The 247528-nt window shown below is 48.1% G+C and overlaps 7 protein-coding genes, 1 long non-coding RNA gene, 1 other non-coding gene and 1 pseudogene across 15 annotated transcripts; 4 read left to right on the top strand and 6 right to left on the bottom strand.

Annotated features, from left to right (window-relative positions):
* Positions 1-4262: 4262 nt before the first annotated feature.
* Positions 4263-8052, bottom strand: DPEP3 (dipeptidase 3). The gene is made up of 10 exons (XM_075536728.1): positions 7862-8052; positions 7583-7709; positions 6996-7125; positions 6767-6908; positions 6460-6529; positions 6187-6363; positions 5846-5930; positions 5215-5290; positions 4591-4726; positions 4263-4496 (listed from the first exon to the last, which is right to left on the bottom strand). Exons 1-10 carry the CDS (start codon positions 8050-8052, stop codon positions 4263-4265), a joined length of 1368 nt encoding a protein of 455 aa, XP_075392843.1.
* Positions 8053-14120: 6068 nt separating this feature from the next.
* On the bottom strand, positions 14121-18597 carry LOC142432004 (dipeptidase 2-like). Its single transcript, XM_075537040.1, has 10 exons — positions 18377-18597; positions 18033-18159; positions 17612-17741; positions 17391-17532; positions 16998-17067; positions 16732-16908; positions 16410-16494; positions 15935-16010; positions 14467-14602; positions 14121-14378 (listed from the first exon to the last, which is right to left on the bottom strand). The coding sequence occupies exons 1-10, from the start codon at positions 18595-18597 to the stop codon at positions 14121-14123; spliced, it is 1422 nt and encodes a 473-aa protein (XP_075393155.1).
* Positions 18598-46697: 28100 nt separating this feature from the next.
* DDX28 (DEAD-box helicase 28) lies at positions 46698-48552 on the bottom strand. The gene has a single exon (XM_075537333.1). It carries the CDS (start codon positions 48535-48537, stop codon positions 46906-46908), a length of 1632 nt encoding a protein of 543 aa, XP_075393448.1. The 5' UTR covers positions 48538-48552; the 3' UTR covers positions 46698-46905.
* Positions 48553-48636: 84 nt separating this feature from the next.
* LOC142431342 (uncharacterized) lies at positions 48637-55465 on the top strand. Its single transcript, XR_012780821.1, has 3 exons — positions 48637-48839; positions 49255-49397; positions 50820-55465. It is a non-coding gene; the product is annotated as an uncharacterized LOC142431342 (long non-coding RNA).
* A 24031-nt stretch (positions 55466-79496) lies between these two features.
* On the top strand, positions 79497-114710 carry DUS2 (dihydrouridine synthase 2). Of its 4 annotated transcripts, none has more exons than XM_075536357.1 (17): positions 79497-79603; positions 80088-80206; positions 85020-85162; positions 89693-89738; positions 93971-94062; positions 94627-94670; positions 95697-95757; positions 100381-100428; positions 104578-104643; positions 104803-104873; positions 107161-107247; positions 108565-108733; positions 110702-110823; positions 111872-112021; positions 112927-113014; positions 113890-113963; positions 114157-114710. In XM_075536357.1, exons 3-17 carry the CDS (start codon positions 85037-85039, stop codon positions 114392-114394), a joined length of 1482 nt encoding a protein of 493 aa, XP_075392472.1. In that variant the 5' UTR covers positions 79497-79603; positions 80088-80206; positions 85020-85036; the 3' UTR covers positions 114395-114710. The 4 variants fall into 4 exon arrangements, with proteins under 4 accessions (XP_075392472.1, XP_075392470.1, XP_075392473.1 ...); XM_075536355.1 differs by having other exon boundaries at positions 110706-110823; XM_075536356.1 differs by having other exon boundaries at positions 79562-79603; positions 80113-80206; positions 110706-110823.
* Positions 114711-119710: 5000 nt separating this feature from the next.
* On the top strand, positions 119711-213792 carry NFATC3 (nuclear factor of activated T cells 3). 3 transcript variants are annotated; one of them, XM_075536173.1, is made up of 11 exons: positions 119712-120062; positions 155822-156956; positions 159771-159933; positions 171316-171515; positions 175418-175590; positions 177964-178104; positions 181184-181239; positions 182574-182700; positions 187409-188413; positions 200659-200762; positions 212149-213792. In XM_075536173.1, exons 1-10 carry the CDS (start codon positions 119960-119962, stop codon positions 200757-200759), a joined length of 3204 nt encoding a protein of 1067 aa, XP_075392288.1. In that variant the 5' UTR covers positions 119712-119959; the 3' UTR covers positions 200760-200762; positions 212149-213792. The 3 variants fall into 3 exon arrangements, with proteins under 3 accessions (XP_075392289.1, XP_075392288.1, XP_075392287.1); XM_075536174.1 differs by lacking the exon at positions 200659-200762 and having other exon boundaries at positions 119711-120062; positions 171406-171515; XM_075536172.1 differs by lacking the exon at positions 200659-200762.
* Positions 124176-124238, bottom strand: LOC142432886 (U7 small nuclear RNA). The gene has a single exon (XR_012780983.1). It is a non-coding gene; the product is annotated as a U7 small nuclear RNA (small nuclear RNA).
* On the bottom strand, positions 208319-209265 carry LOC142431846 (ran-specific GTPase-activating protein pseudogene; annotated as a pseudogene).
* Positions 213793-214643: 851 nt separating the features above from the next.
* On the bottom strand, positions 214644-220695 carry ESRP2 (epithelial splicing regulatory protein 2). Of its 2 annotated transcripts, none has more exons than XM_075536842.1 (15): positions 220498-220695; positions 220285-220413; positions 218699-218812; positions 218496-218610; positions 218110-218208; positions 217818-217872; positions 217610-217720; positions 217403-217535; positions 217282-217324; positions 216871-217172; positions 216548-216760; positions 216251-216449; positions 215909-216095; positions 215490-215649; positions 214644-215408 (listed from the first exon to the last, which is right to left on the bottom strand). In XM_075536842.1, exons 1-15 carry the CDS (start codon positions 220693-220695, stop codon positions 215319-215321), a joined length of 2148 nt encoding a protein of 715 aa, XP_075392957.1. In that variant the 3' UTR covers positions 214644-215318. The 2 variants fall into 2 exon arrangements, with proteins under 2 accessions (XP_075392957.1, XP_075392956.1); XM_075536841.1 differs by having other exon boundaries at positions 217610-217771.
* Positions 220696-227941: 7246 nt separating this feature from the next.
* On the top strand, positions 227942-243798 carry PLA2G15 (phospholipase A2 group XV). The gene is made up of 6 exons (XM_075536234.1): positions 227942-228196; positions 231781-231937; positions 239020-239138; positions 239338-239436; positions 239817-240041; positions 242049-243798. The coding sequence occupies exons 1-6, from the start codon at positions 228070-228072 to the stop codon at positions 242558-242560; spliced, it is 1239 nt and encodes a 412-aa protein (XP_075392349.1). The 5' UTR covers positions 227942-228069; the 3' UTR covers positions 242561-243798.
* Positions 243799-247528: the final 3730 nt, after the last annotated feature.

Below are 247528 nucleotides of genomic sequence, written 5' to 3' on the forward strand. Positions count from 1 at the left end.
CTAACTGTGGTTCTGCCGCCTTGACAAGCGCAGACGGGAGCAGAGACAGCCTCGTCTTCGGTGGAGCACAGGGTGCTTTCGAACTGCTGGCTTTGCCACTACTGCCCAACGGCTTCCCCCAGACACCACCAGGGCTGGACAGCACCGGTCGCCGTCCAGGGTGGCAGCCTGGGAAACACAGGGCCCTTCTGCTCTATCCTATGGGGTCGCTCGCCATGAGTCAGCATCCAGGATAGTCAGTCAGAAGCAGGAGTTGGGGCTGTGGGTCCCCAGAGGCTCAGGAAGAACAGGACCCCTTCTAGCCGCCCTTTCATCCAGGGGTGGGGGGTCAGTACAAGGGCCCCTTGAGCTACATTCCTGCCTGGGAACTCTTCTGACCTCACCTGGGGGTGGGGTGGGGGGGGTGTCCTTCACCCAGGAAGTCGCACTTCTCTGCTCACACCTTTGTCTGACATTTGGTCCACTCCTGGGGGCGCAGGGCAGCTTCATCCACTTGGCTTTGCTTGAGCATCTTTAGCTCGCTCAGTTCTTTTTCCTCTGTCAGACAGCTCGCAGTCCATTTTACTGCCCCACGTTTTTTCTTCCCTTTTGATTTTAGAATCTCAGGTATTTTCCCCAGCGGAGCTGAGGCCACAGCCCTGCCTCCTCCCAGCCCCCAGCTCTGGGCAGAATCCCCAGCCAGTCACAACCCTGACCCCTCCCCAACGGCACTGGGTGACCTGGGTCTGCCACTTGACCTGTCCACATGGCCCTCCCTCACCGCCATCACCGGCAGCCACGGGCCGCCCACATTCTCTGCCTTCCAGCTGTCCACACTGCTGCTCAGAGGCGTCATCTCGTGCAGAGAAAGGCTCAGCCCTGGCCTTGGGCCTGTTCCACCTGGCCCCGGCCACCTCTCTGGACTCAATCACTGGCCGCTCTTCCTCCCAGCCTCCACAGACCCATCAGCGTTCACCGGTGAGAAATGCTTTCTGACCCCCTGCTCCTAACTCTTACCTTCCTGGTAGCCACCTCAGAGAGATGTGTTCACGAGAGCCTTTGATGAATGTGTGCCATCCTCCCCACTAGGCTGATTTCACCAGGGCAGGGTGATGGGCAAGGGGAGAGTCTTTTTAGTCCCCCCACCCCCCCGTGTCCCAGAGGAGTTTTTGAACACAGGATGAACGGATGCTTTCTTGGTCCTGCCCTACCTGTTCCGCTCTCAAGGTGCCCCCTCCCCCCTCCACTCCCAGACCTAGTCTCTCTCCTTAGGGCAAGTCAGGTCTTGGGGAGCGGGGGGAGAGACAGGCCACCACACCCAACCCAAAGTCTTAGATTTTGGCTAGGATGCCACTTCCTCCGTGCCATGCCAGCTGACTGATGGAGAAGCCCATACCATCCTGGGAAATCAACTCCAAAATATTTGACGAGTGCAGGCCATTCCAATGAAAACATACTGGACTGTCCTTTCTATCAGGAGAATGGTCAGAGCACGCGAATCAGGAAGCCAAGGGGAGCCCACTGAGTCTTACGAAAGGATATGAAACAATCGAAAGAAAGCAAGTTTTAAAAAGCGGAAACATGAACGATGTCATTGTTCCGTGACCTCCTCGGAGCTATGTTGCTGCAACACGAATCCCCGGGCACATGAAGGGTCAGCAGAAGCACGCGTCTCACTCACAGCGCTGCCCTGTGTGCCATCAGCTGGGGCTACAGGATCCGCTTCCAAGATGACTCATGCCCATGACTTAGCAAGTTATTACCAGACGGAGCTAGTAGTTCAACTGAGGCTGTGGGTCAGGGGCACTGTGTCCTCTACATCAGGGACAGCTCCATGAGCGAATTGACAGCTGTGCGACATAGGCTAAAGTCCAGGAGCAATCGTAGGGGATTACACTGAAAACAGACAAAAAGCCCTGTTGCCATCAAGCTGATTCTGACTCATCGTCACTCTAGTGGACAGGATTCAACAGTCCCCTTGGGGTTTTTAGGCTTCCAAACCCTTTTAAAAACGGTTTTATTGCCATATGATTTAATATTATACACTGAAAAGGGCTGGGCAGCCGTCCCTGCACAGGTTGTAAATCACTGAGGAGCCTGTCATATCTTCTCGCCCAGAAAGTGGCCGGTGGATTCGATCGGCTAGCTTTTGGGTTAGCAGCTGACTGATTGAACCATTGTCCCACCAGGGCTTCTTTGGACACCGGCCCTTAAATCATAGGTGCCCTGAAACCTGTGCCTGGGGCCTTCTTTGGAAAAAGGGTCTTTGCAGATATAACAAAGGCTCCCAAGATGAAGTCACCGTGAATTCACGGAGGGCCCTAAATCCAGTGCCCAGGGCACTTACAGAGGAAAGGAGAGCGGGAGTTGAGACAGAGACAAGGGGCAGAAGGAGCAGCGAGATCACTGTCATACAGCCCCAAGCCAAGGAACCACCAGGAGCTGCAAGAGGGAGATTAGGATGTTCTCCTCGGGCCTCGCATCCGGAACAGGGACGGAAAAGGCCATTACAGGATGATGCCAGCTCCGTTCATCAAGGAAACAGAAAGATCCCCAACATCCATGTTTGAGTCAAAACTGGTGACTAGTCCAAGATGGTGAGAAGGATGCTCTCTCTCTGATCGCGTAGGGTGAAGCTGCCACCACGAAGATGGTGGCATCACGACACAGAAGGTGAGAGGCAGGCCCCAGATTATGAGTCCCAAGCCTGACGCCTACGTCCAACTTTTAACTTGAATCTGTGTGGGAGAGCAGTTAGAATTGCCAAAGGTGTGCCTCAGCAGATAGTAATAACGTACCTATGATGCATAAGAAAATGAAACATTTCCAGGTACACTAAGACATCTTTAACAATTAAACACACAAGCTCACTGCCATTGAGTCAATTCTGACTGATAGCAACCCTACAGGACAAGGTAGAAATGCCCGGTGAGATTCTGAGATGGTACATCTCGACGGGAGAAGACAGCCTTGTCTCTTAAGGATAGTACAGTAATATTAATGTTTTGATGTGCCTCCTAATAGTGCCTGTTTACTATTATGAGCTGTTAAAAAATAATGGTCTTCGAATATTTAAATATAATACTCTTCCTCGAATTTTAAATATAATAGTCTTCATGAGAGGTTGGCTTGTAACTCTGGGTTGTGCTTCATCAGACACTGATAAAGCAGGGCCTGCTGGTAGCCCAAGTAAATGGATCCAAAGTCAGAAACAGAGTCCCACATAACGGGCACGTGACTTAATATTTCAGTGCCAGGCAAGCACCTGGGACCTGGCTGTGGCTGTGGCTGTGGCCTAGGAGAGAAGTGGCCAATGAATGAAGGGGTTCCCCAGTGAGCAAAGCACAGGACAGGAGTTAATTTGTTTTTCTTTTTAAGTTTAATGACTTGGTGGTTCCTTCCCCCCACCCCCTGCCCCATCACTTAAAATCAGTTAAAAAAAAAATCAGAGGACCTCACCTGAAAGATCTGAAATCCTGACAAACGTTACAAAGTGGTCAAACAATATCGGCTTTTTACCAAAACAAATGGAAACCTTTAGAAGACTGAGGGCATCCTCCCCCCACCACACACACACACACACACACACACACACACACACACACACACACACATATGCACGCACACACACACGCACGCACACACACGCACGCACACACATGCACACACGCACACACGCACACACATGCACGCACACACACATGCACGCGCACGCACACACATGCATGCACACACACACGCACACATGCACGTACACACACATGCACACATGCACACGCACGCACACACACATGCACACGCACGCACACACACATGCGCACACACACGCGCACGCACACACATGCACGCACACACACATGCACACATGCACGCACACACACACATGCACGCACGCACGCGCACACACACACACACACACACTCCGGGAGGAGACTGACTGTGGAGTCAGTGCCTTCGTGTGCCTCTGTGGGCTGGAGGTTATTGCAGACTTTGGTGAGGCGTCTCTGCCCTTCCTGAGAACCCAAGCTGGGAGCAGAGGGAACCACTGACTGGGAGGAGCTGGGTTCAGACCATATGACCCTCCCTACCCAAGTGCACACAGGGTGGGTGGGGTGGGGTGAGGGGAAATGTGCCCATCAGACCCCGCTCCCACGGGGAAGTAGGAAAGACTCACACCCTTGGCTCAGTGACAAAATGTTTATAGTCAGCTTTTGCTTGTGCCTGGTTCTGGGAGGGAAACCTTTTGGGGCGTCTGTGATGGCCAAGGTGACACGTGGGCCAGGTCACCAGAGGCACCGGATGAGGGCTGGGAAGGTGGAAGCAGCCAGCAGGGCTGGGAGGAGAGGCGGGGAGGCTCTGAAGGACGTCTGGAGGCTCTGACTGCTTGGCCACCTGTTCAGCCCTAGGTAATGCTCGCCCCGAGGCGGAGGCAGGTGGTAGGAGTGGCAGGATAGGTCCAGAAGCTTGTCAGGAAACTTGTCCTCCACAGGGTTCTGCCCACGGTTGTCCTCTCTCACCTAGGAGTGGGAGCCAGCAGTTGGTGGCTCCTACAGCCCCCTCCTCACCCGCTCAAACCCCTGGGCCGTCCGTCCTTTGCCCAGCCCTGCGTACCTGTTCCACTTGCCGGAAGACCCTCAGCAGGTTGCCGCGAAGGACACCCCAGAGCTCCTCCTCACTCCAGCCCCGTCTCAGCAGCTCCTCTATCAGCACTGGGTAGGTAGATACATCCTCCAGCCCTTGAGGGAACCTGGGTGGCCACCAACCAGGAGGCTGTGGGACCTCACCCTGGAGTGGGGCCCAGGCTTTCTGTTCCCACTGCCCCAGCAGCCCCAGCCATGTATCTGGGAAAAAGAAGGCTCGGGAAGCCCTGTTGGTCATACTGCAGAAGGCAACTTAGGCAGCTCCTTGAGGGCTGGGCTTGTGCGGCCTCTGCTGGCTGAGCAGACAGCCTGCTGCAGGTCCACTGGGTCAGGGCTGGGAGCGCGTGCTGGACGGCTGTGACTGGGAGGGGAGGAGTTCTAAGCAAATGTCGTGACCTGGAGCGGGTCCACTGGGCCACAGGGGACACATGGAGTATTCTGGAAAGAGGCCCTGAGAGGAGGGAGATAGCAGGTTGAGTGGAAGACCCGCGCCTGTGGTGGAGGCCTGAGGATGGGAGGACCACAGGACGGGAGATGAGAATTAAGGCTTCCCTGCGGATCCCTAGGCTGAGACAAAACTGAGGGAGATACTCACCGGCCAGACCCATCATAATTTCCACTAATCCCGATGAACTCAGAGCCAATGACTTCCCTGATGTGATCGAAATGATCTAGAGGGGGAGGGGAGGGTGCTTGAGACTGGAATTAGACCCTGGGCCCTCAGCTCTGGCTTTCGCCGATTCCCCGGCCCTCCGTCCTCCAGACAGTTGACTCTACAGGGTTCGTGGTCAATTGTGAGCTCTGCAGTGGCTACAGGTTGGGCTGTGAATCGGGAACAGAGCTCAGCACTATCCCTTGAGGTCTTTTCCTGCCCAGGAGTCAGCTTGCCCTGTGTGCCTTGAGAGTTTAGTAGGATCCTGCCCATCTGCCCAGAGATGTGGGGAAGAGAGCAGTCCCAGGACTCAGAGCCAGAGGCCGAGGCCTGAGTCCATCGCAGGCCAGGCCAGGGTCCTCTGGGAGTCTGACCAGAAACAGACTGTTAAAAGCTGGCCGCTGTATTCAGCTTCCTCTCCACTCCCACCTGGGTGGTACTGCACAGCTGTCTGTGCTGCCCCGGGCTCAGGGGCGATCAGAGGTCTGCCCATTATCCAACAGATATGCCAGACTGAGGGCCCAGCTGCCCCAAGGTCCCAGGCAAGCTGCACAGGATCCGGGGTATGGCTCACCTGCCACAGTGGACACGTTGGCTAACAGGTTGCACTGCAGGACCCCCATGGACAGTGTTACCATCACGATCCCGCCGTTCTTCTTCTAGAGGGACAGACAGATGGACACTCGGCTCGGCCCACCCAACCTGACTGGCGGCCTCCTAGGCAGGGCTCCCCAGAAGCACCGTGGGATCCACCTGTCTGGGGGTATGGGGCTTATCTGGGCCTGGGTTTTAGAGATGGCAAAGCTTTGGGTGGAAGGGAGTATGGGACCTGGGCCTGTCCCCTTGTTCAGGCTTGAGAGTCTCTGTACGGAGTGTGCCTAGCCCTGCGTTCAAGGGCTGGGGGTGACGACTCACCAGAAGCTGTAGCGTGTCATCAGGGACATTCAGCATGTAGTTGCACACAGCCCTGGCGGCTGAGTGGGAGAAGATGACGGGAGCCTGAGACACCTCCAGGACCCGCCGCACCAAAGCGTCCGATCCATAGGACAAGTCCACCATCATGCCCAGGAGGTTCATTTGCCTCACCACCTTCTGAAGGGACGGGTTGGGTGGGTGTCAGGGCCACCACATGTATCTGGGAGGGGAAGGTGGGGGCGGGGGGAGGAGATAGGGAACAAGGTTCCTCACCTCTCCAAAGCTGGTCAACCCACTGATGTTGATGTAGAAGCTGTGTTTAAACTTGGCGACACTCTCTGCCCTGCAGGACAGCCAGGAGAGGGTATAGCTGGCCATACCATACCCAGACCTCCAGCACCTGAGGGCTCTGTAGTCTGTCCCTCTCTCTGTCTTAGAAGCAAGGATTTGGACTCCGTAGGGGTGGGGAGCAGTTGCTTTCTGGGAGGGTGAGGGACCTGCAGGGAGTCCAGCTTCCCTCTTGGGGCCCTTTAGGGGTGAGGCCCATCCCCATTACACCTTGGCCTGGCCCTGTGCTCACCAGGGCGTGCTGCAGGTGGAGGTGAGTGTCAGGTAGCGCACGCCAAGCAAGTAGAAACTCCTAAGCACAGAGAGGCTGTTGTCTAATGAGTGACCGCCCTCCACACCGATGAGACAGGCCAGCTTCTGAGTGCTGTTCAGACCTGGACGAATAAACATCACCTGGTTAGCGCTGCAGAGCCAGCGCCCCGGACAGAGGATCCGAGATTCCACCCCACCCATCAGCCTACCTGCAGCTGTGGTCACAAGCTCCAGTTCGGGGTAGGCGGCGCACAAGCGGCGGATGAGGTCGATCCGCTCCAAGGTGATGCGCACGGCATCCTGGTCCTGGGTCTGGCACGGGGCATGGGCTGACCAGAACTGGGAGTAAGCCCGGGGTCCAGATTGAGGTTCGGGTGGTCTCCACATCCTCGAGCTACCACACCTGCCTTGGGCGCGGCATGACCCCACAGTACCTTCGGGCCTGTTAGGGCTATTCCCGGTGACTCAACCTGGGCTCTCGGCACAGCACGGCCTGCCGTTTGTTCCTGCGCTAGCTGAATGCGCCAGGCACACTCGACCTTGCCCTTTGTGGGGCCAGCAGCTCGGGCACTCGCAGGGGATTTCCTGTCACGGTGCACGCCCCACAGAACCGGGGTGCCCGTGTGGCTGGACTGCCTGGGTCTCCAAAGTCCCCTCACACCCCCGTAGCAGCATCAGGATATAGTATGTGCCTGCCCCCATAGTTCCTAGTCCCCCAGAGGCCGGCCTCCCTGTTTACGGGGCCCCAGCAACCCCCAGCGGCCACGCGGTGGCACTTTGCGTGTCCCCGTGGTACCTGAGCGCCCACAAGGCCATCCCTCAGCCGGTCCAAGCTGGTCTGGCTCCGGCTGAGATTCCGCAGATTCACAGCCTGTATGCTGTTGGGGGGAAACTGGGCCAAAAGCTGAGGCAGGTCGTTGTGACTAGAGGGGTGTCCAACAGGGAAGACATCCTTCAGGGAAGGCCCTTGCTCTCCCCGCCTCCCCCACCGCCCCAAGGCTTTGAGGGGTGCTGGGAAATGGCGCGGGGCGCGATGAGGGAGCCCCACCCCCCTGCTCTGGGGTGCCCAACACACCCGTCCACCAGCGGGAAGGCCCGCATCAGAGCCCGGGCGCGCTGGCTCAGGCTGGGGGCGCGGGGGGCGCCCGGCGCGGGGTCGGTGGCGCAGGTTCTGTGCGCAGGTGGCGGCGGGAGCAGCAGCAGCAGCAGCAGCAGCAGACACAGCTGGCCGAGGGCGCGGGACTCCTCGGAGTCTGCGGGGCGCATGGCGCAAGGGGAGGGAGGGGGCCTGGGGGCGGGAGCCGGTGGCAGCGCGCTTCAGTCCCACGGGGGATTCCGGCCAACTGGCGGCGCCAGACCCCACGAGGGACGCGCGGGAAGCCGGGACGCCGCACCACGCGGCCGCCAGGGGGCGCTACGGCTCTTCCGCCCGCCGCCTAGGGGGCGCTCGCGCGCCAGGCCGGCCTCTCTGGGCCGCTCGCCGCCCTCGGTGGGCATTGGGGGGTGCGTGGGGCTGTTGCGCTCTGTGCGTGTGCTCCTCTCTCTGGTTCGACCGGAAGGAGCGCCTGGTGTCCGCTAAGCGTTGGATTGCCGACCCCTGGGCCGCCTGTCCGCATAAGGAGCTCATCTCAACCAAGGGCTCAGGTAGAGAGAAAATGTCCGGGAAATGATGATGGCAACGTATGGACACGTGTGCTCAAGACAATGGATGTATGGATTGTTTATCAGAGCTGTAAGAGCCCCCAATAAAAGGATTGATTAAAAATTTTTAAAAAAAGATTTAATCTCAGAACCCACCCACCCCCACACAGGGTCCCAGTGAGTCGAAACATCAGTCTGATGGGGCCTAATGGGGGGTTTTCCTGAAGATAAGGCTCCCCCTGCCCCAGCCAGTCAAATATTCCCCGGGAATGCTACAGCCCTGACTTAGAAGAGAGTACACATGTACATTTGGACTGCCAGAAAGATTCCTTGCATATTGCCCCATGGGAAGTACACTTTAAAGATCAGTATTATGCCTCCCTCCAGAAGAATTTACTTCAGAGGACAGCACTGAAGCTACAGCTCAGGGAAAGGGCACACAGGAGCAAATGAAGGGGGAGGAAGAGAGTGGAGCACATCCTGGCCCACCAAGCCTGGAGGAGAATATCCCTGCTCAGAGCAACCAATGCACAGAGAGGACCTTATGGCCGGCCCCAATACAAGACACGACATCCCTCACTAACCTATAACCCTACAAGGGACAATACTGGAGACACAGTGGAGGAATTGCGCCCAATCTGACCCTACCACACCAAGGCAAAACACTAAGGGTGTGCAACAGAACAGCAAAGGGAGCAGAGCAATGAAGACCCCAGGGAATACCAAAAATAGATGTTCGGGTCAGGGCATGGCACCCCATCAGACTCAACTGGAAAACACTCCTAATGGTCAACAAACAGACCTTGAACTATTTACAGGTGCTTTTTTTTTGTCATTGGTTTTTATGTTGTTGCTGTTGTTTTGTTTTCTTTTGTTGCTTTGTTTTGCTCTGTCTTGTTTTTGTGCACATTATTATCTCTGCAGGTCTTTCCAGATAAGATAGGTTGGATAAATAATCTGGAGGCGAAAACAATGGGACCAACTTTTGGGTAGGGGACAAGGGAGAGGGGGAGGTGGGAGAAAGGAAGTGGTGTTATAAATCCAGGGACAAGGGAACAACAAGTGATCCAAAATCAGTAGTGAGGAGGGTGTAAGAAACCTAGTAGGGCTTGATCAAGGGCAATGTAATGGAGAGGAATTACTGAAATCCAAATGAAGGCTGAATATGATAGTGGGACAAGAGGAAAGTAAAAGGAAATAGAGGAAAGAACTAGGAGGCAAAAGACATTTATAGAGGTCTAAATACAGGCATGTACATATGTAAATATATGTATGATGATGAGGAAATAGATCTATGTGATAAGAATTATAGGAGCCCCCAATAAAATGATTTTTTAAAAAGACCAGTATTATGGGATCACGCCATCTTGTTTTAGCATCTTGTGACTGCATGTTGTTTCTGGATACTTAATCATAGACATACAGCAAAAGGCTGTGGAGTGTAGAAATCTAAAGCACAAATGTTCCCCTGAGGCAAGGCTTTAACGGGGGAATGGGGTTTTGAGAAATGGTGGGGGAGATGTAAACATGCTAATGGTGGCCATATTGGGAAGGGGTGACCTACTCCAAGGTCACCTTCTGTGGTCTGACCATCCTGTGAACGAAATCCTGGGTGGGGCCGGTGAGGGCTAATGGGGTTGAAGGGCATTGGTGATCACACCAGAACAGAGCTGAGCAATGAAAGGGGCTGGGGACTGGGTGCCCCCCCCCACACACACACACTCCCCTCAGGTGGGAGGAGAGAGCTGCTTCAGTGGCTAGTGGCTCAGGACAACTGGACAACTGTGAGAGCAGCCTGAGAATCTTCAAAGGCAGAGAGTAGGTGGGACCAGGTCCTGTCTGGGTCATGAACTCACTTGGGGCAGAAGTCCTCCTCTGAGACCAGGCTGGATGGTGTCATGAATCATATCCTGCTGGGAGAGCCATGATGTCTGGGGAGCTGATTTCAGAACAGTATCTGGGCCATAGCTGAAAGGTCTGGGCGTGGGCCAGTTCTGGTCAGGCTGAAAATCGAGTTCCACCTCTTCTGCATCTGTCTGCTGCTTCCTGCCCAGGTCTCCCCAACAAGTGGGCCTCCCTTGGAGATCCCAGCAGCAAAACCTGGGCCTCAGGGTGGCCTCTACCCACCCCCTCTGTCTCTTTTGGGTTGTGGGGTCAGCACCATTTGCCCCAGTTTTTACTCACCAGGGAAGAGCAACAAGAGGGGCCAAGGGGTGTTATTCTGCCTGCTTGGACCCCTGCGTGAACTCTGCCGCGGAGCCCCAAGTGACTCGGGACAATACAGTGAACGACAAGTTTGCTGGCAGTTTCTCAAACATCCCAAAGCACTGCATTTACAGCGGGTGTCTCTAGTCACGTTGGGTCAAAAATGTTTGAAAGTAGTTTCCAAAAAATATCCTGGAAGGCCTAGGCAAAGGCAGCTGAGACATGGCTGGTTAGGGGTGAGTCCCTACATCCAAATCCCACGCCTCTGGACAACTAGGAAAGTTGGGCAAACTAGACAAGTGTTTTCTATCTCTCTCCCAAAAGTTCGTGGAAAATGAGAGAATGGATTTTTTGCCCATAAGTCTTGGAGGCCCTCCTTGCAGAAAACATTTGCTCAGGGTTGGAGAGTCGCAGTGATGCCTCTGTTGCTGAGTGGCCCCAAGCTTGAACTTTCCACGACCACAACAGCAAAGTTCTGCTTGCGTAACTTTACTTGACTGTCACATGGAAAATAAGACTGGAAAAATCTCTACAGGCCCAGAGAGTCCGGTGTGGAATCTCACAGCAGCAGACACAAAAGGGGACACTTTCATCGAAGCGCCACGCTGGCTCAGACAACAGCCTGTCCTTGTGTCATTGTGCTTTAAAAAAAATTATTAATCATTTTATTGGGGGCTCACACAACTCTTATCATAATCCATACATCCATCCATTGTGTCAAGCACATTAGTATATTTGTTGCCCTCATCATTCTCAAAACACTTTCTTTCTACTTGAGCCCTTGGTATCAGCTCTTTTTTCCCCCTCCCTCTCCCACCTTCCCTCCCTAACCCTTGATAATTTACAAATTATTATTTTTTCATGTCTTACACTGTCCAATGTCTCCCTTGACCCACTTTTCTGTTGTCCGTCCCCCAGGGAGGGACCTTGTGATCAGTTCCCCCATTCCCCCCCACCTTCCCCTTCCCCTCCTGGTATTGCTACTCTCAGCACTGGCCCTGGAGGGGTTTATCTGTCCTGGATTCCCTGTGTTTCCAGCTCTTATCTTTACCAGTGTACATGCTTTGGTCTAGCCAGATTTGTGATTAGAATTGGCATCATGATAGTGGGAGTGAGGGGGGAAGCATTAAAGAACTAGAGGAAAGGTGTATGTTTCATCATTGCTATACTGCACCTGACTGGCTTGTTTCCTCCCCAAGACCCTTCTGCAAGAGGATGTCCAATTACCTACAGACGGACTTTGGGTCCCCACTCCACACTCCCCCTCATTCACAATGATATGATTTTTTTGTTCTTTGATACCTGATACCTGGTCCTATCGACACCTCGTGATCACACAGGCTGGTGTGCTCCTTCCATGTGGACTTTATTACTTCTCAGCTAGATGGCTGCTTGTCTATCTTCAAGCCTTTAAGACTCCAGACACTATCTCTTTGATAGCTGGGCAACATCAGCTTTCTTTACCACACTATCTTAAGCACCTGCTTTGTCTTCAGTGATCATGTCAGGAAGGTAAGCATCATAGAATGTCAGTTTAATAGAACAAAGTGTTCTTGCATTGAGGGAGCACTTGAGTAGAGTCCCAATGTCCATCTGCTACCTTAATATTAAACCTATAAATATATGCACATAGATCTAGTTCCCCATCATATATAAATATATTTACATAGGTTCACGCCTGTATTTAGACCTCTATAAGTGCCCGTTGCTTCCCAGTCACTGTGCTTTTTAAGCGCTGTATCTGTGTAGACCACTGTAACTGCTCTAGAGGAAGTTAGTGACACAGCAGTAAAGCTCAAGGGAAACAGAACCACGATCGTACTAAAGAAAGACATGGCAGGATTTGGGGCTAAGTCGATGTTCTGAACTTTTTTTTTAAAAATGTGCTTACAGCAGCGAATGTAGCAAAAGGTGTGAAATCGTTAACCATGAAAACAAAGAACCCAGGCCATCGCAGAGGTTGAAAAGTTGACTGTTGGTTTGGCTAAGTCAAAAACAACCCGGTAGATGTCCTGGTCACTGTGACATGGACGAGGGCTTACGGCCTCCACCATTGTGGGAAACAGGATTTCTCCCAAGTTGTCTCCCCCAAATATAGGCCACACTTAACTGCACGTGGCAAATGACTGTACACTTGGAGGTCAACAGAAGTAGGTCAGGGGTTATTCTCCCTAAGGGTTATGAGCCCTCCAGAGCAAGCAGTCACCACTGTTTATCCCACAAGTAGGACCCACTCCCTTCTGATAAGGATTGTTGTTGACTGTTTCCTTGTAGGAGACACCAGAGAGGTCAAGCTCACCCAAGGGTGACCACGGTTAGGCTGCCATCATGAATCTAGGGTCCGCCCATCTTGTCACATGTATACCTAGTCCTCCCGTTCCTATGTGCACACCCCTAGCTCATCCCCTTCCTGTCACGCTCATGTCTATCTTACATCCCCTTCCTGTGATGTGTATGCCTATTGTACTGCCCCTTCCCGTGACGTGTGGTTACCTGTAATCACGGCCCCCTAAGTAATGATAAGCCTTGGTTAGCAATAAAGTTGCTCTCTCCTGCTCTTGCTCCTGGCTCTCCTCACGAGGACCACCAAGCGGGGCTGAGGTGAGCATGCTACCATGAACTGTGTCTGACTCCATGACTTCAATCTCTCTTCTATCTCTCAGGCTCTCTCTGACTTCACTATGATCTTCACTGAGTATCGCCGTACAATTGCGCGTACCGGACCAGTGGTGATTTGTGGGGGCCCTCCTTTCCCCCGTACACCGTGATTTAAAGTCCCGGGGAAAATACATTTCTATGGGCAATTTAGGAAAAGTATGGTCAGTTCTCGAACACAAATTTAGAACTTGGACGATTGCGGTATCGCTGTACTTGGTGAAGATCCATGGAAGTTGGAAGCCAAAGGGATGGACCTGGCCTTGGGGGCTGTTCCTCTTTCTCCTGGGATGTGATGGAGCTCAGGAAACAATGGGGATTAGGGCCCATGGCCCACCCGGGTAAACGGAGCCCTGGGAAACACGCCTGGCTTTGTGCTGGGAACCTGCACCTGGGGAACTGCCCCGCAGCCCCGGCTGAGTATTCCTCTGCCCTGGGCTCTGTCTGCTGGGGTTTCAGCTCCTGAAACCAGATGCTCTAGACGCCGCTGCCAGCCGCCTTCCAGTTAGATTCTGCCAACAGGAGTTGCCAGAGGGAACGGAAAGATAGGAACCCTTGTTTTAGAGCCTGCCCAGGCTGTTCCAGCTGCCATGTTGCCCCACTCCCACCCTCTGCCCCCTCTGCCAGCTGCCTTTGGGTCTGACTTCTCTCAGGATTTATTCTTTCGGGGAGTTGTGAGGTCTCCTCCCCCAACAGCAGTGGGCGTCCACACCCCCCTCCCACTGCCGAGAAGGCCTCTCATGCCAGCGTCCATATGGCAATGTTTATTTTCTGGAAATAGTTGTGCCTGGGGTGGACCCAGCTCTCCAGCGACATCTGGTAGGGCTGGCTCGTCACCAGAGCCACAGGAGGAGGCCTGGGAAGGCGGCAACCACTGTGGGGCCCAGGGCCACGTGGGGAGAGGAACTGGGGAGTGACCACCTGGATGGCCACTTGGGTGTCCAGTGGGTTGGTATCTCAACTGGTGTCCGGTCTGAAATCAGATCCTCTGTCAGCTTCGTCCGAGGGAGGATGGAGCGGCAGGAGCTGCCCAGCTGCTCACTCGGGAACTCATCCTCAAGGGGCTTTCGCCACTGGTTCTCTTCCCGGACCTGAGAGGGGCAGGCGGTGGGCCAGGTCCACCAGAGCCCCAGCCCCGCCCCCTGAGCCCCAGCCCCGCCCTGGCCCCGCCCCACACACCTGTTCCACCTGCTGGAAGACACGCAGCAGGTTTCTGCGAAGAACACTTCCAAGCTCGTCTTCACTCCAGCCCCGTCTCAGCAGCTCCTCTATCAGCACCGGGTAGGTGGATACGTCCTCCAGCCCCTGAGGGAACCTGTAGGCCAGCCGTCGGGGCTCAACCCTGTCCAGGGCCCCTGAGCCCCAGCCCTACTTAGACATGGGAAGTGGAGTCTGGCTGTTCATCCTTTAGAAGGAAGGAGCCTCAAAACTTCCTTGAAGAGTTGTCAAAAACTCATTGAATTGAACTGTTCAAATCCCTGCCTTTCACGGAACGCAGATTTTCCTCCATTAAAAAGAAGAGGGTCTTCCTGCTGACAAGACACACGGAGCTAAGCTAGAGCTCGAGCTGGAGGAGCCACATGGAGACCCACGCCAGCACTGAGATGCTTCCACCACCACTGGATACACACACACAAAAAAAGAGGAGGAGGGTGGAAGAAACCTTCTTAAGAACTTGGGTTATTCTCGACAGGATTGCAGAAGACAAATGGGTGCATAAGCAAATGTGGTGAAGAAAGCTGATGGTGCCCGGCTATCAAAAGATATAGCATCTGGGGTCTTAAAGGCTTGAAGATAAACAAGCAGCCATCTAGCTCAGAAGCAACAAAGCCCACATGGAAGAAGCACACCAGACTGAGTGATCACAAGGTGTCGATGGGATCAGATATCAGGCATCTAAGACCCAGAATAAAACCATACCCAAGGTGAATGGGGTGGGGGGGGCATGGAGTGGAGACTCAATGCCCATCTGTAGACAATTGGACATCCCCTCACAGAGGGGTCACAGGGAAGAGAAGAGCCAGTATAGCACTGATGAAACACACAACTTTCCTCTAGTTCTTTGGTGCTTCCTTCCCCCCCACTATCATGACCTCAATTCTACCTTACAAATTAGATTAGACCAGAGCATGCACACTGCTACAGATAAGATCCCATCCCGAGACACAGGGAATCCAGGGTAGACAAACCCCTCAGGGCTAACATTGAGAGTAGAGCTACCAGGAGGATTAGGGGAAGGTGGGGGGAGAAAGGGGGAATTGATCACAAGGAGCAAGCTAGAACCCCCTCCAAGGGAGACCAATAACAGAAACGTGGGTGAGGGGCGACGGGGTTAATAAGATATGGCAAAAATAATCTATAACTTATCAAGGGTTGGTTAGGGAGGGCAGGGGGGAGGGAGGGGGAAGAAATGGGGAGCTCATATCAGGGAGTAGCCAAATATAATGACCACAGAGTATGGGGCCACTAGACCACAGGAGTCCCGGAGAGATCCTAAGAGGCCAACCCTGGGCATGGGGAGATGCTAGGTAGGCCAGCAGACTTGAGGCTGTTACCAAGGTCAAAAGGTCCCGAGGACCACGGTATGGGGCTGTGAAGGTCCCAAGGATGCACACAAGGCCCAGACAAACCACAGGGAGGCACTTACTGGCCGGCCCCATCGTAATCACTACCAATGCCGATGAACTTGGATCCAATGACAGCCCTGATGTGGTCGAAGTGATCTAGAGGGATGGAGACAGCAGTGTGGGGCTTCCAGGGCAGGGCTGGGGTGGGTCTAGACTGGGCAGTGCTGATCCCTGTTCAAGACCATTCCTATGAAAGCTTCACCTCCCTTGAGGACATGATGGGGGACCCTCTCTAGTGCTCCAGAGGATAAGAGAGGGACCCGGAGCTATAAGTGACAAGACCTGAGGGGCTGCCCTGCAGGGGCATCTCTGTGTGACTGCCACACCCCACACCACTATCACAGTACTGGTGCTGTGGGCTCCCATCCCCGCTGTGGGATTTGGGGGGCTGTGATTATTACTCGTGGGTGGGTCAGACTGCTGGGATGATCCTCAGGCCCCTCAAGGCTTCAGGTTCCAAGTCTGAGCTGTTCAGAGTGCAGGGTGGGGGCTCACCAGCCACGGTGGACACGTTGGCTAGCGGGTTGCACTGCAGCACGCCCATGGCCAAAGATACCATCACGATGCCACCGTTGTCCTTCTGCAGGGATGGACAAAGGGACACTCAGCGTGGCTCCCTCTCTGGGGCCCGAGGAGGACATTCACTGCTGACTTGGAGGGTCATTTCTCTGGGTTCACATGAGCACCTGGCTTCAAGAGGTCACAGGCTGGGCTTTGTGGGTTGGCAGGGCAGCTGCAGGTGTGGGGGAGAGGACGGGACAGGGGTTCGCATTCCAGGCCTCCTGGTGTAGATCCCAGGACCAGGGCAGTCTCTCACCAGCAGTTTCAGGATGTCATCGGGTACATTCCGGGTGTTCTCACACACGCCTCGGGCAGCTGAGTGGGAGAAGATCACAGGAGCCTGGGACACTTCCAGGGCCCGCCGCGCCACCGCATCGGAGACATGGGACAAGTCCACCATCATGCCCAGGCGGTTCATTTCCGCCACCACCTTCTGCAGGGATAGGTCAGAGGGGAGGGTCTCAGGGGTGTACCCTGTTGTAGGGCGTGTGGGGCAGGCTGTGGAACCGGGTCCTCCCTCACCTCACCAAAGCTGCTCAGTCCGCTGACGTTGGTGTAGGAGGCGTGGAGGCCTTTCGTGGAGCTCTCTGCCCTGCAGGCCGGCCAGGACACCGTCTGACTAGTTGGCCACACTGTGGCCACCGGAGCCTGGCGGCTCTGCCGGACAGACTCTGTCCCTGGGCCAAGAGATGGACCTAGGCTGGGCTGGGCCTAGCCCTTGAAAGGTCACTGCTAAGGATACAGTCTCCCTCCTGTGCAGAGAGTCCATCTCCCCTCCTCACGCCTGGGTGTGCTCCAGATGGGGATCGGGACAGGAACTTTGGCCAGTGGGACCTGGCGGAGAGTCCTTCGGCCGTACACCTGCACCGCTCTAGCTCCACCACCACCCCAAAAAATGCACCACACCATACTTACCAGGGCGTGTTGCAGGTGTGGGTAAGAGTCAGGTAACGCACTCCCAACACATAGAAGGCACGCAAGACAGAGAGGCTACTGTCCAGTGAGTGGCCGCCCTCTACACCGATGAGGCAGGCCAACTTGCGGGTGCTGTTGAGAGCTGGGGACAGGCAGGTGAGCTGATCACATTCAGGGGTTGCCCGTAGCAAGAGTCCCTACCAGCGCCCGCAGCCGCCTACCTTCGACGGAAGTCACAAGCTCCAGCTCAGAGTAGGAGGCGCACATGCGGTGGATGAGGTCGATCTGCTCCAGGGTGAGGCGCACTGCATCTCGTCCTTGTGTCTGGCAGGGCACGTAAGCGGACCAGAACTGGGGGAAGGTGGGGGCGGGGGAATTGGGTCAGGAAGAGCTGGCCTTGGAGCTCCACAGCCAGTACTGCACCTAGTGGGCCCAGAGGCCATCTGGGAGTTTGTCCTGTGCTCCCTTGCTGCCCACTGCCCGGGCTCACTGGCCACCCCAGCAGCCCCGAGCATGTATGTCATGGCACTTTGGGTGACACTGTAGTGACTGAGTCCCCATGTCACTAAGGGGTGGGGGGCTCCGTACTCCCCACCACACCCTGGCAGCCACATCATCTCATCCAGATTGTCCTCTTGGTACCTGGGCGCCCACAAGGCCGTCTCTTAGCCTGTCCAGACTGGTCTGGCCGTGGCTGAAATTGTGCAGGTTGGCGTCCTGCAGTCTGTTCTGGTAAAATTTCCTCAGGATCAGGGGCAGGTCGTTGTGGCTGGAGGGATGTCCAGGCAGGAGGGATGTCAGGTAGGGACATATGGACGGGCCTGTCTCCTGTCCTGTCCCACGGACCAGGGTCGGGGCAGAGTCCCCCCCGGTCAGGAGGTGACAAAGGTGACGGGGAGAGGTTTGGGGTGGTGGGAGGTGGCCCCCTCCCCTGCTCAGGCGCGCCCTCAGCCCGCCCCGCCCCGCCCCACCCCAGCCCTACGCACCCGTCCACCAGCGGGAAGGCCCGCATCAGGGCCCGTGCTCGCTCTCGGTAGTCCAGCCCACGGGGGGACCCCGGAGACGCCGCCGGGGTCGGGGCACCTGGCGCGCCTGGCAGGGCCTGGGCACCGGGCAGGGGTGGGGTAGGCGCCAGCAGCAGGAGCGGCAGCAGGAGCCGCATCGGCAGGAGGCGGCGGGGACCCTCGAGGCCTGCTGCGGGTGGCATGATGCACAGGGCCTGGCAGGCTGGCGGGGGCCCGCTTGAGCGACCCTAAGAGGGCAGGAAGGTCAGAGGGCGGTGGTGAGGTCCTGACCCCGATTCAGGAGACCCGCCACCCGCCTGCCGCGCCACCGCCAGGGGGCAGCACGGCCTTCCTGCCCTTGGGGGCGGGTCTCCGTCACGTGGTTCCTCCCTGGCTCGAGGCTCCGCCCCCGCGCCTGTCCTCACCGCCCATGGGGATGGGGAGCGGCTGTCACCTTCTGTTCCCAGCCAGCCTCTTCCAGAGGGCCTGAGGACTCTCCGGACACAGGTGGGCCCCTGGGGGTGGGGGCTGCGGGAAGAGCTCCTTCACTCCCGGGGGAGAAAAGTTCACTTGACCCCCTGCCTAGGTACCAGCTCCTTTCTCCCCCACCTGATTCTCCCATGGGCAAAGACCCATCCCCTGGGGGCCCATGCCCCAAACTGGCACCAGTGGGGGGCACCCGGCCCCACCTTCCCCATGCCGCCTGGGCCTCCACTGAGCCTGCACCTGGCGGTTGGGGCCGGCCAGGGAGCGTTTATCTAACAAAGCAGAACGCCTGGAGAGCAGGGCTGTTGGGGCAGGAAGTTGAGGTCATATCCTGAGCTGCTGAGCCCCCCTCCCCAGTCCCTTCCTCCCAGAGCCGCTGGCCTACCTGTTGGCCGGGTTCCCTCCTATCTCTGGCTGGAAACCCTGGCAGCTCAGATGTACGGGTCCTCCGGACAGGCCTGGCACCAGCCTTCAGCTGCTACACTGGTCTTACCTCCTGGCTCCTGGGGCACTTGCTCTCCTAGAAACCTCCAGGGCTGAGTCCCCCTCCTTGCTGGGCAGGGCCCAATCCATTCCTGGACATCATTACCCAATCTGCCTCCTGTGGGAACCTTCCCTCTTCACCCACCACTCACATTCCTGGGACAGGCCCTTTGATAGAAGTTCACTGGCATGACTCCAGGGTCTGTACCCAGACTCCTCCATCCCCTGCGGTCTCCTCTCTACCCCACCCCATCCCGACTGCCTCCCCAGGTTTTGCCTTGAACCTCAGTACCTACTGTGTTACCTCTTTCAAGTGGAGACTGGAGACCAGAGAAGCAACTCCCCCCACACCCCCAACAAAAGCAAAAGGACAACTCTAGAAAAGGGAGCTGGGCTACCAGGAGGGGAAAAGGTCCCAACCTGGTGGGTGGAAGGGTTGTACACCTGATGTAGCCAGTGTCTGCTGGACTTAGTCCCAGGGATAAGGAAACCAAGGGAATGGGGGGGTGGGGTGTTTGTTAGCTCCCTGGACAGCAGGGCACCTGGGGGCCCCACATTGAGTCCCCTAAGGCAGTACTGAAGAAACTGTGTCCATGCATGGAGTAGCTTAGGAGCCCCAACTTCTTCCCCCTAGCCCCCTACTCCTGAAGTGGCCCCACCTACTGGAGAGAGGGACAAGGAGCTCGTGGGTCTGCTGTCTTCAGGACAAGGATGTGGGTTTCCGTGGGGGGGACGCAGCTTGCTCCCATGAAGTAGGAGCGGCTGTGAAGAATGGGATGGGCAGGAAGTCAATAGCAGCTACTGGTCAAGGAGGGGGGCGGGTGGCCAGGAGAATGCTGATCTTTGAGCTCTTCTCCAGAGCCTAGATGTTGAAACTTGAAGGCCTTAGGGAAAAATCACCCTGCTGAGAGGGGCTCAGCTGAGCCAGGGAAGGTGGAGTCTGTCTCTGGAGAGACTGGCCAAGCAGCCTAATGGCCCCTACTGGCTCCTAACAGCCAGCTTTGACCTGCAACCAAGCCAACACAGCTGTATCCCAGAGGTCTTAGAAGTGCTCAGACTTCCACACTCCAGGGGGGTGTGCACACTCATGCTGGAGGGGGAGACCGGCTAGAGGGTGGCCTCTTCTTCCCTAAAGCAGCCCTGGTCATGCAGTGGTTAAGCACAGGGCTGCAAACCAAAAGATCCCTGTGAATGCACCAGCTCCTTTGTGTGTCCATGAATGACAGCTTGGAGACTATGGGGCACTTCTCCTCTTGTCCTAGCGGTCAAAGGATTGGATTAGACTGGAGAGCCATGTGTTTAGTTTTGGGGGTCCTCCAACTTGCCCTCCCCAGCGGCCAGCTCTGTGCCTGCCCCGTACGCAGGAAACACACGCAGAGCAGCCGAGCCTTGTTCTCCAGAAGCGCCCAGCTTCAGTGACAAATCTGGACACAGGCCATTTGGAGGCAAAGGTTCTGTAGGACAAGCTCTCCAGGTGCTGCCAGTGAGCAAAAGGGGAAACATGAAGATCGGGAAGTGGATGGCCCATCGCCCGAGGAGTGTCAGTCCTGAAGCTTCTTCCCCCGCGCCCCATCACCACTTACAGGACCTCAAAATCCCACCGGGACAGCCTTGACACATCTCCCAGGTGCATCCTCTCCTCTACCTCTTCCCAGAGACAGGCCATCCTCCGGCTTTCCCCTCACCGCTCCTCCTGGTCTGTTCACCTCCATTCCCTTCTTTTGAAAATCTTATGTCGTTCTTCTGTGCCCCCCACCGCACCCCCCTGACTGCTCTGAGGATAGGCCACTTGCCTTCTTTTGTCTTTTAAGTCTTGGTAAGTCAGCTCCCCCTGGCCTCTCCAGCCTGGGGAAGTTGCACAAACGACACATCCTCTAAACTCTGGCCACAAGAGCCAAACCACTTCCTGCCCCAGGTCCTTGGCACCTGTTGTTCCCTCAGCCTCTTGGTGGTGCAGTTGAGATAGGAGTTGAGACAGAACGTCTTGACGTCTGGCAGAGGTGGATAAGAGGACAGCTTTCCCCCTCTTACCCCCAGTAGCCAGCGTTTACTTACTCAGTCAAAGGCCTGAGGACGAGTGAGGCAGGGGAGAATTAAGCTGGTCCCAGAGTAAACTGCCATCACGTCCATTTTGACTCACAGTGCCCCTCTAAGACAAGGCAGAAGTGCCCGTGTGGGTTTCCGAGCCTCACTCTTTATAGGAGTAGAAAACCTTTTCTTTCTCCCTCGGAGGAGCTGGGGGATTCCAACTGCGAACCTTGATGCTCGCAGTCTCAACATACAACCGCCACGCCACCGGGGTAACAGTGCACAAGCAGGTAGTAGGGAGCTAAGAAGGACGGCCTGGGCAGAGTTGCTTGGGCCACCTCGCATGCCCAGAGTGCAGGGGGGTACTTACTCAGCAGCTAGCACCGTCCAAGTGATGGCCACGTCTGCTGAACATCCCTGGGGCCTGGAAGCTCATCCTGCCCCTGCTCCTCTCGGGGTACTCCCCTGGTTCCCCTCGCATGACAGACTGCTCCAGCCAAAACCTCAGAAGTAGCAGTCTCCTTCCCCAGAGGCCGCCGTCTCTCATCACCAAGCTGAGGCCACCCCTCCCTGAAGTGATAGACAACTAGCACATTTTTCTTCCTCAAAAGGCAGGCAGGGCTTATCTCCCCCAGAGCAGCACTGTGCTCCTGAGCAAACATGTCCCTGGTTCTCATTTCCACTCAGCTTCCCTCCCTACCCCCCACCTTCACTGTCAACCACCCCGGGCGCTGTGTGATGGCCGGGGTTCCTTGTGCTCAGCTGTGAGCCCATGTCTCATGCGTGGTTGTGTTCTGCTGGGGCCAGGCAGTACAGAGGATCTGGAACGTAGGGTCTCAGGAGTCAAGCCACATGAGGTGCCTGGCATGCTTGACCATCTGGTGGCATAGCTTCTGGGGACCAGATGTTCAGGCGGCTCTGATACAAGGCTCCTGGGGGCTGGCTCTCCAGCTGCCCTGTGTTGCTGAAGCACCCATCCATCAGCCCTGGGGAGGCGGGTGGAGCCTGAACCTACGAAGGGTATTCATGGGATTCAGGTGGCATTGCCTGAACTGTGACATTTAGTTGCTAGGGAACAGGACCATGCCTGCCGACATGCCTGTGCCCGCTCTAAAAATGGAGACACGGACAAAACTTTCCACTCACTTCAACTCAGCATGCACTGTTTCCTGGCCTCCGGTCTCGTCCCAGCAGCAGCTTCTGAGGCTGCGCGCAGCCGAAGGTGGCAGGTGAACTCCACGAAGCCATGCCCCTGTGGTAGCTGCCCATCCCCAATGCGTGCCCATGAGCGCTCCACCCATATTGGTGCCAGGCTCCAGAGGCTACTGCCTTCTCTCACCCCACAGGGCACGTGACAAGAGGAGCCAGGATGACTGTGTGTCTGGTCTTGTGTGACCAGCCTGACATGCTCACTCAACAGCCCACGAGGAACGGTGTCAACTGGCCGTCTCCGTGGGTGAGAACACCCAGGTCCAGCTGGCAAGTGGAACTGGGTCGGGAACCAAAGTCCCAGCTTTCAGATTTCGCAAGCTCTGTCTGTCCTCGGAGTCCCCCTAAGAACAAAGAAATTATCCTTCCAGATGTCCCCACCCCAATTCCCAATAGCCTTGTTGCTATTGCTCAGGACCTTCTAGTCAGCCTGACGCACAGCGGCCCCGTTTCCCACAGGACGGGACCCAACCCGTCCTGCGTCCTCAGCACAACTCTTTTCAGGTGTGAACCCCTGTTTGCAGCCTCGGTGTCAACCTATAGTAGCGCTTCAGTTCTGGGCACGTCAGGTTGTAAAGGCTGTGGTTGGTAGTGACAGCCGAAAATCCATCCGCCGGGTTGCCTAAAAGATTAAGCCTCTGCTGAATGCGTTCTGATCTTTAACCAAGGCTAGTGAGCAGCTAATGGTTCTCAACCTGTGGGTCGCGACCCCTTTGGGGGTTGAATGGCCCTTTCACAGGGGCCAACCGATTCATAGCAGCGGCAAAATGACAGTGATGAAGTAGCAACGAAAATAATGTTATGATTGGGGTCACCACCACATGAGGATTTGTATGAAAGAGAAGGTTGAGAACCATTGCTAGAGATAATCTGGCCCTCGGGCCAGTCCAGGGAAGGGCAGTCTCTCTCTTAGGGGCCTGCCTGGGTGTGTCCTGGATGGCGGTACCTTACAGGGGACAATACAGGGTGGTGGGTGTCACATAGTCATGAATCATGCCCTATCATTTCAGCCCTGACTGCCTTGGCGGGAAGGCCCTGCACCGATCTTGTAAACGATGTACAAGAGCCAATCATGGTCCCTTTCATGCCTCTGTAGACCCCCCTGTAACTGTTAGTCTAGGAAATTCACAATGGCAATTCAGCCTTGCCCTGCGGGCTTATGATGAGTCATCCCGCACGGGATGGCAGCGAGTCTCTCAACAAACCCTTGGACGCCATTTTCACCTCAAGCAATGGCCGCGCCATCCACATGACGTGCCTGAGCCTTTGTTTCTTTTCAAGACTTAATAAACACGCTCCTTCATCCCCTTTCATCTCAATAATACTTGAGATGGGCGTCTCTTTTGTACCCTGAAACGAGGGCCTTTCTCTTTTTCGCTGCCCTCTACCAAACGTGAGATCCTTCTCCAGGGACTGGTCTCTCCTGACAACATGTCCAACGCACGTGAGACAGAGGCTCACCATCCGCACCTCTGGAGGAGCATTCTGACTGTACTTTTTCCAGGACAGATTTGTTTGTTCTTTTTTTAAACAGTTTTTTAAAAAATTGTTTTATTAGGGCCTCATACAATCCATACATACATCAATGGTGTAAAGCACATTTGTACATTCATTGCCCTCATCATTCTCAAAACATTTGCTCTCCACTTAAGCCCCTGGCATCAGATCCTCATTTTCCCCTCCCTCCATTTAAACAGTTTTATTGGCATTTAATCCACATATCACACAATTCAATATTCCAATCATATCAAGAAAAGTTGTACAGTCATCACAATTAATTTTAGAATACCCCCCCTTAAATGGCTTTTAAGATGAGTTGTGGAAGCACCATCAGTTCTAGTGCTCCCACATACATTGTTTGCTCCCCCAACCCCCTCCCTTCCCTGTCTCCCACACCTCTCTCCCTCCTTCCCTCCCTCTCTCCCTCCCCTGTAAGCCCTTGTAACAGTTCTCTCTGTGCATCTACTCCTGGGCTTCACAAACTGGAAAATCCAACAGAAACAATGAAAAATAAAGTGGTAAGGATAAAATAATAATACAGAGATAAGAATACAAATAACATGAAAGAAAGAAAAGATCACATGAATATTTAAAAGACCATGGAGAACATTTTTTTTTTGTCATGGAGCAAGCCAGAAATACTTACACCTAGAACAATTTCAGGTTGGGTCAAGGGGGAGGTTGACTCTGTGGTTCAATCCAGTATAATCATGATTACAATGATCTCTATCTGATAGTAAAGCAGTTTGAGACTCTTGCCTGTGGTTAGTGGGGATCTGCCAGTGGCTTAATCTGACTAGATACTCTGCAGATGGGTTTTGGGCTCCCACTGTCCTGCATAGCCTTCTACAAATTGGGTGTTTGAAGTTTGGGGTCTGATACTATTCCCTTTGTCCTATTTGAATTATTGTCATCTTTGAATCACACAAGCCGCTGTGCTTCTTTCATGTGGGCTTAGTTGACTCCTCATTTAGATGCTTAGATGGCTACTTGCTTGAATACAAGCCTTTAAGACCCCAGACGCTATTCCAGTTCATAGCCGGGAACCATCTGCTTTCTTCACCACCCTTTGCTGTGACACCCGTATCTTCAATGATCATTGCATAAGCGTGAGTTTGAGCAGGGTCATGTGATCACACCTCACTCTGGCCACTGTCGTGATGAGGAGTCTATGCCAGTGCAGATCCACCGTGAGCCGTAGCCCATGAGTTATTGTCAAAGCCTTGTGTGTCCGAGGTACTTTCAATGTCACACACCGGCACCCAGGGATCACGCTAAGTCCACATTGAAAACACGGGGCAGGAGAGCGCTGCATTGGGGGGCAGTTTGTGGGGACAGCAGGACTTAGCAAGGCAGAGATTTGCTGCTTGTTTTTCATAAGGGACGTCCAACCTGCTCCCTTGGCTCACAGAAAAGACCTCAAGCTTCCTACACCCACCTCTCTGCCCAGTGGGCCATTCCTTTGCTGGGGGTGAGCCGTGCAGTGTCTGGACTGGCTACCAGGGATCCCACGTGCCGGCAGGAGCCCCTGGAAGGGTGAGTTGTGTGGGTACCTGGTGTGGGAAGTCAGCCCGGAGCAAACAGGCATCTATTGCCATCATGTGACTTCTCAGTGAGCCTCAGTGTGCTCGCCTGGGGAAGGCCAGACCTGTCACCAGCAACACACTCTGCCTCAGGGCCTCAGTGCTCTCTCCTCTGCCCGGCTTCTCACCAAGCTGACCACCGGAGGCCTCACCCACTAGCTGAAGGTCAGGCTGCAGCCAATCCTCTTTGGTCGTTATTGTTACTATGTTTGGACTAAGGAAGACTGAATGATGGTGCTGGTGAAGTGAATGGGCAGCATCGTGGCTGCCGAAAGAACCCACCCACCAACCAACCCACCTGTCTTGAAAGAGGCACAACCAGAAAGCGCCTTCACGGCGTGCACGGAGAGACTTCATCCGACATCCTTCAGACCTGCCATCAGGAGAGGCTTCATCTGACATCCTTCAGACCTGCCATCAGGAGAGGCCAGTCCCTGGGGTAGAACCGCATGCTTGCTACCGTAGCAGGGCACTTGAGAGGAAGGCCCTCGGCAAGACGGACCGACACAGTGGCTACAACAATGGCCTCAAACATGCGAACAGTTGTGAGGCTGGTGCTGGACAGGGGCATCTTCCCTTCTGCCGTACATGGGTCGCTCGGCGCCAGGACCAACCGCTCAGCACCCAGCAATTGTTTTAGGGGACCAAATAATAGTTACAGAGAGCATTTATTAAGTCTTAAAAGAGACAAAGGCAGACAAGCCTCAGGAGGAGGGAAGCATCAAAGGAGTTGAAATCGGCCCTGAAGGTTCACAATTGAGGCTCAAGAGAAATAGGGCTGGGGGCGGGGGTCAGAGGGGCAAAGGAAACAGTCACAAAACATGATTGGTAGCAGATTGGTAGCAGATTCATACATTACAATTAAGGTGGGACTACGGAAACAGGAACCCAATCATGACTGGGACTTATACATCCTTAGAAAGCAGAGTTTACAAGATCGGTGCAGGGCGCTCCCACCAAGGCAGTCAGGGCAGAAATGATAGAGTATAATTCATGACTATGTGACACCCCCACCCAATCCCCGCTGTATTGTCTCCAGCAAGGTAACCTCATCAAGGACACATCCAGGCAAGAGAGACTGTGGCACCCTGGGCTGGCGAGAGAAGGGTGGAGGCAAGATTCTCCAAGGCATTCTGCCTCAGGGCCAGACAGCCTTGATTAAAGATCAGAAAGCATCAAGAGGCTTCATCCCTGTGTGGACCGTGAAAGTGAATTTAGGTGGCCACTGCCATCTGTACCCTTGTGAAAACCAGAGCTCTAACACACAGTGGCTGACCACCCACCGGGCTGAGGATAGCCTTGCCCGCTGACGGAGTGTACTAGGAGGAGGGTGACTAGAGAGGCAGTCTGCCTTAAGGGCTAGCCTGGGTGTGTCCTTGATGGAGCCGCCTTCCTGAGACCACTCAGTCATGAGGCACGCCCCAGCACCCCTAGTCAGGAGGCCCTGAACAAATCTTGTAACGTCGCCTGTCTCGCATTATGGCTCATTCCTTGCTGTACAGATCTGTCCTCAGTCCCCGCCAGCCACTGTGAGTCTTTGTCCTCCCGTCCTTCTGAAGGCTCACAATCGCATCCAGATGATGTCTCTACCTTATCTTTGCAAGTTAAGGCTTCACCAGATGGTATTTGAGATTTGGGGCGGCGTGGGTCACCTCCAGCACCATAGCACATCACGTGGTTTCTGTGTCTGTTGAAATGTTACCCCCTCAGCTTGTAGCCCCTATCATCACTGTTCCCTGACTGCTCGGGTTTTCTTTATAGCCGTCACCCCGACCTGGAGCTCCCTTGTTGACTGGTGGGCCTTCTGTGACTTCCCTTAGTTTGTGGTGCCTTAAAGAGAGGCAACTTTGCTCGCATGGAAGAGCTAACAACCCAACCCAACCCACTACCATGGAGTCTCTTCTGGTATGTGATAGGTATTCAAACAATATTTGCGGGGGGGGAGGGGGGAGAAAGAGGCTCTCCTTTCCTTATAAGTACCGCGCGCTAACCGATTGCGCCACTGGAGCACCTGAGGCTCTCCTTTCCTTACAGACCCTGCCTGTGCATAGACATCCGGGAGGGGTGACAGCAGTAGAAGCTGCACCCAAAGGCCCTTCTTGGAGGAAGAGGCTCTTAGAGGACCAGGCCCCATTGGTACACCTTAGAGAGGCTAGATTTCAAACAACAACTTTAGGACAGAAAATCATTTTATTTTTCCGTTGTTCCCCTCACAGAAGCAGGTAAGGGCTGTGATCCAGGGGCAGGTGCATATCAGGAAGGGGCTGCTCAGCTCTCCCTCTCCAGCTGGCCAGGTTCCAGATTGCCTTTCTCCCCGGACCTTCAGAGACCCCATGGGATATTCCTTGGGGTGTTAGAGATTGCTTCCTCCCAGTGGTCTTCCGTTTCAGGAAGCTCAGAGCCGCCTGGTTTGTACTGGTGCCCACTGCCAATGACGCTTGCAGGGGGAAGGCTCAGGCCTAATGGCTCAAGTTCACGTCCTAGGAGAACAATTCTGGGGTGAATTCTTCAGAGAGCAGTTGAACCTAATCGGCGAGATGAGCTTCCTGTCTGGAGCCTACAGCGCTGGATATTGGGGCTGGGGCAGCCAAATTCTTTGTTCGATTCCGTTGCACATAGATGTCTGTTGGAAGCCTGGCAGCTGATCAGGAGCCTGACTGGGGGTTGGCTCCCCTGCTCTCATGTTTGCTGGGGGGGCCAGAGGAGGGTCCCCAAAGCATCGGTAGCCTCCTACCAGGCAGTAAGTCTCCCCATGCCAGGTAACTTGATCTTCTCCAAATCCACAGTAGAGGACATGGTAGTGACTGGAGATCGGTAGGTCAGTAGGAGCCATTGCTGTTGGGGAGAAAACCGGAACTGGTTAGTGGTTCCTACTTTACACAGATGCTGCCTGGCCCTCCCCTCTCTCACACACATCTCCACTTCTGGATGAAGCTTTCTCAGCCACTGGGCAGTGAAAATACAGTCTGGCTGGACGTGGCCACCATAGGTGTTCACTGTCACCCCCACTCCGGCACCAGCAGACCTCCCCTCACCCCATCCCCTACCAGTCTCCTCCTCTCTGTAGGCCACCTCCTGGTGCTGCTGTCTCGTTACTCAGTTCTTGTCGCTGGCTTCTCCCCCCACATGGATCTAGTTGGACCCCTAGACCAGCTGGCCATCTCGGGAACCCAGCAAGTGTCCTTGGGCTGCCCTTCAAAATACAATATTTTGTTCCATGGATGATGGAAGGAGTGGACAGTTGGCTGAGGAATTACAATGAGGAGGAGAATGCGCTGTGTTCCTGAAGTGGGTGGGGGTGCTGAGGGCCCTTTGGTGTTACTCAGAGAATGTTGGCACCTCCGGCCACCTCATGCTGGCTCAGGGACTGCAGTTGGACTTCGAGGCACAGCTAAGGCGTGAAGAGAAGAAATCCAATGGCGATAGCAAAGCCCCCATTTCCTTTGAAAATTACCGCCGAGAGCGTCCTTATGAAGACAGCGATAGCACGGCAGACGAGGTTGTCTAGCAAGATGCTCGTGGTGAGCCCGACATCCCAGCAAAACCACTTCCTGCTCCCCAAAAGGGCTTCATTGGGAAAGGAAGAGCGGTCACCACCGGACTTGATGGCGTAGTTATGCGGGAGGAAGGATACAGCAAGGATGGGAAACTGTGCACCTGGGCTTCAGGTAGGAGATGGAATTGGGATGGATTCAAAACTATGAAGCCACGTGTTCTGTGCTTTAAAACAACATGCCTACTGAGAAGAGCGCCTCAGTGAGTCTAACTGTGGCTTCTGGGAAGGCGTGGTTGATCGCTGTCAGTCAGTCTGTGGAACCAACTCATCCCCCCGGCCTGAAATGCCTGTAGATCATGAGGCCAAGTTCTTGGCTGAGATAGACGCTTTGGAGAAGATGAACGAAGATCACGTTCAAGAGAATGGAAAGGAAGAGGGATCGTTGTGAAGGACAGAGACCTGCCAGCCCCCCCCCCCCCACCATGCCTTTCCATATGAACATGGCAGGGACTGTCAGTTCTGGGTACTTGAAATACGCAAGCCTGGAAACACGAGACGTGTACACTGGGGCTTCTGTGTTTTTGGTTTTGTCCTTGGAACCCATGTGCCAGATGTGTGGAATTTTTAGCTCAGCCCCGAGACAATAGAAGCTCACTACCTCTCCTCTTATGAAAAGATCACTGCCTGAAATCCATCTCGTTTTACATGAAACAACAAGGAAAACACAGTCTGGGCCCATTACCTCTCAGGGTTCCCTCCAGAAGGGATGGTGGCTTTAAGAGAGCTCCGTGGAACCTGTGGCAGCAGCAGATGTGGACAAGGAGTCCCCATTCCCAGGGAAGACAGTGCAATCCCAAAATGATTTTGCTCAGCCCCCTCAAATCTCTCCCTTCCACAAGCCTGGCAACCATTTCTTACAGCCTGTCACTGTGGATAGAGGGTTGCTAAGATCAATGGGTTAGGAGCCATCCCAAGGCGCCCTGGTAGCTCAGAGGGAACGTGCTGGGCTGCTCACTGTGAAGGTAGTGGTTCGAAGCCACCAGCCGCTTCCTAGGAGAAAGATGAGGCTTTCCTTCTGTAAAGATGGACAGCCTTGGAAACACTATGTGTCTCTACTGGGCCTCTATGAGTCAGACTAGATCTAATAATGACACTTAGCTGGTTTTGTTTGTTTGTTTTAAGAACTCCTCCCGCCTTGACAGTTCTCCGTTCATGTGACTGAACTCTACCTTTCCAATACTTCTGTCTACACAAGAAAAAGGCAGAGGTGTCAGGTAGCTAGCTTGGGGACAGGGGGGTCGTCCCACCCATGCCTGCAAAGGTCCCCATCGTGGAGGTTGGAAAGAAGACAGGCAGTCATTAGATACCTATGAAGACCCCAACTGACCATGCTCCTACTCAAGACTCCAAGCCAGGGGGCTTACCTCAGCCATGGGGTCAACCAATACCATCGACCAAGCCTCCCCAGCCAGAGGTTTGGAATATCCTGGCTGTGGGAAGGCCTCGCTCTTTTACCCTGCTCCAGGTCCGTGGCAGGTCGGAGGGTGGGGGCGCACATGTGCCGCCCGGGCAGCCCCCTCAGGGCCCACTCCAGGCCTGCTCAGGGTCCCACAGCCTCTTGCCCCCGGCTCCCTTGCCCACTTGGTCTCTGGGATCTCCCCCTCCCTACCCCCAGTTCCACACTTGTGGGTGTTCTTTTCCACGCGGCTGCTTGTGCCCAGGTGTGAACCCCTCTGAGAGTGTAAAACCTGAAAACTCACCCTGTCCTTCATCAAAACACATTTGGATTACAAAACAGGCTCCGGCGTTAGTATTTTCATCGCGTGAAGCCAAGAACAGAGGAGTGGCCCACTCCAGAAACCTAACCGAGGTACAGGGTGACCAGGAGGGTCAGAGTCAGGGGAGCAAGTCTCAGGATGGAAAACGCCTCACTTCCACCCTGCCTCCTAGCACACAGTGCACACAGATGTCCAGCCTCAGTCTCGCTTCTGCTCCTCTGACTCCCCTGCCTCTCCCACGCCTATTATCTCGGTTTACGGTGGGTCTGAGGGGACCTGGGTGTACGTCTCAGGACAGTAGAGAGATGGTGAAAACCCTGGAGGTGGGCTTCATGAGAGGCCCCCACCACTCAGCCTTAAACGGCTCTATATCTCTTGCCAACAAAAACATAATCAGCCTTTGCTGAGAGGCCAAGCAGGAAAGGGCGAATGGAAGCATCTTGTAGCCCCAAAGGGCAGAGTTGCTTGAGACAAAGTTAGAACCTTAAGAAAAGTCTGAAGCTGTCTTTCCAGGGAGGGCGCCTCATTCACTGTCCATGGTGAGCAGGTACTTTGGGGGCCCCTGAAGGGGTCAAACCCTTGGTACTGCTGTTGGGGAAGGTTTGGGTTGTCATGGGCAAAAGCCCCAAAGGCCTTCATTCGTGTCAGCCTGGCTAGGCTGCGTGTCCCAAACACCTCTTGTCACAGATCCCGTGATCGGCCTACCTGGTGTCGCCAGTCTCGGTGAGCAAAAGGAAGACATGGGTTGCTTGGAGCTGCTCAGGACACTCAGCAAGTGGAGACGGTTTGGCCGAGCCTGCTGGAGAACCTCAGCCAGGCATCTCTGCCTCCTGTATTGGAGTTTAAAGTCTGAGCCCCTGGTTTCTAGAAGGCGACCAGAGCCAGTGGAAGCTCAAAACCCACTTGAAGAGTGGATCCAACCTCCACTGAATCCCTTCTGCCCCTTGTCCCTGGATGTGAATAGCCGTACCTTCGGGCAGAGTCCATGGAAAGGAGGATTCCCACCACTCCCTCTCCAGCCAGCCTAGGTGGGACAGTCTGAACTTGTCTCAGCGTGTCCTTGATGGAGGTCACAGTACTGTGGGGCCTTGAGTCACGCCCTGAAGGCTGGGTGCCCAAGACCCTGGGCCAATCTTGTAGACTTCTGCCTGTAAGGTGTACCTCCCAGTCCCAGCTCTGTTCCCACTTCTATCGGCCCACCTGTAACGGCTGTATTTGTGCGGCTGGCTGCCTGCCAGGCTCTTGGGATGGTCGTCACTCAGTTTCTTTTGTCTCCCCCAGGTCTTTTTCAAAGCAGGGGCTCAACAATCTCTCTGATGCGACCTTGGGCGGATCCTTTCCCTCCTCTGCATGATCTATGTTTGCCTTTGTCCTGTTTGTTGTTGTTGTTAGGTGCCCTGGACTGGGCTCTGACACACAGGGACCCGGTCCACAGGAAAACAAAGCAGTGCCGGCTCCCTGGCCATCCTCACAATTGTTTCTGGCCTTGAGCTACCCCTCACCCTCCCCGTTGCAGCCGCTGTGGCAATCCATCTCATTGCTCCTCCACTGGACCAGTCATGATGTCCTTCTCCAGGGACTGGTCTCTCCTCTCGTGTCCAAAGTCTTTAAGATGCTGACTCTCCATCCCTGCCCCCAAGGAGCAATCGGGCTGTACCGCTTCTGTGTAAGAGATTGCAAAAGGGTATGGATGGCAGTGGCAGCCCCAAACCTATTTATATTGTCCCCTAGTACAGTAAGCCTCTGCTTTCTGACATTCACCAAAGATGTACAATCAACATTTATCTATGTTGTAGATAATCTCGCCCTCGGGGCGAGTGTCTTGCAGAGAGGATGGCCAGCCCAGGGAGGGGCAGTCTTTCTTCAGGCGCTTGCATAAGTGTGTCCTTGATGGAGGTCCCCTTACTGGGTACAGTCCAGGGGGGTCACATAATTATGAGTCATGCCTTATCAGTTTGGGGTGATTGCCTTGCTCCTTGGTCGGTAGGCCTTGAGTCAGTCCTGGAAACCCTTCTTAGCTAGCAATAAACGTCCTAATCATGGTCCTTTCCTGCTTCTGTAGGCCTACCTGTAACTGTGATGTGTAGATCTACCACCCATCATGCTTTGGTGACAATATCCTCATCCCCCACTGCCCCACCCCCGCCTCACCCTATTTATTTCAATTAGGAGCCCTCGGACACAATTTCAACCTCATGTTGGTGGCCTCCCTCATCGGGATGAGGTTTCTGTGCCTTTGTCTCTTTTAAGGTTGCATAAATGTTCTCTTTTAATCACATTGGAGATGGGGGTCTCTTTTGTACCCTAAAACACAAGACAGATTTCCTTGTGCATGTGCAGTTCACATTCTTAGTAAGCTTCTTCTCCGGCACCACCATTCAATTGCATCAGTTCTTCGGCCTTCCTCATTCAGTGTCCAGCTCTTACCTGCATGTTATGCAATTGCAAACCCTGTGGCTGGGTCAGGCTCACCTAGATTCTCAAAGTAACGTCCTCGCTTTTCCAAGGCTCTAAAGAGGTCTGTGGGCAGATTTACGCAGTGTGATGCAGTGCTTGGTCTCTTCACTGTGCTTCAGATTGTGGACCGAAGCAAGACAAAATCTGCGAGGTAGCCACCTTAGGGAGAGGGCTGTCCCTCCCATGCCCGCAAAGACCCCCACAGAGGAGGTTGGAAAGAAATCAGGCAGCCATTAGACACCTATGAAGACCCCAGACTGAGCATGCTCATACTCAAGCCCCCAGCCGCGTGGGAGGCACACCTGGGTGGGCCAAACTAGGCCCAGGCTCATGATATCACCCAGGTGAGCCTAACTCAGCCAGTGGGGTCAACCACGCCTTGTCCAGCCAGCGGGTGGGCTAGAATAAAGGCAGGGAGCACGCTCTGGGCCACGCTCTTACCCTGCTCCTGGTCAGAGGCAGGTAGAGGGCAAGGGTCTCTTCCCCACTCAGGTGCACATGCGCCCGCTCCGAGCCTACTCAGGGCCCACAGCCTCTGGACTCCATGCTCTCAGCCACGAGGTTCTTGGGCTTCTGGCCTCCCGGAATACCCCCCCCCCCAAGATCTGCACGTGTGGTGCTCTTTTCCACGAGGTTGTTTGGGTTCAGTTGTGAACCCCTTTGAGACTGTAAAGCCGGAAACTTGTCCTGTCCTTCATAGAAACCCACTTGGATTACAAAACCAGCTTCGGCGTGAACTCTTTCATCCTGGGAAGGCAAGAACCGAGGTCTTACCGACTCCAGAAACCTAACAAATCCTTGACAACTTCAATCTTTTCTCCGCTTCTCATGATGTTACCTCTTGGTCCGGGTCACCTTTCTTCCTGGGCCTCCAGAGATCCCATGGGAGGCTCCTGGGGGTGTTAGAAGCTGCTTCTTCCTGTTCGTTTCCAGTTTCAGGATGCCCAGACCCTCCTGGTTTCTGCTGGTGCCCACTGACATTGACTCCTGGCTGGGGAAGGCTCAGGCTTAATGGCTCCAGTTCACAATCTAGGAGCAGAACTCCTGGGAGAATTCTTCAGAGAGCAGTTTGACCGGTGAGCTTTTGTGGGGATTGGCCTCCTGCCATGAGCCTACAGCTCTGGATTTTGGGGCTGGGGCAGCTAAATTCTTTGTCTGACTCTGTTGGACATAGATGTCTCTTGGGAGCCTGGCTTAAAAAAAAATTATTTTATTGTGAGCTCTGACAGATATCATAGCATTCCACAATTCAAACACATCAAGCAGTATTGTACAATTGGTACCACAATCAGTTTCTTTTTTTCTCTCTCTCTTCCTGAACTCCTTGATAGCCAGGCACCACGAGCTTTCTTCACCACATTTGCTTATGCACCCATTTTGTCTTCAGTGGTCATGAAAGTGAGTATCATACAATGCCATTTTTTTTAACAATTTATTGGGGCTCATACAATTCTTATCACAGTTCATACATATACATACATCAATTGTATAAAGCACATCTGTACATTCCCTGCCCTAATCATTTTCTTTCTCCTCTTTTCTTTTTTTACATTTTATTAGGGACTCATACAACTCTTATCACAATCCATACATATACATACATCAATTGTATAAAGCACATCCATACATTCCCTGCCCCAATCATTCTCAAGGCATTTGCTCTCCACTTAAGCCCATTGCATCAGGTCCTCTTTTTTTTCCCCTCCCTCCCATACAATGCCATATTATTAGAACAAGCCGTTTTTGAATTGAGGTAAGATTTAAGGAGCAGCCCAAAGTCAACAGCTTCCTTGTTGCATTTGTATTTATATCCAGACACACACAACTACACACACATAGATGTTTTTTCTTTCTTTTTTTGTTTTTTCTTTCCTCCTATCCCACTAATATGTTTACTCAGCATTCACCTCTCAGTCATACTTCAATTGATCAAACAGGAGAAAAGTTACACCCCCTCGCCAATCAATTTTAGAACACTTACTGTTCCCCTGTACGTGTTATTATTGGGAACTTGGCATTTGTCAAGAACCTGGCTGGGGGTTGGCTCCCCTGCCCTCATGCTTGCTGGGGTGGCCTTAGGAAGGACCCTAAAGGATCATGTGTAGTCCAGGTTGACGACAGAAAAGATTCATTGACACATATACGTGTTTTAAGAGAGACCTTTAAATCAAAGAGCAATTGTATATTGAGGAAACATCCAGTCCAGTCCAGATCATGTCCAGGAGTCTGATATTAGCCCAGATGTCTGATACTAGTCCATAGATTCCTCTTTAGATCACACAACCATGCCATAATGCTGGATGCAGGAAGTTCACAGGTCAGTGGGTGGAAAGTTTTGTGGATTCAGTGGCCATGGAAGCATCTCAGCACTGGTGTGGGTCTCCACGTGGCTCCTGGAGGCAGGGCTCTGGCTGCCATCATCTTGGCTCCATGTGACTTGTTGACAGAAATGCGAAGCACAGGTCCTCCTCCCCCCCCCCCCCCGAGAAAAAGAGGAAGTTCCCAGAATCCTCCTGATGAGTATTGCCTTGTGACCTGATTGACAGACTAGACTCGACCCCTACGTTCTATTTATCAAGTTGACATGAAATTATGTGACAAACACAGATCAGTAGCCTCCTACCAGGCAGTAAGTCCCCCGTGCTAGGTCACATGAGCTTCTGCAGGTGCACGGGAGAGGACATGGTGGTGCCCAGGGTTCAGGATATCAGTGGGAGCCACTGCTGCTGGGAAGAAAACCAGAACCGCTCAGTCACCCCTACTTTACACAGATGCTGCCTGGACCTCCCCTCTCTCATATGTGTTTCTGGTGGAGCCTTTTTAACCACTTGACATTGAAAACACAGCCTGGGCCCATTGTCTCTCAGGGTCCCCTCCAGAAGGGATGGTGGCTGTAAGAGAGCTCCGAGGAGCCTGTGGCAGCAGCAGACGAGGACAAGGAGTTCTCTTTCCCAGGGAAGACAGTGCAACCCCAAAATGGTTGTGCTCAGCCCCCTCAAACCCTCCCTTCCACAAGCCGGCAACCATTTCTTAAAGGCCTGTCACTTCTGAGGGTATGAATGGAAATGGTTTCCAAGTTGTGGAAGAAAATATGATATCCATGGGTTAGGAACCATTCCAAGGCGCCCTGGTGGCTCAGAGGGTACGTGCTGGGCTGCTCACTGCAGAGGGGGTGGTTCAAACCTACGAGCCACTTCACAGGAGAAGGATGAGGCCATGTCCCTGTAAGTGTAAAAGAAATTTTTTGTAAGTGTAAAAATTTGGACACCTTGCACACCCTATGGGAGGAGTTCTCTATGAATCACTATAGATCTGATGGCACTGAATTTAAAAAATTTTATTATCAAATACTTTTATTGGGGGCTCTTACATCTCTTATCACACTCCATACATTCCTCTAGTGTGTCAAGGACATTTGCACATATGCCGCCATCATCATTTTCAAAGCATTCTCTTCCCCCTTGAGCCCTTGATATCAGCTCATTTCTTCCTCCTCCCTCCCCGCTCTCCTCCCTCACCAACCCTTGATAAGTTATAGATTATTTTGTTATATCTTACATTGTCCCCGGTCGCCCCTCACCCATATTTCCATTATTTGTTCTAGCTCGCGCCTAGTGATTGAGTCCCCCTTTCTCCCCGCTCCCTCCCCTAATCCTCCTGGTATCTCTACTCTCCTTGTTGGCCCTGAGGGGTTTATCTATGCTGGGTTCTCTGTGTCTCGGGCTCTTATCTGTAGCAGTGTGCATGTTCTGATCTAATCCATTTTGTAAGGTAGAACTGAGGTCATGATAGTGGGGGGAAGGAAGCACGAAAGAGCTAGAGGAAAGTTGTATGTTGTATCCGTGGTATACTGCACCGTGACGGGCTCATCCAAAGTTGGTTTTTAAGAACCCCTCCCACCTGGCCTTCTGACACTTAGGTCTACATTAGGAAAGGGCTGAGGTACAGTGTGGCCAAGAGCTTCAGAGTCAGGGCAGCAAGTCTAGGTGTGGGAAATGCCTCCCCTCAGAGGCCCCATTCCTAGGAAACAGTGTCTGCAGATGTCCAGCCTCTTTCACTTCATCTCTCCTTGGCTTCTGTTCCAGCGCCCTTTCCCGAGTAAGGAAAAATGTGAAAATCCTTCAACTTTGTTTCTGCAGTCTTGGGGCACCTAAATAATTTTTAAGCTCTTGACTTGGCTGATATTCAAATGTCTGCTGTTCTCTCCAGGGGAGAGAGGACTCTATGAAGGAACCAAAGGGTCTGGTATCTCAAAGAGAAATGGTCAGGAAGTTTCTCTGAGGGCACTGCGTTTGGGTCGGTACCACAGACACTGAGAAGCTCTGGGTGGTCATCACGACTCCCATCATTTAAGAAGGGGCTGGGACAGAGGGGCACCCTGGTTGGTCCTCACACCTGGCCCTGTGCACCCTTGTCCTTGGCAAGGAGCCACTCCCTGGGGTGCTTAGCTGAGATGCTGGTCCAGGAGGGCAAGAGAAACCCAGATGCTGAGATGGCCTGAGCTAAAGAGGGAGATGGCACTGACCCCAGCAGTCAGAGGATATTTGATGCGTGTGTGTGTGTGTGTGTGTGTGTGTGTGCGCACGTGACTGAGGGAATCCAGGAAGGCTTCTTGGAGGTGGACCTGGAGAAGTGAGATTTGGATGGGTGCAGTCTGGAAAATAAAAGCAAAGAGAAACTATTCACAGCTCTGTCCTATTCCAAATGTAAGTTCACAAAACTGCTCCCCTTTTTAACAGTTGAACACCCAGTGGTTAAAGGCCCCCCCAAGGCCACACAAAGGGAGAGGGGAGGTTTTTGTTAGTGGTGTTGTGTATGTGTAAGGGCTTCCTGTTGGACTTCAGATTTTTTAAGGCTGATCAATGTGAGGACCAGCTGATGACATTTAAGGGGACACTGAGAGGAATGTGAATAAAGGTTCTCGAAGGCAGGATGAGTGTTGTGAATGAATTCACAGAGTAGCTCATTTGAATAGGACATTCAGGACCCATCATCTGACAACCTTAGTCCCCTCCTGCCTCAGAGACAAACAGTAGCATTCCACCCCCCTACTTCCCCTGCCCCGGTTACCAGGAAAGGATGAGATGGGAGCTGGACATCAGCCATGCTCCCAGCCTGCCTTTGGCTCAGTGTGGCAAGGACTTCCTGGTCCTGTGAGCTATCCACAGGCAGAATCGTCTTCCTTGGGGGAGCTCCTTGCTGCTGGTCTTGTAAAGCAGTGATGCGACATACAAGGACGTATGCAAACCCCCCCAAAAATTGACTTTTTTTTTCCTTCCAGGGTATGTATTTAATTGTTTTCACAAAACCTTATCACCATCAAAGTACTCTCCATTTCCCAGTACACTTTATACTCCTGTCAAATCTGCGATTCCATTCTTGAAGCATCTTGCAAACTCATCCTTTTGCATGACTGACAACACCTACTTCATTTTTTTCCCTTCACCTCTTCTACGTCATCAAATCACGGCCCTTTCACGTCCCTCTGCATTTGAGGAAACAAAAGAAGTTGCCTGGACTGAGGTCAGCTGAGTAGGTGCATGGGGCAAGAAAGGCATGCTAGGGTTTTTTTGCCCAAAACTGGGGGAACTGAGGTGACTGCATGAGCAGGTGCACTGTCATGGTGGCAACACCAGTTCTCTGTCTGCCACAAATCAGGCCGTTTTTTTGTCACTCACTGTTATGCCATCTTTTCAGAACCTCTAAATAGAAAGCTCGATGAATAGTGTGACCTGGTGGAACAAACTCCAAATGCACTATGAATGGACATTTTCGTCTGTTTGGGAAATTGTTGGGATGTCCAGGATGAGGCTCACCGTCAATCCACACTTCCCCTTTTTGAAATGCGAAAGCTACTTGGACACTTGAGTGTTTCCCATAGCGCTGTCCTTGTCAACTGTGTTCAACATCACAGCAGTTGCTGTGGCAATTTTCCTGAGCAGGAAACAAAATTTCACCGCTGCATGCAATGCTCTTCTTTCTAATCGGCTGTCACAAAAACGAGGTTCCAGCAAAACTGATTTCACCAAAAAATTCAGTGACCAGAGAGAACCTTCCCGTGCCCACCACTGGGTGCACTAACTCAGAGCTAGTTGCTCAGTGCTTGCCTGCGGGGTGGGGGGTGGTGGTGGGGTGGGGTGGGGTGGGGGTGGGGAATGCATACCACAAAAGCTCTGCCCAGGGGAGCTTTTCTCTAGTCCCCCCTGTATGCTGATGGCCTGGGTGAGGACAACTGTGACTTCTTTCTACTGCGCCTAACTTCCTTGAATTGGTGTGACACGCACGAAGACAGGGGATGGCAGGCCTAATAAGAACACCCTGTCTGTAAGGGGACGGTAGGAAGTGGTCTGAAGAGGAAAGCTTGTCCTGGCAAGTGGGACAACATGAGACCCCTCAGATTCTCGCTGGCTCCAGAGTTTCTGGTGGGATACAGATGTCTGTCTCAGCAGGACCTAGGTGGGCCATCAGGGAAGGCAGCACACAATGGGCAAGTGGATTATCAACTTGAAAGGGCCTGAGGACCACCGGGAAGCGTGCAGAAACAGGGATTCCAGGAAAGGAGCTCAGAGACAAACAGCAAGCAAACTCACAGCCGTGGGTTCCATGCCGACTCACAGGGACCCTACAGGACTGGGTAGAGCTGCCCTGTGGGTTTCTGAGGCTGTAGTGTATGGCCGTGGAAAGTCCTACCTTTCCCTCTCGGGGAGGCTGGTGGTTTCAAACTACAGACCTTGCAGTCAGCAACCCAACGAGTCACCATTCTACCCCCTGGGCTCAGCACTTCCTGAGATTTGGAGTCAGGTGCAGGATTGTACCTTATAAATGGATTCAGAACGTGGGCAGTTACGTAGAAGGACCAGATTATTGATCTAAATCAGGGTGTTTTAGAGTGGGAGATAAAAAGTGTGACAGGCAGTTGACAGAACCAGTTTGTAGAACCCAGTGCCTGAATCACACGAGATGGCATTTCAGTTGAGGACACAACTATTGACTGACGGATTACGAGAGTCCATCTCTATCAACAGAGAGATGCTCATCTGGGACCGGATCACAACCAGACACGGAACTATTTATGTGGTTTTTCTCTTTCTTTCAGTCTTCCTCTTTTCTTTTGGGTGACTCTCTGTCTAAGAGGGGGAGGATAAGGAAGTCTAGGGAGACAAAGATGGGACCGATGGTTGGGGGAAGTGGAGGGTGACACGTGGGAGAGGGGGTGGGGGGACGGGAGTGGTGAGCCAACAGTGACAGGGACAGGGGATAACGAGGGATCTAAAATTGATGGTGAGGAGGGCATATCATTCCTGGTCATGTTTGACTAATTGAAATGTATCTGAGAGGAATTACTGAGAGGTGAATAATAGGTAATTATGATGGTGGAGGAGGAAAGAAAAAATACAAGAAGATAGTAAAATATATACATATAGATATAAAATATGTATATATTTTTATCATACCATATATGAGGTATATTTGAATATATATATATATATATATATATGTAAATACAAGGAAGCAGATGGACTTTGGGCCTCTACTCAAATCTTACCTCAGTACAAGAATGGTTTGTTTTAATAATCTGGCACTGTATGATACTCACCTTTCTGACACGATAGCTGAAGACAAAATGAGTGCATAAGCAAATGTAGTTAAGACAGCTGATGGTGCCTGACTACTAAAAGATATAGCATCTGGGGTCTTGAAGTTAAACAAGTGGCCACCTGTATTGGACAGGGTTCTCTAGAGAGACAAACCAGATTGCTAGTAATTATATATATAAATATACTTATAAAGATAGATATATAATTCAAGAAATGAACCATTAAATTATATACAGATAGATAATACAAGAAGTTAACAGTTAAGTTATAAAGCAGTGAGACACTAGCAGTCCTTTTAGGCTTGAGAGCTGCCAGTTGCCAGTCCCCTTCTGTAGAGAGAGCTGGGCTTTATATATCCAGGCAGCAAACAGCAAGGCAGGTCCCCAACTATCATCAACTGTCGGTCCCCAGCTCCAGAGATGAACATTCCAATCGTGTGGGCTTAAAGAGACCTCAACTTACAGTGACACAGTCCACAGGCTAGGCATCCCACAGGTAGTGTACCCCTTTAAACTGAGGCACAGAACAACCAAGGTGAGGCTCACCTAGCCATTTATCTCTCTGCCTTTCAGTTAATCCTACTTGTGTTTATCGGCCAGGCTGGCACAATAAACTATAGCAATCCACCCCTTGCCAGCCTGGCACCTGTACACAATTCTTTACCCATACATACTTATATAATTTCCAGATATTAATGAAATCACACTTATACTTATCATCAATCATCTATCATACATATAAATGAAAACACACTGAGTCAAATTATATCTGATATAACATACTTGAACAAAGGAAATATATGCAATAATCACATACAAAGAAAATACATTGACAATTACAAGCCTTGCTTTTGCAACTGATCACGTGGTCGTAATTGATAGGTAGAACTACCTTCTACTGCTACCCATTCTGCATTACCTTTGCCCTCAGCAAGCACCTCAGCTGGCTGTGGTTTTTGGCCTGGCGGGGTGACCCAGACCTTCATTCCTGAGGGGTCTGGGTCTTTATAAGTCCTGTTAGGATTGGGTCACTGTAACTTACAATTTATTTTAATAACAGGGCATGGTAACACTAAGAGTGGGCCTATGGGATCTCCTGGATTCCAGACATATTCTTTACCTCCATTATGTAACACCAGTCCAATTTCTCCTTAGTAGTCAGGATCAATCACCCCACTCAGTATGGTGAGACTCTTCCTGACCTGTTGATCCAAAGGCATGAGAAGTCCAAAGTGCCCAGGGGGCATTCTCAGCTGCCAGTTCGGTGGAATCCGTGCTGTGTTTCCAGGTGGGAGAGTTCCTTTCTTCGGGACCAGGACCTCCAAACCTGAGGAACACAGGGTTGCTGGGACAGGAAGCAAAAATGCTGCAAGGGGATCACTAGGAGTAATAGTGAGTGGTGCCACTCCAGCTTCCACCCCTTGGTTCCTGGACCCATGAATTCTGGCTATTGGAGACACAGCACCATATATTGGCCGCTGGTTTAGAGCATATACAACTTCCTGGAGAACATTGCCCAAGCCCCGCAAGTTGTTGCCACCTAGTTGGCACCGTAATTGTATATTTAGGAGCCCATCGTTCTATCAAGCCAGCAGCTTCAGGATGATGAGGAACATGATACGACCAGTGGATTCCATGGGAATGGGCCCATTGCCACATTGTATTTGCTGTAAAGTGAGTTCCTTGATCTGAAGCAATGCTATGTGGGATGCCATGCCGGTGGATGAGGCATGCTGTAAGTCCACGAATAGTAGTTTTGGCAGAAGCATCACGTGCAGGGAAGGCAAATCCATATCCAGAGTAGGTGTCTGTTCCAGTAAGAACAACCAAGGTGAGGCTCACCGAGCCATTTATCTCTCTGCCCTTCAGTTAATCCTACTTGTGTTTTTCGGCCAGGCTGGCACAATAAACTATAGCACTACCTATCAGGGAAGCAACAAAGCCCACATGGAAGAAGCACACCAGTCTGTGTGACCATGAAGTGTCAATAGGAAAAGATATCAAAAGTTCAAAAACAAGCAACCAAATTGAAACCCACCTGCAACATACTTGGACAGTGCCTCTCAGAAGGGCCACACGGAAGGGATGATAAATCCAGGGTATGGTAGAGCACTTCTGAAATATCTAACTAAACTCTGATCATTTAATATCTCTTCCTCTATCTGGTGTGGAGTGCCCCTCGTCCCGGGAAACGGGGCGCGGCCGGAAAGGCGGCCGCCCCCTCGCCCGTCATGCACCGCACGTTCGTGGGGAGCCTGGTGCTAAACCATTCGTAGACGACCTGCTTCTGGGTCGGGGTTTCGTACGTAGCAGAGCAGCTCCCTCGCTGCGATCTATTGAAAGTCAGCCCTTGACACAAGGGTTTGTAAAAAAATATATATATATCTCTTCCTCTATTATGGTTTTTATTCATTTCACCTCATTAATCATGCTACATTTGCATATGTCCACTTATATATTTAAGATCACTCGAAAAATGAAAGCCAAGATAGATAACCTTTCAAAACCAATAACAGGAGTAATGGTTCCCTGAGGGTACAGGAAGTAAGGGGGGGAAAGGAGAGCTGATACATTGATGACTATACAACCCCACTGGAGGGAGTAAACAGTAGAAGTGTATGTGAATGGATATATTGGCTAGTATAAGATGCAGTAAAATAATTAATAAATAGAAGAACACCTATTTGGAACCTCGTGGGGCTGGAAAATTAACTTAGTTAACTGCTGAGGTAAACAGCTTGCGGATGAGGCTGAATAGAATTACACGACATAGCAATTTCACTTCTGGGGTCCTTGTTGGCAAATGCTCAGATAGCGCTACTCAAGAGTCAACAAGTGGTAAGAACCCAGGGTCTGTCTGTGGAGGAATGGAGGTTAAGGTGCAGTGGAAGTTCATTGTATGGCTTTTTTATCCACAATCCCTCCTTGATGTATTATAAATGGCAGCCTCTATTCCCAGGGTTACAATCCCATTTTGGAGGGAGTTCTGTTATGCTAATGAGCAGGAGGAAGGTGGGGTGTATGCTGAGCCTCAAATTGACTAGAGGGATGAATTAAGTCATCACCCTGTGTTTCTTTGGTTGTAAATGACACACAGGCCAGCTTGTGGCAGTTATATAATCTCCTGTCAACTTGAGTGAAGTGGTGGGGTCTAGCCTGTCAACCAGGTCATAGCCAATGATGTCTCTGTGTGGGCATGACCTTCTGTTGAGGATTCTGGGAACTCTTGTCTTCCTCCCTGGAGGCAGGACACTCTGCTTCATTCTGTTGACAAGCCATATGGAACCATGCTGATGGCAGCCAGAGCCCTGGAGCTGGAGAAGCCACATGGAGAGCCACCCCAGCGCTGAGATGCTCCACAAGACGTTTCACCCACTGGCCTGTGATCTTCGTGATTCCAGCATCGTTGCATGTGCTGTGTGAGTCTGTAGAAGAATCTATGGACTAGTACCAGACATATGAGCTAATATCAGACTTATAAGCTAATGTTGAACTTAAGGACTTGATCTGGACTGGGCTGTTTCCTCAATATACACTTACTCTTGGATATCAAGCTCTCTCTTACACATATGAGTGTCTCTGGATTTGTTTTTCTAGCCAACCCAGACTCACACAGCTCCTTCAAAGCCATTCTGTGTGCAGGACGGCCAGCTCCAAAGCGAGGGAGTGAGCTGCCAGGCCTACGGACAAATCAGCAACCTAAGAGGAGCCGCCGGGGTTCCCATTCGCCACCCTGCCCCAGGTGGTGGTGGCAGCTGCCTGGGTTACCGGATGAGAAGGGTTGCTTTGGAGCAATGACTGTATCCTTCCTGTTTACTGATCCTGGCTTATGGGAACCGGTTAACTTTCTTAATAAACCCCTTTAATTGGAGTAGTGTCTGTGAGATCCGTGTGGCCACTGCAATGAATTACAGAACCCGGCAGAAAAGTAGCGTGTCAGAGAGGAATGATTGGTGTCAGAACAGGGGAAAGGAGGCTGGAGGCTGGCGGCAGGTCTGGACTCTGCTTGTGGCAGATGGCCTGGGGCTGCTGTGGACCATGACCCTCCCCGTCCTGAAGCCAGAGACCAGATGTGCCTCTGTAGCGTTTGACTCAGAGGCACAAACTGGGGCATACACAGGTACATAAAATGGAATACTAGTCACCCCAAAAATAAATAAAGTTCTGATATATGCTACTGTGCAGGAACCTCAAAAACATCATGCTGAATGAAATAAACCCTACAGATTCACATATTGTAGGACCCATTTTTTTAAGTAGGTCGATACATATATCGAATACAAATGGGTGACTGCCAAGAATCAAAGGAGAGGGAGCACTGTTTACTGGAGAAAGGTTTTGGGGGCAGGAGGCCATGAGAATATTTTGCAACTAGATGGGAGGCGGTAGTTGGTAGCACTGACTGTACAGTCATTGTTCACTTTAAAATGGTGACTTTTTTGATGTGTGGATTTCACCTCAACAGAAGGTGCAGACAGGCTAGTTTTGTTCATATTTCTGTGATCTAGAGCGAGTTCCTTTACCTCCGTGAGCCTGGGTCTTCATCTGGGAAAGAGGGCTAAGCTCACATGCTGGTGAAGGTTGACAGCTGGGCAAACTGGTTGCCCCCAAAGTCGGGCCCATTCCTCTTCTGGGCAGCCTTACTTACCATTTTTTAAAGGCTGCAAGTATTTGCACGTCGTTCTCTGGGGTGACGTGATCCTGCTGCAGTCCATGGCATGCTGCAGTGTGGAATCTGGGGTAAGTGAGGGGCTGCTGTGCTAATCGGACCCGTTTTAGGGAGTGGTTTACAGGTAGGTGTTGGAGCACTGTACCAGCTGTTTCTACATGAGGCTCTGTGCTCCCGTAGACTTACCATCGCTGAGACCAGTTCTCCACCTTCCTAAAGCGGTGACCCTTTAAAACAGTTCATGTTGTGGTGACCCCCAAGCATAAAATTATTGTTGCTACTTCATAACTGTAATTTTTCTGTTATGAATCGGGTGACCTGTGAAAAGGTCATTCGACCCTCAAAGGGGTCGAGACCCATAGGCTGAGAACCAATGCCCGAGAGGATGGCTATGAGAATCCCTTTGATGGCAATGGGTTTTACAAAACACTTAAATCCTCTTCCTCCTTCCTCGGAGATGGGACAGAAGGCAGAGCCTGGGACACACAGCGGGCCACACTTCTGCAGCGGCTGCCTTTCATTTTCTGCCCAGAGATCACGCCAAGAGCGGCCCAGCTCGCCTTGGACAATGTTAATGCAGAAACTCTCCCCACAGCTAGTCACACCTCTTCCTCCCCCTGGGGCATCGTTGTGTTTTCAATTTTTAAAGTTTAAAATAGAATTGACATAAAATACTTGCCATGCTCATCATTTTGAAATGTCCACTTCCAAAAGAAAAGAAAAAAGTCCACTTTAGTGACATTAATTCCATTCCCTAAATTGTCACCATCAGAAGGATTTCCAAATTTCATCTTTATAGACAAAACAGTCTCTCATGAAAAGAATGTGACCCCCTAGCCCTTGTAAAAATGAATAAAACAACTTACTGCCATCAGGTCAGTTTTGACTCATGGTGAGAGTCGGAAAGCCTCTCTCTCACTGAGCTGCTGGCAGTTTTGAACTGTTGACTTGGAGACTAGCAGTCAATAGATATCCCACTCTGTCACCAAGGCTTTTGATAAGCACAGACAAATATGCCTCAGGTAAAAATTTTAATAAGTACATCTTAGAAATTTAAAAAAGGGTGAGACCTAAATGGTTACAAACAAAACCCAAAAGAACACATTAACAAAAAGAGCCATTGTGTGGGGTCTAGTTCTTTCCAAAGTTCACTAACTTCTCCCCCAACTAAAACTGTTATTTTCCTGCGGACAGAGACGGCCCTTGTTCTGGCTTCACACTTAAGTCAGACTCCATCAGGTTGCTGAGGTGAAGGCTCTCTCACAGAAGACTCTAGGCCCGGAAGGCTTCTCCTTCGGCGAGCGGCCAGCTCAATTTTCTGGACCAGACCCACATCCCAAGGATGCGTTACAAAGCTGATGACAGTGCCTGGCACCCTACTCCCCACACGGCCCACCCTCCCTGCCCTGTGGATGTAGTCTTGCAGGGTGAAGGGGAAATCATAATTGACAACCAGCTCCACATGGGTGCTATCCAGGCCACGAGAGGCTATGTCTGTACAGAGAAGTATGTCTTGGGAGCCCTTCTGGAAGCCCTGGAAGATGCCTGCCCTCATGGCAGCTGGCATTTGTCCCTGCAGTCTTAAGTGTGGGATCTTGTGGTCGTCCAGAATATATCCTAGCCAGTTCACAGTGGTGGAGCTATTACAGAACACCAGGACAGCTCCAGAGGGGCCGGCCCTAGTGGCTTTGTCATGTTGCTTGAGGATCTGCACCAACTCGGTCACCTTCGCTACTCCCTTGAGTCTCATAAACGTCTGTCTGACATGAGGCATGATGCAGTGGAGCCTGGAGCTGGTGATGGTGGTGACGGCCTCTGGCCTTGTCACTTTACTCAGCAGCTGGCCTGCCCCTTCAGGGAAAGTGGCTCCCACCAGCACCAGCTGAGCTTTGGGATTGAAGGGATCTTTTAAGTCGGCTGGGCTTTCCGCTAGGTGGCTCTTCTCCAAGATGTAGTCCACCAGTTCTAGGAAGCTCTCGTCCAGCAGGGTGTCTGCCTCATCCAGGACCAAGAAAGACAGCTGCTCCAGGCTGACCAGTCGCCCTTTCAGGGCCTTCCACAGAGCCCCTGGAGTGGCTACTAGCACCGCAGCCGGGGGCTGTTTGGACAGCTGCAGCTGGATCTTAGTCATGCCGTGCCCACCCCTTAATTCCCGCACCAGCAGGCCCAAGGAGCTGCCCAATGGCAGGGCCACGGCGTGCACCTGCTCGGCCAATTCTCGGGAAGGCACGAGGACCAGGCCCAGGGGCGCGGGGATGCAGCCGGGGTGCAGGCTAGGTCGGCCCAAGAGTCGTTGGAACAGCGGGAGGAGGTAGCTGAGCGTCTTCCCACTGCCGGTTTCCGCCGCGCAAAGGACGTGGCGGCCGCGAAGGAGCGGCGGGATGGTGCTCAGCTGCACGGTCGTGGGGCTCACCACTTCAGGCGCGGCCTCCCGCAGGGCGCCCAGCACTCGGGGCTCGAGGCCCAGGTTGGCAAAACTGTCCTGGGAGGAGCGGTTGCGCAGCGCGGGCGCCAGCGGTTGATCGCGTTCGATGGAGAAGTGATCCCCGCGCGCGCGCCGATGCTTCCAGCCGCGGGAGGCGAGCGGCGCGCGCTCCCAACGGCCCAGCGTGAGGCGCGCCGGTTGGTTCAGCTCGGGTCGCCGAGCGGACACCAGTAACGGCCCTGGTCGCGCCAGCACCGGCTGCGGACCGCTCCGCCGCCCGCCCTGCCGCTGCTCCTGTCGCCGCTGCAGAGCCCGCGGGATACGCACCACCGGCAGGGTCTCCTCCGGGCCGTGGACCGCCAGGCCCCGCCGGGGAGCCGAGAGCAGCCCGGGGGTGAGGGACAGGAGCCGCACGCACCGCGGCAAGCCCATCTTCGCTCAGGCCCGGAGGCGACGCGCAGTGGTGACGTCACGGCGCGCGCCGCCTCGCGTACGGAAGCCGGCGCGGCGCGGACGCCAGGCGACCGTTAGGGGGCGTGGCTCTCCGTTGAGTTCAGTTGGTCAAGGGATGCGCTCAAAGTCGGGCGGACGTTGGGAGTCGTCCGTCTGATTGAATTGGCGGGGATAAGGCCTTGGACACTGGTTTTGGGTTTTTTGTTTTTAATCCGTAGATAATTGGGTCTCGGCCTCACATTTATAAACGAAGCACGTTACGAATTGGTTGAACTCTCCTGGTGAGTTTCGGAGACGAACTTGTCTCTCGGGAGTAGGCAGTAGCGTCCCCACCCCCGACCCCCTTACAGAGTGACCGGTGGTTTCACACAGCCTCTCTGGAGGCTCGCCACCCGCCTTAGGCGTAACCACTGCTGTGCAAAGATGGGCAAGGACATTGGCATGCCTTCATGGCCACGCCCTTTCCCCTACCTGCATCAGCACTGTGCTGCAGTCCCGGCCATTCTCCTGCCATTACCGGTCTCGGCCTTTTATCATGACACACCTCAACCCTTTCCCCATCTTTCTGACTTGGCTCCCTACCTCCTCCGTGCCTGTGACTCACTGTCGATGGCCTGCTACCTGACCTCCCTTACTTAAAGTATAGCTCTCTGGCTGTGTCACCCACTGACTCAATGGACCCCCCATTGCCTGCAGATGACCTGCTAATCCTTGTCCAGAATCAGGCCCCAACTTCGGCCAATGCTGCTGCTGCTGCTGCCAATTCTCGGGAACGGAGCATCTTACTCAAGCGATGGCTCCCATGCAAGTTGGACCTGGGGCTTGTAGCCCTTCACGAGGTAATTTATCAGCTCTCTAGAGGAACCCGAAGTATGGTCATGTCAATGCCCCCTGGCTGTCATGGAGTTCCTCCATAGCTACGTATGACCCTGACTGTCTCCTGTTAAGAACACGCCTTTTGTGGTCCCTCTTTAAGCTGCTGGTGGGACCACGAGATTCTCAGCTACTGTGGGAAATAGCTTGGTGGGGGCGGGGGTTATCATATGATTGATTTCTAATGGTATAGCATCATGATTTGAAAGATGATTTTTAGTGACTTGATTTTTAAAAAATTACTGGTGCTTGCCTTGTGGGTTAGCATATGATCTATTTAGAAGTATGTTATATGTGCACTGGAAAAGTTATATATAATTGTGCTGCTAATTGGGTGCAATGTTCTGTATATATCTGAAAGATTGAGTTGATTGTGTTGTTTAGTATTTCTTTATACTTTGTTGATTTTCCTTTTAGTTTATCTGTCTTTGCTTGAAAGCGATGTGTTAAAGTCTAGTATTTTCCTACTTTGCCTTTTGATTCTGTGAGTTTGTTGTAAGTCTGTTTGTCTTTTTGATTCTGTGAGTTTATGTTGAGGCTTTTGCACTGAACGCATAGCTGTTTATTATTGTTCTTATTGTTCAGCTGTGGCTTTCATCAGTGTCTAATGACCTTATGATGACTTTACTTTGATATATATTTTTCATAAATTAGTATTTATACTCCTGCTTTGACTGCCATTTGTTGTTGTCATTAGGTGTCGTCGAGTCAGTGCAACAGAAAGAAACACTGCCTGGTCTTTTGCTATTCTTACAGTTATTCTTATGTTTGAGCCCTTTAATGTAGCCAACAACCAGACCCAACCCACGCACCTGAAGCTGGTCCTGGGGTGTAATAGGTATTCCAGGAGCCTTTGTTAAATGAAGAGATGGACGGGAGGGATAGGAAATGATCACAGTATCTTCTCAGTTCTGCCTTTATCTTTACACACACACACACACACACACACAAACACACACACACAAACACACACACACACACAAACACACACACACACAAACACACACACACATACAAACACACACACACACACAAACACACACACACACACAAACACACACACACACAAACACACACACACAAACACACACACACACAAACACACACACACACCACCCCTTTGCTCTCCTTTTCTTGAAGAACCTGTCTGTGTCCTGTTCCACTATTTATAGGCATCAGTGAGGGAGCTATAGGCTTTGAAACTGCACCCAGAGGCTCTTCTTGGAGAAAGAAGGTTTTACAGGAACAAAGCCCCATGAGGAGATGCACTTCAAGGAGCAGAGAGGTTTGGGACATGGCCTTAGGCTAGATTTCAAATGAATAAACACTTAGAAAAATAATTTTATTTTATTAAAAAATAATTCTATTTTTTATTGTTCTTCCTACAGGGCGGGAAAACGCTGGACAAAAGGAGCAACTGAGCGCCAGGGAGGGGCTGCTCCACTCTGCAGGCTCGCCCTGCTCCAGGTCACCTTTCTCCCTGGGCCATTGAGACCCCCGGCAGGGGGCGAGTGGCTTCTTCCCTGTGGCCTTGCTGGTCAGAGAAGGCTGGGGTAGAATGCCTCCCACTGGCGTCCTGTGGCTGTGGCCACAGAGCCCCGCAGCAATCCTGTGACCCTTCCTAGAAAGGCTCACCCAGGGAGCTTTGGTGGAAATTAGCCTCCTGCCAGTGGTTTCCCAGTGTGGGATTCTGGCGCTGGGGCAGCTGGATTCACTGTCCAATTCCATGGAGGCTACCTGTCTTTTGGAGGCTTGGCATTTCTCAGAAGTCTGGTTAGGCCTTGGCTCTTCTCTTTCCCCCTCTGCTGGGCAGGTTACATGCAGACCCCCCCAAAAAGTATCTGTAGCTGGCAGCCAGGCAGCATACCTTCCCAGGGCAGCCTCCCGGGGTTGCTGTACCTATGGTGAAAATGATGTGGTGTGTGGCCCCGGCACCTGGGATCCACTGCTGCTGGGGAGAAAACCCTACCTGATCAGTCGTCCCTACTTTATGCAGATGGCTGCCAGACCACCTCTCTCTCACATCTGTTTCTGGATGAAGCCCTTTTAAGGGCTTGGCATTGAATACCCAGTCCGGGCCCATCGCCTCTCAGGGTCCCCTCCCAAAGGGATGTTGGCTGTCAGGGAGCCTCAGGGAGCCCGTGGCGGCAGCAGACTTGATGGTCTCCATTCCCAGGGAGACAATCGAACCTCCAAAGGACTGTGCTCCGTTCCCTCTCCCTTCCACAAGGCAGGAATCGTTTCTTAAGGCCTGTCACTTCGGAAGCATGAGTGGACATGGTTTCCACGTTGTGGGAGAAAATACATGCTGACGTAAATCTGTCAGGACCCCTCCCGTGGAGCCCTCGTGGCTCAGAGGGTTCATGCTGGGCTGCCCATTGAAAGGTTGGGAGTTCCACGAGCCACTTCATAAAAACAGGTTGTGGCCATTTACTTTTGTAAGACTAACAGCCTTGGAAATCCTAAGTAGCAGATATCTGTGCAGGTCCCCATGAGTCAGACCTGATGGCACTGGGTTGGTTTTTGATTTAAGAATTGCTGCTCCCTTGGCAGTTCTGCTTGAACCCCATGCATAATGACGGAATGCCAGCCTCCTGAGACTTTCGTCTCCTTGAGAGAAAGGCAAAGGGTCAGCATGACCTGGAGTTTCCAGGCAGGGGTGGCTGGAGGAGGCACTGCACCTTAGCCCCGCTGCCTGGGACAGTGTCCACAGGTCCACAGTCTTAGTCTCATGCCATCTCCCCTGGACGCGTGCCCTTGCCGGCTCTGACACCACCCGTTCCTGCTCTCGCATCAGTTTGAGAGGCGCTCGATGGGACCTAAGTGTATGTCTCAGGACCTAGGGGAAGGCTCTGGAGGCAGGCGCCCTTCTGGAGAGGCCCTCGGTAACTCGTCTTCAAACTGCTCTCCTGCATCCCTTTGCCAAGGGCATGCTTGGCTTTTGCTGCGGAGCCAATCGGGAAAGTGCCCAAAGGGAAGCATCCTGCATCTCAAAGGGGAAGAGGAGCTTAATAAAGATTCGAGCCTAGCTTCCCTAGGGATGACACCTCACTGTCAACAGTGAGTAGGTACACTGGGGGCCCTGAAGGGGTCTCAGATCCTCGGACCATTTCTGGGGAGGTTCTGAAGAGGAGTAGGCAAGCTCAAGAGGGGTGGTTGTCACCCAGGTGGGCTGTCTGTACTGATACTTCTTGTGCAAGTGCCGGGCCTAGGTCTACGTAGTCGTTTGCCTTTCCAGAATTCAGAGGTCATATTGATATTCACAAAACACACCCAGCTGGGATGTTCTCTACGAAGCGACCAAAGGGTCTGGTATCTCAAAGGGAAATGGTAGTGAAGTTCGCTGTCGCTACCATGGACACAGAGAAGCTCTCTCCAGAGGGGAGGGGACAGAGAGGCACCCTGGGTGGTCCTCACACCTGGCCCTCTGCACCCTTGTCCTCCTCAAGTAGCCACTCCCTGTGGCCCTTAGCTGAGGGGCTGGCCCAGGAGGGCAGGAGAAACCCAGACTTGAGATGGCCTGAGCAGCAGGCCTGAGCTAAGGAAGGAGATGGCACTGACCCCCAGCGCTCAGCAGTTGGAGAGGCATTTGGTGTGTGTGTGTGTGCGCGCGCGCGCACGCGCACACATACACACACAAGGGCCTCCTGTTGGGACTTCAGATTTATGGCTGATAGATGTGAGGTCCAGCTGATGACATTTAAGGGGATGCTGAGAGGGCAGGATGAGTATTATGAATGAATTCACCGAGTGACTCATTTGAACAGGACATTCAGTACAAATCAGCTGGCAACCTTAGTCCCCACCTGCCTCAAAAAGACGAATAGTAGCACCATCACCCCCCTGCCCCTGCCCTGGTCACCAGGAAAGGATGAGATGGGAGCTGGAGCTGGACACTGGCCCAGGCAAGGAAATGGGCAGCCGTGATGAGCACTACTGAGACAGGAAGACGGGGACACTATGTTCCCAGCCTGCTCTCAGGTCCTCACGATGGGACTCCACTGGAGGCAGCCTTTGGCTCAGTGTGCAAAGGACTTTGTGGTCCTGTGCGCTGTCCACAGACCGTATTGTGTTCTCTGGGAAGCCCTTTGTGCTGGTCTTGTTACACAGCACTGGGGCATATGTTGACTGGGGCTGGAGCAGAGGGCTGGTGCCCAGGATGCCCAGGCCGCTTGCATTATTTGAGAGATTGGCCTAGCTTGGCTGAGAACCACAATTTCTCTCTACCGCCCAAGTCCCTTCAATGAATGTGGGGCCCGTTAGGATGAGGGGGAGGCACCAGGTGTAATTAGAACAGTCTGATTGTGGGGATGGTAGGAGGCGGTATGATGGGGAAGGTTCGCCCTGGCCTGTGGGAGCATCTCTGATCTGGTGGGATACGGCTATCTCACCCGAGAGAACCTGGGTGTCCTGTCAGGGAAGGCAGCACACAATGGGCAAGTGGATTATCAACTTGAAAGGGCCTGAGGACCACCGGGAAGCGTGCAGAAACAGGGATTCCAGGAAAGGAGCTCAGAGGCAAATAGCAAGCAAACTCACAGCTGTGGGTTCCATGCCGACTTACAGGGACCCTACAGGACTGGGTAGAGCTGCCCTGTGGATTTCTGAGGCTGTAGTGTAGGCCGTGGAAAGTCCTACCTTTCCCTCTCGGGGAGGCTGGTGGTTTCAAACTACAGACCTTGCAGTCAGCAACCCAACGAGTCACCATTCTACCCCCTGGGCTCAGCACTACCTGTGATCTAGAGTCAGGTGCAGGATTGTACGTTATCAACGGACTCAGAGCTTGGGCAGTTCTGTGGCAGTGCTTGTTGCGTCGAATAACCAAATGATTGGTCTAAATCGAGATGTTCTAGAGAGAGTGAGAGATGAATGCCAGGCAGCGGATGGACAGGCCTGTGCCAGGAGCCCAGAGCTGCTGGACTGGCATTCTCTGCAGGCATCGCCGCTGAGGAGGGTTGGCATTCTGGTGAAGAATCCGACTCTTTGGTGTCCTAGGTTGTTGCTGCTGGGACTGTCAAATGCATATGCCATTGTGGGAAACAGCATGGGGAGGGAGGTCCTAAAGAGTGGAGCAGGTCCCCCTACTATCTCCATTTCCGTAGTGCAGACCCGCGGGGATCCAGACTTTATTGTTTAATAATCCTGGTGTGCCGCCTCCGCAAACCAGCCAACAAGCCGACTCTGAGAGGACGTTGCAACTCCACCTCTAGGTGTATCCCTGAGAGTGACAGCCGGGTCAAACCCTCGCTGGCGAGTGTTCAGGTAGCGCTATTCACGAGTCAATGTACCCAGGGTCGGTCTGTCTGGAGGAATGGAGCCTATGGTGCAGTGGAAGTTCTTATTATGGCTTTTTCAGTCACAGTTCCTCTTTGATGTATATGTACTTTATATATATCTATGCCCAGGGCTACAGTCCCACTGTGGAGGGAGTTCTGTTAGGCTAATGAGCAAGAGGAAGGTGGGGTGTATTCTGAGTCTCAAATTGACTAGTGGGATGAATGAAGTCACCACCCTGAGCTTCCTTGATGGTGAGTGACACACAGGCTAGCTTGTGGCAGTTATATAATCTGTCAGTTTGAGTAAAGGGGCAGAGTCTAGCCTGTCAATCAGGTCATAGCCAATGAGGCCTGTGTGTGGGCATGACCTTCTGTGGATTCTGGGAACTCTTCTTCCCTGGGGGCAGGGCACACACCCTCTCTGTTCATTCTGTTGACGAGCCACATGGAGCCGTGCTGATGGCGGCAAGAGCCCTGGAGCTGGAGGAGCCACATGGAGAATCTCGCCAGCGCTGAGATACTTCCACAAGACTTTTCACCCACCGGCCTCTGATCTTCCTGCTTTCGGCATCATTGCACGTGCTACGTGAATTTGTAGAAGACTTTATGGACCAGTACTGGACATACGGGCTAATATCGGACTTAATGGGCTTATGTTGAATCTAAGGACTTGATCTGGACTGGGCCGGGATGTTCTCTTAATATGCACTTACTCTTGGATATCAAAGTCTCTCTTACACATATATGAGTGTCTCTGGATTTGTTTCTCTAGTCAACCCAGACTCACACAGCTCCTTCAAAGCCATTCTGTGTGCAGGACGGTCAGCTCCGAAGCAAGGGAGTGAGCTGCCAGGCCCGTGGAGGACAACCCACAGCTATCAGATGTCAAAGAAAAAAATATATTGTGAATGGGGGAGTGCAGAGTGGAGACCCAAAGCCCATCTGTAGTCAACTGGACATCCCCTTACAGAAGGGTCTTGGGGAGGAGACAAGCCAGCCAGGGTGCGATGTAGCAACAACAAAACATATTTTTCCTCTAGTTCTTTAATGCTTCCTGCTCACCACTATCATAATCCCAGTTCTACCTTACAAATCCGACTAGACCTGAGAATGTACACTGGTACAGATCAGAACTGGAAACACAGGGAATCCAGGACAAATAAACTCCTCAGGACCAATAATGAGAGTAGCGATACCAGGAGGTAAAGGGGAAGGTGGGGGAGAAAGGGGGAATCGATCATAATTTACATATACCCCCCTGTCTGGGGGACAACAGAGAAGTGGGTGAAGGGAGATGTCAGACAGTGGAAGACATGACAGAATAGAAATGATGGTGAGAACTGCAGTGAGCTACAGAACCCGGCAGAAAGGTAGCGAGTCAGAGAGGAATGGTTGCCGTCAGAACGGGAAAGGAGGCTGGAGGCTGGCGGCAGGTTTGGACTCTGCTTGTGGCAGATGGCCTGGGGCTGCTGTGGACCATGACCCTCCCCCCTCCTGAAGCCAGAGACCAGATGTGCCTCTGCAGCGTTTGACTCAGAGGCACAAACGGGCATACGCTGGCACATAAAACGGAGTATTATCCAGCCACGAAAAGAAAGGGTGTTCTGACACATGCCCCCAAATGGATGAACCTGGAAAATGGAAACAAGCAGGCCACAAAGTTAGTGTGTCATGTTTCTATTTAAATAAGATACTCAAAAGAGCTTGAGTCGGAGATGAAATGCAGGTGGGCGGTTGCCAAGAATCAAAGGGGAGAGGGGGAGCGTCTGCTTACAGGAGAGCGCATTTGGGGGGAGGTGAAAATACTCCGGAACCATAGAGGGGTTGCACCACTGGACTGCCCATTGACTGAATGGGTCACTTTAAAATGGATAGTTTCTTGTTATGTCAATATCACCCCCACTGAAGTGCCAGCCGGCTGGGCTCAGGGCATTTCTGTGATCTTGAGTAGGTTCCTTAACTTCTATGAGCCTGAGTCTTCCTCTTGGGAAGAGGGCTAAGCTCAGACATGCTGGTCAAGGTTGACAGCTGGGCAAACTGGTTGCCCCCAAAGCCAGGTCCATTTCTCCTTTGGGCAGCCTTCCCTGTTTTACAGGCTGCGAGTATTTGCATGTCGTTCCCTGGGGTGTTGGGATCCTGCAGAGACTGGAATCTGGGCTGCAGTGAGGGGCTGCTGGGCTTATGGGACTCGCTTTAGGGAGCGGTTTACAGGTGGGTGTTGGGGCGCTAACAGCTGCAGCTCCTCCGCGAGGCTCTCGATTGAGGGTTGCTATGAGGAGAATCCCCTCGATGGCAGTGGGTTTCAGAAAACACTTTGATCCTCGTCTTCCTCAGCAAGAGATGGGGCGGAAGGCAGAGCCTGGGCCTGCACAGTGGGCCACACTGCTCCAGTGACTGCCTTTCATTTTCATTTCCTGCCCAGAGCCATCCCACCAAGAGCGGCCCAGCTCACCTCAGCGGGCAATATTGGTGCAGAAAACTCTCCCCACCGCTAGTCACTCTCCCTTTCCCCTCCCCACGAGCATAGTGTTGCTTTTGTTTTTTGAAGTATTTTTAAGGTAGCATTGACACAAACCATTTTCACCATTTTGAAACGACCATTTCAGTGACATTAGTTCTCATGTCACCATCAGCACTCTCTTTCCAAGGACTTTCTACTCTCGGAAGAGAAAATGCAGTCCCAGTCCTCCCAGTCCCTGGTCAGACAACCAAAGTTACCGCCCTGAAGTCAATTCTGACTCCGAAGGAACTTAGGGGACGGGGTAGACATGCCCTAATATTTACTGGCGTGGAAAGCCTTGTCTTTCTCCCTCGGGGCACCTGGTGGCTTCAAAATGCTGACTCTGTGGCTAGCAGCCCATGTGTAGCCCACTCCACCACCCGGGCTCCTCTCAGAGGCAAACTCACTGCCAGAGTCAATTCTGACTCATAGGACTCCTATGCCTCGCCATTCTGGTGGAGCAGCTGGTGGCTCTGCACTGCTGACGTTGCAGTGGTAGGCCCTCTGAACCTTCCAGTAGAAGCCTTTCATTATTCCAGCTCGGCTTCTTTTAAACATCTGGGGTCCGATTCTTCCCAGAGTTCCCTCAATTCTGCCTCAATGGTCAATGTTCCTTGGGGAAGTAGTAATAGAGCTCCGAAGAACTGTTATTCCTCATGACATTTTGTAATCACAACAGGATACAAAGCCAAATTCGACTTTATTCGTCACCTGTCATTTGAGAGTGTGCAGACAGGGAAGCCTTTGGCTTAGGCATTGATGGCCCCAAAGCCAGCTTGCATCAGGCTTGCCGGGAGAAGGCGCGCTCCTGGAAGACTTCCACTCTAGCCAGCTGCCAGCTCAACTTCCTGGACCTGGCTCACATTGCCACAGAGGTGGGACAAGCGGCTCCCACCAGCACGAGCTGAGCTTTGGGGTTGAAGGCAACTCTTAAGTTGGCTGGGCTTTCCGCGAGGTGGCTCTTCTCCAAGATGTAGTCCACCAGTTCTAGGAAGCTCTCGTCCAGAACCAAGAAGGACAGCTGCTCCAGGCTGACCAATCGCCCTTTCAGGGCCTTCCACAGAGCCCCTGGAGTGGCCACTAGCACCGCAGCCGGGGGCTGTTTGGACAGCTGCAGCTGGATCTTACCCACGTCATTCCTCTTCTCCGCGCCCCCACCTAATTCCCACACCTGCAGGCCCAAGGAGCTGCCCCATGACTGGGCCACGGCCTGCACCTGCTGGGCCGATTCTCGGGAAGGCACCAGGACCAGACTTCAGGGAGCGGGCATGTGGCTCGGCCACGCCAGCAGCGGAGGGAGGTGGCCAGGGAGTTCTTCCACTGCCAATGGAATGCCAAGGACGTGGCGGCCGCGAAGCCGCGGCGAGATGGTGCCCAGTCGTGGGTGAAAAGCCTTCGGGCACAGCCTCCTGCCGCGCGCGGCGAGATGGTGCCCAGTCGTGGGTGAAAAGCCTTCGGGCGCAGCCTCCTGCCGAGCGCCCAGCACTCGGGGTTCGAGGCCCGGGGTTGCGAAACTGCCCCTGGAGGAGCGGTTTGCGGCGCGCGGGTGCCTGCAGTGAGCGCGCTCCCAGGAGTGGTCCCTGGGCCCGCATGCGCGCGCGGCCCGGCCGCGGCCCGGCCGGTGCTCCCAACGGCTCGGTTGGTGACTCACACCAGTAACGGACCGGTTCGCCAGCGCCTGGACTCGGCCGCCCTCTTGGCCGCTGCTACTGTCGCCGCGGTAGGGCCAGGGGGCTGCGCATCACCTGCAGGACCATCAAGGTCCCATGGGGTGCCAAGTGCCACTATGCCAGAGCCCTCTTCTGTGTGTCCTTGTTTACGCTGGCCCTCACTGCGAGTCTGGGGACGCTGCATGATCCCTTGGGAGTTCGAAGGTGCGAAGAGGTGTGTTAGGCGGAACTCAAGGTCTAGGGTCCAAAGCTGTCCTTAGAGTTCTGGATTTCCTGTTACTGAAAGGTTTCTGTACAACCTGGTGGCCACTGGTGGACAGGCTGATTTTGACCACAAGGAGTTGGTCCAAAGGATAATACAGTGACCCGTGCCCTAAGGTCAGAATTCAGTCTCCAAGTTCCCAAGCTGAAGAACTTGCTTGGATGTCTGACCTGACAGGTTTCATCCATTTCTATGTCCTCCTGTCTTTTAGCTGGAAAAACAAAAAAAGCATTTGGGGCATCCAGCCAGCATGGCGATATTGAAGGCATTGTTGGAGAAGGAGAAGACACAGGTATGTATTTTCACTCCTGTTTTGTCCGAGGATTTGGGGCCTGCTGGTGGCTTAGGGTCGCTTTCTCCTTGTCATTGTGTCCTGCAAGTATGGTGACCATCAACTCATAAAGAGAGGGTGGTACCTCCTTGAGCCCACGGCCCCAGCATTCTTCCCACCGCTCTGTGGGAGGGTACAAAAGGCACCACAAAATAGCTGGTTCCCTCCTGATCCCTGTTCCTACAGATGGACAGGTACGGAGCTTGACAGGTAGATTAGGCTTACTTTAAAAATTAAAAATAAGTTTGTAAGCTTTTGGGGGTAGTGTCTTAGCTTGCAGCATTTTAACCCTGCACAGCCATAGGGATTTAAGTTGCCCCTTTGTCTTTTTATTTTTTTCAGCTTGAAGGCTCATTTTAAAAATGGCTGGCGTATATTGTATAGATTGGTGGAGAGGTGGGGTCCCTTCTGTGGCCTGCAGCACCACAGTGCTTCCCATGGCTTCTGCCTCTGCTGACAAAATGACCTCCTCCTCATCACTTGGTTTCTCTCGATAGTCATCAACGCTCCCTCGAACTATGTTTATTGACTGCCTTGACTTCTGTTCTCTTAGTTTGTGGCCGCCTGCAGGAGCGGCACAGGGGCCGGTATGTAGTCAGTCATAACCAACAGCCTAACTCAACCCAGAACCATCGAATTGCTTCTGGTATGTAATAGGTAGTCAATAAATATTTGTTAAATAAATGGATGGATAGATATAGCAATATATTGTCAGTTCCACCTTTCTTCTCCTTACACACACACACACACACACACACACACACACACACACACACACACACACGGCTCTCCTTTTCTTAATGGACAGTCTGTGTCCTGCTCTTCTTTGCACGGGCATCAGTGAGGGAGGCACGCACACAGTTAGAAGGTTTTCCCAGAGCCCTTTCTTGGAGGAAGAAGCTCTTACAGGACCAGCCCCCTAGGAGGAGGAGATGTACATCAGGTTACATTTCAGAGAAACTAGATTTCCAATTTAAAAAAAACTTCAAAAACTTATTCCGGAAAACCACTTTACTTTTTCAATTGGTCCCAGCACAGGGCCAGAGAAGTGCTGGGACAATGGAAAGGAGTCCCTGAGCGTTGGGGTGGGGCTGCTCAGCCTTGCAGGCACACTCAGCTTCAGGTCACCTTCCTCCCTGGGTCTCCTGAGACCCCATGAGAGGCTCCTTGGGGGAGCTAGAGATTGCTTCTTTCTGGTGGTCGCCAGTTTCAGGAAGCCCAGCCCCTTCTACTTTCTGCTGATGGCACAGGCAGTGACTCAGGGCTGGAGGTGGCCCTGCTAAGCCACTCTGTACCGTCCCTGTCCCTGTGCACCTGGCTCTCCCTGGCCAGCCAAAAAAGTTCAGCTTCTTTCTTCTGCTGGAAAGTGGATCTAGAGGAAGAGAACCCAGGAGATCCAGGTATCTTCCAGGCAGCGTCAGCCCTGGTATGTTCAAAGCAGCCCCTCATTCCAGAACTCAGCTTCTGAGGCACTTTGCCAAAGGCCACGGTGGGATGGCAGAGGGGCTCCTGGCTGGGGAAGGCTCAGGCTCAGTGGCTCAAGTTCCCCTCCTGTTGCAGCAAGCTGAGTCCTGGGAGAATTCTTTGCAGAGATGTTAAGTCAGCGAGCTTTTGTGACGTCCAGAACTCCTGCCCCTGGGCCGCAAATGTTGAATTTTGGGACCTAGGCAGCCAAATTCTTTGTCTGACTCTCTTATAGGTAGATATCTCTTGGGAGCCCAGCATTTCTAAGCAGCCTGACTAGGGGTTTGCTCCACAGCTTCTACCTTTGCTGAGCTGGACACAGGAGAATCAGCATAGCACCTGTAGCTACCAGCCTGGAAACACGTCTCCCCATGACAGCCTACCTGGGTGGCTGTACCTATGGTGAAAATGATGTGATGTGTGTCCCAGTGGTTGGGAGGTACCTGGGAGCCACTGCTGCTGGGGAGAAAACCCGAACCGATCAGTCATCCCTACTTTACACAGATTGCTGCCAAGAACGCCCCTCTCTCACATCTGTTTCTGGATGAAGCCCTTTTAAGGACTTGGCATTGAATACCCAGTCGGGGCCCATCGCCTCTCAGGGTCCCCTCCCAAAGGGATGTTGGCTGTCAGGGAGCTTCAGGGAGCCCATGGTGGCAGCAGACTTGATGGTCTCCATTCCCAGGGAGGCGATCGAACCCCCAAAAGGACTGTGCTCCGTTCCCTCTCCCTTCCACAAGGCAGGAATCGTTTCTTAAGGCCTGTCACTTCGGAAGCATGAGTGGACATGGTTTCCATGTTGTGGGAGAAAATACATGCTGACGTAAATCTGTCAGGACCCCTCCTGTGGAGCCCTGGTGGCTCAGTGGCTCCCTGCTGGACTGCGCACTCCAAGGTTGGTGGTTCAAGCCTGCTAGCCACACCTAGGAGAAAGATGTGCCCATCAGCTTTCTGTAAAGCTTGACAGCCTTGGAAGCCCTTTGGGGTAGCTATACTTTGTCATACAGGAGCACTATGAGTCAGACTAGACGGCACTGAGTTGGTCTGCATTTGAAGAATCTTTCCCACATTGGCAATGAACTTTGTGTCCTATGAATGAACGCTAGCCTTCAGATGGTTTCATCTGCATTAGAAAGAGGCAAGGGGACAGTCTGACCAGGAGGATGGTAGCCTGGTTGCAAGGCTACGCATGAAAAGCCAACTCGCTTCAGCCCCACTTTCTATAGCACTGTGCCCACAGGTGTCCAGTCTCGGTATCACTTCCTCTCCTCAAGACGATTCCTTACTGTCATCCAAGACTAGTTATCATGCGCACATATTCCTGACTGCCCAGTGGGTTTGCTTACATTCCAATCGAGACAAGATCCCCACATTGCTTATTGTCTCTCCGTCTGTTGGCTCTCTTCTTCCTCCTCTCCGCTCTTTTTTTTCTTCTTTCCTCAATTCATTGTTTGAGTCATGCCCTGACTTAGTTGGAAGACCTGGACCAATCTAGAAAACTCTTCTGTCTAGTATAATGGATGCATCCTATGCAGTCATGATCCTATTCCCATTTCTGTAGTCCCAACTGCAACGGTGATTTATGGATCTGCCACTGTTCATGTCTCTTATGACAGGTTCCTTTGTTCCAAGCCCCTACTTAAGCCTTCAATTCTCTGCAAGCCCTTGGATACTGTTATGACTTCTTGCTAACAGTCTCCTTCAACCAGATGATAGGCCTTTGCCTTTATCCTGTGCTGTTGTTTTTTTTTTTCCTGTTTGACTTAACAGTTCTCTTTAAATGATATTTGAGATGTGGGGGCTCTTTGGTAGCCTACAACAACACCACCCTCAACTCTTCAAATGATTTGTCTCTGCTGAAATGTTAGCGCCTCGTCTTCTCGACCGTGGCGCCTCTCCTCGCCTTGTTAACCCGCTGGGTTTTTGTTAGGGTTCTTATCGCTCCCCTCTTGGCCCTGTTCCTTCCCTGACTGTGTGGGGGCCTTAGTGGTTACACATTGAACTACTAACCACATGGCCAGCAGTTCAAAATCACCAATGACTCATCAGGAGGACAGAGAGGGGGCTCTCAACTCCCATCAAGCGTGAGTCTCTGAAACTCACAGAGACAGTTCTACCCTGTTCTGTAGGACCACGATGACTTGCCATCAATTCGCTGGCGGTGAATTTCTTGTTGATGTTTTGAAGGAGATATGCACCATGACTGGTATGTAAAAAAATCCAGTCAACCCCAACCTACTACCACTGAACTGATTAGAACATGTAATAGGTGTTCAATAAATATTTATTAAATAAATGGATGAATGGATGGATGGAAGGATGGGTAGATAGAGCGGTATCTTCTCAGTTCTACCTTTAGTTTCCTTACACCAACACACACACACACACACACACACATACATACATACATACATACATACACTCCGGGATCTCCTCAAAGAACCTGCCTGTGCCCTCCTCACTTGGCACACAAGCATTAGTGAGGGCGCTGTGCCTCTCTCACAGAGCTAGAAGCTTGTGCCCAAAGGCCCTTCTTGGAGGAAGAAGCTTTTACAGGGCTAGATTCCCTGGAGGAGATGTCCTTCAAGGAACATCTTAGGTCAGAGTTAAAAAACAAAACCCCAAATAATTAAAAAGTAAACAGCTCCAAACTGGCAGCCTGTTACAAACAAAGTCATTTTGTTGTTCAGTTGTTCCCTCCCAGCTGCCTGGAAGGTCTGTGACTACAGATCACCTGGGCTTCTGGAGGGGCTCTCGGCTCCCCAGGCTCCTCTGTTTCAGGCCACCTTTCTTTCTGGGCTTCCTGAGACCCCATGAGAGCTGCCCCAGGGAGCTAGGCGTGGCTTGCTCCCGGTGATCTCCTCAGGGCTCCTGGCTGGGGAAGGCTCTGGTGGCAGGTCACGTTTGCCTCCTGTTGTGGCCAGTGGCAGTCCTGGGAGCATTCTTCAGAGCAGTTAAGTGAGCGAGGTTTTGTGAGGGCCTTCCACGCGCCAGTAGACTGCAAGCACTGAATTTTGAGGCTGGGGACACAGAATTGTGTCCAATTCTGTCCGAAGTGGGTGTCTCTTGAGAGCTCAACTTGCCTTGTGTTGAGGTGAGCAGGCCTCTGAAAAGCGGTCCAACCTGAGAGCTTTGGGGGCAGGGTGGGAGTGGGGTGGTTTGCCTCCTGCCACTTGGCTGCCCATGCTGAACTTTGGGGGCTGGAACAGCCGAATTGGGTGTCCGATTCGGATGGAACTCGGTGTCTCTTGTGAGCTGGCATTTCTCAGGAGCCTGCCTGGAGTCGGCTTCTTTGTTTCTGCCTTTGTCAGGCTGGTAACAGAAGCAGCTCCAATGTGCTCAGAGCCGCCAAGTGGGTGTCTCCTTATGCCAGCCTCCCTGGACTTTTCTATAGGCAGTGACCACAGGCGTAGGAAGGGATGTGGGAGCCACGACTGCCAGGAAGTGAGACAGAACTGATTAACCATCCTTGCTTTGCTCAGGTGGCTGCCAAGATCTCTCCCCTCTCTCACACCCCCGTTTCTGGATGATGTCCTCTGATCCGCTTGGCACTGAAAACACAGTGCGGGCTCATCCCCTCTCGGGGTCCCTTCCAGAGGGACTGTTGGGTGGACCAGAGCTCCATGGAAGTCTGTGGGGAGATGCAGACTTGGAAATCAAGTCCCCCATCCCCCGGGAGGACAGTAGAACCCCCAAATGCTTGCGGTCAGGCCCCCTCCACCTCTCTCGTACAACTCAGGAAACATTTCGTCAGGCCTGTCACCTCAGAGGTATGAAGGGAAATGGGTTCCAAGCTGTGGAAGAGAATCCATGGTCATATAAATGAGTTCTATTAGCCATCCTGGGGCATCCCGGGGCCTCAGGGGATCAGGCTGGGCTGCTAGTGGAAGTTTGGGGGGGGGGGTCAAAGCTACCAGCCACTTGAAAGCAGAAAGAGGTGGCTGCCAGCTTCTGGAGAGATGGACAGGCTGTGGGGAAACCCTATGGGGAAGTGCTGCTTTGCTTGATAGGGTTGCTATAAGTCGAAACGGATTTGATAGCACCGAGGTGGCTTTTATTTTAAGAACTCCTCCCACCTTGACCCTTCTCTTTGGACCCCATACCTGGGACCCAATAGGGTTCAGCCCAGTATGACAGAACGCCATCCTCTGGAGATTTTCATCTCCTGGAGAGAAAGGCAAAGGGTCAGCATGACCTGGAGGTTCCAGGCAGGGGTGGCTGGAGGAGGCACCGCACCTCAGCCCCACTGCCTGGGACACGGTGTCCACAGGTGCCCAGTCTTAGTCTCACGCCATCTGCCCTTGCGGGCTCTGACACCACCCGTCCCTGATCTCGCATCAGTTTGAGAGGCGCCCGAGGGGCCCTAAGTGTGTGTCTCAGGACCTAGGGGAAGGTTCTGGAGGCAGGCAGGCACCCTTCCGGAGAGGCCCTCGGTACCTCGTCTTCAAAGTGCTCTCCTGCATCCCTTGCCGCGAGGCCCGTCGGGAAAGAGGCTGCATGGGCAGCCTTTTGTACCCTCCGTGGGAAGAGTAGCTTGATAAAGGTTAGAATCTAGCTTGCTCAGGGATGATGCTGCACTCACTGTCCACAGAGAGGAGACATCCTTGGGGGGACCCCAGACCCCTGGAACTACTTCCGGGGAAAATCTGAGTGGCAAGCTGATGTGTACAGAATAGTTCTTGTACAGATTCCAGGCCTAGGCCTGCATGCTCCGTTGCCTTTCCAGAGGACATGTTGGTGCTAACAGAGAGTCCTATCAGACGTTCTCTCACACGCAACCAAGTGCCTGCTAGCTCCCCCCAAAAACACAAACCCCAAACCAAATCCTTGAGGCACCACGTTTGAGGCGTTACCGTGGATACTGAGAAGCTCTGTGAAATCTTTGTAGCCCAGGGAGGTCACGTAAGGAGGGATGAGGGCCTTCACACCTCACCCTTTCTGCCCTCATCCTATTGTCCATTAGCCCGTCCCTGTGGGATGAGCAAGATAAGCCCAAACACTGGGCTTGCCTTGGGAAGCAAGCCTGGAGGTTATATGGCACGGACCCCAAACTCTCAACTGCTGGAGGGAGACATTTGGTGTGTGTGTGAGCGGGGGCAGTCTGGGTAGGCTTCTTGGAGGAGGTGGGCCTGGAGAAGGGAGATTTGGACAGCTGCAGAGGAGAAGGAGGACATTCCAATCAGGAATAGGAAAGAGCCTCGTCCTGCGCCAATGTAAATCCCACATTTTAAATAGTTGAGGATTCAGAAAAACTCAGAAGTGGGGAGGCTACCCGAAGGAGACCACACATCCGGTAGAGAGGTATTTTGTTAAGGGTAGGTGCGTGTGCGGAGGGCTTTATGTTGGGACTTCAGGTTGCTCGCTGACTGGGATGTGAGGACCAGCTGAAAGCTTTGTGGTGTTTGTTTTCTTCCTGTTCTTAAGCTGATCTCATGCATAGACACACTGTATGTCTGGGCAGGCCTGTGCGCCACAGGCTTTAAATTTTTTTTTGTTGAATCTGTTTTATTGACACAGAATAGTCTCTGTTTTTCTGGGAACTCCCTGCTGCTGGTCTTGTTAAGCAGAGAGGGGACATCTGTTGACTGGGACTGGAGCAGCAGGGAGAAGGCCCAGACAGCAGAAGGTACACTCTTTTGGAGGTTGGCCAAGTCTGGCTAAGCCACCACAGCAACGTATCGCGGCTCCCTCCTGTACTGGGGCTTCACCCCTGAGCACCCAGAGGCTCACAGGAGCAGTCTCCCCTGTCCTAGAGTCACTGCGAGGCAGCATTGACTAGGTAGGTGGCAGTGAGTTTGTTGGTTTGTGTGTTTGTTTTGAGTTTTCAGGGATGACAGAGAAAGCCCAAAATCCATTTGCCAGAGTCCCCAGAGGGTGAAGCCTCCATTGAATTCCTTCTGACCCTTGGCCCTCGATGTGGCTCGTCCTGCACTCAGGCAGCGTGCGTGGGAAAGCCATTGCCTCCACTGCCCCTCGGTCCCAGAGAGTGCACGGTGTCATTGTGTGTTGTTGCCGGGATTTTTGTGCATGATTCAGGTGGTTTCACCCAGAGCAGGGTGGGGTGGTGGGAGGTGACAATTCTTCCATTTGGGGATAGTCCTCAGTGGAAACAAACCAAGGATGTTTTAGACTTTTTGGTGGCCTCCTTGTAAAGCACATTTTCTCAGTAATTTAAAAATGGATTAACCTACCCGAAATAGTTTACAATTCAGTGGGCTGTGAAGAGAAGGTTGTGCAATTAATCCTCATAACAGAAAATATCAGAAGGTAAAACTCAGGCAGTGAATGGCCTTAGAGATTGCTAGGGATGGCCCCTTGACCTTCACCCCAATAACACACACCTTGGATGAAAGCCTCCCCTCGTGGTTGAGCTGGAAATAAGGGATGGGAGTCCACCATGGCCCTGTCTGTCAGCCTTAAGAGTAATGTATTAGGTACTTTCCCTCCTTTCTATTAACAAATTGCAAAAAAAATTGCTTTCTTGTGGCTTTTGATTAATTGAGCCTTTTCAAAAGTAGACAACAGAAAAACAGTAATTTTTAAATTGGTACAAGATTTTAAATTGGTATATGATTGGCATAAGATCTTCTTAAAGAAAAATGTGTATTAAAATATATATCATATCTACAATGTCTACTAACAATACTTCCAAGTGGTATTGTAAATTAGAAAAAATACGTATATATTTAAATATATATATATATATTATATTTTTAAGAGTTCAATTTTGATTTCATAAGATCCATGTGTTTGTGAATGAAATAGTTTTAATTTTATTGTGAAGAATTAGCAAAATGGTTCCTTTTGACAGATTTTTCTCTGTATATGTCAGCCTTAGAATCTAGATCCTTCAAAGGGACTTGAATTAGGTATTTTAGAATGTGTTTCACCGAGAGAGAGAAAGAGAGAGAGAGAGAGAGAGAGAGAGAGAGAGAGATTGATTTTACAGGGGTTAAAACACCTGCTGGTTTTCCACTTTGGTCAGCTTGAGCCAGCTCAGACATTCAAGTGATCTAAGTAGAAATAGCCACGCGGCACGGTAAGTGCTGGACTGCTAACCCAGAGGTGGCAGCTTGAGCTAACTGTCCACTCACCGAGGATTCGCTAGTCTGCTGCCGCTGGGTTTTATTTCTCCCAAACCGGGGAATCCGGTTCTTCTCTATCCTCTGAGGTCTCTGTGAGTCAGAATTGACGCCGTGACTTTTTTCTTTCTGTTTTACAAGTCAAAATGTGCAATTTTAAAAACAATCTGAGAAAGCCAAATTTAGATAAAATACGTAGCGGGAAAACTGAAACACGCGCACTTTGAGTAGTGCTGTGCTAACAAAGTCATCTTAGGATCTTTAATTTGTCGACAGTAAAATTAGGTTAATAGAAGTTTGTTGTCATTAGTTCACATACTTTTTTTTTTTAAAGGAAATGGCATCTGTATTCAGGTGTGCTAAAATAGTGTGTTCAGTTTTTCTTAAATTTAAAGGGTTATAAGAGCTATACAAGGACAAGGTTTAAAGAATTTATTAGTAATAAATGTCTTGGATAGAGCCAACATTTTACTCGGCTGACTACAAGTTTAATGAGTTTAAGTTTTTTTATGGAGTAGTAATATTACATAGCATTAACAAAAAGTTGGGTTTCTTGCCACTGAAGTAATTTTTTTTTAACGATGACTTTTTAGAAAATCTAATTCATTCTCCGAATTGCCTGGCCTCCAAAGTGAAGGGTAGATTGCATTTACCAACGTGCTTGGTCTGGAAAAAAGACTGACGGCCGCAGTTTTCAGATCATTTCTGAAAAGATGACGCTTTCCTGGAAGTCTTGTGACTTTAAGCTACTTCCTGTTTTGTACTTAGCCCAAGATGTTCCTTGTTGGCCTTGTTCACCCCAGCTCTTGGGGATTTCCCCCCCCTAACTTTGTCTCTCACTCTAGGACCAACATGGTGCCTGGATACTTTGGTCTGGAGGGCCATCCGAGACTACTTCCCCACCGGGGTCGTGAAGACATCCAAAGAGATAGTTTTGGCATCATGAATGTGACCCTTGTTGTCTGATCTGATTTGCTTGTGCTGATGATCATTTTCACTTCATAAGCTATCAGTCCAGTTGTTTTCACTGCCAACATTAAAAAAAATCATTTTATTGGGGTTCATCCAACGCTTATCACAATCCACACATACATCAATTGTGTGAAGCACCCTTATACATTCGTTGCCCTCATCATTCTCAAAACCCTCGCTTTCCGCTTGGGTTCCTGAAATCAGCTCCTTAAAAAAATTTTTTTGTGTTTAAGCTATCTTCTGCTTAGAAGCTTAAGGAAGATTTACCTTTTTTGACTGGATAACTTTTCAAATTGGCATGTCTTCCCTGATTGAAAGCGCACATCATTCTCCATGAGTAACATGTAGCAGTCTGTGGTTGCAGACCCGTGAAAGGAATTAGTATATTCCAGGCTACTACATGAAGACCACCTCAAGAAGCAAGGTACAAACTCTAACATGGGCTTGAAAATCTAGGCAGAAGACAGAACAGAAGGGCTGTACGTGTTTGGTATTTTGTTTCCAAGAGGGGAAAGAGAACGCAGTTGTCTGAAAGCAGGATGTCTGATTGGGCCAGATGTGAACGATAGTATCGGGCAAATTTGAGGGTGTGTGGTCAGGCGTCGAAAGATTGAAGGGAAGTCAACTTTATTGGCTTTGATAAAGAAAATCAGAAACAGTGCAATGCTTTAAAACCTTTCCAGCATGGGATCAGTTTGGGGAATTTATTCCTACACTGGGAAAAGGGTAGTGAATCTTTCACCACAAAATGTTGCCTGAGTGTCAACACTTTGTACTGAAATAGCTGAGGAGTCACGGTCTTTAACAGGAACTAAATGAGGTGGACACAATTTCCTGGATCAACGAGTAAATGTTAATTATGACATCAAGTATATTTAACCTGTAAGTTGAGAATATATCTCTGCCTACAACAATTTCTCAATTGCACCACTCAGAAACAAAACAAAAACGTTTGAGAACTGAGCATATTTTTCCCATAAAAAATAATGGAAAATCACATAATATTCGGAGGCCCAAATGCTACCCCTATAAATTCATGTTTTCAGGATGTTAAATTAGCCTTCCGGTGTCTGGCTTGGATATGCTATCGCTGTCATCATCGGATTGCTTTGGATTGATCCAAATTAACAGTAACGGTTCAACCTTTGATGTCCCTTGTTTTGTGGCTAACGATTTCACCCCTTTCACTACTTGAGGTGCTTTAATCACATTGTCCCCCCCAAAATGTTGATAATGTCGACTTAGCCCTGTTGTGTCCAACCGACAAACGAGACAAGAAATGACCTGATTCAAATTTTTTTTTATTGTGGCTATTTTTATTCTTTGAAATTTGTTGCTGTTTTTGCAGAATGTTATGTTTTTTTAAACAATTTATTAGGGGCTCATACAACTCTTATCACAGTCCATACATATACATACATCAATTGTATAAAGCACATCTGTACATTCTTTGCCCTAATCATTTTTTTCTCCTCTTTTCTTTTTTTTACATTTTATTAGGGACTCATACAACTCTTATCACAATCCATACATATACATACATCAATTGTATAAAGCACATCCATACATTCCCTGCCCCAACCTGATTCAAATTTTGCGATGCTTTCTTTGTTTAGCTTTTTGGTGGTTCTCACAGTTTTCCTCTTAGCTTTACTGCGGGTATCCCGAACTTTCTTTGGAGCCATGGGTACCGTATTTTATGCAAGCCGAAAACACACACACACACACACACACACACACACACACACCAACGAATGTTTCAATGCACTAACACAAGCACTATATGAGGAGGTACCCCCCAAACTGGAATTGCCCTGAGTGGAGCAGAGCTTTCTGTAGTACTCATTTTCCCTGCTAGGTGAGCACTGAGCAGCTTGCTCTGAGTTACTGCACCCATGGGCATCGCCTGGGAAGGTTCTCTCTGGTCACAGCGAATTTTTTTGGTAAAAGCACTTTCGCTTGAACCTCAGGTTTTTGTTTTTTGTCATGGGCGATTAAAGAGAACAGCATGTGGCTGTGAAGTTTTGTTTCCTGCCTGAGAAAAATGGCACAGAAAGTGTTGTGATGTTGAACACGGCTTACAAGGACAGCGCTATGGGAAGAACTCAAGTGTCTGGGTTGTTTTCTCATTTCCAAAAAGGTGAAATGTCAACTGATGACAAACCTTGTTCTGGACATCTGTCAACTTCCCGAATTGATGAAAATGTCAACCCAGCACATTTGGAGTTTGTTCCACCTGGTCAGACTATTAATCAAGCTTTATATTTAGAGGTTCTGAAAAGACTGCTTAACAGTGCGTGACCAAAAGAGGCCTGATTTGTGGCAGACGGGGGACTGGGTTTGCCACCATGACACTGCACCTGCTCACGCAGCCATCTCAGAGCACCAGTTTTTGGTAAAAAACAAAACAAAAACAGCATGCTTCTCTTGCCCCATGAACCTTACTCACCTGACTTGCTCCACGTGACTTCTTTTTGTTTCTGCAAATGAACAGGGAAGGACAGCGAGTTGACAATGTAGAAGAGGTGAAAAAAATGAGGGGGAGGTGCTGTCAGCCAAACAGATGAGTTTGAAGAATGTTTCCAAGAATGGAATCACAAACTTGACAAACATGCTAAGTATAATGGGGAGTACTTAGAATGTGGTGATAAAGATAAAGTGATAAGGTTTTTTTGTAAAAAACAACACGAGAGGAAAAAAAACAAAAAATAAAACAACAACAAAAAACTCCACATAGTTGGGGGTGAGGTGGGGAATTCCGGTTTGATGGAGGTACCGTACCCATTGTCTGAGCCAGAGTGGCGCTTCTACTCTTGGCCTGTACAGGCTTTTGCAAGTTGGAGTTTTGGTTTGACTATGGAGCAAAGTTTTGTACACTGAGCTGATTTTTTAAAATTTAACTTTGCAGGCAAGTTCAAGGATGTAGCCATTTGACAACTGTGGTAGCCCTGTAGATCCAAGCAAACAAAAAAAGGTTTTTTTTACAATTGAATGATGATTCAGAAAAACCAGCAGGCCACTTTGCTCTTAGCACTGTGTCCTACTGAAGAATTTAGTCTGTTTAAAGGGACAGATTCCAAAAGAAAATCAGACTAGTCAGGTGGGCTCAGGGCAGGGCATGTAACAATGTAATCTGGTCTACCAAGTAATGCTATCTGTATGTCTGTCTAATGGTTATGATCTATTTATCACACTCGTATCTGTACATCTTAAAATCCACTCCCCCTGAGGACGCCTCACTTCAGCCGAGGTCAGTCTTTCATTTAAAGGTCATTGGGAGAGTGAGTACCAAATAATTGTCCTGCGCTCACCCTAATGCCATAGGGTTTCCTGCAACTGTGTGCTTTGAATGTCGATGAAAATTTATGAACGGTGGTGGCGGGGGTGGTGGGTGGGTAGAGGGCGATTTCTATGGGTGAATGTGATGGTTAGATTTAATGTCAATTTACACCTGTGTGAAAGTAGAGTGCACTCAGACCTATCAGGTTGATGCTGCTGCCTCTATGGGGCTGTGGCCTTTATAAGGGAGACCCAGAAGCTCTTTTGCTGGCTCTTCACCTTCCTGTTTGACTGGGTCCTGTGGCCATGCGGTCTGGCAAGTCCGCAGCTGTCGATGGCCTGCCATATTGCTGAGGACCTTGGATCCAGGAGACTCTGCACCCACTAGCCTGTGATCTTCCAGCTGCCCGCCTGCCTACCTGCTTCATCCACCGGCAGCTGATTGAGCCTGAGGGGCACTCCAGCTAGCACCAGACCATGGATTTGAGTTGGACTGGACTTGGACGCTTGCTTGTGAAGTTTTTTCTTCGATGAGTTTTAATAGTTTTGTTTCTCTAGAATACTCCGCCTAACGCATTGGGTAAAGCAGGGAAGAGCAGCCTGCCCTTGTGGAAAACCCCAACCTTACTTCCATGGACCCTCAATGGGAGACTCTGCCCTGTATTAGGTTGTCAATCATGCATTTTGGGCCTAATGTTTGCCTTCCTGGTTTTTTAAAATCCAGGCCATCTGCTATAGGCTATATGAACTATAAATTTTGAGATATCAGCATTATTCACAGGTCACATCCCAGAGACTTAATTTGGAAACCTCAGTGAGTGAACCAGACTTTATTTACTTTGAACATGCTTGCTGGGGATTAAAGGAACTGATAATGCTTTGGACTGACAGATGAACAGTGCTAGTGTGAGAAGATGCAGAGGACTGCTATTCCAAGTTCACCCGCTTTGAAGACCTTGGACCTTGGTTCAAATCTACTGTTTTTGAAGTTGCCCCATAATTGCAATGGGAGACTATTTTGTGCTTGCTATTTTCATATTTTCTTTGATTTTTATAACATGTTTTTTAGTTCTGAAAATATTTTTGCCTTAGTGAATGAGTTGTTTGAATTGTCCCTTTGTGTCTAACCCTCGTTTTCTTTTGTCCTTTTCTCTCTGTTTTTGAGAAGCAGAAAGTAGAGTTTATTTAACAAGGAAAGAAAAGAACCGACACGGCCCGTGGGGACTCCAATGTGTTGCCCTGTCATTGTTTTCCTAAGCAGTGTTCTTTCACTTGTTTATCTATATATCTAAATGTTTGCTGTATTTTAGTCTAAAAAGATGTATGTACATAGATCTCATTAGTAGTCTAAATTATATACCATTGGCTAGATTAACAATATTTGTAGAATTACTAAATGCCCCATGTAGGCTACTTATACTCTCAAGAAGCTGATAAGGTTGCCCTCAAAGTGGACCATAGATATCAACAGATCTATGAATGGATTTTGAGCTCACACTTAATCCTACACCCTATTCTGAGAACCATTAGTTCTTATGATATAGCCCTGCTTGAAACTTGTCCTCAAGAGTGATCACTGAAAATATGGGTGCTCTAGCAGAGTGTGGTGAAGAAATCAGATGGTGCCCGGCTATCAAAAGCAATAGCGACTGGGGTCTTAAAGGCTTGTCTTAAAACAAGCAGCCATCTAAGGGAAGTGTCCGCTAAGTCCACATCGAAGAAGCACATTAGTCTGTGTGATCAAGGGATTATTAATAATAATATCCATGACTGGAGGCAGGAATCGTATTAGGGCTTAAATTCGGAGCCAGGTTTGCAAAAGGCTATGGATGACAGTGAAAGCCCAAAATCCATTTGCAGAGTCCCTAGTGGATTAAGCCTCGATTAGATTCCTTCTGAACATTCCCAACAGATGTGAATAATGTTGCCCTCAGGGAGAGTGCTTTGGAAAGTGTATTACTTCTACTCCCTCGACAGCCAACTTAGGGGGAAGATAGTCTCTCTCATGTGTTTGTCTGGGTGTGTGTCCTTGATAGAAATCACAGAATTGGGGGCTGAATCATATCCTAGCAGCAGTGGCCTGACTGCTTAGGTAGGAAGGCCCTGGGCCAATTTTGCAAGCTCTCATCTCTAACATAATGTATGTGCCCCAATCATGGTTCTGTTCCCACTTCTATATCACGATTTGAACCTGATGTTTTTGTGACAGTCTTCCACATCCTTTTTAGAACTATCAGAAAATCCTTGAATGCCATTATGACCTCTTGCCAGTCTCCCTCAACAAGATGTGTTTGTCCTGTTAAAAACTAAATGTTCTTCTTAAACTATATTTGAGATTTGGTATCTCTCGTACCCTTTAAAACAAAGTGGCATAGTCGCAACAAGATTCCAAAGTTGGAAAAGGGCGGAATAATGCGAGCTTCCCTCTACATTTCACAGAGCCGCAGAGACTTTGCCAATGACTCATGTAATGGTCTCTCTCAAGTGGGTGATGACTTTGTCCTGTGTAGACTTAATAGGCCTCAGTCGAACCCTCTCTGACCATAGACTAGGGATGCTCAATAGCCTTGCTAGCACGCAGAGTGCATTCAAAAGTGGCAGATATAGTTAGGTTAAATTTTAACACATTAGTGCTCACTTCGGCAGCAGATACACTAAAATTTTAACACATTATTTGATCTCCCTTTTGACCCATTTTAAAGTTTTAGTTTTTAATATTTTCTGCTTCTCAATTGAAGTTTTTCTCCATTTTATTGGTAAGCTTTTGGGGGGGGATGATTTTTGGTACATGAAATACAAGGTGGGTGAATCTAGGGACAATAACTGGATTAAGTTTCTTAAGGTATGGCAGGGGGGGTTTGGGGGAATTGGGAAGCAAATAACGAAAAAATGTTATAAAATTGATTATGGTAATAATTGTATTGTACAGCTCTTCTTGATAGGATTGAACTATTGAGTTATAGGATACCTGGATTATGTCCCAATAAAACCGTTTAAAAGAAAAAGCAATCTCCGTAATCAGTGTTGTTAAATGGTATTTGAGATTTGGGGTCCCTTTTGTATCTTACCCCCACAGCTCTTCACATGGTTTGTCTCAGTGAAATGTCACCTCCTCCTCTTGTGTATGGAGCTCCTCCCTTCCCTGCTCTTTGCCTGCTCGGTTCTTTATAGCCACCGTCACGATGGAACTGTCTTGCTGACCTGTCCTCTGTTTCTTCCCTTAGTTTGGGGGTGCCTTTCGGGGAGTTCACCAGGGCTGGTATGGAACAATCAACAACCAAACCCACTATCAATGAGTTGGTTCCTCTATGTGGAAGGTTTTCAATAAATTAAAAAGACAAACGGATGATGACACCCAATTTGTAACAGGCAAATGGAAGGCAGCGAGAGCCAAAAATTCATCTGTAGACTGTCCAGTCAGATTGAGCCTCTGACAGATACCCTCTAGCCACAGGAAAGGGACTCGAACGGCTTTACTAGGAGATTATTGTAAACTTGATTATGGCAGATCGAATCATAGTATAATACGATACTTGGGCGGTTGCCCTCCCTCTTGACCCAATCTGAATTTGCTTTAGGCTCAATTTCTGTTGTTTAAATATTATTGGTGGTCTTTTTTTATTGTGTTGGGTTTCCCAGTTTATGAAGCACAGGAGAGGATGCATAGGGACAATAACTGATGCAATGGTTTATCAGGGATCAAGGGTGGGGAGGGGAATCAGGGATCAAACCAAGGAACATGAGTGGGGAGGGGGCACTAGAACTGATTGATGAAGTACATACAACTCTTTAAAAGTGATTTAATTATGGAAGTGTTTGATATGTGTTATATAAAGAAAAGTAATAAGAAACATGACCAATGGTTATTGGCTGAAGGAGGGTTTTTGCTTAGGGGGCATTGAGTTTGTTAGTGGTGGTAGAATAATTTGTAAAAGGATATCAATGATGGTTGTTCACCATGAAGACTATAATCAATGGCACTACATTTTACATGTGGAAGTTGTTAAATTGGAGGCTGTTTTGTTGTATTTTTGCCCCAATGAAAAAAATTACACGAGTACAAGGAAAAAAGTGTTCTAAAATTGTAGTGACTGTACAACTCTATTGAATTCTACAATGTGTGAAGTGCCAATACAATTTTTTAAAAAGGGGAATGGATAAAACACTGTTTTGTCCTTTTATTTAGATACACAGACACCAGGCCCTCCTTTTCTACAGAATCTGCCTGTGTCCTGCCCTACTTTGCAGACAGCAGTGAGGAAGCTAAGGCTCTATAAGCTGGGCCCACAGACCCTTCTTGGAGGAAGGTCGAGGGCCAGGCCCCCCACAAGATGTACTGCAAGGAACAGGGAGCTTTGGGGCCTGGCCTTAGAGGCTAGATTTCAAATACAATAAAACCATTTTATTGTGCAGTTGTGCCCCATGCCCCCCAGGGGTTGGATAATGGTTGTGGTTAAGGAGTCACCTCAGCTTTGGAGAGGGCTGCTCAGCTGTCCAGGCTCTCCTTGGGCTTCCTATCGGAGGCTCCGGGTAGGGAAGGCTCAGGGAGGACGGCTTAAGTTCACCTCATTGTGGGGAGTGGCCGTCCTGGGAGAATGCTTCAGATGGGTTAGGGCAGGTAGGTTTTGTGAGGGTCAGCCTCCTGCCAGTAGACTGCTGGCACAGAATTCTGGGTGGGTGCTCACTTCTGTAATTTTGTTGGAGGTAGTGTCCCTTGAGAGCTCACGCTGCCTCCTATTGAGATGAGCTGCAGCGCCCCCCTCCGGCCCCACCCCTGGGAAATCCACAAACCCTGGGAAGGTGACAAGAGTTTGGGGGATGGCCAGCCTCCTGTCATTTGGCTGTAAATGCTAAATTTTAGGAATGAGGCAGCTGGGAACTGTATGTATTGGATGGAAGGAAGTAGGTGTCTCTCAGGAGCCAGGCTAGGAGTTGGCTTTTCTGCTTCCACTTTCAATGGGGTGGCCACAGATGCATCTCCATAGCTCTGGTAGCTGGCAACCAGGCAGTATGTCTCCGCAGACTGGGTTTCTCTATGCCCTTGGTAAACGACATGGTCGTGACAGATAGTGACAAGGTATAGGAAGGTCAGTGGGAACCACTGATGCCAGGAAGAAAGCAGATCAGTAGTCTGTACTCAGATGATTGACAAGTATTCCATTTCTGGATGAAGCCCTCTTAACCACCTGGCATTGGAAGGTCTGGGCCCACTACCTCTCAGGGCTCCTACGGAAGGGATACTGGCTATCACAGCCCCTGGGGCAGCCTGTGGCAATGAGCTAATTGGAAATCGAGTCTCCATTCCCAGGGAATAACAGTACCACACCAAAATGCTGTGGCCAGGCCCCCTCAATCTTTTCCTCCAAGGACTGTGTCCTTGCCAGCAAAAATGCCCTCAGCTTTGGCTGAGAGGCCCATCAATCAGGAAAGGGTGTTAATAGAAGCATTTTGCAGCCCACCGGGGGAAAGTAGCTTGATAAAGATGAAAACCTAACTTTCCCAGGATGCCTGTCAATAGTGAGTAGGTAACTGGGGAGCCCTGAAGGTATCCCAGAACGTTGTTACTACTTTGGGGCAAGTTTTAAGTCGGAGTGGGCAAACCCAAAAGGGGTGGGGGGCAGCCTGGTGAGGGTGTACAAAATCTCTTGATAGATGCCAGGCTTAGGGGTACCTGCTGTGCTACCCCCAAAAGTTCTGCCCTCATGGTAACTGGTAAGAGACCCATGTAATTCCTCATATTATGCAATGCCAAATTTCACATCATTCTTCACCTGACATGTGATACCGCAGACAGCCAGGCTCTGTGGCTCTTCCTACAAACGTGCCAGGAGCTGCTTGCCTTGTTGCTCAACAGGCCGCAGGAAGCTGTCAGCGCAAGCCAGCGTCTCCCACTGACAAATGAGCTCACCTACCCAGGACACAGGGAAGCCCCTGGCTTAGGCATCGATTGCACTGAAGCCAGCCTCCATCAGGCTTGTTGGGGAGAAACTCCTGGAAGACTTCTACTCTGGCGAGCCACCAGCTCAACTTTCTGGACCGGACTCACATTTCCACAATTGTGTTAAAAATCCCAGCCCACCCTCCCTGCCCTGTGGATGTAGTTTTACAGCGAGAGGGGGAAAAAATCATAATTGACAATCAGTCGTACATGGGTGCTATCCAGGCCGCGAGAGGCTATGTCTGTGTAGAGAAGTGTGCCGTGGGAGCCCTTCTGGAAGCCCTGGAAGATGCCTGCCCTCATGGCAGCTGGCATTTGTCCCTGCGGCCGTAAGTGCGGGATCTTGTGGTCATCCAGAATATATCCCAGCCAGTTCACAGTGGTGGAGCTATTACAGAACACCAGGACAGCTCTGGAGGGGCCGGCCCTAGTGGCTTTGTCATGCTGCTTGAGGATCTGCACCAACTCAGTCACCTTCTCTGCTCCCTCGAGTCTCATAAATGTCTGTCTGACATGAGGCATGATGCAGTGGAGCCTGGAGCTGGTGATGGTGACGGCCTCTGGCCTGCCCCTTCAGGAAATGTGGCTCCCACCAGCACCAGCTGGGTTGAAGGCATCTTTTAAGACGGCTGGGCTTTCATGCCATGTTCCCCCCAACGGTGGGGAGCCCCACCGCCACCCCCAGTTCCCGCACCTGCAGGCCCAGGGAGCTGACCAATGGCTAGGCCACGGCTTGCACCGGATGGGCCAATTTTCGGGAAGGCACGAGGATTGGCCCCGGGGAGCGGGGATGCTGCCAGAGGCCAGAGTCCAGGCTGCGGCGGGCCAAGTGCGACAGGCGGTAGCTGGGCGTCTTGTCACTGCCAAAGACGTGGGTGCCACGACGTAGCCGCGGGCTGGGGCTCAGGTGCAGGGTCGTGGGCCCAGGGCCTTGGGGCGCAGGCTCCGGCAGTGCGCGCAGCACGGGAAGCTGGAGGCCGGGGGTTACGAAGCGGTCCTTGGACGAGCGTTTAGGAAGTGCGGTCCCAACGGCCCCGCGGGCGGCGCGCCTGTTGGCTGCCCTCCCTCCGGTAGCTGAGCCGGCGCCTGTAACGGACCGGGTAACGGAGGGCTCTGCCGCTGCCCCCGTCGCCGTTGTGGAGCCAGGGGGATGCACACCAACGGCGCCGTCTCCTGGGGCGCGCGGAACACCGGTTCCCGTTGGAGGTCAAGAGCGACCCGCCCGCCGGCGCCCGAAGGGCAGGTCGAGGCGCGTCGGAGCTCTCGGCGCGGGAGCGGCGCGCGCGGGTGACGTCACGGGCGCGCCGCGGCGTGACGTACGGAGGCTCGCACGGCGAGGCGCCGGGAGCTGGCGAGCTGTGGGCAGGGACGGTCCTGGCGGCGTTCGGTCGCGACGAGGTGTGTCTTGCGCTCCCGGGAGGCGACGTCCCAGTTGGGGGGCCCCTGGGGCAGAGTGCGCAACGGGTGCAGGGCCGTGGCTGGGAGGGCTTCTGGCTGTCTGGTGCCCGTGCTTCTCTGCCTGCCCGCACGCCCCCGCGACGGGGTGCTCCTCGCCCCCAACACTTCAAAGTTGCGGCGGTGATTCCCTAGGGATTTCCTCCTCACGTCGAATGAGAATTTTTATTGGTAGACCGAATGAGGAGTCAGGCCTGCGGGCTTACAAACCGCAGGAAGGGAGAGTTCACCTGCCAAGTGAGGAGCCATTGCCCGGAGCTGTCAGAGTTCTGGGTATATACCAGGCTGGTGGCTACTGGCTGGTGATACACCGACTGCAGTTGGTCTAAAGGATGCCCCCGTCCCTAAGATTTGCTGCTTTATGATTCTAAGAATTCAGGTCTCCTGTGCTTAAACTAAAGGACTGCTTTGATGTCTGACCTGACAGGCTGGCTTCATCCATTTCCATCCAGCGACTCCTGTGTTTCAGCTGGAAAACAAAGAGTTTCTTTGCACCAAGCGAGCACCGAGGTAGTGACTGCAGTCTCAGAAAAGAAGAAGACGGAGGTATGTGTTTTGCACTGGTGTTTTGTCTAAGTATGTGGGGCCAGGTGGTTGCTTAGGGCCGCGTTCTCCTTGTACTTGTGGCCTTACAATGTGAGGACCTGTGAGTCATATAGAGGTTGCCACCTGCCTGAGCCTGTCTCTGCCCACGGCCCCAGGATTCTTCCCACTACTCTATCAGCTGCTACTGAAAGAACCAGAAAATAGCTCTTTTCCCTCTGACCACTGTTATAACTGACGTTGGTATATCAGCAGGTTGTCTGGAGAAACAAAACCAGTGACACATAGATAAGTATGAGAAAGAACTTTGTATCAAGAAGGCATCCCACCTCAGTCCAGCTCTTGTCCCTGGGCCTGATTCTAACTGGAGCCCTCTTCTGACCCGAGCAGCTACAGGCCAATGACTTCGAAAGGTGAAGCAGGAAGCAATGAATCACAGGCTACTGGGCAAAAAGTCCCATGGGTCCAAGGTCTTTGGGAGCATGACGGGGTTCCACTACTTCCCTTGAATGATAACCCCCATGGGACCACCCTGGAGGGAGACACCAAATCCAAGTAAGGCAACGGGCAAGAGAGAGAGAAAGAGATATTCTCCCAGTTACTCTTATCAAAAGGCCACACCCCAAAGGAGCCATCACTAGGTACCAATGGATGGGTTTGGATTCCATCCCCGCTTCCACACAGGTTTCCCCAAATCTAATCACCACAACCTCCGTTCTAAATGAAGCCCTTTAGGAATTGTCGGACTTTGCAGAAATGAAAGGTGGTCATGAGTGGTCCTTCATGGATGCTCCATTTTCCTACTTGCAGCAGGACTGCGGTACAGCCCTGGCCCTTCTCATTTGCAAGTCTCCTGTGGTCAACCTGTGCTCAGCCCTCGTCATTGTTGACCTCAGCCCTCTCCCCATCTTTCTATCTTGGCTCCCTGCCTCCTTCCTTCCTCTCACTCCCCAGTCCATCACCTGCCGCCCGAGTGATGTTTCTAATGCATCGCCCTGCTGTACCACCTCTTGACTCAAAAGCCATCCATGGATCCCCACTGCCCACAGATGACCTGCTAATCATTCTCCAGAATCGGGCCCCAACTTTGGCCGCTGCCGCCGCCTGGCCTACATCTCGTTCACTCAAACGATGGCTCCCATGCAAGTTAGACCTGGGGCTTGTAGCCCTCCACTAGGTAAGCAGGGTAGTCGAGTGTTAATTCATCAGCTCACTAAGTGAACCCGAGGTAGGGTCATGTCATTGCCCAGTGTCTGTGACTGAGTTCCTCGGTGGCTGAAGTATGACCCAGACTGTAGGTCTCGTGGCCATTTGCCCCTTTTCTGTCTTTTATTTTAAAAATCTTTTGATTGTGAATTTTAGGGGCTTACCAGTCAGGCCATCATGTTCGCAATCAGCAGCTTACCAAAACGCGCCCCCCCCCCCCCCCCCCCCCCCCCCCCCCCCCCGTGCTCTGCCCTGTGTCCTGGGTTTGGTCTGTCTCCTTGTGAGGTCTGATCTTCCCCTTCAACCAAGTTAGTGCCTGTCCTCCCTCTAGCCTTTTACTTCCCAGTCACTTCAAAGTTTACTTCTTTTGGCAGGAAAACCTTTTCTTGACTTCACATTTTAAAATTTAACTCAATTAATGTAAATTAATTAACTACATTTATCTTTAAATTTTAGTTTATAGCAGTGGTCTTCTTCAATACCTGCCCTTTTATGATCGACTCACTGCACTCAGCCTGTTGCCCTCCAAATCCATCCATACCATGAGGTGTTCCACAGTGTATTCGTCTACACCATTTCCCAGTGTGTATGGACCACTGTGTGTCTGTAGCCAAATGTCTTTCACCCTTTTTTCACCGGTGACCACCGGGGTTTCCATGTTCTTGCTGTTGTGAAGCATGCTGCAACGGACATGGATGTCCACGTATGTCAGCAGTTATCAACCTGTGGGTCGAGACCCCTTTGGGGGTCGAACGACCCTTTCACAGGGGTCGCCTGAGTCATAACAATAGCAAAATGACAATGATGAAGTAGCAACGAAAATAACTTTATGGTTGGGAGCTCACCCCAACATGAGGAACTGTGTGAAATGGTCGTGGATTAGGAAGGTTGAGAACAACTGGTGTATGTGCTCCTGCTCTGTTCCTCTTTCCTTTCAACATGCGCTGAGCTCCTAGCTTATGCCAGACTGTACTCTGTGGTGATGAGCAAGACCCAGTGCTGGTCCTCCCCTCTAGTGGAAGAGACCGACAGACAGCCGGATACATGAGTAGGTTCTGTGCCAGGAGAGGAAGAGCTTGGAAGGAGGAGCCCTCCCCTGGTGTTTGGGAAAGGTGGATCGAGGAAGGCTTCTTGGAGGAGGTGACGTGTGTACCGAGTCCCCAAAAGCAAGTAGGAGTCAGCCAGGCCTAGGAGTAGGGATGGTGCTTCTAGGCAGGAGCAGGTGATTTAGACTTGAGACTGAGCGAGATCAGGCTAATTTGGGGGAACTGACTCCTTCAGATTGACTAAAACTTAGAGGAGTGGAGGTAGGGTGAGCTTAAAAGGCAGGCAGCACGTGATGTCAGATGAGGCGTATAGGGAAGGTGAGGCCAGGCCCTATTAAGGGTGTTAGGGGATATGGACTTCGAGGGGCAATGGGGAAGGCTTCTAAGGATGTAAATGCCATGTTCTGGTTTGGATTAGAAGGTTCCCTCTGAGTTTTGGAAGGAGCGTGGCCTGCAAGAAATGAGCCTAGAAGGCGAAAGACTAGTTAAGAGGTTATTGCCAAGGGTCTGTTGAGAGAGGATGGCAGTGGCGGAGCCCAGAAAGCTCTGCGAAGTTGAGAGTCTAGCAGTTTCTGTCGCTTTGCCTCGGACACCTTGCCCCGGGCCTTGGCAGTGAAAGAGCTCGCAGACATGTGTTGGTATTGCAGGAGACTGGGAGCATGTAGAAGGTGGAAAAGCCTGGCCACCAGTCTTTATCAGCTAATGCTTATTCTCCTCCTACTGTGGTTGACACACTGTTGTACGAAGTCTCTACTTGCACCCTCAGGTTTATTCCTTACAGCACCCTCCCGACCTAGGTTCTGCTGGAGCCTCATGTCGCAGAGGAGAAGCTGAGGGTTGGCTGGATGCATCTGCCCAGCGGGCAGAGCTAGGCTTCAGATGCAGGCCTGTCCTGACCACAGAGACCAGGGTCATTACTATGAGATGATTACATCACCCGTTTTTCATAAAGTGGAATACACTATGTGTTTAAAGTGGGAACGAGGATAACGAGTGAAGAAAACTGAAAGTCATAAAATAGACCATGTTTGCTGGAGGTTGGATACAGCCTGGGGGGATCCTTGCCAATGTGACCCTTAGTCACTTTTTAGGTCTGGGACTGACCTCCCCCCATGGCTCCGTTTCCAGCTAATCAATAGATAGGCTGATAAAGGGATCAAAGGAGACCTTTTGGCATATTGGGTTAAATGGGCCACTAACCTCAATGTTGCCAGTTCAAACCCACCAGCCCCTCCACAGGAGAAAGAAGAGGCTTTCTTCAGTGAAGATTTGCAGCCTCAGAAACCCACGGGGGCGGTTATCCTCTGTCCAAGAGGGTCACTCCGAGTGGGGTAGACCGGTGGCAGCAAGGTGTCTATGTCTCAGAAAAACTAACCATTTGAGATCAAAAGGGTGCACTTATCCAAGGGCGAAGTTGAGCAGGGTTAGTTAAGAAAAAGGCAGGGAATCAGAAAATCCGGGGAGTGGGTGGCATAAGGGATGCTATGTTGAATAGTGACATTAAGTTTGTTAGTGATTATCAGGGACAGAAAGAAAAGAGAAAAGGGGAGTTAACGGTGATGGAAAAGTCTCACGGATTTAGGGTAGGGTTGCACAGCCAGTTATTGAAATTGGTGTCATAGTTAAAAATTTGAATTGACAAAAATGATAACAGTAGCAAAAAGTGGAGCTACCTAGCCTGCTTACATATCACTAAACATTGATGCAATTTGGCTTCTTGGCTCGGAGATTTAGGGGTATGGCTTCATGGGATAGCCCTGGTCATTGACCTAATAACTCATTTAGTGCTTTTTTTCCCCTCCCCTCCTACCTCCTGTATCATTGCATAGGTGCCCTGGTGGCCTATTGATTGCTCGTTGGGCTGCTAACTGTAAGGTCAGCAGTTTAAAACCACTGGTTGTTCCTTGGCAGAAAGATGGGACTTTCTTGCAGTCTCGAAAACTCACAGGGGCAGTTCTACCCTATGCTATAGAGTCACTATGAATTAGCATCAACTCCATCAATGGCAATTAATTTGTTTTGTTTTTTTAAGTTCATTACCTTGGGTTTTAAAGGCTTATAAGTACTAGCCACGGCTCAGCAGTTTGTCTCTAATTACTGGGGACAATGGAAGGAGGGGAGTCAGCTGTAGGGAGAGACCAAATTGTGGCTCGTTGCCTGCATGAACAACTGCCTGCTTGGTCCTGAGACTAGAAGAATTGGAGGGTGCTCGGCTACCATGATTGAACGCTTTAATCACAGACGACTTAGAAGAGCCCAAATTACAAAGGAGAACTGCAGAACAGAACTTCAAATTCTTATAAACAGTCGGCTTTCCTGGAGCCGTGGAGGATGGATGAACCTGGGCAGTGTGCTAATTTTGAAACCTTCAAACCAGGATTAGATAGGACCCCTGTGGGCAGTGAATTTGTGTTGAAGAGGGAAGAGCACTTTGGAAAAGGCCAGTGGGGATGGTTGTACAACCCAGAAGGAGAATAGCCTGTGTCACTGAGTCGTAGCTATGGGAACTGCCGAGTGGGAGCCTCTCTAGGGTGGGCTTCTGACCCGTGTGTCCCCTTCCTCAGGCTGTCGCAGAGGAGGCATGCTTGTGAACAGCCTCTCCTTGTGCTACCACAACAAGCTCATCTTGGCCCCTATGGTTCGGGTAGGCACGCTTCCAATGCGGCTGCTCGCCCTGGATTATGGAGCAGATATCGTTTACTGTGAGGTAAGGGGCTCCCAAGTGTCCTGGGGAGTTTTCACAAGGACAGCCTCCTTCTTTGTGTGTGGGTGTGGGCAGGAGTTGGGCAGGGGTGGGCCTGGGGGATGCAGGACGTGCCAATGGAAAGCAAGAGGAGCCCTCCTTGCAGGAGTTCTGTGAGCCAACTTGTAAGATGGCACGGGGTTGTCAGAGAATGACCTCTACCTTGAGAAGGAGGACTCACCATCAGCCCACCATCAACCCTGGTGAGGTCAAGGCCAGCCTCTACCCACCAGCCTTTTCCTGGCTCTGACACCAGCCATCCCTCACACAGCTCTCCTCCACTAGGATGGGAAATTCATTTCCGTGGTCACATATAGCTCAGTTCATTAGGGAGGGAGCGTGTTAGTCTGGGTACATAAGAGAAACAAATCCACAGAAACTCATATGCATAAGAGATACTTTTATATAAAGGGTAAGTGTACATTAAGAAACCATCCCATCCTAGTACTGCCCAAGGCCAAAAGTCCAATATTAGCCTATATGTCCGACACCGATCTACAAAGTCCTCCTCCATCTCAATAAACACATGCAATGATGCTGACTGCAGGAGGAAAGCCAAATCAGTGAATGTTTAAACATCTCAGCATTGGCAGGGGTCTCCACACGGCTGCTTCAGTACCCAGGGCTGCATTGGGGTAGGTCCATGTGACTTCTCCTCAGGGATGTCTTGTAGTAAGTCAGCCTTGCCAGCCGAAGCAGGGAACTGGCTAAGGCAGCTGCACCCTGGTCTGACCATCAGAGAGCAAGAGACCTGAGAATTAGAATGGGGAGGCCCACCGAGCTATTTATTTTTCTCCGCCTTTCAATTAACCCCATGTGTTTATCGGCCAGGTCGGCACAATAAAGTTAACTGTCTCTGGGAGTAACACGTTTTAACTCAGGATCAGGAGGAGTCGGCTTCAGCTTGGGAGCAACTTCAGGAAGCGTGTGAGCAGCCTCCCTTGTTCAGTGCAAGAGGCGAGGTTCCTCTTCTCTGTGCAGGCTCATTTCAGCCCCTTGGCCTGGCCATGGCTCTGCTCAGGCAAGTGTTAGCGAGCTCTTTAGCCCTTCCAGTAAGTGCCTGGAGCCTCCCGACTCTGCCCAGAAGCTTCCTGCCCTGATGCCCTCAGGTGCTCAGCTCTCACTATGCACCCAGAAACCCTGTTCTGTTATCTCGTGCCAACCTCTTGGTTTTGTTTCTGCTGTTTCGCTGCTGCTGCTTCTATCTCAAACTTTTCCTATCGTTGACAGCGCTCTTGGTCTCCTGGGTCTTGGAGGTCTTTAGCACAGGGACCCTGGATCCAACAGATTCTGCTCCTCTCAGCTGTCTCTCTTGACGGTAGTCAGGTTCCCCTCTTGCTTCTGGAATTGACTCTCTTTAAGCCTACCAGGATGACAACACTGACCAATCTCTTGTTAGGGTTCCGTATACCTTACTTGCATAATCCCGCTCAGTCAACATGTGCTCGTTCCCATGCTGTGCTTGTCTGAGAAGACTGTACTTAGTCATTCACTGCACCACACCTGGTAGGGGCTAGGAGCCCGAGGAGAGCAGAGGCATCCCGGACTCCATGGGTGAATGCGCGTGGTGGTATCGGGCCATTGCACTGGCCCTCTGTTCAAGTCCATACATACTCGGTGCTTGAATGAATGAACTCAGCCCGCTGAAGTTGGCTGAGGTAGCCCTGGGAGTTTCTGGTGGTGGCAGCTGGTAGCTAGTGAGCAGGGACAAGCTTGCCTCTGCACTAGAGAACATCAGCGTTTCAGAGCCAGGTTTAAAGAGCATCCGTTAGAAAAGATAGAGTCGTGGGAGTCATGAGTGGGAATGGTGGCTCTCAGTTGGGAATGGACTAGAATGAGTTGGGTGCCCTCTCTCCCAACTCCCAAGCCTGGAAGTTCTCTTAGTGGATGTGAGAAATTGAAAGATTCCACTCCATGGTTTGTTGTTGTTGTTGTTGTTTTTTTGATATTTCTATCTCCTGAAGTGGAACTGGCCTGAGGGTGGGGGCTGGGAGGGTCGTGAGCTATGTAGTGAGAGTTGCCTATGTAACGGCAACCCGAGGGGATCTTGTGGCAATGGGACCGTTCTGTGTCTTCACAGTCAAAGTGGAGGTCCTGGCTGGAGCTCGGACTGGACCCTGGCGTTATGTTACATGGTGGGGAACTGGGTAAAGCGCCCAAGACCTCTCGCTCACATTCCACCACCTGCATGAAGTCTACTAAAAACACCCAAACAAAGCCAACTCACTTGCAGAATCGCCAAGATGGCAATGGGTTTCACAAAACACTTTAATCCTCCTCCTCCTCCTTCCTCTGTTAGTGAAAGTCGGGGCAGAAGGCAGAGCCTGGGACTCAAAGCAGCAGCGAGCCACGCCACTGCAGCAGCTGCCTGTCATTTTCTGCCCACGGAGATCCCGCCAAGAGTGGCCAAGCTCGCCTTGGGAAATGTTCTTGCAGGAAAACTCCCCACAGCTCGTCACATCCCTTCTCCCTTACTGTTCATTTTTCAAAGTTTCAAGATAGAATTGATATAACGAAACATTTGCCATCCTCACCATTTTTAAGTGTCCATTTCCGTGACGTCAGTTCCATTCCCATGTCGTCACCATCAGCCCTCTCTCTTTCTAGATGACTTTCTGCTCTCTAAGGAGAAGACTCAGTCCCTCTCAGGAAAACCTCCCATTGCCCCCTGGCAACCACAAGTAAATGTACCTGTTCATTTGCCTCCTCTAGGAATTTCAGTGACTTCTTCATGGAAGCCAAACAACCACAGCCCCCAAAGCCCCACACCTTAGTAGCTACACATGAAAATATTAGCTGAAAGAGCCCTGTCCTGTATGTAGTTTGGGCTCTGATTCTTCCTTTCCAAAGTTCACTGAATTCTGCCCCTGTGGAAATTGGTGTTGTGTAATTAGTATTCAAAAACCAAAAACAAGCTCACTGTCAAGTAGATTCTGACTCTTAGTGACCTCCTAGGACAGAGTAGAACTGCCCCTGCTCCCTACTCCAGATGCTAGGCCCGGAAGGCTTCTCCTCCGCGAGCGGCCAGCTCAATTTTCTGGGCCAGACTCACATCCCAAGGATGCGTTACAAAGCTGATGACAGTGCCGGGCACCCCGCTCCCCACACGGCCCACCCTCCCTGCCCTGTGGATGTAGCCTTGGAGGGTGAAGGGGAAATCATAATTGACAACCAGCTCCACATGGGTGCTATCCAGGCCGCGAGAGGCTGTGTCTGTGCAGAGAAGTATGTCTTGGGAGCCCTTCTGGAAGCACTGGAAGATGCCGGCCCTCACAGGGCTGGCACTTGCCCTGAAGGCGTCTTGCGGTCGTCCAGAATAAATTCCAGCCAGTCCAGAGTGGTGGCACTGTGAAGCCCCTTGTGCAGTTTCATCTCTTAATTCGCTTGTTCTGTAAGAAACTCCAGACTGTCTTCCAAACTAATTGTACATTTGTATTTCCTGTAGCAATGACTGAGAGCTTCTATCGGTCCCCATCCTCATTAGCATTTCAGGATGTCAGTATTTTGAATTTTAGGTACTTCCGTAAGTGAGCAGCCTTTGATCTATGTATCTTTTTTACCCTCTCCTTATATTATGCTAATTTAGTTGGTGTTGCAATCGTATACAATCAAACTCACCAGTTCCAACGGCTCCACTTCAGTGATGTTGGTTACATCTTCCCAGAATGGTATAACACTCGCTCTCCCTTTCCATTGTTCCTCCCCGTGGACATAAATTCTCTGCCCTCTAAACTAGTCAGCCCAGTGCTGTTGTCAATAGTTCTTGAAAGAGCACAGGCAGACCCCTTTTACTAGTTATGTCAGCCTACTGTTTAGTGTTAAGAGGACTTCAGTGGGATGATCTCAGGGTAGTAGTGTCAGTGATTCATGGAACCTCCTTGGCGCCAGAAAGTTTAGAGGCTGGAAGAATTAAAAATTCTATGCTACATTTTTCCTTTTGTGATCAGGATTGTCCTATGGAATCGTTGATCAAAATGTTCAGTCACTGTAGCCAGGCACCATCCAGTCATCCCGGTCTCATTGCAGAGGAGGCAGCTGTTCACAGAGGCAATTCGATGCACATTCTGTATCTTCTTTCTACCCTTGACCCCCTTTCCACTGTTGCTGCAGGTGAACAGAGGCCCATGGCTGTGTCTTGGTTGGCAGCATGCACACTTCTAAGTAGCCACCTGCCTTCTGACCTGCCCTTGCAACTCAGACCACTGGCAACAGGTGGTCTGCAGTGTGCCCTTCCTGTCCCTTAGGACTCCATGCTAGCTCTTGGGGTTTGGATGTCAACCACATGTACAAACTGTTTGGTGATGGTTATTTCTTTGTTTCTTTGCTTGGGCCCCGAGGTCATCAGATGCGATTTGGAGTGAGTGGCCCCCAAGTATCTGGAGTGTGTATTAACCCAGATGAGGGAGTAAGGTGACAGTCCCACCCCACATTGAGTGTGCAGTGCAGGTCTCCTCTGTGCCCAGCTCTGACTAGTGTCCTCTGATTCCTCCCCAGGAGCTGATCGACCTCAAGATGCTTAAATGCAAGAGAGTTGTCAATGGTGAGTGCAGCTGTGGCCCTGGGATTGGGTGTGCCACCGCCGGCCAGACCCAGATCCAAGAGTGACAATGTCCTGCTAGAACACTTCTTTCCTCGTTGCACTGTGTACTTGAGAGCAGTCACTGCTTTCTAGAGTGTGACAGAAAGCCAGATGTGAGCCAGGCAAAGAAAGCCTCCCTTCCGTAGACTTGCCACCACGTAACACGGCAGAGAGCCCCTTGGGGCCTTGGACTCTGGATGGCTCTGGAATTGGTCCTGGCTCTGCTGCTGACTGACCATGTGACTTTGGGCAAGTCATGTGACCTCTCTGCCTCGTTTCTTTCACCTGCAAAATGAGAAGCACCATAGTCCCTGCTGTACTTAAACCATAGGGTTGGGGTGAGGATCAAAGAAGACAGGGTCCATGTAAGTGCTTTGCACACCTGAAGCCCTGTGCAAATGGAAGTGTTCTGATGAATTGTGGTTATGCTTGTACTTTTTGGATGAGGTTGATTCTGCTGTGATTGGGTTGTCATATTGTTTGAGGTTTTTGAAATGTATGTAGACTTGTGAAATCTTGATACAGGTTAACTGGAGGTTATAGTCCATTTTGCCTTTCTGTTTTAATGGACAGTTACCAACACAGATACAAGTAAAGAGAATGGTTATTTATCCCCCTACTCTACTTATCAGCCACTTTCTACAGGGTCAACCCATGACCAATCTTGTTTCAACTAAGCTCCCGCCTACTCCACACTGATTATTATGAATTGGCTCCCAGTTCTCCTATCCATTCACCTGCAGTTACCCAGTCCCAGTGGCTAAGAAGGAGCCCTGGAGGCACAGGGCACCTAAAGGAAAGAGTGTCTGAACACCCCAGCCTGTGGTGGGAGAAAGGTATGGGTCTTGCTCCGGTAAAGCCCCCACCTTGGAGACCCTCCAGGGCTGTTCTCCTCCGTCCTGGAGCATTGCTGTCCGTGGAATTAGATTTGACTACAGGGAGTGATTTTTGCTAAAAGATAAGGACTCTTTAAAAAAAAAAAAAAACAGGAAAAACTACCCCAAGGTAACATCCTCACATTGCCCTAAAATTGATCATTCTTCTTCTTTCTAAAAGTAATTTTATTGGGGTTTGTACAAGTCTTTTTTGTTTATGTTCTTAAACACGTGTTTATTTTTATTTCTCTGATAGAGTTTTTAACTGCATTTCAGAAAAATGTGTCTGAGGTAGATACTCATTGCAGTCCTAAAATGTGGACTATGGCTTGTACGCTTAACACAGTCCATCCATCCATCCATCCGTCCATTGTGTCAAGCACATTTGTCGCCATCATCATTTTCAAAACATTTTCTTTCTACTTGAGCCCTTGGTATCAGCTCCTCATTCTCCTCCTCCTTCCCCCACAAGAACCCTTGATAATTTATAAATGATATTTTTTCATGTTTTACACTGACTGATGGCTACCATTACCCACTTTTTCTATTGTCCACCCCCCTGGGAGGGAGTTATATGTAGATCCTTGTGATCGGTTACCCCTTTCTCCCCCAACTTTCCTGGTATTGCTACTCTCATTATTGCACCTGAGGGGTTTATCTGTCCAGATAATAATTCTTAACATGAACAACTACCAGGTCAGTGTCCAAATTTCCAAAGTTGCAATTTTCCACAAGTCTGTCTTTCTGGTAGATTTACATCTTCTTTTTAAGTCCTGCAGATCGATTTATCCTAACCGGCTGTCATTGCGTTGATCCTGACTCACAGAGATGCTATAGAAGAAGGGTGGGGAGCGGTTTTTCTGCCAGAGCCATTTGGGTATTTATGACATCATTCATGGGCCATCCTGGCCAAAAGTTGAGTAAACTCACTTAAAAAAAATCATTTTATTGGGGGCTCATACAACTCATCACAATTCATCCATCCATCCATTGTGTCCAGCACATTTGTACATTTGTTGCCCTCATCATTCTCAAAACATTTGCTTTCTACTTGAGCCTTTGGTATCAGCTCTTCATTTTTCCCCTCCCTCCCTGCCCCCCATGAACCCTTAATAAGCTCACTCTTAATGTGATGCCTGGAGCGTCTTCTCTTTGATGAGGTGCATGATGTGAGCTACTGATTTTTGTGGGCCTTATACGGCCCGCTGGTTGGACATTCCCCACCCCTGCAAAATATGGTTCCTGAGGCTGTAAACCTTGAGCGGAGCAGATAGCTTCATTTCTCTCCTCTGGGAGAGCTGATGGTTTTGAACAGCTGACCTACCCAACAGTACCACCACAGCTATATAGCCGAGAGGAATGCCCTCATGTTCCCACAACTCAAGGGGTAATCACAAAGAGAAGCTTTCAGTTTACATATAGACGCATGTGTGTCTTGTTGGGGGAAGGAGGGCCCCCACAAATCACCACTGGTCCGGTAGGCGCAGTTGTACGGCGATACTAAGTGAAGATCATAGTGAAGTCAGAGAGAGCCTGAGAGATAGAAGAGAGATTGAAGTCATGGAGTCAGACACAGTTCATGGTAGCATGCACACCTCAGCCCCGCTTGGTGGTCTTCGTGGGGAGAGCCAGGAGCAAGAGCAGGAGAGAGCAACTTTATTGCTAACCAAGGCTTATCATTACTTAGGGGGCCGTGATTGCAGGTAACCACACGTCACAGGAAGGGGCAGTACAATAGGCACACACATCACAGGAAGGGGATGTACGATAGGTATGAGCGTGACAGGAGGGGGATGAGCTAGGGGTGTGCACATAGGAACGGGAGGACTAGGTATACATGTGACAAGATGGGCGGACCTTAGATTCATGATGGCAGCCTAATCTTGGTCACCCTTGGGTGAGCTTGATCTCTGGGGTCTCCTACAAAGAAACAGTCAGTGACTCTCCTTATCAGAATGGAGTGGGTCCTACTTGTGGGATAAACAGTGGTGACTGCTTGTTCTAGATGGCTGATAACCCTTAGGGAGAATAACCCCTCACCTGCTTCTGTTGACCTCCAAGTGTACAGTCATTTGCCACATGTAGCTAGCAGCTAGGTTTGGGATATATTTGGGGAAGCAACTTGGGAGAAATCTTTGTTTCCCACAGTGTCTAACAGCACATATTTTATCCCCCAAAGGGATCATGCTGTCTGTATTTTCAAATGTTATTCTATCAAACTACGTATACTAGAACATTGTCGTTTCCCTCATTTTTACATGTACAATTTAACAACATTAATTACATTTACCATGCTATACCATCACCACCGTCCACTTGACACATGCTCTGCCATTCCCCTTTCTCCTGGGTCTTTCTCCCCATCAGTGCTTGAAGCGGCTGAGCCAGGATGTGTTTCACCAGTGCCGTCAGGGGCCTCCAATATGATGTGGTCAATCATCCAGCTCTGCTGTGGGCACATCATTGTTTTGTGGTTCTTCCCTGCTGGCAGGGGCTCACTTCTATTTCCCTTCCCCACCGCCGCCACTTTGTCACCTTTACCCTGCCCTGTTTCTCCTCTTCTGTGGAGGAGTCCTGGCGGTGCCATGGTTACACATTAGGCTGCTAACCGCAGTCAGCATCTTGAAACCACCAGAGTAAGACTAGGCTTTCCATTCCCGTAAAGAATCACCCTCTCAGAAACCTACAAGGGCAGTTGTACCCTGTCCTAGAGGTCGCTGTGAGTCAGGTGGTGTTTTTTTTTAAGTCTGTTCAGCTGCAGGGATAGCACCAGCTTCCCTTATGGAAGCACTCATGTTCATGTAAGGTCTACTTTGGCTCTCAACACCTGTTGAGAATTTGGACTTTCCCCCTTCTGTCACCTTGGGTCGCTTTCATGGCTGTAGCTTCCCTTCCTCGCTGAACATAAATAGCAGCAGTAGCGCTCACCGAGCTTCCGATGGACAGTCCAGGGGAGCCATCGGAATCTCCACTCATGGAGTGCCATGAAGAAGTGGGACCGGGGCTGACCTCTGGAGTGACATCTCGGGTGATGCGGGCAGAATCGGGGAGACAGACAACATGTGATGCATGTGCTCTGAGGACACAGTCCACCCCACCCAATGTGGAGTTGAAGGCTGAGCTGTATACGAGCAGCCCCACAGCCTGTGAGCACCGCCGAGAAGCCGCCCACAGGCCCACTTTCTCCAAGAACTCGCCCACCTCTAGGGTCCCTTCCCCCCTTCAAGGTGACACCGTGGCTGTGTCTGCTTCTGGGAGCTCGGCTAGGTTGAGCTGGTGTCTTAATTGGGTGGCCCCCGTATTTGTGCTTTTTTGCAGAGGTGCTTAGCACTGTGGACTTTGTCGCCCCGGACGACCGAGTTGTCTTCCGCACCTGTGCAAGAGAGCGGAACCAGGTGGTCTTCCAGTTGGTAAGGGAGCCCACGATTGGAAGTCATCCATTCATTCATATTTATTTTTTAATCCCTGGCACTGGTTATTATTCAGATCCTGATGCTTGGTTTCCTGCCACCTGTGTACATTTTCTTTAGAAACGAATTAGTTTTTTTTCTCCAAGAGTAGTTAGGGTGTGTGCTAAGGGTGGGGTGGCCGCCCTGCCATCCTCGTATCTCTTTTGCCCGACCGTCTGCTTTAGACATTGCTTGGTGCTTTGTGAAACAGAGCAGAATGGTAATTGTGTAAAGTCAATGGTGGGACTATGAACGTTCATGATGAAATTCTCTGGGCTTTTTGAACAATTATATGATGAACTGATGTGGGGGGTAGGGGGCGGGACCAGTTGGTAATTACAGGATTAATACATTTTCTAGGCCCTCAGGGTTAGTCCTATGTGCTGACTCTGGACGAGAACACCAGTAGAACACTCCTGCTGGGGGGTGGTGTGTGTGTGTGTGTGTGTGTGTGTGTTTAGGAGTGCATTTGTGCATGGGGACCTGTGTCGGGGTGGTGTTTGATGCAGCCTCTTGTGTTCCCAGGGGACTTCAGACGCAGAGCGAGCCCTTGCTGTGGCCAGGCTGGTGTAAGTTTGTCCTCTCTGAGACTACTCCTGCCTCTCCCCCGGGCTGTGAGGCCAATGTCACTGGTGACCTTGGAGGGGGCCCACTCTTGGTACCCTTCAGCTCATGACCTCCGACTCTGGGTCCTGAGTGTCTGACTTCACTCTCGGTTTGTGGCATTTAAGGGCTGGTCTGGGACTTGTGTGCCCACTGTGCCTAGGTTTCTCAGAACCTCTGCAAGGCACATTTTTTAAAGTGTTTATCTCTTAGACTCCCTTTCCAGTGACTCAGGGCTGTTCCGTTTCACTCTCATGAGGTTATCCCTAAGAGTTAGTGTTTTCTCAGTGAAGGAAGGCCGGTTGTCCAGTGGTTAAGGAGATGGGCTTTGGAGGTAGACGGGGCTGCATTCTGACTTTGCAACTTGTTAACTGTGACTGTAGCTCACTGAGAACGGAGCTTCCTTATTGATAAGGGGAGACCACGAACTAGTGGGACCTCCTGAGCTCACTCCCGTTGCCCTGGCGTCATGGAGAAGGTTCCCACTGTGCTCAGTGCATGTCCTTGCTGCTGCTCACAGAGTGTTCGCCATGTACCTAGCACGGAATCAGGTGAGAGTGTTTTATACATCAGAGAACTGTTTGAAGCAAGCCAACTGTGCCGCTCAGCAAATGGGGAACCCTGGAATTTCAGCCCGGAGCAGTGCTCTCATGGACAGATACACTCGTACAACCCCAGTCAAGAGTTCTGGGGTGGAGTCGAATGCACCTCTGCTGGACTGACCCGGCGGAAGTCCTCCTGAGCAGCCCTTTACACTCCACCCCACGCAGCGCTGGCTGTCGGGCTTCTTCTCCTGAGTTCTGCTCACAGCAGCCATTGTGTAGGGATGGGCTTTGGGGTTTGTTTGTTTGTTTTGCTCTTGCCATGGAGGATTGGTGTGTCTCATTGGGCCAGGGACACAGCAAGGGGCCCACGAGCACATCTCCATACCTTTGCCTCTGTATTCTCCCCTTGAGTTGAATATTCACTACCGTTCCTCTGTGTTTTTCCAGGGAAAATGATGTAGCTGGCATTGACGTCAATATGGGCTGTCCAAAGGAGTACTCCACCAAGGTACCCAGATGGCTCTTTCCTCCTTGTAAAGTTTGCACACAGGCTAGCAGGACATGACAAACTCAGTGGCAGTACCTGACTCTGGCCCGGATGGAGCCTGGCTGGGCTAAAGGCGCAAAAGGACGTTGTCGGCAAAATTGGAACACGGACTATGATAGATTAGATCAAATTATTCTGTGAGTGTGCATTTATGACGTTGACAGCTCTTCTGTGTCCGTGTGAGTGAGCATCTCTATTCTTAGGAAATACACTTGAGGGGTCAGGGCTAGAATAGATGTTCTAAAGAATCCCAACCCCACAGCCACTGAGTCGATTCCCACTCGTGATGACCCCATAGGGACAGAGGAGCACTAGGCTGCCACATCATTCTCCTACTGATGAATGTAACTTACCCTCAAGTAGCTCAGGAAAAACTGTGCACACACAGAGTGAGTGTGCATGCACCCATGCACAGATGATAACGCAAATGACATTAAAAAAAGAGTCACCTTATCTTTTCATGAATAAAATTGGGATATACATCAAGGAACACGCAGATGATGCAATATGAGTGGCTCCATTGTCCTATCAGAAGAGATCGGATAGTGGTAACAGCAGCCCAAGAAAGAGAAGAAAGGCAGCCTTCAAACTTGTGGAATCACAGGAGAACGTGCCCTTGATGGGACTTGGGAGCCTGCAGCTCAAGGAGGGACACAGCAGGGATGTGGAGGCCGACATGCAGATGGACGCAGGGAACTGGGAGGAGCGAGATCTGACTGGAGGATTGAGAAGTAGGAGAGCTGGATTGAAAACTGGTTGGGAGCAGGTCCTAGACTTAGAATTTTGTGGTCTTTGGCCTTTTTGAGCTGAGGAGGCATGTGATCAGGCTCATGCTTTAGAAACCTTAACCTGGAAGTCTTGGGTCTGGCAGGTTCCAGAGGACGGAGGCTCAATGGGAGGTCACAAATGTAGGAGAGAAAATCGGAGTAGAATTTGACAGGATTTGCATGGCTAGTGCTGGGTAAGGGTGTGTGAGGTTGCAGTGAATGGTAGGGATAGAGGGAGTAAAGATTGGTTGCCCAGCAGAGCTGTTGGTCTCCAGCCAATTTGGGGCCGGCAGAGTGTAAGACACAGGGGGACTCCTGCTAGGGCTGCCCCTATGAACCCTGCTACAGGTGAGTAGTCAGGGCCCTCGGTGTAAGCAGAGCAGCTGTCTGTCCGTTCTGCTCTCCAGAGGTACTTGGTCTGGGAATCATGGCTCTGTGCCAGAGGCTTGTGAACTAGGTGGTTTCATACTGCCTGGTGGCCTGAGGGAAGAAGCCCTTCAGAGGCTTGAGAACCAGAGGGCCTTGCAGACAGCTGCTTCAGAATGATGAGACTTTCTACTCCCCATAAAGAGGTAGTGGCTCGGAAACTCAGAGGCGGTTCTACCCTGTTCTACAGGGTCGCTATGAGCCAGCATCGGCTTGATGGCAGTGAGTTTGGTTTGGTTTTGGAAATCAGGTAAGGAGTGGAGTTCAAGTACGTGGAGTGTTGTTCCTGATGCAGCATGGAACAGAATTGTATCTTGAGAAATACCATTTCTATCAAGGAGGAGTTTATATTTACTTTTGTATTTGTAAAATTTATATATGTGGAATGGTACAAAAACATCTAGTAACCCTGACTTTCTTTGCGAAGTGAAACTCCGTGGGCCAGGGGAACAGAGGTGGAAGAGAGACAGTTTGTTTTGTTTTTGTTAATCATTTTATTGGGGGCTCGTACAACTCTTATTACAATCCATCCATCCATCCTTCCATCCATCCATCCATCCATCCATCCATCCATCCATCCATCCATCCATCCATTGTGTAAAGCACATTTGTACATTTGTTGCCATCATCATTTTCAAGCCATTTTCTTTCTACTTGAGCCCTTGGTATCAGCTTCTCATCTTCCCCTCCCTCCTTTCCCCACTCTCCCTCCCTCCCTCATGAACCCTTGATAATTTATAAATTAATATTTTTTCATGTCTTAGACTGACCGATGTCTCCCTTTGTCCACTTTTCTGTTGTCCATCCCCCTGGGAGGGGGTGTTTCGTATTGTTGTTTAATTTTATCCAGTTAATAAATTCCCACTGCATCAATTTTATTAACAACAATTAACTGCTGTCACAGACTAGATGCCAATCAATAGGACATAGTACATATTAGCCTAACACCTGGTATATTCTCAAGGTTCAAAAATTGTAAAACCCAAGAAAAATTAGAGATTGACACTGCCCTTTCTTCAGAAGGGAGAGTAGTTTTTTTAACTTTATTTATTTTGAAACACTTTGTATTAGGTGAAACACTTTGTAAATTAGGTGAAGGTTTACAGAGCAGATTATAGTTTTTCACTCAGCAACCTGATTGACCTCATCAATTACAGTCCCCTCAGTGACCCTCGCTGACTTTGCTTCCTCCCCTTGGTGGTTCCTGTTTCCATCCCTCCTTCTTTCTGAACCCTCTGAACTTGGGCCTTAGGGAGGTTCTGCCCTTTTGCTCTTCAGTGGCTGATTGTTCTAAGAGGAAGTTGTGCAGTTCTAGAACCCCAGAGGGCCAGGACTGTGATGTTGGGGGCCCACCAGTCTCTGACCAGGAAGCCTGATCTCTTTTATGATGAGTCCCTGCCACGTTTTCTCCCACTCTCTCTTCACGGCCTTCTCACGTGCTCCCTCAGCGCAGTTGGCCGTGGTCGCCGGCACCGTCTACTTCTGGCCTCGGTGGGGAGACTGTTTGCATGGTCCACTCGTCCACCGGGCTAAGTGTGTCCACATGTGGCCACTCCTCTTCAGGAGGGAGCGTTTTTACTCTTTATCTTTGACCCTCTTAAATTCCGATCTTTGTCAATAATTCTGCATTCCCAAAAGCAAATAAGCAAAAGAAAACGAAGGAAGGTGGGGAAGGACGGGGAAGAGAGCGGAAGAAAACAACTTAAGGAATGGTCGGTGCGACTGGATCTTTGATCCAGTGATTCACAGGAGGATTCTGGATATTGGGAGGGAAGAGTTCCGCCAAGGCTTGTACCTCCAGCCAGATTGTCAGAACTGGAGATCCCTCGCCTCTTCCCATTCGCCTTTCAGATGTACCCTCACTCTGACCAAATCTGTGGTAGCTTGATGGTTTCTTTGATTCTTTTAAAAATAATTTTTACAGTTGCATCTTTATTTGAAAGTCTCATCTGCCAACTTAGCGTTTTCCACCAATCCGGGGAGCAGATGCTTTCCCAGGCTTCCCAATCGTTTGCTCAGGCGCTGCCTTTGCGGGAGCCTGGGTAGTGGCATTGCTGTCTGTTTGGAAGCTTGCTTTGCCTTTTTGCTTCCTTGGCCGGCCTGATAGCTGCTCTCGTTGTCATTGGGCCTTCCTACCTTCAGGTCTCTGATTCCTCTTGGCCATTTAGCAGCAAGAGAAGCACCAGGCACGGCCCTCTGGAATGTGGCTGCCCGGCAGGTTCTTTTCTTTTGAATGTCTTCCCATCGCCCCTTCTTGTGCTTCCTTCTGTAGAGAACGGTCCAGTTTATCTGCCGAGGGTTTCTCTTGGAAAGGAATGCCGATTTGCATTTTTGCATTAAGGAACCGGAAAACCTTTCCATCGGTCCTGGCGTAGAACCACCCGTGTCCGGGGTAAATCTTGTACCCACTGAAACTGCACAGCTCGACCTTCAAGGCTGCAGCAGCAGAGGACCGGGGAAGATGGCGAAGAGCGGTCTCTGATTCTAATCAGTCATCCTTTATCTGTGATAACCGACCTTAAGTTTAAGCCCAGAAGCCTCCCTTAAACCTCTAAGTGAGCCTTCAGTTCAGCCACCAGTCGGAATACTGATGGCACAGCCTTTTCTGGATTTGTTTACTCTCTCCACCTTACTCTGAGGGTCCACTGTGCATACCGTTCCTGAGCAGTAGCTTCAAATGAGATTCAGAATGAGCTTTCTAAAGACTTCCTCGCTGATTATTCCAGTGATGCATACTTATGTCCCAAACTGGGAAAATGAGGAACCAAACAGAAAGAACAGGCAAATACCCAACAGTCACAACAGTCACACCACCAAGAGACAGCCACTGCTGATAGGGAGACTCAAGGGTTGGTGGCTTCTCTGAGCTGGGCTTCCGTTAGAGCCCGGCCTTGGTCTGGGTGTTGAGGGCTGGGTGGTGGCTGCTGGCAGCAGGGGAGGCCCTGGCCCAGGTGTGCAGGTTGGGTACTGAGGGGCTTTGCTCCTGGTGGTGGCCCCAAGGCAAGTGCTGGCAGAAGAAGGAACATTTGACTGCAGTTCAAAGGGGGAGTGCGTCCTTCTTGAAGGGCTTGGAAGATGGTGGGAATTAGTTTACTGAGATCCCGAGATCAAGGCGAGTGTGCAGACCCCAAAGATAATCTTTGCAGAGCCCACTTTAGATAGACCTGGGTTCTGCCCAGAGGGTCGAGGGTTGCCTTTTCCAATTCGTCAAGTGCCGATTCCTGACTTCATGGGTACGATGCTTCTGCTCTCCCACTGTGTGGAGCAGTGCTGATTGCTGGCCAGTGGTGGCTCCTCTGGAGGGGGTTGCCGAGGGGCCTCCGGGTGGCCACTCTGGGGGCAGGGCTGTCCTCCTCGGGCTGCAGGAAAACCTCTGTGTGCTCTTCCCTAGGGAGGAATGGGAGCTGCGCTGCTGTCCGACCCAGACAAGATCGAGAAGGTGAGTCCTGAGAGCCAGCCTCTACCCACTGCCCTGCGGTCTGTTGTGCTCACAGAGACCCTGTAGGCCACACAGTGTAAGAACGGCTGCCCAGGATTTCAGACCACCTCTTTTTCCAGTGCAGCAGCTGGTGGGTGTGAACCACCGGCCTTGGGGTGAGCATCCCAATGCTCAACCTACTGTGCCACCAGAGCTCCTCTGGGCGAAAGCCGGGGGGATTCTTAAACCAGGGCTTTGAACCAGTTCAGCTTGATTCCGTCACAGCTGATGAAGTGACTTTAGCACAGGTGCATTTCCAAATGTGGGTGAACCAGAAGGGGAACACTGATGGGTGGACACTGTGCTGGAAGTTACACTTCCTCATGGGCAGAGGGGCAGCATGCATGTTGCACAGCAGCCACATTTCTCACCAACTGAGTGGAACATCGTGGTGCCAGGCTTAAAACTGGCAGCGGATTGCGCTGCTGTGTACATGTGTTGCTCTCTACAGTTCCGGCAATGATCCGGGCTCTTGCATCAGGCTCCTGAAAAGAAGTGCTCACTGCGCCTCTTCTGGGTCTTCCATTTTGGGGCTTTGACCTGTAACTTTTCTGTTCAGTTTCGAGATCTAGATCACCCAATTTAAAATAATTCAGGTCTCCTCTGGTTTTGCTTCTTTAGCCGTGATGGAACTGGTTCACACTGGCTCGAAACCCTGCCTTCAACATGGCTGTGAACTTGAGGCACTTGGAATGCCCTTCTAGCTCTGCCTCGTACTCTCTTACCGTACCAGCCTTTCCCCAGGAACGTGGAGCTTTGGGAAAGCTTCCCAGTGGTTTGATGTGCAGTCAGGTTGGGCAACTCTGGAACCAGCCTCTCGCATCCTTGGGGTCCCTTTTAAGTCCAGGGCTAGGGACTCAGCTGAGAGCAAGGGGGACCTTAGGACTCTTCTCTGTGGCCAGGCTGCTTATAGATTACAGCAGGGTGGGGGTGGGGGGGTGAGGACTGGCATCTCCCGGGAGCTGAGAGCAGGAACCCTGCAAACTGTCATCTGTCACCAGCCCGCTGAGAGCAGGGTCAGACGAGGCAAGCTGAAATTAGCCTCCCTCTGTGCAAACTTCCCCTGTGATTCCGCAGGGCAGGCTAATGAGGATCCGGGGCCAGCGTTCGATACCCAGTGTTGTAAACTGCCAGGGCACGAGGGCTGGCATTTGCTGCTATGTCATATGCACCCTCTGCTTTCCTCTCCCCATTCACGGCTGGCCCTTGTGTCCTCTTGGCTCTTTTTCCTTCCCTTTTGGTCTTTATCCAGCTTCAAGGACTTTCAGTCTTACAGCACCTCCAACGGCGAGGGCAACTGAGGGGTACGGCACTGCTGAAGGAATTGCCATCATTTGCGCCGGCTGGGGCTTCAGCCCAGCCCTATAACAGTCCTCCAGTTCTCTTCTGCATCCACCAACACCAGTAGGTTAGGTCCTTCCTCATCCTCCCCAGGTGCCGTCACAGACAATGTTCCTATGTGGTAACACGCAGCTGATGCCCAGCTCGTGGCGATCCTGTGTGCCAAGAGTAGAGTTGCTCAGCAGAGTTTTCTAGGCTTTAACCTTCCCAGAGGCAGACCACTCTGGTCGCCCTCAGAGCCACCGGGCCAGTCAGAAGCATGAACCCCCCACCGGGCTCAACGTCCATCTGTCTGTATTTCTGTGTAGTAGGGGGCTTCAAAAAGCTCGTGGAAAAGTGGAAGTAAAAGATCATGGAATTTTTCCAGGGACAGTTTGAAGCGCCCTTATATAGAATGACACATAGATGTCTATCTTGACATGCGAGTTCACATGAAGCACCTGTGATGTAGACTACTCATTGGTAGCATAGTTGGAATAGATCGGGCAGCCATTCCTTTATTATTGCGACTTGACCAAGGCTAAGACAAGTAAAGAACCAGAGAGAGGCATCCTTGGGCTGGACTTGTCCCTTCTCTCCTTGTGACACTCTTCAAGAGGCCGGGGCTGTGGGTCTCCTCATTTCCTTCCTGCCCTGAATATGCACGCACACGATGAGAGATACTGAAGCAAGTACGCGGAGCTACTCGGATTCAATACCCCAAGAGGAAGTTCTGCGAACCCGAGAGTTAGGTCCGAGGAGTGGGTGTTGCTTGTTGTTGTTAGGTGCCATGGCCTTGGTCCCAACTCCCAGTGAGCGTGTGCACGGCAAAGGAAACCCCGCGCCACCCTCCCAACCAGTTATGTGTGAGTCTATGGTGGCAGCCTGTGCCGGGTCGTTCCAGTGAGCCTGTCTCTTTTCCGCTGCCCCCGACGTTATCCAGCCCGATGCCCTTCCATGACTAGTCCCTCCTGATAGCTGTCCAAGGAATGTCTGGCTATAGGTCTTTCAACACAGAGGTGTTGTTCCTACAAGTCCATTGTGTTTTCAGGATTCTTCCACCAGACACGGAATTCAAAGGCATCGATTCTTCTTCAGTCTTCCTTATTCATTGTCCAGCTTCCACACGCATGTGACGTGATTGAAGATACTGTGGCACCTTAGTCCTCAAAGTGACATCGTCGTTTATTTATTGGTTGCTGCCCTCATGGGCATTGATTGTGCATCCAAGTAAAACGAGAGACTTTACAAGCTCGCACTCTCTGCATTTATCGCGGTGTTGCTTATTGACCCACTTGTGAGGGGTTTTGTTTCCTTCATGTGTGAGGGCTGTAGCCTGGATCTTCGTCAATAAGTGCTTCAAGTCCTCTTTGCTGTCAGCCGGCAGATTGCTGTCATCTGCATGTTACAGGCTGTTAGCGAGTCTTCCTCCAGTCCTGATGCTGCGTTCTTCCAGTAATCCAGCATCTTGGATTATTTGCTGAGCATACAGACTGAGCAAGTATGTTGAAAGGGTAGGACCCTGACACACGCCTTTCTTGATTGTTCAGTCACGAAGATGCTTCCAACCCTGAAGATCAAAGGATGCTACGTCCACGTTTGCAAAGAAACCTTCCAGAGATGGGCTCTCAGCCTGGCAGCTAGGAACAGTGAGGATTTTTGCTGAGTCTCAATGGACACTTTAAAGGATAGATGTCCCTTTAAGACCTGCCCAAGTAACCTGAGGGCCCATTTCTCCATGCCAGCCCCATCCGTTGTGCCTAGGCCAGCAGGCCCTGTCTTGCCCATGACTTGCCCAAATGCCTGTCTTTTGAAGTGGCTTGAGTGATCCTGCCAAGCTTAGCCTGCACACATGTCTGAGTAAACCACCACCTCGCTGGTCCTGTGACTCAGCTCTCTGCTGCCCCCACCTGCCCAGAACCATACAAGGCAGGCACCAGCTGTCTGGGTTTCCCCAGTGTTCTGCTCATGAAAGACCCGGTTTCGGGAGATGGCTTCAGGAATCACCTTCCCTCTGGCTTGCCTGGCCTGAAAGAATTCTGATGCGGGAAGATCTTTAAAAGCCACTGGGGAGACATGCTGTCCCCCTCACCCCAATCTCCGCCTCTCCTGATCTGATCTTGCTGCTCCCTGACACTTTCCCGTATAATTTCTAGCTCTCTGAAGTTCCCTAGTAATTACTTTGCAAAACAAGCACTTCCTATTATTTTGAAGATAGTGTCTTAGGCTTCTCTGATTCCTACGGAGAGGCTCATGAAGGCAGGGCCCAGAACCTGGAAGGCCTTCCTGCACCCTGACTGACTCCCGGCTGGCACTCTGGGAGCTTCTCTACCCCCAGGTGTTCCTAACCAGGGCTAGGCCTCAGAATCAGCAGAGGCAGGCGCCTGGGCACAGCCTTTGGAAAACACATTCCTAAGAATCCTCCCTCCCCTGCCCCCCTCCCACCAAGAAATGGGGCCAGAAATTAGGATGCCAATTCTGAAGCTCTGAATGTTCCATGCAGGTGCCCACAGATCCACACACAGGCTCTCGTCCGTCCCCTCAGCAGATGCCCGAGTGCCACCCGGGGCCAGCCCGGTGGTGGTGGGTGTTGGTGCTTGCATGTGTGTGTGTGTGGGGGGGGGCTTCTCGAGGACGTCTTACATGTATATGTGCTACACACACACGCACATGCACACTTTCTCCTTGCCGCTGAGCCACACAGCTCACTGGCATACACAGAGCTCGTGAGTCTTGGCCGTGGGACTTGGTGGTCCAGAAGAGACCGTTTCCCTGCTGTTCTCCCCACAGATCCTCAGCACTCTGGTTCAAGGGACAAGCAGACCAGTGACCTGCAAGATCCGAATTCTGCCCTCGGTAAGGGCTGTTGAAGTCACATTCTTGATCATGTTGGAGTTGGGGGTGTGCATGATTCCTGGGGAGCTAAAGGAGCGGGGCTGGAGTCGAGCCCGCTTTTGAAGCTGGCCACTGCTCCTTCTGGAACTCACTGACCACCCTGGGTGGCCTCTTCCTCAGCTGGAAGACACCCTGAGCCTTGTGAAGCGGATCGAGAAGACTGGCATTGCCGCCATCGCAGTTCATGGGAGGTGAGCAGCTGCCAGTCTCGAGACTGACTTCTGCGGAAGGGCGGGCCTCAGCCATCTGAGTGGTTCTTGACCAGGTGAAGCAGCAGCTTCCTGTCCACATGCTCAGCCTCCCTCAGTGGGCCGGGCCGTCACCTCTGCCTGGAGCTTGCTTTGTCTTCACTTCTTTGGTGGAGTGCCTCCTGGCTGTAGGCGCTGTGCTGAGAGCCCCCGAAGGAGGGCACCCGCCTCCTCTCTCAGGCTGGTCAAGAGGGTGGTTTGCCCAGAATCCTCTTGTGCTGCTAGGACGAGAGTGGCACTGGAAGTCTGTGCCCAGCCTCCTTTTCTTTTTTCTGAGCTCTCTCTGGTGGTAGTGGTGGTGGTGGTGGTGGTGGTTGAGAAACACGCACAGCGAAAGTTCCCCCAGTTCAACCGTTTCTGCACGGACCGTTCAGTGACGGGACTCCAGTCTCCCACTGGTGCAGCCATTCTCATTGAAGGACACGCAGTGCTCCCTGAAGTTCCTGTTTTACCTTCGGAGTCGCTCTTGGCACTTGGGTCCCAGAGAGAGTGCTTTGAAAATGCCCAGTGCTCAAGGCAGACCAATTTTCCTGGTTAAGCAAAACTCTGGATCAGGTTCGAGAAGATGTCAGGAGATACTTGGGGTGTAAGGTTTAAAGATGATCTCAAAGCAATAGTTTCAGGGGTTCATCTACCCTCTGTGGCTCCGGAAAATCTAGAGCCCATGAGACTTTGAACTAAGTGGGTGCAGCTGCCTCCTGCCTCCCTCCCATCCCCGCACTCACCTCCACCCTTTCTGTGAATCTCATTGTCTTTGCCCAATGTCCAACAATGGACCCTCCTTTGAATCGCCAGGGGCTGACTGCTGTTCTTGTAAAGGCACTGCCACTTCTGTCTGTCCTCTTTGGACCGCCAGCTGTCACAATGCTACTTTCAGCAGTTCTTCTTCTGAAGCTACTATTTGCTGAGAGCTGAGGTGTGGCCACAGATGAGCCTCCACTCCAAGTCCGTTTACTCCCCGGGTCTAAGATGCCGCGTGCAGACTCCCAGTTGAGCAGGCCCAGCCAGAGTGGCCTCTTTCTTGAGTGATGCTCCTTTTGGGTTCCGGGGTCTTGTTGGGCCGTTCCAGGTGGCTGTGTTTATCAACCCCAGTACGGACAACAGGGAAAACCGAGCTGGGCTTAGGAAAGCCAGGAGTCGGGAGATTATGGCTCCTCCCTCCCAGGGCAGCTGGCTTTGCACCTTAGCTCGCTCAGCTCCCACCTCTGCTGCTTGTTCACTCTCTGCACTTGGGGAAATTACTTAACCTCTCTGACCTCCAGAGTCCTCATCTGGAAATTTAAGACAATTTCTGCCTTAACGGGCCATTGTGAGGCTGTTAGGAGATGGCGAACAGAAAGCCTGGCACAGTCCCTGGTGCACAGGATTCTTAACGAATGACAGTTTCATCAGCTGTTGGAAACCGTAGGAAGAGAGATTTGAATGGGTCTTGAGGAAAGACTTCCTGGCCATCAGAGCAGTCATGGCCAGTCTAAAACTCACGCCCAGGGGCATGGGGAATAGGAGGGCGGGCGTGGAGAGGGCCTTCAGAGCCCTCATGGCCCTTGACTCCCTGGTGGAGGAGTGGAGCAGAGGGAGGGTCATACCCAGAGAAGAGCTGCAGGGGCTTCTTGCTGGGCTTCTTTCCCTGCTTGGCTCATGACTCATGGCACCTCAAAAACTCTTGGGTTCATGCACAAGGACTTAAAGCTGACATGGAAGGAGCGCCCTGAGGGTTGTGGTCCTGCCTCCCCTGTGGCGTGGCGTGGCGTGGCGTGGCGTGGCGTGGCGTGACAGCCTTGGTCTGTGGCATGTCTGACTGCTCCGGACGTGGGGTTACCCTGTGCCAGGTGCCTCTTCCCTGGATCAGCTGTGCTGCTTGGCCCCAGCACAAGCAGCTGGGTGGGAGGGTCAGTCTGAGTGGTGGCAGCTGTTCCCAGGCTCCTGGGGAGGGCAGGACCGGGCCAGTAGGGGCAGTGTTCTACTGGTACTGTCCTTCATCTCTAACAGAGTCAAGGGCAGTGGGAGCTGGGGCAAGGTGGTGAGACCTTGGGAGCAGTGTCCCAGGCAGCTCTGCAGCCCTGCAGGTCTCCAGAAGCCAGCCTGGCCCTCCCTGCAGGGATCACCCCTGGAGCTTCAGGGAGAGCCTTGCCCTACAGCCCGACTCAGGCCCCTGACCTTCTGAGGCTTAGTGGGAAGGACAAAGGGCTTTGGCCAGTCCCGAATCCTGTCTCTTCTCTTTATTTTCAAGGAAACGGGAGGAGCGCCCTCAGCACCCCGTCAGCTGTGAGACCATCAAAGCCATAGCGGAGACCCTCTCCATTCCTGTCATCGCCAAGTAAGCCTCCCTGCTTCGTCTTTCACCTTTCCATGCTGGCCCCCTCCAGAAGGGCTTTGTACAGATGTCGAAGAGTGAAGTGACATAAAAAGCGAACTGTACAGGAAATGTAAGGGGATGCACTCAGCCATGAAACTTCTCATGAGGTCTCAGAGGCCTTAGGTGACTTCGGGCATGGTGATGGGCGGCTGGGGGTGGGAGTATTCAGGGGCAGGGAGGCACAGAAGGCAGCCACCATACGAGGCCCAAGGGAAGGTGATGTCCCATGCAGTTAGATGTTCTGGGTCGGGGAGGAGTCCCCAGCCAGAGCATGCAGAGTCATGGCAAGGGGTGGAAGGTGGGCCAAGCCTTGAAGTTTAAACGAGCCTTCTGTCAGCTCCAGGACCTAGATCCGCAGGTCTCAGGGACCAGTGACCAGGCCAAACATTTAGTAAGACAACTTCTGCCATGCTGAGCTGACCCATCTCGAGCAGACGTATGTCCTGCTTGGTATGTTAGGCAGCACAGAACCTGAAGGTGTGAGGGTCCAGCAATATAGAACCCTGACGAAGGCTCACCTGAGGGTTGGAGTCAGGCCCGGCCTGCCCTGGCTTTTGGGCTGGCCGAACTACTCAGCCCCTGGGCCCTGCTGCTGCTGCCTCAGCCTCCTAGGGGACCCCTTGTATGCCTGCCTGGGCTGATGCCTGACTTCTGTCAATGAGGGCAGAGCCGTTTCCCAGGGCCTTGGGACCATAGGGTGCAAGGAGGGGAAATTGCAACCAAACTGGGCTTCCCTGTCTCCTGCTCTGAGTGTCAGTGCCCCTCACCAGGCTTTTAGCCCAGTGGTTTGCCTGGGGTCCCGGTACCATGCCTCCGCCTGTGGGCTGACATCAGCCAGACATTGTGGTCATTAGGTGCCTCTGAGTCAGGGCCAACTCGGAGCGACCCCTGGACAATGGAACAAAAGCCTCCAGTCCTGCACCATCCTCACCGTCCTTGTTCTGGCTGAGCCCGTGTGGCAGCCTCTGTGTCAGTCCATCACATTGGGGTCTTCCTCTTTTTCGCTGTCCCTTCTCTTTACCCAAGAGTAGGAAGAAAAGTGAAATTTCTGGGTTACCTACTAAGTGCCTGGCAGGCTCTCTCTAGGTCCTCCTAGCTGCATAGTGGGGGTAGGCATCATAGCTCCAGTGTCCGAAGCTCTGAGAGCCCAGGGGGCTTGCCCAAAGGCACACCATTCATGAGGGGCCCATCTGGGAGCCTGTTGTCTTCTGAGAGTGCGGGTACCCGGGGAAGGGGTGGTGGTGGCTGTGTGTGCCTCACTCCCCTTTTGGCTTTCAGTGGAGGCTCTCATGACCACATTCAAGGGTATCTGGACATAGAAGACTTCCGACGAGCCACAGCAGCATCTTCCGTGATGGTGGCCCGAGCAGCCATGTGGAACCCGTCTATCTTCCTCAAGGCGGGTCTCCGGCCCCTGGAGGAGGTCATGCAGAAGTACATCCGATACGTACGTCTCTGCCCACTTCCCCACTGCTGCCCCGTTGCCCCCTCTGCAGGAGTCCCCCAGCCACCAGCAGCCTTTGTGCCTTGCCCATCCTCTCTGGTTCTTGGAGCATAGCCCTTGGGTCTCCAGAGAGACTGCCGGGACATGTGTCTCTACCAGCGGCTCCTTCTGAAGCTCCTGGGGGTGGAGTGGTTCTAGCAAAGACCTCTGGACCCAGGCTGCTGAGGGCCCCCAGGCACAGAACATCTCCCTCACTCCCCACAGTGCACATGTACGCGTGCACATGACCGGGGTGGGGTGGGGCCGGGGGGTGTCCATGTTACTGAAGACCCCTTGTCCCAGGGGACTGGTGCAGACGCAGCCTCAGCTAGGAGGAACCATTGATGTCGAGGCCTAAACATCTGTCTCCCAAACCACTGCTGAAACCTTTCTCTTGCTCATTCCCAGAATGCTCTGGTCCACGAGCCTCTCGTTAGGGAATAGCTTCTTCTACATCAGTTTCTCCTCGCTGGGCTGTTCAAGTAGTGCCACGGGCAGCTCTCCACAAAATAAGCTTGTGATGAACTCACCTGCCTGGTCTCTGTGGCACTACCTTGCCATGGCATGGACTTGGTGATCCACCCTGTGTGTCTAGAAGCAGGGGCTGTGAATGGTTCTTAAACCCATTATGAGTGGGGCTCGGATAGAGGATGCGGCCCTGGTCCAAAGCAGACCTCCCCCATGTCCTCAGCCACACCTGCTGGGGAGGCTCAGGTTTCTCCAGCTTGTGGCCCTGGGCAGGCAGTTGTGGCTGCCCTGGTATGCCATGTGCCCAGGGCTGTGCCCAGGGCTGTGCAGTCTCAGCATGGTGAAAACTCTGAGGCTTGTGGCCAGCACCAGCCACCCTCTGTCCTGGAATCTCCCTGACTCAGGGCTGTAGCCTAAGGGTCTAATCCCCTGGATCCTACGGAGAGGGGGGGGGGGTGCCTGTTGTGCAGGTTGTTGATTAGACCCGCCAATAGCCTGAGTGAAGCTACTGGCACAGGGGGCAGCCACTTGCCCCAGTCCAGGTCACCAGCCCAGCTGTCCTGGCCTCTGGCAAGTGGGTGGCCCAGCAGACACCTTCAGAAGTGCTGAGCTTGCTCGCTGGGCAGTAGGTGATGCTCTCATTCCTGCTCAGCCCGTCCCTTGGCAGCTGCTCAAGAGGGTGTGTTGTACCAGAGAGAGGGAGCAGCTCTCGGGCACAGGCAGGGCTGTGTGCTTCGGGGCCAGCCAGGTGCCGTCTGTTCCAGGCAAGCTGTATCAAGGCCTTGCCACCGCCCGGAGCTTACCCACCCACTCCCTGCCTTGTCCCAGCCCCCAAGGTTATCAGCTCAGGTTGAGCAGGGTGGCCAGGGGCACAGCCTTTACCCACTGCTGTGACTCAGGAGAATGGGTTAGTTTCCCTCAGCCACCTGGGCTGCCATGGGCTTCATCTGTGGAGTAAAGTGACAGCTGGATCTCAGTATGTATAGATCACTGAAGTGACAAGGGACATGTGCCAACATGCTTGGCGCACAACGCTGGGCTTCCCCCCCGCCCCCCCCCAGCAGGAGGACACTTGAGAGGGCATGTAGGCTGCGTGCAGGGAAGGGCTCCACTCTAATGATAAATGGTAGGGGACCTCCCCCCAACACTGCCTGAGGCTTGATCTGTTGAGCCAGAGTTTGGCTCATTTCCTCCCCCACCCACAAGATGCTTGGCAGCAGGCTCTCTGTGGTAACCCGTGGTGGCCGAGACAGGCGGGGCTTCCTTTGCTTCTGACCTCAGCCAGGTGTCCGGCAGAGTGCTTCTGAGCGTGGGCCTCGGACTCATGCCACCCCTGGAGGAGCAGATGGTGGGGAGGAGGTCGCTCCGACAGGCACCCCACCTCGGCTGCAGGCGCGCCTCTGTCGTCTGAGGAGAGCCTAGGCCTCAGGGCCTCCAGGTGGCTCACGCCCGTTCTCCTCTCAGGCAGTGCAGTATGACAACCACTACACCAACACCAAGTACTGCTTGTGCCAGATGCTGCGAGAACAGCTGGAGTCACCCCAGGGAAGGTTGCTCCACGCGGCCCAGTCTTCTCGGGAAATTTGGTGAGAGGGGAAGGGAGGAGACAGCTTTCCCTCACAGAAGGGGAGGTTTGTAAACTTCCCATTGCTGGACTGTTCCCAGCCCCTGAGTTTTGGGACCTAGGGCTCTAATAGGGTGGAGGGCTGAAGCCTGGACTTGAGAATTTCTGAGGAGGAAGGAGCTTTCCCTGAACTGCACCTGCCAAATACCAGGTCACCAAGACCCAACGGTCAAGGATGCTTCTGGACTCACCTGTGCCCGTAGCCCGGCACGCTGCAGTCTTGAGGGGCCACCCCCTGGTTCTCTGGGTCTGCTCCAGCTCCAGCTCCAGCCCAGGTGGTGGGCACTTGAGGCCCTTCCTGCCCTGGTCCCTGTCTATCATCCCATCCATCGTCTTCCCTGCCTCCAAACCTAGTCTGCTGCTAGAATGTTCTCTCCCCTTCGCTCTGCCTGTCTACAGCCTGCCTTCTCCAAAGATGCCTTTCTGAACCACTCCTCTCCCCAGGGATCCATCTCCTTGGACATTCTCTAGCCCACAAGACTTCCGAGGGAAAAAAGCCTCACTCGAACGTGGCCCTTCCCTCTAGGCCTGTGGAGCCCCCTCTGTCACTCCCTCCGTAGCTGAACCGGCACCCCATCCTGCACAGGTGCCCTGTGAGCTCCAGGGGAGCACACCTCTAGCTCCGGGCTGCCGAGGACACTCCCTCCATGTCAGCTAGGCCCAGGCAACTGCTTGTGGCCAAGGGAGGAAGAGAGTCAGGCCTCTGTCTCTTCTTGTCTTGGGATGATCAACTTGGGCAGTGGCTGGCTGGAGACACCGTCCTGTGTGCCTCTCTGCAGAGCAGCTGGGGTCACAATATAACCTTTAGAACCCTTTATACTCAGTCCTACCTGCCCTCCCTCACACTGACTCACCATTGGCCGGCCCAGGGTGACCCCAGATGCGCCCAGGCCCCCACGGTGCTGGGGGATGGGGGGTAGGGGGTGGGAGAGAGAGCAGTCTGTCAGTGGTGGAGTCCTGGCTGCCAGTCACACTGAGGCGCCTGTCTTCCTCTGATCCTCCCTGGACAGCGAAGCCTTTGGCCTTGGTGCCCTCTATGAGGAGAGCTCGAGGGAGCAGGACGCACGACGGGCGGAGCTCTTGGCTGGGACCCCAGAGGAGGCGAGGGAGCTCGGGGACGACAGCTCCGGTGTCATTAAGATGGCTGTCAAGTTTGACCGGTAGGCCGACAGCTTGGCCGGGCCCCAGCTGCTGTGCACAGATAGTGCAGGCTCAGGGACTGGGGTCTCCTTGCCTCAGACACTTGTTCTCCGTGTCAGCCTCCCATAGAAGACGGTTTGGGGAAGACGATGTTTTTGGAAAAACCCAGGTGGCAATGTTGGGGCTATGCCTACTTAGTTTCAAGGGTGATTGGACCCTGCTTTTCCTGAACCTTCTCCCTCCACCCAAGGCTTGGGGATCAGAGTGGCTTATCTGCTCCAGTTCTGGAAAGAAACTGACTACCTCTAGCCCTCGTCTGGCTCCATAGCCCTTGCCCACACCTGGCCCCTCACCAGCCCCTGTGCTGCCAGCGAGAAGGCAGAAGTTGCTGAGGCTGCTGTGGCCTGGGCTTTGAGTAGTGGCTCCCTCCCCGCCCTTTGCCGTCTGGGACCTGAGACCTCTTCCTGACCAGGCACCAGTCCAGTGTGGAGGTCCCTGAGTCAGCTGTTGACCTGGGGAGGGCCTCCAGTTCCCCTCCCCACAGCAGATGTAGTCAGGGTGGGCACTGAGTTAGATCTCCTTAGGCCATAATCTGGCCACCTATGATCCCCACACCCACTCCCACCCTCCTAACCTTGTTTGAAGAAGCAAACTGGGCCTGCCTTCTTGGCTGTTGAAAGCTGTTTTCCAGGCCAGGGTCCAGAGGGCTTGGAGTTCATTCCCATTTGGAACTTCCTAAACAGGTCCAAGCCCCACTTGAAGTAGATCAAGGCCCCAAGCCACTCGTGGGGATGAGGTGGGAGCCCGGGAAAAGGGCTGGAGCCTTAGGAGAGTGGGGTGACCTTACCCAATCTTCCAGTGCCCGGTGGAGGGGTGGGGAGTGGTGATGGTGGGTGGGCCTTGCCTTCTTAACCTCTCTTCCCAGGAGAGCATACCCGCCCCAGATCACCCCTAAGATGTGCCTGCTGGAGTGGTGCCGCAGGGAGAAGTTGGCACAACCTGTGTACGAGACGGTGAGTTCCTGCCACCTCCGTCAGTGTACCTAGCTCCAGCCCAAACTCTCGACTGCTGGGAAGGAAGCTTGCCTAGCCCTCTGTGGGCATAGAGGCTGCCTGCGGCCAGGCCAGTCCATGGGAATCCCTCCCTTCTGTCAGTGGACCTGCTGTCCCACTTTTAGAAAAGGGCCCAAGGGAGACTTCTCAGCTGGGCTTAGAAACGAAGCTCAAACCTTAAAAGTTAGGGCTTAGCCAAAGGGTCCCAGAAATGGGCCCCAGGTATGGGGCCCTTCAAGGGAAATTCTGAGACCCTCTTGCTCCACTTCTGTTGGTCCCTGTGCCCTGTTTAGGCTTCTCCGCCATGTCTGGATGGGCCCTGGCCTCCAGGCTTGTGTTCCTGTCTGCTGGAGTGACTTAAAACAAGGAAAGCCTCGTGCCCTCTCCCTCCGCTCTCCCAGTGTCTCAGCAGCAGGGAGCACATGCCTTTCTGCCTCAGGAGGCCTTACCCCTGGTCCCTCTGCCAGCTGGGCCTGCTCTCCTTCCGCCCTTGGCCCCTCTGGAGGGACCTGTGTGTCATGAGCACCTCATGTTTTGGGGACCTGGCCCATCTGATGTCAGCAGGGAGCATCTGTAGTCACATTCAGCTAAGGACTCTGACGACCTTCTGCTCAGGTTTAGCACAGGGCTCCCGACACCCTGTGATGTCTTTGTCCATTTGTGTATCTGCCTTTCTCTTCTGAAAATGTACCGGGGGCTTCTCAGAGGAGGAGCATGTGGTCCAGGTAGCTTGCAGGTCTCCCTTGGTCTGTCTACAGTGTGACCCTGGCCCTCCAGCGCTCAGTCCCTCACCTTAGCATGGCCTTCTATGTCCTTGTTCTTCCTGTGTCCCCCAGGTTCAGCGCCCCCAGGACCGTCTCTTTGGTTCCGTTGTTACTGTTGCTGAGCAGAAGTACCAGTCCACCTTGTGGTGAGTGCCCTCATCGGGCCTGAGGCTCGGGGCTGCTGGCCTGGAAGGGCAGGGGGCCTGGGCAGTGGCATCCAGGCAATGGTCCTCCTCCCTGTGGGCAGGATCTCTGCCAAGGGTGTTGTGAGTTGGGTCTGGTAGCCTCTGCAAGTTGAGCCGTCCAGCCTGCCGACTGCCCCCTGCCTCCTCTGCCCAGGGACAAGTCCAAGAAACTGGCCGAACAGGCTGCAGCCATTGTCTGTCTGCGAAGCCGGGGCCTCCCCGAGGGCCGACTGGGTGACGAGAGCCCCTCCTTGCACAAACGCAAGCGAGAGGCCCCTGACCAAGATCCTGGGGACCCCTGCACTCAGGACCCAGCGCTCGCTGGGGAATTGTGCAAGAAGTCCCTTGTGGCCCTGGGAAATGGGGAAGAGAGCCTGTCGGAAGGCCGGTGACTGCTGTCCTTGTCCTGATCGTCTCCTCCGAGGACCTGGCCCCAAGATGGCTGTAGACACTGGAATGTGAACAGACCATTGAGCAGTTTGCCGGCCCTGCCTGGCAGGAGTTAGGGGTCCTGGCTGGGACATCAGCTTGGGGTCCGAGCCCAGCGGGCCGAGTGACGTGACGGGGCCAAGTTCTGAGTGACCTCAGTATTCTCATGGAAACAGTAGCTGTTCAGGTGGCACCCTCCCAGCTTAACATCAGTGCCGTGCAATAAAGACGCCTGCCTTCACTCATGGCTGGCAACTTCAGCCTTGGGCACCGGGGCACCCAGACTTGTGACCTGGCATCTTTCTTCTCTTCCCTGCCTGCCCTGTTTCCTGAGGGTGACTGCCCCCTTCCTCTCTGGGTCTTCGTGGTGTGTGTGTGTGTGGGTGGTGGTGCCACTTTTCACACTTGCTGGACTTGGCTGATGGTAAATGTCAGAAGCAAGCCCCACTATGAGGGCGTGAAGGCAGCACAGAACTGCCTCACAGGTTGAGACCGTAAATTCTTCTGGAAAGAGTCTCTGCCTCATCTTTCCTCCAAGGGGTGAGATGTGGGTGTGAACTGCTGGTCTTTTAAGTTAGCAGCCCAACTCCTAACTACCAAGGTTCCTTGGCCCGTAGCACTAGGCATGAATTGATTTTCCTGATGAAAGGTGACATGGAATTGGTGGGGTGGGGGCACCTCCGAAAGGGGCCAGTCCAGTGGGGTAGGGGATGCTGTGTTGGAGAGAGTCTCCTTCAAGTTTGATAGCAGAGTGAAGCCGAGCGCTCACATACTGCTCTGGGCAGGGGGTACTGGTGGCCATTTGCTCATCCCAGCAGCTTGGGGCTCTTGCAATTGCCTGCCCACGCTACCCTGCCCCACCCCCACCATCCTGTTTGGGGCGGAAGGAAGTGGCAGATTCTGTTTAATTTCCTCCTGGCAGTGCAAAGCAAACAAAGGCCACCACATCTCCTGGGGCCTCCTCCGCTTACTGGGAGGGGTGTTCTGACCAGAGGTCCCTGCCCCCCCCCTTCCTCTGCTGTAAACACATTGCTTCTCTTTTACAGGCTCTTTAGGGGATTGAGGGGTGCTTTCTTCCTTGGGGCCAGCCTCATTGTTCCTTAGCAGCCGCAGCCTGCAGGGGGTTTTGGCCACTGCCAGTCAGCAGCCCCAGGCCCTGCTGGCCTGAGTCAAGGGCTTGGGAGGGTAAGGCCTCTGTTTCGTCCTGGTGCTGCCCCTCCATGCCACCCACACTTGCTCTTCTCTGTGCCACCTGCCTGCCAGCCCCATCGCTGTTTGACCTTGGACATGTCACTTCTAGTCCTCTTGGAGCCCCGAGGGCCTGCCTTTGAGAGTGAAATCAGAGGCTGGCTGGGGAGAAATGGCTGGCTTAGGGTGGGGGGGTGGGGGGTGTCCTGTGTGGCTGAAGGGCTCCTTGCAGGCACGTCCACTCTCCCTGACATTTAGGCCAGCACTCCTGGACAAGAAGCCCCACCTAGGAAGTCACGGACGCCATGTCCAGCCTCCACCACCAAACGTTAGGCCTCATTCAGTTCCGATTTTTCTTAAAAAAGGATCAAAAACGACCCCTTTGTCTTTCCTCTCAGCCCCAGTAGAAGAGGACAGCCTGAGGTCCCAGGCCACTCGCCATACCCCACCCCAGGTCTCAGGGCAAACCTGCGTGTGCCAGGTGAGGGTGTAATACACCCTGGTTGCGTGTATTAGGCCTCTGATCTCACTTCAGCACACTTGAGCCTGGGTTCTTCTCCAGTGGTGTCTGCTGTGGTTTCAGAGGGCCCCGCCCAGGTCTCTAAACCTCTTTCTGTGCTTTCCATGCCTGTCTTAAGCAGACCACTTCGATCCCCAAGTCCTCCGAGCTAGTGGCTACAAGGTGTCTTCATCCATCCCAGTCACCTTGAGGCCTTCCATGAGTTCACTTTGTGAACAAGTGGTTTTGGTGCGGGCACGAGAGGAGCAAGGGATCAGGTCCTCAGATGGACCCAGTAAGAGACGTGGAAACCCTTACCCTGCAGGCTTCCCTCCTGCTCAGAACTCCCCATGGCTCTGCACTGCCCTCTGGGTCAAGTTCCAACTCCTCAGCCTAGCACGCGAGGACAGAGCGCGGACACTGCCTTCCCAGCGTCCTGTGCTGACAGCAGCACACTCTCTTAGACTGGGGCTGGCTGTTCTTGTCCCCCCATTTCCCCTCTGCCTAGCCTTGGCCAGGGAGCAGGGAGCAGCCCCAGAAATGCTCGTGGGAGATGTGTGGTGTGGAGAGTTCCTAATTCTGGCTTTTCTCTAAGGCTCCTGTTTCTCCTGACTTGGGGCAAGGGGCGGGGCTGGGCTGGGCAGGCCCCAGTTCTGCATCCCATGATGCCGTCAGAGGACACCGCTCTGGGCCAGGCTTGTGGCAGCTGATGAAAGAACTGCACTTTCCCTAAACCACAGGCATGGCTAGCAGTCACACAGGAGGGAGAGGAGGGAGCAGCAGGGACGGACCCACATAGGCTTGTCTATCAGCTAGGCCCACTTGGGGAAGTCTGATGCCCAGGACCTCTGGTTTCACAGGATTCCCCAGATGCTTGCCTACAGGAGCCCTGGAGAGACGGGGTGGGGGTGGGAGTTCTGGCCCTAGCCAAGGATCAGGGGGAGAGAATAGGAACCTAAGTGTGTGTTGGGGTAGGTCTAGCCAGCTTGCAGAGCCCCTAGCTGCCTTTCCTACAGAGGTGGTGACAAGCTTCAGGCTGGGAGCCCCACACCAAAGACAGGACTCCTTCTGAGAATGCACAGATGCACCACTGAGCATGATGAATAGGTGACAATTTCAAGCCATCTGGAGCTTTTCTGGTCCCTCAGTGGTGGGGCTAACAAACCCAGTCTCCCTCCCTCCCTCCCTGGGCCCCTGGATTCAGATGAAGTAATGTCTGGAAGGGGGCCGGAATAAAGGCCCATTTTCTCAATTCAGATGACGACCTGGGAGGGGTTATGGTGAGGGGAGGGGGCACATCCTGAAGTAACTTGCAGTCCTTTAGTTTATGAGGTGGGGGAGGCGAGCTGGCCAAGGCTGGTACTCCAGGATCAGGTTACTTGTAGCATTAATGGGCAGGCCAGCCATTTGTTAGGGACACAGGGCTGCCAGGTGGGGGTGGGGCTCCTCAGGGTTGAGGGTTGGAGAGGCACTGTAGGCAGGGCAGCATTTGGGAGACGTCTACCCTCCTAAACGGCAGGCATTCTGTTCCTTTCCCTCTACTGCTGTCTCCTGCCTCTAACCTCACCTGGGGATCCTTCCAGAATTCCGATCACAGAAATCCCCTATCCTCAACCCTTCCATGGCTCTCTACTGTGCTCATTAGTCTCCAGATCCCTTGCAGTGGCCTGTAGAATGCCTCACTGACCTGTAAGAGCGTCCCATGGCCGCCCCTCCTACCCCCCCCCCCCACACACACACACTCGCTCCTCCAACCTCACTTTTGGCTGCTGCCCACTGCAAAGGAAATTGGCTTCCTGGCTGGAAAGACATTTCTTAGTTTTGTTCACCTCTCCAATTCCTTCTCTCCCCACTGGAGGCCCCCAAACTAGCCTCTGGACTGCCCCCACCTTTCTCCAGGAGTTGCTGGCCAGAGGGCCCCCCTCTGAAGGGAGACTGTGTTCTCCAAGTCTCCCGGCACTGCATAGGTCTGGGCACAGAGTTAGGAAAATATTCCTGACCAAAGGATGTATTCCTGACCAAAGGATGAAGCCTACGGAAGAGGAACAAACATCTCACTGCACTGGCTGTTCCCTGACTTCATGACTCCAAGGCCTCTAGGGTGAACCCTTTGGGGGCAGATTATCACTAAGCAAGGTAAGCATGGGATTACTTGTGTTTGCTAATCTGTAGTGAGGTTTCACTTTTATTTTAAACCCCAACAGGTATTCACTGCAGATTAGCAAATACAAGTAAAACCATGCCTACTTGGCTCTGTAAGTTTGAAGAGGCATTGCTTCTGTAGGAGAGACATGACATATTAGCCATGCGTAGAAGCTGACACGGGCTCCCAGGAACTGCTCAGAACTCGAGACCGACCTCTGTGAGACACTCCCCATGCCCTCTAATCCCAGGGGCCTCTTGTGGGTGTTGTGAGATGCCCCTTGGGTTCAGTGCACCCAACCATCTGAGAGAACGCTCTAGGTTTCCCGGGCAACAAACATCTAGGGATACTGTGCCCTGCGGGCCCAGGGTCCCAAATCTGGAGCTGAGGGAGCAGGTCACCGCCGCCTCTCCCAGCCCCCAGTCCACGCCAGGCTTCCACGGAGTTCTAAGTAAACAAGCATCTCTGGGCGTGGTCTCCACGCTAGGCCCCAGGAGGTAGCGTCTTAGGCCATCCTAGGGGAAAGAAGGCAGACGGCGAAAACAGTTCTGCAGTGTCAGTTCCTCCCGCCTACCCGCCATCCATTTTGGGAGGCTTTCGTGGATGTGCACCGGGGAAGGAGAGGTCACAGAGCCTGTGAATACGCGAGCTCACGGCGGCCGCTTTTCCGCTCAGTCGGCCCGGCTTCCAGCTGGGGACAGTCCGAACGCAGCGGGCCCCGCTGAGGGCCAGACTGTCCAGGAGGAGTCGGCTTTCGGGGGGCAGACAAAGGCACCACCACCGAGGCGCACACAGGCTCCGCCCCGCAGGGGCTATTGTGCCGGGACGAAGAGCCCAGACTCGGGGGTCACCGCGCTACCCAGGGCTCTGGTTCCGTCCCAAACTAGCTGGAGGCTCAGACTGATCCCTGTCCACTTGAGACCCCACCATTACGGGTGTAGGGAAAGTGGGGGCCGAGTTGCATTCGGGTATCCTCGCGGGGGCCCCTGATGCTCTCTGGAAACCCAGCCGTGGGGAGTAAGTAACACGGGGGAAGGGCAGTCGCCTACCACCGCACCCGTAATCTCAGGGCCCCCGCGTCCCATCCCCGACGCGAGGAGCACGGAACGAAGCCAACTGTTTGGTGGTGGGCTCCACAAATCAATCAGGGCTTCGGAGCCACACGCGGGTGTCAGGATCTGGTACAGTCGCAGAGGTGATAGAAGCCCAAACTACAACTCCCAGGCAGCAGCGGGGCTCGCCGGCGCCCGGCATCACTGGACTTCCTTCTGGAGCGAGAGTCACGCGATAGGCCGGTGAGGGGGCGGGGCCTCGGGGCTAGCCCGCGGCCCCACCGGCCAATGGGCGGGCCGGCCGGATGGGCGCGCGGCAGGGGGCAGGGCCGGGTGCGCGGCACGGCGCGGGAGCGCGCCGGCGGCGGCTGTTGGGGGGCGGGGAGCGTCTGCGGAGACGACGGTGGCGGCTGAGGCACCCGCGACAGGCAGCGGCGGCGGCGGCTCTTGAGGCTCGGCACGGGGCCAGCTCCGGACTTCAGGACGGAGCGCTCGGCGTCTCAAGCCCCGCCCGGAAAGTTTGCCGCGAAGCCGCGACCTCCTGGCCGGCGCGGCCCGGCATGAAGCGGCGCTGAGGAGCCGCCGCCGCCGCCGCCACTGCCGCCGCGCCGCCCGAGGAGGAGTCGCAGCAGCTTGGGCCACGCCGATGACTACTGCAAACTGTGGCGCCCACGACGAGCTCGACTTCAAACTCGTCTTTGGCGAGGACGGGGCGCCGGCGCCGCCGCCCCCGGGCCCGCGGCCTGCAGGTGGGTCCCGGGCCGAGTGGCATCGAGGAGCGTCCCCTTCTCTCCTCGCCGTCGTCCCCCTGGCCGTCCCGGAGCTGCTGACCCCGTTTAGGTTGCACGTAGTCGAGCGAAGAGCGGGATGGAAATCTCTAGCGTGGCGGGTGGGTCGCAGCCACTGGGCTGGGACGCGAACCAGGTGGGAACTCGGCTCCGGAACCACTCTGACCCTTGGAAGCCCGGAGTTTGGAGGTCGAGGGTCGGGGACCGCTGCCCAAGTGGCGTCTGGTTGTCGCTGCTTTGCCAGCGTGGTGCCGGGGGGGGGGGCGCGGCGGGGGCGGATAAAAAAAGTAGCCGTCCCTGCGAAGTATACGCGTTAGGAAGCGCTCTGGCTTTTCATCTGTTGTAGTTTAGGGCCCCCCCCGTCCCCCACTTTATTTACAAGATACACGCCCTGGCAGGGCAGGACCAGTGTAAAAAAGCAGATGCACGTGCTTGATTAATAAATGGGCTTTGTTAGAGTCGTGCTTCTGTGCTAACTTCCACTTGTGCGAGTTCCTGACCCACCGTTAATTGGAAGTGCAACTATAACGGGACTTTTCCGAAAACTGGGTTTCCCGTCTTGAGCACCGTGCTTTTTGGAAGCGTTTGGAGCAGGGTGGGGAAGTGAGGGGTTGGGACTACCTTTTTAAAATCGCGCTTCTAGCAAGTTCTGAAAGCCAGTTTTTATTTTATAAGCCAAAGCTCACGTGGGAAGATGTTTTCAAGGCGATTGTGAGCTGGAACGGCTGGGGCACCAGAATCCTTGGAGGTCAGACCAATCAGGAAATAGAAACGGGATGGCTGAGGACGCCGAGGTCCGCCGTGACCTGGTTTGGAATACCGTGGGTTCATTAAGTTCGGTTTCCCTGTGACTTTTCAAAAGGAGCCGGGCAAGAGTGAATCTGTATTGATGCATACCGGGTTTTAGGCGAAGTCCTTGGTGTTCTGCAAACTGTATTTGGGCGTTTGCATGAGAAAACACTCCGCGGATGAGAGGCGTCAGGAGTCTGGCTGTAAACCCGTTCTGTCTATGTGTTTAGATGCCTTTTCAACATCATGAATAATTTGCAGTCGTTATTTGTTGGCTGCATTTATTTTAACTCCACCAACATCCCAGAGCACGTTGAAGTTCCTGTGAGGTGCTCCGTAGCAGTCTGATGAATGTCACGGAGGCCCCTCCGGAGCTTGGGACATTGTTGGGGAGTCCTATAATCCAAATAGCCGTGAGCCTTGGCAGGCCGGGAATTGTAGTGCCTGTGAAATGTAAAGGTAGAAACAGGAAGAAAGTGGCTGTTTGTGGAGAGCGTGACATTGGCTTGTACTTGGATGCTGGGTCGTAACAGAATAAAGAATGTGTCTGAATGAGTATTTTCGTTGTGATGATAGTGAATTTTTACTGGGGACAAACCTGAGTAGAGCACGCTGGAAACAAAAACTGTGTTCTGAAAATAGGTGTGAATCAAATAGCTGATGAATAAAAAGGAGTATGTCATCTTGTAAACAGGAAATCACTCCTCAGATTTTGAATGAACGTTTAAGAGCTATGAAGATAGCTTTAAGATCACTATTATTTTTAAATCATTTTATTGGGGGCGCATACAACTCTTATCACAATCCATGCGTACATCCATTGTGTCAAGCACATTTGTACATTCGTTGCCACCATCATTCTCAAAACGTTTGCTTTCTACTTCAGCCCTTGGTATCAGCTCTTCATTTTCCCCCTTCCTCCCTACACTCCCTCCCTCACACCCTTGATAATTTCTAATTTATTTTTATTTTGTCATGTTTTGCACTGTCTGACGTCTCCCTTCACCCACTTTTCTGTTGTCTGTCCCCCAGGGAGGGGTTTATATGTAGATCCTTGTAATCGGTTCCCTCTTTCTACTCCATTTTAAGATTATTTTTTGCCACATTTGGACAGTCATTTTGATATTTAAATAGGTCTTGAGTTAAAGGTGGTGTGCCTGTGTGTGTATAAATGAATTTCAAGAGTTAAACATGAGCAGTTTCATTTGGGACAAAAAAATTCACCTTAAAGTTTTGTAGTTTCTAATTTTTAGATGCTATCCACTGAAAAGGACGTGTTAATAGATTCAGAGTTCAGATTTCAAAATTAGCTTTCATTTTGATACGCCTAATGATGAGGCTGGAGTGAGTTAGAAGGAACTAAGTGTAAGGTTAACTGACATGCTTTCGGGATGGCAGTAAATTGAGCCCCGAGAATGAAACTGCTTGCTACAATTCACAGCAGTATTGGGTTGTGCCAGTTTCCTTGCTTTTGAACCCTCCCTGGAAGGTAAGCTCTCTGAAGGCAGGCATAGTGACTTACAATTGAGTTGTTAGTGCTTACTTAGCCCAGTGCCTGTTACATAGTACCCACTGTCAGGGAGTCTATTCTGGCTCATCATAGTGACCCTACGAGTCAGAGACCTACAGTGACTTGAAGATTATTAATCTTTACTGAATCAGAGAGTCTTAATTTTCTCCTCAGGAGTGGTTGATGAGTTTGAACCACTGACTTGTCATTCAAAGCTGAATGCTCAATCCACTGGGGTACCTTTTTAACATATATTTGTTGAATTAATAAATATTAATATTTGTCAAATTAATAAATAATACTAAAGTTTTGAGTTCGTTTTCATCTCTCTGCAGGTTGAAGGATACTTGTGTAAATTTCCCTATAGGGAGATGATTTTTGAAAAATATATTTAATGGTGGAGATGGGGAGGAAGGAAACCAAGAAAAGGGATTGAATGTAGTGACTGTTTTAATTAAGCTTATTAAAATACAAATTGGATTATTTGAGGTGTATTTGATACATTGATTACATTTTTACTGATTTTTTTGAAAAAAAATATTGCTTACTGAGGTCTTTGGAGATTTTTCCATTAAAGAAAATTTAAGACCTTATACTTTGAAAAAAAAAAAAGACCTTATACTTTGTAGCCTTTTTTTAGATGTAAGAGGCCATTACTGTTTGTTTTTGTTTTTTTCCTTTGGTTAAAACTGGTGTTTTAAAACTTGCAGCACTTTTTTTCTTTACTTAATACTTAGTTTCAAAATAAAGACACAGCAGTAGTGAATAGAACAACCCAAACAGTTGCTATGGAGTCCACTCTGACTCAGGGCCACCCGTCTGAGTCCAGTTGAACAGGGCCTCCCTCCACAGGGTTTCCAATGGGAGATTGCCAGGCACTTCTGAGTGTCTGTCCTGAGTTTTGGTTAGCAGCATCAAACGGGCAGGGACTGTGTGCACCACTCACCCAGGGATTTAACCTACTTATCATAGAGTTTATTGACCAGGGGTCCTCAGACTTTTTAAACGGGGGCCAGTTCACTGTCCCTCAAACCTGTTGGAGGGCTAGACTATAGTGTTTTTTTTTTTAAAACTATGAACACATTCTTATGCACACTGAACATATCTTGTTTTGAAGTAAAAAAACAGGGCAAAAACACCCGGAGGGCCGCAGTTTGAGGACGCCTACTTTATTCCCTGTAGGGCTGAAAAGAACTGCCCCTCTTAGGGTTTTCAGGGCTGCCACATCTTACAAATAAATCTTACCACATCTTACCAGTAAATAAACCAAAGTTAAACTCAATACTGTGGAGTTGATTCTGATGCATAGTGACCCTGTAGGACAGGGTAGAACTGCCTCTGTTTGTTTCAGTCTGAGCAGCACAGTGGTTTCAAACTGCTGACCTTGTGGCTCACTGCCCAAAACATAACCCACTATACCATCAGGGCTCCTCCTCTAGTAGTAAGTGGGGAATATAAATTAGGTTAAGTGTTATTTCATTAACATAATTTTCCACTATGTAATATTTGCCATTATGTATTAAAAGCAGCTCCTGATATATATTATTATATATTAGCTCACTAATTCTATATCTGATACATTAGTGTCATAATTTTTACTTTATAAATTCAAAGTTTCATTTGTCCATTACTAAATTGACTTCCTTTCTAGTCCTGAATGAGAGTCACTGGGTCTTCCCAGTGAGCAATAGTGTGTTTTTAAAAAGAGAATTTACTGTTGCTCCTTAAGAGGGAAAAAAAAAAATCTTCAATACAATTTGTATTTTTTTTTGGGGGGGGGCAGTTTCCGGGAAAACCAGAAAACCTGCTAGACAAATTCTAAAAGAGCTGTAGCACTACAATTTGTATTTTTGTAAGAAATTTAATTTATTATATATTACATATTTTCAGCTATTTTTAATTTATCTGTTTATTATTTGTCCAACCAGAGAAGGAAAATAGGCAAGTCAATTAAGTCCCCTCCTCCTCTTTTTTTTGTTTGGTTTTGAACATTTAATGGTGGTCTGGGTGAGAATATACCCAAACCTTATTCAAGTTACCTTATTCAACAATTCATACACTTTTGGTTTGTTGACATGGTTCCCCATTTCCATTTGGTCATCTTTCCTTCCCCTCCAGCTTTCTGAATTTGGTTTTGTGGCAAGTTGGGTATTAATACACACCGTTTTCATACGTAAAGTTGTGTTGATCGTCGTTTTAATCTTGACAGTTTTTTTAAAAAATGAAAATGGAGTTTTCTTTTTAATGGAATGATTGGAGATCTGAGTCATGTGTTCTTCGTGAATTGTAATTCCATGGTTTTATTTGGTCACTTTTTAGTATATATTCACCATTTATACTTCAGCTTTTTATTTCCTCTTGGGTAAATGAAATAATTTATTTAAAGTTCTTAGGACAGTCCCTCCAGGAGTGGTGCTAATTAAGTAATGATGTTACCATTTCTTTAAACAAAACAAAAACTAATGATAGGTTACTTTCAAGTTCCTTTTCTTTCTAAAATTCTCTGTCCTAGAGAGAGGGGGGCGGGGAGGGAAGGGGAGGGAAAAGAGAGGAAGTTGGGGTACATCTACTTAAACCTTAAGTTAATGAGTTGGAAATTTGGTCTTAGACATTTTTATTATCCTTTTAATTCTAGTGTATTTTTCTTTTTATTATTCTAGTGTTTAGTCTATTCTTCTAAGTGTTAACTTACCTCCATTCTCCAGTATTAGCTTTTAATTATATTTCTTCACTTTCTAGAATTAGGTTGTTACTGACTCAGAATGATGTGAAAGATGGTTGATTGCCTAACCATACTAAGTATGATTGGATATTTAAATCAGTATGAAAAGGGAAGTTGTTCGTATAGTTTCCTGTTGAAATTAAATGGTAAGCTTGTCTATACAATAAGGTATGTAACAGGATTTGATTCCTACTGAGCCATATTTTCATACCATGGGTCAGTGTTTTCTTTATGATTGAGTGCAGTGAGACTATGTATTAGGTGATTAAGCCATTGATAAACATTTTGTTCTATTGGAAAAATAATTTTCTGCGTTTTTGACACTTTCCTCATAGGAATCGAGGGATTTACCTGGGGCTTTGAGCGCACTTTTGTGCTGGGATGCTTAAATGTGTGTGATTGAGGATAGGGGGAAAGGCCCATGTCATATTGCTAGGGTGAAAGTTCAATATTGTGAGAGCATTGTTAGGCCTATGTAACCGTACATTTCCTTTTCTTTTTTAACCTTAGAATTTCTTGTCTGCCATTATAGAAGGGATATTTTGGCATATGTGAAAGTGTAATATTGAGTATTATTTACTTGTCCAAGAAATTGTGGGAGAATTCTTGCATGGTACAGAGGGTGTGCTTGCTGTTAACTGAAAATTTGGTGGTTTGAACCCATTCAGGCACATCTGAAGAAAGGCCCAGCAGTTATGTAATCCTGGAAAATCATTCATTGAAATCCCTGTGGAGCATAGTTTTGTCTGACACACGTGGCATCACCCTGAATTGAAACCTACTTGATGGCCCCTGGTAGTTTGAGTTCTTTTAGTAAGATCTGTAACTTAAGCATTTAAGGAAGGTGGGGTGGGGAATGTCCGGCATGTGGGCCTTCTGAGGCCCAGGAAATCATCAATACCTGCTATCATCATCACGTACCTTACCAGAGAGAAGCTTGCAATCCCAGCCATCATATTAGCGGTGGAGTAATTAAATGTTTCATCAAATATAGCAAGCTAATTTTTAGGTTGATAATTTTATATGGCCTGAGAATAGTGTTATAGAGCTCCAAATGGCCTTTGGCAGCAAAAAAGTTACTCCCCTTGATTTAAGGACACTTGAGGAACCTTGGCCGTGGAAGAAAGATGAGGCTTTCTGCTCCTTAACAGCCTTGGGAACCCACAGAGGCAAAATCTGCCCTATAGGGTCTATTTAAGTCAATAGACCCATTGGATGGCAGTGACTTTTCGGGTTTTTGTTTTATTTTTAGGAAGCCTGGGCAAGAGAATTATGAGGGTTTTGCTCCTGCAAATATTTAGAGCCTTAGAAACCTCATATAGCTTTGTTATGATTTGGAATAAACTCCATGGCAGTTTTTGTTGCTTTCTTCTTTATTTTTAAGGAGCCCAAGTGGGCTCAGGTAAGTTTGGGACTGCTAGTTGCAAAGTTGGCTGCTCAGGCACACCAATCAATGAGAAGAGAATTGAGGCGATCTGCCTCACAAGCCCTCCTAAGTAGACTGCCCTAGAGGGTTGCTATGAGTTGGAATCCACTCTATGGCAGGATTCCTCTCTGACCCCCTTTGGGTGTTAATTCAGGACAAAAAGGGGCAGTCTGTTTTCATAAAGATTGAAGCCTTGGAACCCTGGGGAGCAGTTCTGTCTGGTCCTGTAGGATCTCGGTGAGTCAGAACCAACTCCGTGGCAGTGAGTAAGATGTTAATTTAGGGTTGGTTGTAGAATCGATTTATTATTATTTGTCTTTCTGTGGCAACCAGTAAAGTTGTGTGTGTGTATATATTTGTTTTGCTCTTGAGAATATATATGGAGAACTTAATACCAGTTCATTAATTTAGTCATACGTATTTTTACTGATGACATATTCTAAGCTCTACTTTTGTAGTTTGTCATTTTTTAATGATAAAAATGTGATCATAGGATTTTTTTATGAGAAAGTATAGAATTTATTCTTGTCTGAGAAAATCATAAGTAAAATGAAGATTATTGCCCTTAACTTCCCTCTCACTTCACTATTGCCAGTTGAATATAGTACTGTTAGTACCTAACTTAACAACTGTGTTCTGTTGGAATAACCCAGTGTTAGTACCTTAGTTCTAATATAAGTCAGGTACCTTTGGTTTGTTTTCTTTTCCCGTTGTTACTGTCATTATCAATAGCTTTATAAATCTGATCTTTATTTGTTTCTAAGGTTTAGAAACAGGTTTACCAGATACATCTTAATGCATATATATAGATATATATATATATAGATATATATAGATATATATATATATATATATATATATATAGGCATACAGATTTACAAATAAAACTTCAACTATGAAGAAGAGTTGGATGACTGGTAATTTTTCACTTGCAGTAATAACTCCACTTGTGGAAGGTTCTTGGATCAGCTGGATTATTTCTGGGATCAGGGGTGTAAAATTAGCGAGAGTTATCTGTATATGATCTTTTTTTAACTCCCTTTGCTGCTCCTTCACGGTTAATATCTCACTGCTTCTTCAATCTGCTTGTGGACCTTTTCGCAAAGCCATTAGCATTTAGGTCTATATTTTCAAGTAACTAAAACCTTTATTTAATTTAGAAAAAACTCCAGTTACTCCTTTCACTGTAAAATTTTTTGACAGCTTCTCTCTTTCCTTCTCATCCTTTATTTCTTCGGCATATTTTTGTTCTTCAAAACCCATTAAGTTCTGATCTTTCAGTCCCCCTTCTTCAAGATCTTTGAGCTGTTCAACACTTGCAGTATGTTGTTAGGTGCCACTGAGTCAGTTGTGACCCTCTGTAACAGAAGGAAACACTGCCCGGTCCTGTGCCACACTCACATTTGCAGGTTCTTGTCATATGGATGATTTTTTTCACTGATCTCTTCCATACTATTATCCTGTTAAAATGTTGGGAGCATGTGCCTGTAACTCAGCATTTTTCCCTATTTAGCCTGCATACATTTTTTCTTCCTCCCAGAAAGATGTTATATTGTAGATACATTGGTGGGTCTTAAGTATATGTAAGTTGAGAAACTACAAGTAGTAGGTGATTCAGTATATTTAAAACAAGGGGTGGAGTTTAGGCAGCTATAACACAGTGAAGTCAATCTCATTAGTCTTAGGAGGTAGGAAACCTGAGTAAGTTGAGCCTCATTTGATAGTAAGCAGTAGTTTGACTGTTCACGGCAGTAACATAAATAAGGGAGGTGTTGTCTAAGCCGTCTTGGTGGGTCAGGGGAGTAGACACAGCAGACTTGGCAAGAAGCCTGCCTTCTAAAACAAAATCCAAGTCATCAAATTTGCCCAGGCATGCCATGTGAGGTTCAAGTAACAGTGGAATTTAAGAGGTGTGAGTTGTTTAGGGAGTCTTAAGCGAGTCCACAAGCAGGAACACGTATTTAAAAAAAAAAATCATCAATTTTAAGTCAAACATAATGTGGGTCTGCATATAGTTAAAGCATTTCTGATAATGTTTATGTAATTTTATTGCATGGCACTCACCTTGCCTGCCTGAATTTGGCAGGCTTCTGGAGAGAGAAAACAACTGAACATGGAAGATTTAAATAGTTAGTGTGGCCTTTGAATTGATAGTGAACTAACAACTGAAATTTAATCATAGGCACAGTTCTAGTTAACAGATTGGTGTTTATGTCTGAAAGGGAACTATGTAGCTTTATGAAAGCCTGAAGAATCCCAGTACATTGGAGAAGTCATTTAAAAGTTTTCCCTAGAAAATGTCTTTTTCTATGTGCCAGCAACAGGTGTGAGAGTTTGAACATTTTGGAGTATGTTTTCAATGTCTGAAAGTATACTTTTTGAGTATTTCTTAATTTGAGGTTACATTTTCTTTTTTTTAAGTCATTTTATTGGGGGCTCATACAACTCATCACAATCCATACATTCATCAATTGTGTAAAGCACATTTGTGTATTCATTGCTCTCATCATTCTCAAAACATTTGCTCTCCACTTAAGCCCCTGGCATCAGCTTCTCATTTTTCCCTCCCCCCATGAGCCCTTGATAATTGATAAATTATTATTTTGTCTTATCTTACAATGTCTGACGTCTCCCTTCACCCACTTTTCTGTTGTCCATCCCCCAGGGAGGAGGAGGTTATATGTAGACCCTTGTAATTGGTTCCCCGTTTACACTCCACCCTCCACATTATCGCCACTCTCGCCACTGGTTCTGAAGGGATCATCCTCCCTGAATTCCCTGTGTTTCCAGTTTCTACCTGTACCAGTGCACATCCTCTGGTCTAGCCAGATTTGTATGGTAGAATTGGGATCATGATGGTGGTGGTGGTAGGGGGGAAGAAGCATTCAGGAAATAGAGGAAAGTTGTATGTTTCATCATTGCTACATCGTACCCTGACTAGCTCGTTTCCTCCCCGAGACCCTTCTGTAAGGGGTTGTCCAGTTGCCTACAGATGGGCTTTGGGTCCCCCCAATTTGCACTCTCCCTCATTCACAATGACATGATTTTTGTTCTGATGATGCCTGATCTCTTTGATACCTCGTGATCGCACAGGCTGTTGTGTTTCTTCCATGTGTGCTTTGTTGTTTCTGAGCTAGAAGGCTGCTCATTTACCTCCAAGCCTTTAAGACCCCAGATACTACATCTTTTGATAGCCGAGCACCCTCAGCTTTCTTCACCACATTTGCTTATGCACCCATTTGTCTTCAGCAATTGTATCGGGAGATAAGCACACAATGATATGATTTTTTGTTCTTTGATGCCTGATAACTGATCACTTTGGCACCTTGTGATCTCACAGGCTGGTGTGTTTCTTCCATGTGGGTTGAGGTTACATTTTCATCTGACTTAATTTATTTGAATTAGAGAATGGATAACATTGTGTGAGTTCTGAAATTGGCATAGTTTCTAGTGAATCCTTTTTCCTGGTAACTTTTTAGTAATAACTATTGATTAAATTATTTCTTTTTTTGAACAAAATGTGTTTTTTTTGAAGGGAGATACTTTGGAAAGGAACAAATGATTTCTTAAAGCATTTTAAAAATTAAAATAATAGTTGATCATAACACTTTAATAGACAGTTTCTGAGTTCTTAAATGTAAATCTTTGTAATTACTGCTTAGAAAGTCCTTCAATAATTGTTAAGTACAATTGACACTCAGAATTATTAAAGCTAGATGATAACTTCATTATGCTAGTCTCTCTTCAGTTTATATGCTTTAACAATTCCTTAATGCAAAGTTTAAATTGATGACATCCAAAAACTATTTAAGCTATTTCTTAGGTTAGGTTAGAAAGATTATAATAGGAAAACTATTTTTTTAAGTCTTATGAAGATAGCAACTTACTGTTGCATATACATTTTTCTTTACTGGTTTAACAAATAAAAAGAAAATAAAAATTAGGTGGTGCATTTTTAATTTATAAGCCCCCACACTCTTGCACTACACCCCCCAAGTGTAAGTTAGCCATGAATGATTAAATGAGTTAGTAGTATATGTAGATAGGTACTGAACTCTTTGTTTTATCTTGAGTAGGTATTTTTCTATTATAAGAATATTAATCTAGGTAGCCACATGAGTTCAGAAAATACTAATAGGGGCTTGAAATTACTTAAAAATTTTAAAATGTTTTATCAAGTTGGCCTTGATAAAACCTGTTTATGTAAGTGTTAAATTCTCTTGACCTTTAACATATTTTCATGATGAGATGAACCTAGATAATTGCTTTTATTTTAAGACTAGATTTTATTTGTTGTCAGTTGAATGTTTATTGAACTGAAATCTTGCTATGTAATTGGTACAGATTAACATAGAAACTGAATAGGCATATAAATTCTTTTGATTTGTGCATATCTCGGGCAGTTTGAAATTTATATCTTTAAAAAAATTATATCTCATATTTTGCCTTTTGCAAGATCAGATAGAATACTAAGGAAGTACAAGTTTTAACCTATATATGGGGAAAGTCATAGGGAAAAAGATACAAAGTTGTATTTAAATACTACTTTTTATTTTTTACTACAAGGTGTAAGAAGTTTACTAAAAGGACTTTTCATCTGCTATCAACAGTTCTGTGTAGTTTCTATTTCCTCTCAGTAAAAGTTGTTCAATAAAAATGATATCGGGGGAGCGGGGAGGGAGGGGAAAAAAAAAAGAGGACCTGATGCAAAGGGCTTAAGTGGAGAGCAAATGCTTTGAGAATGATTGGGGCAGGGAATGTATGGATGTGCTTTATACAATTGATGTATGTGTATGTATGGATTGTGATAAGAGTTGTATGAGTCCCTTATAAAATGCAAAAAAAGAAGAAAAAAATTATATCCAGAGGAAAAATTGCATTCAGATATTGTTGATGCTAGATGACGGGAATACTGGGGATGAAATAGTTAAGTATACTCTGTTTGAAATTTTCCATTACACAAGATTTTGGGACCTTTTGGCTATGATCAGTAGTAAGAAATATACCCAGTACACAAACAAAACATACCTTTTACATACAGTAGTGTTTACCTCTGCATCGTTACATTTGACATTCTCTTTGTTTAGTAAGATCATTAATTGATCGCTAATCTTTGGTGCAATAAACAGAGCCCTAGGACATGTTATCAGTTTTGATTATATTAAAACTCAGATTATTGAAATATTTTGTATATAGTTTCTTTTTTGTTGTTGTTTAGAATATACAATGAATTCAACAATGTCTACACATGCAATTGAGTGACATTGATTACACCCATCCTCACTCTCCTTTCTGAGTTGTGTCTCCCATCTTAGGGTAAACTCACTGCCCCCAAGCTTGTTTTCCAATGTTTTGAGTTGCTTTTGTCAGTGTGATTCTGTAGCGATGAATCTTTAAAAAGTATAAGGGAGACAGTCCCCGCTCCACCCTCCCCTTTTTTTAACTAGTTAAGCTAATGATAATGGTGTACCAATCAGTTCTTCTGATCTCACAGCAAAGGAGGCATTTGTTTATAGAAACAATTAGCTATACATTACATATCCTTTTATTCCTGCTTCTCCTTTCCCTGTTGTTCCAAATTAGTAGAGAAAAAATTGTTGGATGGCCACTTGCAAACTTTAAAAACAGAAGCACTAAATATGTTTCTTAGGCCAATTAGCTGAGCTGCCCCATGAAACCATGACCCTAATACTCCAAACCAAGGAACAAAGCAGTATCAGCTGCTCTTTATTTTTTGTTGTTCTTGTAAATCAGATCATACAGTTTTTGTTTGCCAATTAGCTAGCTGTACAATGATGCTTTTAATGCAACTTTTCTATCACCATTACTAATAACCTCTCAATTTCCATCCCTCCTGCCCCTGATGACCACTAATAATGTTTTGGTCTCTTTACACTTGACTTTTCTTGTTTTTTTTAACATGCGCGAAGTCATATGGGATGTGTCCTTTTTGATTCCTTTAGCTCAGCATAATATAGTAAAGCTCTCTCCACACCTTATCATGTTTTAAGACTTTATTTTTGTTACTGTTTGAATAGTTTCCCATTGCATGTATGGGCCTTATTTTTCATTTCCAGTTGATGGGCATTTAGGTTATTTCTACCTTTTCGCTTTTATAAATAGTGCTACAATGAACGTTGGTGTATGAGTCTCTTTCAGTCTCTACTTTCAAGTCTTTTTGCTATATACCTAGAGTGGAATTGCTGGGTCATGTGGTAGTTCTATTTTTCTTTTTTTCTGAGAAAATGCCACTTTTCCATACTAAATGGCTATACCATTTGATATAAGGATTCTAATTTTTCTACATCCTTGCTAACTTGGTCCTAACTAAGCTATCCTAATTGGGATTGTTTTCTGACTCCAAACCCCAGGCTAGGGTGATTCCTATTTTTCTTTTTTTTAGGTAGTGATTATATTTTTTATTTTATTGCTACATTCGCAATGAAAATAAATTGTGAGAAGCAGAAAAAGCATGCAGTTTCATGGAGGTACCCATTAGAGAAGGTTAAAAGTGGCTTATCCTGTAGGGGAAGGCAAGAGCCACACACACAAAGATGTTACATGGTGGATCATTGATAGCATCACCTTGTGAGATTTTCACACCAATGGGAAGTTTTCCAACAAAACACATGAGTTCTTTCCCCATCGAATAGACTTTAGCACCCTTGTCAAAAATCAGTTGACCAAAAATATGTGAGTTTATTTCTGGACTCAGTTCCATTTGTCTGTGTGTCTGTTGTTCTACCATTACTAGGTTGTTTTGATTACTGTTGCTGTGTACAAACAAAACCAAAAACGATCCACTACCATCAAGTCAATTCTGACTGTCCCTATGGGACAGAATAGAAATGACCCCTTTAGGTTCAGGATGCCATAATTCTTTATGGGAGCTGTTGTTGGTAGGTGCCATCCAGTCTGTTCCAACCCGTAGTGACCCTTTGCACAACAGAATGAAACACTGCCTGATCCTGCACCATCTTCACAATTATTCCTGTACTTGAGCCCATTGTTACAGCCATTATGTCAGTCCATCTTGTTTAGGGCCTTCCTCTTGCTGCCCCTCTGCTTGACCAGGCATGATGCCCTTCTCTAGGCACTGGTCTCTCCTGACAACATGTCCAAAGTATGTGAGATGAAGTTTTTCCAGTCTACCGTGGTACTTTGAATATTCTTCTTTGCGAGCACCCCAATTCAAATGCATCGGTTTTTACTTTTTTTCTTTATTCAGTGTCCAACTTTCACTTTCTGTGGGCAATTTTTGGGAGCAGACACTCTCTCATTTCTTCCATAGAGCAGCCAGTGGGTTTGAACTGCTGACCTTATGCAATGCATAATTCATTATGTCACCAGGAATTGTGAGTTCTCCAACTTTATTATTCCCTTTCAGTATTATTGTAGCTATTTGTGGCCTCTTGTTTTTTTGGTAAAGATTATGTTGGAATTTTAATTGGAATTACATTGAATCTATAGATTGCTTTGGATAGTATTGTATCTTAATATTAAGTCTTGTAGTCCATGAATATGGAACATCTTCCCATTTAGTCTTTAATCTCTTTCAGCAGAGATTTATTGTTGTCATTGTATCTTCATACCCCTGGTTAGATTTATTCCTAGGTATTTTATTATCTGAGATGCTACTGAAAATGGAATTGTTTTTCTAACTTTCCTTTTAGAGTTCTCATTGCTTTTATATAGAAACCCAACTGCATTTTGTTGGTTGATGTTGTACCTTGCAATTTTGCTAAGTTCCCTTATGAGTTATAGATAAGTTTTCTTGGGATCTTTGGGATTTTCTATATCTAGCACTGTATCATATATTCAAATAGAGAATTTTACTTCCTTTCTGATCTGAATACTTTAAATTTCATTTTTTGTCTCATTGTTTTGCCTAGCACTTCTATCATAAGTACAATATTGAATAGAAGCAGCAAGAGTGAGCACTTTTGTCTTGTTCCTGCTATCAAGGGAAGAGAGACATCAGTCTTTTTTTCTATTAAGTATGATGTATCCAACACTGTTGACTTTTCATATATGAGGAATCTGTGGTATTTAAGTACTTTAAAAAAGTAAATAAATAAAAAGCCTTATTCACCTCTTAGGGATATGTATAATTTTTGTTTCATATTTTATGCCCTACGGTTCCGTTTTGAAAGTGATAGCTAAATTTATCTTCATTTCCTGCTTCTTTGCACTTATAAAAGCCTGCCTCTTCTGTGGCCACCCTCACTGTATTTCATCTGTTTTATATCCCTCACCCTCATGTTAATATGAAAGCTCATATGTATTCATCTCTTTTTAATCCCACTGTGAGACTTAATTATCTATCCACTTCTCTAAACAACTTTCATCATGCACATGTTTCACAGCCTTTGTCTTCTGCACTTTGTTACTTAGAGGTCTTTCAGGCAATCTAGAGATGTTCTTGTGATGTGGTACTTACTCAGCTCGATCTGAGTCTAGATCATGTCTATTGCTAGTTGTGTGACATTGCTAAAATATTAGAGTAGTTTCATTTCTTTCATTCTATAAGCGAGGAAATTAAGACTCAAATTGATTTGTCCAAAGTTGTTTAGTAAGTAGTAAAGCAGAGTCTCAGAACTGCGGTTCTTTTTTTACTAGTAAGTTACTTAATTTTTACTTGAAAAGCTTATGATTATTTTTGCATAGCCAGTAGTTTTGGGAGGACCAATTTTGCAGCTATTCGTTTTATATTTGTCTTCTGTTAGATGATGTTCAGAATGCCTGTTATGTACAAAGTGATTTTATATGCATTGTCTCTGTCATAATCCAGAGTTTTTTTAGGTGCTGTCAAGTAGTTCTTACTCAAATGACCTTAAGTACAGTAGAATAAATTGCTGCCCAGTCCTGTGCTGTCTTCACAATTGTTATGTTTGAGCCCATCCATCTCATTTAGGGTCTTCCTTATTTTTACTGACCCTCTACATAATTTAGAGAGGTAGGTATCATTTTCATTTTATACACCATGATAAAGAGGAAAAACTAGATTTGACCATATAGAGAGTAACAGGTTGAATTTGGTCCCTTGGTCTTCTGATTCCAGTTGCTTGGCTAGGATGATTCGCATTTTTTCTAGTTTGAATTGTGGAAGGAGGAGAAGCTGGTCGGAGATGAGGAAAGAAGGACATGATTCCGTGTAATAAAATGTTCCTGTACTACGAAACGTTGTTAAAACAGTGGTGAGCAAGCTACACATGGCCCTTGCCCTCATGGAACTTGCAGTCTAGAATAATAATCAGTGAAATAAACTTATTGAAAGTGGACATTTAAAGTATTTTCTCCAATAGGTTACTAAAGGTAACAGATAAAATTGTGAGATCTTATATGATTTTAAATGCCTTTGTTCTCATAATTTGGCTGGTTGTAGAGTTCTAGATTAGTCAATATTTTCTCTTAAAATTTTGAAGGCATTGCTCTTTATTTTTCTTCTAGCGGCCAGTGTTGCTATTGAAAAGTCTGATGTAAGCTCTGTGATCACCAGTGGGATTTGCGAACTGCATAGGGTTTTACTAGGTTACTCTTGATGTCATTATCTGTGTGTATCTTTTCTTAGGCTAATCAGATTCCCAAGAGAAGACTCTTCCAGTCTATTGACTGCCTGCAGAGTATTATGGGGTGAGGCCAGGGAGGGGCGGGGTGTGGGTGGAAAGAGGGGCCACTTGGAGTTCAAATATATATATATATATATATATATATATATATATATGTCATACAGATTTTAGAGAGACTTTTACTTCATCACTCTCTTTGTAATTTTGGTACCCTAATAGCTATAATAGGAGGTACCCTCACCCCCCAAAAAAAAACCCCACAAAAGCTGTGCATTAAAAATTTTTTTTTAACAAGACAACTTTACCACTTTAAAAGTACTGTCCATTACACTTAATACATTTGTCAAATCTGTGATTCCATTCTTGAAAACATTTTTCAAATTCATGTTTGGATGGCTGACAGCAACTTCCTCATTTTTTTCTTGACCTCTTCTACATTGTCAAATTGCTGTCCTTTCATGTTCCTGTTCATTTGTGGAACCAAAGAGAAGCCACATGGAGCGAGGTCAGGTAAAGAGAGGCATGCTATTTTTTTTGTTGGCAAAAACTGGCACACTGACATGACTGCAGGTGCATTGTCATGATGGCAAAACCAGTCCCCCTCTCTGCCACAAATCAGGCCTTTTTTGTCCCGCACTGTTACGCAATCTTTTCAGAACCTCTAAATCTGTGGATCTCAATCTTCCTAATGCTGTGACCCTTTAATACAGTTCCTTATGTTGTGGAGACCACCCGTATGTGGGCGCATCTGCAGGTGGGCAGACCTGCCTGGAGACAGATAGAGGAGTGGTGTCTCGGTTCCTAAGATGATCGGAAATAAAGTCTTAGGGTACCCCTGTGAAAGTTGCTCTAAATAGAAAGCTTGATTAACAGTCTGACCTGGTGGAACGAACTCCAAATACTACCCCCTCCCATTAAAAAAACAAACCAAATGAACATTGTCTTGATCTTTGATTTCACTTGGTGAGCTTTTGGGGGGCAAGGTGAAGTTGGCATCTTCCAGTGACTTGATGTTTGCTTTTGGGGTTGTCGTAATAGCATGTCTCAGCACTAGTAATGACCTTGGGGGAAAAGTCTGGGTCACTCCCGCAACTGTTGTTTCAAAGCTCTGCATGTTTCCACTCAGTGCTCCTTTTCTTGATCAGTCAGAATTTGAGGCAAAAAGTTTTCTGTGACCCTTCTCATTCCAAAGTCTTCCTTTAAAATTCACTGAACCCCCTCCCCCGAAAATAATATGTTTCAAAGGATGACATTGATTCTGCAGCTCCGGGAGATGGACTTATCTGATCAGAGCACACAGGAGCAGATGAATGGGCAGGAGGAGACAGTGGAACACAGCCTGGCCCACGAGGCCGTGAGGATGATGTTCCTGAGTAGAGCAGCCAGTCCACAGAGAGAACAACATGGCTGGCCCCACTATGAGACATGATGCCCCTCAGTGACTAAGGGCGATACAGGGGACTGCACCGGAGACACAGTGTGGGAACTGCACCTGACCTGATCCCACCACACCGAGGCAAATCACTGGGGGAGTGCAGCCGAACAGCAAGGGAATGGAGTGGCAAGGTCCCCAGGGAATACTGAAAGTGGACTTTGGGGCCAGGGCGTGGTGCCCCAACAGACTGGACTGGAAAACGCTCCTAAGGACCAGCAAACGATCCTTGAATGAACTACAAGCCTTTCTTTTGTGAAAAAAAAAAAAAAATTCACTGAACCTAGCTCCAAGATAGTCCAGTTAACTACCTCATCTCTTCAATGGCCCATGCACCAATTTTGTCCACATTTTCATCCATTCAGGACTTCCAGAGTGAGGTTTGTCATCAATTGATATTACACCTTTTTTGAGTTTTTCCTATAGTGCTGTCCTTGTAAGCTGTGTTCAACATTACTAACAGTTTCTGTAGCATTTTCCCCCAAGCAGGAAACAAAATTTCATAGCCACACACTGCTCTCTTAAATCAGCCATCACAAAAAACGAGGTTTGATTGATACTGCTTTTACAAAAAAATCCACTGTGACCAGAGAGAACCTTCCCAGGCGATGCCACTGAGTGCACTAACTCAGAGTAAGTTCCTGGATGCTCATCTAGTGGGAAAAATGCGTTCTACGAGAGTTCTGTCCTGTGGAGTTTTCTGGGGTTTTGGAGGAGTATCCCCTTGTACCTCTGTTTTGCTTATTCAGAAAATAAACCACCAGTCTTCTGACTAGAAAGACTGTCATCTGGTAATACAGAGTGAGAGGGCATGGAAAGTAGGAAGAAGGGTGATGGAGGTGGATTAGCTGCTTGTTGACTTCTTAATAATTTTGATTTCATTTTTGCAAAGTATACCAGCAGTGCATTTTTCTGAGTGTTTGGGGTTCTCTGTTACAAATCTGTTTTCCTTGTGACTTTCCTTACTGCTTGCTGAAGTTTTAGCTTTTCAGGTACTAACGCAACTTTACCTTGTGCCCTGCATTCCAGCTTCCAAAAATTTAATTGCTATGGTTTCATCTCCTGTTCTTTTTTCTGTGAGTTTATACCCTAAAAAAGTCCCTTAATTATCATTTTGGTGCACAGAAAGGAATGGAGGTAATTGTGTCTTTAGTTTTCTGCCTTCAACAAGAAGTTCTAGAATTTGTTCTTGAACCTCCTAGAATCGATTTTTTTTAATTCTTTTTCTTCTAAAATTCATTTTGTTATTGAGAACATACACAGCATCAACTTAACAGTTTTTGCGTGTACAATTTGCTGACATTGATTATATTCTTTGAGTTATATAACCATTTGAATTATATTTTGGAAGTGTTTAGCTTTTTATTAACCTTTAATTATTTTGTTAAAGAAAATTTTGGCATTTTATTGAGGGATAATTTATACACAGATGAACTGTTTTTGCGTGTACCTCTGTGAGTTTTGACAAGTATATATGGTATGGTAATCACCACCATAATGAGAATAAAAAGAAGTCTTAGCACCTCCCAAAATTTTCTGTTGCCCCTTTGTTACCATCCTACTTTCGTGCCCAGAAGCTCATAACCATTAATCTATTTTTTTGCTGTTACAGATGTTGCTTGATTTCTCTAGAAGGTTGTAAAATTGGAATTATCTATCATGGAGCCCTTTGAATCTGCTTTGTCCCTTAACACTAATGCACCTGCGATTCATCTATGCTGTATCAGTAATTTATTCCTTTGTATTGTATGTGGGATAATCTTCCATTTCATCGACAGACCATGGTGTAGTTCTCCATGTAGCTTAATCATTTCAAAATTTCTTTCATAACTGATACGTAGTAGTCAGCATAGGGATCCTGTATATATTTTGTGAGCTGTAAACCTGTTTTGGTGTTACTGTAAGAGGCGCTGTTTTTCTAGTTCAGTATTTGATTGTTCGTTGTAAATGTATAGATAAAACTTTTGCCATCATAACAACTTATAGATGATTTTTTTATATTGACCTTGTAACTTACAATTTTGCTAAATTAACTTTTAGTTTCTGTTGTTGTTGTTAGGTGCCATTGATTTGGCTCCGACCCATGGCGACCCTGTGCACAATAGAACGAAACACTGGCCCTATAACATTTCTCACAGTTGTTCCTATGCCTGAGCCCATCTGATTGAGGACCTTCCCCTCCTTTGTTACCCTTCTACTTGACCAAGCAGGATGCCCTTCCCCAGGGACTGTCTCTCCCTACAGTATGTCCAAAGTGTGTAAAAAATAAAAAAGCTTGCGTGAGCATTAGAACTGAAGAACTCATTTTAAAGGCAATTTAATCCTGCAGGAAAAACATGTTCTAAAATAGATTGTAGTAATGTTGTACAGTTCTTCTTGATATGGTTGAGCTATTAATTGTGCGATAAGTGGATTAAAAAATTAAAGTGCTAGAGAAAAAAGGTGGTGTTATAGTTTCTAGCACTTAAAAATTTTTTTAAGATTCCTTGATATTTTGTATGTAGTTTTCTGTCAAAAAGGGATTAGGTATCAGGCATCATCAGAACAAAAAATTTTACCATAGTGAATGAGGCGGGGAGTGCGGAGTGGAGACCCAAAGCCCATTTGTAGGCCACTGGATATCCCCTTACCAGAATGGTCTTGGGGAGGGGATGAGCCAGTCAGGGAGGAGATGAGCCACTCAGGGTGCAATGTGGCAACGACAAAAACACAACTTTCCTCTAGTTCTTAAATGCTTCCTCCTCCCCCACCATCATGATCCCAATTCTACCTTACAAATTTGGCTAGACCAGAGGATGTGCATTGGTATAGATAGGAACTGGAAACACAGGGAATCCAGGGTGGATGATCCCTTCAGGACCAGTGGTGTGAGTGGCGATACTGAGAGCATAGAGGGAGGGTGGGTTGGAAAGGAGGAACTGATTACAAGGATCTGCATGTGACCTCCTCCCTGGGGGACGGACAATAGAAACTGGGTGAGGGGAGACGTCAGACAGGGCAAGATATGACAAAATAATAATTTATAAATTTTCAAGAGTTCATGGGGGACGGGGGAGAGGGGAGGGAAGGGGGAAAATGAGGACCTGATACCAGGGGCTTAGGTGGAGAGCAAATGTTTTGAGAATGATGAGGGCAATGAATGTACAAATGTGCTTTACACAATTGATGTATGTATGGATTGTGGTAAGTGTTGTATGAGCTCCCAATAAAACGATTAACAACAACAAAAAGAAATCCAAATAAATAAATAAGAGGTTAAGCTACCATCTGATATGTTTAGAACAGAACAAGAACAAACCACCGTACTGTCATCAAGTTGATGCTGACCCATAGTGGCCCTGTAAGACAGGGTAGAACTGCCCTTGTGGGTTTCCGAAGCTGTACATCTTAACTAAATAGGAAGTCTCTTTCTCCCATGGAGTGGCTGGTGGGCTTGAACCCTCAATCATGTGGTTAGCAGCCAAACATGTAGCCTACTGTCACCAGAGGTTCTTTTTAGCACAGTGTTTAGGAAACGGACTATAAGACCACAGTATATATTTTATTCTTTGTTTCGTAATAGGCAAAATCAAGGGTATTACATAACTATTTACATAACAGATGTACATAAAGTTCCACAGCCTTTTAATTGAAAAAAATTAAAAGTATAATCTATTCTAATTTTTTATAATACTCTAATGGGAAGAGTCAAATTCTTTTATGGGAGGATTAAATTGTTTAATTGGCATTCAATACTAGTGTTACCTATCATACTGACTACATGAATGCATTCATCTGTGGGTTACAACAAATTGTAATATGGTGAATGGGAATTTCAGAGTACTTAACTGTCATTCAAACAACAAGGGAGTAAAGCATGGTTAAAAATTGGAAAAGGAGATACAAGGAGAAAAATTAAAATTGGACAAAGTGAACGTCAGGGTTGTTTCCTTATTTAGTTTACTTTTATGCTGAGCAAGTACTCCAAGAAACTGGGACTATATGAAGAAGACCATGACATCAAGATTGGAGGAAGACTCATTAACAATCTTTGAGAAGGCAGATGACAAAACCTTGCTTGCCAAAGATGAAAGGACTTGAAGTAGCTCGATATGATCCACCTGAATGTTAAGAAAAGGGAAATCCTAACAATACCAATAAGCAACATCCTGGTAAATGGAGAAAAAACTGGAAGATGTCAGAATTTTACTCTCCCATGATCAGACAATGTCCATGGAAGCAGTAGTCAGAAAAATCAAATAATATACTGCATTTGGCAAATCTGCTTCAGAAAACTTCTTTAAAGTTTTAGAATGCAAAAATGTCACTTTGAAAAAAAACCCACGTCACTTTGACAAGGCTGACGCCAAATTGTTTATTTTTCAATCTCATTAAGTACATGAAAAAGTTGAGCAGTGAAAGAGAAGACAAAGATAATTTTTCAAAATTATTTTATTAGGGGCTCATACAACTCTAACCACAATCCATACATATACATCAATTGTGTGAAGCACATTTGTACATTCATTGTCCTCATCATTCTCCAAACATTTGCTCTCCACTTAAGCCCCTGGCATCAGGGCTTCATTCTACCCCACCTCCACCCCCATGAACCCTTGATAATTTATAAATTATTATTTTGTCATATCTTAGACTGTCTGACGTTTCCCTTCACCCACTTTTCTGTTATCTGCCCCCCAGGGAGGAGGTCACATGTTGTAGATCCTTGTAATCAGTTCCCCCTTTCCAATCCACCCTCTACCCTCCCAGTATTACCACGCACACCACTGCTCCTGAAGGGATCATCTATCTATCCTGGATTCCCAGTGTTTCCGGTTCTTCTCTGTACCAGTGTACATCCTCTGGTCTAGCCAGACTTGCAAGGTAGAATTGGTATCATGATGGTGGGTAGGTGGGGGGAGAATTTAGGAACTAGCGTAAAGTTGTGTTTTTCATCATTGCTACATCGTACCCTGACTGGCTCGTTTCCTCCTTAAGACTCCTCTGTAAGGGGATCTCCAGTGGCCTACAAATGGGCTTTGGGTCTCCACTCTGCACTCCCCCCCTCCCCCCCCTCATTCACTATAAGATTTTTTGTTCTGATGATACCTGATACCCTTCGACACCTCGTGATCACACAGACTGGTGTGCTTCTTCCACATGGGCTTCGTTGCTTCTGAGCTAGATGGCTGCTTGTTTACCCTTCAAGCCTTTAAGACCCAGGTGCTATATCTTTTGATAGCCAGGCACCATCCACTTTCTTCGCCACCTTTGCTTATGCACCTATTTGTCTTTAGCGGTTGTGTGGGGAAGATGAGCATCATAGAATGCCCATTTAATAGAAGATAGTATTCTTGCATTGAGGGAGTACTTGAGTAGAGGTCCAATGTCCTTCTGCTACCTTAATACTAAACCTATAAATATATGCACATAGATCTATTTCCATATCCTCATATATAAATATATTGGCATATGTACATGCCTTTATCTAGACCTCTATAAGTGCCCTTAGTCTCCCAACTCTTTCCTCTATTTCCTTTGACTTTCCTCCTGTCCCACTATCATCCTCAGTCCCCACCTGGGTTTCAGCAATTCCTCTTAGTTGCATTACTTTTGATCATGCCCTACCAGGCCTCCCACACCCTACTCACCACCGATTTGGATCACTTATTGTTCCCTTGTCCCTGGGTTTGTTAACACCACTACCTTTCCCCCCATGTCCCTCCAGAACTGTCAGTCCCGTTGTTTTTTCTTCCAGCTTGGTCATCCAGACTGCCTCATTTAGAAGATCTGCAAAGATAATAACATTCACAACAACAAAACAGCAAAACCAAGCAATAATATACAACAAAACAACAACAAGCCAATGACCAAAAAACAAATAAAACACAACAAGAAAGAAAAGCTTGTAGTTAGTTCAAGGATTGTTTCTTGGCCTTTAGGAGTGTTTTCCAGTTCAGTCTGTTGGGGCACCATGCCCTGACCCCAAAGTCTATCTTCAGCATTCCCTGGGGACCTCACTGCTGTGTTCCCTTGCTGTTCTGTTGCACCCCCTTAGTGTTTTGCCTCGGTATGGAGGGATCAGATCAGGTGCAATTCACACACTATGTCTCCGGTGTTGTCCCCTGTAGGGCAATGAGTCAGTGAGGGGTGTCATGTCTCATAGTGGGGCCGGCCATGTGGTCCTGTCTGTGGACTGGCTGCTCTAATTAGGAACATCGTCCTCATGGCCTAGTGGACAAAAGAATAATTGATACATTTGAATTATTTTTCTGGGGAAGTGTGTGTGTGTGTGTGTGTGTGTGTGTGTGTGTACACACCCTATCCTATTGGGCCATTTTGAGTTGGCATTGACTACACGCACATACACACAAATCAAATTACAACCAGAATGCTCCTTAGGTGTGAGGATAGCAAGACTTTGGGTTGCTTACTTTGGACACATCATCCTTAGAATATTGTGCTTAATAGAGGACCAGTGAAAAATAATGGAAACCCTGGATGAGCTGAATTGACACAATAGTCACAATAATGGACTCAAACTTACTGGCCGTCAAGAAGATGACACAAGACAATGTTTCATTCTCTTGTGCATAAGGTTGCCACAAATTGGAGTTTCTTTGGAAATTCTTTTCACATGTACAGATCTACTAGATACTGATATCAATCTGTGAACATGGGATTTTCATTGAGTATGTTCACGTGGAAGGCACTTAATGAATTGTTAGATTTTACTCTTGATGTTAGGAACTCAGGTGCTATAGGGGAAAAGCCTTTGTGGTTATGAGTGGGCTAAAATCTGTAAGGCCAATAGTTAGGAACCATCAGCCATTCCTCTAGAGAAGGACAAGGTTTTCTACTGCTGTAATCGTTACAGCCTTGGAAACCAACAGAGGCAGTTTCACCCTATCCTTTTGGGTGCCTAAGAGTTGACATTGACTAGTTGGCAGTGAGTGTGGATTTTTTTTTTTCTTGATGTTTGCCTTTTCGACTGTCCCTTATTTGGAAGCTCCTCAACTGTATGTAAAATGGATTTTAAAATATGGCACTTTTCTTTGCACTTGCAACCAGAAAATCTTGATGAAACTTTAGTTAGTTTAGGAAAATAAACCATTGCAAATTAATGTGGGACTGTAGGTCTCACTTCCTGTTTTAACTTTTGACCGCATAAAAAGTGTAAAAGCACTTGGATGTTTCGCAAATATAATGCTCCTTTGCCTAGTAATTTTTGGTTGAATTTGCTAAGAAAAATAATCAAGTCTCAGGCCTAAATCATTGATAATAGTAGTTTAAGAGTGATCCTTTTCAATCCCCAAGCTTTAAAAGTGTAATAAAATGCTATGACTGCTAAGCCCTCAAACTGCTGTGTGGTGGGACAAGTCAGATTATTTAGTGTCTTTTCTGACAAAAATTTCAAAGAACTAATAAGTTCATGAGAATGAATGACAGTCATTATTAACACTCCTGGCTAAATAACATGATAGAGAATAACCATAGGCTTTAAACAGCTTACTTTTTCACAAGTTTGGTAAATATATCTAAGTAAGCTTTTTTCCTCTTCCATACATATTTTTAACCGTCAGTTGTAACACATTTTAACACTTAGATTATACTGATAGTAGTTTCTCAACTTTTTGAAGATATTCTCACCTGAAGTTGTTTCATGCAGACTATTTGTAGATGTGAAAATTTCAGTCATTTTAACACTATTGACTTCTTAAATAACTAATGATCAATATTAGTAAATCTGTTGAAACCAGCTGCCTTGCTTTTAATGCTCTGTTCACATTGCTGCCAATTTCCTCAGCTATTGACCACCTATACTTGCCGAAAACTAATGGCCTTAAACAAGCTTATTTTCTCTGCACACATTCCTCTGACTACTGCAGTCAAGCACAGTTGAAATAACTCACCACTATAAGTTACTTTCCTTGCTTGGCTCACTAATTGAGCCATTTCTAAAACTTACGTTGGTTGCAGCAGTTTCATTTGTTATTTTTTCCTCTTTGTAAGGAAATCGTACTGTGATGAGACAATTCAGGTTTAAAATTTTTACACCTTGTCCTAGGAGTTGGGAATAGTGTGATAAATATTTTCTCTGGTAATGTGGATATACAGTTAATGTATTACTCTATTTTAGCAGAGCCATAATATCACTGCATGATAAATACAATGCTTTGCCATCTAATTTGATAGCAAAAGAATCCATATTCTCTTATGCCTTAAAAACATAATATTCTGAGGCAGCAGTTCTCAACTTGTGGGTTGCAACCCCTTTGGGGGTCGAGCAACCCTTTCACAGGGGTGGCCCGATTCATAACAGTAGCAAACTTACAGTTATGAAGTAGCAACGAGAATAATTTGATGGTTGGGAGTCACTACAGCATGAGGAACTGTAGTAAAGGGTTCGGCATTAGGAAGGTTGAGACCACTGTTGAAAGGATAGTGTTCTCTTTCTGTTTTGGCATGTTAACTGCACTGGTAATAAAATATGTCAATATGCACTGCCCTTGAGATAATGCCAAGTTACGATAATGGCATCACTGCAACTTGTTAATGCACCGAGCAGCAGTGCAAAGCACTAAGAGTGCTATGTAGGGGATGTTACATGACTACCACTAGTCAGTTCTGACTTATAGCAACCCTAGGTAGTGTTTTCTTGCTGTAAACCTTTATGGAAGCAGATAACCCCATAGAGAAAAGTTGAGCCACCAACCTAGCATTTAGCAGCCCAACACCGATCAAACAGCTCCACCAGGGCGCCTTCACTTGAAAATAACCACAAGCAATACATAAATGATTGTGTGCTGCCATGTTTCATGACACAAAACAGTATTTTTCCTTTGATGTCCCTCCCCCACCCTCAGCCATTGAAAAACATGAAAGCATAAAAACCATTTGCTATAGGCTGTACAAAACAGGTGGTGGTTTGGCCCATGGCTCATATTTTGTCAGTCCCCACTTTACCTGTAGTAAAAGATGCTCAAAGTAAAAGATGTTCATAGGCAACCTGTATTGCCTTGATTACTTTATGTTTACCTGGGGCCCTCTGGTGGCTGAGGGAACATAGAACCAATAAGTATTGAAATAGCCAGAATTCCTGAATTTTGAGTATTGTAGAATTGGATATTTGGATGTAGGACCATTTATCATAGTAACATTGTAGTAGCTATTCATACATTTCCAGAGACAGCACTCTAAATTTTGTACTTAGATTTCTGTAATACTTTAAGACGTTCTGTTTCATAATCTATTTGCTTCATCTAAATACTGTCGATCACCACATATCTGTTAGTTGGTCATGCTGTGGTGACTTATATGTTGCTGGAAGTTCTGTCACTGCTATTCCAAATACTAGCAGGGTCACCCAAAGTGAACAGGTTTCAGCAGAGCTTCTGAACCAACAACAGACTATGAAGAATTGTGCTCTTACAGAACTTTTACATGGATCCAAGAGGGAGTTGTGTGAACAGAACAAGGGGATAGTACATGGTTTAAAAGTGGGAAAGGTGTTTATCAAGGTTGTATCCTCTCACCATACTTATTCAATGTGTATGCTGAGCAAATAATCAAAGAAGCTGATTAGATGAAAATGAATGTAGCAACCTTCAGTATGCAGATGACAACCTTGCTTGCTGAAAGTGAGGAGGACTTGACACTTAAGATGAAGATCAAGGAGTGCAGCTTTCAGTCTAGGTTACAATTCAGTCTAAAAACAAATCCTCACAACTGGACCACTAGGTAACATCAAGTTAGTGGAGAAAAGATTATAGTCAAGGATTTTCTCGTTTGGATCCCCAGTCAGTGCTCATGGAAGCTGCAATCAAGAGATCAAGCAACACATGGCATTGAGTGAATCTGCTGCACAAGACCTCCTTCAAGTGTTGAAAAGCAAGGAGGCTACTTGGAGGACTAAGATGCGCCTCACCCAAGCCATGGTATTTTTAGACACCTCATAAGCAGGTGAAAGCTGAACATTCAGTAAGGGGGACAGAAGAATAATTGATGCATTTGAATGATGTTTCTGACGAATACTGAAAGTACCACAGACTGCCAACAGAACAAGTAGATCCATCTTGGAAGATGTACAGCCAGAACGTGTCTTAGAGGCAAGCATGGCAAAACTTCATCTCACGTACTTGGACATGTTGTCTGTAGAGACCAATCCTTGGTAAAGGACATCATGCTTGGTAAAGTAGAGGGGCAGTAAAAACGAGGAAGATCATCTACAAGATGGATTGATACACTGGCTGCAACAGTGGACTCAAACAAAGACCAGTTTTGAAGGTGGTGCAGGACCAGACCGAATTATTTTGTAGACAGGGTCACTATGAGTTGGTACCAACTAGATAGCACCTAACAACAACAAACCATCAGTTTTTTTTAATGTAGTGTGGATTTCATTCAGCCACAGGGATTACATTGTCAGTGCCATAGAGTTGACTCTGACTCACTTTTCCCCATCATGAGTCTTGCATATATGACCTGATGTGTGAAGGGAAGAACTACAAACACTAAGGTTTCAAGGCCTGTCTTCCCAGACACCTCTGGGTGGTTCAGACTGTTAGCATTTTGGTTTGTGTTAAGCACCCAATGGTTTGTGCCACTCTGAACTATTTAAAATGGCATTGGTAATTAGTCATTGATTTGGATTAGACTAGGAAGCTTTCCATGGATGTCTGAAATCTCTTTCTAATACTCTTTGTGACTGGGATCTGAAGAATTAAATTCACAGCTCTTGATGGTTCCTTGATTAATAAAATAATGAAATGGACCAAATTAGCCATTTATAAATATTTGGAAGAAAAATACAATTAAACAGTTCTTACAGAACAAATTGTTCTGGATGATTCTAAGGTACTAGAATTTTTGGTCTGTACTAGTAGAAGCTAGTAATTGTGACTGATTGGTTTTATAAATTCATTACTGACTAATGAGATGTTAGGCAAAATCCACTGAGAATATTTGAGAAAGATTTCTTTCCCTTTATCTAAAAGACAACGGGAATGTTATTTCTCTTCTTTCATCTGGAGGTAGTTTCTGGTGGTTTGTCCCAGGACGACAATAAGCTGTTTTTGTTTTTAACCAGCCTGAGGATGAAGCTGTCAGAGAATACTTTTGGTTTACGGTTTAAAGATTCTTGAAAGAGTGCAGATATAGGACTCACAAAAAAAGAAATGAAGCTGAAGGCTACCTTAGGTTGTTGTTTTAAAAATAATTTTAAATTTACAATAGTTTTAGATTTTTGAAGACAGTCAAGGGAATTCACTATACGCTACATCCACTTGCCCGTTATTAACATCCGTACTTTAGTGTGGTACATTGGTAACAAATAATAAACCAGTTCTATATACTGTCAGCTAAAGGAGACCTGATGGCACAGTGGGTAAGTGCTTGGCTGCTAACATCTAGAGGTTAGCAGTTCAAACGTACCAGCTGCTTCACCGGAAAAAGATGTGACAGTCTGCTTTTGTAAAGTTTACAGCTCTGGAAACCCTAGGGTTCTACTCTACCACGTGACTTGGTGAAGATGGATTACTGTCAACTTTAATTTTTACCTAGTGTTCTTTGTTTTAGGATTCCATGCAGGAAAACACTTTGTTTAGTCATCATGCCTTCTTGAGGTTTCTCTTGGCTGGGACAGTTTCTCAGACTTATCTTGTTTTTGATGACCTTGGCAGCTTTGAGAAATATACTGGTAAAATATTTTTGAGAATGGAGTTTTTAAATGTTTCCCCCATCAAATTCGACGGGGTTGAGTTTGGGGGAGGAACCCACAGGAAGTGCCATTTTCATCACACATCAAGGATGCACACTATCAGCATGACTTACCGCTGTTGATATTGACCTTAGTCATCTGGTTGAGGGCGTGTTGGTCAGGTTTCTCCTCGGAAAGTTAGTCTGTTTTTCCAGTTTCGTACCTTACTCCGGAAGGAAATAACTAGGTGCAGCCCACACTTAGGGCTGTGGAGAGATGTGCTCTGCCTCCTAAGCTAAGAGTGGCCACGTATGTTATTTGGAATAATTCTGCATGGAAGATTTGTCCCGTTTATTTATTTATTCAGTAATTATGTCAGCATGGGCTCCTGGTTTTTACTTTGCGCTAGAACCCAGTTCCACTTTGTTGCTTTCATAGCTCCAGCACTGCCAGTGCAGGTTTTTTTTTCTGTTCACTCGTGTCTCTTTGATACAACTCCATCCTTGCGTGCGTTTTTAACACCTTCGCTTTCAGTCTGTTGCCCATAGAGTAGCTATGAGTCCGGACTGACTTGATGGACCTAACAGTAGCAGTGATACTTTCTGGACTTCAAGATGCTCCAAGCTCAGTGTATATTTCCAGCCTTATTTTTTACATTGATAGTAGTTAATGTCATGAAATTCACTATTTTAATGTTTACAGTTCTGTGGTTTTCAGTCTAGTTTAACAAAGTTCATTATCCTAGTTACAGGGCATTTCCCTCACCCCTAAAGAAACCCCTACTCATTACTAATCATGTTCACCTTTCCTCCTCTCAGTTCTGGGCAACTACTAGTCTGCTTTTTCCTGTATGGATTTACCGATTCTGGGCATTTCCTATGCACTCTGGGGTCTTTCGTGTCTAATTTCTTTTATCATAAAAATGTGAAGGTTGATTCCTATTATTGCATTTAAGTATTGAATTCCTTTTCCTGACTGAATAGTATTTCGTTATAGGCATATATGGCACATTTTACTTATTTACTCACTAGTTGATGTACATTTCCCCCCCTGCTTTTTGGCTAGTATGTGTAACACTTTTTATTCTCACTTGATCTATTTTGAATCTAGATTTCTTTTAGCTACAGCTGAAATTATCCTAAGATATAATCTTGAACTAAGAAGCTTTGTGTTAAATGTTTGTTGAAACAAGATGATGTGGCCGTCTAGCTCTGTTAACACTGGTAACAGTGATAGGGAACTTTTTTATTGACGTCAGGTTGCTTGCCAGACTGCAGTCGGAATGTCTGTGTGCTAAGTCAGCACTGATAGGAATAGAATAGAAGAACTTCGGCTGTGGCCCCCATGGCTCTTATATTTGAGAGAATTATTGAAGAGGATTGGAGAGGTAGCTTAAGAAAGTTGCTAACATTCTGTGAAACTAGGCAGGAGGAGAGCTCTGGCCTTCCTCTACCAACAACAGGCAAAAGCTTTGCCCAGCATGCTTTGGGGTTGGCTACGGTCTTTCTCTTTTCCTTCTTGAAATAGAAGCAGCAGGGGAAATGAGTTCATTCTTTATCCTATCACCTGTTACCGCTTTTGAAAACTTTCCCTTATCTAAGGAACATTCTTTAAAGTCAAGTGCTCAGGCATCTTTTGGCATTAATTAAAATGGTTTTGATTATTTGAGTTAAAATACATTCTTACTTTAGACATGTGGGTTTTCTTGAAGTTGTTTACATCCACCAAGATTATTCTTTTCATATCTTTTATGACCTTGACATTTTGATGGAGAGAGAATTCACCTACTGCTATTGTGTCTATTCTGACTCATGGGGACACAATATGGGATTCTGAGACTACGTTTTTATAAGATCAGCTAGTGGATTTAGACCACTGAATTTGCAGTTAGCAGCCCAGTGCTTAGCCTGTAGCACTAACGGGGCTTCTTCTTGGATGAATACTGCTCATTTATTTGGTGGACTGTATCTCGTTTGGTTTGGGTTGAACTTGTCAGGCTTGAAGTTCTTGGGTGGCATAAATGGCTTAAGCACTCTGCTGCTCACCCAGAGGTTGGAGGTTCCAGCCCACCCAGAGGCTCCTCAGAAGAAAGGCCTGGTGATCTACTTCTGAAAATGTAGCCATTGAAAACTGTGAGAAAGACCATTGTATTTGACACGTATGGGTCACCACGGGTTGAAATTGGCTCCACAGAAACTGGTTTATTCTCACACTTCAGCTCTGGTAATCATGGATCTATTTTCCAAAACTATACTTTTGTCTTTAAGAATGTTATATAGAAAAAAAAAAAGAATGTTATATAGACACTTGGGACTGGCTTTGCTTACTAGTGCATAATACTCTATGCTAAGGGTCAAAATTGATTCAATGGCAATCAGTTTAGTTTTGGAATACCTTTGAAATTTAATAATTGTTTTTTTTCCCCCATTTTGTTTCTGAGTTATATGATTGTGCCACAGCTTAATCATTTACTTGTTGAAGAACATTTGGTTTGTTCCTATTTTGGGGTAATTATAAGTAGGATGAATAAACATGTATGTGCTTTTGTATGAACATGAATTTTGTTTTTTCTAGGGTATGTGACACGGGATCCATTTGTTAATGTTTTTTAATTTTTTTAAACATTTTATTAGGGGTTCATACAACTCTTATCACAATTCATATATATACATACAGCAATTGTATAAAACACATCTGTACATTCTTTTTTTAAAAATGTTGTTTAATGTTGTGTTTTACGAGAAACTGTCACACTTTTCCAGAATGGCTATCCTATTTTATATTCCCATCAGAAATGTAAACATGTCTGTTTCACTACAACCATGTCTGCAAAATGTGTTGTCATACTTTCTCATTTTTTCCAGTCTGGTAAGCAATAAATGGTATCTCAATATTGTGTTCCTTTTAATTACATACTCTAATGATGAGTACATTTGAAATGTTTCATGTTTGTTTGAGAGACATTTTAATACCCTTTTGTATGTGTGTGTGAATTGTCCGGGTTTTTAACTCTTCTACCCCCCCCACCACACACACACACACACACACACATCCGGGTTTTTAACTCTTCTACCCCCCCCCCACCACACACACACACACACACACGTCCGGGTTTTTAACTCTTCTACCCCCCCCCCACCACACACACACACACACACCTTTCTATATTCCAGACAGGTTTTTGATCCCTTGTCCTTCAAATTGTTTTTTGTCCCTCAATTTTTAACAATTCTTTATATTTAAGGAGATTAGACTGTAATCTGTGACCTGTAGCATATGTTTTCTCTTAATTTTTTTTTCTCTTAATTTGTAACTTTATATTTATAGTGAAATTTATGACTTTTTTCATGTTGTTTTTGTGAGGTGCCATCGAGTTGATTCTGGTTCATATTGCCCCTATGTGCAACAAAACAAAACACTGCCTGGTGCAGCACCATCACCATCCTCTAAATTGTTCTTGTGTCTGAGCCCATTATTGCAGCCACTCTGTCCGTCCACCTTGGCAAGGAAGGACCTGCGTCTTTTTTGTGCCCCTCCTTCTGTACCAAGCATAATGCCCTTCTACAGGGAATGGTCTTTACTGACAACTTGTCCAAAGCGTGAGAGACACATTTTATCATATTGCCTCTAAGGATAATTTTGGCTGTACCTTTTCCAAGACAAATGTTTAGGCTCCTAATCTCTCTGAGCTCATTTTTGTATATAGTGTGGGACATGACTCTACTTTTATCTTTTTCCAAATGGCCACCCACTGGTCCCAGCATCATTTATTAAAGAGTTCATCTTTACCATAGTGATTGAGATGCCACCTTTATCAATATATGCAATTTCTGTATGTACTTAGGCCTGTTTGGGGGGTCTTATTCCATTGATCTATGTGTTGATCTGTGCACCAAATAGCTCATTGTTTTCATTCTGGAAACTTCATGATATGTTTTAATGCCTGTAAGGGCTAGTCTGTCTTTGTAGTTTTCCTGGCTATTCTTGCATGTGTGTCTTCTTGTTTTGCATGCGTGTTTTCCCATATGAATTTTAGTGTCAGTTTGTCTAATGTAATAAAAGCTTGTTTCTTTGAGATTACATTGAAAATTGTAGATCAGTTTAGGAGAACTGCCCTCTTAACTGTTATTCATCTCTATGAGTAGTGTTTTACATTTTTATTTGTCAGTTTTGTACCCTTCTTGTGACACTTGTTTTGCTTTGTTGCTATTGCAAATGAGATTTGTTTTAACATTCTGATCCTTATATATTTTACTTTAATACAAGCTTTATTGAGATACAATTGAGATCCGATACTGTTCACCCTTTTAAAGTGTGGGTTTTTTAGTGTATCCATGGAATTGTGTGACCACTGCCACAGTCAATTTTAGAACATTTTTATCACTTCCAAAAGGAATCCCAGTATCTATTAGTAGTAACCCATTTCTTCCCATCCTCCTTCTTTTGTTTTTCATTTTTAAAGGGCTTTTTGTCTCAGCCAAATACTCATTTTCATCTTAAAAAAATAATTTTATTGGGAGCTCATACAACTCTTAACACAATCGATTGTGTGTCAAGCACATGTATACATTTGTTGCCATCATCATTCTCAAAATATTTGCTTTCTACTTGAGCCCTTAGTATCAGCTCCTCCTTTTCCCCTACCTCCCGACTTCCCCCTCCTTTCCTTTTCTTCTTGGAGTTCAGGTTTCCTGTTTTTCTGATTTCACTGAGTAAAGGAGTGAGAGTGATGTTCTTTAAGAGGTGTTTTGGTTCATTAGGAAACATTTCAGAGTCAAAAAGATATAAAATATAAAATATCATGTACATCTTAACTTTCAAAAGTTAGTTGAAATATTAGTCATTGTGTTAGGTTGCTTGTCTTACATGATCCTGGATGGTAAGTAATAGATACCTCTTACCATTTTTCTAGAGCAGAAAACTGAGGGATGCAGACAGGTTCAAGCACTTGTCCAACTTTGCACAGCTAGGGTGTGATTTAGGTCTAGGCTCAGTGCATGTAAACTCTGCGATGACTGTATTTACTAACCACGAAACACCTTAAAGTGTAGGACACATGGACATTGTTAAATTAAAGCATTCTCTCTGGCTAATGACTACAGCACCAAGAGCCTGAAGAGTGTGCATTGTTCTTCATGGTGTGACTGTAATGAAGCAGTGCCATCTGAGCAGAAGCAACAGGTTTAGGCTTCTCGCTCTCCTACATATCAAGTTTATCTTTCATTTCCTGATGATGAACTCCTGGGGAAAAGTGAAGGTGTACCCTCAGCACCTTGTACTAGGACTTAGTACTTTTAACTTCTGCCTCTGTGAAAACAGTCATCAGCCCTTTCTAAAGGGGAAGTTTCAAAATGCCCTGATTGCAGCAGTCACCCTCGGCAGTTATTGGGCAGACTGTTTTTATTTTTTATGTTGAGTACTCCTGCATTAGGTGAATTAAAAAAAAAATCCTCCTTTTATGGAAACTGACAAAGGCAGTTCACCTGCCCTATAGGGTTGCCTTGAGTTGGAATGGACTTGATGGCATTGAGTTTGATATGGGTTACTTTAATTATCAATCATAAGTTAAAATCCCTGATGGTGTTACTTTCTAGTTTAGATAAAGGGTCAGATAGATCATGTGACTTTTGTGACCTGGTCTGTTCTGACTAAAGATAGGAGTTCTTGATAGTATGACTTCTGAGGTAAAAAGAGCTGTCAACTGTTATTTATAAAATTTCCCTGAAAATGGAGTTCTGAATTTTACTGTCAGGAAATTGAGGCCTAGGGAGGTTAAATGTACCTTATTCTAGCTTTCATAGTTAAACACAGAGGTGGACTGGTTTTTATTGCATTTGAGCCCATAGTTTTTGTTTATTTTATTATAATATATAACTGAAAAATAATATTTTAAAGACTACAATTTATCCTTTTATTCTGCTTTGACCTGCCAGGATCCCAGGTGAGGATAAATTTACATGATATTGCCACTGGATATATTCAAACTTGAGACCCTATAGGACAGGATAGCACTATCCCCACAGGGTTTCCTGGGCTGTAAATTCACATAGAAGCAGACTGCCACATCTTTCTTTGGTGGGGGGTTTGGTGGGTTCAAACCTTTTTATGGACAGCAGCCAAAGGCTTTAACTGTGTCACCAGGGCTTCTGGCATATGATTATATCATTCTATAAGAAGGTTTTAAAAAGAATGTGAAAAAAGTTCATTTTCTCTTAATTCTATCTTTCCATGAACCTTTGGAAGATCCCCATTGTATAATTAAATGATCATGTTTTAGAAGTATAGATATGATTATTTCTTTTATAAATATTTTCAGGTTACAGTATTTTATTAATTTTTTAGAAAATATACAAAGGTAAAAATAACTGCATATTAATTACATATGTAAATATGATAATCTGCAGAAATAATCAAGTAAATTTTAAGAAGCATATTACTAACTCTTTGTGGACCTCATGTATATTTTATGTGTCTTGCTTTTTTCTTTCAGATAATTAAATATTTTATTTTCTCATCTAGTAATTTATACAGCTAAATTTTTTAATTTCTAGTTTTGCTGGTTTTTATTTATTTATTTTTTGCTTTCTCCCCATAGATCTTGAGCCAGATGATTGTGAATCCATTTACATCTTTAATGTAGATCCACCTTCATCTACTTTAAACTCACCACATTGCTTACCACATCATGGATTACCGCCTCACTCTTCTGTTTTGTCACCATCGTTTCAGCTCCAAGGTCACAAAAACTATGAAGGAACTTCTGAGATACCTGAATGTAAATACAGCCCATTAGGTGGTCCCAAGCCCTTTGAATGTCCTAGTATTCAGATCACATCCATCTCTCCTAATTGTCACCAAGAAATAGATGCTCATGAAGATGACGTACACATAAATGACCCAGAAAGGGAATATTTGGAAAGGCCTTCTAGAGATCATCTCTATCTTCCTCTTGAGCCATCCTACCGGGAGTCTTCCCTTAGCCCCAGTCCTGCCAGCAGCGTCTCTTCTAGGAGCTGGTTTTCAGACGCTTCTTCTTGTGAGTCCCTTTCACACATTTATGATGACGTGGACTCAGAATTGAATGACGCGGCTGCTCGGTTTACTCTTGGCTCCCCTTTGACTTCTCCTGGTGGCTCCCCAGGAGGCTGCCCTGGAGAAGAGTCCTGGCATCAGCAGTATGGACTTGGACACTCCTTGTCACCCAGGCAATCTCCCTGCCACTCTCCTAGATCTAGTGTTACTGATGAGAATTGGCTGAGCCCCAGGCCAGCCTCCGGACCCTCATCGAGGCCCACTTCCCCCTGTGGGAAACGGAGGCACTCCAGTGCTGAGGTTTGTTATGCAGGCTCCCTCTCGCCGCACCACTCACCAGTTCCTTCTCCTGGTCATTCCCCCAGAGGGAGTATAACAGAAGAGACCTGGCTCAATACTTCTGTCCAGGGCGGATCAGGCCTTGGCCCTACACTTTTTTCATTTCAGTACTGTGGAGAGACTGATATCCCTCTGAAAACAAGGAAGACTTCTGAAGATCCAGCTACCATACTACCAGGAAAATTAGAGCTCTGTTCAGATGACCAAGGGAATTTATCACCATCCCGGGAAACTTCAATAGATGATGGCCTTGGATCTCAGTATCCTTTAAAGAAAGATTCATCTGGTGACCAGTTTCTTTCAGTCCCTTCACCTTTCACCTGGAGCAAACCAAAGCCTGGCCACACCCCTATATTTCGGTGAGTCAATAGAATTGACTACTGGTCATTTTTCATAGTTAGAGATTATTAGCAGCCTCTTACTACCTTATCTATACAATATGACTACTTCCTCTACCATCACCCTTTCGTGTGTGTGTATCAATTTTTTCCAAATAAGTAACTGTCATACTTCATATTTATTTAGTGTTGAATCTTAAGAATATCTTTAGATAGGTTATCGCTATAATTTTTTTAATGTATTATAAATGAGGAATTATAGATAATAAATTACCTTTTGAATAATCTATAGATAGGATTTTCTTATCTAGAAAAGCTTATAAAAGATTAATTATGATATGAATTATGAATAAAAGTCATGTTTCTGGCAAGTGTTACTCGCCACCATTTTATTTTATGTCTTTTGATTTTATACATTTATTATTTTTTTTTACTTTAGAGGAATTTTCAAATTTTCTATATTTAAATTTCATTGAGTCTCATACTGCACTTGAAATTTGTGTTTTACATGAAAGCTTTATCCCGGCTCCACTCAAAAATAATTATAAGTAAACAAATATCAAACTTTCAAATGTGTTTTTAATAAGCTTCCTTTTTGAACTTTGAGTCCCCTGCTAAAATTTATTTTTATATAAAGAATGAAAAATAGCATATGATTTTTCCCCCAAATGGATAATCAATTGTCACAGCACTATTTGTAGAATCAAGCTAGTCTATACCTTAATTAGAAAAGGCAGCTTTTATCATATATTAAGTTTCCATATGGTCTTAGTTTGGGGCCTATTAAGGCTTTCATCTTAAAATGAGTGGCTACTTCTGGGCTCTGAGTTGTACGTTTGATACCTTTAAATCTATTATTTTGCTTCTGAAAATTATCTTCACTTCTCGAAGGATTTGCTAAAGCCTACAAAGCAAGTGTAGAACTAGCTAAGAACTGATGAAGTTGATTGGTGTTTCAGACTAATAAGCACTAATAGCTTCATAGAAGAGGGGTTAAAGCTAGGCTACAGACATTAAAGGAAATATTAGAATGATTTAGAAAATTGACAGTGGAGATGATAGCATTTCAAAGGTAGAAAGGACCTTAAAAGTCCCGTTTCACCTATCTACAAGAAGATGTTACTTTTAATGCATATCATTCTAGCTTTAGTTCCTTTAATAACTGGTCTATAGACCCAGTTTCTCTTCTAATTGCATATAGTCAGTGTTAATCTATCAGAATGAACTTTCAGATCTCTTTTTTAAAAATCATTTTAATGGGGGGCTCATACAACTCTTATCACAGTCCATACATCAATTGGGTCAAGCACATTTGTACATTTGTTGCCATCATCACTCTCCAAACATTTGCTCTCCACTTAAGCCCTTGGCATCAGCTCTTTATTTTTCTCCCCTTCCTCCTCGCTTCCCCTTCCTCATGAACCCTTGATAATTTATAAATTATTATTTTGTCATATCTTAAACTGGTTGGTGTCTCCCTTCACCCACTTTTCTGTTGTCCATCCCCCAGGGAGGAGGTTATATGTAGACCCTTGTAATCGGTTCCCCCTTTCCACCCCACCCTCACTTTTAGATCTCTTAAGTTCTATAAATTATCTTATTAATTTTTAAAAAGGTGGGGTACCACAAAGCTGACATTTAGAGAAGCTACAGTTATAGGAAAGAACACTGATGGTGCAGAGAGGATAAAACAATCGGCTGCCAACTAAGTGGTTGGGGGTTCAAACCGAAAGTTGTTCCTTGGGAGGAAGATGTGGCAATGTGCTTCTGTCAAGATTACATCCTTGCAAATCATGTGGACCAGTTCTCTGTCTAGGATGGCTTTGAGTTTGAATTGACTGTGCAGCAAGGAGTTTGGGCAGTGATAGGCTTTATACTTTTGAACATGTATGAAAGGGCTTCAAAAATTTGTGGAAAAATTCCATTTTCTTTAAATTACATTTTCCCATGAACATTTGAAGCTCCCTTGTATTCACAATTACATTTTCACCTTAAATTGCACTGTGTTGCTAACTATAAGCAGTAGTTCAGAGAAATGGAGAAAGGAGTAATGGGAATGGAGTAACGTACTATAGATTCATTACCACAGGTACACATCAGAGAAGATACACAGTCAGATACTTAGTCGGGAGGGTTTTTCAACGTATATGGTGGGGGGGGGTCTTCAAGAATGGAATTGAAAGGTAATGGAATTTTTCTATGAACATTTGAAACTCCCTCGTACATCTACAGAGACCTGCATGTTTGCTTTAAGAGGTCAATTTTTCCCCTTTTGATTGTAATTTTTGTAATTCAGCACACATAGTAAAGCTTTACAAAATATGAAAATTTGTTCTTTATGAAAAAATACAAGAACCAAAATGATGCATAAAATGGATTTTAATCTTCAGACTAAATAATTACTTTTCTTTTCCACTTTATTCAGTGTTATTGGTGTGTACTGTCAAATTGATTTCAATTCCTGATTGACCTCATGCAACAGAATAGAATTGTCCTATAGGGTTTTCTAGGCCCTAATCTTCACTGGATCTGATCACTAAACCTCTTCTCTCTCAGAGCTGCTATTGGGTTTGATCCATGGGTGTTTTGGTACGCTGCTGAGTGCTTAACCATTACGCTACCAGGACTCCTAGTTATAACCAGTGTTATAAGTAGTTAAGTGGAGTTTTATTGTGGAATAAGCCCAAACACTTTGATTTCAAGTCAACTCCAACTCATAGTGACACTGTACTTTGCTTCAAAGGTCACAGGAAGAAATGTTGGTATTGACAAAGAAGCGAATCGCTGCTTGGCAGTAATAGCCTGGTGAAATGCATCTCTGTGTTTTGTTTATAGCACATCTTCATTGCCTCCACTAGACTGGCCTCTACCAACTCATTTTGGACAATGTGAATTGAAAATAGAAGTTCAACCTAAAACTCATCATCGAGCCCACTATGAAACCGAGGGTAGCCGAGGGGCAGTAAAAGCATCTACTGGGGGACACCCTGTTGTGAAGGTAGGAGACTTTGAGGGCGTGTTCTACGGACACCTTACATCTGTTAATGATAAATAGTATCCAATTAGGCACTACTGAGTTTAAAGAGAAAAATCGCAAACTAGAATGTCTGATGTAATCTCTCCTAGGCTGACCTCTCCATTTGGGGAAAGAAGGCTGCGATAATAGTCAAGGAGTTTTCCTTATTGAAAATAAAAGCAGTGACTGTATTGTGTTTATAAATATAATACAAGCTTATTTAAGATTCAACTAACAAAAAGTAAAAAGAAAGCAATAAATCTCTCACTCTGACCTCAAAATAAGTAGTATTAACATTTGCCTAACATGATTTTAGTTAACTCTCTTTGTATATACTTAGGAGGAGATTAGATGATAGGTAAGAAAATGAATGACTTTTAAGGGTTGAGATTATACTGAACATTTTATAATTAAAAACAAAAGTTCTTTGAAATGGTCAAATCAGGTACATTTTACAGATGATCTAATTGGCAGAAAGATTTCATAAACCCAAGTCGTTTGATTCTGTTACTTCTCTTTCCATTGTACCATCTTGCCTTGTAAACACTGCAAATGTTTTAGAATTTTATCATTATTTTCACTTTAAAATTTTTTATCTTATTGGGGGCTCTTACAGCTCTTATCACAATCCATACATAAGTCCATTGTGTGGAGCACATCTGTACAAATGTTGCCCTCATCCTTTTCAAAACGTTTTCTTTCTACTTGAGCCCTTAGTATCAGCTCCTCAGTTTTCCCCCTCCCTCCCCCATGAACCCTTGATAATTTATACATATTTTTTTCATGTCTTACACCGACCGCTGTCTCCCTTCACCCACTTTTCTGTTGTCCGCCCCCTGGGAGGGGCCCATATGTTGATCATTGTGATTAGTTCCCCCTTACTTTTTCCCGCTCCCCTTCCCTTACCCTCCTAGTTTCACTACTCCCCTTATTGGTCCTGAGGGGTTTATCTGCCCTGGATTCCCTGCGTTTCGATCTCTTATTTGTACCAATGTACATGTTCTGGTCTGGCCAGATTTGTAAGGTAGAGTTGGGGTCATGATAGTGGGGGGTAGGGGGAAAGCATTAAAGAACTAAAGGAAAAGTTGTGTGTTTTGTTGGTGCTTACTATACCCTGGCTGGCTTTCTTTTCCTTGTGGCCCTTCTGACGGGATGTCCAATTGACTACTGATCGATGGACTTTGGGCCTCTATTCTGCCCTACCCCTCATTCAAAGTGATATGGTTTTGTTTTGGGTCTTTGATGCCTGATAACTGATCCATTTACACCATTGATCACACAGGCTGGTGTGCTTCTTCCATTGGGCTTTGTTGCATCTCAGCTAGATGGCTGCTTGTTTATCTTCAGGTCTTTAAAAGACTCCAGACACTATATCTTTTGATAGCCAGGCATCATCAGCTTTCTTCACCACATTTGCTTATGCACCCACTTTGTCTTCAGCGATGGTGTCAGGGAAGGTGAGCATCACAGAGTGTCAGGTTATTAGAGCAAAGTGTTCTTGCCTTGAGGAAGTACTTGAGTGGAAGCCAAATGTCCATCTGCTGCCACAATACTTTTTAAATAAATATATGTATATAGCTCTATTCCCCTATCATTATATATAAATGTATTTACATATATACATAACTGTTTTTAGACCTCTATGTATGTCCTTTGCCTCCCATTTCTTTCCTCTATTTCCTTTTACTTTTTTTTCTATTATCCACTATCATGTTCTGCCTTTGTTCCGGTTTCAGTAATTCATCTTGGCCTCCTTGCCCTTTCTCCCAAGGCACACCTTTAAGAATAACTGAAATAAAAAATAATGATAATATCAAATGTTGGTGAGAATGTATCGAAAAGGATTTCTCATAATTAACAGGAAGGCAAAACAGTATAGCCATTCTGGAAAATAATTTCTCAAGTTTCTTTTTAAAAATTTGCTCTCATCACATGACCCTTCAAGTGCACTATTGGGCATTTATCTCAGATAAATGAACACTTGTTCACACAGTAACCTGTACATGAATGCTCATAACAACTTTATTTTTAATAATCCGAGTCTGGAAACAACCCAGTTATTCTTAATGAACACATGGTTCTGCAGTGAAAAGGAACAAACTGTTGATATAGTCAACTACTTTTTGGACATTTACTTGCTTGGATATCCATAGGTTTTCCATATTGTATGATTCCCTTTACATAACATTCTGAAAATAGCAAAATCTTGAGATGGAGAAGAGATTAGTAGCTGCTGGGGAATAGAGGTGGGTGGGAAGCTGCGGCTATAAAAAGGCAGCACGAGAGTTCCTTTGTTACGATGGAACAGTTCTGTATCTTGACGTGAAATACAATTGCATGAAATTCTACATACGCATACACACATAAATGAATGCATATTAAAGAAATATGTTAAAAAATGAATGTGATCCGGAAGTATAAGCAACAGATTTGTACCAGTGTCATTTTCCTGGTTTGATATTGTGCTACAGTTATATACAAAGTTTGTGAAAATATTCTATTATCTTTTGGTTTCTCCCCTCCCCCCACAAGCTTTTAAAAATCATTTTATTGGGTGCTTTTACAAATCTTAAGACAATCCATCATTCAATTGTATTTTTCTTTTAATCATTTTATTAGGGACTCATACAACTCTTTTCACAGTCCATGCATACATCAGTTGTGTGAAGCACATTTGTACATTCATTCCCCTCGTCATTCTTAAAACATTTGCTCTCCACTTAAGCCCCTGGCATCAGGTCCTCATTTTTTCCCCTCTCTCCCCACTCCCCCCTCCCTCTTGAGCCCTTGATAATTTATAAATTAATATTTTGTCATATCTTGCCCTGTCGACGTCTCCCTTCACCCCCTTTTCTGTTGTCCGCCCCCCAGGAAGGAGATCACATGTAGCATGTAGATCCTTGTAATCGGTTCCTCCTTTCCAACCCACCCTCCCTCTACGCTCCCAGTATCGCCACTCATACCACTGCACTGGTCCTGAAGAGATCATCCGCCCTGGATTCCCTGTGTTTCCAGTTCCCATCTGTACCAGTGTACATCCTCTGGTCTAGCCAGACTTGCAAGGGAGAATTTGTATCATGATAGTAGAGGGTTAGGAAGCATTTAGGAACTAGAGGAAAGTTCTGTTTTTCATCGTTGCTACATCGCACCCTGACTGGCTCGTCTCCTCCCTGAAACCCTTCTGTAAAGGGATCTCCAGTGGCCAACAAATGGGCTTTGGGTCTCCACTCCACTCCCCCCGCCTCATTCACTATGGTAAAATTTTTTGTTCTGATGATGCCTGATACCTGATCCCTTTGGCACCTCGTGATCACACAGGCTGGTGTACTTCTTCCATGTGGGCTTTGTTGCTTCTGAGCTAGATGGCTGCTTGTTTACCTTTAAGCCTTTAAGACCCCAGACACTAACTATCTCTTTTGATAGCTGGGCACCATTAGCTTTCTTTGCCACATTTGCTTATGTACCCGTTTGTCCTCGGCAGCAGTGAGTTTTTATACATATTTTTTGACATACTTTTATAGGGGACTCTTACATCTCTTATCACAATCCATACATTCCTCCAATGTGTCATGTACATTTGCACATACACCACCATCATAATTTTCAAAGAATTCTCTTCCCATTTGAGCCCCAGATATCAGCTCCCCATTTCTTCTCTCTCCCTCCCCTGGAGTTTTTGTATATTACATTTGGGAGAAGGCACAATTTTGCAGCTCCTTATGAGACTATAATTATTTTGAAGTGAAAAGTTAAAAAAAGAATCTTACCCAAAAAAAGAATCTTATATGTTATGAGAAGTATTTTTAAAAGTTTGGAAAATGGAATTAAAAAAATAACGAACTTTTCCTGTGAATTTTTGAAGCATCCTTGTGCAGTTATGTTTTATTTATGATATAAATTATTTGTTGTCTTACCCAAAAAGTTACGAGATTTGAATAGTGAGGTTTGTAGAACAGTGAGGTTTGTAGCTTAAACTTTCTATTGTTTGTACACCAAAATCCATTTCCATGTGGCAAGTTTTAAAATATGGTTAATGTTTTTACTTTTAAGAACTAAATTTTAAAGACTTTTAATCTGATGTTTTTTACTACCTGGACTGTTAGGTTTCTAGTATATTCAGGTTCTCTTTCCCCATAGTAATTTAGCAGAGCTACTAATAGAATGGCTCCTAAGGAAGCTGTTCCATTCTGTCCTGTAGTGACCTGCAGGCTTCAGCGCTCCAGCTTTAGTTAAATTAAGCAGGCACAGACCTTTGCTATGGAAACGATACATAACATAACAAACAACTGGATAACTTCCTTCATCAAAGACGTAGACTAAAGTGAAGTATGCTGGTAGTATACTGATGCTAATTGAACGTTTTTTGAGTATTATTAGCAATAGTAATAATTTGCTTATAACATTCACCATAATACTCTATTAGAAATGGGATGATAGTCTGATGAGTTTATTTATTCCCTTAAAATTCCTGAGGGGTATAATGGTTCTATATGCTTAGAGCAGATATTGGCTCAAGCTGTTGTTATAAAATATATTCCTTTTGAAATCTTATATGCATGATATGTTTTCCCATCATCAGTTCATTTTATTATCAAAGTATAAAGGACAGGTGGCATATGTGTTTGCCAAGCTGGTATTAATGTGAGTCATCTAATATGCCTGAGACTCTTTGGTATATAGTACTTACCCATGGGTTATATATTTGGATAACTTAGCAATAACATTTCTTATTTGTGTTTTCTATTTTAGATTTACTGTTTCAATTTAGTCAACTATTTTAGTGGCTACAGTTATTTTTTTTCAATTTTTTTGTTGTGGTTTAGATTGTAGATAGCAAAACATAGACCAATTCAACTGTTTCTATTTGTATAATTTAGTGACATTGATTACATTCATCAAGTTGTAAAACCATTCTTGCTCTCCTTTTTTGAACTATTCTTATTCTATTAACATAAACATACTGCTCCATAAAGTTCCTGCCCACTCTTTCAAGTTACTATTGTGAATTTGATCCTGTCTTCAAAGAACATATGTTCAAAGCAGACATTCTTTACTAATAGTTACCTAAGCTAAACTATTGTTTGGTTTTGAGAATTCAGGGAATAATTCTAGTTTAAGGTTTAAAGATTATCTCAGGGCAATAGTTTCAGGGGTTCAGGGGTCTCAGGGGGTTCCTCTAACCTTCATGACTCCAAAAAGTTTAGGTTCCATGAAAATTTTTACATTCTTATATGCACGCACCCACTCTTCCTTTAGTCAATATTCTTCTCTGTAATCTTTGATCAAAATGTTCATGAATGGCAGCCTGGTAGTTCTTTTGTTGTTAAGGTAAAGGTGGTAGTTTTTTTTGGAGGTTCTAAGCCACACATTCCATTTTCTTATACCTGACTCTCTTTTCTCTGTTCCTCTGGGCAACATGACCATAGGGCACTCCACTCCATAAGCCTCCAACCTAAAAGTGTTCATCTCTAGCTCCATGGGTCAACAAACTTAACTCCCCAATTAAATTAGTCTGGAGCAGTGGTTCTCAACCTTGCTAATGCCGTGACCTTTTAATACAGATCCTCATGTGTTGACTCCCCCACCAAAAAATTATTTTCTTTGCTTATTCCTAACTGTAATTTTGCTACTGTTAGGAATCAGAAAACCCCTGTGGAAGGGTCATTTCACACACACACACACACACACACACACACACACACACACACACACACACCACCACCACCACCACCACCACCACCACCACCACCACCACCAACCCCCAAAGGAGTCGTGAACCACAGGTTGAGAACCACTGGTCTGGAGGCACATTCTGTAAGCAGACTTCCTCCCCGAAGGCATTCAGGTTTACTCACACCATAGGCGGGAAAGCCACCACTCTCTCTGGTGCTTTTGGTTTGCTGCTCTTCAATCACTCTGCCACCAATCCTTTGATGCCACAGCTGTCTCCTGGGCCCAGGAAGTTTGTTGCACAGGATTGTGGGGTCTAAAGAACCTGCTCCACTCCTGGCTTCTGTCTAATGAAACCTCCACCCCAACCTCCAGTCTCTGCACTAGAATCCATCCACCCTGTTTGCATGGCCCTACCCAGTCACTTGGTGGAAGTTACATAGACCACAGGTAGCAAAGCTATATCAAGTAATTTGCTACACTCCAGTTCTACAGGAATTTTAATATTTAGTGAACAAGTTTAATTAAAACAGAATATACCCTTATTCCCACTGCCTACTCTATAACCCTACTATATCACTCTGCACAAATATAGATATATTCTCATTCGATATTAGCTCTTCTGCATGTAACGAAAACAAGAAAAATGCCTGCCTACACGTGGACACACACATACACACATCCCCCTCCCTTTCTGTGTTTTAGTTTTTGGTTTAATTAGGTTGCACTCTTCTTACTGTCATCCATTTCAACATTGTGTACTCTTGATGGAATTTAAAAAATTAATTAAAGCTTTACAGTGTATTAACTTGCTAATATAAAAATATATAAAGGATTTTGTAATGCAACTGTAGGTTCTTTAGCTGTATAAATATACTAAAATTGAGTATTTTCAAAAAACAACTTCCAGTTAAATGTAGAAAATTGAGCAATTGTATGATTTTCACTGGGCATGAGTCAGCTGCGACTTAGACCTGCTGGAAGGGAGAAGGAACTGGTAAGAAGTACAAGTCATTTTGTACCCAAGAACACTCACTGGAAGGGCTCAGGAATTTGAGGCACTGAGTATCTCTGAAGTGGAATTTGAAGTAGGGTTGAAAACAGAAGGATTGAATGAAGTCTTCAAAAGAAGCAGTTACATTTCTCAAATTTTTCTCTCCCATGCAATACAGCCACCTTGGGAGAACTTAACTCTTGATAGAGCCTGAAATAAATGAAGGTTCTAGGATAGCTGAAGACAGGACTTGTAAGCCTGTACTAAAAACAGGTGGAGAAGTAATGGGGCACATAATGAAAGACAACATTTTGAGTAGTGAGACCTCTGACCTACTTACATTTCTCAACTCAAAAAATGTTTGAAATAGGTTAATGTACCCTGGGAGAAAGCTGAATGATTTCCTTTTAGGGAAACTAGTCAAAGAGAAAAATCCTAATAGATTCTGAGAGAGAAATAGAATGTACAGTTAACATGTGCGATGATATTACTGTTGCTTTGGATTTTTCTTTTTCAGGCAGGCAAACTAAAGTAAGTCATTATAAGTTCTAATCAAGCAAAGTTTACACTAAAGGAAATGTAGGTGAAATACACTACATAAGCCAGCTGTAGCATTTACAAAGTTCTGGTGCAGACACTGAAATGTTGATTTAATGTTTAAAAAAAAAAGGATAACTTTAGTGGGAAGGTGAGGGGAGGAAAGGAGTGTGTGTTATTCAAGAGCCAACCCCTTATCTTACTGGAAAAGAGAAATAGCAGTATAAATGCATTCTTTAGAAATCTGAAGTGAATTTCAGGAAAAAAGCAGCTAAAATAATTGAGTTATAATCAAAAGCTCTCCCTCAAGGAGTAGAAATTGAGATCAGAGTCATAATGATAGATCTCTGAAAGAAATGTGCAGAGCCCATGTCTGACATCTTCTGGTTTCACTATTTCCTTGAGGCAAGGGAGCAGGCATGTCTCCACCCACCATCTTTTCTTTTCCCTATTCTGACACAAATTGTTCTCTCAGGAATTCTACTTTTCTACTGGCTTTGATCTTTCCTTGAGTGGCCAGACAGATCTCAGACAATATTCAGAATTAAGGTGGTTTATTTGGGGCATTGGCAAACTTTGGCGGTGTGGTGGGTTATGCAATGGGCTGCTAACCACAAGATCAACGGTTTGAAACCACCAGCTGCGAAGAGGGAGGAAGATGAGGCTTTCTTCTCCGGTGAAGAGTTAAAGTCTCAGAGACCCACAGGTGCAATTCTTCCCTGTTCTGTCATATCCCTATGAATCAGAATTGACTCAATGGCAGTGAGTGTTTTTTTTTTTAATTTTGCATTTTTTATTAGGCATGCTAACAGGTCAGTATCATTTATTGGTCCATAGGAATACCTCTTCTCTGCCAGCAACCAAGTCTCTCTGTGGGCCAGGAAGCCAGCTTGCTGCTGTGCCTCACAGTTTCACAGGCTTGGTGCCACTCCTCTGTTAAGCCTCATGGTTTCCTTACCTTGGACTCTGATCTCAGCCTAGTTTTTTTGCTCTGCCCCCATGGTCTCCATGCCGCAGCCTCTGGTACTTCTGCTTCAAACAGAGATTTCTAACATCCTCTACTGGTGCCTCCTCTGATGATCCTAGGATTTCTGTGCCCCTACTTCTGAGGTAGATCCTAACTCAGAGGCTCTTTGATGGAATCAGCAGAACCATACTCCCCTAGGAAAGGAAGAGAGGGAGCTTGGTTCACACCCTCTCCTAAGGTGGGGACTTAACCCTGTCCTTTAGCAGAGAACTCCCACTAAGATAGGAATATCACTTGTCTGCCATCGAGTTGAATCCGACTCATAGTGACCTGTAGGACAGGGTAGAACCAGCCCTGAGTGTTTCCAACACTGCTTAATTGACATAATCCACACATCATAGTTCAATCATGTCAAGATAAAGTTGTACAATCATCACCACGACCAGTTTTAGAATATTTTCTTCATCATTGTCACTGTCATTAATTCCTCATTTCCCCCCAACCTCTCCTGCCAACCCCCATAAAGACGATAAATCCTTATGAGACTAGGAAGCCATCTCTTTCTCCCATGGAACAGCTGGTGATTTTGAACTGCTGACCTTGTAATAACAGCCCAACAAGTAATCCACTATGCTACCAGATCTGCTATAGCAATGGGCATAGAGACTGTATAATATATCACATAAAAGATAATGGCCACAGGGGCTTAAGTGGAGAGCAAATGCCTTGAGAATGATTGGGGCAGGGAATGTATGGATGTGCTTTATACAATTGATGTATGTATATGTATGGATGGTGATAAGAGTTGTATGAGTCCCTAATAAAATGTGAAAAAAAAAATAATGGCCAGATGAGCCATATTAATCAACTATATCAATAGTAATATAATATTTAAGAGGAAATAAATATGAAAATCTAAATTATAATAATTATAATTAAATAGTATGCTTAAAATATCTGGCACGAATGAAAAGGTTTTAGAAGGCAGTGGAATAGTCTCAATAAAAAGGGAGATCTGTTAAATAGCAGCCTATATTAGCATTGAGTAGCATCACTGAACATGACTTTCTGAATAGAACGCTTCATAAAAATGTTCTCAATTTACATAGTAGTTGCATTTATGACAAGTTTATATATGGCAAATATATCTGTTAATGTGGGGCATACCGGGATCAAAGTTTTGGAAACATTGCATATAACCAAACACCTTGAGGGAATGAGTCACAGAGCCCGAGGCTCAGGACCATGATATAATGAGACACCAAGGTACACGACAGAGTGTACCAAATCGTGTTCCTCAAAGCTCGTGAGCAACCATCTAAGATAGGACTATTTGCCTCTACCCAGAAGAAAACAAAGTAAAGAAAATCAAATACAAGTGGAAATAATTAGTTCCATGGACTAACAGACCACACTATTGGCCTCCATGACCCTGAGACCAGAATTAGATAATCCTCCTGCCAGCCAGCTCTGAAAGGAATCCCAATAGGAAGTCCAAGATAGAACAAAACAAAAACCAAACCCACTGCCATCAACCATAGTGACTCTATCTAGCACAGAGTAGGACTTCACATTAGACTTCAAGATTATAAATAGGTGTTTTCCAAAGTGGGCAAACCTGTCCCTTGGGGGAGACTGGAATGACTTGGGGGAGGGGTGCTGCTGCAAAGCAAATACCTTCGATTTATCCCAGATGATGGGCTGTAGTACAAAAGTCTTTTGCCAGGGGAACATGGAGTAATCTTTTTTCCTGAAAAGGAGGTAGAAGGCCAAATAAGTTTGGAAATCTATGCTATAAATTTTTATGGAAGCAGATAGCATCATCTTCATCCAACGGAGTAGCTGATGTGTGTGAACTGCTTACCTTGTGGTTAACAGCCCAATGCCTAGCCCACAAAGGGATCACAATAGGGAGTTCCTAGATAGGGTAGGAAGGAAAATGTGAAACAAAACTCAGAATCATCAAAGACCATTCCTGCTGAAGTAGAAAGAAAATGATTTAAGAACAATGATGATGGCAACAATGTACAAATGTGCTTGACACAATGGATGGATGGATTGTGATTAAGAGTTATACGTGCCCCCAATCAAATGATTTATTTTTAAAAAGAGAGACCATTCCCATCGAGACTGGTGGAACCCTGAGCATATGTCCTTTAAAAGCCACCCTTCATGTCTGGAACTAAACTCACTCCCATTGCACAATTTTCAGCAAACAGTAAGTTTATAATCACATTAGGGAGGAATGCTCTCCTTAGTATAATCACTCATTTCAAACCAAAAGGCAGCATTTACCCAGAGGACAAGTTCAGGAATTTTAGACGAGGAGGAGGAATGAGCGTAGCAGCGCAGGGGAGGGAGCGGTGGTATAAGTGATGTTACATTGTGGCAATTGCAAACAGTGACAAGGTGAAATAATGTGTGTGAACTGTTGAATGGAAAACTGATATACTCCAAAACCTTCACCCCCGATTCACAATATATATATTTAAAGTTTATATGCAAAGGGACTTCCAAAATTCCATGAAAAATTGTAATGGATTTTTCCATGAACTTTCTGAAGCCCCCTCATGTTGAAATGATCCGGGTGTTTTGTGTTTTTTTGGTATTTACCTATAATAAGGAATTGGGTTTTAAGTTCACATAATTAGAAAGTTTTCCATATACATGAGTGTGTGGTAGGATTTGCTAAAGTTCTGTCTAACATAAGGTACGTTCTTCACGTTGACTCCTTTTTTAATGTGAATGATTCTTTCTGGAGTACACAATCAGCATTTGTTGTATATTCTCCATAGCATACTAACAAAGAGTTGCAAAATTTTATAAATCCAGATATTTATAATAAAAACATCTTTCTGTAACCGATTTGTCTTTTATAGCAAGCTTCAAAAGTTTGGAGTCTTGTCTGTTGATTACAGTTCAATATCTTCCCCCTCCCCCCCCATTTCTCTTTAAAATTAACGTTCTAGAAAGAAAATGTTTTGGTAATGGTGATGGCAGCATATGTAGAAATGTGGATGATGCAGTTGATGTATGGATTGTTATAAGAGCTGTAAGAGCCCCCAATAAAATGATTTATTAAAATAAATCAATAAATGAAATAGCATTCTATACATGGACAGCATATAATAGACTTACTATTGTAAAATACATTGATAATGAATTGTACTTTTCTGTGTTTGTTTCTCCTAATTAGCTCCTGGGCTATAGTGAAAAACCGATAAATCTGCAGATGTTTATTGGTACAGCAGATGACCGATATTTACGACCTCATGCATTTTACCAGGTGCATCGAATCACTGGGAAGACTGTTGCAACTGCAAGCCAAGAGATAATAATTGCTAGCACAAAAGTTCTGGAGATTCCTCTTCTTCCTGAAAACAATATGTCAGCCAGGTATCTTGAAGTGTCCAGTAAATAATGGTGTATGACATTTGCTCATGAGGGTAACATAATTTCAGGAAATCGCACCCCTCCCCCTTACTGGTTATTGTAAATATATTTATCCCACAACTTTTGCCAACTCATCTTTTAAAAATGTACAACTTAATGATAGTGATTGTGATAATTAACTGTATAGTCTTATTGTAGTTAGGTGCCATCGAGTCAGTTCCCGTAGTGACGCTGTGCACAACAGAACGAAACACTGCCTGGTCCTGCACCATCCTCACAGTTGTTCCTATGCTTGATCTTAGTGTTGCAGCCACTCAGCCACGCCATCTCCTTGAGGGAGCCACACCCTTAATTATTGCAATATTTCTATTACATAAAGGTCTGGTATTTTTACATATAAAAGACATAGATAGATTCACGTTTATGGAGCAAGCACAGTGGCTCCATAAGTCATTAGGGCCGTAAGACCGTCTTGCCCACAGTGTTGTATACTCAGACGGTGACAATTCTACCCTGTCCTGTAGGGTCGCTATGACTTAGCATAGACCCGATGGCTGTGAGTTTGTTTTGTTTTCAAAATTGTGCCCTTTGGTGATTTTTCTTCTTCTTTAGGTCTTTCTAAAGTTGCAAATGTTTGAAAAGTTGTGATAACTTTTGTTTTTTAAATTTTTTCGTGGTTTCCTAGTTCTTCATAATGTAGTTCTATAATATGTTTGTCTTTCAAAAGAGATTTCTGCAGTCCCTGAGCAGTGAGCTCAATGTTGGAACTCATGGTAGATAAAGTAAAAGTAAAAGCAAGGGAAGTCATAGAGTGAATAAATTTTAACCAGTCTACCTGACCATTTGCTTATTTTACTCTTCCTATATATCAATAGCAAACATGGTTAGTAATTTCCTACCATGGTTGTATGTTAAACAGTCATACTTAGTAATAACTTTTGAAAACAAATGTAGCACCTCAGTTTTGTGTTCCTTATAAATTCAAGAATTATGACCTGATGAATTATTTTATTAATTCAGTGCTATAACAGTCTAATTAGACTTAAAAATTATTTCAAATGGTTATCTTTTTAAAAAAACATTATTTTGGTTATATATATTGATGGCTTATTCTTGCAAATAATGTTCTGACCTAGTTGAATGTTTGACAAGAGTGTTTTTTACTGTTTCAGTTATTTAATTCTGTGTAACAGACCACCCCAAATTTATTGATTTTTTTTTTAAAACAACTTTTAAATCTTTGACATGATTCTTGTTGTTAATTGGGCTTGGCTGGTTGATTACTCAGCGTTTGACAGGTCTTTCATGCACCTAGATCCAGCTGGACTTGGAACATCAGGGTGGCTGGAGTGCCTTGAACAGATGCGGATTACCTGGGTTTTTTCTCTCTGCTCAGCTAGTTGCACTTCTTACACAGTAGCTCAGAGCTTCAAGGGAGCAAAAGAAGCTACCAGGTTTCTCTAATGCTAGGCTCATAATTTACAAAGCATTGCTTTGTCATAGTATTTGTCAAAGCAAGTCACAAGATCAGCTCTCTTTTTTTTAAATCATTTTATTGGAGGCTCATACAACTCTTATCTCAATCCATACATAAATCCATTGTGTCAAGCACATTTGTACATTTGTTGTCATCATCATACTCAAAACATTTTATTTCTTTTTGAGCCTTTGGTATCAGCTCCTTTCCCCCTTTCCTCTGCTATTGTCTCTCCCTCACGAACCCTTGATAATTTAAATATTATTTTTTCATGTCTTACCTGTCCAATGTCTCCCTTAACCCACCTTTCTGTTGTCCATCCCCCAGGGAGGGGGTTATATGTAGATCCATGTGATCGGTTCTCCGTTTCTCTTACCTGTACCCTCCTAGTATCTTTACTCTCCTTTTTGGTGCTCAGGGGTTTATTTGTCCTGGATTTCCTATGTTTCCAGTTCTTATCTGTACCAGTGTACATCCTCTGGTCTAGCGGGATTTGTAAGGTAGAATTAGGATCATGATAGTTGGGGTGGGGGGAAGCATTAAAGAACTAGAGGAAGTATTAAGGTGGCAGAAGGACATTGGGCCTCCACTCAAGTACTCCCTCAATGCAAGAATACTTCTATTAAATTTGCATTCTATGATGCTCACGCTCCCGACACAACCACTGAAGACAAATCGGGTGAATAAGTAAATGTGAAGAAAGCTTATGGTGCCCGGCTATCAAAAGATATAGCGTCTGGGCTCTCTTAAAAGCTTGAAATAAATAAGCGTCCATCTAGCTCAGAAGCAACAAAGCCCACATGGAAGAACACACCAGCCTGTGTGATCACAAGGTTCCAAAGGGATCAGTTATCAGGCATCAAAGAACGAAAAATCATTTCATTGGCTGCACACCTCAATGATAAGATCACTGAGGACAAACGGGTGCATAAGCAAATGTGGAGAAGGAAGCTGATGGTGCCCGGCTATCAAAAGGTATACCAGCCTGTGCGATAACAAGGTGTCGAAGGGATCAGGTATAAGGCATCATCTGAACAAAAAAAATCTTACCATAGTGAATAAAGGAAGAAGTGCAGAGTGGAGACCCAAAGCCCATTTGTCACGTACTGGTGATCCCCTTGCAGAGGGGTCTAGGGGAGGAGATGAGTCAGTCAGGGTGCAATATAGCACCGATGAAGAATACAGTTTTTCTCTAGTTCCTAAATGCTTCCCCTCCCCCCACTATCATGATCCGAATTCTCCCTTGCAAGTCTGGCTAGACCAGAGGATGTACACTGGTACATATGGGAATTGGAAACACAGGGAATCCAGGGCGGATGATACTTTCAGGACCAGGGGTGTGAGTGGCGATACTGGGAGGGTAGAGGGTGAGTGGGTTGGAAAGAGGGAACCGATTACAAGGATCTACATGTGACCACCTTCCTGGGGGATGGACAACAGAAAAGTGGGTGAAGGGAGACGTCAGACAGAGCAAGATATGACAAAATAATAATTTATAAATTATCAAGGGCTCATGAGGGAGGGGTGAACGGGGAGGGAGGGGAAGAAAAGAGGACCTGATGCCAGTGGAGAGCAAATGCTTTGAAAATGATGAGGGCAACAAATGTACAGATGTGCTTTACACAATTGATTTATGTATGGATTGTGATAGGAGTTGTATGAGCCCTTAACAAAATGTTTTGTTTTTTTTAAAAGGAAGTAGAGGAAAGTTGTATGTTTCATTGGTGCTATACTGCACCCTGGCTGGCTCTTCTCCCCTTGACACTTCTGTAAGGGGATGTCAGTTGCCTACAGATGGGCTTTGGGTCTCCACTCTGCACTCCCCCTCATTCTCAATCATATGATTTTTTTGTTCTTTGATGCCTGATCCCTTTGACAACTCGTGATTGTATAAGCTGGTGTGCTTCTTCCATGTGGGCTTTGTTGCCTCTCAGCTAGATGGGCCCCTTGTTTATCTTCAAGCCTTTAAGACCCCGGACGCTACATCTTTTGATAGCTGGACACCATCAGCTTTCTTTACCACATTTGTTTATTCACCTGCTTTGTCTTCAGTGATGATGTTAGGAAGGTGAGCATCGTGGAATGCCAGGTTAATAGAACAAAGTGTTCTTGCATTGAGGGAGTACTTGAGTAGAAGCCCAATGTCCATCTGCTAACAAGGTTAGCTTTCAAGGAGAAGGGAACGTCATCTCTCAATTGGGGAGGAAGGTACAGGAAAGAAATCCTCAAATTGGTAGCAATTTACTGACAGCTGTCTTTGCAGTCAGTCAATCCAAGAGAAAAAAGAGAATAGCAACTATACATATCTCATCTGGCCTGATAATAGTGACAATTTTTCCTGCCAAATTTGCCTTATCTGGTTGTTGGCTTGTGATAGATTATTTCTGGTTATCAATAAGCAAGTAAACATTTTCTATTTTTCTCCTAGTATTGACTGTGCAGGTATTTTGAAGCTCCGGAATTCAGATATAGAACTTCGAAAAGGAGAGACTGATATCGGCAGAAAGAATACCAGAGTACGACTTGTATTTCGGGTGCACATCCCCCAGCCTAACGGGAAAGTTCTTTCTCTGCAGACAGCTTCTATACCTGTTGAATGCTGTAAGTGAGCGTGTGGTGATGTTTTAAGAGTTGGTCTACAGTATATTTCTTTCTGTTTTGCTTGGATCAAAAGTAGAAATTGAGGTACAGGATCAGAGTACTGGTGTGATTTTCTTATATTGAGGTGAGCTAACATGTTGGGAAGCCTCTTAGTCTTGGAATTAAACTGGTTTCTCAGTCATTTTTCCCTATGTACTAGTATAGTAATGATAGATACAGTCTCTTGACCATACTTTTGTTATGTTTAAACGAGGGAGGTGAGCTTGGTGACATTTGGGGACTAAATCATGAAGCTGTGACTCTTGATACTGTGTTACTTGGCCTCTGGCTCTTTAAAATGACAGCTTTCATATTTGAAGATGCCTATCTCTGTAAGCTAACTCTTAAGCCAAATAAGGATATATACAGGCTTTTGTTTTTGTTTCTCTACAAACTTATTTACAACATCAGATTGAGAAGTGCTCACTTTTATCCCGATTTACAAAGCAAAGTAGGAGAAAAGGTCCTTGGATCTGATATGTACTCAGGCCCTGGAGTACTGTGTATCACAGAAGGCAGGTTAGCTGGTCTGACTGAAATATTGAGACTGGTGTTTCGAGCTCTAGAGCGTAGACCTAGAAATGTTCTAATTCCATGCCTTAATATTACATAAGAGTAACTGATCTGCAGTTATCTCAAGTACTCATCCAGGGTTACTTGCATGTTGGTGACAGAGCTGTGTGTGCCTTGTACACAAATGTCCTGAGGACTCTTTCAGTCATTGTATTGTTTTTATTTCTATAAGCCACAGACATTTTTATTACTTTGTGCTGTTTTCATTTGTATTATAGGCATCTTGTAATATCATTCATTAGTCTCTAAAAGTAGTCTTTAATTCATGCATAGTACATTTTTATCTATCATTACTTAGAATGTACCTGTGATACCTATTTTATACCATAAATATCTAAAATTTGAATTCGTCTCCTCCCTAAAGCTATGAATACTTGTGCTTTTCTTCTGAGACATTTGCAGCAGTGGGAACATAACAATTTTCTGAGATGTCAGTTGGTACCTGGTACTCCCAAGATGTGGTTGATCCCAGTCCCGGACCTTTCTCCTATGAAAGGATCTGTTTTAATATTCTCGTTGATTGGGAAGAGCTCCCAATTCACATACCTGACAGGGTATTAGGTTGTTAGAAAAGACAGAAGGCTTAGTAAACTTCCCTAAAGGCATTCAAGTTTAAGTTTCTCTATAATGCTAGCATATAAAGCACAGTTTACCCAGAGTGACCAGCCTTCTACTCAAGTAGTACGACTGAAGTAAGCCTGTTTTCCAAATGTGACATAGAGTATAGTCAGCACTTTTTAATCTAGAGTGAAACCTAGACATCTAGGTACTTGGTGGGGGTGGGGACAAGATCTAAGCATTCAAAAGAAATGTAATGTGTATCTTAAAGTTTAAGATGTTTACCACAAAGCACTAGGATCTTCAGAAAATAACAGAACCAGTCAATACGAGAGAAGAATGGCATCAAAGATACTGTTTGTCAAACTCATTAATTTAAATAATGACCCTGAAGGTTTATGAAGAATTAAATTGTTGTATGTTCTCTGGGAAGGCAAAGAATGGTGCAGTGTCTTTCAAAACATTTACATCCACTAAAAATAATCAGTACCAAAAACAATAATAGTGCAAATTCTGTATGCCTTAATTTAGAAGGGTGACCAAAATAGAATCCTGATGTCTCAATAATACTGGATGAGTACCTTTTTATCCAGGTTTTTGTTGTTGTTGTTGTTTTTGTTTTAATGAAAGGGCTACTTGGTGTTTGTCCTATAATAATTCCTCAGAAACTTGTCTTCTCTGAATTATATGCAATATAAGTACACACACTATGCTTTTTACTATATTTTGTAATAGATTTGTGAATTTTAGACAAATATTTGTGTGGAAGAAATGTATTTAAGATGTAAGCCAAAAAAAAGAAAACAGAAGACGAATGTGGTGGAGTCAATATGAAGTTTTTCTTATGTTTTTGCAGCAGTAGTCTAAAAATGTAATTTAACTGTATAAATTTAAGGAATATTTTGTTTTCCCAAAACTTTGATATTTGGGGGCATTAATCATTATCATTGTCTTAAATTCTGAAAGCCTGAATAACATTGTGTACCTAATATTTTGACAGTAGAGACAACTAGATTATCTTTTTATTTTTACACAATGAGCATTATATACAGCCATCTTATTTTTTAATAAAATATACCTTGTCTGATGGACATATTAATCCTAGGATTTCTCTGTATTTTCATTTTATAACTTGAGTTTATTATTTATGTTTGAAAGATCACAAACTAACCTTTTGTTTCTTCTCATTTTGGGGGGAAACAGCCCAGCGGTCTGCGCAAGAACTCCCTCATATTGAGAAATACAGTATCAACAGTTGCTCTGTGAATGGAGGTCATGAAATGATCGTGACTGGATCAAATTTTCTTCCAGAATCCAAAATCATTTTTCTTGAAAAAGGACAAGGTAAATAATAACAATATTTGAGTTGCTTTGAGTCTTAGCTATTGAGAATAAAAAAATAATTGCGATTTTTACAAGCTTAGAATAGATTTAAAAATTAAAGTGTAGAGAATATGAACAGTTGGCATTTTCTCTTGTGGACAGAGAAATCAGAAATGAAAAATTATCAGAAGGTTTTGTTAAATTATCATGAATTTATCTTTTGAAATTCAGTAAAAATATTTTTTTAATTTAGCAAAGAATGTACATAATAAAAGATAATGTAGGTAAGTAGAACTTTTAACTGTTTTGCTTTGTATAGTCTCAATAACAACCAAATAAAACTTTAAAAAGTAGCAATTGTTTTTACTATTTAATTAATCAGTTATCCATGGAGTGAAAGACAGTTGTCTAGGCATTGAGGATCTAATGGGAAGTAAAAGATACAAGTGCTATGAAGTAAGAGTGAGTGAATAATGAACTATTTGTGTATTAGGTGACCCATAAACATACATAACTCCTAGTCCTCAAGTTACTTCAAGCCAGTAGAAGCGATCCTATTGGGTCCTGAGAGTAAATCTTCACAGGAGCGACAGCCTTTTCTTTCTCACACTGAGCCACAAGTGGTGCCACTAGAATGCCTTTTTATTTCACATCATAATGGAATAATTTTCTGTACAGGTTGTATTTTATATGAAAAAAGAAGTAGAAGAACACCGTATTTAAAAGCGACCCCTCCTTTCTACTGTTAAACAAACTCATTTGAGTCTCAATACCATAAATATGTTTGTATAAGACTGTTCACTGTAGAATTCCGAAGCTTTTAAGTGGGATCGTGTTAAATGGTGGCAGTTGTTGGCCTCTGATGAGGCTGAGTTGTGTACATGTCTAAAGCACTTTTGAGGAGCCCCTTCAGTTTTCAGACTCGTCTATTCCTAATCTTTCCAGCCTCCTTTCTTATGTATACTTCTCAGCATAGCTCCCTGTATCATGTGGTTTCTTGTCTGTCTGTCTGTGCTCATCTGTTTCTTCTCTGCCTACACTTCCCTTCTACCATACTACTTTATCTTTATGCCTCAGTTCAAACACTCTTCTAAGAAGTCACCCCAAGACTGCTTGAAGGAACCTGACCTCTGTGCTCTTGGTACATCCAGAGAGCACCTTTATTAATCATTGTACCTATCACAGTTTATGATAATGAACTGCTTGTAGTTGCCTTTCATCTACAGAGTGACAGGTAGGAAATCCTGCCTCCGTAATCTTGTAATCCAGTGTGCATGCGGAACGTGGGGATTGATGAGTTTAGCTATAATTCTGCGTATGCACAGCACTTGCATATATTCTCCCCAGTGCCCCAGAGAGGGTTATTGTCGAGTTACTGAAAGGCATGGTGACTGTCAAGAGGCTTATATGGGTTAGTCACCAGGTAAATGCCTATTCCAGAAAAAGAACACTTTCCAATATAGCAGGAAGGCTCAAATACTGTGATATGATCAGTGGAAAACTGGGGGTGCTGGAGTAAAAACTAGTAGATGGAACTCTTCCCAGATAACAGTACTCTGAATCATGTGGATGAAGAGATGGGAAGTATACCGGTCAGATTTTCAGGTGACAGGGTTATGGAAAGCCTAAGGAAAACCAGCAGGATCAAGAGGACCCTGACTAGGATGCTTGAGCGTGGTGGTAGTAGAATTGTGGTGACCAGAAGAGTACTTGTCTGTCCACGTAGGGTGAGAATTCATGAGCTGAGAAAGCTTTCATTAATAGAGACATCTTCACTGAGGCAGGGAGAGCCTGAGTCACTCTCTTGAATGAAGCTGAATCATTTCCAGCTTGGACTATTCAAGTCTGAGCCTGGTGTGATTGCAGTGAGATGGTTACTGTGAAGGAGCAAGTCCAAAGCGGTTACCAGGCAGGTTAAAATGCTGTGTTGTAAGTGCCGAACTGGGAATGCTAGCCAGGAGAAGAGGAGGAGATGCCGGCAAACATGGTATAGCTGCTTTTAAACACCTGAAATACTGTCTCACAGTGCCAACCTAAACTAAAACCAAACACATCCTAGTTGAGGTGATTCCAAGTCATAGTGACGTCGTAGGACAGAGCAGAACTGCCCCCATTGGGTTTCCAAGGCTATAAATCTTGACTGAAGCAGACTGCCACACCTTTCTCCCTCAGAGTGGCTGGTGGCTTTGAGTTGCTGACTTGTGATTATCAGCTAAGTACTTAACCACTGCACCACCAGGGCTCCTTCACAGACATTGTTCTTATGTTTTTCTTGAATGGCCACAAGGAGTAGTACATAGATCTCGTGGTTGGTTATTAAAAGAAACACTTCATTTATAAAGAGCTTTCCAGCAGGCATGCAAAGATGGAATGGGTGGTCGATTACTTGGTGAGGAACGTGGGGCTTACAAGCTAACGCGGGGCCATGTTTGGTGGGGTACTGTTGGAGGGCTTTCCCGCACCACTTGGACGGGGAGTGTGGCAATTTAACCTCGGTAACTTGTATTAGGCCAGGTTGACTAGAGAAACAAATTCATTCACACTCATATATGTAAGAGCTTTATATCAAGAAATAATTATTTTAAAAGTAATGATATGTCAAGCATAAATCCCAGCCCCTTCTAGATTCAGTCCTTCTTCAGATTCAAGAAATCGCATAGAGTGATGCAGGATGCAGGAATAGCACAGGCCAGTGGGTGCAGAGTGCAGATGCAGTGGCGGTGGAAGCATCACAGAACTGTCACAGGTCCCAGAATGCCTGGTCAGCAAGAAGGTGAAGACAGGGGGGTGGGAAGTGGGGTTCCCAGACCCTTCTTATGATGCCATGCCCACAAGGAGTTGCCATCAGGCTGTGGCCTAATTAGCAGGTAAACTCCACCCCTACACTTTCAGGTATCCTCAAGTTGACATGAAAGTAGACAACTACCACACCGCTTAAGCTCTTTCTTTCATTTGTTTCTTTTTATTTCATGGATACACATTTTATTTTCAGAATGGAATTCATAAATCACCAATACATGTGTGATACATGCAGTAGAATTTGTTTGTATGCTTTCTGACTTGAATTATTTTTTAATTGTCAAATTGTTTCTTTCAACAGATGGTCGACCTCAGTGGGAGGTAGAAGGGAAAATAATCAGGGAAAAATGCCAAGGGGTGAGAAATTTACTTTTTTTAAGTGGTTTAATAAGGAAATTGAACAATTTTGTCTTAATGCTATAGATAAAAGTGTCTATTGAGTAATAATAGAAAAATAAAGTATAAATTTTAGAAGCTTAGAAGTACATTCCTAATATTAAAAGTAAAGCTTGGGAAAAATAAACAATTGGTCTATCTTCCCCTTTTTGTGTTTAGGAAAATTAGAAATGGAAGATTATCAGTAGGTTCTTATTGGGGTTGGTTATTTCTCAGAATACAATTATTTTCAGCAAAGAACATATATAGTGGCAAACAACAAGCGGAGGACAAACCTTCAGGGGTGTGTGTGTTTAGCTTCCTAACTCCTCAGCTGCTGTAGTAAAGCCTTCCCGAAAGCCACACTGAGAAGCTGAACTCCCTTCCCATCCTGGTTGAAATGGAGACAATCTTCCATAGAGGAGAGAATGCCATTTTCCACACTGTTCTCCAAAAACTTGGAGAGATTAGGTTAAGGATTGCATTTGTTTGGAAGTAAAAGTTTTCACCGTATTTGTATAAACTTTGTATGTGGACACAGATTTTGTGTACCTAGAACACTTCGAATATAAAATTTAGGGTAAGCTCTAAACCAGGGGTCCTCAAACTTTTTAACCAGGGGGCCAGTTCACTGTCCCTCAAACCTGTTGGAGGGCTAGACTATAGTTAAAAAGCAAAAACAAAAACAACTATGAACAAATTCCTATGCACACTGCACATATCTTATTTTGAAGTAAAATAACAAATGGGGCAAAAACATCCGGCGGGCCGGATAAATGTCCTCGGCGGGCCGCATGTGGCCCACAGGCCATAGTTTGAGGACCCCTGCTCTAAACTGTATAGAGGGCTAACAACAATATGAGAAGAAAATGTTCTGAAGTTAATTTTGGTGATTATCCAACTCTCCATAATATGATTGAACAAGTGTAATATTCTAAGTATATGCCAATAAAACACAGAAAAAATTTGAAACTATTTAACCTGGGAAATGTTAAACATGGTCAAAACCAGGGTTGATTTCCAGTTGGGCAGCATGTAATACTCATTAAAGTATCTCATTTCTCAGACTGATTTTATTTCTGCTACAGGCAGATAAAATTAGGCAGATAAAAAGTTTCTTCTTTTTTAATGATTTACTTGAAGCACACTTTAAGTCTTGTGCCAAGACTGAAGTAGCCATGTAGTAGATCTCCACGGGAGTTTCATGAGCAGTCAATGTGCCTTGTAGCTCAGACTCATGAATTATGTTGAGTTTAGCAGGTGCATTTCATTTTTAGTTCGGAGTGTAACTCAATCTTCTTTTCCATTCTCCTTAGGCTCACATTGTCCTTGAAGTTCCTCCATATCATAACCCAACAGTTACAGCTGCAGTGCAGGTGCACTTTTATCTTTGCAATGGCAAGAGGAAAAAAAGCCAGTCTCAACGCTTTACTTACACACCAGGTACAGGTGTTGTTGTGGTGGTTTATTCTGGAGCTTTCTTTCTTAATAAATAAAAAGTTGCTTGATAAGACCTATGTCAGAATGTTTAAAATCGGGTGCTGATAAGCAAGAAGAAACCTACATAAAATCTGTGGCGTTGATGTTGGCTTTAGATTTTAGATGTGATAGCAGTTTTGTAGTCTAGGAAATTTTAAAACATAGTAGATTTGAAGTCTTTTTCTTTAAGTAGCTACCAGACATCACCAGCATTACCAAAGGACATGTGTTTATGAACACACATGGTCTCCTGGGTTCTGAACTCCCCTGTGCCCTTAGCACTGTAGGAAAGTAGCTTGCTTGCCTACCTCACAATATCTCTCATCAAGCTTTCCCAATCAGATGACGTCTTCATAGGTTTTCAGTTGGCAAGGAACAACTGAACCTTCCTCTGGGCTGGAGGAGATAAAAATTTGATTCCAAAGATCCTGGTTTTATAGATTCTCTACCCCATCAAGGGAGGCTTCCATACTTTGGTTATATGCTTCCAAAATTAAACTTAATGCCATCAAGCTGATTCTGATTCACAGTAACCCTCTAGAACAGGGTAGCATTGTCCAGGTGAGATTCCAAGACTAACTCTCCATAATTAAGGAGCCTCAGCAGCTGATGATTTTGAACTGCTCATCTTTCAGTTAGTAGCCCCATTTGTAACCACCACAGCAACCAAGACTAGAACATCCATTTATTATAGAGACCTTCTGTAGTAGTTACCAAGCCATAGGATTTTTTCTTTTAATTTTTTTATATTGAGCCTTATTCTTCAAAACTTACTCTTGCAGAAAACTCTTAAATGGCTTGTAGTAAGCAGTACCGAAGTGCTGGTCAATCCTGATACATGTTCAGAGTACATATGACAAGTCTCATCGTCCTAACTTCTGAGGGTATTCTGGCTGTGCTTCCTCCAATCTGATTGCTTTGTTCTTCTGGCAACCCAGGGCACTTTACAGTATTCTTTGCCAACAAATAAAGTATATCAGCTTTTCCTCAGTAATAATTAGTACTTGCATAACATGGGCTCTGTTCTTAGTACTGCTATAAGTTCATTATAAACTAATTTTATCTTCACAATCGTCTCTGAAGTACATTGTGTTACTACTGTTTTACAGATGAAGAAACAGTGGTTATGTAAGAACATGCTCAAGATCTTGCAGCATTTACAGTTCTAGATTCAAAATTCGCATACAAACAGCGTGGCTCCAGAATCTGAGCTTATAACTGTTACACCAGAGTGCATCTCAGATTTGTTTATTTAGTAAAACATGGAACATTTTTTGTGCACTTATAAATGCACACATAACGGTGCATTTGTTTTCCTGTAATTCCACATGGGACTGTTTTACAAATAAAAGAACTAGGGACAAAACTAATAATGTGGCAGCGGAGAGATTTGAATCCAGACAATCCAGTATAGATAATATAAATACATCAGCATCTGCAAAGGCTGGTGGCTTTTGGGACCTTGGAGAATTAAAAGAGCTGGAAGAAATGAACTTTAACAAGGAGGTGGCGTAATAGATTTATCTCCAAAAAAGAATTTTCTCCCATTTGTTCCCATCTCTTTGTAAAATGTCAATGATCCGTTAAGTCCTTTCTCAAATTACTGTGGAGAATGAATTTCTAGGGCTAGAGTAAAGTCATGGAGATCATTTACCATGCTTGCACGATAGTCTGAGGCGAGATGATAGGCTTTGAACCAATGTGGTGGCAGTGGAGAAATGTATTTGGATTTCAAGGCCATTTAGATAAAGTCTATAGAGCTAAGTGATGGGTTGGCTGTGAAGGTGGGGGTGTGAGAGGGAGGGTGGTGTAAAGGATGCCCTGGCTGTTTGGGGCTTGTGTAACTAGACTGGTGATGGTGTAGTGAGAGCTCGGGAAATGTCTTTCGTGTTCAATAGACTGGCATCCCTGGGTTGCAAGCATCCAACTTACAGAGTCCTTCAGACTGTTTCTGTCATGGCCAACAGAGTCAACCAAGAACAGATAGGAATTTTTACAATTGATTTGTGATCAGAACTGGAATGGGACATTTTACTGTTGAAAGCCCTGGCCCAGGTACTCAGGAGAGGTGCACTGACTTTTCTGGAAGCTGATATATGAAATGAAATTATTTGGTAGGACTGTGGAGAACCATGCACATTCAGAGCAACATAATTGCCTGCCCTCACCGAGGAGGGCAAAATGGTTTCAAAACGCTGCTTTAATGTGACATAATTTGCCCTCACTTTGAAGCGATTGAACCAGTCAGAAGAAGGAGAATTTCTTCATCACGCTTATGTACACTTACTGTACGTGCAGCTTTTAAATCACCGAGAAAGCGCCAAGCATTTTCTTGCACTAAAGCAAAACTAATTATGAACTATATGCACCTGCTCTCACTGACCTACAAATACATATTTATTTATTTATTTATCTGTTTATTTTGGACCTACAAATTCTTAAAAGACATGTTTAGGAAAGGCTCTCTTTTGTAATCTAGGACTGTCTGTTCTAGTTTATAAAGTAAGGTGATGATAAATCCCTGCATCATAAAGTTGGTCTTGAAGTGAATTGGGATCTTTCTGTTGCAAATGACAGAAACCCAACTCAAACCCCAGTTTTTCTATGGGGAAAGCAGGTGGACTGCTATGACTGGGCCACCTGAAGGGCCCCCTGACCCACGGTACAGTAATTGAGCCATGTGACTGACATGTCCATTAAAGTGAGGAAGCCTAGGGAAAGGAAATTCTCTAAAGGGAGGGGTGGGCCTGACAGGGATGGATATACACAATTAAATGAGATAATGCATATAAAGTGCCCAATACAGAGCCTTCCCCAAAATAAAGCTTAATGTACATTAGCCTCTATTATTACCGGCTCCACCCCCTTGCTCCCTAAAACAAACAAAAAAACCTGTTCCTAAGGGATTCCCTTCTTCTGAAGCAGAGCTGAAACTGAGTGCATCCGGAGTGATGACCTATTTGCTGCCACATCCTGTTGAGATGATTGAAATCTGTTTTGACTGATCATTGTGTCCCAGCATCCTCCCAGTGACTGGCGCGTGGTGGACACATAATAAACATCTTTCAGTGCATGCGTTGAGAATTTCATGAGCAGTCTCATGACCAAAATAAGTATGTTATGTTTTAGAGGGATATTCCCTTTTGTGGTGCGTGCTCTTGTGTTTAGAAATAAATGTATTGACCATAATAATTCCCGTAGCTAGGTTTCTTTTCATCAGTTATAAGGATTCAGTGAGATGATGGCATCGACTTTTTCCAGTACTACTTTTGATTCTCCCCACTACTCACACTGTCATGTGGAAAACATACTCTAGAAGTCCGATAAACGTCAGATTTGTGATTTCTGATAGAAATCTGCAAACCTGCGAAACCAAATGACTGACAAAAGTTCAGTGTTTCTATTGGCAGTAAATCTTTACAGAAGCCGAGGGCCACACCCTTACCTTGTGACACACTATTGAGGTTTCAACCGTTGAGCTTTTTGGTTAGCAGCTGAGTGTTTTAATTGCTGCACCATACAGGCTTCTTTCTAATGGCTTTAAAAAAATAATATATCAACCTCTATATCACTTTGATTCCTACTATAGCAACCCTATAGGGCAGAGGGAAACTGCTTTGTAGGGTTTCTGAGGCTGTAAATTTTTAAGGAAACAGACTGTTCTACCTTTCTTCTGCAGAGAAGCTGGTAGGTTCAAACCATTGACCTTTCATTGGACAGCCCAGTGCTTAACACAGTGTGCCACGAAGGGTCCTAGATTAATGTGCATGATGAAAAAGCCTCAAAAGACATAAAAAGCAAACAGTAAAAAGTAAAGCTCCCTTCTCTACCTTAGCCAACTTACTTTCCCTTTCCAGATGCAAATTCCACAGTTACTTTCTTTTTTTTCTTAAATCATTTTTTGGGGGACTCATGCAGCACTTATCACAATCCATCCATTGTGTCCAGCACATTTGTTGTCATCATTATTCTCAAAACGTTTGCTTTCTACTTGAGCCCTTGGTATCAGCTCCTCACTTCGCCCCTCCCACTCCCCCCTTCCACTTCATGAACCCTTGATAATTTATAAATTATTGTTTTTTCATGTCTTACACTGTCTGACGTCTCCCTTCATCCACTTTGCTGTTGTCTGCCCCCCAGGGAGGGGGTTATATATAGATTCTTGTAATTGGTTCTCCCTCTCCACCCCTCCCTCCCGGTATCACCAATAAGTCACATATTATACATATTTTTCTGCAACTTGTTTTTGTCACTTAGCAACATGTCTTAAAGATCTTTCCATATCATTTCAAAAAGCTCTATGCAGTTGTTGTTACTGATTTAAAGGTGAATACCTTAAGAGCCAGAACCAATCTCTCGTCATGCTGGAACTGTGGGTTAGGTGTTGGGCTGCTAAACAGAAGGTCTACAGTTCAAATTCACCATACCCTCCAAAGGAGAATGATGAGGCTGCCGCCTTCCCAAAGGTATATCGTCTCAAAAACTCTTAAGGAGTACCACTGTGATTTGGAATAAACTTGGTAGCCGTGGGTTTTGAGTCTTCCCTAAGGGCATTTGAATCTTTACCTTTTGGCTTGAATGCACGTTATAGTTTTGTAGCCTAGAATGAAGGCCTGTCATAATTATTTTCTGTTTTTTGAAATAACATTTTCTTTAATCATTTGCTTTTCAGTTTTGATGAAACAAGAACACAGGGAAGAGATTGACTTGTCTTCACTTCCATCTTTGCCTGTGCCTCATCCTGCCCAGGCCCAGAGGTCTTCCTCAGATCCAGGGCACCCACATGATAGTGTTCTGTCAGCACAAAGAAGCTTGGTTTGTCCTGTCCAGCAAGCATATGTATCAATGGTAACCTCCTCCCATCTGCCACAGTTGCAATGTAGGGATGAGAGTGCTGGTAAAGAACAGCATATGCTGCCTTCTCCAGTGGTACACCAGGCTTTTCAAGTCACACCTGCACCTCCTGTGGGGTCTTCCTACCAGCCTATGCAAACTAATGTGTACAATGGACCAACTTGTCTTCCTCTTAGTGCTGCCTCTCCTCAAGAGTTTGATTCAATTTTGTTCCAGCAGGATGCAGCTGCTCCTAGTTTAATAAATCTTAGCTGTCAACCACTGTCATCCATACCATTTCATTCTTCAAATTCAGGCTCAACAGGACATCTCTTAGCACATACACCTCATTCTGTGCAGACCCCACCTCATCTACAGTCAATGGGATATCATTGTTCAAATGTAGGACAAAGGTCTCTTTCTTCTCCGGTGCCTGACCAGGTCACAGGGCAGCCATCCCCTCAGTTACAGCCCATTACATATGGCTCTTCACATTCAGGGTCTGCTTCAACAGCTTCCCCTGCAGCCTCTCATCCCCTGGCCAGTTCACCAATTTCTGGCCCACCATCTCCTCAGCTGCAGCCTATGCCTTACCAGTCTCCTAGCTCAGGAACTGCCTCATCACCATCTTCAGCCACCAGGATGCATTCTGGACAGCACACAACTCAAGCACAAAGTACAGGCCAGGGAAGTCTTCCTGCACCTTCAACCTTAATATGTCACAGTTTGTGTGACACAACTTCATTTTCACCTGATGGAGCAACTGTGAGCATTAAACCTGAGCCTGAAGACCGGGAGCCTAACTTTGCAACCATTGGCCTACAGGACATCACTCTAGATGATGGTAAGTTCATCTTTGTGTTCTTGAAACAATGACATTCAATTGACCATGTGTTGTTTAGTAGCATGTGGCCTTCAAATAAGTTACTGCTATTCGAAGTCGGTGTCAATTTATAACTTGGAGAATAAATTTGAAAAATCTTTGAAGTCTATTTCTTACTAATAGTCACTGCTAAGTAGGGCATCTTCTAAAAAATATGTAGTCTAGATGTCTAGAGAATAGAATTCAAGGGTGTTAATTTCATAAATATTATAAAGTGCCCTCACTTGCAAAGCACAGAGATAGATAGTGGCAGTAGTAGGAGTGCATTAAGATAAGAGTTTCTGCACTGTTGTTTCATACAAGTAATGAATCAGCTCTGCCTTGTGCCCCTTCTAGCTTGCTGAGTTGGGTAGCAGTGATGGTAGGAGAGGGGATTGGTTTGCTGCCGCTGCTGCTACAGCTGTGGACACAAGTATCCAAGGGGACTGTAAATGTAGTAAGTTGGCATATAGACATCTGATCTATGATTTTTTTTGGAGAACAACCTGAAATAGCAGGCATCTCAATAATTGAAAATTCCCCAAGAATAAGGTCTTTAGACAACAAGTTGAGAGAGTTTTCTGGCTCTCTCATTGATGTGACGTGATATTTTATTTAAATTGGAATCCAGTGAAAGCTACCTTACTATTTTCCAAAGTGAGAATTCTAAAGATTGTGAAACATAGTTGTCTAGCCTCCCTGGCGGTAATCCCGAGTGTGGTTCAGGGTAAATGTTAACTCTGTATTAAAGTTTATCATACCTGGAATGTCTACTAGAGTGATTACAGTGAGTAATTTCTTAAGAATTACAGGCCTACAATATATAACAAATTTTATGTAAAACGATGTTCTCTGCTTTGGGTACAAAATCACTGATATAATTAAACTGCCAGGGAGGCTAGAGAAACAAAACCAGTGACACTGTATACATATAAGAAGTAATTAAAAAATTGTCAAGAAAACAAACATCCCAGTCAAGTCTAACTCAAGTCCATGGGTTTGATGCTAACCAGAACCCTCTTTAGACTCATGGAAGCCAAAGTCTGATGATGCAGGATGGTGAGATGCAGTGAGATCACAGGCCAGTGGGTGCAGAATGAATCCAAGATTGATGGGAACGTGATAGGGTGCCAACAGCTTTGAAGTTGGCTCCCGGGGTCGGTGGCCCACATGGGTCACTCCTAGAGGCAGACAGAGTCCCAGTAAGGATGACGGTGATGGGCAAGAGAGAAAAGAGAACTTCCCATTATCTCTTAATAAAAGACCACGCCCCAAGGAGGCATCATCAAGCTGTGATCTGATTTGGTAGGTTGAACTCCACCCCTACACATCCACATAGTTGCAAGTTGATATAAAATCTGCCACAATGGGGTATGGGATTTTAGTACTTTCTCTGGTGCTGTACTAATCTTGTGCACAAAAATAATTCTAGATTACCCATCTCTTTTTACAGAGCTAAAGAGGCTGAATTCACTATTTAATTGCAAAACTGATACTAAATTCCTTATCCCAGACAGGGGGTGAGGAAATTAGCCCCTCTCCCAGGACTTTGCAGTCAGAACACAAACGGGTCTCAGTTGCTGTGGCCAAGATGTGAAAGAGGCACATGTAGAATATCAACAAAGAAATGTGATTGGTTTCCCAGGAAGGTTTGAGACATCCTTGGGAAAAGTTAACATTTTAGTCGCAAAGTTTTAGAGGGTGGATGTGTTTTTTTAGTCATTGAAGATCAGAGGGCAAATCAGACAGCATAGCAGTGACATAGAAATGGGCCTGGATTGTGTGATGATTGGTGGCTGGAGGGTGAGTTAGGTATCATACAGCGTGGCTTTCAAAGCCATGTGGTAACGGGATAGGTTATTTGTATGGACACAGAAGGTGTATGTATGTGTGAACTGAAAGAACGTTGACAGTGTGTACAGTGCTTTCCTGTTCGTGATCTACTGTAAAGTCTCCTCCAATCTTCTCTCTGAGGTGGATGGTAGCTTAGAAAGTTGGTCTTCACTGTCAGGCCTAAGACTAAGAATCCGATCTTCTCAATCCTCTTTTTGTTGCAGACTACAGTTGCCTCTTAGCAGCAGCAGGCGTGGATTCTTAGGCTGTGCAGAATCCCATTGCATGAACACCTATTCACAATTGCAATCTCATCTGTTACACGTGCATTGGCCCTGGTAGTAAGCATTTTGCGGTTTTCATTGTGCACATCCTTCAGAGAACCGGGGGGGGGGGGGGGGGGGAGGAGACTACCACTATTCTACAAAACAGATTTGGAACATGTGTTTTTGAATGTGACCTCTTCATTCCTTTAAAGTCTCTAGGTAGCACAGACAGTTTGTTCTGGGCTACAAACCAAAAGGTTGGTAGTTTTAATCTACCACTGGCATTTCTGAAGAAAGGTCATAGAGCCTGCCCAAACTGATTACTAACACTTAAAATAAACTTTGCAATTTGATTTTACTTTGACTTATCTGTGTATCATGAAGTACAAAGTAATTGCCACTTTATAACCACAAAGCACAAATTTTTTTTAAAAATTGTACTGTACCTGTTAAATATGATCATCACATAGTTGTTGCTAACCTTATTTCTGTTTTTATATTTATTTACTCCCTTTAACCACATTAAAGTTAAGAACAAAATAGGCTTTTAATTTTGAAGTTTTTAAATAGAGCCAGGAATCATTCCAATATGCTTTTAGCAGTGTGAATTTTAAAGTGTTAATTTTTTATTCTAACTCAGTGACATTTAATATAGAAGGTACTAGTGAACGTCAGCTCTGACATTCCAGCTCAAGCTGGAAATAAACTAACACACTCCCTCGTTTCATGGGTCAGCAGGCTGGGTTCTGCAGAGCCTCAGTATTCCTCCAGAGTCGTTGCACACGCTGTTAATGGCAATGTCTAGACCGAAGCCCCAAGCTCCTGTTTCAGGGCACTCACTTGGAGTTTCCCCAGTATCCTCATTTATGACTCTTACCAGTTTGTGGGGTTAGCAAGTAGAACAGACAAAATGCTGTTTTCTCTAGAGAGCCTTGGTTTGTGAGGGGGCCAGGACTGTTTTTAAAATGATAGATTCTCAAGATTCCTTCATGCTGGCGACCCCTTTGTTGTCTCTGGTGAAATTGTATTCCTGTGTGTACTTCCTCTCTAGCTGCTTTAGAACTTCTCAGGACCTTTTGAGTTCCAGGTGTCCTTGTTTCATGTGGCCTCGTGTACTACTGGAATTTTGAAGAAAAAAATTGAATCTTTCTGTAATAGCCCTGCACGTGTGTGAAACATTGACCTCCAGTCTCATAAACTCCAGCAACTTCACTCTTCCTCGCTTGGTCATTGAGGTAGTTCCTCCTCTGCTTGAAGTCTGGTGTTCTAGTTTCCCTCTCCTCGTGTGGTGTCTAGAAGGGAACCCGCTCCACCACCCCTTCCTTGGCCAGAATTCCCTGAGGTCTTATATTGAATCACAGGTACTACTAATTCATGTTCACCTTGGAGTTGTTCTGAGTTTTTTTCTTAAGATTTTTTTATGGTTCGGGTGAAAGTTTTGTTAGAGAACAAATTAAAGTGTGTGCATACTTGATTTTGTAACTGTAGCTGCAGCCCCCTCAGTGTCTCCCTTCTGTTTACACTACGGACGAAACTGTACAGTTTGCCTTATTCCATTTCCCTGAGGTGGTTGTGGTCCCACCTATCAACCTTCCCCACTAAAAGACTCCAGAACAGTTCTCTGCCTGTACTCGTATGGCTCTCTCCTCAGAGGGGATCCCTTTGGGTAAGAAGCGCAGCAGAACACCCACTTTGGCTTGAGCCAGTGTCTCCTTTCAAGCAGTGATCTTGGGAGGCTGTGCTGGGAACTTCTCTGTATTGTTCAAAGCCATGGTGCTGCTTCTCTTCCAGTTTTTCTTGCCTCCATCCCTGTCTCATTGTCTCTGCCTGAAGTGTGTTCACATCTTTCAAATCACCAAGGTAATGTGTAAACTTTTTTTTAGTATAGGCTCTGATAGTATGTGCATTATAGTGTATATGATGGTTTATAATTGTTTTGGTCACATTGTATACATTAAAACAGTGGATTTTATAAGAGCAACATAGAAATTGTCAGTGCTTGTACTTTAAAGATCATAATATTGTGGAATTAGACTGTTCTAGACCTTTAAGGACGGTCGGCTTAATTTGTGATTGAACTAACTGAACCCTGTTAGAGCTCACCATTGGAGCGCCTCCCACTTGTCCTCCTTTGTTTGCAAGCTACCAGCTGCGCAGCTGCAGCTCTTCAGCCGAGAAGAGACTGCACGTTAAATATAGCCTGACCTGCTGCTGCCTGAAAACTGACACTGACACTTGCAGGCTGATCCTGAATGTAGGGCATTTGCTAATTCGGCAATAAATGGCATCTAGACGTGACCTCAGCTGCTGCGTGTAGGTGACAGAAGAGCCTGCTTCCAAGTAGACAGTTTTCGAAAGCAAGGAAGTGAGAAATGCAGATTCTGGATTAGAGGGGAGGGGAGGTGGGGCCTGTGTGTCCAAGGACTGGCGTGGAAGAACAGAGGCAAATGTTATTTATTGTCTGTGTCCTAGTGCACGTGTCAGGTAGTGGTTTCACTGGTATTTATTATTATAACTAAATAAACAAAACAAAGTCATAGAGTCCGTGATTAGAGTGTATCCTGAATGAGGTATTTATCCACATATAGGCAATGGGGTAGGTGAATGTGGAGAATGTTGAACTGTCTCCTTCAACACCTGTTACCTGGAACTCTCTGGAGAAGCATGCATGTCCCATTCAACCTCAAACATGTTTGTTATGATATTAATAAAACATTATTGTGAATAATTTCAGAGGCAGCAAGTCCCCTAAACTGACACCATGACAGCTTTGAGGAAAGAGCCCTCGTGGTACAGTGGTGAAGTGCTCAACTGCTCACTAACCTTCAGCAGTTCAGAGCTCCTAGTTCTTCCACAGGTCAAGGGGGCAGTCACATCTGCAGAGGTGACAGCCCTGGGAACACTGTCGGAGGTTCCTGTCCCACTTTCCCTGTGTGTCTGCCAACTGCACCCCTATCCTGGGTAGCTTTGTAGGCAAGCCATGCTCATTTTTTTCCTAACAGCAAAATGTTTTTAAAAATAGGCATAGTGTGTTGGGACATACCTTGTCCAGGAAGTGGGGCACAGTTGGCACGTGTGTTATTTGCCCAAACATCTGGGGCTCCATAACTCACTCCCATCACATCTCTTCTGACACATAGCAACCCCATAGGATGGGGCAGAACTGTGGGTTTCCGAGACTGTAACTGGGAGTAGAAAGCCCTTTCTCTGAGGAACCATGTGATAGTTTCCAACTGCTACTTTTCTGATTGCTGCCCAGTGCTTAACCTCTGCCACCCGGGTTTCCTGGTGCTCTACATAGGGTAGCTCTAAATCAGAATGGACTCCACCATAGTGGGTTTGGTTTTGGGGACTTACGCTTTAGAGAGTGGCTCATGTGATCGGGACTCAGGACCTTAGCCATGACTGTCCTTGACGTTCAGTAAAAGAAGTGGATTTCAGGGAGCCAATAGAGTGGTCTGCGGGGCCGGCCCCAATCGCATCTATGAGACCCCACCACCCCACCCCCAAAAGAATGCGTTTCAGAGGACAGCACTGAAGCTACAGTTCCGGGAGAGAAACACATCTGATCAGAGCACACAGGAGCAAATAAAAGGGAAGGAGAGAGAATAGAACGCATCCTGGCCCTCCAAGCCCAAAGGATATCCCTGCTCAGAGCAGCCAATGCACAGAGAGGACCATAGGGCCGGCCCCACCACGAGACACAATGTCCCTCACTGACCCATAGCGCTGTGGGGGACAACACTGGAGACACGCTGGGAATTGTGCCTGATCTGACCCCACCACACTGTGGTGAAACACTCAGGGAATGCAACAGAGCAGCAAGGGGAACAAAGCAGTGAAGTCCCCAGAGAATACCAAAAATAGACTTTGGAGCCAGGACATGGCGCCCCATCAGATTTGACTATAAAATGCTCATAAAGGTCAACAAACAAACAATGTATAGGCTTTTCTTTTTTTGCCTTTTTTGGTTGTTGCTGTTTCAGTTTGTTTTGCCTTTTTTTGTTGTTTTGTTTTGCTCTATCTTGGTTTTCTGATTATTATTGTCCCTGCATGTCTATCTAGATAAGGTAAATGGGATAAACAATCCAGAGGAGAAAACAACGGGACCAATGATTCCAGGGGGACACGTGAGAAGGGGAGGCGGAAGAAAGAGGGGGGGGGCGGTCAACCAACCCAGGGACAAGGGAACAAGTGATCTAAAATTGATGGTGAGGGGAGGGCATAGGATGCCTTGTGGGGTTTGATTAAAGGCATTGTAGCCGAGAGGAATTAACTGAAACCTGAAGGCCAAACATGATAGTAGGACAAGAGGAAAGCAAAAGGAAATAGAGGAAAGAACTAGGAGGCCGAGCTAGTTAGGGTTTGTTGTGCCAACCTGGCCGATAAACACATGTGGGACTAATTGAAGGGCGGGGCTAGCCTCACCTTTCTAGTTCTTGGGTCTCTTGCTTTCTCATGGTCGGACCAGGGTGCAGCTGCCTTAGCCTTGCTTCAGTTGTTAAGGCTCACTTCCTGCAAGACATCCCTAAGGAAAAGCCACATGTACCTACCCTGATGCAGCCTTGGGTGCTGGAGCAGCCATGTGGAGACCCCTGCCAGCGCTGAGATGTTTATACATCCACTGATTCGGCTTTCCTCCTGCAGTCAGCATCATTGCATATGTTTTGTGAGATGGAGGAGGACTTTGTAGATCGGTGTTGGACATATGGGCTAATGTTGGACTTACTTGGGCAGCACTGGGTTGGGATGCTTTCTTAATGTACACTTACCCTTTATATAAAACCCTCTCATACATATATGGGTTTCTGTGAATTTGTTTCCCTAGTTTACCCAGAAGTATTAAAGTAGCAGGCAGACATTCGACCTCAAGTACTACCTCAACACAAGAACACTTTGTTCTAATAACCTGGCATTCTGTGATGCTCACCTTCCCAATGTAATTGCTGAAGACAAAATGGGTGCATAAGCAAATATGGTGAAGAAAGTTGATGGTGCCCAGCTATCAAAAGATATGGCTCCTGGTGTCTTAAAGGCTTGAAGTTAAACAAGCCGCCATCTAGCTGAGAAGCAACAAAGCCCATATGGAAGAAACACACCAGCCTGTGTGTTCATGAGGTGTCAATAGGGTCAGTTATCAGGCATCAAAGACCCAGAACAAAAAACTATCAGTGTGAATGAGGGGGAGCGCAGAGTGGAGATCCAAAGCCCTTCTGTAGACACTTGGTCATCCCCTGTCAGAAGGGTCACAAGGAAGAGGTGAGCCTGTCAGGGTGTAGTATAGCACCGATGAAACAACTTTCTTCTAGTTCTTTAGTGCTTTCTGTCCCCGACTATCATGATCCCAATTCTACCTTGCAAATCCAACTAAACCAGAGCATGTACATGGGTACTGATATGAGCTGGAAACACAGGGAATCCAGGACAGATAAACCCTTCAGGACTAATAATGAGAGTAGCAATACCAGGAGGGGAAGGGGGAAGGTGGGGGGAGAAAAGGGGAACTGATCACAATGATCTACATATAACCTCCTCCCAGGGGGTGGGCAATAGAAAAATGGATGAAGGGAGACAGCGGTCGGTGTAAGACATGAAAAGAAAATTAATAAATTATTAAGGGTTCATGAGGGAGGGTGGGAAGGGGGGAAATGAGCTGATACCAAGGGCTCAAGTAGAAAGACAATGTTTTGAAAATGATAATGGCAACATATGTACAAATGTGCTTGACACAATGGATGTAATTACGGATTGTAAGAATTACTAGCCCCCAATAAAATGATTTTTGAAAAAGAGAGAGAAGTGGATTTTCAGACCAGGGAAGGAAGAACAAGCATTTGAGAAGACAGAAATGCACCTGTACTTAATGGATGTGGTGTTGCTTCTGTCATTTGAAAAACACATTTTTAATCAATTTGACATTTAAAGTTAAATGAAACAGTTGCCATTGAATTGATTTTGACTCATGATGACCTTGTATGTGTGAGAGAGTAGAATATGTACTTCCTAAGCTGTTTGTGGGCTGATTTTTCAGAAGTAGAATCACCAGGCCTTTCTTCTAAGGCACCTAGGGATGACCTCCAACCGCCAACCTTTTGGTTAGCAGCCGAACTTGTAAGACATTTGCACCACTCCAGTTTATTCATGAAGAATCCTAATAAGCAGTTTATTAAAAGTCTTCAAGATCAGTTCATTTCAAAATATATACTTGAAAATAATGGATTGTGCTTGTTGTTTCTTGATAATAAAACTCACAGTTTTTGAGCATTGTGCAAGACACTTTGCTGGAAATTATTAATTCTCCTCAACAATCTGTGACCAGTGAATTATTTTTATAGCTGTGACTCGGGGAACTTAATTCCTTCCCAGTGTTACATGACTACAAATGCTTGGGCTTGCATTTGCATCCAGGGCTGTCAAAGTGAGACGATTGTCTCATATGGTTTAATAGTTTCTAAACTAGCTCTAATTTATTACCTCATACAATCTCCATCCTGTAATGCAATGAATATAGTAATTCTCTGATTGTTACTAAGATAACAAAGTCTGTATTTGTACATCTATATTAAAATTGCTCACTTTTTGAATTCCTCTGAAATATCTTATCGATAGGTACAGAAATATTTTCAATAAGAGGAATTATGTAATTTTATATTCAGGAATGAAACAAACTTTTGTGACGGCAGTTATCAAACTTTTTGGTTTTGGATACCTTTATAATCTTAAAAAATATTGAGAATCCCAAAGAGTGTTGTTTGTGTGGGTTTTAAACCTTATCAGCATTTATTATATTTGAAATTCAAACAGAAACCACCACCACCACTTCTCCCATGTTGCACTCCCCCTCCCACTTAATCTGGCTTACAGTCCCAGCACTAGCCCATATGGGCATCTCCTTGATTTCTCTTTAATTCCGTGCTTGCTTGTATGTTTGTTTTTAAACATTTTTTTGTGTTGGATGCAGGTTTACAGAGCAAACCAATTTTCCATTCAACAATTTATACATATTTTTTTTCGTAGTATTTATTGTGTATGTGCAGGGAGGAAGTGGAACAAATAATGTAACATCACTTATTCCACTTCCTCCCTTTAAAACTGAGACCCTAATTTTAAAATAAGAATACACAAATACATGTTTCCATTACCCATTCAAGCAATGAAGTCATCATATAAAACTCCATTGTAAATTCATTAAGAATGAGAGTAGAAGAGGCAAAAAATCTTAGTGTGATTTGAAAATAGTTTTGACCCTGCCCTCCCTCTTAAAGGTTGTCAGAAAACCCCACAGTTCCACCATTCATACTTCAAGAACCACCCGTGTAGGCTTGTAGGTCATTGTATTATTAGGATTTGAACAAATTAGTCATGGTCTCATATAGGAAATCACCTTGACTGCTGGCAGAAACAGAGGATCCAGGTAATTGCTAGTGCCTTGGTAAATAATGGCTGTTGGCGAGCAGAGGGGATAAATGGTCAGAGTTAGAATGTATTTTGGAGGTTAAGCTAAGAGGACTTCCCAACACCTTCATTGTAAAATGTCGGGGAAAGAAGTCAAGTCTGTCACCGGAGTTTTTGCCTGAGTAACTATGAGGACAATGAGTTGCATGAGCTTAGGTGGGAATCACCATTTGGCCGTCAAATTGTCATCAGGATCAGTGGAAGGCTCATTAACCTGCGCACGATATGCAAATGACATAGCCGTGCTTGCTGAGTGTGAGAAGGAACTGAAACACTTCAGTATGGATTACAACACAGTGTAAGGAAAACATGGTGATAAATAGAGAAAAGGTTGAAGTTGTCAAGGACTTTGTCTTAACGTGGATCCACAGTCACTGCTCATGGAAGCAGCCGTCAGCAGATCAGGAGCTGTGTTGTCTTAAGCACATCTGCTCCACTGGACCTCTGTAGAGTATTGAAGAACCAGAGTGTTTCTTTGAGGACTGAGGTGGGCCTGACCCGAGCCATGGCATTCTCTATTGCATCACGTGCATGTGAGAGTTAGACACGGATAAGGAAGACTATAGAGGAATAAATGCACTTGAATTGTGCTGGAGAAGAATATTGAAAGTACCATGGAATGCTGAAAGGACAAACATCTGTATTGGAAGAAGTAAGACCAGCGTGCTCCTTAGAGGCAAGCATGGCAAGACTTTGTCCTACATACTTGGCACATATTGTCAGGAGAGACCAATCAATGGATGAAACGGGTTTTGGAGAAGGCTTTGGTGTTACGTTTGGGATGAGGGAAGTTTGAGATGAGGGATAAGGGAAGTAGAGATGTTAAGGAGTTATTTGGATGAGTGGATTTGGATTTTGGAATTTAGATGATAGAGGTTTAATATATAAATGCAAATTGTTGCCATGTAGATGGTATTGAAAGCCATGAGACCAGAGGAGATAACCAAGTGATACGTTATTTCACTGTTTATCAAGTAGTCAAATGATCATAATTGCTGAAATCCTGCACATTTCAGGAGACCGTGCTCTCTGTGGATAAATCAGGAAACAGACTCTGGATTAAATGACCTCCCTTAGGTCACCAATCCAGTAAACGATGAAACTAGAATTCCAAAACCTTTGTTTTTCGTATATCATACTTCGGGGTCATTGCCTTGTTTGCATAAACTGAAAATATGTATATTGATAAGTGGCTAAAGTAGGCAGCTATGTGGGGAAATTTCCCTCATTTTCCTGAAGCACCTTGACTCATCACATAGTAGTACCTCTACAAAAACCCGAAGGTCTTGTAATAATAGAAGGAATCCAGTATTTTATGGGGCTGTCAGCAGTCTGCAGGTTTCCATGAAGACAGTCTAAAGTCATCACTCAGCTGAGTCACTCCCCGGGGCTAACCTGCCTCAACTTGTGTCCCAGGCGGCTTTCTTCTGGGGTCATCTGGGGTCACGTCTCCTTTTACTTCCAAGTCATCTTTGAAGGGTCCAGTTGTGGAGACTGGACATCCTTAGAAAGGATACTTTGGGCGTAGCACCAGTCTTTAAAATTCCTCACATGTATTGTTATCTCTTAAATCACCTCTGAACCAGATGAAGGATCTCACATTTAATGAAAAGCTTGAGGCAGTACAGTTCTGCCTGAACAAAGATTTCTGGGTTTTCTTTAGTTTGACCTTTTTTCGTAAAGCTGCCTTTGGCACGGATCAGCTCCTTCTCTGTTTTTCTAACTGGCTTTGAAGGCTTTCATTCACAGGGTCTACTGAGCAGATTCCTTTTGTTCCAAGGCAGAATCCTTTCTTCACTGAAGGTGTACAGCAAAGACCAAAAGTGGTTCTGTATAGGCCAAAGGAGGGGGCTTTACTTACTCTATTATGTTGTATTTTAAAATGGTTAACTGTGCATCTGAGGGCTTCACTTACTACCGTAGAACTGGCCGAGACTGAGTGCATAGACATAAAGACATGTCTACAACTAGCAGGAAAGTTTCACAAATCAGTACTAATTGTTTCTTAAGGGAAATGCTGTCTACTTAATTAAAACAGTGCCCTGTGAGACCTTCCCTTTGACTTTTTAAAAAAATACTGGTCTCAGCTTAGTGAAATTGATTTCAAAACCTGCTGAATGGATGTGAGCTATGGTTTTTAAATAGTCGTCTCACCATCCGTTTCATCCCTCACTTAGAAGAAAACCTAGCTATTCATTGTGTTCCGTGTGACCCACTGGGACCCATCAGTCACTTCTCTCACCAATAAATAAATAAATATGTAAAAACCTCTCTGACCCCCAAATTCCCTTCTCTCTTAAGATTTCTGTATTCTGAAGTAGAGGTATATTGCTATTAGATGACCCAGCTAATTCGTATGAAGCCATAGACACATTTGAGATCTACTAATACAGCTAACAAAAACTAGTTAATATAAAATGAGATTTATCTACTACTACTTATACTTCTTTTTTTAATTGTTGCACTTAAACTTTTGAAATAAATCAACTATGACTTAGGCTGTCAGAATTTCCGTATTCATAGAATGTGGGAACCATTACATGTGGTAATGGGCAAATGAAGAATCATTAGGTTCTGCCTGATTATAGGAAGAAATAGGCTGGGCACTGTATTAGAGTAAGTTCATCCTCTGGTTTGTTCCCTTCGGTAGTGATGTTGTCTTCTTTGACACAGACCGATTAATGTCAGACTTGGAACACCAGCCATCAGGTTCAGCAGAGAAATGGCCTAACCACAATGAGCTCTCATGTCCAGCTCCTTTCTGGAGACTCTAGAGGGTGAGTGTTGACTGAAATCCGTTGTTGTCTTGTCGTTTTTGTGCCCAAGTCTGGTATTTGCATGCAGTGGCTGGATTTGCATGTGCTGCAGAGGAGGGGGCATGCATGGGCACCTTCTTGGTAGGGCCACTCTGATCTTTGGACCTACATTTTTACTTCCAGACTGTGCTTTTTAAATGTAATCACACTCGGGCTCTCACACTTGAACTTACCGTTCTAGTCTGAATTGGGGTGAAAAGTGTTTCATTGGATATATCAAACCCAAGCAGAGAGAGCAGTCCAGACATATGAATTCTATGGTTTGGGTGCAGAGTAGAATCGGTTGCTGGTCCAGTGTGTAAATCTACTCATTTCTGACTTCGTTTCGATGTGAAGCCACATAGCGTGGAAATAAAACGGGAATACCTTATCTGTTTGTCAGAGGTGATCTGGGCCGCTAACCCCGGGGCCTGCCCTGCAGGCTCCCATCTGCACTCCTGATAGGCTTTGGGGGAAGCCATCCACGGTAGTGGGGGGCACTTGTGTCTCTGAAGGGAGCAGGCTGCTTTCGCCGTCACATCAACTCCTTTCTTCAAAAACAAAGCCAGCTTTAATGGAAAACTGATTTGCTCTGTAAAACTTCACCCAATTCATGGTAATACGTTAATATTAAAAAACTAAAAGACCCTTCATAGCCACTTAGAGAAATTGTAACCATACACAGGGTATTTTTCTAAGTACCATTTAGAAGACTGAAGCCTCCAGATTACCCATCAGACAAGGCATCAAAATCTGCCTCTCCCAGCTCTCACAAATCATTCTTAACATTTTTAACCATGAGAGGATTAAAAGTGGTGGCTGGATTCCTACAAGTGTGTATACAAAGCTCTCAGAGTTATGACTAGAAAGGACTTAAAAGAGCTTCCTTGTTATGGTTGGGGAACATCAGGTACAGAAAATAAATCATCTTAGTCCCTCCACATGTAGGACAGGATTCAAGCTTGTGTCTTCTACAGGATTTGTAGCTTGGTGGTGCATGTTCTGTGTGAACAGGAAGTTGTCACTTGTCACCAGTGACCCAGCTCAGAAGGTTTCCTTGGCGTGAATAGGCTAGTGAATGACTAAAGAATGACAAGAGAATAGGAACCACACCTTCAAGATGATTGGCCATCAAACTAAAAAGACAGGGTTTTTATTTGCTTGGTTGCCTATTTGTGTAAGAAAGAGGATCATCATACTTGATATTTAAAGGTTAATGGGAAGACTCTCGGTGGAAGATAAATTGAGATGGATTAAAGATTTGGGAAGGACAAGAAAACGGATGGAGCTAGGATTTGAGGATGTGACAGGATGGGATCCAGACATTGGGAATGGAATGAGTGGTTGGATTTTTGACTCTTGAACTCAGGTTTGATAGACGTGGACTAGATTAGTTGGAGGGGAAAAAAAGCAGGGGGGGGGGTGGGCAGGGCGAGGTCAGGGAAATAGAGTCATCTGATAATCCTAAAATGCTTCTGAATCCACGTCTTAACCCAAGTGGAAAAGGAGTGTTTACTCTTTCACATTTCAGTTTTTGCTGATAAAGAGAGCACAGGCTGATACTTGAATGTACTTTAAAGGACCTGTTTACTCAGCTGGAGATTGAGAGTTTTCTCTGTTGGGTGTGTGGAGTTACAAGCTTTTCTAGAGGAGGAAAGATCCGTGCGGCAGAGTGTATATTATCACACACTCCAGGTCTTGTAAAACCATCGGTTATGGTGAAACAACATGCATGTCCTTGAGAGTAATGAGGCGAATGCAAAAGCTATCTTCTAATCATTGTGCATATGTTTTCAACTTGTCATGTGACTGGGAGCTGTTGTGTTCAATGTGAAATATACAAAATAACTTTAAAACCTGGGTGATTAGTGCTCAAGCTGGTTGTTGTTGTTCTTAATTGAAATACTTAAATATTTGGTACTGTGGGGGTGATGAGTTCTGTTTTCATTCATGTAAGCTAAGCTTCAGTAACAGAGACCCCATAATACAATGTGGAACCACAATGGAAGTGTCTCATGCCACGTGATAATTCAGAAGTTAAAATCCCCTTCACTTTGTTACTACTTTACTTCCTTCGATACTGTCATGGTAGAGTCGCTACTCTGACTGAGTTTGCACCCCTTTGCAAGGGGTAGAGAAGGGAAAGTACACCTAAGTGTCCAAATGGCACCCAAATTTTGGCCAGCCCCAATAGGAATTGGGATTTGAATTCCCTGGGACCTGAGCCCAGACTGAGGAAGAAACAGATAGAAGGAAAACCTAACCCAAAAAAGAAAGCCTAGGCAATTCACCTGCTAACAGACTCTGACAGCACTGGTTTGAGTTCTGGCTCTTAGCCCTCACAGTCATGTTCATTAGTCAACTGAAACAATGACTTGAGCCAAATTCTTGTTGCTTCAAGTTTCCAAACTGTTAAAAACACACTTAGTCAAGGCTTCTATTCGGCACTCAGTATGGGCCAACACAAAGGATTCTGTGGAGCGCAAGACAGACAAGGCCTTTGCCCTGCTGGAACATAAGTCTACGGACTGCTAGTAGCTCAATTAGCACTAAAGGGGCCCTGTTGCTCGCTTTATATCAGTTATGTCTAGGTTTAATCATTTCAAGTGCTCCTTCATAGAAAATCATCTTGGCTTTTCACAGTCCTAAAATTCTAAACTGGCAGGAGCCTTCCAGCTGCTACAGCTAGTAAGTGAGGCGAGGCAAAAACAGCAGAGCTTTGGTGAGGGGGTGCAGAAATCACACCCCTTTGATCAAGCTTTTGCAGTTACCACCGCCACCTGGCAACTTCAGAAAGGAGCCTTCTCATCCTCAGCATCAGCGTGGGGTGGGTGGGTGGCTAATGCTGGATCTGGCCCTCATCATTCGGAAAATTTGATTTCCTCAAAGATGCCACAGGAAAATAACACATCATGTGGCTTTTGATGATAAAGTACCCCTTTAGTAATTGGCTTATATTTTAAAAACCTCAACAATGAAATAAGAATTGAGACAATTACATTGATGGCAGCCTGGAATATCTCTGAAGGCACTCTCTTTGGAAGAGATAAGTGATAGGAAGAGATGAACATGAGCTGAGTATTCACTTGTATTCACCCATTTGACTTTTTACCACTGCTGTGAGCCCTTCCTAAAATAGACCCCGCCAAGATCAGATGCCTTGTGTTGGTCTTAGTGAGTCTCTGGTCTCCTCTCTACCTAGTGGACTTCAGTGTACTAGTTCCAGATAACTTCCAAGTTTCTGATGAAATAAGAATCCATTGATCCCATGATCAGTCTTTGATGCTTGCCTGATTGAGTGTAATAAATAATGTTAGAGGGGACACAGAAAAATTGTGGGCCATTCTTATGCTCCCTCTTAGTGTGACCTGAGTCCATAGACACACAGAAATGACACTGAAAACACTGGCTTCTTGCCAGGTGTGTGGCTTAGAAGAAGGCCACATTGCCTACTTGCACCCTCTTTGTAGCCCTACATTATGTGCCGTAGGAGGGTCTCTCCCCTCCAGTATACTACAGTGATTAAAGAGAAACCTACTGTCACATGAAGCAGACTCATAACTTTTCAGTTACGTAATAATTCTTCCAGTGATTTATTTCTAGGAGGTCAAGAGTCCATTTAGATCATAGACGCCCAAACATTACTCAGCTTCCCCCCTCACAATGAAAAACTTTTATACTGTAGCCTAAGTCCAGGCTAGAGTGTCGATATCCGCCTTTGTAGCCTCCTTGGATTGTTCCAGCAGTATCACCCACTTTAGGAATCACTGATTTTAGATTATATTCCATGAATGGTTGCTAAATCCTAGGCAGGCAAATTCACTTTAAAAAGTATCTGCTATGTGCTTGATACAAGTGATGTATGGATTGTTTTAAGAGCTGCAAGAGCCCCCAATAAAATGATCTTTTAAGAAAAATCAGTGAAATAGATTACTGGTTGTTTTATTGCAAGATCAATAAAATTCCTAAACCTCTAGCCAAAAAGGCTAAGAAGGAAACAAAAAAAACCACAAGAATTACTAGTATATGGAATGAAATAAGGATTACTACTACAGATCCTACAGATATATTGCAATAAAGAAATATTGTTAATAACAACAAAAAGTATCTTCTGTCTGACAAGGAACTTGATAAATGTATACCAGTGACTTTCAACTCAAAAGTTGGTCTCATAAATTAGTGAATTAATGACCCTTCACCCTTTGGGAACTGAATTCTTTTGGTATTGAGTTTCTACTTTACGATTATTCTGCACTGATATCTAATCCTATTCAAGCCACTCTTCATCTTTCATTTCTTTCAATGCTTCTCTCTGAATTCTGTTACCCAAAGTTCTATTTTGACCCCATAAACCACAAACTTCTACCAGAACAGATATCATGCTAGTCCAACACCATCATTGTATGGATGGGAGGGATATAAAGTAACTTGTGTCTGAAGCCACATGTGGAGATAACAGCAGAAGATGTACTCAAATCAGAGTTAGCCAGTAGGCCACCCATCTGGTCCATATTTGCTCTCCTTGGCCCCAGCCTGCTCACTGGAGCACCATGCTGCTTGCACTTGTGCACTCCAGTGGCACTAAATCCTTCCCTGCAAAACTTTCAAGTGTCCAGATTCCTAGTGAGTATGAAGACTCTTAGGGAGGCCCTGGGTGGCACAAACCATTCATGCGCAATTTGTAGCTGAAAGAGAGTGTGTGTGTGTGTGTGAGAGAGAGAGAGTGTGTGTGTGTGTGTATGTGTGTGTGAGAAAGAGAGAGAGTGTGTGTGTGTGAGAGAGAGAGAGAATTAGGAGAGGGAGAGGGATTTATATTTCAGACCATCTACTCTGCATGCAGCAAACAGTTCAAACTGCCTCCCCTATTTCTGTTCCATTCACCCTTCCTGGTTTTTCCCTTTTATGGATCTCAATCCTTCCTTTCACTCAAGTAAGAACCTGTCAGTCATCTAGTCCATTGCTTCATCTTCCCACCCGAGCCCTCCGCTCTCTCTGGTCTGCAAGGCTTGGTCTTGCTTTTGACACTATTTGCCCTTTCGTGACTGACTAACCTCATTCAGCTTAATGCTCTCCAGCTCCATCCATTTCCTCCATCATTGTCTTCGAGAGATGTGTAGGATGCATGCTATTCCAGGGTGTGTGTATGGACTCTTCTACTGATGGACATTGGGCTGTTTCCAACTTGTTGCTATTGGAATGGTGCCGCAGTGGCACACAGGAATAGATGTATCTGTTGGTGCTATGGCTCACATGGCATTTCTGTTCCTAGTTGTTTGAGGCAGCAACTTAATGCTTCCCACAATGGCTGTCCATAGTTCGAGCCCTTCCAGCAATGTAGTGCACAAGAGCTCCATGCGTTTGTCGTTTTCTGCTTTGTATAATAGGCTGTCATTGTCCGTGTAAAGTAATCTCTCGTTTTCCAAGCTGTCTTGAAAGACTGGTCTGAAGATGTGCTTCCCAAAGCTCACAGCACCACAGATTCATTTGCACACGGAGAACTGCCATGATTTGCAATGCATTGCTTCAATAGCATGAAGCTTCCTAAATCTAGATCTGCCCATCTAGGGTAGCTCCCAGCCCCCTGGAGTTTCCCTTCTGCATGTTCACCTATCCTGTGCCAGCACCACACCTAACCTCCCCCTCCTCCTCTGTAGCCATTACTGTACCATACCTTTTCCAGATTCAAAACTTAGTGGGGGCAGAAAACCAGTCCATCTCTTCTCTTCCCCTTCCAACCCAAGCCTATCCCCTTCCCGCCTGCCCCGCCCACACACATATATCCACAGTTGCCCAGTTCCTTTTGTCTTAATGACTTTCTTGTCTCCCTACCCTTTTTTTTCAATAGTAGTTTTATCGAGATAATTGACTACAAAATTCACCCTTTTAAAGTGTACAATTCAGGTGGCTTTTAGGGTATTCGTAGTTGTATGACCATCACTAGTATCTAATTTTGGAATAATTTCATAACTCCCAAAAGAAACAGTATAACCATTAATAATCACCCCCCCCCCCCCATGCCTACACCACACCACCTCTCCCAGCCTGAAACCACTAATTGAGCCTCTAGGTGTCTCCATGGTCCCAACCCACTCGCCACTCTGTGGGGAGACTCTGAATGTTCACAGCCTGAGAAGCCCTAGGGGGCAGATTGATCCTGTAGCGATGAGTCAAAATCAGCTCCAGAGTCGTGGAGGTATTGTATGGATTGTCCTAAACGTTTTACATAAATGAAATCATTCAATAGGTGGTCTTCTGTGGATGTGGGTTGTGGATGTATTAGTATTTCCTTTTCAAAGCCAGTGGGTAGTCCATTTGGTTTATGCATTTATCAGTTAGGGAGGTTGCCTCTTACCTTCTGACTGTTGTGAATTAATGCTGTTCAGATCATCGGGAACAAGTTTATGTGGCTATACATCCAATGGCTTAGTGGTTACACATTGGACTGCTAACCAATAGGTCAGTAGTTCGAAATCATCAGCTGCTCCTTGGGAGAAAGACAAAACTTTCTACTCTAAGAGTTAAGTCTCAGAAACTCACAGAGCCAGTTCTACCCTGTCACGTTAGGTTGCTATGAGTTGGTGTCGATTCAATGGCAGGGAGTTGGGTTTTTAAAAAAAATCATTTTATTGGGGGCTCTTATAGCTCTAGTGACAGTGAGTTTTTTATGCATTCAGTACTCTTGGAATCAATATAATATAGACTCTTTCTTTAATTGATAAAATAATGATGTGGCACAAGATCCAAGGTTCTGATTTGAGAGCTCCAAGACTTTGTGCCTCTGTTGACTCTGCTAGTGTCAGTTCTTTGCACTGGTCCTGGCAGAGCATGGTGCTGCTATGCCCAGCCCCACATCAGGAAAACTGCAGGAAGGGCCACAGACAATGCAGTCGTTGCCCCCTTCTGACCTCCTAATGGTGGGAACTTGTATGAGGATGTTGTTAGGTGCTGTCAAGTCCATTCTGATTTATAGCAACCCTGTGTACCACAGAACAGAACACCTCCTGGTCCTGTGCCAGCCTCACAATTGCTATTGTTGTTATTTCATCTCGTTGAGGGTCTTCTTCTTTCACTGCCCCTCTCTACTAAGCATGATGTCCTTCCACAGGGGACTGGTGTCTCCTGACAATGTGTCCAAAGTATGTGAGAGGAAGTCTCATGATCCTTGCCTCTAAGTAACATTCTGGCTGTACCTCTTCCAAGACAGATTTGTCTGTTCTTTTAGCAGTCCATGGTACTTCAGTGTTTTTGCCAGCATCATAAATCAAATGCACTGATTATATTTGGGTCTTCCTTATTCGATGTCCAATTTCACATGCATTTGAGGCCATTGAAAATACCATAGCTTAGGTCAGGCACACCTTAGTCTTCAAAGCAACTTTCTTTGCTTTCAACACTTTAAAGAGGTCTTGTTCAGTAGATCTGCCCAATGCATGTGTTCTTCGATCTCTTGATTACTGCTTTCATGAGTATAGATTGTAGATCCAAGCAAAACAAAATTGTTGACAGCTTTCATTTTTTATGTATCTTTTTTTTGCAGTTATCAAATGCCATTTTTATTCTCTATTGTTGATGACTATAAATAAGTGTTTCCACTATGGAAAAAAAAAGTGAGCACAGTACATTTTCATGACTGGGGAATGGACTTTCTGAAATCGTCTTCGAGAGGACGAAGAAAAACAAAACAAAAAAAGTCTGGATGTTGGGAGTTCAAACTGCTTCATATAAAGTTCCTTGTAAACAAAACAGAATAAAAAATAGATTCAAAAGGAGGTGGGATAAAAACTAAGGAAAAGAAAGGGAGAAGGGATAATATAAGCCCATTTATTGCTTCTCTTGCACCTTCTCCTTGGCCGGCTCGCCTTCAGGCGCCTTGGTCCCAGAAGCCTCTTCATTGTCCACCTTCACGGAAAGAGCTTCGAGCTTCTCAGCCACCTTCTCTGTGTCCGTCTTCACTGCCCCTGCTTTCTTTTCTCTTCAATCTCTTACCTGCACTCTTCAAACTTTGTTTTGAATTTCTGTGCATTTTCAGCATTGAGAAACCGGATGGCAAGCAGCTCTGGCTTGGGGCATTCATCTGCAAAGTCAGCATGGGTGTTCCAGACCCAGGCTCGGTCACTGCTTGCATTCGGCTTCAGCTCCATCAGCGGTGTGATGTAGTAGTTGACACATATCTTCAGGGTCTTGTCCCTGCGCATGAGCAAGTGGATGCTCCCTGCGCATGAGCAAGTGGATGCTCCCCTTCTCCTTGTGCTTCAGGAGCTTCACGTCGCCCGTTCCCCGCTCCTTTCACTCTGGGAGGTCGTTCTCCGAGGCGAAACGGTACAGCTTTGCTCGCATTTTAAAAAGCTCTTCTTCATCTTCCTCCAGCGTCTTAATTTCTTGTTCGGGTAGGGAAACAATTGGCTCGAACTGGGGGTCGTGGTTAGACTCATCTATATTTTCGATGGTGTCCCGATCCCTCATGCAAATCCTTGGTGGCCGCCATGGGGGTGCAGCGGCGGCAACGTGGGCTCGACTGGTATGGTCGTCGCTGGCTACGTGACCTCTCAGCAGCTGGCTGTCGCTCCTAACCTCCGCGTCTGGCGCCGGCGCCTCCCCATTTTTTATGTATCTTGATGTTACCTATTGGTCCAGTGGCGAGGATTTTAGTCTTCTTTACGTTGAGTTGTAATCCATACTGAGGCTGAAATCCTTGATCTTCACCAGCAAGCGATGTAATATCCCCTCCTGCAGCAAGTAAGCTTATGTTATCTGCATCTCACAGGTTGTTAGTAAGACTTCCTCCGTGATGCTGCATTCTTATTCATGTAATCCAGCTTCTGTGATTATTTACTCAGCATACAGATTGAATAAGTATAGTGTGAGGATACAACCCTGTTGTACACCTTTCCTGAGTGTAAACCATGCTGTATTCACTTGTTCTGTTCACACAACTCCTTCTTGATCCGTGTATAGGTTCTGCATGAGCACAATGAGATGTTCCATAATTCCCATTCTTCTCAAAGTTATCCATACTTTGTTGTGATCCACACAGTCAAATGCCTTGGCATAATTAATAAAAACACAAACATCTTTCAGCTAAGATCCATTTGACCTCAGCAATGATATCCCCTGGTCCACATCCTCTTCTCAATGCAGCCTGAACCTGTGGCAGCTTCCTGTCATTGTACTGCTGCAGCAGTTGTTGGATGATCCTCAGCAACATTGTACTTGCCTATGATATTGTTGTTCTATAATTTGAGCAATCTGCTGGGTCACCTTTCTTTGGAATGGGTACAAACATGGATCGCTTCCAAGACAGTTGGCCAAGTAGCTGTCTTCCTAATTTCCTGGCGTAGACCAAGTGAGTGCTTTCTGTGCTTTGTTAGCTTGTTGCTGAAACATTTTGAATAGTATCCCATCAATTCCTGGAGTCCTGTTTTTAGCTAATGCTTTCAGTGCCGCTTAAACTTCTTCCCCAATACCATTGGTTCTTGGTCATATGCCACCTCTTGAAATGGTGGAGTGTTGAGTAGTCCTTTTTGGTGCAGTGACTGTATGTTTCCTTCCATCTTCTTTTGATGTTTCCTGCATCATTCCATATTTTGCCCATAGACTTTCTCAATGTTGCAACTTGAGGCTTGAATTTCTTCTTGAGTTCTTTCAGTTGAAGGTAATCTGAGTGTGTTCTTCCCTTTGGGTTTTCTAGCGCTTTGTCTTTGCACATTTCATTATAATACTTTGTCTTCTTATGCTTTCCTTTGAAGTTTTCTGTTCAGCTCTTTCACTTAGCCATTTCTGCCATTTGCCTTAGCTACTCTGCAATTAAGAGCACGTTTCAGAGTCTTCATGGACATCCCATCCCCTTTGGCCTTATCTTTCTTTTTAACCACCTTTGCTTTCTTCATGAATGATGGTCCTGGTGTCCTCCCATTAGTGTTCAATGCAGCACATCTGTTTGTGAAACTCAAGGTCGTATTTTGACTCCTGTGAACTTTAAAATTTCCTCAGCATCAGCCTGACCTAAGCATGAACAATTGGTCATCTGTTCTCCAGCCAGCTGACTCCATGATGCTGCTCCTTCGTGTCTTCCCACAGCTGTAGTAAACTTCAGTTCTGTGTATTCCAACCAGAGACGCCCACTTGTGTCATTGTCTTTTGTGTTGTTGTAAAAGATAATTGTTATGACCAAGCTGTTGGTCTTACAAAATTCTATCGAGATCCCCATCTTTGTTTGTGTCACCAAGGCGATATTTCCCAATTACTGCTCCTCATTCTTTGATCCCAATTTTGGGGTTCCAATCACTAATAAATATCAATGCATATTGATTGCACATTTGATAACTTTCCAACTGAAGACGTTCATAGAATTTTTCAGTTTCTTCATCACTGTCTTAAGTGGATGGTACATTTGAGTACTAGTTGTATTGATTGGATTTCCTTGAATGCAGATAGATATAATCCTTATCAGACAGCATTACACTTCAAGGTAGATCTTCAAGTGTCTTTTTTGACCATGAATGCAAAGCTATTCCTCTTGATTGTTATTCCCAGCATAGTAATCATGATTTTTTTCATTCAAAATGGCAATACCAGTGCATTACAGCTCAGAAACCCTAGGATATCCATCTTTGTGCCATCAGTTTCATTTTTAATGACTCCCAATTTTTCTAGATTCATACTCCAAAGTTCTAATTATTAGATTTTTGCACCTGTTCTCATTTTGAGTTATGTTCCAACCACAGACGAAGGCCCTGAAGACTCTACTCGGAGATTCACATCGTTTGGGTTGACTTTCCTCAGAGAAGGCAGCTATAGCGCAGTGCTTCCCGCTAGTCACCACTACCTTGGTTTGATGCTGTGCAGAAGGTTTTCATCGGCTAATTACTCCAGATTAGACACTGCCACCTGCTCATGGGGGGCGACCCTGCTGGCATTTAAAACAACAGTAACACGAGCCACCACAGTACAACAAAGTGGGAGAGTGGGAGAAGAGGGTCACCAAATAACCTAAAGCATTTATTTCTGTTTGCCTCATCTCTGAGGTGACTGTGGAAGGAAGGTCAAAGAGGGAGAACATTTTCCCCACAGGGTGCAGTTGAAGGGCAAGTTATATGAGAGTGAGCACCCTTTTCAAGTGTCCTGTCCTCCACCTCCACACCTGAGCTTTCAGGGTCAGGCTCGGGTTGCCTTGTTCTCTCGGCTACCGAGAACTAAGAGGGCACGGAGAGTGGGGTGTCTCTCCAGAGGGCAACTTGAAGTTCCAGGCTCTGCTGCCAGTGGGCACTGAGCAGACTTCACAGCAGGGACAGAGAGTATCTGCAGCTGAGAATCACCCGGCCAGTCCCTCAAGGTCACTAATCACACTCTTCCGTTTCTTGTTTTACAGTGAACGAGATCATTGGGAGAGACATGTCCCAGATTTCGGTTTCCCAAGGAACTGGGCGGAACAGGCAGGCCCCCCTGGCGGGTTCCGAGGCCCTGGATTCAGGCAGCACGGATGCACTCTGACAGCCCTCGTCCTTCACTGCAGCTTTGTGTCCCTGCACTTCTCCCCTGGGCCCACTGCACTTGCCGCTGGGCGGTTGTGAGGTCACCATTGATGGGGCAAGCGGCAGTCCTCGGCTTTGGGGCAAGATTTTGTAAAAGAACAAGGCTTTGGGGAAATGAGCTTTTGCGTTTTGTATTTAAATAGGATACTTTTATATGATGGGTGCTTTTGAGTGTGAGTGCAGCCGGCCCTCCACTTGGGAGGCACTGCTTTTGCAGGTGGCCTGGTTACTAGCTAGGAGTGGTGATTTGTACTGCTTCGTGGTCATTTGAACGGCCTTTTAGCTTTGAGGATATTTTTAAAATAGAAATTTTTGATAAAATCTTCCAGAGGCGAAAAAGAAAGAAAAAAAACCGTATCCCATGCCTATGCCTCAAACTCCGCATGTGTCCTGAAGCCTTTCATAGATTCATAGGAAATGAAGCCAAATGTAGCTCAGACCTCTTAAAAAGTAAGCTCCTGCCGTCAGAGCAAGGAGAGACCATTCCACCATTGATGTGTTGGAATCTCAGACATTCCAGAGCATAGCCATTTTTGTAACTTTCTAGGTAACCTCCGTATAACCTTCCATACTGGCTCCATGTTGACCTTGCTTTGCCCCCTCTGAACCCTGGGAAAGATGGCTGAGTTAACTTTGCAAGGTGGGTTTCGGCTTGCTAGTGTTGCTTTGCCAGTTAGCTGCGGCCTGCTTTTTCTCCCCCTGGGAGCAGCAGCCCTGGCCACAGTCTAATGTGCTTTTTCTGATGGACCCGAAGTTGCCCAGGGTGTGTAGAGGCTAAGCACAGTAAGTTGTGCTTCAGGGCAGGAGCAGAGATGTCAGCCCCCAGAGGGAGGCTTTAAGCCCCACCCTGGCATGGAAGGCCTGGCCCCCATTCTGTTCACAGCCTGAAAGGGCTCTGGCCTACCCTCACTGTTCTGCATCGTCTAGAAACCAGCTTTTTCCCAAAAGGCTTTGAGGTAAATCCCCAAATGAGGTGGTATGACAGACCTGACCCTCCACACCAAAGATACCCTGGTGCTGCTGCTGGGCAGACTGGCACCCAAGGCAGGGGCCAGCAAGAAGCCCCAGCCTGCTGTCTACCAAAGGAGGTACCCAGATGGGTGCCCTGTCAAAGCCTGCCTCCCCCACCCCTAATAGTGTCAGTTACCTGCACCAAGACTTAAGTCTTCTCCAGAGCCGCCTAACGTTTGCAGCGTGTTTTCAAATGAAATCACGTCCATTCATTTATTCAGGAAGCAAATATATTGAGTGCCTACACGAGACAATATGCTGGGCTGGTTGAAGGTGTACTGCTGTTGCCCAGGGGACGCAAGGTCCTAAGTGCCAGGACTCTGCAGCATTTACTTGAGGCTTGGCCAAAGGGAGTCAGTCTGTTGCCCACCTCTAGTCAGCCGTGTTAAAATCGCGATTATTTCCCATTTCCCCCTTTAAGACTAAGAGAACAATACTTATCCTTCAGTAAATTACTTTGGCCTCTCTTAGAGCTGTTATTTTTCTTTGAAAATGAGTTTTGTATCCAAGTGTGGATAGTAAGCTATGCTTCTGGGCCCAGGCTGGGGGAGGTGGGAGCAAGGGGGCTGGCTGGACTCTGATGAGATTCTAGAGATGGCTAGATGTGTCCCACCCCGACCCTCCTGCCCCTGGTGTAGCTGTCTCACATGGGGTTCTTGCACGTGCTCCCCTTGCAAGACCCTTGGGAGGTTGCCCTGCTCCCCTCCTGAATAAAGCCTTCATGATCCAGAATTGCTATGCACCAAATTTTGATGCCTTTTCAATACCTTGATGCCTGTAGCACTAGAAATGCTTTCCTATTTAAAATAAAAGTCAAATTTTAAAACCGCTTTGTATACCCTCTAGCTATTTTGTATCGGCTTTGTACAAACTTTGGTGGAAGAGTTGCGAGGTCTTGTAAGACAGACACTTGAGCATTTGTGTGCAGCATAGTGGAGGTAAAGTGTGCACACTGTCCATTGGACTGTGCATGTGGGTTCCAGCAGCACCCATCTACCCTGCCCACCTGTGCTGGGAATAGGGCAGGCAGCCTCGGGGCTGCCAAAGCTGGTGTCTGGCTCACATGCAGTGCTGCCACCACAGGCTCTGCCAATGTGGCTGGGACGCCCTGCTTCTGCCTTCCCCAGCAGCCAGTCATCATTAAGACTAAGAAACATATATACACACACACCACCATCGGGCCTCCTTGGTTGTAGTGCAGCAATAAATGGTAACAGGTCAACAGTCTCCTTTGAAATGTGTCTGCTTCCCTCCACCTGGGGCCGCTGGGGGACAGAGCTAAGGGCACGGCAGCTTGTGAAAGGCCACTGGGCCAGGGAGCTCTTTATTTTACGGAGGAGAGTTCCAAATTCTTTCCAAGACTTCAGTTCTGCACCCTTCAGTGGGTGCACAGGACAGTCCACGGTGTCTGCTGCAGGTGTGTGAGGAACATAGGCAGGAAGTACCCTTTTGTAGTCAGGCCCAAGGCTTCATGTGGGAGCCTTTCGCCCCCTAGTGTTCTCCGGGGGATTGCAGCATAGTCCCTCAGGATGGTCTGTGCTTTGTCTTCTGGTGCTCCTGGAACCTGCTGGCCACACAGAATCTGGAATCTGACCTGAGACTGTCCACAGTCCGAAGAGCTCCAGGCAGCTTTACTCATAGATCCAGGGGCCCTTGTTTCTCGCAGGAGTCCACCATCAAAAGCACAGGGTTTACACTTTCCAAAGCAGGGTCGCCTGCCTGCCCCTGCCAGTTGGTGGGCACAGGCAATATCCAGGACAGACCCAAGGCTCTCCAGGTGCCCAAGGCAGCGCCATTCCACAGACAGCCCTGAAAGCAGGGCTCAGCCAACATTTTGGGGGATGAGCAGGCAGAAGAGTAAGTGGGTAGTGGAGCAGGGCCCAGGCTCCTCTGGGTGCCTTCTGAGAACTTTGATAAGAAGCCCCGGGTCAAGGCGCTGGTCCTTTTGAGTCCACAAAGAGGGCATGCTGGCAGAACTACCGCCTGGCTCCCTCACCTATAAACACACCCACTCTTTGGGGGCCTGTAGCACAGTGCGAGGGGGCTCACCAACAGGCATCAGATTGGTGTAGTCATCCGGGGCTAGCTGTAGAAGGGATGGGGAGGAGTTAGGTAGGACGCACTTGGCCAGCCCACCTGGCCCCAACCTTCAGCCACACAACCTCACCTGGTAGGCCTGGAAGACACCGAGCAGGTCCTTCACGCCAGCTGGGTACGGGACCCCCTGCATGCGGACCAAGGCTGCTGGCTGGGACAACGCAGGGGCCGAGGCCAGTGTGGCAGGGGGCGTGGTGAGGTAGCCCAGTGTGGTAGGGGAGACTGGAGGGCTGCGCAGAAAGCAGGGGCTCGGCAACTCGCCGCTGGCCTTCACTAAGGCCTGCCCCAGGCCCCTTGCCTCTGCCCTGGCCCTGCGTCTCCTCCCTCACCACACCTCCAGTCGCCTCCCAGCCAGCACCTGTCACTCCCCCATCGCCTTACAAGAACAGCGATGCTCCAGCAGACCTAGAGTTACCTGGCTCAGGAAGGGGACTCCATACCACCCCCAGCCAGGAGGGGCGCTGGAGGGCTGTCTGGGCAGCAGGGTACCTGGGGTAGTAGGCGGTGTAGTTCATGTAGAGCTGAGTGGCTGGGCCTGGGTAGTAAGCAACAGGGGTCGGGGTGGCAGGTACCCTGGCAGCTGGAAGCAGTGCCGAGGAAGGATACAGAGCTGCAGTCTCGGTGGGAATGAGGGCCGGCGTGGCCTGGAAGGTGGCATAGGTGGGTGGCGAGAGGCCTAGAAGCAGAAGGAGAGTACATCACATCTTCAGGGAGCCGGTCAGTGCTGGCCTGCCACGGCACCGGGGAAGGAGTCCCTGCTCAGCAAGGTCGGGGGTTCCAACAGCCTGGGCCCCACCCACTGGGCCCCTCCCCCAGCCTCTGGCTACTCACAGGGCAGCTTGCAGGGTGGAGGGGACATGCCACTGCGGCCCAAGGTGCCCCCCATCAGCACACGGCTCATCTCCTCTGTGGAGCAGGGGACCACCTCCACGTAGCGTTCCTTCATCATCTTCTTGTGACACCTCTGAGCGGCAGCCAGGGCACGCTCTGCCGATGTCATCTGGATGAAAGCGTCACCCGACGGCCGGCCCTGTTCACACGGTCTTGTAAGTATGTGCAAAAGGGCCTTACCCTGCCCACATCCCCCCTCGGTGCTGCCTCGAGCGCCCGCCCTGGCAGCAGCCTCACCTGCTGGTTGAGTACCATATGCACACCATGGGGCCTGATGTCAGCTGCGGCCTCCCCCAGGAAGCTGAGGATGTCCTCGATGGTGGCTGTGTAGGGCAGACCGCGGAGACGGACACAATCCCTGCCGGTACCAGCTGCCAGTGGGAAGGGGATGGGCAGCAGCGGGGCAGGGAGGGTGGGCAGGAGCGGGCTAGAGGCATAGCGGTTCAGGACCTAACATGGGAAGCAGACAGGGGCCGATCATGTCAAGCAGCACGGGGGATCCAGGGGTGACCCAAAGCAGTAGCACTTCAGTGTGGGGGTGGGGGGACCCTAATGCTTACCTGCTGTACCTCAGCTGCTGTGCTCCGGAAGAGTTCAATGTATCGCTTACCCAGCATGCCCTTGTGCCTGCGCAGGGCAGCCTGGGCCAGCTCCTCACAAGCAAAGAGGGCAAAGGCGTCCCCCGTGGGCCGGCCATCAGGGTGGCGCACGAAGAGCAGCCCTTCGGCACCCCCGGTCACCGGGCACTCTGGTCCCAGGAAGGCTAGCACATCGGCTGGCCCAGCTGAGAAAGGCAGTCCCCGCAGCCGCAAGATCACCTGGTCTTCCCGGGACAGGAAACGGACTACCTCTAAGGAGGTGCCTGGGGGAGGGAATATGGGAGGTCAGCCTGGGAGCAGTGTTGACTCACACGGGAGCAGAGAGAGGGTGAGAAGTTCCGGGGAGGCAGGGCCTGCTGTGGGCATACTCACCCCCTGCGATCTTGACAAACTCCTCCCCTGTAGCTTTATACACCTGTTGGGAGGAGTGGGGAGAAGGTGGGGCTCAGGGCGCCTGAGCTCCGGCCAGCACCGGCCCCCGTTGCAGTCTCACCTCGATGTAACGGACGCCCATGTGGTGTTTGTGCCTCTGCAGTGCCAGGTCCCGCTGCTCGCTATCCACAAAGCGGATGAGCGCCTCGCCGTTCCGGCGGCCCTGAGCGTTGAGGCAGAGGGCTACACCGCCCCTGGAGAGGCAGTGAGGTGTTAGTGCCTTCGGGCCAGGCCTGCCCTCCTGGGGCACCTGTCCTACAGCACCCACCTGGCAATGTTGAGCCCTTTGAAGAAGCGAGCCACGTCCTGGTCTGATGACTGCCATGGCAACCCACGGGCCCGCACCACCGTCTCACTGTCCACCATGTCGGCCTTGCTGCTGTAGGAGGGACAGCAACATGCAAGACACAGGGTCAGCATTGTCCAGCAGCTGTCACCTTCCCACCACCCACCCCCAGGTCTGTCCCTCTACTCACCAAGGCCCTGTCTCATATTTCTGCTTGACGACCTCTGGCTTTGAAAATAATTGACCTGAGAGAAGAAGACATTAGGGGTCAGCAAGGTCTGCTGGAGGTGGGGGGGGTCACCCCACCAAGCACTGCCAAAAGAGGACAGTTGAGAGGGAATGGGGAGGTAGCAAAGGGGCTTCGGCCATGTTGTCTTCAAGAGCATGATGAACGGGGGGCGGGGGGGGGCTTGGAAGGAGCAATAGGTAGGTGTCTCCCATCCTAACCCTGAAATCGGGACAGGCAGTGAGAGGAACCTTACCACTTGGCCCTTCTAGCAGGTGGAGGATGATGGCTACCATCGTTTTTACTTCCCACACTCCAAAGTCGTCCTCGGTGGCATCTGTTTCCAGCCCCAAGTCTGCAGGCAGTGAAGTCATGGTGAAGAAATTCCCAGCTTGAGAGGCCCAAGGACCACAGCATGGATCCTAATCCTGGCCGCACCCAGCCCAAGCCTTCCAGAGACACAGGCAGAGCCCCAGCAAGCATGCTCCTTTGAGCCCAGCTCATTTAGGGCCCCAGCCCAGACATACGTAGACATATGCCACATTCCAGATAGATTTCCCAGCCCCGATATCTTGCACACCCCGTTCTCACAGCACACTAGCCTCCAGCACCCCTCAACCCCAGGCCGGCTGGGTAAGGTACCCTGTGCCATGGAGGCCACAGTCAGGTCTCTGGTGGGACAGATGCTTGGGTGCTGCGTATGGAATTCGCTGCGGAGGTCGTAGAAGGAGAAGAAGGTGTCGGGGAGCACCAGGTTCTGGTGGGGGCAGAACAGGGAGGGGGCGTAAATGGAGGAACTGAGCTGCCCTGTACCCACCACAAAACAGCACCCTCCAGAGGCATACCTTCCGAGAGGCCTCGGGGTGCAGGACCTGGCGAAGCAGCTGCTGCCCGTCAGTGCAGAGCATGGAGGGGCCCCCACCAAGCAGCGCCACATCTGCACTCACCAGCTGTGAGAACTGGGGGTGGAAGCAGAGAGGAAACACTCACACCTGGGCAGACAGGAACTGGGGTACAGAGGGGCAGGGAAGGCTGCAAATCTGGTTCAGCCAGATGTTCAGCTCTACCCTGCCAGCGAGGAGACCACACCCCACTGGGCCTGGCCAGTGCCTCTCCTCTAGTCGACTGTCACCTCCAACAGGCTGGATGAGGACAGTCCCACATCACCCAAGCCCCCATTGCAGCAAGAGCCAAGGAGCCTGGAGTGGAGCCAGGGCAAACACCTGGTGGAGTGGGCCTGGCAGGTGGGAAAGGGCGGGGCAGAGCAGGTTAAACCTGTCCCTGGCCAGGCACCACCCTCAGACAGGTGGGGGCGGCCCAGGTCTGCCAGAGGCTCATGGTCACTGACAGCCCCGCCCCCAGGTCTGACCAACGAGGGACAGAGAAGGTCCAAGGACAGACCTCTACACCTGGGCGACAGGGGCAGCCTGAGCTTTGACCCCCACCCTATCGACCAGCTGGCATCGAGTTGAGTTGTTTGCTCATAGAAGGGGTGGCACTTGGAAGCTGCCCAGCCCCTCCCCCAGCCTCCAGTCCTGCTGTTGAACAGGTAAAGGCACTGAGCACCAGGCCCAGGCCCCCACCCCACCCTCAGCCAACAGTGACAAACCGAGGCTGGCAGACCACAGGCGCCCCAGCTCTCCTACACCACACCTCTCCTGGGGGCCTTGTCTCAGGCTCAGAGGCCCCATCTTTGTGCCTCGGTTTCCCCATCAGGGGCCACTAAAGTTGGAGGATCAAAGCGTCTGCGCCATTACACCACTTAAACTCATTACTCATTACGCGCAGCCAGAGGCGGGCCAAGGGTGAGTGCGGAGTGAAAGCAAGCAAAAGACAAAGGCAAGGGCCACCACCTCCCACTTGAGCCATTGGGCGCCCCCAGGCTCGGTCCCGACAGCGCCCACGCCTGGCCGGCGGCGGCGGGACAAGCCCAGACTGGCAGACACCTGGCGGCGTCTGCCCAGGGGCGCAGCGCGCCCTACGCCCCTGCCCCCGCGGCTCCCAGGAGGGCGGTGGGCCGAGGACGCAGGCGGCAGGGCAGTGACCTATGGCCAAGTCCAGGCCCCTTGGCTCTACTAGCTTCCGGCTGCTGCCCTGGGACACCGGGTTGGACAGGATCCCAGAGACTTCTCAGCCTCGACCCCCTGCCGCCGCCGCCGCCGGTGACTCAGAGGGGCCCCAGCCTACAACCCCTCCCGCCAGCAGTAGCGGACCCTGGAAAAGGGGAAAAGTAAGGCGCCCCCAGGAATAGCCGGCAAACACGGACACAAGCACATGTGGAATCGTTGAAAGTTTCAAACAACAAGAACCTGTCCTACCGCCTGGGCCAGTTGGTCCCAGCGCGCCAGGCCTCGCCTCCTGCAGCCTCTCCCGCCGGGAAAAGTCCCCGAGGCCCAGCCACACCGCCACCCACCCCGACCCCAAAACTCACCTGCTGCAGCACCTTGTCCAGCGGCTCAGCCCGCGCCAGGCTGTCCGCGCTAAGGCCACTCGCCTCGCGGCACTGCGGGCTCAGCGCGGCCGCCTCGGCGCGCACCAGCGACTTGTGCAGCGTACCCACCTGCGGGTGGCGAGGAAACCCATTAACCCCACGCCTCTGGGCGCCGCACTTCCCGGGCCCCTAGCCGTCCCCTTTTAAGACTACCTGGCGTCGCCGTGGCTCCACCACTTGCCAGACTAGCAGGATTAAGTCGGTCTCGTCGGAGCCCAAGTCGGGCCCCAGCGCACCAGCCGTGGCCCCGAACAGCACTACCAGGAGTCCCGGGCCTGGGCGGGGGTCCGTGGCGGAGTCGGCGGCGGGGTCCGGGCCAGGCGGAGGTGGCTGGGGCAGCGGCGGAGTCATGGCCACCGAGGAAGGGGGCGCCGGGCCAGACACACGCGGACCAACGAGGCGCACGCACGCACCGACGGCGGGCCCCGGCCGGCAAGGGCGGGACACCGGGAGTCGGGGGCGGCACCTGCGGCCCGACTGGAGCAGTGGGCGCTGAGCAGACGCGCCCGCGGCGCCCGGCGGGGCGGGGCGGAGCGGCCCCCGCCCTTTCTGGGCGAGTTACCTGCCGGCTCCGCAGACCACGTGACCGGGCGGCTCCAGGGAACAGTAGGGGAGGGGGACCAGCACCCAGCCCGACCGCGCGCACTCCTGCTCCAGGCTAGCCGCGCGCTCCGGACCGCGTTCGATTCCCGGGCGCCCCCTCCCCGCAGGGACCTTGAAACCTGTTCGAAGTAACCTGCGAGACTGCGGGGTGGGGGCGGGGGTGGGGACACCAGGACTCAGTCAAGGAGAGGGGGGTGTGCGCGCGCATAAGGAGGTGTGTGAATATGTACTGTTTACGTGAATGTCACCGAAAGTTGGTTGGGAAAGGAACCAGCGGGAGTCATCTGAGGTTGAGCGCGGGGAGGAGTCGATAGAGGTCGTAGATCAAGGCTTGTCCACTTAGGGACGCGGCCCGGGCAGCCAGGTTCTGGGAAGCGCCCTCGGTGCCAAAACGTGGTTCCGGTGGGACGTGAGGGCGCACAGGCACCGTCCTGCGGAAGAAAGCCTCAGGCTGGATCCACCCGGGAGCCGCGCCCTTCGAGACCAGGCCGCCCGGAACAGCCCGGAGGGACCTTGCGCGTCGCGACTCCCGGACTGTTTTCTTTTTCTTTATTATTTCTTTCCGGACTTTTTTCCTGAAAGGCTCCCCTCCCCCCCCCCCGGCCGGAAATTGTAAGTACGCAGCCAGAAGGACGGACCGAGCGCCGAGTCCGAAGAGTGCCGCCTCGAGGACTTCCTAGGCCCCGTCGCCCGATTTGTAAAGCGGCCCCCAGATGCTCGGTGAAGAACTGAAGGAGGAGCCAGGGGGGAGAAGAAGGGGTTCGGGGCTCGGGCCAGAAGGGAGCGGCCCTCGCGGTGACCCAGGCCCGAGCCCGGTAGAGGTCCTCCTCGCGCTCTTCCAGGGAGAAGCGGGGCCGCGTCGAGGCGCCCGGAGCCCAGAGTGAGCGGAACATGAGCAATCGGGTCGGGGTGCCGACGGGCGCCTGCGGGGCCGCATGCACTGACCACGCCGCAGCGCGGCCCCGCTTGGCGAGTGAAGGGCGCCTGGGACGCAGAGGACCCGCGCGCCGGGCTCGGCTGCTGGGAGGGAGTGGGCGGTGGAGACCGCGGACTGCAGTTTCGGGGGGACAGGCGCTTCCCCTTCGGGTGGAACCCTTTGCGGGAGCTACGCTCGCCCTCTCCCGACGGCCCACTCCCGAGTGTCCCCACCCCCGGAAGCGATGAGCGAATCCAGCACAGGGGGAGGGACGTCACTCCTCAGGCCTCGCCCTTCTCCAGATAAACTCGGAATGTCAAATATTTGTCTGCTAGCCGGTGCTGGGCGCTTAAGGTAGGTGAGTTCCCTCCCCCACTCGCGGTGGAGGGCGCCTGCGCCAGGAGCTTCCCGGGGCCACGCCTTCCTAGGGAACGCCCCTTCTCCCTGGTGACACCCTTTGGACGCAGAGGTGGCCCCTAACAGGACCCGGGGGTGCGTCACTCTTTCCCCAGCTCTTGTCTCGGATCCTGCTCCCGCAGGAAGAGCCTGCCCGGGGCCCAGGCTCGCCCTTCCTGGCGTTCCCAACGTTCAACAACCCTTTGCTCTTACCTTCTGCCACACTCTCCCACGGGGCACCTACGTGGCATAGCTCCCCCAACATGAGGGTACCACCCATCTCCCCCAGTGACAGAACCTTCTGAATGGAAGCCGCCGCTTTGATGTTTTCTGGAGAAACTAAATTCGTTACAATAACATTAGGAGCCCTGATTTGCTGAGCTCCCTTACCTCCTTCAAAGGGGGCTTCCAGGATCACCCCATTATTATTGGACAAGCCAACTCCTGCCCCTCAACTGACTTCTATAGCTCCTCTCTGCTTCTCTCTTCCAATGTACCATCTTTATCAACCATGTGCTACTTCATCAACTACCAGTCTGTCAGCTAGTGCATTGTGGCCCCATGTGTGTAACTGATGGTGGAAGCGATGCCAGTGATATTTCAACTGCCAGCAAGGACCCATGGAAGCTTCCAGACTAAAACAGACTAGGAAGAAAGACCTGGCATGCTGCTTCTGAAAAATAGCCAATAAAATCCTTATGGTCCCCAACAAAACAATGTCATGCCGTTTACTTTGGGTACATCATCAGGAAGGATCAGACACTGAAGGAAGACATCATGTTTGGGGAAGGAGAGAGCCAATGAGGGGCTGGGGAGACCCTCCCCGGGAGATGGATCTGCAACTGAAGCAGACTCAAACTTGCCGACGATTGTGAGGATAAGAACACCAGGCAACAGTTTGACTCGGTTGTCATCAGGGCTGCTCTGAGTGGCAGCCGACAACACAGTTTATGAATCATTTCATCTTGTTGCTCCACCTAGCCATCCACCCACCCCCACCACGGGAACATCCAGTCCTCCAAGGGGAGGCTCAGCTCTATTGCAGGCCCAGCTTAGAGTCATTGTTTCATTAAGATTGGCGGAATGGTTGAATCATTCTCTTCGGTGCAGCTTTGTCTGCCTTCTGGTATTCTCACAGTGGTAACCCTCTCTTGGGCCACAGGGCCTTTGGGTCACCTGGTTACTTCATCCTGCAGACTGTCCTAATGCCCCTATCCAAGCACCCTCAGTAGTCTGAGGTTTCTGGATCTTTGGTGCTCTGGGTTGCTAATGGTGAGATCTGCCAGCCAAACTCAACAGCTCCCATAGGCTTAGAAGCCCCTGTATAGTAGGGTCAACATGAACCAGGATTCACAAGGCAGTGGGATTTGGGGTACTTGTTAAATGCCCCAGGTCTCAGTCACAGGGGAGCCCAGGGCTCAGAAATCCTCAATGAACCTAAGACAGGATCACTGGAGAGGGTTGAACAAGCTCCCCAAATACCCAGTGTTAGCGAGGCCAGGTATCTTTCCCTAAACTCATTCCCGGCTTTGGAGGGAAGGGGCTGGGTCCCGTGGCCATCACGACGACAATGGAATCCCATCTTCACCTCGGCGCTTAGAGGCCGGCCACTTAACCTCTGGAGCTTCAGGAGTGGCAAGCGCAGCGCGTGGCCATTCTCCGAGCTCCCCCACGCGGCCCCACCCCATCTCCATCCCTCAGGTTCTCTGCCCTGCGCCGCTGTGTCCGCCAGGGGGCGCTCGAGCCCCGCCGCCAGAGGTACCATTCCTGAGGCGCCTTAATCGGCCTGAAGACTCCCTAGCATCTTGAGTGAGCAGAAAGAAGCTACATTTTAAAAGTCTGGTTTTCAGGGATCTCAACACCTCTGTGCTCCTGACACATTATGATTCTTTAGGTTTCCAGACCATCCACACAGGCTGAACTTCCTGCTTAAAACTTCCTGCCATCTCTGTTCTCTTGGCAAACTCCTAAGTAGACATCAAAGCCCATCTCTAATCACCCCTTCTCCACGCAGCCTTCTTTGATGCCTAAGCCAGGTTGGATGACCTGTTCTTCCCCCAAAGTTGCCACAACAGGGTCTGTGTTTGGCCTCCGGTGACCCTTGGGAAACTGACAAGCAGAGGATAGGAGCCGTAGAACCTTCAGCGCTAAGGACAAGCCATTGGCCTTCAAATATGCTCAGCTCTGGTTACCAGTCAGAGCACCTGTCTGGTTTGGTTGACCCAAACCCTGCCAACCTCCTGGCTCAGGTAGAGGAGCTCAAGAATTGCCTTGGGTGGAGGACTGTGTGAGACAGAGACAGGATTCTCTAGAGAAACAAAACCAGAGCACTTATGATTTTATATATATAGAGAGATATAGGTTTATACAGTGCGAAGGAATATAACAGCTATAATAGTCCACACAGCAGCACAGAGGGCTCAGTTAAACTCACTTTTGTGGAATAGTTAATATACTGAAAGTCCTTCAACTCAATGAGGGGGCTTTGGTCCAAGGTCAAGGAAACAGACAGCAGATGGAGTCTTCTCTCAGGCAAAACAGGCAGAGTAAGCACACAGGCAGCAGACCGCAGGGTGGGTCAGCAACAGTCAGTAGCACGGGAGCTTAACAAAGCAGGCCCTGATGGGGTATTGAACTCAAGCAATGCAGGGCAACAGGATCCACCAGCTTCTAGCTCAAGCAAGGTACCACCAGCAGCATAGTGAAGCAGGTCTTGAAGAAGCCTCAAGCTCTAGTGGCATGATCCATGGGTTGGTTTGGTCCACAGGTAGTGTAGCATACAAGTTGAGGCAGAGAAGTTGTGAAAGCAACACCATGCTGGTCGGATCACCAGAGAGCAAGAGAGATGGGGGCAGACCTTGCAGAACCATCTATCTCTTTGCCTTTCAATCAAACTGCGAGGACGCCCACATGTTCCTATTGGCACAATAAACCTAACTATCACAAGGGTGATGTGCAAAAGGCCCAGGAATGCAGGAGCACAAAGGCCATTGGCTGAATTCTTATCTGCTAAGGCACCCACAACTGGCTGGGCTCGTCAGGCTCTGGGTTTAGTCTCACCTCTAGCCTTTGCTCAGAAAGATGCTTTCAGGGAACACCTTTTGTCTTTGCCGTTCTATTCCAGAACTTACCTTCTGCCCTGATGACTTTCTAGTGCCCTACCTCCTCCATCCAGTTCAGCTCTGACAGGTGCTAGGATGCTATAGAGCTGGGGTGGGAGGGTGGTACCAAAGGGAGGGAAGCATATCACTCATTCATTCAACATATATGAGCATCTGCAAAAAGCAAAAACAAAAGAAACCTCACTATCATGAGTCAATGCTAACTCATGGTGGGCCCCTGTGGGTTTCCCAGACTGTAACTATTCATGGGAGTAGAAAGCCCAGTTTCTAACCACATTGCAGCCCAACATAGAACCAGGACACCACCAGGGTTCCCTATGAGTATCTGCTGTACTAAGTAATTATGTATGACAGAGTGAGTATGTGACAGAATCTGGACAAGCGGGGGCAGGACAGGGGTCTGTTCTTGCAATGATTATATTCTAATAGGAGAGAGACAGGACCTGCTTCAGTTAAAGGGCCATGTCTGGGTGGAGCCTCAAGGAGGCTCAATCAAGTCCCCCAAACCGGGGGCTGCTGAGTGGACCCAGTGCAGCTCTTCTAGGTGGCAAGGAGATGTTAGGGGAGGAGCTAAGAAGGGGACATGGGCTTCTTAATCACTGTGGGTCCTCAGTCATTGTGAGTGGAGTGGAGAAAAGGGCGTGGGAGGGAGACATGATGGAGTCGAATTTCCTATTTAATCATGCCTGTCTGGCATGTGGACTAGGTCATAGGAATAAGGACTTAGGGTAGGACATCGGTGAGGGGCTGGTGTGAGGATGAGGATCCTGGGGCTTTGACGGGGCAGAGCTGAGAGCTGGGCAAGACTTAGTGACCACTTGGATGTGGGTCTGAGGGTCAGGGAGGTGTTCGAGGTCTGCAACCAAGGTAACCAGGCAGATATTGGGGAAGGAAGGTGTGTTCATCTGGGTTGACTAGAGAAACAAATCCAGAGACACTCATATGTGTATAAGAGAGAGTTTGATATCCAAGAGTAAGTGTATACTAAGAAAACATTCCCAGCCCAGGCCAGATCAAGTCCATAAGTTTGACAGTAGCCCATAAGTCTTACATTAGTCAATATGTCTGATACTAGTCCATAAATTTTTCCACAGACTCATCCAGCACATGCAATGGCGCCCAAAGCAGGAAGATCACAGGCCAGAGGGTGAAATGTCTTGTGGAATTATCTCAGTGCTGGGACTCCATATGTCTCCTCCAGGTCCAGGGCTCTGGCTGCCATCAGCATGGTTTCATGTGGCTTGTCAAAAGAATGTGAAGCAGAGAGAGTGTGTGTCCTGCATCCAGGAGGAAGAGAGCAAGTCCCAGAATCCTCATGAGAAGGCCACACCCACAAGGAGGGATCAATCAGGCTGTGATCTGATGGACAAGCTAGACTCCACCCCTTCATTCTTTTATCAAGTTGGCATAAAATTGTGTGACTACCACAGAAGGGATCCTCACGGTTTGATTCCTCACCACTGGGCCAGCGTGGCTCAAAGTTGGCTAGACCTCAACATCTCCCTAAAAGACAGTTCCTGACTCAGAGCTGGGCACCAAAGACCACCACCAGAGGACAGGGCCGCCCCAAGAGGAGCCCAAGATCACTTGAGTTTACTGGACTGGAAAAGAAAAATAAACAACCTTCTGTTCTGGGGCCAGAGTCCAAGGCGGCCTAGGAGACTGACTCCACCCTCCTGCACTTGACTCTGTTCTGGACTCCCTCTTGTCTCTAGCCCCAGCCGCAGAGCAGAGCTTTTGTGGTCCCCCGCTGTGGGTGCTCAGCAGACCGGTCCTCCCAGACCTTCTGCTGGGGTGGGGGTGACAGCAGCTTTGGGAAGAGGGCTGTGGGCCTGAGGTGGGGGGATCAGTAGATATTAAAGGAGAAAGGCACCGTTCACCACACAGACATTGGAGGGGCAGGGTGGGAGTAAAGGGTGACCTCAAACTTCCTTGCCCCTCCTGCTCCCAGGGGAAACTTGCAAATGGACGATGACGTTAGGGGGAGGCTTAAGGCTCTGTCTGATCAGTTGGTCCCCCACTTGGCTTTTAAGATGGACAGATTGGGCCCTCTCATTTTGGACCGAACCTCTCTTTGTGTCCTATCTGCCCCCACTCCCCAGCCTAGGGGAGGCATGGATGGGGGGCCCTGGGTGGGGTTACCAGACCAGGAGCCCTCTGGGCAGGGTGAGAAGAAGAACCGGGGCAGGGGTACACAACAGTCCTGGTTCTCTAAGGTCCATGAGCCACCCTGGGTCCACTTCCTCTTCTCTTCCTCTTGCTTTACTGCGCAACAGCGGCCAGCTTCGAAGTCACGGCGGCTGCAGGAACTGGGGGTGAGGGTGGCACAGCGTGATCTGCGCGTGCTGGAGGGCTGGTTCACTTACAAAGCAGCCTCCAGCAGAGTCCGCCCCGTCGGGGGCCGACAGCGGGAGACCCAGGCTGCGCCGGGATCGATCGATGAGCTCGGCGCGCAGCGCGGTCACAGTGATGGGGGGCGGGGCGTGAGTTTCCACTGGGAGGGGCGCTCCTGGCGGCGAGTTCCTATTGGCAGGCGATTTGCAGGAGGCGGGACCTAATGGGCTGGCGGCGGCGGGCAGCGGGCGGCGGCGGCGAGTCTCCGGTGAAACGCGTCGCTGTCTCCCGGGCCTGAGCGCGGGCCCCGGAGCGCGGAACCTGCATGTCGGACCCGAGTCACCGGCTCACACCATGGCTCTCTGCCTTTGTCCTAACCGCGTGGTACTGCCACCGGGTGGCCTCCTGTCCCTCCTGCTGATGCTCGCGCTGCTCGTGACCCAGGGGCTCCCGGCCGGACTTCGGCCCCCGGTGGTGCTGGGTGAGGCGTGCGTTGGGTGGTGGGTCGGTCCGTTCCCTCTTGCCGAACGGACGGCGTGCGGCGGTACTGTTTTCTGCGTCTGCATCTATTCCCACTTCGGGGTGGAGGAGCGTATAGCTGTTGATCTGTTTTGTCCCCCAGATCCATCTGTTTTCGTCATGGCTTGCTGGACGTGGGTGTGGCCAGCTCCTGGTCTGTCTGCTCCGGCTGAATATAGGGGTGGGTGCCAGGGTCCACCTGTCCACGATCCCCCAAGCCTGCCACTCATAATTTCCATTTCTTAGGCTAGGAAGACCAAGGCCCTTTGGCTCCCTGCCACTGAAGCCTGGTGTGAGTTCTTGGGTGGCCTCTGAAATGGGCCCCCGTGGACTCCTGCATTGACCTGCTCTTGGCTAAGAAGGCTGGACTCCCTCACCCCCCTGCAACCCCACAGGTGTCAGGACTTTACTGAAAACAAGCCCCCCTCTAGGAAAAGGATTCTTACCTACTCTCTGGCTCCCAGGGCTTCCTTCCTGGACTTCCCATCAACTTATCAGAAGGGCCAGGGTGACTGAAGATAGAGGTAAAGGTTGGGAATGTGGCAAGAACAGGTATCAGGAAAGCTCAGTCACATAGCTGCCCTCTATTTATAGACCCTGACCTCGTGGGAGTGACATGTTATGGCTGGGGCTGGGGCTTGCCCCTACCATCCCTGCCCAAGCTCATTGTCCTGGCCCCTGTCTTAGATTAGGCAATTATACTGAAGCCACAGTGTCTTACAGTGTCTTCCTGTGGTGGCTGGCAGAGGGAGACCTCAGTTAGGAGGGCCTTGGACGCCTTCTTCAGGCCCCTCATGGCCACCCAGGGCTGTGTGGATGCTTAGCCAGGACTTCTAAGCACATGTGGCATGCTGAATTGACTGCGGCTGGATCCTTGGGCAGTGTTTCTAAGCCTGCTGTGGAGTCAATTCCGACTCCTAGTGACCCTCTAGGACCCAGGAGAACTGCCCCGTGGGGTCTCCACAGCTGTAAATTTGTATGGAAGTGGCCGACTGGACTGTCAGGGCATTTGTTCTCCGGCAGAGCCGTTGGTGGAGGTGAAGAAGCACTGACATCTGTTAGCAACTGGGTGCTTTAACTGCTGTGCCACCAGGGTTCCTGGGCTGTGTTCCCTGAGGGTGATTTCACTGGCATGGTGCAGCTCACAGAAGGGTAGATTGGAGAGCAAGCTGTTCCCTGGGGCGGCAGAGGCAAGGCATTCTCCAGGGCAGTGCTGGGCCCAGGTTCCCCCTGGGATTGGGAACACTTGACCCTCCCTTCCTAAAGCTTGCAGGCTGGCACTCACCATGACCCCTGGAGGTGAGGTCTTTGCTGGGCAAGCACCAAGATTTCTACCCCCTGGGTTGCAGGGTGGGCATCGGGGCAGGCTTCAGCTGGAGCCAGGCCAGGGTGCTCTAGGAGGGCAGCTGGCTGGAATGGAGAGGGGAGGAGGGGTGGATTGTATCGGTCTCATGACTGGATGGGACATCTGCACTTTATCTTAAGGGCCGCAGGGAACCCAGAGTGGGCCTGTGGCTTTCTCAGTGGTGGGTGTGACCTTAAGAAGCATTCACACACACACACACACACACACGCGCACACACACAGTCCCACACTGTTCTGGAATTGATATTCATTCTGTACTTCTTCATGCATTCTATCCTGGGATATCCTTGGATATATGCCAGAAGCCTCAAGCCTTTCCTGGAGTCACAGGATAGCTGGACTCCTAACCTCCCTGTCTGCTTGGGGCTGCTGGCTTTAACCCAGAGACAGTGGACAGCAAGGAGCTGCTCCTGGGCACATAGTAGGCTTCTGACTTTGGCCATCAGAAGAGCAGCACCCAAGGGTGACCACCCCTTAGGGTTGGGGGCTAAACTAGTGTGGAGGAAGGAGAGGCCAGAAGAGGGAGACCGAAGACCCTCCTCCCACCATATGCTGTCAAATAGCCTCTAATGTTTGGCATATCTTTGGGGGAGACAAAGCTGGGGGAAAATCTTTTTATATCCCACAGTAATGGACTGTAGGCTTGCCATGGGCACCTTCTACAGCCTCCGTGTCACATCTGTAAAGTGGGGCGAGACATGGTTGTCCCCCTCTCGGTGTGAATAGGGGGAGAAAGACACACACTGGCTCTTGTCCTCCTTTGGCACTCGGAGGGGCTCAGGAAATCCTCTCTGGTGTTTTGAGAGGTCAGGCAGGCCACAGAGGTCCGGACAAGCAGGTCAGGTGATTTCCTCATTTGATGGTTCCTCTTTGGGAGAGATGGCAGCCCAGGGCTCTGCACCAGCCTGTCCTATTCACAGGCTTGCCATTCAGAGACTACACCAACATGCTGGGGGTGCCCCAGGCTTCTGCGCCCCACCTTGCTCCCACAGCTGCCCTGGGAAGTCCGAGTGGTGCATGGGAAGGGCACAGCTTGCCCGGAGGAGTTGGTGCCTCATCAGCACCCCTCTGGACTCAGGCCAGTGTTTCTTGTTGGATCATGGAAGCCAGTGCAGTTGTATTAGAGGCATGGACGACAGGCGAAACCGGAAAGATCATTGGAGTCAGTAGACTGTGAAGTGCCTTGAATGCTGGGTGGAAGTTTCCAAGGGCTCCCGGGCACTGACTGGACTGCGTAGGCCAGCTGAGTGGAGAGAATCCTTCTTGGGGCCTGACCACATCTACCCCCATGGGCCCTTAGGTAGTATGGTATGTTGTCCTAGGGCTCACATGTGCCCAGATGCTGGCTCTTCCAGATGTTTTGCCCTCTGGGGCCTTACTGGACTTTGGTCTTCAGCTCGGGCTTAAAGAGCTTATCTTAGCTGTGTTTCTGCTCTGCCCCTCCCTCCCACCAACCTGCCACCCTCTCTGGATTCGATTTTGCCTGGTGATGTGGCCTAGGGCTCTTGTCCTGCTCACCACTCCTCTCAGGGCGAGCAAGATGAGAGGCCCCGCCAACCCTGGAATGGCTGTGGAGGGAAGGGACTTGAGTCTAAGCCCCAAGGTGTGGTGTGGTGTGTGTGTGTGATGGGTTATACCCTTGGCCAAATCTTTGGGGATTCTAGAACTCACAGGGCTCACCCAGCCCCTCCCAGAGAGCGTTCTCTCACCCAAGCTGTAAAACCTGTGTGCTTGGGGGGTGGGGGGAGCTTGTCAAATGGCCAACTTCTCATTTCCCAGGTAAGCTTGGGGTTGGACCCCGCCTGATACTCTAAAGGGATGGGGCGGGGCACCAGTGCTGAGATCCAGGGGATTTACTATATCCCACACAACATGCCAGGCCCCTCCCATGCCCCCCTCATGGGGATTTGTGCCTGCAGACTTCTTTGCACTGCTGTGGGCCCCCCAACAGTGGCTGCCTTTCCTTGGGGCCCTGGTAACTCCATAGGGCAGGCTAGCCTCTGGGTCAAGGTCCCTGCTCTTTGCTGCCCCTGCAACCATCTTTAGGTTGAGAGTGGGGAAGATGGACTACGGGGTCGATTGTTCTTGGGTGTCAGGGGGGTGACTGCAGTCTCCAAGGTTCCCAGGAGCCGATCGCCTGCCAAGCTTGGGACCTCAGTCATTGCCCTCTGCCCCCTGCAGTGCCTGGTGATTTGGGCAACCAGCTGGAGGCCAAGCTGGACAAGCCCACAGTCGTGCACTATCTCTGTTCCAAGAAGACAGACAGCTACTTCACCCTCTGGCTCAACCTGGAGATACTGCTGCCCGTGCTCATTGACTGCTGGATCGACAATATCAGGTAGGGGCAGGGACACGTGCTTGGGGTGTCCTGAGCAATCTCCCATCCCACTTCCTCCAGCCGGCTGGCTCCTCTATCAGCCAGGACGTCCCCTCCCTCCCTGTCATTACCCCTCACCTCTTTCTCTGTTCTTTCCAAGTTCTTGCCCCACAGTCAATCCCACATTCGGTTTCTGAACCCTGGCTCCTGTTCATAGACCCCTGATCCCCCACCAAGGCCCCTCCTCTTGCTGGGAGCTGGCCACGCCTGCTCCTACTGCTGCTGGTTCTTGTTGGGGCACACCGTGTTGCCCTAACTCTGCACCTGACACTTTTTTGCCCTGGAAGGCCCTCTCCTTTTGCCCATTCATCGAGAGCCCTGGTGGTTTGATGAGTAACGAACTGGGCTACTAACCGTAAGATCAACAGTTTGAAACCAGCAACCTTTCTGCAGGAGAAAGGTGAGACTTTCCACTCCCATGAAGGTTGACAGCCTCGGGAACCCACAGGAGCAGGGGCAGCTCTGCTCTGTCCTGTAGGATCGCAATGGGTCAGAATCAACTGGATAGCAGAGTTTTGCGTTGACAGCCATGCATGCCTTTGAAAGCTGGACATAAAGGGGACTGAGAAGAGCGGGTGCCTTTGAATGAGGGTGTTGGTGAAGAATGCTGAATATACTGTGGACTACCAGAAGAGCAAATAAATCTGGCCTGCAAGGACCGCTTGACTGCTCTCTAGAAGGGAGGATGGTGAGACTTTGTCTCATGTGCGCAGGAAGGAACGGTCCTTGGAGAGGAACATCATGTTTGGTCAAGTAGAGGGTCAGGCAATGCGAGGGAGAGTCTCGGGGAGAGAGAGAGAGAGCGGCTGCAAATGGGCTCACACAGCAACGAGCGTGAGGCTGGTGCGGGCCCTGGCAACACTGCATTCCGTTGCACTCCAAGTCAGATCTGATTCAAGGACACTGAGCAGCCACCGACCCGCTCACAGGAGCCCCGGTGGCCCAGCAGCTAAGTGCTTGCCTGTTGACCACAGGTTGGAGAGTCCAACCTTCCAGCCCCTCTTCAGGAGAAGCATGTGTCGGTCTGCTGTAGAGATTGCTCAGCTTTGGAAACCTTATGAGTCTGTCGACAGTCACTCTGAGTTGGCATCAACTCAAGGTCATGGGACAGCCATTCACCCTTTAAAGTTCCACCCAGTCCCTCTGAAGTCTCCCGAGTGTCCCCAGAGCTGTTAACTCCCCTTTTCCAAGGCCGCGTGGATATATCCTTTAGCCTTTGCCATCTGCCAAATGGCATTTCTAATCCTGTTTTCCCAGCAAGGAGTTCAGAGTAGAAGAGATTGCATGTTGATTGAACACTGGCCCCCACTGTACATTTTGCATACCACTTTCATTTAGCCTGTATAACAGCCCTATGGCGCAGGTAATGCTTTTTAACCAGTTTCACCGATACAGAATCTGCAAGTTCAAGGAGCTCACAGTTGCTTAGTGGGCCCACTCGGCTGTCAAGTGGCAGAACTAAGACCTGAACCCGGAACTGTGAGAGGGAGCAGAGGTTCTCCAGACTTCTTGAAGGCAGAGCCCGTGTTTCTGTTGTCACTGACTATGGGCCATGCAGCCTATAGTGACCCTCGAGGACAGGGGGGAACTGTCCCCTGAGTTTCTGTAGCTGACTAGATGACAAAATAACCAAGGTAGACATCTGAGTTCATCCTTCTAATACACCTGGGAATCCAGCCTTCCCTGCTACCAGCATCATCTCCACCATCAACGGGGGTGGGGGTGTTGTTTTCACTCTGTGTTGTGAGTCAGGTGAAGGTTTACAGAGCAGATTGGAGTGTAACATTCCGTATGTGTCCTGACTCAACTCAGCTGTGACAGCTCCCTGGGTGACCACTGCTTGCCCCTTGCCCTCCCTGGGTTTCCTGTTTCCATCCCTCCTCCTCTCCAAACTCTCCGAATGTTGTCCTGGGGGACATGCACCCCCTTGGGGATGGAGCCGTGGACTGCACCAACGTGGGAGTGAGTGGTGGTAGTGCAGTTCATTCAGGCCACGTCTTGGAGATGAGAAACGGCAAGTTGCTGGCTTCTTTGGACCCAGCGGGCCCCGGGTCAGGACTGGGGAAGCAGATCCCCCGGGCTTATTTGCAGCTGGGGTAGTTCGCCAGCTGAAGGCCTCCGGTGCTTACCAAAGCTGAGATCTGGCAGATCTGGCAAACCTGCTGCACCTTCCGAGCCTTGGGACTCACATCACTGCTGTTGCTGATCTTGATAACAAGGGCCCGTGTGGGGACAGGCACTGAGATGCTCTCAGCCGGTCCTGCCATGGGAGTCTCCATTCTGTGCAGCTGCCTATGTTCTTTGTGATACGCAACCCCCGCCCCCTCCCCCCCCCAACACACACCACCTTTTTGCTTCCTCTCTGGGTAAACTTCTTTCTCAGTTCGGTGAAATTCCTTTGTTTTTCCTTAAGGGTTTCTTGGCTGTTTTTTCTTTGCAGAACCCTCTTGCTTTCGATCGGGAAGGTGGGGGTAGGGAGGGCGGGGATGGAGGTCGGAGGGATGGGGGGGCGGACTCTTGCATTTTGGTAGTTGTCAGGGGAGCCAACCCCTAACAAATCATCACAGGCCCGGCAGATGCAATTGTACAGCGATGATAAGTAAAGTTGATAGTAAGGTCATAGAGAAGAAGAGAGAGTGAAGTAAAGGAGTCTGACTCCTCACGGTAGCATGCTCACCTCAGCCCTTCTTGGTGCTCCTGGTGAGGATGTCGAAGGTGGGAATTGCAGGAGCCAGAGAAGGGGGACAGGTCGGGGTGGGCAGGGGAGAGAGCGACCAGGGAGAGGGAGCACCGTGGGAGAGAGTGTCTATATTGTTTTGGGGCTTTTATAGGTAGCCATTAGTCAGGCTTATTCAGGAATAACATACGGCACAAGGTGGGTGGGAATCACAGTAAAGTTCGTGAGCTCACAGGTGAGGAAACCGAATACCTGCCTTGGGGGAAGGCAGGAGCGGGATCGGTGTGGTGCCTCCTGGGAGGAGATAGTCAAAGAATGGCTGCCTGCCCCTACAGGGAGACAGAGTCCACCATGTGCTCACTTTAAGGCAGCCTCGCTGTTGGGGACGAATCTGCAGGAATGACATTTGTTAGTCACCCACAGGTTTTCATGTTTTTCGCTGAGAGAGCCCTGCAGACTGGAAGTCTTTTCTCCGGTTGGAAGGGCAGGCTAATGGGGGTTTCCGGCTTCCTTCCCGGTTGACCGGTCTGTTCATTTCAGAGCTGTTGGTCTGCAGATCTTTCTGCAGAAGAGCCTTGCACAGTTGGAGGTGCAGGCTGGTGCTGGGAGGGCCTCGCCTGCCTTCCTGGAGCCCCCGAACCTTCCGTAGAACACAGGGCTGCTCCGGCTTTTCCAGAACAACCTCCTGAACTTGATTGGGGCCTTTTGGGGGTCATCTATGGCAGGCGTCCTCAAAGGGCCACATGTGGCCCACCGAGGACATTTATCTGGCCTGCCAGGTGTTTTTGCCCCATTTATTTTTTACTTCAAAATAAGATATGTGCAGTGTGCATAGGAATTTGTTTTAGTTTTTTTTAAACTATAGTCCGGCCCTCCAACGGGTCTGAGGGACAGTGAACTGGCCCCATTTAAAAAGTTTGAGGACCCCTGGTTTATGGATTGCTCTGGAGAGTGCCTGCCCTGTGATATTTACCCTGTCATTTAGGCCAATGTTGAGAGTCCTGCCAGCTTCCTGTGGCTGATCCTTACGGAGAATGGGACTTAGAACGGCCAAGAACTCCTGATCTAGCTTGTGTTTTCTTGGGCAGAGTTGTCTCCTTGGTGTCTAGGGGCAGGGTTACTGGACTGACATACTAAATAAAGTGGTTTGTTTTCCTTTTTTCTCTCTCATCTTCCCTCACCCTGCCCCTAATTCTGTAGGTGGCCAAATCCTCACTCTTTTTCAAACTTTTTTTGGTGATTCAACTCCATTTAATTTTTATTGTGACTCAGCTCATCCATTTAATCATCTCAGGCTACCCTCCCATATCCCACTTCTCCTTGTCCTTCCCTTTCTATCCCTCCTCCTTTCTGGAACCTTTTGTCCTTTGTCCTTGGGGAAATGCTGCCCTTTGAATCTCCAATGGTCCATGGAGGTGAGTAGGGCAAGGGCCATTGCCTTAGGGTGTCTCCACTTTCTGTCACATCAGTCAGCCGGGTCTCTCTTAAGACTCTGAGTTCTGTTCCACATTTCCTCCACTGCTGTCTGGGACCTTCTGATGTGACCCGTTTTAAAGCACTTGGCAGTGGGATGGGTGGGGAACCATCTATCTAGTTCTGGTCTCTGGGTTACAAAGACTGATGTGCCTGCTGTCCATTGCCCATTTCCTACCCCCACGCCCACCCCCTTATTCTTCCTTCTTCTGGATGGTGAGGGACTGATAATTGCACCTTAGATGGCTGCTCATGAGGTTTTAAGCCCCGGGTCAAGGAGCAGTACTTTATGACTTAGCCTGCCGTGGGAGTATCCAGCCCCTCACAACTGTCACAGGTCCGGTAGGTGCAACTGTACCATTGTTATGATATGCAAAGATTAAAGTCATAGAGAATAGGAGAGAGAGTAAAATAAAGAAGTCAGACACATGTCATGGTAGCATGCTCACCTCCTGAACAGCCATGATCTCACCAGCCAGTCTGAGCACAGCACAGGCTGAGAGGGCGATTAATTTCTAACCAAGGTTTATATATCTTTGAGGGTGTGTAAGCCCCCCTGATTACAGATGACCACATACAAAACAGGAAGGGGTTGTACCATAGACCGTACAAGCAATAGGAGGGGGATGATCTAGGGGTGTACATGCAATAGGAAGGGGAGGGATTAGGGGTACACATGTGACAAGATGGGCAGACCCTAGACTCAAGATGGCTGCCTAACCTTGGTCACCCTTGAGTGGGCATGGCCTCTCTGGACTCTCCTTCAGGGAAACAATCTACTATCCTTATCAGAAGGGAGTGGGCCCTATACAGTCTGCTCTAGAATCTAGAGTCTAGATGGCTGATAACACTTAAGGAGAATAACCTCTGACCTGCTTTTGTTGACCTCCAAGTACATAGTCCTTTTCCATGTGTAGCAAGCAGCGTCTTAGGTTTGGCATATATTTGGGGGAGTCAGCTTGAGATAAATCCCACACCCTGCCATACCAACCCCCAACTCTTGGGAAGGACACAGCAGTTGTGGCTACTCAGACGGAGGACTCTGCTGCTTGGTCTTGGGTCTGATCCCCGAGGACACTGAGATCTGAAACGTGTGTGGTTTAAAGATGTTAGGCTGATCAGAACGTGTTCTGCAGCAATAGACAATGAATACAGGACTATTGAGGGAGCCATGTCTGTGGCCATGCATGACCTTGGTCCCTCTGCTCCAGTTCCTTAGAATTTGCTGGCCAAGCTCTGAGTATGAGGTCACAGTCTGGCAGGTTAGATGGCCCTGAGTCATGTAGATATGGTTCTTGTCTGTTTTAACTGATTTTTGTTGTTAAGAATAGACATAACAAAGCATACATCAAGTCAGCCAATTCAGTGTGCAATTCAGTGATGTTGGTCCATGACAGTCTGAGTTCTTGCAGCCATTCTCGGTCCCCTTTTTCTGAGTTCTCCCCATTTATCTACACTCTCTGTCCATGAACTCTGATCTTGTGGATGACTGTTACCAGTTTGACCCCATAGAGAGCGCTCTGGAAATAGCATGCTGCTCAAAGCCAACAGCTTTGACTCCTGAAGCTAAACTCCTGTTTGTCTTTGAAGGTTCCCGAGGAGTATATTTTTGATTTAAAGATTTTCTCAGAGCAATGGTTTCGGGGCTTCTTCCAGCCTCAGGTCCCCAGCAAGTCTGGACACCACCAGAATTCTGAATTCTCTTTTGCATTTTGCCCCTTTTGATCAAGTTTCTCCTGTGGTATCTTTGATCAAAATGCTTCATCATGGTAGCTGGGCACTGGCCGGTTCCTTTGGTCTCATGGCAAAGGAGGCAGTTGTCCGTGGAGCCTACCTGGGGGCCTGATGCTAAGACTTCATAAGCATGATGTCATCATGAGCCCTGGGGCCCGGATGGAGCTCTCTCTGGATGCAGAAGCTCCATTCTGCGAAGCCTCCTGGCCTTTGCCCTCTGTGCCCCGTCCTTTGTACTCCTTTGGTAGGAGAGCTGCAGCTTTCCAGGCGCTGGACTCCCTGAATCCGGGAAGTTGTCCTAGCAGAGGAACACACCCAGGGACTCACATCTTCCCGTGTTCACATCTGATAGAAAGTGTGAGCCGTGACCCAGTTCTGAGAGGCGGGGGTTGAGAACGAGTGGGCCCCAGGAGCGGCTTCTGATGAGGACGGAGAGGTGGGAGGTGAGGATTGCGCCCACATCAACAGGAGAATTGGATCCAGACTGGCTCTCACCATGCTGTTGACAGTCAGGGTGGAGGCTGCCCTCTGTGGCCCTGGCTGAGTGCAGATGACACAGGGGGGAGCCAGCCTGAGTCTGCACAAGGCCATTCTCCTGCTTCCCCATCATCTCTTGAGACCTTGCCCATACAGTCAACCTGGGTGAGCGGAGGATGGCACAGGGGAGCACTAGGTGCTCAGGTCCCAAGCCAGGGTCTTTCCTGTCTGACCGCCTGTGGTCAAACGTCCAATCTGGAGATGGGATGAGGAAGCTCAGTCACATGGCAGGAGCTAGATAGGTGGAGATAAGAGAACAGGGCCTGTCATTTAGCATGCTGCTTGAAGTCATGTGTGACAGGGCTAGTGCTTCTTTCTGCCTGGGCCCAGGGCCTTAGGGGTAGAGGTGGGAGGGCAGGGGCATGTTTCAGATGAGTCTGGTGCCATCAGGGAGAAGGGCATGAACACAGCCTTGGCAGAATCCCAGGGTCTTTGGGGTCCTCATGTGGATGTGTGTACCCTCATCTACGTTTTCTAAACTTGTTTTCTTGCTTTCTGGTTTCCCTGTACCTTCGAGCAAACCTGGGGTGGGGAGCGGGGTGGCTCAGGGCACAAGGAGGTTCTGGCCACACCAAACCAAGGGTTACCACTGGGGCCGCCAACTCAGATGCCTTCCTGACAGGCTGATTTACAACGGGACATCTCGGGCCACCCAGTTCCCAGAGGGTGTGGATGTGCGCGTGCCGGGCTTTGGGCAGACCTCCTCACTGGAGTACCTGGACCCCAGCAGAAGCAGCGTGGGTACGTAGCCTTCACTCGTAATAGCGTGGGCTCAGGGTGGCACCGGAAGAGCCTCACCGTTTGTGGGAGACTGCCCGTGAGCTGTCTGGCTGGTGTGGGCAGTGACCCCCCTTGCAGGAGATGTCCCAGGCTGGTTTGCACATGTGGTGGGGGTAGTTGGTGCCCGTGGCCTCCTGTTTAATCTGGCATGTTTCTGCAGGTTCCTATTTTCACACCGTGGTGGAGAGCCTTGTGAACTGGGGGTACACACGGGGTCAGGATGTCCGGGGAGCCCCCTATGACTGGCGCCGAGCCCCAAGTAAGCAAGTTTTCTCTCCCTGTCCCGGGGTCTTGGGAACTGGAGACCAGGAAGTCAGAGCGGGCAGTGGCCCTGGGCCCCCCTTCCTCCCGGGCTCTGCCATTCAGCCATGATGCCCTCCTCTGCCCCCAAGCCTTAGACGTTGGGATGGCGGTGGAGGGAGATCCTTGGCCCTCACCTCCCCTGCTCCTGAGCTCTGGGGAGAGAAGGTGGGAAAAAATGGGGCCCCAGCGTTTCTTCCCTCTGTGGAAGCACATTCGCTCCCCTCCCCAGGGGAGCCTCCTCCATTCACCTCTCCCTGGGTTCAACCTGAGGAAAAGTGAGGGGTCTGGGCCCCAGAGCCTTTCCTCCCTGACCCGCTGCCCGGCTCTGGCCTGCAGATGAAAACGGGCCCTACTTCCTGGCCCTTCGCAAGATGATCGAAGAGCTTCACCTGCGGTACGGGGGCCCGGTGGTGCTGGTCGCCCACAGCATGGGCAACATGTACACGCTCTACTTTCTGCAGCAGCAGCCGCAGGCCTGGAAGGACAAGTACATCCGGGCCTTCGTGGCGCTGGGTGCGCCCTGGGGGGGCGTGGCTAAGACCCTGCGGGTCCTGGCCTCAGGTAAGACCCTGCCAAGCCCAGCGTGGAGGGCCTGGTTGCTTTCTGCCATCCACCCTGCCCTCCTGGGCTGCTGCCCTCCCATCGCGATGGCGGCATTTATAAATCATTTTAGTGGGGGTTCGGACGACTCTTATCACAATCCATCCATCCATCCCTGGTGTCCAGTACATTTATACATTTGTTGCCATCATCATTCTCAAAACATTTGCTTTCGACTTGAGCCCTTGGTCTCAGCGCCTCATCCCCCCCCTCCCTGCAGCATACCTTTTCAAACATTTCCAACCCCCTCCCCAAAAGAGACTCTAGACCCAAACAGGAAATAAAAATGATGCGAACTCACCTCCATCAAGTCGATTCCATTTCCTAGCACCGCCCCTGTGGGGGTCTGAGGCTGTCAGTCTGCACCACACGCCTCCAAGAGCCTCCTCTTCCCCTGGACAAGTCTACCTGCCCCAGCCCATCACCCGTGCTTGTTTCTTTGTAAATCATTTTATTGGGGCTCTTACAACTCTTGTTACAATCCATACATCAATTGTACCCGACAAATCCTTACATATATTCCATCCTTCTTTTCTAGACATTTACCTTCCATTGAGCCCTTGGGATCAGCTCCTGTTTTTTTCCCAACCCCTGCCCCCTAGGCTAAGGCTAGGGCTACCCCCGCCCCCAGTGCTTGTTTCTTACAGGAAGTGCAGGAGTGGCATGTCTGCTGTGTCCCCGACCCCCACCTTGACACACACATACACACACACATACATGCTGCTTGGGTCTGACCGTACAAACTGCACAGAGATTTCGACCCAAAACTTTTTGGGGGAAGCTTTTCTTTTTCTTCTCCTTCTTACTTCCCCTCTCACTTCTTCACCCCGGCCTCTCTTCCTCCAGAGGGAGAGGTGGGCCTGCAGTTTCTGCCTGATTCAGCACCCCCATCTGTGGGCGGGAGGGGGGTTGGGGGGTGGAGGAAGCAGGTAAAGACTTCTGGGAAAAGCCACTTCCCCGCCTGCCCCATGCACACACAGCCTTCTTTACCATCCTTGACACCCTCCTCCCCACACACACACACACACACACACACACCCCAGCTGTAGCCGTGGGTACTCTAGGAGGGCTCGGCCTGCGTGGGAGCCCCATTGCCTCTCGCTGAGGGATGGGTGAGCTAGGGTGAGTCAGAGAAGCAGCTTCCTCCTGGCACTGCCTGACCAGTGGACCAGCTGGTAGTGTTGGGTCAGGCCTGGTGTCTCTCGCAGCCCTTTGCCCTGCACTGACAACCCAGGGCTCCGAACTGCAGATACAGAGTGGGCCTGAGACCAGGCACAGGCACCCCTCCAGGCTGAGACGGGGTTCTGGGGGAGTTCAGAACCCAGTCCCTTCCAAGAGCTGCCCCATTAGCTGCCTTAGAGCTTTGCCTCCCGTGCTGGGGTACGCTTCTGCCAGGCCCTGGAAGTCTGGGACTAGGAGGTAGCCCAGCAGCCCTCAGGACTTCTCCTTCCTCTGGGTCCTAGAGCCAGGCACCAGCCAAGGCGGCTTCTGGGGCAGGTGAGGGGATGAGCACCTTGGCCCCGAACTTGCAGAAAGAGCTGCACCTGCTGCCAAGTAGTTCTCAAACAGCCCACCAGCAGACTTACCTGGGAGCCTTGGTGGTGGTTTTTGGTTTGTTTTTAATGATTAATTAGGTGGTGGTGGAGGGGTGGCCTCACTCTAGGTGGGAATGGAAATTGTCGGCAGCTGGCGCAGGCCAGAATGAACCCCTTTGAAGCCCTGCCCAGGAGGAGGAAAAAAATAAGTTCGTCGCCCTGTGACTGTGGGCGCTGCCTAAACCTAGAAGGGGGAAGGGGCTGGCTGCGGGCTTTGCAGACACAGCGAAACTTAAAGCGGAGCAGCACAAGCTCGAGCCAGGCGGGCGTGTGCTTCTCCTCCGGTGTCTGTCTGGAAAGCGCCGGGGTGCTTGCTGCCGGGGTGGGGGTGGGGGGCGCCCAGCACAGACTAACCAGAACCTTCTCCCGTCAGGGGACAATAACCGGATCCCTGTGATCGAGTCCCTGAAGATCCGGGAGCAGCAACGCTCGGCCGTCTCCACCAGCTGGCTGCTGCCCTACAACTCCACGTGGTCCCCCGAGAAGGTCTTCGTGCGCACGCCCAAGGCCAACTACACCCTGCGGGACTACCGCCTGTTCTTCCGGGACATCGGCTTTGAGGAGGGCTGGCTCATGCGGCAGGACACGGAGCGGCTGGTGGATGCCACGGTGCCCCCCGGCGTCCCACTGCACTGCCTGTTCGGAACCGGGGTGCGCACCCCAGACTCCTTCTACTACGAGAGTTTCCCCGACCGAGACCCGACGATCTTCTTTGGCAACGGGGACGGCACCGTGAACCTGCAGAGTGTGCTGCAGTGCCAGGCCTGGTGTGGCCGCCAGGAGCAGCCAGTGGCCCTGCTGGAACTGCCGGGCAGCGAGCACCTGCAGATGCTAAACAGCAACACCACCCTGGCCTACCTGAAAGGGGTGCTCCTCGGGGCTTGACGCCAGGGCCACAGGGCGACTCTGCCGCTGCCTCTCCTGCTGCCTCAGGAGCCACCTGGGTTTGTGAACAGCCAAATGTCCGCCACTGGGACCGCTTGCTGACACGTAGGAGCAAAGAAAGAAGAACTCAAGTCTGAACTCAAGGGACCTTTGGGAAAAAGAGCACAGCTGTTGGGGGGCCGCCTGGTCCCTGGCTCCAGCCTCCTCCCTGTCCCCCTCTGGAACCTCAGCACACTTAGCCTGCCAGACCTGGCCCAGGCACTTCCTGTGATTGCTGCCCCTGGAGCCCAGGGGTGGGTGATACCCTCCATTTACAGTCCATGGATGGCTGGAAATTCAGGCCTCTGTGGCCTAGCTCCTTGGCAGTCTGCCAGTAGTTTCAGGGCAGAGGGGATCATTCCTGCCTCCCTCCTGTACCTCCAGGGCACCAGGGGAGCCTCTCCAGGCCTGATGGAGGTGGGGCTCACGATGAGGCTGCAGATATGTCCTCCCCCCTCTGCCCTGCTGCCGGGACTGTGTCGCAGGGCCTCTGGGTCTCTCTGGGACTGTGGCCTTGGTATTGATGTTGACTCCCTTTTCCCTGGAGCTTCAAACCAGGGGTGAGAGCAGGGCCCAGTGCCATGACCGAGGTGCCTATGGAGAAGGGCCCAAGCTCAGGGAAGTAGCCAAGCCTGCCCAGAGCTTCCTTGAACTGCCCTTCCATGAACCCACCACCACACTGCCACCCTGCCCCCTGCCTTAGGGTCTCTCCAGGGCTCAAATGGGCTGGCCCAGGATGAGAACTGCGGGGAGGATTGAGCCCAACCTGCCAGGCAGCCAAGTGGCATGCACTCCGCAGGAACTAGCCACCACCACCACCCCAGACGTGAGTGGGCTGGTAAGCTGCTCCCTCGGACAACCAGGTGCCTTGGGGGCTCTCCTGGGCGTCCCCTCTCTGCTCCAGTGGTGCTGCACAGCAGGGATGGAGGACCGGCCTGGTCCTGCTCTGTTGGCTCCACATGGGTGTGTAGTCATAGGCCAAGACTTGGGTCCAGCTTCCAGGGTAGGCCCCCCCAGGCCCCACGCAGACTGTGAGGGTCACCATCTGCTATTCCCTTCAAGGTCTCTGTGGAGCTGGTCCCTCTTCATACATTCTCAACATCTCTCTCCCTCTGTTCCTGAGAGGTGGGCCCTGGTTGGGGCTCTGAGCAGGCTGTAGAGGCTTGGGTCCCAGCAATAAAAGTATTCTGGTTGCTGTACACTGTCTGGCCTGGACTTGTACTCTGAGCAGGAGGGAGGGAGGGAGGCAGCAGGGGGTGAGGGAGCTTGGGGAGGAAGGCTCTGTGGCTGACTTCAAGGAGGCTCTAATGGGTTCTCTCAGCACTGTGACCTCTGTTCCCTTTGGGCTGCATTTCCTGCCCCTGACAGCTGTCCCCTTCCCTGGACTTCAGCTCAGAACCCTCACCATTCCTATTGGGATGTCGTTATTGCCCGGTCCTGGGCAGTAGTCCTTACCTGCCACCTGAGGCTCCCCCGGGCCCCCTTCCTTCCTCAGCCCTGGTCTCCCCACAGCTTAGGATTTTTAACATCTTTTGAACCTGCCGTTCATTTTAGTAGCCCACCCTTTAATTTGCTTCTTCAGGCTCATTTCCCATCATCTCTCTGATCCTCGGGGACATACTGAGAAGGAAGAGAGACCTGCTGGGGTGGAGTGAAAACAGACCCACATTGACCAAGAGAAAGGGATAGAGTGACAGAAACTGAGGACCAAATGGAGATGGACCTAGAAGTCTAGGCAAGAACAGATAAACAGAGATACCATCCGAGAGAGAGAGAAAGGGAGAGGGAGATATGGATGGGCTCCAGCTGAAAATCTGGGTTCCGGAGCCCAGGGCTTGGGGGCGGGTGGGGTAGGTTGGAAGGGGTAGAAGTTCCTACTCTAGTCACCAATACACCTTCAGCCACCAGAGGGAGCTCAGAACCCTGTCACTGCACAGGTTTTGAGTCAAACCTGCCAGGCAAAGAGGTGCATGAGACTCTCAGGGTACACAGGTCCTGTGGCACAACTAGGCTCGCTGGCCTTGGTTCCGTGATAAAGAGCAAGCCATCTTCTCCAGGCCCTGCTCAGCCCAACTCTGCCCTATGACCCACCCACTCATGTCACTCGTGGTAGTCCTGTGGACCACTCGCTCAGCTCTGACCCCGCCCAGCAACTCTGCCCTGCCTGGTTTCATAGCTGAGGTGGGAGGGTATGGACTCAGGGCCGGCTTCGAGATCAGTACACCTGAGTCCACGTCGCAGTTTGGCCCCAGCCAGGTAACACTGAGGTTGTCCTGACGCTTTGAGCTGATTTCCTCTGAAGAACGGGGATGATCTGGTCCTGCACAACATTGTTGGGATTCTCGGACTCGGGGCTCAATGGCCTCTCAGATGACAGTGAAGTCAGAGGTGTGGGAGTTGCCAGAGCCTGTGTGCAGCTGTTGGAAGGGCAAGTGGGCTGTCTGCTATTGAGTGAAACAGATGTGCCCCGAGCTTTCCCTCTGCAGCCAGGGAGGGAGGAGTACACTGATGGAGGGGGTGAAAGGGCAGGCTGGAACGACTCCTGATTCACATCCACACTGTTCACACTCCAGGATGGTGCCTAAGGGAAGGAAGGGCACACGGAGGGCAACACTTGCTAAGACTTCAAGGCTCCCGATGATCATCTCGGCAGTGAGGGCCACTGCCACACAGGGGAAACAAAGGCATTCCATTCCAGTCTCCTCTCTGTTTTAGAAGGCTCCTATAGCAGTGGTTCTCAACCTTCCTGATGCCGTGACCCTTTCATACAGTTCCTCGTGGTGGTGACACCCCCAACCATAAAATTATATTCATTGCTACTTCATCTGTCATTTTGCTCCTGTTATGAATCAAGTGACCCCTGTGAAAGTATTGTCCGACCCCCAAAGGTATTGCAACCCACAGGTCGAGAACTGCTGCCCTACAAGGATTGGTTGGAGGGCGCGGAGCAGGACGGCTGGGAGCTCTCTGGGCTTGCGACAGTGTCCAGGTGTGGCTCACACCCACTGACTTGCTTTCTAGCCCACCCACACTCAGTGAGGGACTAGGATGATAGAACGTCCTCGAGGGCTGTCACAAGTATGGTTGATGTTGTCAAGGGTTTTGTCTTCTTTGGACCAGTAATCGATGCTCATGGAAGTGGCAGAGATCAGAAGACATATTGCATTGGGCAAATCTGCTGCACAGGACCTCTCTGGTGTGTTGAAGAGCAAGGATATTTCTTGGAGGACTAATGTGCGCCTACCTCAAGCCATGGTATTCTCCATTGCGTGATAGGCACGTGGAAGTTGGCCACTGAATGATCGTAGAAGAATAGATGCATTTAAATTGTGCTGGAGAAGAATAGCGAAAGTTCTAAGGACCACTAAAGGACAAATCGATCTGTGTCAGAAGTAAGGCCAGAGTGCTCCTTAGAGGCACGGATGGCAAGACTTCGCCCATCCTTACGTTCATTGAACGTATTGTCAGGAGAGACCAGTCCCTGGAGAAGAACATCATGTTTGCTAAATTGGAGGGGCAGCAAAAGAGAGGGAGGCCCTGCATTAGATGGGTTGACACAGTGTGGTAATTACATAATCTGGTGTCAATTTGAGGGTTCAGAGTGAAGGGGTGCAGTCTAGCCTGTCAGTACCATCATTGCCAATGATGTGTGGGCATGGCCTACTTCTGAGGATTCTGGTAACTCCTGCATTCCTCCTTGAAGGTGGGAGACACACTCTTTCTCTCTGCTTACTCTCTGAGCGACTCTTTACTGACAAGATACAGGAAGCTCTGCTGATAGCAGTGAGAGCCCTGGTCCTGGAGAAGCCACATGGAGACCCCTGCCAGCACTGAGATGCTTACAGTGCTACTGGATCCACAAGGCCTCCCACCCTCTGGCCTGTGCTTTTCCTGCATTTGGCATCATTGCATGTGTTTCGTGAGTCTCAAGAGGACATTATAGATTGGTATCAGATATATGGGCTAATATAGATCGGACTTATGGACTTAATCTGGGCTGGGATGTTTTCTCAATATTCAGTTGCTTTTGTATTTGTTTCTCTAGTCGACCCAGACTTAACACACACAGTGTCCTCATCAATGGACTCAGACATAGGAACAATTGTGAGGATGGGGCAGGACCTCCCAGTGTTTTGTTCTGTTGTGCATATGGTTGCTATGGGTCAGGGCTGAATCGATGGCACCTAACAACAATCTTTATGGAAGCAGACTACCATAAAGATCTTTCTCTCCTGGAGAGGCTGGTGGACTTGAACTGCTGACCTTTCAGTTGTTAACCACTGTGCCACCAGGGCTCCTTAAGTGTGTTCTTGGCTCGGTCACTCAGAGGGCAAAGGTAGTATTGCCCCCATAGAAACTCTTGTGGAAGAACTCTTAAGGGAACATTCTTTACAGGGGTAGAAAACCTCATCTGTCTCCTTTGGAAGGGCTGCTGGTTTCGAACCGCTGACCTTGTCGTTAGCAGCCTAACATGTAACTCAGGGGACCACCATGGCTCCTTAGGCCTGCCTCTACAAAACCTCGGTCCAGGATGCTGCCGTTTAGCATTGGTCACTGGGTGTGGGGAGATCAGGGGCTTAGATGAGTCAAGGACAGAGGAAGTACAGTTGTAAACTGGAGAAAAGGCTCCACAGCTGCCAGCTGGTCGGCACCTGAAGTATGTGGCCAGGAGGAAGCTGAGGCAGAGGGCCCAGCTGCCAAGGTGAGGAGACCCTGGCACAGCTCCAGAGTTACTGGGGAAGGTGCCCTTGAAGGAAGTGGGGAGAACAGGAGAATACAGCTCCCCCAAAAGGGTGGCACAGGCTAGGGGAAGATGAGGATTGAAGAGTGTCACAGGCTGGAGCCCCAAGAAGGCCCAGGCTTGGCTGTGGGTGCAGGTCCTGTGCGGGGTGCGGTGGGTGTGTAGACGGTACCCAGGCCTGGGCGCGG

This window comes from Tenrec ecaudatus, chromosome 18 (assembly GCF_050624435.1).
Source record: "Tenrec ecaudatus isolate mTenEca1 chromosome 18, mTenEca1.hap1, whole genome shotgun sequence".
In the NCBI taxonomy this organism is placed as follows: Eukaryota; Metazoa; Chordata; class Mammalia; order Afrosoricida; family Tenrecidae; genus Tenrec; species Tenrec ecaudatus.

What these genes read in the sequence shown, in the direction of transcription:
- LOC142432004 (XM_075537040.1), bottom strand. Translation starts at nt 18,597, where the DNA reads ATGCCACCCGCAGCAGGCCTCGAGGGTCCCCGCCGCCTCCTGCCGATG. An exon ending in CACACCTGCAACACGCCCTG is followed by an intron (nt 17,068 to 17,390) that starts GTAAGTATGGTG and finishes GCCGGCCTGCAG; the next exon opens with GGCAGAGAGCTCCACGAAAG. An exon ending in TCTTCCAGCAGGTGGAACAG is followed by an intron (nt 14,379 to 14,466) that starts GTGTGTGGGGCG and finishes TGCCCCTCTCAG; the next exon opens with GTCCGGGAAGAGAACCAGTG.
- ESRP2 (XM_075536841.1), bottom strand. Translation starts at nt 220,695, where the DNA reads ATGACTCCGCCGCTGCCCCAGCCACCTCCGCCTGGCCCGGACCCCGCC. An exon ending in CCTGCTAGAAGGGCCAAGTG is followed by an intron (nt 217,873 to 218,109) that starts GTAAGGTTCCTC and finishes TTCTTCTCTCAG; the next exon opens with GTCAATTATTTTCAAAGCCA. An exon ending in TGGGCGTCCGTTACATCGAG is followed by an intron (nt 217,325 to 217,402) that starts GTGAGACTGCAA and finishes TCCTCCCAACAG; the next exon opens with GTGTATAAAGCTACAGGGGA.
- PLA2G15 (XM_075536234.1), top strand. Translation starts at nt 228,070, where the DNA reads ATGGCTCTCTGCCTTTGTCCTAACCGCGTGGTACTGCCACCGGGTGGC. An exon ending in CCCCAGCAGAAGCAGCGTGG is followed by an intron (nt 239,139 to 239,337) that starts GTACGTAGCCTT and finishes ATGTTTCTGCAG; the next exon opens with GTTCCTATTTTCACACCGTG. An exon ending in TGACTGGCGCCGAGCCCCAA is followed by an intron (nt 239,437 to 239,816) that starts GTAAGCAAGTTT and finishes TCTGGCCTGCAG; the next exon opens with ATGAAAACGGGCCCTACTTC.
- DUS2 (XM_075536355.1), top strand. Translation starts at nt 85,037, where the DNA reads ATGCTTGTGAACAGCCTCTCCTTGTGCTACCACAACAAGCTCATCTTG. An exon ending in ATGCAAGAGAGTTGTCAATG is followed by an intron (nt 89,739 to 93,970) that starts GTGAGTGCAGCT and finishes GCTTTTTTGCAG; the next exon opens with AGGTGCTTAGCACTGTGGAC. An exon ending in TGCAGAAGTACATCCGATAC is followed by an intron (nt 108,734 to 110,705) that starts GTACGTCTCTGC and finishes CCTCTCAGGCAG; the next exon opens with TGCAGTATGACAACCACTAC.
- DPEP3 (XM_075536728.1), bottom strand. Translation starts at nt 8,052, where the DNA reads ATGCGCCCCGCAGACTCCGAGGAGTCCCGCGCCCTCGGCCAGCTGTGT. An exon ending in GCTTGTGACCACAGCTGCAG is followed by an intron (nt 6,909 to 6,995) that starts GTAGGCTGATGG and finishes TTATTCGTCCAG; the next exon opens with GTCTGAACAGCACTCAGAAG. An exon ending in GGTTGACCAGCTTTGGAGAG is followed by an intron (nt 6,364 to 6,459) that starts GTGAGGAACCTT and finishes CCGTCCCTTCAG; the next exon opens with AAGGTGGTGAGGCAAATGAA.
- NFATC3 (XM_075536172.1), top strand. Translation starts at nt 119,960, where the DNA reads ATGACTACTGCAAACTGTGGCGCCCACGACGAGCTCGACTTCAAACTC. An exon ending in TTCTATACCTGTTGAATGCT is followed by an intron (nt 175,591 to 177,963) that starts GTAAGTGAGCGT and finishes GGGGGGAAACAG; the next exon opens with CCCAGCGGTCTGCGCAAGAA. An exon ending in ACGCTTTACTTACACACCAG is followed by an intron (nt 182,701 to 187,408) that starts GTACAGGTGTTG and finishes TTTGCTTTTCAG; the next exon opens with TTTTGATGAAACAAGAACAC.
- DDX28 (XM_075537333.1), bottom strand. Translation starts at nt 48,537, where the DNA reads ATGGGCTTGCCGCGGTGCGTGCGGCTCCTGTCCCTCACCCCCGGGCTG.